At 46.1% G+C, this 288,358-nt stretch overlaps 1 protein-coding gene and 1 pseudogene across 1 annotated transcript; both read left to right on the top strand.

Moving 5' to 3' along the window:
• The first annotated feature begins 110,239 nt into the window (after nt 1–110,239).
• COPG2 (COPI coat complex subunit gamma 2) lies at nt 110,240–258,036 on the top strand. Its single transcript, XM_073580979.1, has 24 exons — nt 110,240–110,402; nt 114,452–114,504; nt 116,196–116,276; nt 127,380–127,451; nt 135,807–135,886; nt 138,936–139,011; nt 147,105–147,197; nt 162,845–162,931; nt 182,261–182,418; nt 182,606–182,739; nt 192,841–192,908; nt 214,334–214,522; nt 214,889–214,984; nt 222,102–222,345; nt 228,964–229,039; nt 231,762–231,865; nt 232,001–232,126; nt 232,270–232,335; nt 238,248–238,387; nt 239,061–239,232; nt 239,507–239,604; nt 239,803–239,941; nt 255,950–256,048; nt 257,597–258,036. Exons 1-24 carry the CDS (start codon nt 110,366–110,368, stop codon nt 257,725–257,727), a joined length of 2,619 nt encoding a protein of 872 aa, XP_073437080.1. The 5' UTR covers nt 110,240–110,365; the 3' UTR covers nt 257,728–258,036.
• On the top strand, nt 171,247–171,345 carry LOC141095114 (U6 spliceosomal RNA; annotated as a pseudogene).
• Nucleotides 258,037–288,358: the final 30,322 nt, after the last annotated feature.

Here is a 288,358-nt window from a genome sequence, read left to right as displayed (position 1 = left end):
AATGCACCCTTGCAGACATAGATTTAGTCATAGATTTAGTCAAGGAACGGGTGATGTTGTCTGTGACATGCTGGTGTAGTGCAGGCACAGCTTTTTTAGAGAAGTAAAGGCAACTGGGCAACTGTTACTGGGAGATAGTGTTGAGCGATACCTTCCGATATCGGGAAATATCGGATCGGATTGGATCGGACCGATACCCAAAAAGTATCGGGTATCGCCGATTCCGATACCAGAAACCCATGCAAGTCAATGGGGCACAAATATCGGAATGAAAATATAACCCTTTCTTTCCTTCCACATCCAGTTTGGGAGGGGGGAAGAATGTGGGCGGTGCATGGGCGGACACTGTGCATGTCTGTGTGTGCGGGCGGGGTCTCTAAGGGCCTCTCGGGGCTCTGTGCGGGCCTGCCGGGGGTCTGTAGGGACCTGCCAGGGGTCTGTGCGGGCTGCCGGGGGTCTGTGCTGGCTGCCGGGGGTCTGTGCGGGCCTGCCGGGGGTCTGTGCGGGCTGCCGGGGGTCTGTGCGGGCCTGCCGGGGGTCTGTACGGGCATGCCGGGGGTCTGTGCGGGCTGCCGGGTGTCTGTGCGGGCCTGCCGGGGGTCTGTGCGGGGCTGCTGGGGGTTGTGTGTGTGTGCAGGCATCGTCTGATGGGACTACAAGTGCCATCGAGCTATGCCAGCTGCAATTACAGTGATTGACACATTAGCAAATGATGGGACAGTAGTAGTCCCATCATCCGGCTAATGTGTTGAATGTAAAAAAAAAAAAACATACATACTACATACATACTACATATATACAACATTCATACAACATACATACTACATATATTATTGTGAGTTCATTCTCTGGTTCACCAGTTGTGAGTTCCCCTTCTGGACTCCCTCTGGTGGTGACGGGAGGTGGTGCGGCTGGTTTGATCGGTGGAGATCTGCCACCTGAGAATGAGGATGACGATTGGATCTCAGGATTCTCAGATTGAATTTAAGACAGCCGACGCCCTATTCAGTTGCTGGTGATTCCTTCTGGCTTGTCAGCTCTTGGTTTTCAGCTCTGTTCCAGTCATCTAAAGCTAAGTTTTTCTACTAATGTTCACACTTGATTTTGTTGGTCTATTCAGTTTTTTGTGTGGTCTGCCAGCCCGGCTGGAGGCTGAGCTGAATTTCCACTTTTATTTATCAGTATTTTGCCAATTGGCTTTTTGTCCCTTACTAGTTCGGTCTCTTTTTGCTCTGTCTCAGAATATTTCAGAGTGCTGATATAGTGGGAGAAGTCTAGTGACTTCAGGGTTAATTTTGCTATCAGAAGTGTTGGACATTATTTTTGTAGGGTTTTTTGCAGGTTGCAGACAGTGTCTTCCCTTTCCTTTCCTGTCTAGGTAGTTTGGGCCCCATTATTTGCTCAGCCTATTTTCCTGCCTGTGTTTGTGCCTTCATCTTGTTTCACCGTCAATACATGTGTGGGGGCTATCTATTCCTTTGGGGTCTGCTCTGGGGCAGTTAGTTTTCCCTTTTCTTGCTTTAGGCTTATGTAGTCCTCCGACCGTGACGAGGCGTCTAGGTTCATCGTAGGCACGCTCCACGGCTACTGCTAGTTGCGTGGTAAGATCAGGGATCTGCAATCTGCATAGTTACCAACCACTCTGGTTTTCTGTGGCTTAGCTTGTTTTGCTTTTTTCTCCTCGGTGACCCATTCATAACAATACATACTTCATATATACAACATTCATACAACATACATACATACTACATACTACATACATACTTCATATATACTACATTCATACAACATACATACTTACTACATACATACTACATATATACTACATTCATACAACATACATACATACTACATACATACTACATATATACTACATTCATACAACATACATACATACTACATACATATTTCATATATACTACATTCATACAACATACATACATACTACATACATACTACATATATACTACATTCATACAACATACATACATACTACATACATACTACATATATACTACATACATACATACTACATGCATACAACATACATAAAACATGCTACAGACACACAACATACATACTACATACATACTACATACATAGTACATATATACTACATACATACAACATACATACAACATACAAACAGCATGCTACAGACATACAATATACATACTACATACAATACATTCATACAATACATACATATAGAGATACAGTACATATAACATAGAGTACATGCTCACCATCACTTGTCACTTTAATCCCCGAAGCCAGTGTCATCTGTAAAAAATATTAAAATAACAAACAACTGATATACTCCCTGATCCGCAGAAATCCACGAGTGTCCCACGACAATCTCCCGTGGAGAACAGCAGCATCAGCTGATGCGAACGCTCTCTAGGGGCCCCAGGAATACAATGACGGGAGGTAGGTATTCTTCCGCACTGTATTCCTCCGCCACTGTAAAAAAATAGTCCCTAGTCTCACTTTTGGCATTGCTGTGTGAGAAAGTTCCCTCGCAGCTTTTGCCATAAAGTGAGACCAGTGAACTATAGTAGCCTCTCAGTGATGCACTGCAGGAGATCGTCGTGGGACACTCGTGGATTTCTGTGGATCAGGGAGTATATTGGTTGTTATTTTAATATTTTTTACAGTGAGATGACACTGGCTTCGGGGATCAAAGTGACAAGTGATGGTGAGTATGTACTCTATGTTATATGTACTGTATGCCTATGGATACACTGAGGTGCCCGCGCAGCTGCACGTCGGACCTCCGAAGCGAGGAGGCGAGGAGGATTAGACCGAGCGGGAGCTGTGGTGGACGTGACCCCGGCAGTGGAGGACTGGGTAAGTATAGGGCCAACAACCTCGCTTTTTCCCAGTCATTTTGTTCAGGTAGTGTGGTAGAAGCACACTATTTGCAACAAAAAGTTATTTTTTTTACTCTGCACCAGCTCTGCACACAGTTGAATTTCAGCGGCACTAAATGACAACGTGAAATATGGCGTGCTGAATCGTGTTAGTAACAGAAGAAAGAATTGTTTCAGTGTGGATAAGGCCTGTATAACAAAGAAAATATTCTCCAAAAAACTTCAAAATACTTTAGTGGCAATGCAAATATTTTCCCACACTTTTTCTAAATACTAAATGTTACCGATTTTTACCAATTTTATCAAAAATTTGCTTGTGTTTCCGATCACGAATCCAAATGTGCCATATTCGTGCCTGATTTATGTTTGGCGATCGTTTTACGAACATGTTCTCTCATATCTAGTGAAGACAGCTTCAAGATGCCTCCTCTATGGGGAAACTAGTCACATGCATTGCTCAAGTATGATTTTAGCCCATTCTCCCACACAAACACTCTTCAAATCCTGAAGGTCTGGTATGCTCCTTCTATAAACTCTGAGCTTTAGTTCATTCCATAAATATTTCTATTGGATTCAGGTCAGGTGATTTTCTGGGCCATTCTAGCAGCTTTCTTTCTCTGAAACCAATTGAGAGTTTCCTTGGCTGTGCGTTTGGGATCATTGTCTTGATGAAATGTCCACCCATGTTTCAACTTTATCATACTTGTACATGGAAGAAGATTATTTATGAAGAATGTCTCGGTACATTTGTCCATTCATTCTACCTTCAATCACATGAAGTTTCCAGCGCTGTATGCAGAAAAACACCCTACATCATGATTTTCTCACCTCCAAAGTTTACCGTTGGTATGATATTTTGGGGGTGATATACAGTACCTTTTTGCCTCCAAACATGGTGTGTATTATGGCATGCAAAGAGTTCAATTTTGGTCTCATCGGGCGAGACTGTATCCTCCCAGTATTTCTTAGGCTTGTCTAAATGTTGTTGAGCAAACTTTAAGCACACTTGGACATGCTTACTGAAATATATTTAATACTTTGTACACAAGCTTTTGTTAATGATGACAGATTCAAGATGCCTCCTGCATGGAAAAACTAGTCGCATGCATTGCTCAGGTATGATTTTAGCCCATTTTCCCCACACAAACACTCTTCAAATCCTGAAGGTCTGGTATGCTCCTTCTATGAACTCTGAGCTTTAGTTCATTCCATAAATGTTCTATTGGATTCAGGTCAGATGATTTTCTGGGCCATTCTAGCAGCTTTATTTTCTTTCTCTGAAACCAATTGAGAGTTTACTTGGCTGTGTGTTTGGGATCATTGCCTTGCTGAAATGCCAACCCTTGTTTCATCTTTATCATACTCGTAGATGGCAGGAGATCTTTTATGAAGAATGTCTAGGTATATTTGTCCATCCATCCTTCCTTCAATTACATGAAGTTTCCAGCGCTGTATACTGAAAAATAGCCCCACACCATGAATTTTCTCACCTCCAAACTTTACTGTTATTATGGTATTTTGGGGGGGGGTGATACGCAGTACCTTTTGGCCTACAAACATGGTGTGTATTATGGCATCTAAAGAGTTCAATTTTGGTCTCATCTGACCAGACTGTATTCTCCCAGTATTTCACAGGCTTTTCTAAATGCAGTTAAGCAAACTTGCGCATGAACATGCTTTTTCTCAGCAATGGAGTCCTGCGTGGTGAGGGTGTGTAAGGAAGAAGACTGGGCTGCGGGTACCTGCATCATGTCAGGACCGCCGGAACTGTTGAGGCTGTGTCCAGAGTTGGGGAGCAGGACAGGTCCCATGACCCAGGGAGAGGGGCATGATTAAGCTGGATGGTGAGCAGGAAGTTAGTCAGTTTCCTGCCGGCAGGGAGAGCGGAGGAAGGTGTGCGGCGCACTCCGCAGCGAGAGAGGCAGCGTGCAGTCGTGCCCCATCAGAGTTTACGAGAATGCTCCAGTGAGCCAATGTGTTCAGTACACCACGTGGCTGGATAAGCAGAGTGCAGTGCTCGCTCAGAGGAGTGTGGGCCATGTGCAGGACCTGGAGGTGCGTTCTCCATTGCTGACAAACAAGCAGCGGCACATGTGTTGAACGGAGGCTCCTGTAGCAGTCCTCATTTCTTCTGCACAGATTTATGGACTAGGGGCTCAGCGGGCAAAATCGCAGACCACATGTTGCCGCCAGAAGCTGGACCGTGATTTGCTAAATTTCATCTGAGGACACCACGCCAGTTGTTGCCGGTGCTCCAACTCCTATCAGTCTGTATATGGACGAGGACTGGAGCAGACTACGATAAGTGCGCCTTTAAATAGCAGACTGTCACGTTAACCCGATACTACCCTTGTTTATTGTTATACTCACTCCCTGCGAGAAGACCATTGCTAACTTTTATGTTGAAATTACATAACATTGTTATCCAGCATTGTTCTGCAATCCCTGCATTACTGCATTCCCATACCTGCTTACAGGTGCATACATGCCATGGAGGTTGGGTGCATTACTTATTGTTTTCTTTGAAACGATTGTACCTACTGATTCCAGGGATTTCTGTAGCTTTTTACAGCTCTCTCTGTAACTCTTAGGTTAATTCTTTTCACTCCTGCCTGAAATCTGGCAGGGAGCACCTGATCATGGTCAATTTTTATCAGGATCCTGTCAGCGCCGGCGGGCTGCCGCGGCTAAGCAGGGTCACTCACCCAGACTACGGGAGGGCCCGGGGTCCGAAACTGCAGGGAAAGTTCTGAGAACAGGACCTGCGACACTAAAGGTAGTAAAGAGTACAAGGACCTATGATCATGTGACCACAGGGGGCGTGGCTTAGCGTCCTGCTGCAGTAGATGACTGTAGGATTCTATTACAGGAATCCTGGAGTAAAGATTAGGGGAACTCAGGTCAGACAAGCGGGGAGGTCATATACAGAGAGGGCAGCATGGTACCAGAGGAGCAAGCAGAGAATAGTCAGAACGTAAGCAATGAGTCATACACAGAGATAGCAACACAGTACAAAAGGAACAGGCAGAACTCGTAACAGGGACAGAACCGGGTCAAAACCAAACAAGCATAAAGTATCACAGTCACAAAGCACACCAGGGTCACAAACACTCAGCCAAGGATCTGAGTATAAGCGACGAGGAATGAGTCCACAATGAGGCTATAAAAAGCCTCCCAGAATCTCAGAGTGAGGCCGTCCAGATTAACCTCTGAACTACCTAATCCCATGAACTAAGCAGATCATGACAATTATTAGCGAAATTATGTTATTTCCACTTCTTGATTAAGGCCTCAAAAGTGCCCACTCTATCCTTCAGTACTTTAGAAATTCTTCTATCAATACCATCAGTATGTTTTGCAACAATAAGGTTTTGAAGGTATTGACACAGCTCACTGGTTTTACCCATCATCGGATGTTTGTTGTGTAGCACCTTGGTAATAAGACACCTTTTTACAGGCCATCTATTGAACAAGCTAATAATATTTTTCAATGTGGCAGGATTGCTTTTTACTTGTTGATAGATTTCAGCTGGTGTCATGATTTTCTATGATGTTTTGCACCTCACTAGTTTCATGTGTTCAATACTTTTTTCCAGTGTCATTTCTTATTATTACACATAACTTATTTTATGGACATCTATTGTTTGATTTCTTTTCCTATGGGGATTGGATGAGTTGCTAGTACCGATATCCTATATCTGGTGAGAATTTCATGTCAATAGCACAGTTAGAAATATATTTACTTAGAAACTTGGTGATATATTCAATACTTATTTCACCCACTGTATATGTTTACATGAATTGCATCTTATTACTGTGTTACGTATTCCACTATGCTTCTATTAAGACTTTTTATCTTGACTCAAAATACTGTGGGTATATATATATATATATATATATATATATATATATATACAGTATATATATGTGCATATTGTCATCAGTTTTATCTCATGGTAGACTTTTTTACTCTTGATGTTTGCCTGTCCCTGTCTCTTTTTCATAGAGACCTTCATTATATGCTAACCTTTGTATTTTAATATATTTCAATAACATATACACTGCTCAAAAAAATAAAGGGAACACTAAAATACCACATCCTAGATATCACTGAATGAAATATTCCAGTTGCAAATCTTTATTCATTACATAGTGGAATGCGATGAGAACAATAAATCATAAAAATGATCAATGTTAATCCAAATTAATATCCCATGAAGGTCTGGATTTGGAATGATACCCAAAATCAAAGTGGCAAATCAAGTTACAGATTAATCCAACTTCAGTGGAAATGCCTCAAGACAAGGAAATTATGCTCAATAGTGTGTGTGGCCTCTCCACGTGCCTGTAAGACCTCCCTACAACACCTGGGCATGATCCTGATGAGGCGGCGGATGGTCACCTGAGGGATCTCCTCCCAGACCTGGACTAAAGCATCCACCAACTCCTGGACAGTCTGTGGTGCAACGAGATGGTGGTGGATGGAGCAAGACATGATGTCCCAGATGTGCTCAATCGGATTCAGGTCTGGGGAAAAGTCGTGCCAGGCCATAGCTTCAATGCCTTCATCTTGCAGGAACTGCTGACACACTCCAGACAAATGAGGTCTGGCATTGTCCTGCATTAGGAGGAACCCAGGGCCAACTGCACCAGGATTTTTGTCTCTAAAGCATTTGCTTCTCTAAAGCATTTGACACTGTCCCACATAAAAGATTGGTAAGTAAGATGAGAAAGCTTGGGCTAGGGAAAAATGTGTGTAGATGGGTAGGTAGTTGGCTTAGTGATAGAAAACAAAGAGTGGTTATTAATGGTGTATACTCAGATTGGGCCAGGGTTACTAGTGGGGTACCACAGGGTTCTGTATTGGGCCCCCTACTATTTAATATATTTATTAATGATCTAGTGGATGGCTTACACAGTAAAATATCAGTATTTGCAGATGATACAAAACTATGTAAGGTAGTTAACACAAAGGAGGACAGTTTGCAACTACAGACAGATTTGAGTAAATTGGAGAATTGGGCTGAAAATGGCAAATGAGGTTTAACACAGATAAGTGTAAGGTTATGCACATGGGAAGGAGAAACAGATGCTATAATTACTTACTAAATGGGAAACTGCAGGGGAAATCAGACATGGAAAAAGACTTAGGCATCTTAGTCAATAAGAAGCTAAATTGGAGTGCCCAGTGTCAGACAGCTGCCACCACAGCAAATAGGGTCATGGGATGCATTAGAAGAGGTCTGGGGACACGAGATGAAAACATAATTCTCCCTCTGTACAAATCACTCGTCAGACCACACTTGGAGTATTGTGTGCAATTTTGGACGCCGGTGCTCAAGAAAGACATTACTGAACTTGAAAGGGTTCAAAGGCGGGCTACTAAAATGATAAATGGAGTTGGTTCACTACAATACACAGAAAGGTTATCAAAATTAGGTCTATTTACTCTAGAAAAGAGAAGACTTAGGGGAGACTTAATATATATGTACAAGTATATCAGAGGGCAATACAGAGATCTCTCCAATGAACTGTTTGTACCAAGGACTGTGACAAGAACAAGGGGGCATTCTCTTCGTTTGACAATTTCTGCACCAGCATAGAAGAGGGTTCTTCACCGTAAGAGCAGTGAGGCTCTGGAATTCTCTTCCTGAGGAAGTGGTGATGGCCAACTCACTGAATGAATTTAAGAAAGGAAAGGATACTTTTCTTGTGAGTAACAGTATAGAAGGTTACGAATAACAGAATATTATAGGTAGATGGTTGACCCAGCTTAAGGGAAGGAATTTTTTCCCTATGGAGAAAATTGGCTTCTACTCTGTGGGTTTTTTGCCTTCCCCAGGATCAACAATGCAGAACAGCTGCACTAAAAATAGGCTGAACTAGATGGACATAAGGTCTTCCTTCAGCCTTCAAAACTATGTTACTATGTTACTATGTTATGTTACAAGGGGTCTGAGGATCTCATCTCTGTACCTATTGGCAGTTAGGCTACCTCTGAGGAGAACATGGAGGGCTGTGCGGCCCTCCAAAGAAATGCCACCCCACACCATTACTGACCCACTGCCAAACCGGTCATGATAAAGGATGTTGCAGGCAGCAGATCGCTCTCCACGGCATCTCCAGACTCTGTCACGTCTGTCACATGTGAACCTGCTTTCATCTGTGAAGAGCACAGGGCACCAGTGGTGAATTTGCCAAACCTGGTGTTCTGTGGCAAATGCCAAGCGTCCTGCATGGTGTTGGGCTGTGAGCACAACCCCCATCTGTGGACATTGGGCACTCAGACCATCCTCATGGAGTCGATTTCTAACCGTTTGTGCAAACACTCGCGCATTTGTGTTCTGCTGGAGGTCATTTGACAGGGCTCTGGCAGTGCTCCTCCTGTTCCTCCTTGTACAAAGGCTGATGTAGTGGTCCTGCTACTGGGTTGTTGCTATCCTACAGCCCCGTCCACATCTCCTGGTGTACTGGCCTGTCTCCTGATAGCGCCTCCAGCCTCTGGACACTATGCTGACAGACACAACCTTCTTGCCACAACTCGCATTGATGTGCCATCCTGGATGAGCTGCACTACCTGAGCCACTTGTGTGGGTTGTAGAGTCCATCTCATGTTCGCACGAGTGTGAAAGCACAACCAACTTTCAATAGTGACCAAAACATCAGCCAGAAAGCATTGGTACTGAGATGTGGTCTGTGGTCCCCACCTGCAGAAACACTCCTTTATTGAGGGTGTCTGGGTAATTGCCAATAATTTCCATCTATTATCTATTCCATTTGCACAACAGCATGTGAAATTGATTGTCAATCAGTGTTGCTTCCTAAGTGGACAGTTTGATTTCACAGAAGCTTGATTTACTTGGAGTTATATTCTGTTGTTTAAGTGTTCCCTTTACAGTATTTTTTTGAGAACTGTATATACCTTCTGAGATACCTTTCATGCCTCCTTTTTCCTTTTGTTGGTCTTTATGTGATATTTTCAGGCATTCAGGCAAAAACTGTCGTAGCTGTTTTCGTTCTGACCAAAGTCAGTTCGCCAGATCACCAGTGAGTCCGAATTGTGAGGTTTTTCGCCCTTCTGATGACAAGCGCTTGGAGACAAAGGGACTCGACACACAAGCCGTGGTCAAATCAGTTTATCTGACGTAATGCAGCAAAGGCAATATTTTTATACCATTTACAACAATATGTGACTCTATGGAGCTCATTTGGCCCCCACCATCACCTCAGGGTCGTACCTTGTTTACAATGTACCCAGAACACGTTGAGAACAAATATGATAACAAGTATAGTTTCCTTGAAGACAGAGACTACTAGTCTACATAAGAATAATTCTAGCAATATTAGGCAAAAGGCAGTTGAAGTCTTAAAGGCATTTTAAAGGGATATAAAAGCAAACCATTAACTCTTCTATATCAATTTCCCCCTTTTGTAAATGGTATAACCTTTGCCACAGGGTCAGCTGATGTCCACAAAGGAGCTACTGTCTCATGGGTCTAGTACCCATAAGGGGGCTTCCTACCTGCTTCGCCCATCCTCCCTCAGTGTGGACACTCACTTTCCCCATCAGCAATGGCCACCTGGGGTCTATGATACACTACAGAAGGTTCAGCCTTAGATTCTTTTTTTATGCATACATTATTCAGTAGCTTAAGTAATACATATATTAGCGCTTTTACGGCTACATAAAACAATAAGCAAAACAACAAACTGCATACAAGTCTATATAATGCCAAAACAAAAAAAAAATCCATCCTGCAAGGCCATTAAACCAATTTGCTGGATTTAGAAAAGAGAATGTGTTACCCCACCAGGAGTCTCTGTTTGCACTGTGTTGTTTTAACCATTAGTCTCTAAGTTCACCTATTTTGTCTATACTGGCCCTGATCTGGTGATTGCCAGCAGGGTCGATATAATTACAACAGGTGGGACCAATTATGCCTGTATTGGCATTGGGCATTTTTTTTTTTTTCAAGGAAATTTAGAAAACTTATTTTTTATGTGCCTATTCAGTTTTGAAGTGACTTTGGGGGTCCTGTATAGTGGAAAAAAACAATTTAATAACATTTGAAAACAGCACCCCTCAATATATTCAAAACTGCTTTTAGGTAATTTATTAACCTTTCAGGTGCTTTTCAGGACTTAATGCAAAAGGGCATAACAGGAAAGAAAATTGTTATTTTTACCACTTAAAGGTTGGTAATTTCTGAAAAGGTCACTATAGCTGGCAGACCGTTATTTGGCATGAATTGCTATGGCAGACATCAGGACCAGACAAGCATGATCTCAGGGTCCCAATGAGATTAAAGAGGGAGCCCCCACACTGTTAGCCACATTTATTCTGTAGTCACGATTAACAGCAGCATCTAAAAGGTTAAATGGCAGTAATCGGTGTGCTATTCATTTATATCTCAGGTCGGTTTTAATTCATTGGTGGTCAATAAGGAGTTAATTTAAGGAGCTGTAACCATCAGCAGCTTGTCCTCTTCCTATAGCACTACCATTGCATACTGCCAGCATACAGTATATTGGTAGAAAATACATATAAAATCTCTAGTAGGTCCTAAATGTTACTGCCACAACAGTGTAAATTGGCTGGTCTAAGAATTAGACAGATCAGTCTCATTATGGTGTCGTCAAATTATTTGCATGTTATGAAGTTGGCAGCAGTTATGAAAATGCTGTTGCTCTGTGAAATTAGTAGCATTGGACCCTGTCCCATTAGGTAAGAGGGTATTCTCACATTTGAAAGCTATCCCCAATCCACAGTTTATGAGGTCATTTCTCTTCTCTGGGAATTTGATTACTGGGACTCCAATCGATCCCGAGAACTGGGGCTCTGAAGATCCTGGTGTGAATGTAGCAGAGATCAATCACGCACACTGCCGCAATCGGGAAATTATCCCATATACATTGGAAGGGGGAAAACTTTTAAAGGGAACCTGTCACCAGGTTTGGCCGATATGAGAGGCGGCCACCGCCTTTCAGGGCTTATATACAGCATTCTATAATGCTGTATATCTGCCCCGAACCCGACCTGTAAAAGAAGAAAAATAACTTTTATTATAGTCACCTGCAGGGCAGTCCAGTCCAAGGGGTGTCGCTCTTCTTGCTCCGACGCCACCCATCTTCTTATGATTGCTGTCCTTCTGCTTGGTTCGTGTGGATGACATGTCCCTACAATCATCCACACAGTCACATTCCTGCGCAGGCGTACTTCTCTGCCCTGTTGAGAGTAGAGCAAAATACTGCAGTGCACAGGTTCTGGGCCTTTCTGACCTTTCCTGGCACCTGCGCACTGCAGTAGTTTGCTCTGCTCTTAACAGGTCATATAAGTACGCATGTGCAGGAGTGCGATGCCGGTGAGCCTGTGTGGATGATGTAGGGACACGTCATCCACATGAAGCAAGAAGGAGGATGGTATCGCAAGGAGATGGGAGGCACCGGCCCAAGAAGAGTGACACCCCTTGGACCGCCCCGCAGGTGAGTATAACATAACTTATTTTTCTTCTCTTCCAGGTCAGGTTGGGGTCAGATATACAGCATTATAGAATGCTGTATATTAGCCCTGAAAACCGGTAGCCGTATCTCACATCGACCAAACCTGGAGACAGGTTCCCTTAACCCCTTTAGCCCCAAGGGTGGTTTGCACATTCATGACCCGGCCAATTTTTACAATTCTGACCACTGTCCCTTTATGAGGTAATAACTCTGAAACGCTTCCATGAATCCCGGTGATTCTGACAATGTTTTCTCATGACATATTGTAATTCATGTTAGTGGTAAAATTTCGTTCAAATAACTTGGGTTTATTTGTGAAAAAAATGGAAATTTGGCAAAAATTTTGAAAATTTCGCAATTTTCCAACTTTGAATTTTTATGCCCTTAAATCACAGGGATATGGCACACAAAAAACTTAATAAGTAACATTTCACATATGTTTAGTTTACATCAGCACAATTTTGGAACCAAAATTTTTTTTTGTTAGGAAGTTATAAGGGTTAAAAGTTGACCAGCGATTTCTCATTTTTACAACACCATTTTATTTTTATGGACCACATCACATTTGAAGTCACTTTGAGGGGTCAATATGATAGAAAATACCCAAAAGTGACACCATTCTAAAAACTGCACCCCTCAAGCTGCTCAAAACCACATTCAAGAAGTTTATTAACCCCTCAGGTGCTTCACAGGAATTTTTTGAATGTTTAAAAAAATGAACAAAAAAATTACTTCGGGTCCAATTTTTTTTATTTTACCAAGGGTAACAGGAGAAATTGGACTGCAAAAGTTATTGTGCAATTTCTCCTGAGTATGCTGATACCTGATATGCACGTGACGTGCCTAAACAGTGGAAACCCCCCACAAGTGACCCCATTTTGGAAACTAGACCCCCCAAGGAACTTATCTAGATATGTGGTGAGAACTTTGAACCCCCAAGGGCTTCACAGAAGTTTATAACGTACAGCCGTACAATTAAAAAAATCATATTTTTTCCACAAAAATGATCTTTTCACCCTCAATTTTTATTTTTACAAGGGTAACAGGACCCCAAAAGTTATTGTACAATTTGTCATGAGTACGCTGATACCCCATATGTGGGGGTAAACCACTATTTGGGCGCAAGGCAGAGCTCGGAAGGGAAGCAGCACCATTTGACTTTTATGGCTGGAATTGAGATCGGACGCCATGTCGCGTTTGGAAAGCCCCTGATGTGCCAAAACAGTGGAAACCCCCCAAAAATAACACCAATTTGGAAACTAGACCCCCCAAGGAACTTATCTAGATGTGTGGTGAGAACTTTGAACCTCCCAGGGCTTCACAGAAGTTTATAAAGTACAGTCATAAAATTAGAAAATCACATTTTTTGCACAAAAATTATCTTTTCACCCCCAATTGTTATTTTCCCAAGGGTAACAGGACCCTAAAAGTTATTGTGCAATTTGTCCTGAGTACGCTGATACCCCACATATGGGGGTAAACCACTATTTGGGAGCATGGCAGAGCTTGGAAGCGAAGCAGCGCCATTCGACTTTTTTGGCTGGAATTGGGATTGGACGCAATGCCGTGTTTGGAAAGCCCCTGATGTGCCTAAACAGTGGAAACCCCCAACAAATGACACCATTTTGGAAACTAGACACCCCAAGGAACTTATCTAGATGTATGGTGAGCACTTTGTTTTCAAACCAATTTTATTAAGGGGTTTTACAATAGTGAGGAAAAAGGGGTCTCAGGGAGGGGATGGGAGGGTGAGGAGGGAAGGGAAAAGGGGGGGAAGGACCAAATGGTCCCAACAAGTTTTTATTTTCAAGACATTAGCGGTGTAGTATGATTAACTGGGTTATCTTATAACCAGAACAATACTATAACTATATGTTTAACAGTCGCCAGATTATCTCTGGAACAGAAAAAAGAACAAACAACAAAGTATCAGTGCAGCAATTGCTGTAGAGTTAGCTTGAGGGAAATAATGCAATCCATCTGAACCATTTGCGGGAGAAATGGCCAATATTATTGTTAATAGTGGCTAGTTTTAGTTCAAAAGATTTATGTAAGGAGATTTTGTCTCTTATATCTTCAATGGTTGGAATGTCTGGTCGTTTCCAATGAAAAGCTATGGAACTTTTGGTAATAAGAAGAATATGAATTATTAAAGGGGGAAGAGTTTGATTTAGTTCTTGTGGGGTGATAGATAGCAAGGCCAGTTGAGGTGAGAGGGTGATGGGTTTTTGGAGAAGGGAGTTTTTTAGGAGAGAGATATCTCTCCAAAGAGGTTTGATCACCGGACAAAACCACAATATATGAAGAAGGTTCCCGTGTTGTCCGCATCCTCTCCAGCATAATGGGGAGATCTCTGGATATATCCTGGCTAGTCTGGCTGGGGTATAGTACCAACGGGAGATGATTTTCTGATGGGTTTCCAGAAGAGACATAGATAACGTGGCGGACATAGAGGAGGAACAAGCCTGCTCCCAGTCTGCTGCCCCTGGGCTTATCCCAAGTTCCGTCTCCCACTTAATTATATTATTTGTTTTGATGAATTCGTGGCTCTTATTGAACCACATATAAATGTACGAAACCCTCCAGAAAAGGCAATGGTTTATGTTGTTAGTGAGATTAAAGAAAGGTTCAGAGGGTTTTGCGTCTTTCTTCCTAAGTGTAGTTGCTAATTCTTTTAGTTGAATATAGTCATAAAATGCTGATGATGGGATACTGAACTTGTGTTTCATATCGCTAAAGGAAGAGATGTGATTGTGTCCACAAAAATCCCTTAATTTTTTGACACCATGGTCGGACCAGATGGAGGGCAGTTCTAGCTGAAAAAGAGACGCAATCACGTTAAGGGATAGAGGTCCTAACGGGTCAGTATTAGTGAGACCTTTTTGTTGTTTAGCTAAGAGACCCCAAGCTTCTAGTGTTGCGCGGAAGATTGGATGCGTGATAGAATGTACCTTTTTGAGAAGGATAGACTCCAAGACGAGAAGGGAAGGAGACCTATTATTGTTTAACGCCTTTTCAATGTTGACCCATGCCGGAGGGTCCTCGGTTGACCACCAAGGGAGGCTGTTTTTGACAAGGAGTGAGGAATAGTAAGCTGAGATATTCGGAAGGCCAGCTCCACCAAATCTCCTGTTGCCATATAAAATATTTTTTGCAACCCTGGCTTTTTTCCCGTTCCAAACAAAGTTGTTTGTCATGGATTGAAGGTTGGTAAGGGCGGGGGTGGAAATGGGTAAAGGGAGTGATCTAAAAAGATATACTATTTTGGGGAGGATATAGGCTTTAAATGTTATAATTTTACCCCACCAAGAGAGGTTTTTCTCCCCATATATTTTTAGGTCTTTTGAGATGGTCTCTGTAAGGGATTTTAGGTTCAGAGGCATGAGGGAAGGGATATTATTGGTAAATTTAAGTCCCAAATATGTAATGTAGTCTGAAGTCCAGCTCCAAGGACAAGAGCGGCTGATGGAGTTAATTTGGTCGCTGTCTAGATGAAGGGATAGCATCTTGGATTTTGAAACGTTGACTTTGAAACAGGAAATGTCCGAAAACTTCAGCAGAAGTTCTTGGACTTTAACAATTGATTTGATTGGATCTGACAGGGTGAGAATAACGTCGTCTGCGAAGAGGCATATTTTATATTCTTTATCGCCTGCTTTAATGCCATGAATATCCGGGTTATCTCTGATAGACTGAGCTAGGGGTTCAATTGCCAGGGCAAACAGTAGAGGGGAAAGCGGGCAACCCTGCCTTGTACCATTGGATATTTGGAGGACTTTTGAAAGGTGATTGTTAACGTAAACTTTGGCCGATGGTGCAGTGTATAATGCTCTAATGCTAGTGATTAGTTCATGATGAAAGCCAAATTTGGCTAGAGTGGCGAACAAGTAATCCCAATTTAATCTGTCGAAGGCCTTTTCGGCGTCAAGAGAAACTATAATGGATTTGGTTTTATGTGTATTAATGAGTTTCATAAGGTTGATCAATCTTCTGGTGCCGTCTGTAGATTGTCTATTGATTATAAACCCGATTTGATCTTTGTTGATTAGCTTAGGGAGTATGGAGTTCAGTCTGTTTGATAATAATTTAGCATATAGTTTGATGTCTGTATTTATTAACGAAATTGGCCGAAAGTTTTTCATGAGGGTTGTGTCCGAATTGGGTTTGGGGATAAGAATAAGGGTGGCCTCGAGCATTTCCTTGGGGAAATAGCCCAAAGTAGAAGCTGTGTTAAAAATTTTCGTCAAGTGGGGTGCAAGGATTTCAGCAAAAGTTTTATAGTAATTATTCGTAAACCCGTCAGGGCCGGGAGCTTTAAAGGTTTTAAGGTGGTTTATTGCATCTAGAATTTCTTTTTCAGTGAAAGGAGATGATAGGGTAGATTTGTCAACTTCATCTAGTTTCGGGAGATTAATTTTGGTTAGAAAAGAAGTGATATCTGAATGACTTGGGGAGGGAGGAATTTTGATTGATGTTGTAGAGATTCTCATAGAATGTAGCGAAGGAGTTAGCTATGTCCTGTGGGTGGGACAAGGGGGTATTTTTGGTGGAGAGAATGGTGTCAATCCTGTTTTTCCGTCTAGAATTTTTCAAGATGTTAGTCATATAGCGAGATGGCCGATTTAGATTCTGGTATTGTTTAAAGCGGTGGTTTTTGACTGCTGAGTCATGAAACGAGAAAATCAAGGCCCTAAGCTCCTGTCTTATCCTGGAGAGTTCTGAGCGTACGTCAATACCTGAATTGGGATTGTCGGTTATCATGGTTTCTTTGATTTTGATTTGATTCTGTAGATCTGTTATTTTTTCCCTGTTTGCCCTTTTATGTCTCGAGGATATCCTGATTAGGATTCCTCGCAGAACGGCCTTATGAGCATTCCAATAGGTGAAAGGGCTGGAAAGTTCAGTTTCATTTTCTTTGAAGTAATTTCGTAAGGCTGTAGTAATCTTTGCATTATAGTGTGGAATATTGAGTAATGAGGAGTTGCATTTCCATAGGAACTGTTGGTTGGTGGCAGGGCCAACAGTGAATGTAGCTACTACTGGAGCATGGTCAGAGACCGTTTTAGGGTGGATAGAGATGGAAGTAAATTTGGGAAGTGAGAAAATATCTGTTAAAATTAGGTCAATACGAGAAGCAGTGTGATGGACATCCGAATAATGACTATACTCGATTGAGGTCGTGTTTAGACAACGAAAAGTGTCAAAGAATTCGTTGTAATAAATCCAGTTGTTTAACGTTTCTGTTTTATGTCTATTGGGGGCTGAGGAATCCAATTTTCCATTTGGGACCATGTTAAAATCTCCTGCGAATATTAAGGAACCCTTCTTTATTAGGTTGATTTTCTTTAGAAGCTTATTTAAGAATCTAATTTGGCCCGTGTTGGGGACGTAGACGTTTACAATAGTAAAAATTGAGTTATTGATGCTACAAACTAGGATGTGATAATGGCCTTTCTTGTCTCTTAGTTCTTCAATGAATTTAAAGTTGATGGAGTTTTTTATCATAGTAAGGACTCCTGTCTTTTTCTTTAATCCCGATGATTCATATATGAGGGGGAAGTTTTTGTGGGAAAAGTTAGGGTGAGCGCCTCTTTTAAATTTCGTTTCCTGAAGACACACAACATCAGAACCCAGCCCGTTGGTCTCATGATATATTACATGACGCTTTCTAGGGCTGTTCAGGCCCCTGACGTTGTACGTGGCCAGGTTTATTTTCATTGTCAGTGTGGTGTTTTGTGGCTGAGAAAATACCTGTGATGCTGCTGTTCTTGGTGAGGTTGTGGCTGATGGAGAAGTTTAGGTTCAGATGGATAAGGTCAAGGGTGTATTGGCTGCAACTGAAACACACAATAAAGGAAAGAACAAGACAAATTAGCAACAAGTTTGGTCAGAATAAACTTATAGGGACCAACAGGAGCAGAATTCTAAGGCGAACTCTGCTCAGTTCGGGGGAAAGTTCGTGTGAGGATTTCCCAGCGACATCTTCTGAAGGGAGAAATACGCTCATCCAAGAATAGTTGAGGGAAGTAAAAGGTGGACGAACCTAGAGTCCAACTGATAACTAAACAATATATAAGGTAAACATTTTCGATGTGTTACTAAAGTATAGGCCTGTTGAAAGATAGTATTCCAAAGGATCGAGCCTGGAGGAAGAGTTATCATAACTATAATTATAATAATAATATATAAAGTGTTACTGTGTTGAATTTCCTTGGGCCTAAACAAGACCCATGAGTCCCTGAAGATCAAGTAGAAGATTTGGAGTCCGGAGACGCCGCAGGCTTGTTTCTAGGTTTAATGTTCATAGATTTGAGAAACTTGTGGCCTTCTTCCGCAGATAGTATAGCAGTAGTTTTACCACTGTGGTGGACCAACAATTTAAGGGGAAATCCCCACTTGTATGGTATGTTATTATCCCTCAAGGGAATGGTAATATCTTGGAAGGATTTCCTACCTTCGATTGTAGCTTTGGATAAATCTGTAAATATCTTGAGATGGGAAAATGGTTCTGGGAAGCCGCCATTGTCCCTGATGGCATTTTGAATCCTCTCTTTTATATGAAAGAAGTGGATCCTAAGAATGGTATCCCTCGGGGTATCTTTGGGTAGGTGGGCCGGCTTTGGTAATCTGTGGATTCTATCGATAATTGTCTCTTGGGGAATAAGTGACGGATCAATTTTCTTGAAGACTTTTTGAACATACTCCTCAAGCTTAGCAGGGGTGACAGATTCCGGGATGCCCCTGATTTTCACGTTATTCCTTCTACTTCTGTCTTCTAAATCTGCTAGTTTTCTTTCCAGCCTTATGAGTTCAGACTTCAGTTGCTGATTTTCGTCTGCAGACATCTCTGTTTGTTTTTCTAACGACACCATTCTGGATTCATGATTTTCCAGTTTTTGATTAAACATTTCAAACGTAGACTTAAAGATTTTCATTTGTGACTCTAATGTGGATTCTAGAGTGAGCTTCAGGTTATTATTAATTTTGTCGGCCAGTGAGGCCATATAAGCCTCGATGGTGTCATGGCTCGTTTCAACATGAGAGTCCAGTTTTGGTCTGGATTTGTCTGGGCTGGTATTTGGTGTTGAAGCCCAAGAATCATTGTCCGTGTCGTTTTTGGGGTCATTTAGAAAAGAAAGTTTCTCACTCCAAGCCCCCGGATTCCGTCTTTTTGAGGAAGCTGATGTATCCATGGAGTCAGTAATTTTGTGGGGCGTCCTGGATCTAGTAGGACTGATGGTATTTCCCAAATCGGAGGAAGGGTGAGATGATTGTCTCTTGTCTTTATCCGATTTGGCGGACATAGTAGTTGTGGAGGGAGTTTTTGGTTGTTTGAGGCTGTTTGATCTATTTTGTCTCATTTTATCGGTATGAATAGAACTAGGCTGCAGAGACAATGAGGGTGAGTTGGGAAGTGGTGGCAGCGACTTTCGTCACCCTTTTTTTTTTTTTTTATTTGTTTATTATTTTAATTCTCTTTTGTTTTAGTTTGATTTCGTGTATGGCAAAAACCGTCTGGGCAGTCCACCAGTGATTTACGTTATGTGGGGAGTTGAAGCCAGCAGCACTATGGAGCTGGATTAGAAGGCTGCTCCTTTGACGTAAGATACGCCGGATTTTACGCAAATTGCGTATGTGGAGTGCGCAGCTGTGAATCAGGAAGCCGCTCTGAGAGAGGAGAGAGCGGCTCCCGATAAGCCCTGAGGGGGCTAAGAACGCAATTGAAGGAGGATATCCTGGTGGTGGTGGGGGTGGCGAGGACCCCAGGAGCTATTTGCAGTGGGGACGGTGAATGGCAATGCCTTCCCGTGCCGCTGTAGCTACGGCAGTCGGGTTTATCAGCCGGGGGGAGGTGCTCCTGCGCAAGGCGCTTGTAAATATGGCTCTGAACCGCTGCCACAGATTCGCTCCTCAGGATTTTCCAGGCGGGTCTCGGGCAATTGTTCTGACCGCGGGAGGTTAGGTAGCGGAGGCAGGAGGGAAGGAAAGGCGTACCGTAATGAAGATGCAGCCGCGGGCGGCCGAAGTCTGAATTTCAGGCGCGCACTATTGCCTCAAGCCACTCGGCGGTGTCAGCCGCGGCCAGGGAATGTCGCTCCTGCGCAGTAGGTTTTTTTTTTTTTTTTTCTTTCTTCTGTAAAAGCACCTGACTGCCCGTCAGCAAAAATTAATAGTCAATTGAAGAAATAAATCTTTCTGTGAACTATTATATGAGCGTCTTTGTCTCCGGTTACCTCAGAAATAGGCGGTAATCTTCTTTAGGAGCTCCTATGAGAGCCGTGGCCCAGGTGGGGGGTCGAATCAGGGCTGAGGGAGGGAGCCTGAGGTCCGGGATCCTCTATCCCTAGAGGGGGCTATAATAAGCCTGATATAAGCTCCTTTACGTGCCGAAGATAGTTCGGATGATTGCTGAGGGGGATTCTACCCCAATTCTTCAGGTGGGATCTGAGCCCAAGTAATACAGTCCGGGTATGGCCCGTAGGCCTCAACAGGCCCCGCAGTAAGTGTTAGGCCTCGCACGTACCAGACCTCAAAAGTCCGTGGGAACTGGCAAATAGGGCTCCGAAGGCCTGGGGTGTCACTCCTGAGTGACTCTGAGAGGATTTCTGTGAGGATTTAGCCTGGATGGGCTATGATTTCAGTTGATTTAGGGTGGATGTGCCGGGAGATCTTAGACTGCACGTCCTACTCCATGACAGTCTAGGCCATGCCCCTCTTATGGTGAGCACTTTGAACCCCCAAGGGCTTCACAGAAGTTTATAACGCCCGGGCGTGAAAATAAAAAAAATCATATTTTTTTCCACAAAAAATATGCTTTTGCCCCAATTTTTTATTTTCCTAAGGGTAACAGGAGAAATTGGACCCCAAAAGTTGTTTTGCAATTTGTCCTGAGTAGGCTGATACTCCATATGTGGGGGGAAAACACTTCGCATAGCAGAGCTTGGAAGGGAAGGAGCACAGTTTGACTTTTTCAACGCAGAATTGGCTGGAATTGAGATGAGACGCCATGTTGCATTTGGAGAGCACCTGATGTGCCCAAACATTAGAAACCCCCCAATTCTAACTCCAACCCTAACCCCAACACACCCCTAACCCTAATCTCAGCCCTAAACCTAACCCTAACCCTAGCCCTAACCCTAGCCCTAGCCCTAACCCAAGCCCTAGCCCTAACCCTAATGGGAAAATGGAAATAAATACTTTTTTTTAATTTTATTATTTTTCCCTAACAAAGGAGGTGATAAAGGCAGTTTGATTTACTATATATGGCGGGTTTTTATGTTTGGCAGCTGTCATACGCTAAAAGACGCTTTTTATTGTAAAAATAGTTTTTGCATCACCACATTTTGAGAGCTATAATTTTCCTATATTTTGACCCACCGAGTCATGTGAGGTCTTATTTTTTGCGGGACGAGTTGACATTTTTATTGATATCATTTTCGGGCACGTGACATTTTTTGGTCGCTTTTTATTCCGATTTTTGTGACGCAGAATGAACGAAAACCAGCATGCGGTAAAATTGATAAGGCGGTTTTATTCTCCGGGTCAGTACGATTACAGCGATACCTTATTTATGTCGCTTTTTATGTTTTGGCGCTTTTATTCAATGAAAACAATTTTATATAAAAAATAATTATTTTTGCATCGCTTTATTCTGCGAGCTATAACTTTTTTATTTTTTCACTGATGATGCTGTATGGTGGCTCGTTTTTTGCAGGACAAGATGACGTTTTCAGCGGTACCATGGTTATTTATATACGTCTTTTTGATTGCGCGCTATTGCACTTTTTGTTCGGCGGTATGATAATAAAGCATTATTTTTTGCTTTGCTTTTTATTTTTAATTTTTAAGGGGTTCGCTAAAGGGGTTAACTAATGGGACAGTTTTATAGGGCGGGTCATTACGGATGTGGCGATACTAAATATGTGCACTTTTATTGTTTTGGGGTTTTTTACTTCCAAAAAATGAATTTGTTAGGGAATTTTATTTTTTTTTTTATTTAGCGATTTTTTTATAAATTATTTTTACACTTTTTGTTTAACTTTATTACAATGTCCCAGGGGGGACATAAGTGTCATGTGACAGATCGCTGATCTGTCACATCACAGATCGCTGTGACAGATAAGCGATCTGACACAGGCAGTGCTGCAGCTTCCTCATCAGCTGTGATAATTAGCTGACACCTGGCCGCGATCAGCGGCGCTCACCACGTGAGCGCCGCTGATCCCTATGACGTACTATCCCGTCCATGGGCATAGGGGCCCGGGGCCCATGGACGGGATAGTACGCCAGATGTCAGAAAGGGGTTAAACCTTGAGAATATGATCCAAAACTGCATCTTTCTAAAGGTGTTCACTGTATGTGTAAACCATCGTTAATTCATATACTTTAGATATGTGACTGATTGTTCTAGAAATATGTAATACCCATCATATAGTAATAGTTATCATTTCTACAATTCGAAAAATCAATGTTCACCTCATTCAGCAGCTTTCTTGTAATGTTATATATAAAAATACCTCAAGGTTCCACCATACTACTGATCAATAACAAGGTATGCTTGTTGATTCATCCATCCAAATGCATGTACATCCCATACTGTGACTACATGAACGTTACAGAAATTAAAATTAATATGTGTTACGTGACTTATGAGTGGGAAGACAGATTCCACAGATGAAAACTGGAGAAGACTTACCGGTACTTAATTTTGCCACATATGTTTCCATGACACCAATATGTTCATAATCATGAATCTAAGAAGTGAGTGCTAAATGACTATATACTACTACAATGGCAGAAGAGCTATAATAATTTCCTACAGTTGCCTGACAAGTGTTAGATATAATACAAGTCAAACACTGAAGAATGCACCAAACTAATGTACTGGAAAAATATATAACAATGTTTAAGAGGTTTCCCAGGACTCTTCAAAATAATGAAGAGGAAAGAGTTGAAAAATAAAAAAAAAGCATTACCTACCATCCCTCTACTCAGGGTGCCGCAAGTGAAGACGATCCATCCATCAGTCATTTGACCGCTGAGGATTCTGACTGGATTTAAAGGATATCTATCACAAGATTTTTTGCCACCTAATCTGAGAGCAGCATAATGTAGGGTGAAGACTCTGATTCCAGTGATGTGTCACTTACTGAGCTGCTTGCTGTAGTTTTTATGAAATCACAGTCTTATCATCAGGAGATTATCACTAGACGACTAGTAAACTTTCTCCAATGTAGTACTTCAGATTCATATTTGTACAACCCTGCACCCCCCAAACTGTCAGATTCTGCCTATTCACAGTGTAGACAGAAAGCTGACAATCAATGGTGTGAGCACGATTATAACGAGATCAGAATTCAGAGAATTGGTATTATTTTATTAAAATAAGCAACAGTGCTAACCATTAAGACAATTTTCTGCTCGATTAATCTTATCTGATTTGATCTGGTCAAATCTGATAAATCTACAGAAGATAAAAGAATGATTTTATTAAAACTGCAGCCCAGTAAATGATACATCACTGGAATCAAGGTCTGTAACAACCTGGTGACAGATTCCCTATAAGAAAAGGTGATGGATGGACTGGACTTCATCAATTCCAGTCATTTATTCAGGACACAGCATATCCATAATACTTCCAGCACACTTATCACAGTACCAGCAATGGATATTCTTCGTCTTTCCCTAACTTCTTCTGCTTCACAGGAATAGGCCACAAAGATATAACGGGATGAGGAGCCCGGCGGTGAAAACCCCACTTCAATATATCTCCCTGAAACCGACTTCGCCCCCAGACTCGGAAATACTATCTACTGGGTCATCCACCCCCTTACGGTTATGCTGCCTGCGCACTTTCACGGTGGCCCACTCTACTTCTTCTGTACCCAAACTTCTTCAGTAACTTCGTCACTATGTTGCTGCATATGCTGTGCTCTTAACTCTTCTCTTCTTTCTTTATACTCCCACTCCTTTCCTAGGATGGCTGGGCATCTACTTCAGAACGTTACGTGATAGCTGAGCAGCCCAAGCCAGAGGCCACCTGAGCACACACAGGGGTCTGCAACTGACTGACTTTATTCAGGAAGTGTCACTACCTTATTCCCCAGCTATCCCTCCTACTATTAACCTCTAAGTGTCCTACAACTAATCCTTCCTATGCAGTGTAGTTAGTGTCCCCATCTAGTGGCCCTTTTCCTAACTGCAATATCTCTAGCTTACATCTTAATATAAATCAGCAATAAACATATGAAAACACGTCACAATGAAATATATAGCAATTATGTACAGATCAATATAAATTGCAGCACAAACATTTAAAGGGGATAAGCCCTGACCCTTACACAAGCGAGCGGCTTCACTGAGGAGAAGGTGTTGTGACATGCACATGCTGCCTGCTCACTTCAATTCTCTCTTCTCCTTATTGAAATTGAGGTTGCTCACTTGATACACATCCGGATGCTTCGAGCGACGGTCGTAGACAGTCAGGATCCAGGTGCAAGAGCATGCCTGCAGCCACGTAATGTGTGCCCACACTAACACTTGGAGCACTGCTGGGCTCCTCTAGTGTGAGGTGGGCAAGCACAGACATGCAAACTGATTTTAGATAGTGTTCAGTCTTACCTACAGAGTATTATCAATCAAGGGACTAGTTTAAATATGTAAATAGGGTGTAACAGGGCACCAAGACATAGACCACACCAAGGGTAAATTGGAGCACCATAATTGGCATATTAAAGAAGCATTCAGTGAGGGTAATAAGTTTGTACTGGATTCTGGAGTGGATGGGTAGCCAGTGTAAGGACTGGCACAAGGTAGAGGCATCAGTGTAACGATTAGCGAGGAATATGATCCTGGCTGCAGCATACAAGACAGATTGGAGAAGGGGGAGAGTTTGGTAAGAGGGAGACTGATTAGAAGAGAGTTACCATAGTCCAGATGAGAATGAATAAGAGAAACAGTAAGAGTTTTTGTGGAGTCAAAGGTAAGAAAAGGTCGAATTCTAGAAATATTTTTGAGATGCAGATAACAAGAGCAGGCCAGTGATCGGATGTGGGGGGCAAAGGAAAGCTCGAAATCAAGTATGACCACAAGACAGCGGGCATGTTGCTGGGGAGTAATAGTGGAACCACACACGGAAATGGCAATGTCGGGTATAGGTACATTAGTAGAGGGAGGAAACACAAGGAATTCAGTCTTTGACAGGTGCAGTTTCAGATATAGTAAGAACATGATGTTAGACACAGCGCTTAGATAATCGCTGGTGTTTTCTAAAAAGGCAGGCGTGATGTCAGGAGAGGAAGCGTATAATTGGGTGTCATCAGCATAGAGATGTGTTGTGAGTTCATTTTCCCCTTCATTACTGAGGCCCAAGGAACTCCCTCTTCTGGTAAAGAAAGGTAGTGAGCCTGATTGTCAAACACCTGAGGCTGATGATGATGACTGGCTGAGTGGAGTTACAGACTGGATATAAGGCTGCCGACGCCCTTCTGCCCTGCGGGTGATTTCTCTGTGGGATCCTTGGAGACCAGTCTGAATTCCTGCTCCTCTAAAGCTAAGTTTGCTGCTCGGCCTTTTTCATTGGTGTTTTGACTTTGTTTTGCTTTGTTTTTCTGGATTTCTGCCATTCCCTGCTGGGGTGTGCTGAATTCCTTTAGCTCTGTCTTCTGAAAATACCTGAGTGCTGATTTAGTTTTTGAAGCCTAGCTGCTTCAGGGCCTTTTTCATATCAGCTTGTTGGCTTATGTCTTTTATAGGGTTTTGGCAGATTGCAGACAGCAGCCTTCCTGTCCTTTCCTATCTAGGTAGTTTTGGGCCCCGTCTTTGCTCAGTCTATCTTTCTGTCTGTGTTAGTATTTTCATCTTGCTTCACCGTCATTATATGTTGGGGGCTGCCTATTGCTTTGGGGTCTGCTCTGGGGCAGTTTAGATTTCCCCTTTCTTTCTTTAGGCCTATTTAATTCTCCGGCTGTGATCAAGGGGTTTAGGGCATCGTAGGAACCCCCCACGGCTACTGCTAGTTGTGTTGATAGGTTCAGGGGTCTGCAATCTGATAGTTGCCAACTTCTCTGGTTTTCTGGACTTAGCTTGTATTTCTGTTTTTGCCTCCTACGGTGACTCATTCATAACAGAATCACCCGCCATACCGCAGATCCTAGGGTACTCAATAGCAGGAAAGAATTGTAAAAAAAAAAGTGTGTATATTTTTTCCTCTATATCTCTGAGGCCGTAGGGGGAATTTTTTTTTTTTTCTCTCAATGGAGATAAAGCAATTGTCTGATCATGTGGAGCAGCTCGCTGCGGAAGTGCGGGAAATTTCCGCCTACCTTGCTCATTCACATGCTGCTGAACCAAAGATTCCTACACCTGATGTATTTTTTGGGGATCGGTCTAAATTTTTGAATTTCAAAAATAATTGTAAATTATTTTTTGCCTTGAAGCCTAACTCGTCAGGGAGCTCCGCGCAGCAGGTTAAAATTGTCATCTCTTTGCTGCATGGCGATCCCCAGGATTGGGAGTTTTCTTTGAAACCAGATGATCCTATTCTGACTAATGTGAACGCATTTTTTCAGGCCTTGGGGTTGTTGTATGACGAACCTAATGCTATTGATCAGGCTGAAAAGACCCTGCTGGCATTGAACCAGGGTCGTGACTCTGCAGAATTGTACTGTCAAAAATTCCGAAAGTGGGCAGTACTTACTACCTGGAATGATAATGCCGGAAGGGGTTGTCAGAAGCCGTAAAAGATACTATGGTGGGATTTCCTGTTCCCTCTGGTCTTGACGATTCTATGTCATTAGCCATTCAGGTTGATCGGCGTTTGCGCGAACGCAAAGCTGCACGAGAGGTGTTGCCACCTGTTGAACAAATGTCTGAACCTATGCAATGTGATAGAGTTGTTTCCAGAGAGCAGCGTCAGGAGTTCAGAAGGCGTAATAAGTTGTGTTTTTTCTGTGGAGATGCCTCGCATATTATTTCTGTCTGTCCTAAACGAGAGAAACGCTTTGCACACACGTTTTCTGTTGGGGGTGTTCAACCTAAGTTTCTTCTGGCTATTACTCTGATCTGCTCCCTGTCCACATTTTCCGCCAAGGCTTTTGTGGATTCGGGAGCAGCCCTAAACCTAATGGACTTGGATTTTGCTAAACGTTGTGGATTTCCGATGACACCTCTGCAGACGCCTATCCCTTTGAGGGGGATTGATGCTACTCCTTTGGCTAAAAATAAACCTCAGTTTTGGACCCAGGTGGTAATGCAGGTCGCCCCAGACCATCAAGAAAATTGCAGATTTTTGGTGTTGCATAGTCTGCATGATACTATTGTTCTGGGGTTTCCCTGGTTACAAATTCATAATCCAGTTTTGGATTGGAAATCTGTGTCTGTGGTGAGTTGGGGTTGTCGGTGTGCCTTTAGTGAGGCTCCGGTGTTTTCCACCTCTCCTCAGTCGCATGATGTTCCTGATTATTTGGCGGACTTTTATGATGTATTTAGTGAGAATGAGTCTGCGTCTCTGCCTCCTCATAGGGGTTATGACTGTGCAATTGAACTGAGCCCGGGGTGTAAATTTCCCAAGGGTCGGCTCTTCAATTTATCTGTACCCGAGCACGAGGCTATGCGATCCTATATTAAGGAGGTGTTGGAGAAGGGTCATTTTAGACCATCCTCGTCACCCTTAGGTGCCGGGTTTTTTTTGTAGCCAAAAATTATGGATCATTAAGACCTTGTATTGATTATCGTGCCCTCAACAAAATTACTGTTAAATATCAGTATCCTTTACCCCTGATTTCTGATCTATTCTCCAGAGTTAAAGGTGCTTGCTGGTTTACCAAGCTTGACCTCAGGGGGCGTATAATCTTATTCGCATTAAGCATGGGGATGAATGGAAGACGGCGTTTAATACTCCGGAGGGACATTTTGAGTACCTGGTGATGCCTTTTGGGCTCACTAATGCCCCTTCTGTCTTCCAGTGCTTCATGAACGATATTTTCCGAGATTCTGTCGATAAATTTTTGATTATCTATCTGGATGATATTTTGATCTTCTCCAAGGATTGGGATTCTCATGTGGAACATATTCGGACTGTGTTCCGGATCTTGAGGGAGAATTCCCTGTATGTCAAAGGATCTAAATGCCTTTTTGGAGTACAGAGGATTTCTTTTTTGGGATTTATTTTGTCCCCGTCAACTATTGAAATGGACCCGGCCAAGGTACAGCCCACTTCTTTGAAGGCCCTCCAGAAGTTTTTGGGTTTTGCTAATTTTTATCGGAAATTTATAGCAAAATTTTCTAGTATTGCCAAGCCATTGACTGATTTGACTAAGAAGGGTGCTGATGTGTTAAATTGGTCTCCGGAGGCTGTTTCTTCCTTTCAGGAGCTGAAGCGAAGATTCACCTCCGCCCCGGTTTTGCGGCAACCTGATGTCTCACTTCCATTCCAGGTAGAGGTGGATGCTTCTGAGATTGGTGCAGGAGCTGTTTTGTCCCAAAAGGATCCTGTAACATCTAAAATGAATCCCTGTGCTTTCTTTTCCCGAAAGTTCTCTCCATCTGAACGTAACTATGATGTGGGGAATAGGGAACTGTTGGCCATGAAATGGGCATTTGAGGAGTGGAGACATTGGTTGGAGGGAGCTAAGCATCAAGTCGTGGTCCTCACTGACCACAAGAATTTGATTTACCTAGAGTCGGCTAAGCGCTTGAACCCTAGACAGACTAGGTGGGCCTTGTTTTTTACACGTTTTGATTTTGTGGTTTCTTTTCTTCCTGGAATGAAGAATGTCAAGGCAGACGCCCTCTCTAGGAGCTTCTTTGCTGATTCTCCTGTGGTGACCAAGCCTGCTACCATCTTAGGCGAAGGGGTAGTTCTTTCTGCCATCTCGCCCGATTTGAGACGTGCTCTGGAAGAGTTCCAGGAGGACAAACCTGAGCGTTGTCCCAGTGGAAAGTTGTATGTTCCTGACCAGTGGAAGAAGAGAGTGATGTCTGAAGTTCATTGCTCTGCTTTGGCTGGTCATCCAGGTATTTTTGGTACTAGAGATCTGGTGAGTCGTTTTTTTTGGTGGCCCTCCTTGTCTCGTGATGTCAGGAATTTTGTGCAGTCCTGTGGGACGTGCTCCCGGTCTAAATCGTGTTCTCGCTCTAGTGGGTTGTTGATGCCTTTGCCTGTCCCCAAGAGGCCATGGACCCATATTTCAATGGATTTCATCTCTGATATGCCTGTCTCTCAAAGGATGACTGTTATTTGGGTGATTTGTGATAGGTTCTCTAAGATGGTTCATCTTGTACCACTCCCTAAGTTGCCGTCTTCCTCTGAGTTGGTGCCCCTGTTTTTACAACAGGTGGTTTGTTTGCACGGGATTCCTGAGAACATTGTATCTGACAGAGGAGTCCAGTTTGTGTCTAGATTTTGGAGAACTTTCTGTTCCAGGCTGGGAATTCAGTTGTCCTTCTCCTCTGCTTTTCACCCTCAGACCAATGGGCAGACAGAGAGAACAAACCAGACCTTGGAGTCATATTTGAGATGTTTTATTTCTGCTGATCAGGATGATTGGGTTTCATTTTTGCCCTTGGCCGAATTTGCCACTTTGATGTCACCTTTTTTTTGTAACTTTGGGTTTCATCCTCGATTTTCTTCAGGGCAGGTGGAGCCCTCTGCCTGCCCAGGTGTTGACACTGTGGTGGAGAGAATGCACCAGATCTGGGACCAAGTGGTGGATAAGTTATCTCTCTCCCAGGAAAAGGCCCAGCGGTTTTCCAACCGACATAGGACCATTGGTCCCCAGTTTAAGGTTGGTGATATGGTGTAGTTATCATCAAAAAATATTGCTATGAAGGTGGCTTCTCCTAAGTTTAAGCCTAGATTTATTGGACCTTACAAGATTTTGGAGATTATTAATCCGGTCTCTTTTCGTTTAGCTCTTCCTGTCACATTTAAAATCCATAATGTGTTCCATAAATCTTTGTTGAAGAGGTTTGTTGAACCTGTTGTTCCGGGGGTGGCACCTCCAGACCCTGTATTGGTTGAAGGTAACATGGAATATGAGGTAGAGAAAGTACTGGTTTCCCGTTTGGCTAGACGGAGACTCCAGTATTTGGTTAAGTGGAAGGGTTATGGTCAGGAGGATAATTCCTGGGTCTCTGCCTCTGATATTCATGCCAAAAGATTGGTGCGTGCCTTTCATCGGGCTCACCCTGATCGCCCTGGTGGCGTAGTTGAGGGTTCGGTGACCCCTCCTCAAGGGGGAGGTACTGTTGTGAGTTCATTTTCCCCTTCATTACTGAGGCCCGAGGAACTCCCTCTTCTGGTAAAGAAAGGTAGTGAGCCTGATTATCAAACACCTGAGGCTGATGATGATGACTGGCTGAGTGGAGTTACTGACTGGATATAAGGCTGCCGACGCCCTTCTGCCCTGCGGGTGATTTCTCTGTGGGATCCTTGGAGACCAGTCTGAATTCCTGCTCCTCTAAAGCTAAGTTTGCTGCTCGGCCTTTTTCATTGGTGTTTTGACTTTGTTTTGCTTTGTTTTTCTGGATTTCTGCCATTCCCTGCTGGGGTGTGCTGAATTCCTTTAGCTCTGTCTTCTGAAAATACCTGAGTGCTGATTTAGTTTTTGAAGCCTAGCTGCTTCAGGGCCTTTTTCATATCAGCTTGTTGGCTTATGTCTTTTATAGGGTTTTGGCAGATTGCAGACAGCAGCCTTCCTGTCCTTTCCTATCTAGGTAGTTTTGGGCACCGTCTTTGCTCAGTCTATCTTTCTGTCTGTGTTAGTATTTTCATCTTGTTTCACCGTCATTATATGTTGGGGGCTGCCTATTGCTTTGGGGTCTGCTCTGGGGCAGTTTAGATTTCCCCTTTCTTTCTTTAGGCCTATTTAATTCTCCGGCTGTGATCGAGGGGTCTAGAGCATCGTAGGAACCCCCCACGGCTACTGCTAGTTGTGTTGATAGGTTCAGGGGTCTGCAATCTGATAGTTGCCAACTTCTCTGGTTTTCTGGACTTAGCTTGTATTTCTGTTTTTGCCTCCTACGGTGACTCATTCATAACAGAGATGGTACTGGAAACCAAATCTACTGATTGTTTGACCAATAGGGGCAGTGTACAAAGAGAAGAGGATGGGACCTAGAACCGATTCTTGAGGAACCCCAACAGTAAATGGAAGATGAGAGAAGGAGGAGCCAGCAAAAGATACAGTAAAGGAGCGGTCAGAGATAGGAGGAAAACCAGGAGAGAACAGTGTCCTTGATGCCGATGGAGCGGAGCATAGTGAGGAAGAGCTGATGATCCACCGTGTTGAGTGCTGCAGAGAGATCCAAGAGAATTAGCATGGAAATAGTGACCATTAGATTTAGCTGTTAATAGATCATTAGAGACTTTAGTGAGGGCAGTTTCAGTAGAGTGTAAAGAGATGAAACCGGATTGGAGAGGGTCGAGAAGAGAATTATCAGAGAGATGGCGGATCAGACGGGAGTGGACCAGGCGTTCCAGGAGTTTAGAGATGAAGGGAAGATTAGAGACAGGTCTATAGTTAGCTGCACAGTTTTGGTCGAGGGATGGTTTTTAAGTAGTGGATGTATGCTTAAATGAGGAGGGAAAGATACCAGAAGAGAGAGGTTAAATATTTTAGTTAGGTGACTGGTGACAGCAGGGGAAAGGGACTGGAGATGTGACGGAAATGGGTCACTGGTGCAAGTTGTTAGGCAAGAAGATGCAAGGAGCCTGCTTGCTTCTTCTTCTTCTGTGACTGGTTCAAAATCAGAGAGTGAGCTAGATTCAGTGGGGGGAGGGAGGACAGTGCATGGTATGAAGTGATTGGGAGACAATTTCCTGTCGGATATGGTCAATTTTTTCTTAGAAGTAATTGGCCAGATCGTCAGCTCGAAGCTCCGTGGTTGGGGCCTGCACTTTTGGGTTGAGCAGGGAATGAAAAGTGTCAAAGGGTTAGGCTGAGTTCACACGTGGCGTTTTTTTCGCGTTTCCGCGGCGGTTTTAACCGCGCGATTTTGCCGCGAAAACGCAAAAAATAAGCATCCCATGCATTCCTATGGCGGCACGGTGGCTCAGTGGTTAGCGCTGCAGCCTTGCAGCGCTGAGGTCCTGGGTTCGAATCCCACCAAGGACAACATCTGCAAGGAGTTTGTATGTTCTCCCCGTGTTTGCGTGGGTTTCCTCCGGGCACTCCGGTTTCCTCCCACATTCTAAAGACATACTGATAGGGAATTTAGATTGTGAGCCTCATCGGGGACAGTGATGAAAATATGTGCAAACTGTAAAGCGCTGCGGAATATGTTAGCGCTATATAAAAATAAAGATTATTATTATTATTATTATTATTCCGCAATGCTGTACTAATGCTGCTGTGCACACCATGCGGAAAGTAAGCAGAACAATGGCGGATGGTATCCACGGTCCGGAGGAGAGGAGACTGTCCTCCGGGCTTTGGGTACTATATCCCTGTAAAAAATAGAATTTAAAAATAAAAAATATTGTTATTCTTACCTTCCGGCGTCCCGCGCAGCATTCCTGCTTCTCTTCACGCTCTCGTTCCCAGTAGTCCATGGCGTCCGTTCTCGCGGGATCGCGAAGTCTCGCGGTCATTCGCGCGACGTCATCGCGAATTACCGCGAGACGTCGCGAACCGGCGAGAACTGACGTCATCGCGGGCATTTTCGCAAAGGATTACTGGGAACGGATGCGCGGGACGTCGGAGGGTAAGAATAACACTATTTTTTATTTTTTTTAACATTCTATCTTTTACTATTGATGCCGCATAGGCAGCCTCAGTAGTAAAAAGTTGGTCACACTTGTCAAACACTATGTTTGACGAGTGTGACCAACCTGTCAATCAGTTCTCCAAGCGATGCTACAGATCGCTTGAAGAACGCTAGCATTTTGCAAGCTAATTACGCTTGCAAAATGCTAGTTTTTCCGCGGGAAAATCGCCGGAATTTAAAATGCGATTTTCCCGCGGACTGGAATTCCGGAATTCTCGCGGTAATTTCCGCGAGAGTTCCGGTACGTGTGCACTTAGCCTTAGGGTTATTGGACAGTGAAGTGATGAGGGTGTTGAAATAGGTTTGTTTGGAGAGGTGAAGGGCAGTGTTATATGTTCTAAGCATAAAATTATAATGGATGAAATTTTCGTGTAGATTGGGTTTTCTCCACAGACGTTCGGCACACCTGGAGCACCACTGCAGGAAACGTGTTTGCAGGGTGTGCCAGGGTTGTCGCTGTCTGTGTCGTGTTGTTCTATGTATAGGAGGTGCAAATTCATCCAGGGTACATTGAAGTTTTTCACTGTAATGCTTCAGTGCAGAATCAGGACATGAGAGGGAGGAGATAGGGGCCAATGAAGATTGCAAGTTCTTCATAAGTTTCTGGGTGTTAATGGCCTGTATGTTTCTATAAGTATGGACAGCGGGGGTGACCTGAGCGGCCTGGCAGTTCTTGATAGAGAATGAAAGAAGGTTGTGGTCAGAGAGTGGGAGAGGGGAGTTTGCGAAATCATCCACTGCACAAAGTCGTGAGAAGAACAAGTCGAGGGAGTTTCCATTTTCATGCATTGGAGAATTAGTAAGGCCAAACGAGGAGGTTAGAGATAAAAGGTGGGTAGCAGATGGGGAGAGGGGAAGAGCAATGGGGATGTTGAAATCGCCCATGATGAGGGTAGGGATGTCACAGGAGAGAAAATGTGGAAGAGTCACCCACAAAGCACTCCATGGCTCAGCACCACCCTACATCTCCTCCCTCATTTCAGTCTACCACCCTACCCGTGCCCTCCTTTCTGCTGATGACCTGAGGTTAGCATCCTGAATAATCAGAACCTTCCACTCCCGTCTCCAAGACTTTATACGTGCTGCGCCAATTCTTTGGAATGCACTTCCCAGGTCAATACGATTAGTCCCCAATCCCTACAATTTTAAGCGTGCCCTGAAAACGCATTTATTCAGATTGGCCTACCGCCTCAACACATTAACCTAACTATCCATGTGTGGCACAGTCAAAAGTTTTACCATAACCAGGTTCCCCGTATCATGTTCCCACATGCTTTATGCGTCTATCAGCCCTCTGTCTGTACCGTTACACACTTAACATTATGGCTGATCCAACAATCAGGGCAATTGTTACCACCCACTTTTCGTGTCTCCCTTTTTTCCTCATAGATTGTAAGCTTGCGAGCAGGACCCTCATTCCTCTTGGTATCTGTTATGATCTATATGATTACTGTTATGCTGTAATGTCTATCGCCTGTACAAGTCCCCTCTGAAATGTAAAGTGCTGCGGAATATGTCGGCGCTATAGAAATAAAATTTATTATTATTACTAGCTGAAAAGCCCGGCGCTGCCTGGGTATAGTAACTAACTACAGTTAGTTATAACAAATTATAATGATTATATCTATATATATAAAGCTGATTGTAGAGCACCGCCCATTCCGCATAGCTACATTCACTATATTATCCCACATCATCCCGTCATCCAGAGCTACCGGACTACTACCCATAATATCCCACATCATCCTGTCAGCCAGAGCCACTGGACTACTACCCCTAGTATCCCACATCATCCCATCAGCCAGAGCCACTAGACAACTACCACTAATATCCCACATCATCCCATCAGCCAGAGCTACTGGACTACTGCCCATAATATCCCACATCGTCCCATCAGCCAGAGCCACCGGACTACTACCACTAATATCCCACATCATCCTGTCAGCCAGAGCTACCGGACTACTACCCATAATATCCCACATCATCCCGTCAGCCAGAGCTACCGGACTACAACCCATAATATCCCACATCATCCTGTCAGCCAGAGCCACTGGACTACTACTCCTAATATCCCACATCATTCCATCAGCCAGAGCCACCGGACAACTACCACTAATATCCCACATCATCCCGTAAGCCTGGAGTCAGAACCAGAGCGCTGAGTGGAACGGTCCTAACTTCCATACTGGTGATCCCTTTAAGAGAGGACTGGCGTCAGAACCAGAACGCTGAGTGGATTTGCCCTGACTTCCATACCAATGATCCCTTTAATAGAAGCCTGAGGTGAGAATCAGAGCGCTAACTTCCATACCGGAGATCCCTTTAAGAGAGGCCTTGGGTCAGTACCAAAGTGCAGAGTGGATTTCCCCTTACTTCCATACTGAGGATCCCTTTAAGAGGGGACTTGGGTCAGAATCAGAGTGCTGAGTGGATTTGCCCTAACTTCCATACCGGGGATCCCTTTAAGAGAGCCTGGGGTCAGAATTAAAGCGCTGGATGGATTTGCCCTGACTTCCATACTGGAGATACCTTTAAGAAAGGCCTGGGGTCAGCACCAAAGCGCATAGTGGATTTGACCTAAATTCCATACCAATGATCCCTTTAAGAGACCCTGGGGTCAGTACCAAAGCACTGGATGGATTTGCTCTGACTTCCATACCAATGATCCCTTTAAGAGGGAAGATGTGCCTACGGGATGAAGGATGTGTGATGGGGATATGGGCACGGGAGGGGGTGATTCATTTCTGTCATGTGCTCTCTGCTCCTTTCAGGTGGACAGACAATGGCTGGGAGCTTAGGTTCCCAGGGATGCTATATTTCTCCCACCATGTCAGTGTCTGCTGAGGTGTTGTCAAGTGGGAAAACTGTTGGTCATAGCAACCAATCACAGCTCAGCTACTTTTAACCAGCTCTGGTGAAATGAGAGCTGCTTAATGATTGTTTGCAAGGAAAACTGTTGCTCATAGTAACCAATCACAGCTCAGCTTCTTTTGAACAGCTCTGGTGAAATGAAAGATGCTTCGTGATTGGTTGGTGATACAAACGCACACACATTCATTTTTATATGGAGAGATTTATTATTATTATCTATATTTTTTATATAAAACGTGTGTATATGCCTGTAATGTAGTGTGATTTTATTAATATACATATATTAAAGGGAACATGTCAGCTGGTTTGACCGCTATAAGATGCGGCCACTGCTTTTCAGGGCTTTTTTGCAGCATTCTATAATGCTGTAGATAAGCCCACCTGACCTGAAAGATAAGAAAAATGAGTTTTATTATACTCATCCGGGGGGTGGTCGGGTCTGATGGGTGTTGCAGGTCCAGGTCCGGCACCTTCCATCTTGTTGTGGTGCCACCCTCCTGCTTGCTTTATCACTCCCCTTATCACTGCAGTGCGCAGGCACCGGGAAAGGTCAGAGAGGCCCAGCGCCTGCTCACTGCAGTACTTTGCTCTGCCCTCAACAGGACAATGAAGTACGCCTGCACAGGAGAGCGATGCCGGGGAGCGATGGGGCAATCAGGAGGGCGGCATCTCAAGAAGATGGGAGGTGCTGGACCAGGACGTGCGACACCCATCGAACCGGACCGTCCCCCAGGTGAGTATAATAAAACTTATTTTTCTTATCTTTCAGGTCGAACCAGGGGCTTATGTACAGCATTAAAGAATGCTGTAGATAAGCCCTGAAAGGCAGTGGCCACATCTTATAGCGGCAAAAACAGCTGACAGGTTCCCTTTAAACAATAATATACTGTATATGTATTCAACAAAAGGCAGCATTTCTTGTGTCTATAGTTGACGAAAGCATGGAGATAATGTGGCCGTTGAGTGGTAATTTTCAAAAGCCAAGCCAGCCCCTATTTTTAATGCACAGACAGAGAATGGCACCAACTTAGCTTTTAAAGTATGGTCTCAGCCAGCCCCCTTCACTCACTCCTATGAGGAAGGGCAGGCAATCCCTGCCTGTGTTGCGGCTGCCAAACAGTTGCGAGACATGCAGCCGCAGGGACACAAAGCTTATTATTTGAGCACCCCAAAGACACTCGGCTAGCAAATGAGCATGGAGCGCCCGCCAGGGCGAGGGAAAGACTTGGTACCGGGCCACTAATGTCCATAAAGAAAAAGAGAAGGCCCCGCAATGGCTGGGTGCCTCAACTAGCAGAGTGACTGTCCATATCACTGCCAAAAAGACTTACTTTTTGGCAGTGATATGGACAGTCACTCTGCTAGTTGAGCTACCCAGCCATTGCGGGGCCTTCTCTTTTTCTTTATGGACAAATATATTTAAACCCCCTTACATCTATTTGTATAACTCCCCTGATGAATCCCCCGTTATTGGGGAGGAAGCACGTAGGGAGCTAATACCCCTTCTGAGGACTGGTGGTGACACTATAGGGTCCATTTGGGGCCTGTCCTTGTAAGGGCAGGAGTAATACCTGGGCACGAAAGGGAGGATAGGGAAAACTGCACACCTGTAACCCTTTAACCTCCTTTTCCACACGCTGTCTTGTGCTGCTATATGGACCCGAATACCTGGCAGGGGACCTCTGAAAAATACATCGGGGTGTCTATGTCCATGAGTAATGGTGAGACCGAACCATTTTTTTAAATGAGCACTGAAACGCACAAGCACTATTATGTCTGTTTATGTATTGTTTATGTGATGTCTCAGTTTTTAAAGAATTATTAAAAGCTATGTTTTATGTTGAACCGCATGGATACAGTCCTTCAAGCTCATGGAAGTCACTCAAAATATTAAATATGACTCTAATAGCACCACAACTTCATTCACCAATGTTATGCAACATATATTTGTATTTTAAGTTAATTATTTGTTTGAATATCACATTACTTTCTGTGGGCGACAAAACTTTTGTCTTGCCAAAATCTGACCATTCTGTGTCCATTAAATGATCAATATTTCTTCATTGATGCCAATTAATTTTCTTAACCTATACCACATTTCGGAGGGTTTCCGCTTTCAAAACAATAATTTAAACACCCAATGGATGAATTTAACATCAGGTTATAAGCTTTTATTTACATAACATGGATAAGTGACGTAACTTCTGTAAGGGAGTGTATAGAGCATCTTCTTAAGCCACCATTAACCCTTGTGCAACATTTTATGGGGTGTATTTATCTATGGAGCATCTTTTTGGGCCACTGTTAACCCTTGTGCAGCATTTTATGGGGGGTATTTATCTATGGAGTATTTTCTTGGGCCACCATTAACCCTTGTGCAGCATTTTATGGGGGGTATTTATCTATGGATCATCTTCTTGGGCCATTATTAACCCTTGTGCAGCATTATATGGGGGGTATTTATCTAAGGAGCATCTTTTTGGACCACCATTAACCCTTGTGCAGCATTTTATGAGGGATATTTATCTATGGAGCACCTTTTTGGACTACCATTAACCCTTTGTTCAGCACGACCTTCGGCTAATACTCGAGTCAATAATTTTTCCCAGTTTTTTGGCAAAATTAGGGGTCTCAGCTTATACTCTGGTCGGCTTATACTCGAGTATATACGGTAACCTTTATATTCTGGAAACCCCCCTTTAAAGAAGCACTCCTCCCATCAAAGTTTTTATTGTCTTTTCTTGTGCCTGCAAAAACCATTCCCTTTTTCAAAGCCTGACCCAGCTGCTCCCTCCTCCCACAAGGGTTGCCGTGACGTGGCGGGATGGCTTGTACATTATTTTGATCAAAACTATGTTTACTAAATACCCTTATTATTATTAATATTACCTTTATGCATTATTTGCAGTATATTTTTTACTTTTAGTTCAGGATATTTGTGTTTTTTGCTTTTTGTTTTCTCTGGTTAATGGTCATGTGTTAATATGCACTTACATTGTGCATACACATTAACTTACTTTCTCAGTTCAGATTTGTTTTTTATTCATTTCATTGTGCATTCAGTGCATATATGGGTGTGACCACCCTCTTTCTGAGCTGGGAAAGCCATCCAGTCTGGCCTAAGCTTTTACTAGTGGTTCAGTCCCTCGATCCTTGTTCACATTCACGTCACTTGGCAAGTGAAAAGGTTTTAAATACTAGAGTAGGGACTGTCCCACAAGGGTTGCCGTGACGCGGCGGGATGGCTTGTACATTATTTTGATCAAAACTATGTTTACTAAATACCCTTATTATTATTATTACCTTTATGCATTATTTGCAGTTTATTTTTTACCTTTTAGTTCAGGATATTTGTGTATTTTGCTTTTTGTTTTCTCTGGTTAATGGTCATGTGTTAATATGCACTTACATTGTGCATACACATTAACTTACTTTTCTCAGTTCAGATTTGTTTTTTATTCATTTCATTGTGCATTCAGTGCATACATGGGTGTGACCGCCCCCTTTCTGAGCTGGGAAAGCCATCCAGTCTGGCCTAAGCTGTTACTAGTGGTTCAGCCGCTCGACCCTTATTCACATTCACGCCACTTGGCAAGTGAAAAGGTTTTAAATACTAGAGTAGGGACTGTCCCACAAGGGTTGCCGTGACGCGGCGGGATGGCTTGTACATTATTTTGATCAAAACTATGTTTACTAAATACCCTTATTATTATTATTACCTTTATGCATTATTTGCAGTTTATTTTTTACCTTTTAGTTCAGGATATTTGTGTATTTTGCTTTTTGTTTTCTCTGGTTAATGGTCATGTGTTAATATGCACTTACATTGTGCATACACATTAACTTACTTTTCTCAGTTCAGATTTGTTTTTTATTCATTTCATTGTGCATTCAGTGCATATATGGGTGTGACCGCCCCCTTTCTGAGCTGGGAAAGCCATCCAGTCTGGCCTAAGCTGTTACTAGTGGTTCAGCCGCTCGACCCTTATTCACATTCACGCCACTTGGCAAGTGAAAAGGTTTTAAATACTAGAGTAGGGACTGTCCCACAAGGGTTGCCGTGACGTGGCGGGATGGCTTGTACATTATTTTGATCAAAACTATGTTTACTAAATACCCTTATTATTATTATTACCTTTATGCATTATTTGCAGTATATTTTTTACTTTTTAGTTCAGGATATTTGTGTTTTTTGCTTTTTGTTTTCCCTCTTCCCCCTAGCAGGGACTTTTGCAGTGATTCATGACTCATACAGGGAAATTGACCTCCTGTTGTTACATAGAGCTTAGAAGGATTCAGCTAGTCTGTTTTGAATCACGTGATGTCATAGACCTAATGGAAAACAGAAGAATTAACTGGGTACAAAGGGAAAATGAGCAATTGTAAGGACACAGTGCTATATAAGGCTACTTTCACACATCAGTTTTTTGCCGTCAGACAGGAAAAAACGGATCCGGCATAAATTTTGGAGAACTGTAGAAACGGATCCGTTTTTTTGCTGGATCCATCTAGCAGGTTATATCTGTTTCCTGGGGGCTGGCCAATTGGATCTGAGCATGCGCAGACTTAAAAAAACGGATCCGGTGGCTGGATCCGTCTTTTTCTGGATCCGGCGCCCATAGACTTTCATTGTAGCAAAAAGCTGGAAGCGCCGGATCCGGCGCTTCCGGCTTTTTCGCCGGAGACAAAAAACGTTACAGTAGCCGTTTTTTCCAGACGTCGGAATGAGACAAGTAGCCGGATCCGGCAAAAAACGGATGAAACGCAAATGCCATCCGGCGCTAATGCAAGTCAATGGGGAAAAACTGGATCCGGCATTGCATTTTGCCGGATCCGGTTTTACAAAAAAAAGCCGGATCGCGCCTGAAGGCAAAAAACTGATGTGTGAAAGAGGCCTAATATGGTGACTGCAGTATATTAAGAAAATAAAAATTTTGATGGGAGGAGGAGTGCTTCTTTAAACATAATATATAATTCCTAGTAAAAAAGAATATGTGATATAGGACACAAACACTTATCACAAAATATTCATAGAAAATTAAAGTCAAAACATAGGAATCCCAACCATCAAAAAAATAAGGTGAATACCAGCGCCGTACATTAAATTTAAGGGCAAAGAGACAAAATATTTCAATAAATTCAAGTAAATGATATCTTAAGACCTCCATCATAACCTTGTTTTTGAAAAGGTCACCACAATGTAATGTTATTTAGTTGTTCACAGTATATACAAATGTCACTTAGTCAAAATGCAATAAAGAAGACGATCTTTAGCTGCAACTGGTTTACATCATTAGACTCTTTTATGACCTATATAGTATGTATAGTATTTTCCATTTAAAACTGCTCTTAAAATACAGTATATCTAATACTTTAGGGTTTTAAGTGTTCAAAGATTCCAATAGGAAGAGAAACAGAAAGATAATACATTAAGGAATCAGAGCGCCATCTGGTGGTCAGGCTCATTCCGTAGTGTCAATTATGAATTCTGCATAAAGCACATCTGCACACTTTGCTCTTAAACCTGGACATCCCCTTTAATATGTAAGATACTTGCACTAGGTGTTTGTATATTCTGCAAACTAAAAGGTTGGAGCCTCCTGTGATAAGAACTTAAGAATGGTATATAAAGGTCGCAGATATTGCTATAATTAGAAAAATGGACATGTATAGATTTATTAAATAAATGCTATAAAAAAATACATGTGGTATCTCAGCAATCATAACAACTCAGCAATTACATTGACAAGTAAACGGTGTGAAGTAATATTGGAGGTTTTACATTTATTTCCATTGTTTTGTTTTTAACCCCTTAAACCCCGGAGCTTTTTTCAGTTTTGCTTTTTCGTTTTTCGCTCCCCTCCTTCCCAGAGCCATAACGTTTTTATTTTTCCGTCAATATGGCCATGCGAGGGCTTATTTTTTCAGGACGAGTTGTATTTTTTTTTTTTTTTAACCATAAAATTTTTATTGAATTTTAACAACAAATTTTGCACATACAGATGATGGGCAGCATTATTCATTTCCATTTTCATTTACATTGTGATTTCAATTTTAATCTTAATCCAGCCGACAATCCATAACAGTAAATAATTATCTGTATTCTGAATTCCAATTTTCAGTATCAGCAACAATATATATCAAAGAACCCCAATGATTATATCTCTATTTCGACACCAAATGGACACACATAACATTATTTCCCTATTCCCATTCATACCTAGAATTGGAGTAATCCAACCATTTCCCCCATGCCACTTCAAACTTGAATCCCCTATCACTGCTGATTGCTATCATCCTCTCCATATTACAATTATGTTGCATCTTGGTCATTATTTCTTGGGCGGTCGGGACCTGTGAACTCTTCCATTTGCTCGCGATGCACACTCTTACTACTGTCAAAAATTGTATAGTTATTAGTACGTCATTATGATCCATGTCCTCCAGACCAATGGACAACAAGGCAGTTTCTGGTCCCAGTTTCACACTATAACCCAGTATTAAGCTTAATTTCTGTTGTGTATCTGTCCAAACTGGTTGGATCAGCTCACAATCCCACCATATGTGGAACAACGAGCCTGGCCGCTTATTACACCTCCAACACGTGTCTAAACTTTGAGGGTATATTTTTTTTAAGTGCGCTGGAGTATAATACCATCTGTATAGAATTTTCCTTGATGTTTCCAAATGATTAATACAGTGAGATATTTTTTTGTGTATTTGGAAGGAATATTCCCATTGTTCTTCCCCAAATATTTTTCCCAAATCAATTTCCCATTTCCCCACAAAAGGCAAGGAGTGCGGGTTGCATGTGTCGTTCAAGGCCTCATAAGCCTTTGATATCCCCCCTTTGGTGTCTTTGTTTACCGCAAAAAAATTCTCATAAGAAGAGACCAGCTCCTGCTGTTCTGTTTTCACACTTGATAATAAATGTCTAATTTGAAGGTATTTATAAAAGTCCCTCTTGTTTACTCCAAAAACGCTAACCAGATCACCAAACGGTCTAAGTTCCAAAGCGTTCATAATTAGAGTTGAGCGAAACGGGTCGAAAAAATTCAAAAGTCGCCGACTTTTGGCAAAGTCGGGTTTCATGAAACGAAACCCGACCCTAGGATGAGGTCGGCCACGAGGTCGGCGACTTACGCGCCAAAGTCGCGTTTCAAAAGTTTGTTTTGCGCTCTTTTTCAGCCAATCAGGATCCACGGACACTGTGGGCAACGTGATGACATAGGCACGGGTCACCACCATCTTTCAGAAGGGCATGCAAGTGATTGGCTTGCTTTGGTGGGCGTCACAGGGGGTATAAAAGGGCGTGCACGCCGACCGCCATCTTACTTCTGCCGATCTTAGTATAGGGAGAGGTTGCTGCTGATTCTGTAGGGAGAGCGTTAGGCAGGGAAGAAGACAAAAAAACTGCTTCTGCTGCTAGCGATTTGGCCTGCACAACACACAAGTCACTGTGTGTGCAGTGCAAGGGGAGGCTATATTGTGATGTATCAGTGGTGTTGGTTGTTGGGCTGCCTTTTAAGGCTTCCTGACACGCTGGCATTGCTGTTTACCAACTGCTCCGCAAACTGCTTTTTTAAAAGCAATCCAATCTCCCTTATCCTCTCGTCACTTTGGTCACAGGCAGCTGTGCCATCGAGCGTGTCACATAGCGCTCAGATATCAGTGGGCCTCACACCATCCACAAGTGTCCAGTGTCCAAAAGTGTACGCAGAGATTCAAAATCTCCATTATCCTCTCGTCACTTTGGTCACAGGCAGCTGTGCCATCGAGCGTGTCACATAGCGCTCAGATATCAGTGGGCCTCACACCATCCACAAGTGTCCAGTGTCCAAAAGTGTACGCAGAGATTCAAAATCTCCATTATCCTCTCGTCACTTTGGTCACAGGCAGCTGTGCCATCGAGCGTGTCACATAGCGCTCAGATATCAGTGGGCCTCACACCATCCACAAGTGTCCAGTGTCCAAAAGTGTACGCAGAGATTCAAAATCTCCATTATCCTCTCGTCACTTTGGTCACAGGCAGCTGTGCCATCGAGCGTGTCACATAGCGCTCAGATATCAGTGGGCCTCACACAATCCACAAGTGTCCAGTGTCCAAAAGTGTAAGCAGAGATTCAAAATCTCCATTATCCTCTCGTCACTTTGGTCACAGGCAGCTGTGCCATCGAGCGTGTCACATAGCGCTCAGATATCAGTGGGCCTCACACCATCCACAAGTGTCCAGTGTCCAAAAGTGTACGCAGAGATTCAAAATCTCCATTATCCTCTCGTCACTTTGGTCACAGGCAGCTGTGCCATCGAGCGTGTCACATAGCGCTCAGATATCAGTGGGCCTCACACCATCCACAAGTGTCCAGTGTCCAAAAGTGTACGCAGAGATTCAAAATCTCCATTATCCTCTCGTCACTTTGGTCACAGGCAGCTGTGCCATCGAGCGTGTCACATAGCGCTCAGATATCAGTGGGCCTCACACCATCCACAAGTGTCCAGTGTCCAAAAGTGTACGCAGAGATTCAAAATCTCCATTATCCTCTCGTCACTTTGGTCACAGGCAGCTGTGCCATCGAGCGTGTCACATAGCGCTCAGATATCAGTGGGCCTCACACCATCCACAAGTTTCCAGTGTCCAAAAGTGTACACAGAGATTCAAAATCTCCATTATCCTCTCGTCACTTTGGTCACAGGCAGCTGTGCCATCGAGCGTGTCACATAGCGCTCAGATATCAGTGGGCCTCACACCATCCACAAGTGTCCAGTGTCCAAAAGTGTACGCAGAGATTCAAAATCTCCATTATCCTCTCGTCACTTTGGTCACAGGCAGCTGTGCCATCGAGCGTGTCACATAGCGCTCAGATATCAGTGGGCCTCACACCATCCACAAGTGTCCAGTGTCCAAAAGTGTACGCAGAGATTCAAAATCTCCATTATCCTCTCGTCACTTTGGTCACAGGCAGCTGTGCCATCGAGCGTGTCACATAGCGCTCAGATATCAGTGGGCCTCACACAATCCACAAGTGTCCACTGTCCACAAGTGTGTGCAGAAATTCTAAAACTCCCCTGTCCTATAGACACCTTGTACCTTGTTTTACATTACTATATAGTTTGTTGGATTTTGTCTACATTTCTACCAAAAATGAGGAAGGCTGGTGGAAGAGGCCGTGGAATTGGGCGGGGGTTGGCAGCTGGTAATGATGGTGTTGGTGGTGGATCTGATGGTAGTGGCAAGAGCAAAATAGGACCGAATGCAGGAGGTGCTGACCCTGCGTCATCGTCTGGCTACATAAGGCCTCGAACGCTTAGTTTTCTAGGAGTTGGCAAACCGCTTTTAAAGGCAGAGCATCAGGAAAAAGTTTTGTCTTACATTGCTGACTCAGCCTCCAGCTCTATCGCCTCCTCTTCTTCAGTTGTAAAAAGTAAAAGCACTGAGTCGTCATTGGAGGCTCATGTTCATGAACCACACCTTTCCTTGTGTCCTTCACCCCAACCAAGATTGAAGGATGACGCAGGCCATACTACTGATTACTCCATGGAGCTGTTTTCACATACCATGCCTGGATTATCAAGTGAAATGGTGAATTACCCAGGCCAAGATGAATCTGACATGGAGTGCACTGATGCACAGCCGCTGATGGATGATTCTGCTGGTACATTCACTCAGAGCACTACATTGTCCTCGCAGTGTACAGAGCCAGATTCTGACCCTGATGAGACTCAGGTGCCCCTTCCCGCACACTATACCACCATACACGGTGACACAGAGGAAGGTGCACATGACATAGAAGAGGAGGTGATGGATGACCCAGTTGTTGACCCAGATTGGCATCCATTGGGGGAAGAGGGTGCTGCTTCCAATAGCTCAGATGAGGAGCATCCACAGCAGACATCGACATCGCAACAGCTGTTATCTGGCAGGCCCGGAGCACTCCAAAGACAGGTTCCAAACATCAAAAGAGTTGCTGGACAGCTTGTCCAGAGGGTCAAAAGATCACAGCGTGCTAGGCCGCAAAATGTCTGCCAAAGTAGGAAGAGTGCAGTGTGGCACTTTTTTGAACAAAATCCTCATGATCAGGCCAAGGTTATCTGTAAGAAGTGCGCAAAGACCTTTAGCCGAGGGAAAAATCTGAAAAATTTGAATACCAGTTGCATGCTTAGACATTTAACCAGCATGCACTTGCAAGCGTGGACACAACACCAAACCTCAAGTGCCACGTGTGCAACTGATCACAACGAAGGTAGTCAGCAACGCTACATTGTTTCCCCCACTGTAAACCCACCGGTTAGCACAGCAGCAAATGTTGAGGTGTCGTTGCAAGGCCACAGCAGTCAGGGAATCCCACTGTTATATCAACGAAATACTGATTCTAGGCCATCAGAAAGAACACCAACTCCATCACCATCATCAACCCTCTCTCAGTCCGCCCTGTCCACCGCTACTTCCACCATATGCAGCTCTCAAGTCCAGCTCACCCTCCCAGACACTATGAGTAGGTCAAGAAATACTCAGTCTCTCATCCGCGTACACTGGGTTTGAACGCCCACATTGCCAAACTAATCTCGTTTGAGATGATGCCCTTTCGGTTGGTGGAAAGCACAGCTTTCCGCGAACTCATGGCCTATGCAGTACCACGCTATGACCTACCCAGTCGCCACTTCTTCTCTCGCAAAGCCATCCCAGCCCTCCACCATCATGTGAAAGACCGCATTGTCCATGCACTCAAGCAGTCAGTGAGCGGAAAGGTGCACCTCACAACTGATGCATGGTCCAGTCGGCATGGCCAGGGCCGTTACGTGTCCATCACTGCGCACTGGGTTAATGTGGTGGATGCAGGGTCCACAGGGGACATCGGTGGTGGGACAGTGCTGCCTAGCCCACGGTATAGGAAACAGTTGGCTGTAGGCGTTCGACCCTCCTCCTCCTCCTCCTCCTCCTCCAGAAGCGAAAGCTCGTCCACAGAGCGCAGTCGTACGAGCACTCCATCTGCAGCTGCCACTGTTGCACACGATGTGTCCCCCTATCGAGCAGCTAGTGGAAAGCGTCAGCAGGCTGTGTTGCAGATGATGTGTTTGGGCGACAGACACACCGCCGAGGTGCTGGCCGAGTACTTGAAGCGACAAACTGAGTCATGGCTGGGCAGTGTACATCTTGAGGCAGGCAAGGTAGTTAGTGATAACGGCCGTAATTTTGTGGCAGCCATAGCCCTTTCAAAACTCAGCCACATACCTTGCTTGGCTCACACCTTGAACCTGGTGGTGCAGTGCTTCCTCAAAAATTATCCGGAGTTAACAGCCCTGCTCCAGAAGGTGCGAAGACTGTGCGCGCACATCCGTCGGTCGCCTGTACACTCCGTTCGTATGCAGAAGCTGCAGCGATTGCTCCACCTTCCCAACCACCGCCTCATTATCGACATTGCAACAAGGTGGAACTCCACCCTGCACATGGTGGAGCGGCTGTGCGAGCAGAGGCAGGCCATAATGCATTTGTGGGAGGATACACGGCCAGGCACTTTGAGAGCAGACATGGAGTTGACAGGCGTGCAGTGGTCGAAGCTGAAAGACCTTTGTAAAGTCCTTCAGTGTTTTGAGGAATGCACACGGCTGGTAAGTGCAGACGACGCCATCCTAAGCATGAGCATCCCACTTATGCGTCTGCTCATGCAAACTTTGACGCACCTTAAGGAGCAGGCGTCTGCAGCCAATGTTGATGAGGAGGAAGAGGAGGAGGGAATCCTTGATGACATTCAGCCATTGTCTGCTCAGGGACCTCTCCTGGACGAGGTGGAGGAAGAAGAGGAGGAGGAGGATGATGGGGATGATTACTTAGGGGAGGAGGATGCATCTCGTGGGGCAAGTGAAAATGTTGGCGTGGCAAGGTCTGGTACAGGGTTTGTGCGTGACTGGAGGGATGTGGATTTGCCAGAAAGTGCTCCTCCACCCAGCACTCGCAGTGCATCATTGACACCGGGAACATTGGCCCACATGTCAGATTATGCCTTGCGGATCCTAAAAAGGGACCCCCGCATTGCCAAAATGATGAAGGATGACGACTACTGGTTGGCCAGCATCCTGGATCCACGCTATAAAGGCAAATTACAAAACATCATGCCACAGGAGAACCTTGACCTAATATTGGCTAATAAACAAGCAACTCTGGTAAATCGGTTGCTTGAGGCATTCCCAGCACACAGCAGCGGTGATGGTTCTCACAAGAGCCGTACGGGCCGGGGGCAGCTTGGCAGAGGTGTTCGTGGTGCACACAGCAGAAGTGGCGTTGGAGACAGGGGTTTCATGACAATGTTGTGGACTGATTTTTCAAATACCGCTCACACAACTGGTAATACTGCATCGATGGAAAGTGACAGGAGACAGCAGTTGTCAACTATGATTACAAACTACTTTTCCTCCCATATCGATGTTCTCCCACACAGGTCATTCCCCTTTGACTATTGGGCCGCTAAACTGGACACCTGGCCTGAATTGGCCCAATATGCCTTACAGGAGCTCGCTTGCCCAGCTGCAAGTGTGCTATCGGAAAGAGTCTTCAGTGCAGCTGGATCAATCCTGACAGAAAAAAGGACCCGTCTGTCAACCCAAAATGTGGATGATCTAACCTTCATTAAAATGAACCACGCATGGGTTTCCAAGGATTTTGTCCCACCTTCCCCTGATGACACATAGGGTGACAGAAAAATGGCTTGCTTTGGTCCACCTCTTCCTGGTACTTCACCTATTTCGCCTTTTGCATCAGCTGAATGTCCAACATCAACATATGCCACTTTCTAAAACTCCCTAACTGTGCTGCCTCCCCCCCCATGGCCGGGGTCACCACCTACCGCACGACACCGTGCGAGTGCCGTTGCCCTGGACAGGTGGGTAGGCCGACTCTTGGGCGCGGGCACTGGCACAGGGTCCCTCATAGTGCAATCAAGTGTCTCTGACGGTGGTGGTGCACACCCGCCGTCAGACACACCGCTGTACTATGAGGGGCCCAGTGCCAGTACCGACGCCCACGAGTGGGCCCCCCTTGCTTGGCCAGGGCCCCAGCATTTGCAATCTTTACCTCTCCCTGCTCCTCCGCTGTGTAATCTGGGCCGTCAAATCCATACTGTGCCTGACACCGTCTGAGCCTGCCTCCTGAGACATATATTTTGAATGTGTACGCTATCCATACATGTTATCCAGGGATACGGTACCCTTTCTAACCTTTGTGCAATGACGTGCAATCCATATTGGGCCTAACACCGTCTGAGCCTGCCTCATGCTGTATAGACATATATTTTGAATGTGTACGCTATCCATACATGTTATCCGGGGATACGGTACCCCTTCTAACCTTTGTGCAATGACGTGCAATCCATACTGGGCCTAACACCGTCTGAGCCTGCCTCATGCTGTATAGACATATATTTTGAATGTGTACGCTATCCATACATGTTATCCGGGGATACGGTACCCTTTCTAACCTTTGTGCAATGATGTGCAATCCATACTGGGCCTAACACCGTCTGAGCCTGCCTCATGCTGTATAGACATATATTTTGAATGTGTATGCTATCCATACATGTTATCCGGGGATACGGTACCCCTTCTAACCTTTGTGCAATGACGTGCAATCCATACTGGGCCTAACACCGTCTGAGCCTGCCTCATGCTGTATAGACATATATTTTGAATGTGTACGCTATCCATACATGTTATCCGGGGATACGGTACCCTTTCTAACCTTTGTGCAATGACGTGCAATCCATACTGGGCCTAACACCGTCTGAGCCTGCCTCATGCTGTATAGACATATATTTTGAATGTGTACGCTATCCATACATGTTATCCGGGGATACGGTACCCCTTCTAACCTTTGTGCAATGACGTGCAATCCATACTGGGCCTAACACCGTCTGAGCCTGCCTCATGCTGTATAGACATATATTTTGAATGTGTACGCTATCCATACATGTTATCCGGGGATACGGTACCCTTTCTAACCTTTGTGCAATGACGTGCAATCCATACTGGGCCTAACACCGTCTGAGCCTGCCTCATGCTGTATAGACATATATTTTGAATGTGTACGCTATCCATACATGTTATCCGGGGATACGGTACCCTTTCTAACCTTTGTGCAATGTCGTGCAATCCATACTGGGCCTAACACCATCTGAGCCTGCCTCATGCTGTATAGACATATATTTTGAATGTGTACGCTATCCATACATGTTATCCGGGGATACGGTACCCTTTCTAACCTTTGTGCAATGACGTGCAATCCATACTGGGCCTAACACCGTCTGAGCCTGCCTCATGCTGTATAGACATATATTTTGAATGTGTACGCTATCCATACATGTTATCCGGGGATACGGTACCCCTTCTAACCTTTGTGCAATGACGTACAATCCATACTGGGCCTAACACCGTCTGAGCCTGCCTCATGCTGTATAGACATATATTTTGAATGTGTACGCTATCCACACATGTTATCTGGGGATACGGTACCCTTTCTAACCTTTGTGCAATGACGTGCAATCCATACTGGGCCTAACACCGTCTGAGCCTGCCTCATGCTGTATAGACATATATTTTGAATGTGTACGCTATCCATACATGTTATCCGGGGATACGGTACCCTTTCTAACCTTTGTGCAATGACGTGCAATCCATACTGGGCCTAACACCGTCTGAGCCTGCCTCATGCTGTATAGACATATATTTTGAATGTGTACGCTATCCATACATGTTATCCGGAGATACGGTACCCTTTCTAACCTTTGTGCAATGACGTGCAATCCATACTGGGCCTAACACCGTCTGAGCCTGCCTCATGCTGTATAGACATATATTTAGAATGTGTACGCTATCCATACATGTTATCCAGGGATACGGTACCCTTTCTAACCTTTGTGCAATCACGTGCAATCCATACTGGGCGTGAGAACAGCTGGCGAGCTGTTAAGCAAGCTACAGCACCTGTCCAGACAAGTACAGGGATTCCCTAGTGAGGAGACTTATTTGATTGTTTTCAATGTTGGGACAGCAATTTTTGGGGAGCACTATACTCTGGAGAATGATAGATGGGGCCCACCATACACTGGAACATTCCAAAGGTGGACATCAGACACTGGAGCAGCATTTACAGGGCCCATTATACACTAGAGCATTAGAAATGGGGCCCATTATGTTTGGAGCATTATTTGGGCCCATAAGACAGTGGAGCTTCATCCATGGGGACCAACATATACTGTAGCATTATGTGGAGCTCATCATATACTGTTTCAAACATTATATGGGACCAATGATTTTGTATGGAGAAATAGATGGGCCTCGTCATGAGATGTAAAAAGTGAGGTATTTTTCATTGTACTATACCGCTATTTCTCTGCCGTATCGGAGCATGATGAGTTGTGGTATGTGTTAAAGGGGCGCTCTTTCGCCCAGGGCACATGAAAACCTGCAGCCAGCCCTCCCCCCCCCACAAATTTAGCCAAATAACCCCCATTTTTCAGTGCGTAACTTGTATTATGAAGTTAATTAAGGTTGACAAGCTTAAGTAAGAAGAATTGATGCTTTTGGCATTCAAATGGGCACTGTAGGTGTGTTTCCTGTCCTCCTCTCACTGCCGACTTTTATTCCCCATTGACTTACATTGGGTTTCGTGTTTCGGGACGACCCCGACTTTTCCCTATAATCGGACGATCTTGCTCGACCCGACTTTTGGAAAAGTCGGGTTTCACGAAACGAAACGCGACCCTAAAAAACCAAAAGTCGCTCAACTCTATTCATAATATCTCCTACTTTAATTATTCCTTTGGAAATCCAATCACCCAAGTCTATATTCTGGATTAAATTACCCATAATATCCATTGGAATCTTATGTAATCTTGTGGGGAGTAATTTCTGCCCTAATGACTGCATCATCCAGATATTCGCGCCCGCTCGTATTGTGGGGTGTCGTGGCAATTGCTTTTTTTGAGCCAAACGAAGGTGCCACATATATGAGGCCATAGAGGGGTGCTCCACAATCTGCGCTTCTAATTTTACCCATGCCTTTGGAGAGTTCCCATCCCACCAGCATCTAATTTGATCCAGCATCGTGGCTCGATAGTATGTACGTATACATGGACAACCTAGCCCCCCGTATTTTATTGGCATGAACAAGAATTTTGCCGAAACTCTCGCCCTTCGCTGGTTCCATATATAATTCATTAAAGCTGATTGGAGCTTGTTGAGGGTATGCAGTGGGATTTGAATAGGTAGGTTGCGGAAATAATATAAAATATGGGGAAGGATCATCATTTTTACCACTGACATTCGGCCCAACCAGGACACCATTGCTTTGGAGAATGATTGTATTTCCTTATGGATATTTTGCAATAAGTGTGCATAATTTGTTTTCCCCAGATTTTTGATCGGGTAGGTTAACTGAATCCCTAGGTATGGGATCGCGTCAACTCTCCAAGTCAGGGGATATTGTTCCATTAGTTTCTGTTTTGTGGCCTGCGGGATACCCATATCAAGAATCAAACATTTACTTAGATTAATTTTGTAATAGCTAACATGGCCGAAAAGGGTAGTTATCCTAAATATATGGGGCAGGGAGACCTCAGGATTCGTGACACACAGTATGACGTCGTCAGCGAATAGACCTATCTTGTTCTCCACAGAGCCCACGTTGATCCCACAAATTTCTTTCTCCATTCTTATCATTTGGGCAAATGGTTCCATCATTAATACGAATATCAGTGTGGAGAGGGGGCACCCTTGTCGTGTTCCATTTGTAATATTAAAACCCGAAGATAGGTATCCATTTGTATATACCTGGGCCGAGGGCCTAGAATACAATGCCATAATGGAAGATAGAATGGGTCCCCCAAAACCAAATTTCTCAAGCGTCCTCTCCATAAATCCCCAGTGGATCCTGTCAAACGCCTTCTCCGCGTCCAGCGATAGGAGCAGAGAAGGCGTCCGACCCCCCTCCACCTCAGCGATCAAGTCAACAAGGCGTCTGGTTCCGTCACTGGTTTGTCTATTTTTGACGAATCCGACCTGATCCCAATGGATCAACTCTGGAAGGACGTGCAGGAGCCTTAAAGACATTGCTTTAGCAAATAATTTGACGTCCGTATTCAATAGAGAAATTGGTCTAAAATTTGCCGGGGTGTCTGGGTCCTTTCCTGGCTTTGGCAAGGTAATAATATGGGCGTTCAGCATTTCTGCTGGGAAGGCTTTGTTCTCGGTTGCCTCATTGAACACTCTTACAAAGTACAGGGAAATTAAATTTTTATACTTTTTATAGTAATCGTTTGGCATACCATCTGGTCCTGGGGCTTTATGTGCTTTCAAAGTATCAATAGCTCTATGAATTTCAAGAGTTGTGAATTTTTGGGACAGGGTTTCTTTCTGTGAGGCTGATAGTGTTGGTAAGCTTACTGACTCCAGGAATGTCCCTATTTCTGCATCACTAGGTTGGTGGGTCTGGACATCTCCTTTTAAGTTGTACAAGGCTTCATAATAATTAGCAAATTCGTTGGCAATTCGCTGAGGATCTATTATTTTCCCCTCATTGGGGCCATTTAGATATGGGATACGGAATTTAGCCGCGCGTATTTTCACCTGTTTGGCCAATAATTTCCCGGATTTATTTCCATGCCAGTAATATTTCATTTTAAGTTTTTTGAGCGCCTTCTCGTATGTGTGTAGATTAAGCTCATGAAGCTGTTGATGTAGAACTGAGATTTCCGCCGCTCTTGTGGGTGAGTAAGATTGTTTATTCATTCTATGTAGTCTTCCCAACTTGGTTTGGATGTCATTTACTGCAGTTTGTGTAGATCTTTTGTAATGAGAAGTCTGTTTTATAAAATGTCCCCTCAGTACCGCTTTGTGTGCACACCATAGAGTTGTGTCTGATACTTCTCCATTATCATTTTGTATAAAATACTCGTGGATGGATTCTTGCGTTTGTAATGCGTAAGTGGGGTGGTTCAGGACATAGGTGTTAAGCCTCCAAATTGGAGATCTATCTGTTGTGTACTTTTCCTCTATTTCTAGTGTGATAGGAGCGTGGTCGCTCCATGTTATATTTCCTATTTTGGCATTTAACACTTGTGGAATTACCGACTTATCAACTAGAAAAAAGTCAATTCTCGTATAGGTGTTATGCGGGTGAGAAAGAAACTTGTAATCTCTTGTGGATGGATTCTTTAGTCTCCAAATATCGTATAGTTCTTGTATGTGAAGCAGTTTTGTAAGCGGGCTAGGGTTAAGTTTATTCGATCTAGATGTGGAATCCATGTTGGGCCACAACGCCACATTGAAATCCCCAACCAGAATTAGAGAGCCTTTCTTAACTTTAATGGCCTTTACTATTATCTTCTTGATGTGGGTATATTGTCCTTTGTTGGGGGCATATATGGTCACCAACGTATATGGAATATTGTTGATTATACATTGCAATATAATGTATCTTCCATGTGGGTCAGTAATTTGGTTTATTTGGGAAAAGGCCACAGAGTCCCTTATTGCAATCGCCACCCCACCTTTTTTCCTATCTGCCGGCGCCAGGATCACGTGTGGGAATTTTTAATGTTTTAATCTACTTGTGTCTTCACTGTTTAAATGAGTTTCCTTTACACACAGTATGTCTGCGTTGTTCCTCAGTGCTTCTTTCCATAAAGTTGACCGTTTGTATGGGGAATTTAAGCCTTTGGCATTCACTGATATAAATTTAATCACCATCTATAAATTTGGTCAAGATTGCTGTGAGTCTATGCTGAGTATATTTTATCACCCTTGTTTTGTGTGTACTGGAAAGGTTGATCACTTTAGTGCCATACTCAGATATCACATTATTTCTCATATGATTGTTTTTTGGAATTTGATGTGCGTGTTTTTTCCCTCCTCCTATACGTGGGTCTACATAACATAGTGTCAGACATTCAAACTCATACTCATCTAGGTTACTGGTGCCCACGCCTATTGTTTTTTCAAATTGCTTCACGCCCCCCTTTTCCACCCCTGTAGATCCGACTGGAAAAAGCTGCCACTGTAGATAAAGAAAAAGATAAACACAAAAACAGACAGAAATAACATTCAAACTAAAAACTTTGCTCTCATGAGCACAAATATGGGGAGCCCGTGCAGGCTGCCTTCCACGGGAATCAGAAACCCAGCAAAAGTCTAGCGAACCAGATGTGACCTGGGTTCTGACATATGACCCCAATAGGAACCGGAAACAGAAAAAATACCGGGTCCCAAAAAAAACAAAAAATAAAACCTTAAAAGGTAATAGAAAATGAGCAATCCGAAAGGTTGCTTGTAAGATCTCGATGTGAAGAAAAAAACAAAACAACAACCGAAGATCAGAAAATCCTGTTAGGCATTCCATGTCCAAGTCCCGCTAACCATAATCGAGGGGGTCCTGCCATACTTGACCCCCGACTTCTCAGACCCGAACTGTCTTTCCCTAAGAGGGCTTGCCGCTCACAACCTATAGAACCGAAATTCAAAACCATAAGAGTTCTTCTGAAAAACGTCAATTAGCAGAGATCCTTTTCCAGGTTTCCATATCCTGAACTGTGAGATTAAACCAGTTCCTCGTTACATCTTAATCACGCTTTGGACCATTCCTCCACAATTGGTCGTGGTAGTGGGTTTTTCCCTTGGTTGTCCATAGTATCAGAAGGAAGATTCCATTCCTTGCACAGGCGTAAGGCTTGCTCCGGATTATTCACCACATGCTTGCGCCCATCTTTTGTTATCACCAGCTTCACTGGGAACCCCCATTTATACGGGATATTGTGTTCCCTCAGGATCCCTGTGCATGATGAAAATGCTCTCCTGCGTGCTAGGGTAAATGCAGATAGATCCGCATATATAGCTATGTCTTTAAAGCGGTCGGGCAGGGACGGTGGGTTACGAGCAGCCTCCAACACCTTCTCTTTTATATGAAAGAAATGTATTCTGACTATAACATCTCTTGGTATCGCAGCCGGGAGACGGTTTGGCTTAGGAAGCCTGTGGGCTCTGTCCATAATCAAATCTAGCTGTGTGGTGTCCGGCAACAGGCATGAGAAATAGTCAGTAAGAAATTCTTTGAGGTCATCTGTTTTAACCGTTTCCGCAATGCCTCTCAGACGGACATTATTGCGTCGAGACCTATCTTCCATATCCGCTATTTTAAGTTTAAGTACATCTATCTCTTCATCTGTGGATACCACCGAGTCCACCACCTCATTATGCGCTGTGGTCAATTCCGCCATCTTATCTTCTATGTGGGATGTGCGTTCTTCTATAACATTGATGTCCCTCTGCATAGATCTAAGCATGTTCTGCATGTCCTTTTTGAAGTTAGACATTATTTCAGACATAAGCTGTCTCATAGTGTGCTCAGTTAATGGTTCTCCCGCACTAGCTAGTGCAACGCTCTGCTTGTGTTCTGTGGAGCTGTTTGTGGCTTTCAGGCCTCTTCTAGGAGGGGAAGCCTGGGACCGAGTTTCATGGTCCTCCCCTTGATCCCTGTCTTCTTGTGCCATGGGATCCCCTGAATCCACTCCCATAAAGTCATCCCTGCCCCGTTCAGAGGGGCTGTTCCCCTTATGTCTCCTTTCCTCAATCCCCTGCGGGGTCTCTCCTACCTCTTCTCTCATGCGTGATGTGACTTTCTGCAATGCCTCCATGCCGCGCTTGTGCTTCCCAGCGCCATTTTGCGTGCCCTCCGCTGCTGGGTAGAACTGAGTGAGTTTGAGGGGACTTTTCCTCCCTCTGCCTCTGCTGCTTCGCAATTCTTTCATGGCCCCACGGTCCCTCTGTCTTCCGCTGCCTGACGGGTCTGGAGCCGCTGCTTTAAGTAGCTGTGTGCCGCTGTATGGGGTCAATAAGCACCGGAGAAGTTCTACTGTGCTTCCTTCTCCATGCGCCGCAGGCCACGCCCCAGGACGAGTTGTATTTTACACCATTGGTTTTACCATGTCGTGCACTAGAAAACGGGAAAAAGTGCGATGAAATTGCAAAAAAAGTGCAGTCCCACACTTGTGCTTTGTTTGGCTTTTTTGCTAGGTTCACTAAATGCTAAAACTAACCTGCCATTATGAGTCTCCAGGTCATTTCGAGTTTATAGACACCAAACATGTCTAGGTCCTTTTTTATCTAAGTGGTGAAAAAAAATTCCAAACTTTGTTAAAAAAAATTGGGTCAATTTCCGAGACCCGTAGTGTCTCCATTTTTCGTGATCTCGGATTGGGTGAGGGCTTATTTTTTGCGTGCCGGACTGAAATTTTTAGTGATACCATTTTGGTGCAGATAAGATCTTTTGATTGCCCGTTATTGCATTTTAATGCAATATCGTGGCGACCAAAAAAACTTAATTCTGGATTTTGAATTTTTCTCTTGCTATGCTGTTTAGTGATTAGGTTAATCCTTTTTTTATTGATAGATCGGGCGATTCTGATCGCGGCGATACCAAATATGTGTATGTTTGATTTTATTTGTATTGTTTTATTTTGAATGGGGCGAAAGGGGGTGATTTTGAATTTTTATATTTTTTTTAATATTTTTAAACACATTTTTTTTTTACTTTTGGCATGCTTCAATAGTCTCCATTGGAGACTAGACACTGCCACAACCCGATCAGCTCTGCTACATAGAGGCGATGATCAGATTGCCTTTATGTAGTGGAATTGCTGACTTGCTATGAGCGTCAACCACTGGGTGGCACTCACAGCAATCTGACACTGACAACCATAGAGGTCTTCAAGAGACATCGGGTTGTCATGCCAACACACCGGTGACCCACGATCACGTAACGCGGGTCACCAGTGTGCGTATTTCTGGAGTGATTGCTGGAAGCGCCATTTAAAAGGATTTTATTTTTGATATTCTATCTCTCAATGTTAAAATTAACCTATCCTTAAAATTATAGACTGTTCATGTCTTTGTCAGTGGGCAAACTTACAAAATCAGCAAGGGATCAAATACTTATTTCCCTCACTGTATATACATACATATTTCACAGCATATACAGTACTTTGGCCCTGTTCACATTATGTTTTTTTTTTTTGTAATTTAACCCCTTTATGACCGCCGATACTCCGGTAGTTAAGGGTACTTAAACCACAGCGCCGTGGAAAAAGTGTATAGTGCCCCCCAGAGTCGAATTTTCTCCAGGGTCTCAGCTGCCGGGGGTAGCCGAGACCCCAGAGAACATGATTCGGGTCGGTTTTTACTGACCACGTTTTTGCGAATGCCGTTATTAACAGTATAACGGCAACCGCAAAAAAAGCCACGATTTTGTTCTCACTTTCTCTCTCCTCTGATGTAATCGCACATCAGAGGATAGAGAAATAGGGTCCTCGATCCCCCCTGGCACCTCCCGGTGGTCCTCGGGCCCTCCTGCCTCCTCCGGTGGGTGCCAGCCATCTTGGTCCATGAAGAAAACGGCCGGCAGATTCCATTCATTCATTCATTCATTCATTCATTCAATGTACATTTTGATCACTGTGATAAACCCTATTACAGTGATCAAAATAAAAAAAAATAGCAAATAACCACCCATTTATCACCCCCTTAGTTAGGGAAATATAATGAAATAAAGAAAATATATTTAGGGGTGTGTTGGGGTTAAGGTTGGAGCTAGAACTGAGGGGTTTCCACTATTTAGGCACATCAGGGGGTCTCCAAACGCGACATGGCGCCACCATTGATTCCAGCCAATTTTGCGTTCAAAAAGTCAAATGGTGCTCCATCCCTTCCGAGCCAGACGTGTAACCAAACAGTGGTTTACCCCAACATATGGGGCATCAGCGTACTCAGGTCAAATTGCATAAAAACTTTGGGGGTCTAATTTCTCCTGTTACCCTTGGGAAAATTAAAAAACTGGGGGCTAAAAAATCACTTTTGTGGAAAAAAAGAAAAGATATTTTATTTTCACAGCTCTGCATTATAAACTACTCACCACACATCTAGATAAGCTCCTTGTGGGGTCTAGTTTCAAAAATTGTGTCACTTGTGGGGGTTTCTACTGTTTAGGCACATCAGAGGCTCTGCAAACGCAACATGACGCCCGCAGAACATTCCATCAAAGTCTGCATACCAAAACGGCGCTCCTTCCCTTCCGAGCTCTTCCATGTGCCCAAACAGTGGTTCCCCCCCACATATAGGGTATCAACTTACTCAGAACAAATTGCACAACAACTTTTGTGGTCCAATTTCTCCTGTTACCCTTGGGAAAATAAAAAATAGCGGGCTAAAAAATCATTTTTGAGGAAAAAAAGATTTTTTATTTTCACGGCTCTGCGTTCTAAACATCTGTGAAGCACTTGGGGGTTCAAAGTGCTCACCACACAGCAAAATAAGCTCCTTGGGGGTCTAGTTTCCAAAATGGGGTCACTTGTGGGGGGTTTCTACTGTTTAGGCACATCAGGGGCTCTGCAAATGCAACATGACGCCTGCAGGACATTCCATCAAAGTCTGCATTCCAAAATGGCGCTCCTTCCCTTCCGAGCTCTCCCATGTGCCCAAACAGTGGTCCCCCCATATGGGGTATCAGCGTACTCAGGACAAATTGAACAACAATTTTTGTGATCCAATTTCTCCTGTTACCCTTGGGAAAATAAAAAATAGCGGGCTAAAAAATCATTTTTGAGGAAAAAAATGATTTTTTATTTTCACTGCTCTGCGTTATAAACTTCTGTGAAGCACTTGGGGGTTCAAAGTGCTCACCACACATCTAGATAAGCTCCTTCGGGGGTCTAATTTTCAAAATGGGGTCACTTGTGGGGGGTTTCTACTGTTTAGGTACATCAGGGGCTCTGCAAACACAACATGACGCCCACAGAACATTCCATTAAAATCTGCTTTCCAAAATGGCGCTCCTTCCCTTCCAAGCTCTCCCATGCACCCAAACAGTGCTTCCCCCCACATATGGGGTATTGATGTACTCAGGACAAATTGCACAACAACTTTTGTGGTCCAATTTCTCCTGTTAGCCTTGTGAAAATAAAAATAGTGGGCTAAAAATCATTTTTGAAGGAAAAATCTGATTTTTTTATTTTCACTGCTCTGCGTTATAAACTTCTGTGAAGCACTTGGGGGTTCAAAGTGCTCAGCACACTTCTACATAAGTTCCTTAAGGGGTCTAGTTTCCAAAATGGTGTCATTTGTGGGGGGGGGGTTTCACTGTTAAGCACATCAGGGGCTCTCCAAATGCGACATGGTGTCCAATCTCAATTCCAGACAATTCTGCATTGAAAAAGTCAAACGATGCTCCTTCCCTTCTCAGCTCTGCTGTGCGCCCAAACAGTGGTTTACCCCCATATATGGGGTGTGGGCGTACTCAGGAGAAATTGCACAACAACTTTGAGGGTCTAATTTCACCTGCTACCCTTGTAAAAATAAAAATTTGGGGGCAAAAATATCATTTTTGTGCAAAAAAATGATTTTTTATTTTCACGGCTCTACGTTATAAACTTCTGTGAAGCACTTGGAGGTTCAAAGTGCTCACCACACATCTAGATAAGCTCCTTGTGGGGTCTAGTTTCCAAAATTGGGTCACTTGTGGGGGGGTTCTACTGTTTAGGCACATCAGGGGCTCTGCAAACGCAACACGACGCCCGCTGAACATTCCATCAAAGCCTGCATTCCAAAATGGCACTCCTTCCCTTCCGAGCTCTCCCATGTGCCGAAACAGTGATTTCCCCCCACATATAGGGTATCATCGTACTCAGAACAAATTGCACAACAACTTTTGTGGTCCAATTTCTCCTGTTACCCTTGTGGAAATAAAAAATAGTGGGCTAAAAAATCATTTTTAGGGAAAAAAAAAGATTTTTAATTTTCACGGCTCTGCGTTATAAAGTTCGGTAAAGCACTTGGGGGTTCAAGGTGCTCACCACACAGCTATATAAGCTCCTTGGGGGTCTAGTTTCCCAAATGGGGTCACTTGTGAGGGTTTTCTAGTGTTTAGGCACATCAGGGGCTCTGCAAATGCACCATGACGCCCGCAGAACATTCCATCGAAGTCTGCATTTCAAAATGGTGCTCCTTCCCTTCCGAGCTCTACCATGTGCCCAAACAGTCCTTTCCCCCATATGGGGTATTGCTGTACTCAGGACAAATTGCACAACAACTTTTGTGGTCCAATTTCTCCAGTTAGCCTTGTGAAAATAAAAAATAGCGGGCTAAAAAATAATTTTCAAGGGAAAAAAATGATTTTTTTAATTTCACTGCTCTGCGTTATAAATTTCTGTGAAGCACTTGGGGGTTCAAAGTGCTCAGCACACATCTAGATAAGTTCCTTAAGGGGGTCTAGTTTCCAAAATGGTGTCATTTGTGGAGGGTTTTCACTGTTTAGGTACATCAGGGGCTCTCCAATTGCGATATGGCATCTAATCTCAATTCCAGACAATTCTGCATTGAAAAAGTCAAACGGTGCTCCTTCCCTCCTGAGCTCTGCTGCCCGCCCCAAACAGTGGTTTACCCCCACATATAGGGTATGGGCATACTCAGAACAAATTGCACAACAACTTTGGGGGTCTAATTTCTCCTGATACCCTTGTAAAAATAAAAATTTTGGGGCGAAAAAAGATCATTTTTGTGGAAAAAAATGATTTTTTATTTTCACGGCTCTACGTTATAAACTTCTGTGAAGCACTTGGAGGTTCAAAGTGCTCAGAGTCACCACACATCTAGATAAGTTCCTTAATGGGTCTAGTTTCCAAAATGTGGTCACTTGTTGGGGGTTTCCACTGTTTAGGCACATCAGAGGCTCTCCAAATGCAACATGGCGTCCGATCTCAATTCCAGCCAATTCTGCGTTGAAAAAGTCAAACGGCGCTCCTTCCCTTGCGAGCTCTGCCGTGTGCCCAAAAAGTGGTTTACCCCCACATATGGGGTATCGGCGTATTCATGAGAAATTGCACAACAAATTTTGTTGTTCATTTTCTCTATTAACACTTCTGAAAATAAAAAAATTGTTTCTGAATTAAATTTTTTTGCAAAAAAAAGTTAAATGTTAATATTTTCCTTCCACATTGCTTCAGTTACTGTGAAGCATGTAAAGGGTTAATAAACTTCTTGAATGTGGTTTTGAGCACCTTGAGGGGTCCAGTTTTTAGAATGGTGTCACTTTTGGGTATTTTCTGTTATGTAAACCCCTCAAAATGACTTTAAATATGATGTGGTCCCTAAAAAAGTGGTTTTGTAAATTTTGTTGTAAAAATGAGAAATCGCTGGTCAACTTTTAACCCTTATAACTTCCTAACAAAAAAGATTTTGTTTCCAAAATTGTGAAGATGTAAAGTAGACATGTGGGAAATGTTATTTATTAAGAAATTTGTGTGACATATCTCTCTGATTTAAGGGCATAAAATTGTAAAGTTTGAAAATTGCTAAATTTTCAAAATTTTCGCCATATTTCCGTTTTTTTTCATAAACACAGGTCAATAGAAGAAATATTACCAGTAACATGAAGTAAAATATGTCACGAAAAAAAATATTCTCAGAATCAGCAGGATCCGTTAAAGCGTTCCAGAGATATAACCTCATAAAGTGACAGTGGTCAGAATTGTAAAAATTGACCTGTCATTAAGCTGCAAAATGACTCTGTCACTAAGGGGTTACAATAGATGCCAAGAAAAGCTCAAGCTTATATACAGTTGAAACCAAAAGTTTACATACACTATATAAAAAGACACATATGCATGTTTTTCTCAATACCTGCCATGCCACGGCGGTCACCTCTGACAGGCACGCGGCCGACGGCGTTTCTCCATGCAATGCGCATGCGCCATAGGCCGCAGCCGCGCCTCCCTTCTGCTTCTTGTGCTCCGGCTATGCCCTGACCCGGAAGCACCCCCTGACCAATGGCAGACCAGACAGGGGCATATCAGACCACTTCCCCCTGAGGGAGGCGCCTGATCGTTGTGTTTCCTAGCACACTGGGCCTCGCTTCTTCGCGTGCTCTCTGCAGTCTCACAGTCCCGTTCTCAAGTGCTCCCTGCAGCAGCCTCGCAGTCCTGCTATCCGTGTCCCCTACTCCAGTCCTGCCTCCGGTGTTCCTGTTCCATCCTGCTCCAGTCCTTCCGTCCTACTCCAGTCCTGCCTCTGGTGTTCCTGTTCCATCCTGCTCCAGTCCTTCCGTCCTACCCCATTCCTGCCTCCGGTGTTCATGTTCCATCCTGCTCCAGTCCTTCTGTCCTACTCCAGTCCTGCCTCTGGTCTCCCTGTTTCATCCGGCTCCAGTCCTTCCATCCTACTCCAGTCCTGCCTCCGGTGTTCCTGTTCCATCCTGCTCCAGTCCTTCCGTCCTACTCCAGTCCTGCCTCTGGTGTTCCTGTTCCATCCTGCTCCAGTCCTTCCGTCCTACTCCAGTCCTGCCTCCGGTGTTCCTGTTTCATCCGGCTCCAGTCCTTCCGTCCGACTCCAGTCCTACCTCCGGTGTTCCTGTCCCAATCCTGTCTCCTGTGTTCCACCTCTATCCTGTCACCTACACTTCAGTCCCACACTCCTACTCCAGTCCATCCTGAGCCGCCCCTCTCGGTGGTACTCAAACCCCTGGGCCTGCTCCTAATGGTCCCTGTAAAGGGGTCGGTTCCACCTGGTAGCTCGCCCGGGGCCCCTCGGTGCCACGGCCCAGAGGGTCCACTCCTGGAGATTCCGGCTCCAGACCAGCCACGCTAACAGTACGATCAGGCCATGGACTCTGCCGGTACTACAGCTGTTACCCAGAAACAGTTACTCATCCTGCGGGAGAATCAGGGACGCATTATGTCTGTCATAAAGTCTATGGACACCCGTTTGTTGGCCCTGCAGGTGGCCGATCCTGGAACTGCCAATCCACTGGCCAGTCTTCAACAGGAGCTGGGCCAGCAACAAGATACTCAAGCCCACATTTTGTCTTACATGGCCTCCTTTGATAGCCGCTTGTCGGTCCTCCAGTCTGCCATCACAACTCCGACTCCTCCCTCCGCTCCAACAACTCTACCGGTGCCCCGCCTCGCCAAACCGCCTTGCTTCACTGGGGATCCCAAGCTCTGCAGGGGGTTCTTAAATCAGTGTAGCCTCAACTTTGAATGGTTGCCGCAGCAATATCCCTCTGACAGGGCCAAAGTAGCCTTTATTATGTCCCATCTGGAGGGAGAGGCCCTGTCCTGGTTGAATCCTCTCTGGGAACGTGACGATCACGTTGTCTCAAGTCTTCCGGTTTTCTTGGATACTTTTCGCAGGATCTTCGATGAGCCGGGTAGGTTAGCCGCTCTCACTGAGTCACTCTTTAACCTACATCAGGGTTCTCTCACGGTCGGACAGTAGGCTATCCGCTTTCGCACTCCTCCGAGCTCGGCTGGAATAACATGGCTTTGGTAGGGGTGTTCTGGCGCGGTCTTTCAGGCAGAATAAAAGATGAACTCGTAGGTCGAGATACGCCGCCCACCTTAGAGGACCTTATCTTGCTGACTACACGCATTGACCTACGCTTCAAGGAGCAGGCTCGGGAGTCAGCGAGAGACAGGAGGTCCACCAGGCCAGCTCCCCTTCTCACCCGTTCTGCCAGACCTCGTTCGGCCGGGTCCCCTTCTTCCTCCTCTGTCGAGTCCATGCAGATAGACCGCCTCAAGTTGGCCGAGTTGCGTCAGCAAGAGAGGCGGGCACAAGGTCTGTGCCTTTATTGCGGAGGTTCATCGCACTATATCCGCACCTGTCCTAAGAGACAGGGAAACTCCTCTGCCTAGGTCAGGTAAGAGAGGCCTCCCTAGGTGACGATGATCCCTCTCAACCTCTTACTTTATCTGTTCTTTTGCTTTCAGGGGAGAGACATAGGTCCGAGGTGGCTTATGTTGATTTGGGCTCGGCAGGTAACTTCATTCGGCCTGAAGAAGTGGACAAATACCAAATTCCCGTGGTTGCTCTATCTAACCCGATCCAGATTGCCGCGGTGGATGGCAAGCCGCTACAGGTGACCATCACCTTGGTCACTGAAGAAGTGGAGTTGCAAGTCGGTGCCTTACATCGAGAGAAGATAGCCTTTTACGTTTTGCCTTTCTACTCGGTCTCCCATGGTTAAGGACTCACCAGCCTGTTCTCGACTGGTCTTCTGTGGAGATACTCCACTGGGGGCACCCATGCCAAGCTCGCTGTCTGACTCATGTCCGCCTGGCGGCCGCTCCTCGGCCACCCCCAGACCTTCCGGGTCTCCCTCCAGCCTACAGTTCCTACGCCGATGTCTTTGATAAGAAGGAAGCAGATGTTTTTCCTCCACACCGGCCTTTTGACTGCCCAATTGAACTTGTTTCCGGTTCAACCCCCCCAAGGGGCAGAATCTACCCCCTGTCTCCCGCTGAGACCAGAGCTATGTCCGAATTCGTCCGGGAGAACCTTGACAAAGGTTTTATATGGAAACCCTCGTCACCCGCGGGAGCCGGGTTTTTCTTCGTCAAAAAGAGGGACGGAACTCTACGGCCGTGCATTGACTATAGGGGTTTGAATGAGATTACCATCAAGAACAGGTACCCTCTACCACTCATTCCGGAGTTGTTTGACCATCTCAGAGGGGCTCGTGTCTTCTCCAAGCTGGACCTCAGAGGAATCTGGTCCGTATCCGCGCAGGAGATGAGTGGAAGACGGCTTTCAACACTCGAGATGGCCATTACGAGAACCTGGTCATGCCCTTTGGCCTCTGCAATGCTCCTGCGGTGTTTCAAGAGTTCATCAACGAGATTTTCCGGGACCTCTTGTACTCCTGTGTGGTCGTGTACTTGGACGACATCCTCGTCTTCTCACCGGATCTCTCATCCAATAGAAAGAGTGCCCGCTTGGTGTTACAGCGTCTTCGGGAGAACCGCCTGTAATGGGGTCTACCAAGCTGGAGTACCTTTTTCAGTACCACCCGTGTTTTCGGAGGTCCGCTCTGCGTTGGCTGGAGTCTGAATGAATGACGCTGGCTGGAATTCCTTGGTTACATGGGCGCATATAAAAGATCACTGCTTCTCCACGTATTTCCAGTCTGACAACACTTTACTCAGAGGACACAGAATATATCACACAGATACAGAGGGCAGGCCAATAGAAAAGCAGCAGGCCAGACATGCATTACAAAAGCCGCAGGTGGCCAGAGCCTGCCAATGTTTACTGTGGGAATTACAAAGGTGGGGGGAGGGCGGACAAAAGGAGAATATCGTGTGCTAATGCATTAGGGACATGCATCTCACATAGAACCTATTATACATACATATAACTGCACAACATATTCTGGGTGCTGAGTGGTTCTGTAACACGAAAACACGGCTCCCCTTTTCAGCGACACAATCGGCATACGCAGTCTGATGCTCAACAGATTGGTTTGGGGATGACCGAAGTTTATGGGGTTGGTACAAGTTCCGTTTGTCGACTTAGTCCATCAGCGTTACCGTTTTGTTTGCCGGGTCTGTGGTGGATGGTGAAGTCCAGAGGTTGTAGGGCTAAACTCCACCGCAGCAATCTGGCGTTGTCTCCGGAGACCCGATTAAGCCAGACTAGGGGATTATGGTCCGTTAGGAGGGAAAACTGTCATCCATACAAATATGGTTGCAACTTCTTGAGTCCCCATACTACCTCCAGGCACTCCTTCTCGATGGCCGCATAGCTTACTTCACGGGGCAGTAGTTTCCGACTCAGGTAAGCTACCGGGTGTTCTTGGCTGTCCGGCCCGACTTGGCTCAGTACTGCCCCCAATCCAAACATAGAAGCGTCTGTGTGAACCAGGAAACGTTTAGTTGGATTGGGTGCGGCCAATACAGGGGTATTGGTGAGGGCGTCCTTTAGTTGGCGGAAGGCATCCTCACACTCTGAGGTCCAGGTTACCTGGCGGGGTTGGTTCTTACGGGTCAGATCAGTGAGGGGCTTGGCTACGCTACTGTAATTGGGAACGAATTTCCTGTAATACCCCGCTGTCCCTAGAAACGCCATGACCTGGGTTTTAGTGCGTGGGATGGGCCATTTGGCTATGGCCTCAATCTTGGCTGGTTCTGGTCGCTGTTTCCCACTTCCCACCCAATGCCCTAAATACTGAACCTCTGCTTTGCCCACGTGACACTTGTTTGGGTTCAGGGTGATTCCGGCCTGGTGGATCCTGTCCAATACTGTCTGTAGGTGATTTAGATGCTCTTCCCATGTCGCACTGTAGATGGCGATGTCGTCCAGGTAGGCACAAGCATAGTCCTGGAGACCATCCAGAAGCCGGTCAGCCAGCCTTTGGAAGGTCGCCGGGGCATTCTTCATCCCGAATAGCATAACTCGAAACTGGAATAAGCCGAACGGGGTGACAAATGCCGACTTGGGAATAGCGTCAGGACTAAGGGGAATCTGCCAGTAGCCTTTGCATAGATCGATGGTGGTCAAATACTTTGCCCCCGCCAGCCGGTCTAACAACTCATCCACACGCGGCATGGAGTATGCATCCGTCACTGTTTTCTCATTGAGCTTACAATAGTCTACACAAAACCGTGTAGTCCCATCCTTCTTGGGCACTAACACTACGGGGGATGCCCAGGGACTATCTGACTCTTCAATGACCCCTAAACGCAGCATCTCTTGTATCTCTTGTCGCATCCCCTCTCGTACAGACTCAGGGACGCGGAAGGGGTTTTATCATAGGGGGGTCTGATCCTGGGTCTCAACCTTGTGTTGTGCCAGGCGAGTGTACCCCGGTCTCTCTGAAAACATCCTCTGTCGCAGCCTCAACAACGCCTCCGCCTGCTGTCTCTCCCGGAGGCCTAGGTCTTCACCCAAGTGTACCTGGTCCCATGTTTTAGACTGAGTCCTTTCCCCTAAGACATCCGGCAAGGGAAGTCCGGCTAAATCCTCTGCTTCAGGTGCACAGATGGACACTACCTCTTCAGGGTGCTCCCGGTAGGGCTTCAGCATATTCACGTGGAACAAGCGGATAACCCTGGGGTCGTCAAAATCGGCGACATTATAGGTTGTGTCGGCTATTTTCCCCACTACCTGGTAGGGCCCCTGCCATGCAGCTTGAAACTTATTCTGCTTAGTGGGCTCTAACACCAGGACCTTCTGTCCTATTTCCAAAGTGCGCTCTCTGGCCCTCCGATCGTACCATACGCGCTGGCGCCGCTGGGTCGCCTGCAGGTTCTCACATACAACCTGGGTCAGCTCCTTTAGGCGGTCCCAGAAATCCAGCACATAGGGTACAATAGGTACCCCTTCTATGAGGCCCTCCCAGTGTTCCAGCACTAAGTCAAGGGGTCCCCTTACCCGTCTCCCGTATACCAGCTCGAACGGGGAGAACCTTGTGGATTCTTGGGGCACCTCCCAATAGGCAAACAGGAGGTGTGGCAAGAATTTCTCCCAGTCCCTGTAGGTCCTGGTAAAAGTCCCAATGAGCTGTTTTAATGTCCCGTTAAAGCGTTCACACAACCCATTGGTTTGCGGGTGGTACGGGGCGCTTCTAATGTTGGTTGGTCACCTCTGCTGTAAACTGGGTACCCTGGTCTGAGATAATCTCCCGGGGAAATCCAACCCGTGAGAAAACCTGGAGCAGGGCAGCCGCCACCATCTCTGCCAGTATGTTAGGTAATGCAACCACCTCTGGATACCGTGTGGCATAATCTACCACTGTCAATATGTACTTTTTCCCTGAGGGACTGGGTTTGGCTAACGGCCCTATCAGATCGACCGCTACTCGGCTAAATGGTGAAATGGTTCCTCCACAATGGGGAGGGGGCGTAATTTGGCCTTGCATCAATCCCCCCTCTTGCCAATGCACTGACAACTGTCACAGGTCTGGCAGTACTGACGAACATCATAGGTCACCCCCGGCCAAAAGAAGTTTTGTGTCAGACGATGCCTGGTGCGACTGACACCGAAGTGCCCGGCCAAGGGTATATCATGAGAGATTCGCAGTAACTCCTGCCTATACTTCTTGAGAACAACCAGCTGTTGTTTTATAGTGGGGCTCGTCCCTGTGTGGTGCTGCTCTGTGATCCGGTAGAGGAGTCCCTGTTTCCATACAAACTGTTCCCCTTCCAGTACTCCTCTCCCCTCCTGTGCCTTCCCACAATATCCCTCTAATGAAGGATCCTCAAGTAACTCCCTCTTAAATTCATCTGGGGTGGCAGAAATGTGTCTGGCTATGGGAATACGTGTAGGGCTGGGATGTCTTACCTGAGCCTCCTCTGAGTGTGATTCCGCCTCTGCAGCTCGAGCTTGTCTCCAGGTGGTCACAGGATAGGTCTCAGCCAGAGGGGCCACTGAGAATGCAGACAACATGGGCCCCAAGTCATTTCCCAGCAAGACGTCTGCAGGGAAATCCTCCATCAAGCCGACCTCAACAAGGCCATCCCCGACTCCCCAGTTCAGGTGAATCCTGGCAGTGGGCAGTCGATGTATAGCTCCCCCTGCTACACGGACTGCCACTGTCCGGTCCGTCTTATCTTGGTCCCGGTCGAGATGAGGCTTCACAAGGGTCAAAGTTGCCCCAGAATCTCTTAGTCCCTGCATACGTTTCCCATTAACCCACACGACCTGTCGATGCTGTTGTCGATTATCTGCCTGGGCTGCCTGCACGGGTTCTACTTCATGCAGCTCTTCCTCCATCTCTTCCACCCCTTGGTTAGTCGTAGCCCCCAATGCCGGGTCAGCTTCGCCTTGGTAGCAGTGTACAGCAGCCCGGCTGAAGGTAGCTGTTCCCGCCTTTGGCCACTGGGTATGCTGAGTCCGGTTGGGACATCGTCTTTGCAGGTGGCCCAGCTGACGACAGGTGTGGCATCGTGCCCCAGGGGGACTGTGGTAGGCCAGGTTTCTAGCTGGTCCCCCTACAATCTTCGGTGGTTTGGGGCCCTCCAGGTCCATGGGCGGGCCCCTAGTGGCCACCTTTGATCCAGACAACTGCGGCCTCCTGGCATCATGATGTTCATCGGCCAGACGAGAGGCTTCCTCAAGAGTCGTTGGCCGCCTGTCCCAAAGCCATTCCTGTGTCTCGGGGTTTAGTCCATTAAAGAATCGTTCTAACAGGAAGAGCTGGAGGACGTCCTCCTTAGTGGTTGCTTGGCTCCCTTGTACCCACTGTAGCAGTGACCGCCGTAATTTACAGGCCCATTCAGCGTGTGTATCTGTTACGCATTTTATAAGTCCGCGGAACTTTTGGCGGTAGGCCTCTGGTGTCAGCGCATACCGGGCCAAGATCACTTCTTTGATCCGGTCATAGTCCATACAGTCCTCATCAGGTACCGTGCGATAGGCGTCCGCTGCCCGGCCTGTCAGCTTGCTGACCAGAATCTGAATCCGTTCCTCCGGCTTCACTTGATGAAGGGCACACTGCTGCTCAAAGTCCTGCAGAAAGCCATCATTGTCTTCCTCTGCCTCCCCCAACTGTCGGAAGGCATTATACTGGATCTTTTTGTGGCTTACTGTTGAAGGTACCTGGTCAAAGGCCAGAGCTCACCCTGCTCGCTGACTCTCCTCTCTCCGCTCTGCCATCTCCATCTTGGCCAGCTCCACTTTGGTCCGCTCTGCCATCTCCATCTTGGCTAGCTCTATCCTGGTCCGCTCAGCCATCTTTTCCTTCAGATCAGTACGCACATCAGACATCAGCCATTACCTCTCGTATGATCCCTACTGCAGGATTTAGGCCATAGAACGCCAGTCTGTTCTTTACCTCCCTCTGGAATTCGGTCTCCTCCACATTCACATTGGGGGACGCTGCACTGTCATGTTCCATGATGGCTGCTATCAAATCCGCTTTTGTTTTGTTGCTGGCGATCAACCCTCGGGCTTCCACCAGATCTTTTAATGTAGTCCTCTTTAACTTCTGGTAGTTATTTTCCATTCATTGCTTTCCTCCTGTAGAAGGGGTATCATATCCCGCTGTCTGCCACCAGTGTAACGGGGTCTACCAAGCTGGAGTAACTCTTTCAGTACCACCCCGTGTTTTCGGAGGTCCGCTCTGCGTTGACTGGAGTCTGAATGAATGACGCTGGCTGGAATTCCTTGTTCCTTGGTTACATGGGCACATATAAGAGATCACTGCTTCTCCACGTATTTCCAGTCTGATAACACTTTACTCACAGGACACAGAATATATCACACAGATACAGAGGGCAGGCCAATAGAAAAGCGGCAGGCCAGACATGCATTACAAAAGCCGCAGGTGGCCGGAGCCTGCCGATGTTTACTGTGGGAATTACAAAGGTGGGGGAAGGGCGGACAAAAGGAGAATATCGTGTCCCCTCTGCCCAGGGGCGCAGCCTGTGGGCTGATGCATTAGGGACATGCATCTCACATAGAACCTATTATACATACATATAACTGCACAACATATTCTGGGTGCTGAGTGGTTCTGTAAAACGTAACACCGCCTGTATGCGAAGATAGAGAAATGTCTCTTCGAACAGACCTCTCTGCCGTTTCTGGGATACATTGTCTCCGACACTGGACTGAGGATGGACCCCGAGAAGCTGTCTGCCATTCTCAAATGGCCTCGCCCCGTCGGAGTAAGGGCGATACAACGATTCCTCGGATTTGCCAATTATTACCGGCAATTCATCTCTCACTTTTCCGCAATCACAAGACCTATTTCTGCTCTCGCCCATAAAGGGACTACTCCCAAGGATTGGCCTCCGGAGGCTGAACAAAACGGGCTTTCTCCACGGCTCCGGTCCTGCATCGCCCGGAGAGCAACCAACCTTTTGTACTCGAGGTGGACACTTCCTCGACAGGTGCTGGGGCAGTATTGTCCCAGAAATCTGCCTCCGGTCATCTGCACCCTTGTGGCTTCTTCTCGAAGTCCTTTTCTCCATCCAAGTGTAACTACTCGATCGGCGACCGGGAACTTCTGGCCATCAAGTTGGCCTTGGAGGAGTGGCGTCACCTCCTGGAGGGAGCTGTCCATCCCTTTGTCATCTTCTCAGATCACAATAATCTGGCCTATCTCCAGTCTGCCCAGAGACTCAACCCTCGTCAGGCCAGATGGTCCTTGTTTTTCGCCCGATTTGACTTCGAGCTCTGTTTCCGTCCCGGCAACAAGAATAACAAATCTGACGCTCTGTCCAGGGTCTTCCAGCCACACGAAACCACGGATTAACCCTCGCATATCATTGACTCCACTAGGATCATCACAGTGGCTCCAGTGAACTGGCTTGCTCCTCCTCCTGGCAAAACGCCTGTGCCTGAGAACCTCAAGCGAAAAGTCCTCCTATGGGGGCACTCCTCCAAACTGGCCGGCCACGCCGGGTCTAAGAAGACCCTGGATCTTATCGCGTGTCACTACTGGTGGCCCACGCTTCGCCAAGATGTACTCGATTTTGTGGCTTCTTGTCCATCCTGTGCAAAAAACAAAGTGCCACGAAGACCTCTGTCCGGCTAGTTGCTGCCGTTGCCCATCCCTTCGGTTCCTTGGGAAAACATCGCCATGGATTTCATCACCGACCTACCCTGTTCTTCTGGCTGCACAGTCATCTTGGTGGTGGTGGATCGTTTTTCCAAGATGGCCCACTTCGTCCCTCGGCCCAGTCTCCCCTCGGCTCTGGAGCTGGCCAAAGTCTTCATCCACCAAATCTTCAGACTCCATGGACTACCTCAACGCATTTTGTCGGACCGAGGGGTTCAGTTCACCTCCAAGTTCTGGCGATCACTTTGTAAGCTCATGAACGTTTCCCTTGACTTCTCCTCGGCCTACCATCCACAGTCCAACGGGCAGGTGGAGCGTACCAACCAGACGTTGACTGGGTACCTACGTCATTTCTCCAATGTCCACCAAAACGATTGGGTTGACTTACTTCCCTGGGCAGAGTTCGCTTACAACAACCATTCTGGCGAGTCCTCGGCCAAGTCTCCGTTTTTCATTGTGTTCGGCAGACATCCTGGTGTTCCCCTACCGATAACCCCTGCCTCTGAGGTACCCGCGGCCAATGCTTTGTCCTCCGAATTTTCCAAGATTTGGGCCGAGACCAACACGTCACTCAAGAAGTCCGCTGATCGGATGAAGAATTATGCCAACAAGAAGAGATTGGATCCTCCACCCTATCGTGTCGGGGACAAGGTCTGGCTCTCATCCAAATTCATCCGGTTGAAACTGCCCTCCTACTAGTTGGGACCACGCTACATCGGTCAGTTTGAAATTCTTGGACGTATCAACGAAGTCGCCTACAAATTGAGGTTGCCTGCTTCGTTCCGGGTCCCGAACACCTTCGACGTCTCTCTCCTGAAACCTGTGGTGCTGAATCACTTCCATTCCTTGCCTGATTCCGGTCCTCAGCCGGTGGGTGCCGATGATGTCTTTGAAGTGGAGGACATTATCTGTTGTGAGTTCATTCTCTGGTCCACCAGTAGTGAGTTCTCCTTCCAGACTCCCTCTGGTGGTAACAGGAGGTAGTGAGGCTGATTTAATACCACCTGATTATGAGGATGACGATTGGACCTCAGGAATCTTAGACTGGATTTAAGACAGTCGACGCCCTAAGTCAGTGCTGGTGATTGCTTCTGGCTTCTGAGGTCTTGGTTTTCAGCTCTGTTCCAGCCTTCTCAAAGCTAAGTGTTTTTGCTAATGTTCACACTTGATTTTTTTTTTTTTGTAAATTCTTTATTTTCGAAATTTAAACATCACCATTAAACACAACACCAATTCTCAGATACATTTGGCGAAGTATTAATTAAGGGTTGGTTTAGGGCGAAGAGGGAGGAAAAAATAAGGGAAAGGTAGGTAGGGGAGAGAAGGGAAAAAGGAAGGGAAGGGGAAAAAGGGTACATAATCATAAACAGTATCAACAACATTAACATTAACATAATGTGGTTGACGGCATGAGCACAAACATTGAATGGGTGTACTTCAGAAAATAACATAGCACATTACATTAGGGCTATCTAATTGGAACAGTGAGGCCAGGAACCCCAGTGCAGAAGCTGTCAGATCCAGGTAAACTTATGAGACACTAAAATTCCCTTAAGGAGGATTGTCTTCTAAATATCTATTCCACGGGGCCCAAGTCAACACATAAGATCTATGATTAAAAATTTCCCGGCTAGACAGCTCCTCTAAGCGAGAGATTTGATTTATTTTAGCATGCCATTCTCCCAACATGGGAGGAGCTACATCTTTCCAATGGGCAACTATTAACTGTCTCGCCGCGCTCAACATCAGTGGGAGAAGACCATGTTTTTTTCGGTAAAAAGTCTTTCGACGGACATGAAAGAAGAGCCTCCGTGGCTCTAAGATTAACCTTTATCACTCTTAATTTTTTAAGAACTAGTTCAACTCCATCCCAAAAAACCCTCAGTCCAGGGCAGTCCCAGAATATATGTGTATGGTGTCCTCTAGAATTGAGGCATCGCCAACAAGCGTCATTATCCGCGAGACCCATCTGGAATAATTTGGCTGGAGTTAAATGCCACCTAGTTAATATTTTATAAGAGTTCTCCTGCAGGAGTACACACCTGGAAAAACCCTGAGCATTTGACAGCATTTTAGATATTTGGTCCTCTGTAAACGTGATATTAAGTTCCATTTCCCAAGAATATATAAACGAGGGTTTAAAATGCATATTCGGAGAGATGAGATGTGAATAAATGTGAGATAAAATTTTTAGCCGTGGAGGTGGAAGTTTAATCATAATATCTAACCAGGACCAATTAGATTTAGACGGGAATCTTCGTCTAAACTGTAAAAGTGTACATCTGATGTGTTGTTTTTGGAGAAAATTTGTTGGTTGAGTCAACGCACCCGGTGGCCAAAACCCCCCCTGCAGGATTTTATTACCATAAAAACCATTCAACGTTTCTCTAGGGAGGTTGGACCATAAATTATATGGGTCTTGAAAATCTAACTCCAATAGATAGGGTATTGAGCCGATCGGTGTCAATGTCGAGGGGAAGGTGTCCTCCGGGAGCTCTCCCATCACCAATCTTTTAATACGCAATGTAGTTGTGGTTACCTCATCCAACCTAAGAGAGGTTGGCGGTTTAGCTTTAGTCCAGAGATACGGTAAACCCCTCAGGCCCAATAGAGCCAAGTCAATACTATCCCCCTCCTCACTCCCAGCACAGGACACCACCTTTAACCATCTACTGAGATGAATAGCCTTATAGTATAAAAGAGGGTCCGGACCCCCAATCCTCCAGAAGAGATAGGGTAGGAAAGAAACTTATATGGCAACCTAGCCTTTTTTGATTTCCAAATAAATTTTCCAATAAGGGATTTTAACGTTCTAAAAAAGGTCAGGGGAATCTGAATCGGAACCATGTTCATGTTATACATTATAATAGGCATTATATATGCCTTAAACACATTAATGCGACCCATCCAGGATAAAGTGGGTAGGTTATATTTTTGCATCAGGCTTTTGACCTTTTGAATTAAAGGAGTGTAGTTATTTTGAAATAAGTTGGCGGGATCTCTAGTTATTGTTATTCCCAAATATCTAATAGAATTAGTAGCCCAAGAGAATGGAGTCTGCGTGCGAATAGTGGAGATCTGAGAGTGGGGGAGAACAACGCTTAACACTTCAGATTTTGTTAAATTAATTTTAAAATTAGAGAGGAAACCAAATTGATGAAAGGCTTGAAGGATAATTGGGAATGCTTGAGATGGGTTGGAAATAAAGAAGAGCAGATCATCTGCGAAAGCTAAAGTTTTAAATGACCTCCGGCCCACCGACAACCCCTCTATGCGTTGGTCTTGTCTGATGCTTTGTATCAAAGTTTCTATAACTAAGATGAACAAAGATGGCGACCAGGGGCATCCTTGTCTAGTCCCGTTATTAATCCCAAAACTATTTGACAGAGTGCCGTTGATCCTGACCCTGGCCGTCGGTTGAGAATAAAGCGAGAGAACTGCTGTTATGTATTGAGGGGGAAAGCCAAACCTGATCATTACTTGTTCCATGAACCTCCAGCTCACTCTGTCGAAAGGCTTCTCGGCATCCGTCGACAGGAGCATCAAGGGAACATCTCGAGTCTTAGCAAACATTATAGACTGAATGACTTTAGTAGAATTATCCTACCCTTCTCTGCCTCTCACAAAGCCTGCTTGATCTGCGTGAATTAGTTTAGGTAATAAATTGCTTATTCTGCCCGCTAATATTTTAGCCCACATTTTAATGTCTGCATTAAGCAGTGATATTGGTCTGTAGCTAGCGCACAAATTGGGGTCTTTACCCTCCTTCGGGAGGACTGTGATGTATGCCTCTAAGGATTGTTTAGGGGGAGCTGGCCTTCTAAATAGGAATTAAACAAAGACACCAGGTGAGGTAACAATGGTTTTATAAACTTTTTGTAATAATGGGGAGACCATCTGGGCCCGGTGCCTTTCCATTCGGAATAGTAGAAAGAGTGTCTAAAATTTCTTTGGGGGTAACTGGGGCGGTCAGCAGGGACTGGCCCTCAAGAGTTATTTTAGGGAGATTTAGTGGGGTCAGGAATTCTTTGATTTTTGCTAAAGCTGTGGCTGGCTCTTGCATGCTATCCGGTATATTTAAATTGTATAAATTTTCATAAAAGGTTCTAAACTCCCTGGCAATATCTGCGGTCTCGAAAATTGAAGAGCCATCTAAAGCTCTGAGTTGTCTAATAAACGTCTTTTCTTTTTGTTTCTTAAGTAGGGATGTCATGAGCTTACTACTTTTATTACCATGAAGATAGAATTTCTGTTTACTTCTCATGTAGGTTTTCGCTGATTGAATGTTTAAAAGGTTTTTTAGTGAAGTTCTCAGATCTGTCAGTTCAGATAATATCTTGTTTACTTGAGATCTCTTATGTAGTCTCTCGAAGGAACTAATTTGATGTAGGATAGACACAACCCTTTTTGTTCTTTCTTTTTTCAAATAGGAGCCTAAGGCTATAAATTCCCCTCTCATTACTGCTTTATGTGACTCCCATACCACAGACAAGGGCGGGCCTGAGTGTAAATTAGTTTGAAAAAAGAAGTCAAGAGTGCTTGTCAGTTTTGCAATGTGGGAATCAGAGTCCAGCAATGTCTCATTAAGTGACCATGACCCAGCTGGCCGTGGTAGAGTTTTTATCTCTATGTCAAGAAAAATGGGAGCGTGGTCTGAGAGAGAGATGATATCTATATTTGCATTTTTAACTAATGGGAGATTAGCTGTTTGTATCAATAGGTAGTCAATTCTGTGATAGCTATTATTCGGATGGGAATAAAAAGTATAATCTCTGCCCGAAGGAAAAAGTGTTCTCCAAGGGTCTATCAAATGCAATTTTTGTAATGAAAGGTGTAATTTTCTCAGTGCCCTTTGAGAAAGAGCCGACCTGCCCGTCGAAGTATCTAAGGCTGGGTTCAAAGATACATTAAAATCCCCTCCCACCAACAACAGACCCTCAGTAAAGAGTTCTAGAGTGTTCATTGTTTTGCACAGCCAACCTTTCTGATTCCTATTTGGGGCATATATATTACACAGGGTAATCTTAGTGTTAGCCAAAAAACCCTTTTGAATCTGATAGACAATCACTCAAAACAAAAGGAACATTTTTATAGCAATGCTCACTCCACTGGACGCCGAACCGCCCTCACTGTGGTACCAGGTCGGGTAGCGAGATCTAGACATATCTGGGACTCTCCCTTTTTTAAAATGTGTCTCCTGCAGGAAAACTATACTAGACTTCTTTGAATACAAAAGATTCATTACTTGGCTTCTCTTACTAGGGGAACGTAAGCCCTTTACATTATACGAGGCCACTGTCATAGTGGCAAAGTTCACCTTATCACCCATAGCTTGGTAAGGGAAGTAATAATAAAGGTTCCTCTGCCATCAAACCACCGAAATTAAAAAAGTACAAAGAAATGAAAAAAAAAAGAAAAAACCTAAAAATTACTAAGATAAAACAGCAAAAATATAACAAGAACCAACTACCTGTCTGTAGCAGAGGCAGGGGGTCAAACATACCTCCCATAACAGAGCAGGAAATAACATTTCCGACACACGAGTGGCACATGGTAACTTATACGGCAATTGAATGATATCAACAACACATAAGCAAGTGTCAATCTTAGCAAGCTAAAGTGATTTAGAACATGTCCGAGTGGACCGAGGGGTCCGGCTCCAGGAGTGGTAAAATGCAACCGAAAGAAATACAAGAAAGCTCAGGGGGGTATCTCCTTCCCCATTCCAGATTTCCCTCTTTTAAGAGTCGAGCGTTTCTTTCCTGAGGCCCAGTCACCCTGCCCTCCAGTATAAGCATAGACAGGGGGAAGCGTGCGATGATCCATGTCCAGAGGTAGCCAAGAAGGAATATCAATAGGGGCAATGTCAAAAGTGTCCCATATTTTGGCTAAATCTTCAGGGGTCCGAACCATTATTTGCTTGCCGTCTCCATGTATAGATATACCAAACGGAAATAGCCATTTATATAAAATTTTACGTGAGCGTAACACCTCCAGGAGGGGCCTTAGGACTCTTCTTTTTGCAAGGGTCAACGGCGCAACGTCCTGATAAAGATGAATAGCAGATCCCTCATAAGAAAGATTTTTAATGTCTCTTGAGGCAGACAAAATAGCATTGGTATCCAAATAGCTCAATAAGCCGCAAATCACATCCCTCGGGGGTTCTGTTGGCTTCGGCTTTGGTCTAAGTGATCTATGCACCCTTTCTATTACAATTCGGTCACATTTTTCTTGTGAAATTAAGAGGGCAAAGATCTCCGTAGACTTTTCTAATATTTCTGTAGAAACACTTTCAGGCAAGCCTTTTATCCGTATATTCTTTCTGCGGCTCCGATTTTCCTGGTCCTCCAAGGCCAGAAAAGAGTTGTTAAGCTGTGTTCTGTGGTAGTCCAGATGCTCTCTCATGGCATTGGAGTGGCTAATGATAGAGGACTGGGATGACTCCAAGGACTCCACTCTATTACCAATATGTAGCAAATCCGCTCTCATACCAGATATCTCATTAACTAATGGTTTTATAGCTTGTGTTAATAATTTTTTACAAACCGATCTAGAAAGTTTTCCAGAGTCCGATTGAGTAACATCGCTGCCTGAAGCATCGTCACTGGAGTCTGAGTCCTCGACATGCTCCTCTTCCACAACCTCTGTAGGGGGCCTTTTAGCATTAGGCCTAGTCGATGCAGATTTATTTTTCAAAAATTTATCCATTTCACTCTGCTTGCCTCGATACGCCTCTGCAGCCAACGGTTTTGCACGCTCTTTATTAGTCTTGACCATTCTGCTTAATTGAAGCGTGCCCTTAATTCACCACTCGTGCATCAAGAAAAGTCTAGTAGTGCATTTTTCTATATGTAAATAACCCCATGCAGCTTGGAGGGTGAGGAGCCAATATATGAAAACATCCGTGGAGATCTGCGGGAGTCCGTAGGGACAGGGCAACGCCAACTCCCCCCCCGCGGCGCCTCAGAAATGATACAATGTCCTCCTCACCGGTGGCTCAAAGATCTGCAGACAGCAGCACCCCCATGAGGGAAGAGCGATATCCCCCGATCCAAGAGCGTCCCAGTCCCAGTCGCCGGTAAACGTCCCAGCGAGACAGGGGGCCGTCAACAACCCGGCCCCTCGGACACAGAGCCAACGCTCCCCTCCACCGCCAGTAGCAGTATCCCCCGCAGGCCCCACAGACAGCTCACCGGGAGCTCCCAGCGCCACGGCCGCCTCTCACCGCCTTCTGCTCCGACAGGCAAGATCGCTCCTTATTCCGCGGTCTCACGCCTCTGTCGAGGGCCTCCTGTGATCCAGCTTCCAGGCCTTATCCTTATCCGCGCTGCAGGGGGATGTAAAGATGGCGCCCGTCTCTCATTGGCGCCACAGCACTCTCCACGAGGCTGCTCTGCGCTCCGGTGTCCAGGCGGAGAGCAGCAGCCTTCCTCTTCTCTCCACCGCCCCTCACCTTCTTCTCCAAGCCCGGGACGCTCTGAGATTGATTTTTTCCCTTTCGTCCGGGTCAAAATAGGCTAATTTTATGGCTGGAAGCGGGAGCTGCTGCAAGGCACGTCCTCCCTGTGTGAGATCCAGGCCACGCCCCCAATCGTTCACACTTGATTTTGTTGGTCTATTCAGTTTTTTGTGTGTTCAGCCAGTCCCGGCTGGGCTGTGCTGAAATTCCACTCTTATTTATCTGTATTTGCCAATTTGCTTTTTAGTTCCTTATTAGATTGGCCTCTTTTTGCTCTGTCTCAGAATATTTCAGAGTGCTGATATAGTGGGAGAAGTCTAGTGACTTCAGGGTTAATTTTGTTATCAGACATGTTGGACATTATTTTTGTAGGGTTTTTGGCAGATTGCAGACAGTGTCTTTCCTTTCCTATCCTTTCTAGTTAGTTTGGGCCCCATCGTTTGCTCAGCCTATTTTCCTGCCTGTGTTTGTGTTTTCATCTTGTTTCACCGTCACTACATGTGTGGGGGCTGTCTGTTCCTTTGGGGTCTGCTCTGGGGCAGTTCATTTTCTCCTTTTCTTGCTTTAGGCTTATGTAGTCCTCCGGCGGTGACGAGGCATCTAGGTCATCTTAGGAACGCTCCACTGCTACTGCTAGTTGTGTGGATAGGATCAGGGATCTGCAATCTGCATAGTTACCAACCTCTCTGGCTTTCTGTGAGTTAGCTTGTTTTGTTTTTTTCTCCTCGGTGACCCATTCATAACAGGCCGCAGCCGTGGCCCAGCAGGCGCCTCCACGCTGATCGACCATGACGGCGAGGGGCGGGCATCCCCGGGGACGCAATATGGACCTTCTATACCACAGAGGGGGGACCCGAGCCTACCCAAACTAGGGAAAGGCAGTGACCTGGATTCTGTGGCAGCTGAGCATGTGGACAAGGAGAAGACACGTAGGACTTGATTACACAGCACAACTTCAGGTATAAAGAACGTAAAGTTTACTAAAGTAAAGTTACACAGTACAAGGCACCAACGGATCACTAAGGCACACATAGGAGGGACATCAGGACTCAGCAGGACATAAGGGTACAGGCTGGGTATCAGGACACAGATGGGAAATCAGGACATCATGTAAAGGGGTGCTGTATGTGATATGTGTCTCTCACTTTAATTGTTGTAATGTCAAACTTGCCCTTAAGAGAAGTGACAGAAGTTGTGCCTGTTGCACGAAAAAATGATGAAGCTTTTGGGACTGTTCTGCGTCCCTGTGGGCAGGAGCCCTAGAAGTTGTCCAGATGACGTCTAGATCAATGCTTAATTAAGGACTGTTTATGTTTTGCGGGCAGGAGCCCGGATGTGAAGGCGGTCAGAGTGGCCGTGGTTGCAGAAGAAAATTAGGCAGTCAGACTGGCTGCAGATGAAGAGAATGTGGTAAATTTTGTTTCCCCCCTTACAAGTTTTGTTGTGACCGCTGCGCATCCCCTGCTGGATTACAGGACTAAAACTCTTAGAGGGTTAACCACCATGGCTGCATGAAGTCTTGGAGCATTCACAGAAGGGAGGGGGAAAACACTGGATTGCTGAAGGACCTGAAGGGCCAGGACTGCGTAAATTGTCAGTATGTCGTCCTGTGTCCTGTGTATGGCTACCTGGAGCAGGAAGGACAGAGTGGCTGCAGGAAAAAAATTGTTTCTTAAAGGAGCAGAGTGACTAGGGTCTGCGGGACCCTGCTTAAAAAGAACTTGAACTCTTGTTCCGGGGCTCCAACGTAGTGGAGCCGAGTCCTGGAGGACCAGCAGAAGTGAACGGAGCCTGTGACAAGAATACCACTGTATATATATTATGTATCTAATGCTATGTTTTATTTTATACGTCTTTAGTGATATCATGGTCGGGGATGACCATGTTTAAGGAAGGGAGGTATCTAAAGGGGGTGCTGTATGTGTCTCTCCCTTTAATTGTTGTAATGTCAAAGTATTGAAGGGACAGCATAGTTATGTAGTGCTTAGGGTTAGAATGTAAGTTGTTAGCTATAGGATAGGGAGATTAGATGCTTAGATAGAATAGCAATAGTTAGCTGGTTTTAGCCAGAATAGAAAAAGTTAATTAGTTGTAACAATGGGATTGTTGGTGGGAGGAGTTACCCAGAGGAGACAGAATTGTTCTAGAAGAAGTTAGTCAGTCAGAGTGTGTGTGAGCAGCGAACAGCAGTGCAGGATGGAGTTACAGTCGCAGTGGAGTGTGAGAACAGGCAAGACGCAGTACAGTGTTCTGAAGAAAGCTTAAAGTTTGGCTTCTGGGGAGCACTGTCTGGGAGAGGCCAGGAAGAGGATCTCGGGTTGGAGTCTGGGGACACCGTCTGGAACTGTCAGGGACCTAAGGTCCAGTTGAGGCTGCGAACGGCAGTCTGGTTCTTTTGCCAAAGATGGGCAATATAGACGGGGAGCGTCCTGTGACTGCTAACAGGAGGATTCTGCAGGCCTTGGGCTCAGAGAATGTGCTGGACAAGAAGTGGCAGGGCCAGACCAGGGACTGTACAGAAGATGTCATGTTTACATTTTACTGGAATGGAAGGACTGTAACTGTGCTCCTAGAACCTGTTTCAAATAAAATCTTAAAGAAAAAGAATAAGGATTCTGCGGACATTTGTTTGTGCTCGGATCCCCATGGGACACTGTATCCTGATAAGGCTCCAGTCCCGCAGGTGGGTGAAGAATTGCACACATGCCACACCAACACCAAGACACACTCCAAAGTTGTAGTATCGGGGCGCCCAGGTGCTGAAGAGTTAAAGCCCCTCATCACAGCTGGCACCCGGGCCCCCGTTACACATCAGGACACAGGTTGGACATCAGGACATCGGTTGGACATCAGGACACAGGCAGGTCACCAAGGTATCAGGACACAGGCAGGTCATCAAGGTCACCCAGAGGACATCAGAGACACAGGCAGGACACCAGGATCAGGACATCAGGTTCACCGGCAGATATCAGACAGGAGTCATTCGGTTCCGGACATCCGACACGACCTGAAGGCACCACTGCAGTCATCAGGCTCCAAGCTCCAGGCAACGGTCATCAGGTTCCAGACTGCGGTCGTCAGGCTCTGGACATCGGACCTAGGAAGGAACTCAAGTGTGATGGTGCTAGAACCGCAGGATTGCTGGGCCTGCATGAAGCTAGCACCACATGGTAGTCAGAGCGTAGAGTAGTAGATGCTCAGCAGGATCACCAGTTACAAGAGACTCAAAGTCATTGGGTGCGAGGCTCCAGACACGGAGGGATTCCAGAAACATAACACAGCAGACACTGTTCAGACAGGGTCAGGTACAGGACAGGAACAGGATGAAGGATTCAGACCTGGTTATACTGCCTCCGGGGCAGGGCGCAGGAACAGGACAAAGCAGGAATCAAGGCCGGGACTTTGGTACCAAAACATAGACAGGAGAGGTCCAGGGACACAAACACAAAACACACATGGCAAGGTTCAGGAACTCTGAGAGTAGCTCTGGCCATGCCCAGCAGGGAAGGGGAAGTTTATATAGGAGCTGCCCCTCAGCAATAGGCTGGGGACAGCATTTCAAGTACACACACTAACCCTGATAAAAGCCCTAAGCACAAACAGAAACCATTACAACACAATCAGTGCAGAAACTGAGGCTCGGGGGACCTGGCAGCGGCTGCACACCCAGACACACGTGGAAAGTCATACACCAGCTGCAAATGACCTTGCAAGCCGCGGACAGCTTCTACAGTGGCAACCAGGGACCGCACATGCGGATGGTCATGCAGCATAGCAAAGATCTAACAACACATGTACGGCTACGCAGCAGAGCAGGGAACTGAGCAGACTCCATACAGGTAACAGCCAACAGTATCCCAGCTCAATTGGGGGAAAGGAGCAAAGGGTTAAAGCAAAAACATGCATTGTCACGCCGACAAGCAGATACAGACAGAACGACGTGACAAATAATATGCCCCATATGCTGCTCCATAAAGGTTGATGGCCCCATAAAATGCTTCATAGCTATATACTGTATGCCCCATATGCTGCTCCATAAAAGTTGATGGCCCCATAAGATGCCCCATATAATGCATAAAGGTTTTGGCCCCATAAGATGATCCTTAGAATATGCCGCATATGCTGCTCCATATATCTTAATGGCCCCTTAAGATGCTCCAGAGAAAATGCCCCATAAGCTGCTCCATATATCTTGATGGCCCCTTCTTTTCTCCATAGAATATGCCCCATATGCTGCTCCATAAACGTTATGGCCCCATAGGAGGCTCCATAGAATGTGCCCCATATGCAGCTGCTGCAAATAAAAAAATGACATACTTGCCTCTCGTCGCTGGGGGCCAGGTGCTGGTGTCCTGAGCAGGCGGGGTCACTGGAGCGCTATGGGGGCAAGTCCATGTTCCACCGCCACACGCCGCTCTATCTTCCGGGTCTTTGCAGTGACTGTTCAGTCAGAGGGCGCGCACTAACTACGTCATTGCGCCCTCTGACCTGAACGTCACAGCCAGAGGATGCGGAGGACAGAGCGGTGTGCGGCTGTGGAACAGGGACAGGTGAATATTGCATATGCTCCCCCCGTCCTCCCCATCATAATCACCCCCACCTGGCGCGTCTCTGCAGTCTCTGCTTCTCCGATGCCGGAAGCTCCTTCCAGTGTTCAGTGGTCAATTAGGCTCCAATGTCATTCATTTAATAGTTGTACCATGAGGTTTTAAATAGTTTTTTTTTTATTCTTCCATTTAACAAGTGCCATTGTATTGTATCAAATATAAAGAATAACCTCAACAGACAAGACTAAATAAGTGACAAAGTGGCACAAAAGGAAAGAGAAGCCAACCACAAGTCTACAAAGGAAGAGGGATAGAGATAGTAGGTGAGAATAGAAGATGTAGTGTATTGCCAGTGGGTTAATTGTAGGTTTTAAGGTACTGTCACACTTAGCGATGTACCAGCGATCCCGACCAGCGATATGACGCGGTCAGGATCGCTGGTACATCGCTAAGTGGTCGCTAGTGAGCTGCCACATAGGCAGATCTCACTAGCGACATCGCTGGGGACGGGGATCGCTACTTACCTGTCACACCAGGCAATCCTGCGTCCTCCCGCCCGCGTCCACGCGTCGCTCGTCCTCACAGCAGGAAGCGCCACAGGAAGCTGACGACGAGAAACGGTCCTGAACGTTCTCGCGCGATCAGCGATAACCAGCGGGGGAGCCGGTCGCTGGTAAGTATCAGACACAGAGATATCGCTAGCAATATCGCTATAACGTCACTAGTTATAGCGATATTGCTAGCGATATCTCTTAGTGTGACATACCCTTTAGGCTTTTCTAAAGAAGTGGGTTATAAGTTTACTTGTGAAAGTGAGGTCTGATGCAGGGGAAACAAATCCAAGACTGTGTGGGATGTACAGTTGAAATCTTATAGACAGTTGTGTGAGGAGCAGATAAGTAATTAGGAGATTAGGACAGGATGTATGGAGTGGATGGGTTATAACAAGTCATTGTCAATGTTTAGAACTTATCTAAGCAGTGTTAGCTGAGCTAAAAAGTAAATGGCAGAAGCGAGTGACAGAAGAGTAATGAGGGGAGTGGGGACATAACCAGGCAGCAAATTTGAAGGTAAATTGAAGGGTACAAGTGTTCCACAGAAGCCCACAGAGAATGATATTGCAGTAGTCTATGTGGGAGATGATGAAAACCAGCTGTAGTATTTTTGTTGGCTGGAGTAGATTAATAATACATATTGGTGTAGAGGAAATAGGAGCTTCTAAGTGTTTAAATGTGACTAAGGTCATAGAATTGTGATTTTGAGGAAAGTGTGGAGCTATTCACGAGTCCTGGTTTAACCCCTTTCCGATATTGGGCGTAATAGTACGCCGATGTTGGAATCCCTCCCTTTGATGTGGTCTCTGCCCACATCTTTTCTGGCACATGTCAGCTGTTTTAAACAGCTGACATGTGCCTCTAACAGCTGCATACATACACATATTTGGTATCGCCACATTCAGAATCGCCTGATATATCAATATAATAAAATAATTAATCCGATTGCTAAATGGTGTAACGAGAAAAAAAGTAAAAACGTCGGAATTACGTTTTTTTGGTCGTCGCTACATTGCAATAAAATGCAATAATCAGAAATCAAAAGATGGGATCTAAACCAAAATTGTATCAATGAAACAAGAGGGGATTATAGGGAGAGAAATGGGAAGCGCAAGCTTCTAAGTGTAGTAATTAGTTTCCAAATGTATATACTCAGTGTGAATACACTTACCTATTTGGTGTCTTGGTGTCTGCATGTAGATCCAATCCCTGAATCACTCCATTCATCTTTCCATTCAGTTTGCTGCAAAGATCTGGGAACTAGTGAGAGCACTGGACAGTGCTTTCATAGGCTATAACACTTGGTGAATGTTTTTCCCAGCAATATGTACTCCTGAAGGATGATGATGGTGTTACACCGCTCCGTCATACTCACCCGGCCCTTGCTCCCACGCCGCAGCCGGCCTCCGCTCCCATGCCGCAGCCTCTCTCCACCCGACGGCCATGGCGGTCACCTCTAACGGGCTCGCGGCCAATGCCATCCCTGCATGCAATGCGCATGCGCCATAGGCCGCGGCCGCGCCTCCCTGCTGCTTCTTGTGCTCCGGCTGTTCCCTGACCCGGAAGCACCTTCGGACCAAAGGCAAACCAGACGGGGCTATATCAGGCAGCTTCCCCCTGAGGGAGGCGCCTGATCGTTGTGTTACCTTGCACACTGGGCCCTTCTTCCTCCTGTGCTCTCTGCAGTCTCTTGGTGCCGTCCTCAGTGTTTCCTGCAGCAGCCTCACAGCCTGTCTTCCATGTTCGCTAACAGTTATTCTCAGTCCAGCTCCAGTGTTCCTGTTTCACTCCTGTCCTGTCTCCGGTGTTCCTGTTCCATCCTGTTCCAGTCCTACTCCGTCTCCTGCCTCCGGTGTTCCTGTTCCATCCTGCTCCAGTCCTGCCGTCCTACTCCAGTCCTGTCTCCGGTGTTCCTGTTCCATCCTGTTCCAGTCCTGCCATCCTACACCAGTCCTGCCTCCGGTGTTCCAGTTCCATCCTGCTCCAGTCCTTCTGTCCTTTATTCCTGTCTCCTGTGTTCCAACTCTGCCTTGTCATCTACACTTCGGTTCCTCCACGTTCCAGTCTATAGTCTTACTCCATTCCTGTCTCCTGTGTTCCAACCCTGTTCTGTTATCTACACTTAAGTCCCACTGTCCTACTCCAGTCCATCCTGAGCCGCCCCTATCGGTAACGGCTACCGCGGTAGTCAAACCCCTGGGCCTGCTCCTAACGGTCCCTGTATAGGGGTCAGTTCCACCTGGCAGCTCGCCCGGGGCCCCTCGGTGCCACGGCCCAGAGGGTCCACTCCTGGAGATTCCGGCTCCTGACCACCCACGCTAACAGCTGGAACTGTGGCGGGTTGTGGCGATACGCGTGGGGTATGGTCCTGGGTTAGCACCCGCTTCTTATATTCTCTCATTGCAGCCTCCTTTTTCCCTAGCGTCTTTGAGACTGTCTGATGTGGCACAATTGAGTATTGGCTTTTTTATCTTGGCCAACTTGTTTTGTGGCCGCTTATGGCATACATGTTTATATCAGGAAGTATGCAGGGCTTTATGCATTGATTGATTTCATGCGGTTATTGTGCAATATTAGGGCCTCTGGTCTCCATGAGCCTAGCTATAGGGTGGTGGTTGTGATATTTACAGTAGAGTTGGACTACATATGGATTGCACATGGGTTATTATATCAGGTCTCATATGTTGTATATGACATATTCTACTTCATATATATTGTGGGATGCTCACCATGTTTTATTATGTTTTTAATGTGTAACCTTTTGCATCAATAAACATTATTTTCTAATTGGCTTAGTGTGCGCTTGTTGCAGTGGTGTCTTTTTCTCCTTTCCTGTGCATGCTAGAGGGCACGACAGGGTACAGGCTAGGCCTGTCCATGCTAGAAGGCACTACAGGTTACAGGCTGGGGCCTGTGCATGCTAGAGGGCACGCCAGGGTACAGGCTAGACCTGTGTCTGCTAGAGGGCATGCCAGGGTTCATGGCAGGACCTGCACGTGCTTTAGAGAAGCACGGGGAGGTATGCCAAGGAGCAGGCTAATGCCTGCACATGCCAAGAGGGCACGCAATGCACAGGGCAGGGACAGCGTGAGTGCAAGGAAGCACAGAGCATGGCTGGGGCACTGGCTAGCTGGTTGGGCTGGGGCTCAGACAGGCGGGCAAGACTCAGGCGAGCACGGCTGAGGCACAACAGGGAGACACAACTAAGTCACTGGCCGACGAGCACGGCTGAAGCAAAAGCAGGCGCGCACGGCTAAGGCAGACACGGCTGAGGCACAAACAGGCGGGTGAGGGAAGGACAGGCGCATGCAAAGGGCACGCGAAGAAACAAGGCAAGGCTAGGCAAAGTACAGAACAAGAAAAATTGTGGAAACCACAGTAGAAAAATGCGACCATAGATCCATAATAATAAAATTACTTCTCTTTATTAAATTATGAACAAGACAGGACAAAAAATGGGGAACTGTGCAAAGGACAATCAAAAAAGTGCAATAGTATAAATGCTCATACAAGCAGGACCTACCCCAGTCAGCCTGAAGCATCATATACCGAGATAAATGCATATATTTCCTGTATTAAAACTCCATATAAGGAGCATTATATATCTTACATAAAGAGGGAAACAATGCCCATAATCTATCATACAGGATAAATCTATACATTATCCCCAAAAGAGGTAACTAAAGGGGTTAACAAGATTAATGATGCTACCCTCGGGCCATATAAAACACATCTTACATATATAGAAAGACGGAAGATGGTGCAGCAAACAATACCAGTGCTGCACCGGCAGGCAAATCACCCGCCCTAAAAAGTAAAGACCCAAAACTGTTACCTTAATGAGGCTCCAGGATGACCGGGAGGACCGCTCGTTTCCCCGACGCGCGTTTCGGAGCAATAAGCTCCTTCCTCAGGGTGCATAAATATCAGCCCCAAATGCATCTTATTTAAATGCGCCAGCCGGAAATGCCGCAGCATGCGCCGTCCATCCCTCCCCCCTGCGGACACACCCCCCACCGGTGACGAGGCCAGAAACACGTGGGCCCACGTGATGCGGCACCCGACGTCGGCAGGATACGTCACACAAGGGGAGGAGAGTGCGCGCATGCGCAGTATAATTGAGGCTCCGGCGGCCATATTGCAAGAGGGCCGATAGATGGATTTAAACCACAACAATACTTCAATACAAAACCATATGAACAAAGAAAAAACGAACAAAGAAAAACAATATAACGTTATAAAATTATTATATATAAGGTCATACAACATACTGAGATCCAATCCTCGGTTATTTTTGGCAACCATTAATATGAACCATGAATATTAGAGAAAGAGGAGGACGGAGGGGGGAAGGAAGAAAAAGGAAAAAGGAGGGAGGAAGGGGGAAGGGGGGAATGGGACAAGGGAAAAAGGGGAAGAAAAAGGAGGGGCATGAGACAGTATACAAAACTATAAAAAAGTTATACCTGTCTAAATATTCCTTGTTATTAAATATACTGTTACATCCAAAACAGGATTATCTATATTGTATAGTATATCCCATATAACCCCACAAATACTTGAGAAACACAGTATTAAAGCCAAATGATCTCATATATATAATAATCATATTCACAGATTCAATACCCAGACAAAAAGGCCCAACACTAACCCCCAATTGACACAAAATGTCCCATATAGATGTATTACACTGCAAAATATCAAAATATAATATCTGCATACAAGTATGGGTAAAGGGGAACAGCAAAAGGCCATATAAAAAGTCCATTTTAATAGTTCCCAATCAAATGTCTCAATAGATGTGCCAAAATTCACATCACTACGATCATGAAAAAAGCTGTATACCACGACGTCCAGGGTAAAGAAATCTGGATCTTCTCTATATGGTTCCATCAGAATTACCGGGCAGCCAAAATTCTGTTCTTCTTCACCGAGAAAAATATTTAGAGATATCCCCAGACCATCACCTTCAAACGACCCTAATAATAAATCAATAAAAACTGCTGTTAAAAACAAATAAAAACAACAACTACTGCACCATTGTATGACCCCTCCCAGTCCCAAAACGAAGAACTGTCATCACAGGAAAGGGGCATAGGATAAACTTTCATTTAATCCCCTAGGATGCACCGTATTAAGCGTCCAGATCCAACGCGATTCTTTTTGAGCTAGTCGTTGGGAAATATTCCCCCCTCGAATACCCATATCCACTATATCTATGCCCTTAAATTTGAGGCCACTACTATCACAATTATGATACAGTTTAAAATGTTTTGGTAATGTTTTTAGTAGTTGCACCTCTTCCTCATTAGCTGCGGCCTGTATGCCCAGCACATGCTCCCTAACCCTAACTTTCAGTTGCCTAGTGGTAAGCCCTATATAGATCAGGGAGCATGGGCATGTGGCATAATAAACGACATTCCGGGACAAACAATTGATTTTTTTCTTAATTTTAAATTGTTTCTGTCCTGAGGAATCCGTAAATGTATCATCTGTAGTCATGTTGACACATGCCACACAATGTCCACACGCCGCACTACCGCCTTTCTTATCACGAGTAAAATTGTCCAGAAAAGTTCTGGGAGGGTCTCCGACATAGTGGCTACGTACAAGATGATCACGTAGGTTCCTTGCTCTCCTAAAAGTGATTTGTGGTTTCTCTGGAATAATCTTACCCAAAATGGGATCAGTTTGCAGGATATTCCAAAATTTGTTTAAAATACCCCGCACCTGACCAGACCGGGCATTAAAATTCGTGATAAACCTAACTATATCAGGTTTCATAGACTCATCCTTCTTTTTGTACAAGAGGGCATCCCTATTGTTGTGTTTGGCTCGTATGTAGGCCCTTTTTATTGACCGATTGCTATATCCCCTTTCTGCAAAACGGCCCCTCATGTCCTTAGCCTGAATTTCAAATTCTTCCTCTGTAGAACATAAACGTCTAAGACGTAAGAATTGACCTATCGGTACAGCGCGTACCATGTGTCTCGGATGTGAGGAGGATGCGTGTAGGAGCATATTTGTGGCCGTAGGTTTCCTGAAGATCGTAGTCTTTATAATTCTTTCCTGACCCTTACTAATTTGGACATCCAAAAATTCAATCCTTTCCCTGTCATAATTGGCAGTAAGATGGACATTCAGACAATTGTCATTTAATTCCAAAATGAATCCATCCAATTGATTCATATCCCCCTGCCAGAACAATAAAATGTCGTCTATGTAGCGCGTCCAAAAAGGGACGCGCTCCATAGACGACAGTTGATCTGACATCAGGAGGTCTCTCTCCCACAGCCCCAGGAACAGGTTGGCATAGGAGGGCGCGAAAGCTGCCCCCATCGCTGTCCCCTGGAGCTGTAGGAAGAAAGACCCCCTGAACGTGAAAAAATTATGCGTGAGGGCAAATTCCAAAACTTCCAAAACCAAAGTCCTCAAACTCGGGGAAAGACTGGATGTCGATAGAAAGAACTTAACTGCTCGTAATCCATCGTCGTGCCGAATATTCGTATATAACGATTCGACATCCATAGTGACGAGGATAGTATCAGCATCCAACGTCAAACCATCCATTTTACACAGCAATTGATTGGTATCCTTAAGATAAGATGGTAGATCTTCCACCAGTGGCTGAAGGAGAGAATCCAGCCACCTATTGATACGCTCCAAATAGCCACCACTCCCCGAGACTATAGGCCTACCTGGAGGGCATTGAATATTCTTATGAGTCTTGGGGAGGAGGTAAAATGTTGGCACCATAGGTTCCGCTACTATTAACGCCTTAAATAATTCTCCAGAAATAATATCAGCGTCCCTAGCTTTTATAAGGATCTTTTTCAACTGTGTACAAAAGGCGGACAAGGGGTTGAAAGTCAGTCTCTTATAACACGTTGTATTCAAGAGCTGACGCATGGCTTCCTTTTCATACATATGTTTAGGCCATAAGACAACATTCCCCCCCTTGTCCGCCGGCTTGATCACAATATCAGGGAGGCTTTTCAGGTGTCCCAAACGCTTCCTCTCCTCCCCTGTCAAATTGTCCCCTCATATATGTTGTGGTATCTTAGCAAACTCATTACCAACAACTTTCACAAAGAGATCAATGGCACTACAGTTCAAGAAAGGGGGAAACTTCCTGGAGCGTACCCTTAAGGCCGGAGGAATCTTACCTCCCTCGGTGACTGAATGCTCCTCCGCCAATTCCTCAAGGATCATCAAGGCTGATTGTTCTTCCTCTGTAGGAAACAATTTACTCTTATTATCATCATAAAAGAAACGTTTAAATAATAGTGACCTCGCAAAGATATGTAGGTCTTTAATAGCCGTGAATCTGTCAAAGCCCGCCATTGGTGAGAATGACAGGCCTTTGTACAGTAAATCACAGTCAACTCTAGTGAGCAAATGATCACTGAGATTAATTACCTTATTTTCTCTACTTTGATTTTCCGGTGTTCGATTTTTCCTCCTCTTTTGTGTATGAAAGTTGGAATTCCTCATACGTCCATAATTAACTCGAGAACGAGTAATCATGGAAGCAGTAGAGGTCTCAGACGAGGCACTAAGTGATGATATAGAAGTATTGGAAACACTGCGATGTCCCACTGATAATTTATCAGTATATTTTTTCCATTGATAGACCGTTTTATCTTGATAGTCTTTACTATCCCTATTAAATTTTGAGACCTGCGTCTCATTGATTTTTTTCACCGCGGTATCTACCATTTTTTCCAAATTATCCTCATATACTTTCAATTGTTCCACAGAACAGCCAGCCTGAAGATCTAATAAAATCTGATCAATGTCTTTATCCAAAACACTGAGGGATTTTGTATTATAGTCAATCAATAGTTTCATTAATGCCGCTGAACATGCCCCACACGCATCCTCCCAACTAGATATAAACTCAGCATCTTCCATGGGGAAATTCGGTAGGACCCGGACCCGTAGGCCTCTAGGTATCATATCCTTGACAATGTATTTTTCCAGAAATATCCTACTCCACCAAATCTTTGTACGTTTAATGAGCAATTTTTTGAGAGACTCAAACAGCCCATCATTCCTGTGACCAACAGACAGCGTTCCACCTGTCCCATCCCGTCCAAAAACTTCGTCAGCTTGTCCCAGCCAGGATTTTTCCCTGGCCTTATAGTCCATTATACCAGTGCAAGTCCTAGGATGCGGCTCTGTACCGTTGCTATTATAAATTGTCTATTAATTTCTGTGTTTTGCACAGGTTTTTGCACTGGTATAATGGACTATAAGGCCAGGGAAAAATCCTGGCTGGGACAAGCTGACGAAGTTTTTGGACGGGATGGGACAGGTGGAACGCTGTCTGTTGGTCACAGGAATGATGGGCTGTTTGAGTCTCTCAAAAAATTGCTCATTAAACGTACAAAGATTTGGTGGAGTAGGATATTTCTGGAAAAATACATTGTCAAGGATATGATACCTAGAGGCCTACGGGTCCGGGTCCTACCGAATTTCCCCATGGAAGATGCTGAGTTTATATCTAGTTGGGAGGATGCGTGTGGGGCATGTTCAGCGGCATTAATGAAACTATTGATTGACTATAATACAAAATCCCTCAGTGTTTTGGATAAAGACATTGATCAGATTTTATTAGATCTTCAGGCTGGCTGTTCTGTGGAACAATTGAAAGTATATGAGGATAATTTGGAAAAAATGGTAGATACCGCGGTGAAAAAAATCAATGAGACGCAGGTCTCAAAATTTAATAGGGATAGTAAAGACTATCAAGATAAAACGGTCTATCAATGGAAAAAATATACTGATAAATTATCAGTGGGACATCGCAGTGTTTCCAATACTTCTATATCATCACTTAGTGCCTCGTCTGAGACCTCTACTGCTTCCATGATTACTCGTTCTCGAGTTAATTATGGACGTATGAGGAATTCCAACTTTCATACACAAAAGAGGAGGAAAAATCGAACACCGGAAAATCAAAGTAGAGAAAATAAGGTAATTAATCTCAGTGATCATTTGCTCACTAGAGTTGACTGTGATTTACTGTACAAAGGCCTGTCATTCTCACCAATGGCGGGCTTTGACAGATTCACGGCTATTAAAGACCTACATATCTTTGCGAGGTCACTATTATTTAAACGTTTCTTTTATGATGATAATAAGAGTAAATTGTTTCCTACAGAGGAAGAACAATCAGCCTTGATGATCCTTGAGGAATTGGCGGAGGAGCATTCAGTCACCGAGGGAGGTAAGATTCCTCCGGCCTTAAGCGTACGCTCCAGGAAGTTTCCCCCTTTCTCGAACTGTAGTGCCATTGATCTCTTTGTGAAAGTTGTTGGTAATGAGTTTGCTAAGATACCACAACATATACGAGGGGACAATTTGACAGGGGAGGAGAGGAAGCGTTTGGGACACCTGAAAAGCCTCCCTGATATTGTGATCAAGCCGGCGGACAAGGGGGGGAATGTTGTCTTATGGCCTAAACATATGTATGAAAAGGAAGCCATGCGTCAGCTCTTGAATACAACGTGTTATAAGAGACTGACTTTCAACCCCTTGTCCGCCTTTTGTACACAGTTGAAAAAGATCCTTATAAAAGCTAGGGACGCTGATATTATTTCTGGAGAATTATTTAAGGCGTTAATAGTAGCGGAACCTATGGTGCCAACGTTTTACCTCCTCCCCAAGACTCATAAGAATATTCAATGCCCTCCAGGTAGGCCTATAGTCTCGGGGAGTGGTGGCTATTTGGAGCGTATCAATAGGTGGCTGGATTCTCTCCTTCAGCCACTGGTGGAAGATCTACCATCTTATCTTAAGGATACCAATCAATTGCTGTGTAAAATGGATGGTTTGACGTTGGATGCTGATACTATCCTCGTCACTATGGATGTCGAATCGTTATATACGAATATTCGGCACGACGATGGATTACGAGCAGTTAAGTTCTTTCTATCGACATCCAGTCTTTCCCCGAGTTTGAGGACTTTGGTTTTGGAAGTTTTGGAATTTGCCCTCACGCATAATTTTTTCACGTTCAGGGGGTCTTTCTTCCTACAGCTCCAGGGAACAGCGATGGGGGCAGCTTTCGCGCCCTCCTATGCCAACCTGTTCCTGGGGCTGTGGGAGAGAGACCTCCTGATGTCAGATCAACTGTCGTCTATGGAGCGCGTCCCTTTTTGGACGCGCTACATAGACGACATTTTATTGTTCTGGCAGGGGGATATGAATCAATTGGATGGATTCATTTTGGAATTAAATGACAATTGTCTGAATGTCCATCTTACTGCCAATTATGACAGGGAAAGGATTGAATTTTTGGATGTCCAAATTAGTAAGGGTCAGGAAGGAATTATAAAGACTACGATCTTCAGGAAACCTACGGCCACAAATATGCTCCTACACGCATCCTCCTCACATCCGAGACACATGGTACGCGCTGTACCGATAGGTCAATTCTTACGTCTTAGACGTTTATGTTCTACAGAGGAAGAATTTGAAATTCAGGCTAAGGACATGAGGGGCCGTTTTGCAGAAAGGGGATATAGCAATCGGTCAATAAAAAGGGCCTACATACGAGCCAAACACAACAATAGGGATGCCCTCTTGTACAAAAAGAAGGATGAGTCTATGAAACCTGATATAGTTAGGTTTATCACGAATTTTAATGCCCGGTCTGGTCAGGTGCGGGGTATTTTAAACAAATTTTGGAATATCCTGCAAACTGATCCCATTTTGGGTAAGATTATTCCGGAGAAACCACAAATCACTTTTAGGAGAGCAAGGAACCTACGTGATCATCTTGTACGTAGCCACTATGTCGGAGACCCTCCCAGAACTTTTCTGGACAATTTTACTCGTGATAAGAAAGGCGGTAGTGCGGCGTGTGGACATTGTGTGGCATGTGTCAACATGACTACAGATGATACATTTACGGATTCCTCAGGACAGAAACAATTTAAAATTAAGAAAAAAATCAATTGTTTGTCCCGGAATGTCGTTTATTATGCCACATGCCCATGCTCCCTGATCTATATAGGGCTTACCACTAGGCAACTGAAAGTTAGGGTTAGGGAGCATGTGCTGGGCATACAGGCCGCAGCTAATGAGGAAGAGGTGCAACTACTAAAAACGTTACCAAAACATTTTAAACTGTATCATAATTGTGATAGTAGTGGCCTCAAATTTAAGGGCATAGATATAGTGGATATGGGTATTCGAGGGGGGAATATTTCCCAACGACCAGCTCAAAAAGAATCGCGTTGGATCTGGACGCTTAATACGGTGCATCCTAGGGGATTAAATGAAAGTTTATCCTATGCCCCTTTCCTGTGATGACAGTTCTTCGTTTTGGGACAATGGTGCAGTAGTTGTTGTTTTTATTTGTTTTTAACAGCAGTTTTTATTGATTTATTATTAGGGTCGTTTGAAGGTGATGGTCTGGGGATATCTCTAAATATTTTTCTCGGTGAAGAAGAACAGAATTTTGGCTGCCCGGTAATTCTGATGGAACCATATAGAGAAGATCCAGATTTCTTTACCCTGGACGTCGTGGTATACAGCTTTTTTCATGATCGTAGTGATGTGAATTTTGGCACATCTATTGAGACATTTGATTGGGAACTATTAAAATGGACTTTTTATATGGCCTTTTGCTGTTCCCCTTTACCCATACTTGTATGCAGATATTATATTTTGATATTTTGCAGTGTAATACATCTATATGGGACATTTTGTGTCAATTGGGGGTTAGTGTTGGGCCTTTTTGTCTGGGTATTGAATCTGTGAATATGATTATTATATATATGAGATCATTTGGCTTTAATACTGTGTTTCTCAAGTATTTGTGGGGTTATATGGGATATACTATACAATATAGATAATCCTGTTTTGGATGTAACAGTATATTTAATAACAAGGAATATTTAGACAGGTATAACTTTTTTATAGTTTTGTATACTGTCTCATGCCCCTCCTTTTTCTTCCCCTTTTTCCCTTGTCCCATTCCCCCCTTCCCCCTTCCTCCCTCCTTTTTCCTTTTTCTTCCTTCCCCCTTCCGTCCTCCTCTTTCTCTAATATTCATGGTTCATATTAATGGTTGCCAAAAATAACCGAGGATTGGATCTCAGTATGTTGTATGACCTTATATATAATAATTTTATAACGTTATATTGTTTTTCTTTGTTCGTTTTTTCTTTGTTCATATGGTTTTGTATTGAAGTATCGTTGTGGTTTAAATCCATCTATCGGCCCTCTTGCAATATGGCCGCCGGAGCCTCAATTATACTGCTTATGCGCGCACTCTCCTCCCCTTGTGTGACGTATCCTGCCGACGTCGGGTGCCGGATCACGTGGGCCCACGTGTTTCCGGCCTCGTCACCGGTGGGGGGTGTGTCCGCAGGGGGGAGGGATGGACGGCGCGTGCTGCGGCATTTCCGGCAGGCGCATTTAAATAAGATGCATTTGGGGCTGATATTTATGCACCCTGAGGAAGGAGCTTATTGCTCCGAAACGCGCGTCGGGGAAACGAGCGGTCCTCCCGGTCATCCTGGAGCCTCATTAAGGTAACAGTTTTGGGTCTTTACTTTTTAGGGCGGGTGATTTGCCTGCCGGTGCAGCACTGGTATTGTTTGCTGCACCATCTTCCGTCTTTCTATATATGTAAGATGTGTTTTATATGGCCCGAGGGTAGCATCATTAATCTTGTTAACCCCTTTAGTTACCTCTTTTGGGGATAATGTATAGATTTATCCTGTATGATAGATTATGGGCATTGTTTCCCTCTTTATGTAAGATATATAATGCTCCTTATATGGAGTTTTAATACAGGAAATATATGCATTTATCTCGGTATATGATGGTTCAGGCTGACTGGGGTAGGTCCTGCTTGTATGAGCATTTATACTATTGCACTTTTTTGATTGTCCTTTGCACAGTTCCCCATTTTTTGTCCTGTCTTGTTCATAATTTAATAAAGAGAAGTAATTTTATTATTATGGATCTATGGTCGCATTTTTCTACTGTGGTTTCCACAATTTTTGGTGTACATATCAGCGATTGATTCTAGTTTGTCCAAACAGAGTGACACCTATAAGGAGTGATATATAATATATTTAGGATGCGGCTCTGTACCGTTGCTATTATAAAGTACAGAACAAGGAGCGGAACGTAGGCAGAAGCACAGAGCCGGGTACAAGACAAAAGCGGAGCATATGCTAGAGCCCAGAGCCGGGTCAGAGACATAGAGCAGAGTACAGACAGGTAGCGGAACGTATGCTGAGGCACAAAGCCGGGTACAAGGGAAAAGTGGAGCGTATGCCAGAACACAGAGCCGGGTATACGGCAAAGCACAGAGTATAAGACAAGACTTGTGCTAAAGGAGCACCGGAAGGCAGAATACAAAGGTAAGACTTAAAGCAGAGTATATGGCCAAAGCGCATACAGACCGCACGGCGAGGCACAGTACGGAAACCGGCTTGTGCAAGAGAGCACGATAGGACAGAGCAAGGAAGGAAGCAGAGCTTGTGCAAAAGGAGCACAATAAGACAGAGGATAGGAAAGCCAGGCAAGGCAAGAGAACATGGCTAAGGATAGCAATGACAAAATATGGCACAAAAGACAACACAAGACATGGCACAGGACAATAGGCAAAGTACAAGCACAGAGCGTGTGCAGAGAAGCACAACAGGGCAGAGTGCAAGGGCACAGAATACAGAGAGCAACCGAACAGACCAAACAGCCTAGCAGGGAAGCAACACGATACTCAGGACCCGACCATAGGAAGGGGCGGTCTGATATAGGGCATTAGCACCTGAACTTCCGGGTCAGAACCAGGGGAGGACTTCCAGGTCGAGTCCTCCAGAATCATAGAGAGGACCACAGGGTAGGGTCCTCCAGGAGCATAGAGAGGATTGCTGGATTCGTTCCTCCAGGACCATAGAGAGGACCACAGCAGGCAGAGCAGAGACGGGCGCACACACAGCAACGGCATGCAGCCATGAGGTACGCGTGCACCCTAGCGATGGCGCACAGCCATGAGAGGTAGCACATTTGCGCACAAGTAATGGCGGATAGCAATGAGGTAGAGCACGAGTGCGCACCAGCAACGGCAGGCAGCCATGAGATGAGGTGCACGTGCACACTGCTCCAGGGGTCATGCGGCATAACAGTCATGACAGGTATAAGTGAGGTGCGTGTGCACACTGCTCTAGGGGTCATGCAGCATAACAGTCATGAGGTGCGCGTGCCCACTGTTCCAGGAATCATACAGCATAACAGTCATGAGGTGCACGTGCACACTGCTCCAGGGGTCATGCAGCATAACAGTCATGAGATGCGCATGCACACTGCTCCAGGGGTCATGCAGCATAACAGTCATGAGGTGCGCGTGCACACTGCTCCAGGGGTCATGCAGCATAACAGACATGAAGGGCAAGCATGACAGTTACCACAGGTCCTTCAGCTCTTCCACTTCTGTAGCTCTCATCTGATGTCGGCCGCTGTGGCGGCTCTGCTGATGTGCGCGCCGCAGCGCACAGCACTTGTGGCCCATGACACACAGCACTTGGGGCCCGATGACTAGAAGCACAGGAGCGGGGCCCCTGACCTGCGGGCCTCCTTCTGTACTGCCATTCACCGGGTCCCAACAGCAGTAAGAGCAGTAATGCCCTGATGGCGGCCCTGATATCAAGCATATAAGCGGATCTATCTGAACACATTTTATAGCAAATCTCCCTGCATGTGGTTTTGGGTGGGGGCTGAAAGGTCTGTTTTTCAGACACACCCAGATACTCAGATATACAGGATTTTGCACTCTGAGGAATCTAACAACACCCATTTACCAAATATTTTATACAAGCATAAAGCAGCTGCTGGCATCAGAACAGGATGCTGCGAGGGAGCGCCAGGAAGGTAAGTGTAATGGTTTAGTTTTTTAATGTTTTCTGATGGGGCCATGCATTCCAGGATGGGGGTGGGGACCAATCATAAGGATGGAGGCATGCATACCAGGACCAGGGTTGGGGCCAATCATACCAAGAAGCTATTAAAGAGAAATGAATATTCATTGCCCTTCACACCCATGGGCGTGGAAAGCAGTGAATATTCAATTCTCTTTAGCAGCGGGCACAGGAATTAGCCGCAGCCGCTGGCTCCAGCCTCCTGTGACCCGCTGCTCTGCCAATGCTGCTCCCTCACCTACCCACCACAGCCAGAGCTGGTACATCCGGACTATAAGATGCACCCCCCGTTTTCCTCCACATGTTTGGAGGAAAAAAGTATGTCTTATAGTCCGAACAATATGGTAAATTAACCATTGTAGTTTAACTGTGCATGAGTTTCCAAATTTGTGACTGTACCATGAAGGACTCAATCTTCTTTTTTCTGAGTCATATGGAAAATTCAATCATGGCCAACATGGGTCATGTTCCAGAAGAACTCTAATTATTTTTATTTAGGAATTTATATCTATTTGGGAATTTAGAAAGCAGCGATCATGCTATCCTCGAATTTTGGATTGCAAGAGGAGGAAGACCAGCAAGGACTCAGGCTTTAAGGCTGGGCTTCAGAAAGGCAGATTTTAATGGACTTAGAAAGACAGTAGGAAAGGTCTAATAGCCGGATATTCTACAGGACAGAAATGTTCAAAAAGGATGGGAAATTTTGCTAAATTAAATTCTCACTGCACAATAGGTAACAATCCCAAAAGGAGGAAGAATTGGAAGTATTTAAAAAGACCAGGATAGAAGAACTTAATCACTTGTTAAAAAGTTTAAAATAAATGTATATTAAATAGAAAGAAGGGGGAAGATCTGAAGAAAAATATGATGCTGTTTGCAGGGAAGGCAGGACAAGTGTAAGAAGAGCTGAAGCCAGTAATGAAGTATGGCTTGCAAGGGAGACCAAAAGCAATAAAAAAGGATTTTGGGGATATATCAAAAGCAAAAGAAAAGTCAAAGATGCTATAGGATATTTACTGGATAAAAATGGTGAAGTGGTCAGAAACTATGTTGAGAAAGCCGAACTTTTAAATTCCTATTTTGCATTTGTGTTTTCTTAGAAAGCAAATGTAACATCAACTGATTTTCACCGTGCCATCGAAGGAATAAAAGAATCCCCACTATCTATAAAGAGAGAGATGATGAGGGAACACTTAGCTAATTTAAATGAATTTAAATTATATCCTAGGGTACTAAAAGATTTAGCAGAGGAAATAGCAAAACCTGTTGTGAACTCATTTTCTGGTCTGTTTCTGGTGAGGGAGCTGGTTGTGCTGACAGAGGAGTTGTGAGTTCTCTTTCCTGGCTCCCTCTGGTGGTGGCAGGAGGTAGTGAAGCTGATCTAATTAACAGAGACCTGCCACCTGATAATGAGGAAGAGGATTGGACATCTGGAGTCTCAGACTGGATTTAAGACAGCCGACTCCCTATTCCCATGCTGGTGATTTTTTCCTGCCTCATGAGGTCTTAGTTTCCAGCTCAGTTCCTGCCTTCTCAAGCTAAGTTGTCTTTGCTAATGTTCACATTTGATTTGGTTTGGTCTATTCAGTTTTGTGTGGTCAGCCAGCCTCGGCTGGGTCTGTGCTGAATTTCCACTCTTTTGTCACTGTGTGTGCCAGTTTGCTTTTTGTCCCTTATTAGATTGGCCTCTTTTTGCTCTGTTCTCAGAATATGCCAGAGTGCTGATATAGTGGGAGAAGTCTAGTGACTTCAGGGTATTTTTTGCTATCAGAAGTGTTGGACATTTTTGCAGGGTTTTTTGGCATGATTGCAGACAGTATCTTTCATTTCCTGTCCTTTCTAGCTAGTGTGGGCCCCATCGTTTACTCAGCCTATTTTCCTACCTGTGTTCGTGTTTTCATCTTGTCTCACCGTCAATACATGTGTGGGGGCTGTCTATTCCTTTGGGGTCTGCTCTGGGGCAGTTTTAGATTTCCCCTTTTCTTGCTTTAGGCTTATCTAGTCCTTCGGCTTTGACGAGGCGTCTAGAATCATCGTAGGTAAGCTCCGCGGCTGCTGTTAGTTGTGTGGTTAGGATCAGGGGTCTGCAATCTGCGTAGTTACCAACCTCTCTGGTTTTCTGTGACTTGGTTTGGTCTTGATTTCCTCCTCGGTGACCCATTCATAACAAAAACCACTAGCCAGAATCTTTGAAAAAAAATGGAAAACAGGAGAAGTCCCAGAAGATTGAAGAAGGGCAAATGTTGTCCCTGTCTTCTAAAATAGAAAGAAGATGGGGCCAGGAAATTACAAGCCAGTGAGCCTTACTTCTATACCAGGAAAGTTATATTAATATTATTAAACAGCAAGTATGTAAGTACTTGAATAAGAAAACAGTAATTAAGCAAAGCCAGCATAGGTTTGTAGCAAACAAGTCATGCCAGACTGATCTAATTTCCTCCTATGATGGAATCACTGACTGAGTGGATCAGGGAAATGTGGTATAGTATATCTTGCCTTCAGAAAAGCATTTGATAAAGCATCTCATACTATCCTAATTGAAAATGGTTAGGTGGATTCATAACTGGCTCAGTGATCGAACTCAAAGAGTGGTAATAAATGGTTGCATGTCCAATTGGAAAAGTGTTTCAAGTGGTACCACAAGGCTCTTTCCTAGCCCCAAGACAAGAGAGACAATATTGCCAATAGTAATCGCGCGCTTGGCTACAATGGCATAACCAGTTTCAAGACTAGAAAACAATATATAATCTTGACATACAGTCATATGTAAAAGTTTGGGCACCCCTATTAATGTTAACCTTTTTTCTTTATAACAATTTTGGTTTTTGCAACAGGTATTTCAGTTTCATATATCTAATAACTGATGGACTCAGTTATATTTCTGGATTCAAATGAGGTTTATTGTGCTAACAGAAAATGTGCAATCTGCATTTAAACAAAATTTGACCGGTGCAAAAGTATGGGCACCCTTATCATTTTCTTGATTTGAACACTCCTAACTACTTTTTACTGACTTCCTGAAGAACTAAATTGGTTTTGTAACCTCATTGAGCTTTGAACTTCATAACCAGGTGTATCAAATCATGAGAAAAGGTTTTTAAAGTGGCCACTTGCAAGTAGTTCTCCTATTTGATTCTCCTATGAAGAGTGGCATCATGGGCTCCTCAAAACAACTCTCAAATGATCTGAAAACAAAGATTATTCAACATAGCTTTTCAGGGGAAGGATACAAAAAGTTGTCTCAGAGATTTAACCTGTCAGTTTCCACTGTGAGGAACATAGTAAGGAAATGGAAGAACACAGGTACAGTTCTTGTTAAGCCCAGAAGTGGCAGGCCAAGAAAAATATCAGAAAGGCAGAGAAGAAGAATGGTGAGAACAGTCAAGGACAATCCACAGACCACCTCCAAAGACCTGCAGCATCATCTTGCTGCAGATGGTGTCACTGTGCATCGGTCAACAATACAGCGCATGCATAACGCCTTTTTGTATGACCAAACAACTCAATCTTTGTTTCATCAGTCCACAGGACTTTCTTCCAAAATGTAACTGGCTTGTCCCAATGTGCTTTTGCAGACCTCAGGCGACTCTGTTTGTGGCGTGCTTGCAGAAACGGCTTCTTTCGCATCACTCTCCCATACAGCTTCTCCTTGTGCAAAGTGCGCTGTATTGTTGACCGATGCACAGTGACACCATCTGCCTTTCTGATATTTTTCTTGGTCTGCCACTTCTGGGCTTAACAAGAACTGTACCTGTGTTCTTCCATTTCCTTACTATGTTCCTCACAGTGGAAACTGACAGATTAAATCTCTGAGACAGCTTTTTGTATCCTTCCCCTGAAAAGCTATGTTGAATAATCTTTGTTTTCAGATCATTTGAGAGTTGTTTTGAGGAGCCCATGATGCCACTCTTCATAGGAGAATCAAATAGGAGAACTACTTGCAAGTGGCCACCTTAAATACCTTTTCTCATGATTTGATACATGGCTATGAAGTTCAAAGCTCAATGAGGTTACAAAACCAATTTAGTGCTTCAGGAAGTCAGTAAAAAGTAGTTAGGAGTGTTCAAATCAAGAAAATGATAAGGGTGCCCATACTTTTGCACCGGTCAAATTTTGTTTAAATGCAGATTGCACATTTTCTGTTAGTACAATAAACCTCATTTGAATCCAGAAATATAACTGAGTCCATCAGTTATTAGATATATGAAACTGAAATAGCTGTTGCAAAAACCAAAATTGTTATAAAGAAAAAAGGTTAACATTAATAGGGGTGCCTAAACTTTTACATATGACTGTAACATTGATAAGAATTCTGTAACAATAAATTTAATGTGGGTAAATTGAGCATTGTACTGTATTGCCAGAACTGGCCTATTGTTTCTGTTTTTAGCTTTTTTTTCTCAAGAAATCCCATCTGTTCGTATTCTGGATTATATTGGTGCTCTTTCTAATGTCCAAGGGGGATAAGCTCCTTTGGATAATCTAGCACTAGGGTCTCTTATTTCCTTATTCAATGTAGTTTGGTCACTGCAATTTCTCTTAATTCTACAGATTTCCCCAATTGGTATAAACCGAATTGTGTGTGGGTGATGGCCACTATGTGCATGTAAGATCGTATTGCCCATGACGGGCTTAGTATAAGTGGAAATTGTTGTTATTGATGTATTCAATGAATTTTGGTATGGCAGATACAGGGCCTCCCCAGATGAACAGGACATCATCAATGTATCTGCCATACCAATGGAATGGAGATATCTTCAAAAAGGGTTTGTAACTGGAAAAATAAATTCTAATTCCCAATTAACCAAGACTAAATTAGCCAGCGATGGGTAATATTTTGCTCCCATGGAAGCACCATTTTTCTGTAAATTATCAATTAAACGATTGAATTCCAACTGAAATAGTTTAATTGATGTTTTTCCCCTAGGTATTTTTAATAAACAGAAGGACTATTTAGTCGAACTTCCCATTATGCCAATTAAGCAGGCGCTGCCCAAAGTACATAAAGCGATAAATCCCCCACCAATGAGACCTATAATATCAGGAATTGGCTCGTTGACAGAACATTTGGGCGATTGGCTGGATTATGCATTCCAGCCTTTGGCACAAAGAATCGGGGCTTTTTAAAAGATTCATGTGATATTTTAAAACATTTCCCAGACAAGATGTGGTCTAGTGATTTTTCATGGCTAAGATGTGACGTTGTGTCATTGTACATGACCATACCACACAATGTTGCGATTAAGGCACTTGAATTCCATTTATTTAGATATAGCAATTTTTCTATAGATCTCCATAATTACATAATACAAGTCACCCAATTTCTCATGACACACAATTTTTTTGTTTTTGATCGTGTGTTTTATTTACAGAAAAGTGGTGTTTCAATGAGAGCAAAATATTCCAGATTGCTGGCTAATTTAGTCATGGCTAATTGGGAATTAGAATTTCTTTTTTCCAGTTTCCAACCTTTTTTCCAAATATCGCCAGTCAAATGGCAGGTACATCGATGACCTCCTGTTCATTTGGGGAGGCTCTGTAGCTGCCATATCAAAATTCATTGAGTACATCAATTACAACTTCAACCTCAAATTCATGATTTCTTTCCATTGCACTGAAAATTCATTAAGTTAATGAATATGCGATCCACGCCTGTGGGAGTGGAGACACGTGCGTATTCATTACCTTAATGAGCAGTACCACGTGACTGCTGAGCACAGGAAGAGCTGCTGGAAGCCGGAAACATGGAGATGCTGCAAAGACGCCGGGACCACCGAGACGCTGCGAGGGCACGCTGCTGGGTGAGTAGGATGTCTTCTTGTAACCGACGGCTGTCACTGTGTGCTGCTATAAGAGAAATGAATTTTAATTTCTCCTTAGCAGCGGGCACGGTTACAACCGACGGCTCCTGCTTCCTGTGACCCGCTGCTCCACTGCACCCCCTCCCCCACCGGCTTTCTGGACAACTGACTCATGTATAAGCTGAGGGGAGTGTTTTCAGCACTAAAAATGTACGAGTATATATGGTACATCATTAATTGCTCTGTTTGTCATAAAATGTATGCTGGCTGCTTGATGCGTAAATTAAAGGCTCGCATCTCAGAAAATGTCAGACATAATCAGTAATAATGTTACTCACCGCAATATCTCTCATGCATCCCAACATTTTATTAGTCGATAACAAGCAGACTACGTTCTTGCAAGTTTTCGGTGTTGAGAAAGTCAGTAAATCAGAAAGAGGGGGTAACCACAGGAGACACTACATACTAGGGAAGCATTTTGGATGTATTGCCTAGTTACTTGTGTTCCTGATGGTTTGAACATGCGTAAAGAAGTCTTGTTCCACTATTAGCAGATCTTTGTTTCTTTTGCTATTTTCTGTATATTTTTATTTATGTACATCATTTTTTGTTTATTTTATAAATAATCACAGTTGGCTATTTCATGTTTGCAATATCATTCTAACGTTTGCATTTGGGAATTGTTTGTGTAGGTGCTACTCTACATGCCCAGGGAATTCAAGCATTGATCTGGCCACCTGAACTTAATTACATGTGTATGTAGTGTTTGTTCATTTGTAACTGAGCTGCTTTAATAAAGGACACCAGAGCCGCACCTGAAACGCGTTGCACCTGTTTAACAAATATTTTTCTGCCTCCACTGTCTCCCCAATCATGGAATTGCTATTTTAATGTTTCAATAAAAGGACTTGTTTTATCCAGAGCTGGAAACCACCATTTTTTCTTATTGGACATTTTTCGTCGTCAGGACGAATTTCCGTGCTCTGCACTAAATGATAATCGCAGGAGGTGAGCTGGCATCAGTGGCGGATTAAGTGGACCATGGGCCCGGGGCTGTTCATAAAACCTGGGCCCCAGTACCCCCCTTCCTAGGAAAACATTTTCTGTCAAAATTTTGTGGCTCTTCTCACAAAAACACTGCATATGCTGATTTTTAGGTATACAAATTGTAACATTTATTAGACCATAAAAACAAAGAAAAATTACTTTTTTTCTCACAAGAAATTGTATTGTATGGTCAAACAATATAAATAATATTAAATATTATAATATAAAAACCTCAGTATATATAGGGACTCCAGCAGCAAAAGCAGAAAGACACCAGTCACCATAGATGTCAAAGGGAAAGTCTGTATAGATAAATTAATTACTACTGCGCTTAGAGTCACTGGTATCTATTGTCTGACTCGAATGGATTTGAAAAGAAAAAAAAAATATTAAATAGTCCTCAAAATCAACAGTCAAAATATATAATGTGGTATATACTGGCCTGTATTTCTTCATACAAGGTAAACATAAGGCTACATTCACCGTACCACATGTAAGTGCAAATAAGAACATGTAAACATAATATTAAACAATAATTCAACATAATTATTTATCTATACAGATGTATATCTGTGTGGGTGGTAGCCTAACAGGAAAAGTGCAATGAGCACAGGCAACAATTTCTTAATGGACTAGAAACTCGGATTTTTTTTGACACTGAAGATCATAAACTACTCACAGACTTTTTCGGCGAGATTTTTTGGTGCTAAAGTCGTTGATGATTTCTGAGAGGTCTAGACTCTTCAAAAGCTCTTGTTCAATGCTCATTAAAGAGAGATGATTGAGTTTGTCTTGTCCCATTTGACTCCTCAACTCATTTTTAATTTGTTTAAGTTTTGAAAAGGATCTCTCACCTGTGCAGTTTGAAACCATCATGCATAAATACAGCTAGCTGAGCGCTGCGGTCCCCGTGCGGGAATTTACAGCCGTACGGACCGCAGCACTTGGTTTGCTGCGGGTCCGTACGGAAAACCCGCCACCATTCCGCCACGTGTGGACATGGCCTAAAAAGACGTTGCACATAAGCTGTAGGCCTACGGCCAATACGCACAAAATCGCCCAATGTGAACCTGGCCATAGGGGACGTGATGTGAGGACCTGAATGGGTTACGTTATATAATGCGTGCAGTGCACTGCTCACTGGTCCGAGGCTGTTCCTAAAGTCTGGGCACCCGGCACCCCTCTTGACCAAGGCCCCCCCTGCCCACCCCCCCTTGCCCCCCACATCCACATAAAGTAGGTGAGAGAAAGATGTGGTAGGCAACTAAGGGCTAAAACACGTGTGCCGGCGATCAAGGACGGAGGCCCAGATGTTATGCGGTGTACTCTTAGAGGGTAATCATCAATAGGCAGGAAATGTACATTCAGTTTATAATATTTAATGAGCAATCAACATAGGGATAAAATACATGTATAACAAAGAGTGTTTTTCCCCACATCCACATGAGTCAGTCATGACATACCTCCGCCCCACCCTGCTGCGACTTACCCCCAAGTTCGGAGAGGTGAGGAACAGGCAGTGCTGCTGCTGCTGCAACACTGTCCACCAGGCACCAGAGAGTTCTTCTTCCTCCTGTGATACACGGCGTCGGCTGGGCTGTCAATTGCCGGGCCCTGCTGTATCTATGGACACCAACGAAGGGGAGGGAACAGAGGAGCCGCTGCCAGAGTGTGAGTGGCCAGCGTCACTCTGATGCAGCCACGTGATGCCAGTTGCTGGCCGGAATGAGCGCGGACGCTGCGGAGAGAGGGGAGGAGGATCAGGTGACTGAGCCAGCCATTCAGCGCAGCCGCCGACAATTGCCGCGACACGCGACTATTGGGGGAAACCAAAATTGCGCTGTGGCGGCTCCGGATTGGCCCCTGGCCCCCCAAAAAACCTTGGGCCCGTGGCGACCGCCCCATCCGCCCCTATTAAGATCCGCCACTGGCTGGCATTATCTCTTTATAATGCACCAATAGTATGTCCGTCCCTCCCCTGCACACTCACACCTTGCCTGTGTCCTGCTCCATTCTCCGCTACTGCTAGTCACCAGACCCAAACGTCCTGGCAGGATTTACAGATATTTTCAGAAGGAGTTGTCTGCTCCACCATTATATTCAGCTGTATCCGTGTCCTGAATACAGAGATACAAATGAAGGCGGCAGATATCCCGGACCTCCGGTGACAGCTCACCAATCTTGGGACTGTCAGATGCTGGATCCATAACGGTTGGAGGAGATGATATAGCTATAGTACTCCAGGATTCTGGTCAGAACCGAGGTAACATCTAGGCCAGAGAGGTAAATCTGAGTGTTTTCAGCAAAAGCACACGTGCACACGATTACTGTGTCAGGCAAGCAGCCATGAATGTATTTTAAACATGATACAATAAAAATCCTGGATTTTTAATTTCTGGAGCTGGACCTTTCTTCCTTTTCTTGGAGTCAGGCAAATTCTACCTGGAATCGGCATGAAAAAACACTACAAAAAATCACCAAAAAGATTGAACATATGCACTATAATGCCAAACCAACTTACTGTGCATAAACACGTTCTTTTTTCACTTCCTATAATAGTTTCAAACTGTAAAAGCCATGAAGAGGCTAAAAGAAGCGACCGGTCCATTCTTCAGAAGGCTTCCACTTCTAAGCAGCCGCTACTTTACATATGGAATAAATACATTTCCTACACACTCCTCTGCATCAAACACTATGTGGGAAATGCCGGGACCTAAAAGACATCATATGCACATAACCTAAAGGAGGCACTTAATTCAACGGGACTGTATAAGCTATCCCAGGCCAAAGAACAGAGACTAGTACGGGTCACAGAACAAAGCCTTGCAGGACGGCACATGACTCCTTCACACAATTAGTGACCAACACATCACCACTGTGGCCAATGATTGGCTGCAGCAGTCACATCTTCAGGATGTACAGATCCACTTATTTACCACACAAGTCAGAAGACTCAGCGGGGGAACCGGGTAACAGTCCCCAAACAATGGCGGGGACCAGTAAATTAATAACCTTGCTTTTTATATAGAACAGCTTGCCACACTTTTCTTTAAATAGTTGTGGACAACCCCTTTAATGTAGCACATGGCGATGGTGAGTCATCCAGAACGAGAAAGGCTCCCAGTAGGGGTCTGCTCTGGCTAATACATGGGGGTATTGAGAAAGCGCCATACAGCGGCGCTGCACACAGGCTCTCCGGACCCTTATGCCGTGGCTTATGTACACGAGGAGGGGGCACTAGAGCATTGGCGCCTCGGTACTATTTGGTACCTCCCATGCTTGGTGCACACCAGTCTGTACATACTGCTCAGCCTATAGAGGGAATGCTCCCACCACACACCCCTTCAGACCCTCTAATAGACCTGACGTATGGCAGAGGGGTCTGGTGGCTTTTTATGTACATAATGTTTTGTGACAGATTGGTTTAACCCCTGCACCAGCAGAACCACCTCCATGCAAGGATGTAGCACTAGCTTCGTCGCACAGTCGCATTGTATTGGAGAGGTCACATGACCGCTTTGCTATCACGTGTTGGGGCGTGGCTTCAGCTTGAGCAGTAGGCGCATGCTCAGTAAAGTCAGCTGTGTGGAGATTCTCGTCGGTACCGGGAATTAGGCCTGCAGCACCGGAAATGATTAAAAAATTTGACAAGAAGGACGAGGAGGCGGGTGAGGCTTGTCCGAGTATATTACTCTTGCAAACATGGCGTCTAGCCCCTGTAGGCCGCAAAGCCGCGGACTTTCCTAAAGCCGGAAGTCTTCTGTGTCAGGGAATCTGTGGTGGTTTTGTGTAGTAGTGTCCATGCAGGGAGGTGGCGGTTCTGCGCTCTCCGCAGCCCCATTCTCGTCCATGCAGTCACTGCACGCAGCTGAACACAGGCTGGGATGTGTCTCCTCACAGTAAAGGGATCCTGTCAGCGGATTCCTGAACACAATCCACGGGCAACATGAATCACCTGACAGGATCCCTTTACTGAGGGCATGTCACCGGTTGGCATGTTAGGCTATGTGCACACGTTGCAGATTCAGCTGCGGGTTTTGCCCGCGCGGATCCGCAGGTATAACCGGAAGTAAAGTGACCTGCGGATTAGCCTGCGGTTTCACACCTCTACTGTGTTAAAGGTGTGAAACTGCTGCGGAATCCACACAAAGAATTGACATGCTGCGGTTTGTAAACCGCAGCAGTTTTGAAATGCCATAGGGTTACATGGTACTGTACCATGTCAGCGGAACTGCTGCGTTTCTGCAGGGCCAAAACCGCTGTGGAAACGCAGCAGAATCCGCAACGTGTGCACATAGCCTTACTGGCTCCATCATGGCATGCTGAGTGCAGAACTGAGCAACATACAGTGTTTATTATTTATTTCTCACCTGAGACTTATTAGCTGGTAAAGTTTAGATTCTAATATCCCATTAACGCCCCCTTAGTTTATCATAGCTTTTTCTCTGGGGCGATTACCTTCCTCCTACATGATGTCCATTTATTAGCAGGAGGCAGCATGCAGGGTGAAAAAAAAAAGCTCCCATAGAAGCTTAGACCCTGCTTTGTCTCTCCTCACTTATATCACTGCTGCCATTCAGTACATGTGGGGGAGTATAGCAGAGCTGGATGTCTTTACAGACACCTCTACATCTATTCCAGGCATTGGGATATAATCCCCTGATAGTGGGCACAGATCCAGACCATTGTATGTGGCCTGATGTAGCTCTCATCTCCCAGCACTGTCAGCTCTGCTCCCCTCTTCCTCCCGCCACATTGTCAGTTCCGTGAAATGAGAGCTGCAGCAGGTCCCATCACTCTGGATCTGTCATCTATCAGGACAGTATTCCCCAATGTCTGGAATAGATGAAGGGGTGTTCATAATAACACTCAGCTCGGCATTTCCTTTTGAAACCAGAAGTGAAGTCAGTGAGGAGAGCAGGGCTGTGAGCCATTCCCCATATCTCAAAGAGAGACCGGGTCTGATCTTATATGGGGGCGTGCTTTTTTATTTTTTTATTTGTTTTTATTCCTGCATGATGTCACCTGCTTATGATTAGTCAATGTCACGCAGAGGAGAAAGTAAATGCCCCCTTGGTTAAAGGGAACATCAGCATATAAACTTTCCAAGCTATTAAATTTGAGGCCAGTTTGCCATGTTCAAATTAGTGAAAAGTCTTTAGAAGTGTTATTCTCATATTTTGGGGTGTACATTAACTTCCTAATGGCGCATAAAGCCACTTTCACACAAGCTTAGTATGTGCACCTTTTTGTATAGCAGTCAAAAATAGTGACCTTAAAGGGAACCTGTCCCCAGTTTTTTAGTATCTCAACAGATTCCATCACCTTTTTCTGCTGTTTTTATGCATTTCACAAATAATAATAATAATAATAAATTTTATTTTTATAGCGCCGACATATTCCGCAGCACTTTACATTTCAGAGGGGATTTGTACAGACAATAGACATTACAGCATAACAATAATCACATACAGTAGATTATAACAAATACCAAGAGGAGTGAGGGCCCTGCTCGCAAGCTTACAGTCTATGAGGAAAGAGGTAGACACGAAAGGTGGGTGGTAACAGTTGCCCTGATTGTATGGACCAGCCATAGTGTTAAGTGTGTAACAGTACAGACACAGAGGGCTAATGGATGCATAAAGCATGTGGGAACATGATGCTGGGAACCTGGTTATGGTAAAACTTTTGGCTCTGCCACACAGGGATAGGTTAGGTTAATGTGTTGAGGCGATAGGCCAGTCTGAATAAATGCGTTTTCAGGACACGCTTAAAATTGTGGGGATTGGGGACTAATCGTATTGACCTGGGAAGTGCATTCCAAAGAATTGGCGCGGCACGTGTAAAGTCTTTGTAAAGAGTTTTTGCAGAGTCAAAAGTAAGAAAAGGTCGAATTCTAGAAATGTTTTTGAGGTGCAGATGACAAGAGCGAGCCAGTGATCGAATGTGGGGGGCAAAGGAAAGCTCGGAATCAAGTATGACCCCAAGACAGCGGGCATGTTGCTGGGGAGTAATAGTGGAACCACACACGGAAATGGCAATGTCGGGTGTAGGTACATTAGTAGAGGGAGGAAACACCAGGAGTTCAGTCTTTGACAGGTTCAGTTTCAGATATAGTGAGGACATGATATTAGACACAGCATTTAGACAATCGCCAGTGTTTTCTAGAAAGGCTGGCGTGATGTCAGGAGAAGAAGCGTATAATTGGGTGTCATCAGCATAGAGATGGTACTGGAAACCAAATCTACTGATTGTTTGACCAATAGGGGCAGTGTACAAGGAGAAGAGGAGGGGGCCTAGAACCGATCCTTGAGGAACCCCAACAGTAAGGGGAAGGTGAGAGGAGGAGGAACCGGCAAAAGAAACAGTAAAGGAGCGGTCGGAGAGATAGGAGGAGAACCAGGAGAGAACGGTGTCCTTGAGGCCAATGGAGCGGAGCATAGTGAGGAGGAGCTGATGATCCACAGTGTCGAATGCTGCAGAGAGATCCAAGAGAATTAGCATGGAGTAATGACCATTTGATTTAGCTGTTAGTAGATCATTAGAGACTATAGTGAGGGCAGTTTCAGTGGAGTGTAAAGAGCGGAAACCGGATTGGAGAGGGTCGAGAACAGAGTTTTCTGAGAGATAGCGGATAAGACGGGAGTGGACCAGGCGTTCCAGGAGTTTAGAGATGAAGGGAAGATTAGAGACAGGTCTATAGTTAGCGGCACAGTTTTGGTCGAGGGATGGTTTTTTAAGTAGTGGATGTATGATGGCATGCTTAAATGAGGAGGGAAAAATACCAGAAGAGAGAGAGAGGTTAAATATTTTAGTTAGGTGAGGGGTGACAGCAGGGGAAAGGGACTGGAGGAGATGTGACGGAAATGGGTCACTGGTGCAAGTAGTTGGGCGAGAAGATGCAAGGAGCCTGCTTACTTCTTCTTCTGCGACTGGTTCAAAATCAGAGAGTGAGTTAGATGCAGTGGGGGAGGGAGGACAGTGCATGGTATGAGGGGATTTGGAGATAATTTCCTGTCGGATCTGGTCAATTTTTTCTTTGAAGTAATTGGCCAGATCGTCAGCTCGGAGCTCCGTGGTTAGGGCCATCAACTGCAACCGCTGGGACACGGTGAGCGAACCACTTATCTCCATGTCCTCAATGGACCCATTGGCCTTGGCCTGGGCCAGCATGTCCAGGAGGGAATCTTCCTCCCCATCCTCTGGCAGATTGCAGACCGGTAGGACGCAAGCTTCACGTTCGTAGTGCGCCTTCAGCATGTTGACGTGAAAGGCCTTGCACCTACCCCGAGCATGGTCAAGCGTGACCACGTAGGTGACCGGGTTGAGCTGTTGGTGGACGACGTATGGGCCTTCCCAGGCTGCCTGAAGCTTATCCGTTGGTATGATTACATTGCGTCCTGACTTCCTCTGTACACCTTAAAAATACCATTTGATTTAGTCCCGCACTGTATTTAAATGAGGTTGGTTCAGTTCTGTGGGCGGCATCTTTTCCTCTTCTTTGCTAGTTAAAAAAACAACCTCTGGCTCTGATTGATGTGGATGACGCGTCCTGCGTCATCCACATAGCTGAAGGAATTTTCGCACAATATATATCCTGTGCTAGGCCTTATGGAGTGACACTACAGTTGCTTACGTGCCTGTTTAAAGATGACAGTATGAATATATATGTGGGTTTCAAAGAAAGTTAGTCTTTGTGTTTTGTTTTTTTTATTAGGCATTGGCTCCAATCCCTTCCAGCATTTAGAGAAGAGCGCTGTTCTTCAAGAGGTGAGACCTTCAAGATTCTCATATTGTATTTTATTTATAGTGTCACTTCCAGCTTATCTCTTATTACACTGGTATTGCAGAAATACTGCATATTTCTTGTTAGCCCGTACCGCTGTGATCAGGACTGTGGAGTTAGTAAGCCAAACCTCCAACTCCTCAATTTCCCTGACTCAGACTCCACAGCACTGGTCACTACTGAGCATGTGCATAAAGTGCAGCACAGATTCATCTCAACTAAAAGCCGAGATCCTTAGATCAGGAACAGAACAGACATTTATAGGACATTTCAGAACTTTCCCAAATTGTTATGAAAACATTTGCATCGCATCCTCCATTGTACTGCTAGACCCAATTTATTATAAATTTTAGGACTCGGACAAAATGAAAACAGACTCCGACTCCACAGCCCTGCAGGGTACACAGAAAGCTTCAGTCAGTGATGTGGGCACAGTCCATATTTATCATATTCCATAATGCTTTAGATATATTATCATCACTGTCCTCTTTGATGCTCACTGTCTAGATTCCCTATCATTATGTCTTTGGAGAGTGGGAAACCCATGCAAACACAGAGAGAACATACAAGCTACTTGCAGATATTGTCCTTGGTGGGATTTGAACCCAGAACCCCAGCGCTGCAAGGCGGCAGTGCTAACCACTGATTCTCAAGCAAGAGCCACTTGTCTGCTCTCCGCGCTGTTTACCTTGGTGGTCATGTGACACAAATAATATCATGTGACCGCTTACAGTAAGGGTCCTGTTTCACATAGCGACGCACCAGCGATCCCGACAACGATACGACCTGGTAGGGATCGCTGGTGCGTCGCTAAATGATCGCTAGTAAGATGTGAAACAGGCAGATCTCTTCAACGACACACCAGCGATCCTGACAACGATACAACCTGGTAAGGATCGCTGGTGCGTTGTCACACAGCAGCTATTCTGAACGATTCCAGCCTGAGTTCTGCGTCGCCAACGAGGTCAATCGTCTGCGTGAAACACAGCCATGCATGCTGGCCAGCGGGATGCCGACGATGAAAAAATGGCCCAGGACATTCGAGCACGATCAGCGATATCCAGCCGGGGGCGGTCGCGGCTATGTGTCACATGTAGCGAGATTGCTGTTGCGTCACAAAATCGGTGACACATTAGCTATCTGGCTATGTGAGACGGGGCCTTCATAGACAATTGCTGATCAGCTGCAGCATTCTCTGTTCCATTAGATTGGAAAACCGCTCTGACAATAGTGAAGGCAGCAACTATCAAGTGACATTGTTTGTCACACTACTGCCAGAAGAAGGAGAGCAGATCAGCGGTGGCTGTCAATGAGGTAAGTATCCCGTTTTTTATTTTATGCAACAGAGTGGAGCTGTTCAAAAGGAAATATCCACTAGCCGACAAACCCATTAATGGCCAGCACCCTGCTATAATTTCACTGTTGAAGTGCTACCTCATGAAAAGAGTTTAGCAAAATTATATACCTGGAGGATTTCATGCTTCTGTGTATAGATGTGGTCTGTAGAGTAGGACCTGTGTCGTCAGTACATGGAGGTGAAGTTGTACTAACGTATCTACAGTCTCGGAAGTGTTGGCACAGACCTGAGATTCTGATGACATGTACAGTAGAAATATTACATGGTTCTCTACTTAATTCTTGATGAATTGTTGCTTTAACCTGATTGTTTCTGCAGGCTCGTTTATTCAATGAGACCCCAATAAACCCAAGACGATGCCTTCACATTCTGACCAAGATTTTGTACCTATTGAACCAGGTAAGCTAAACGGTATGCATACATTCTAATGCAAACCTGTCGGGGTCGTAAACGACAATAAATCCTCATTCACCAGTCATTCCAAATCATTGTGCCAGCGCAAAACATCTGGTACCAATTAAGAATGACTCAGACACGCAGCTGATTCAGTCTTAGCTAATGTCCCGCATCCACACCTGTCAGGAGCAGTACAACAAGTGGCTTTATTTACAAATACACAATACTATATTGAGTGTTAGGGGAAGGCGTGCATTAGGCGGGGTTTATGCAGTATACATCTAGTGTCCAGTCTCTCTCTGATTCGTCGAAAAGTCTCCCGATGGTTACTTCTTCTTCACATTCCTGAGTTATCTTTTTTTAGGAGAAATGAAACTTAACTTAACTCTTTAGACACTGAATTTAAGTGAAAGTGAACACTGGCAGCCATCTTTAATACAGTTACATTTGCATTAGCAAGCAATTAGGAAAAACTTATTGTTTCACAGTATAAAAGTATAAAAGTTATATAAGAAAATATATTTTCACCTTGACAATCCCCCCTAAACACTAAGTTTTTCCCTTAATGAAAGATCCTTCGAGACTGTCCATGCGATGGGAAAAGGGGAGGTGGATTTCTTCATCCAGACACCTCAGAAGCTCTCCCCTAGCGAGAGGCCTCCAGGCAGCTGAACCCTTCACTAACCTCACATGGAGTTCTCCCGCTGTCCCTAAACTAAGTCTCTTAACATCATCTGAGAATGGGGGGTTTTGTCTACTCTCTTGAGGGGAATATACTTAGGGATCTCCCCTAGATCAGTACCATCGTACTCTGGTGGGTCTACTTCTTGATTGAGGAAGGTGCCATTCGGAGTTGCTTTGGCAATAACCTTTTTATACAAGGGAATAACACAACAAAGAGTTATCGATCCAATTACAAGGAGGGCAATCAGTACTATACAAGCTTGTTGAAGGAATCCCTTGAGTCCACCCAACCAGCCGGAAAAGAAAGATATGTCTACTCCAGCATTAGTTTTCAATTCTGCTGCTAACCCAGTTATCTTTTTAAGGGCTATCATGGTTTTTCCATTCACTCCAGAGTTCTGAGGGATATAGGTACAACACTCCTCTCCCACCATCCCACAAACTCCTCCTTTCTCAGCTAATATCATATCAAGGGCTAGTCGATTTTGGAGTGTCATTCTAGTGTTAGGGCCCAATTCTTCAACTATACCTTGGAAGGCATCTTGGCTGAAATTGACAAACCTTTGTTCACTGTAATATATGTAATTGATCCATTCAACATTTTTATTAATCTGCACCTGTGGGATTATAGAAGCAAAGCCAGCATAGATCTGGTTCTGGGCTTTAAATTGGTCAGGCACCCCCCTTGGCACTCCAATAGCATCAATATATACTAGTGGATCTTCTTCATAACTCATATGGAGCTGATCGAGGCTTCTCCTTTTCCTGGTAGGTTCATCAGGTATCTTTGGATCCCAGGGTAGAATCTTGAACTGCATAGCTAGTTTAACAAGGGTGCATTGGTCTGTCCAGGCATTTGGCAACCTAGGACGGAGCTTACCATCTCCACATAACCAATAAATGTCATACATATATTGTGTATGTTTGATTAACAAGTCAGTATCTAGAGAACTATTCTCTTTGCAGAAACCTGTCTCGAAGATCCCTACTGGTGTACCTGTGGTGTCGTGGGAATTATAGTAGGTGTAATTGTCAGCTAATACAGTTACTTCTCCTGGGACCTTTAGTTTGGGTTCCTTATGAATTAGTGGGACGTAATCTGGGCAATCAGTGGGCTTCAAACCTTTCAACAAATTCATGACACAGGCAGTGGTGTTGTCATCAGGGAAAAGCAATGCATGTGTGTATAGGTGTGTATTCGCAGCAGCACAAGCAATACATCCTACAGAGATATTCTGGACTTTTACATTGTACCTCACCCATTCTAACCACAAATTTTTCCTTGGGGCTGTTTGTGTTTCTATGGAGAAAACCTCTTGCCAACTGAGACCTGGAATGGGGATCACTTCATTAACTACATTTTGCAAACGCTCACCTGGGCCTATTTTAGGTGTACTGGTAACGGGGGCCTTGGTTGGTCTGAAGCTAATATCCTGAAGCCGTATATGGCCTAAATACGCATAAGGTCCAGCACTAAATACATAATTATAATGCCTTCCTAGTACGAACGTCTGCAGATCAGCAGATTGAGGGCTTTCAAGATTTAGGAGAAGGGGGTGACAGCTTCTACCCCATTTACAGCCCCTAAATGGTTGCAGAAGGGCTGTTAGATGCATTCTCTCACGAAGACTCCTACCCATCCCATCCTTGGGGAACATGGCTTCGCTAGGTTTATATCCCCAATCATTCCCCGTACTCCAGGCAGCATCTGTCCAATAATGACAATTATTGTTGTCTTGTCTGGTAACACACATATAGAACTGGATGATCCCCTCTACCACCCGTTCAGTCTCAAGGCACTTGACTACATCACAGAAATCAAATCGCCAGATATTCACCGGGGCTGTCAGGTTTACCCAGAGAATAAAGGGACCAGAATTCTTATTTACAATAGGGGCCGAAGAGGTAGGGGCGAGGATGGCCCCCAGTCCCAAGGTCAAAAACAACAGCAACATTTCCCTTCAGTCACTACTGTGACTAAACACTGGTTCGGTCTCTTTTACAGTGTGAAGCATGAATCCAGGTGCTCTTTCCTTCAAGTTTTACTGCAGTGGGGGTGACCAGGATCACCGTGTGGGGTCCTTCAAATCTCGGCTGGAGACAATCTCTGCGCACAAACTTTTTCACATACACCAGGTCTCCTGGCACAAAGTCATGGACCACGTCACCTGTGGATTCTGGAAGAGAAGCAGAAACTGTAGAGTGGGTGTTAGACAGTTCCTTAGACAATGCAATCACAAATTGTACAACTTTATCATTTGTCTCAGACAACTCTTGTGGCCTAATGTCTCCTATTTTAGGTGGAGCACCAAAAAGAATCTCAAAGGGAGTCAGGCCGTGTTTTCCCTGTGGGGTGTGTCTGATATGGTATAGGACCACGGGGAGCAAATCTGGCCATGGGAGTGGGTGGTCCTGGCTCATTTTAAGCAACTGGGTCTTAATTGTGGAGTTCATTCTCTCAACTTTGGCTGAACTGGAGGGGTGATAGGGGGTGTGCAGACCCAAATCTGTCCCTAACATGTGCCACAATTCCTCGTAGACATTGGCAGTGAAGGCTGGGCCTTGATCTGATTCAACAACTTCGGGAATTCCAAATCTGCACGAAATTTCAGTGATGAGCTTCTTAGCTGTAGTTTTGGCAGTCATGTTGGTCACTGAGTAGGCTTCGGGCCATCCTGAGAACATATCCACAGCCACTAGGACGTACTCATACTTTCCTGACTTGGACATCTGAATATGATCAACCTGGATTCTCTGCCAAGGGTAGTCTGGTTTGGCAAGATGCTGAAGTGGAACCTTGGCGGTGGCTGTTGGGTTACAGATGGCACAGACTGGGCAGGCTCTTGAGTAGGCTGTGACAGTGGTAGAGATTCCTGGGGCCCAGTAGAGCTTCTTGATACAGGCCAGAGCTTGGTTCTTTCCTCGATGAGTTGATCCATGAGCCCATGCTGCAACGGCTGGATACATTCTTTTGGGTAGACAGGGTTTCCCATCCACCTTATAGAGTCTAGGAAATTGGTATTGTCCGGCAGAACTACGATTCCCATGAATGGCTCCTGCAGCTTCCCACTGCTTCTTTTCTTCTTTAGAGGTCAACTTTTGTTCTTCCCACAATCTCTCTTCAGGTGGTCGGGCTGGCTTCCAGACAGATCCGGTGGCAGGGTATTCCATTTCCATGTCTTCTATCAACTCCCTCTTCTTTCTTCGGGCTTCGGACTTCTCAAAGTCTCGTTCTTCTTCGGCTTGGGTAGCTTCTTTGGTTGCCTGTTCTCTTGTTTGTGCTCTGGTAAGCACAGGCATCACAGGTGTATCAGTGCCTTCCCAACAGGGTTTTTCTGGTGCTGTTTCTTCTTCTTCCCACTTTGCTGAGACATTCTTTATGGCAGCAGCTTTGGCAGCTTGATCTGCTAAATGGTTTCCTCTAGTCTCCTTCGAATTGACTTTCCCGTGAGCTTTGACCTTGATCACCGCAATTTGTACAGGTAGCTCCAATGCCTTCATCAGGGCTTTAATCCTTAGTGCATGTTTAACAGGGGTTCCTGTAGCCGTAATGAACCCTCGGGACTTCCACAGGAATCCAAAATCGTGACAGATTCCATAGCCGTATCTTGAGTCAGTGTAGACATTGGCCGTCTTCCCTTCTGCTAGATAACATGCTTGTTGTAGGGCCACAAGTTCGGCTTCTTGAGCCGAAAGGTGAGGTGGCAAGGCTTCAGCCAGAAGGACTTCTGTTTCAGTGGTGACCGCATATCCAGTGTGGAACTTGCCATAAGAATCTGCAAATCGAGATCCATCAGTCCATAGTTGCAAATCAGGGTTGAGAAGTTCTTGAGTTACCACATTTTGTGGTGCAGAGGCTTCTTGTTCCAGTGCTTTTACACAGTCATGCGGGTCATCAGGTGACCTCCCGTCTGGTAAGTCCTTATACCCGTCAGGGAACTCCCCCCTAGAATGTGGAAGCAAAGTGGCTGGGTTGATGGTAGTACATTTCTGGAAGGTGATGTTGGAGGGCAGAAGTAGAGAGCATTGAAGTCTGAGATGTCTTTGGCTCGTTAGATGCTTAGGAGATGTTTGTTGGAGGACAGCAGAGAGATCATGTCCAGCTTGAATGACCAAGTCATGACCAAGTGCTATGTCAGCAGACTTATCCAGAAGAACATGGGCTGCATGCACAGCCTTGAGGCAGGAAGGAGCAGTTCTGGCAACAGGGTCTAGCCTGGCTGAGTAGTAGGCCAGAGGACGGAAACGATCAGCATGTTTCTGTGCCAGCACACCAGAGGCATGTCCTTAAGATTCTGAAACAAAGAGATGAAACGGCTGAGTGTAGTCAGGGAGACCCAGAGCAGGGGCGCTGACAACAGCTTCCTTGAGAGCCAGGAAACAGTCCTTTTGCTGAGCATAGATATACGGATTTTCAGCATGATCCCAGTCCGGTCCTCCAGTCTTGAGGCAATCATACAAAGGTTGCATGAGTCTTGAAGCATCCGGAATCCACTGTCTGCAGTAGGTAATGAGTCCTAAGAAAGACTGCATAGCAGAGTATGTCTTTGGATAAGGGATATCCTCGATTGCATGTTTTCTGTCCTCGGTGAGGTGTCTCGAGCCTTGAGAGATGCAGTGTCCGAGGAAGACGACTTTCTCTTTGCACCACTGGACCTTGGCCTTTGAGACTTTACAGTTGGCAGAATGAAGAAAAAGGAGCAAGGACTCAGAAGCAGCAAACAGATTCTCTTCAGTTCCACAGAGGAGTAGGTCATCAACATACTGGAGAAGCGTGACATGAAGATTCTGTAACACCCACGGATCCAGGGTCATCTTCATAGCATGAGTGAACTGGTTAGGGGAGTTCTGGGCACCCTGTGGTGTCCTGGTCCAGGTCAGCTGAGATCCTTGAAACGTGAAGGCAAATAAAAACTGTGAGTCTTCATGAAGCGGGACACTGAAGAAAGCATTAGCCAGGTCAATAACGGTGAAGAGTGTTGCTGAAGTAGGCACTTGAGAAAGCAAGGTGTTTGGGTTGGGTACCACAGGAGTTTCCAAGATGGTGGCTGAATTGACTGCTCTGAGGTCCTGTACAAGTCTGTACTTCGGAGGGTCTCCAGGAGCTGTCTTCTTCTTCACTGGAAACAGGGGTGTGTTACAGGGTGAAACACATCTGATTAGCACTCCAGAATGTAAGAGGGAGGTAATCTGAACTCCAAGGCTCCGCTCTTGGGCAGCCTTAAGCGGATACTGAGGTAGTCTGGGGTATGGGTGCCCAGGTTTGAGGTGGACTTTTACTGGAGGCACTTTGAGCAGACCCACATCCTCAGGTCCAGTTGACCACAGAGTGGTAGGTAGATTGGGCAAATCCGGGGAAGGTGTCGTTTGCAGAGTCATCATCATCAGAGGGAAAGCCTTAAGGACACAACGATCTTCAGTGCCTTGTTGTGAGGCAGGATCTTGTAATTGCAATTCCATCCCTTGATCACCGAAGATGATGGTAGCGTGAAGCCTTTGAAGGAGGTCAGCTCCTAGAAGGTTGAGGGGGCAGGTTTCAGACACCAGAAATTTGGCAAAGACACCAGAGAATGGGCCAGCTGGGACGGGAACAGTGAGTGGTGATGAGGTTTGTTGACCTTCAACTCCAATACATGTGAGGAAATCTGAAGACAGGGAGATTGTAGGAGGCAGCTGAGATGAAGAGATAACAGAGGTGGCCGCCCCAGTGTCCACTAAGAACTTGAGAGGTTGATTGTCCACTTCCAGGGTCACTGTACCACAAGACGAGGAAGTACAGGTGGCGGGAAAAGTGGGCACCGGTTGGCCTGAACTTCATGAGTGTGGAGGAGGAAGAGGTCTCTGAGGGTGCCCCCTGCGAGGACAACTTCTTCTCATATGACCAGGGCTGGCACACTCCCAACACAGAGGTCTCCCTTGGTCATCACGAACTGGTCTGTCCCTGTAGTTTTGGCCCTGGGACCCTCTCGGCCTCAAGCGTGGTGATCCATACCGATCCTGAGCCTGATACACCATAACAGGTACTTCTGAGGCTTCTGCCATATACATGGCTGGTTTCTTCTTGCCTTTGTCCTTCTGTGCTTCCTTCTCTGCTTCCTTTTCTGCTTCTTTTTCTTCCCTTTGAAGCATTTTCTGATAACTCTTCACAACAGTGAGGGCCTGTTTTAGGGACCATCAGGTAATTCGGGACGAAGCTTCATGACCTTATCCTTCAGTGGATCTTCCAGACCATCAATAAAAGCACGGACCAACAAGGCTGCCTGCGTCTTCACATGAGTTGAATAACCCAAGTCTTCAAACTGCATAGTTAGTCTGGCAGCGTATTTCTCCACAGCTTCACCAGATTCTTGTTGTATATCCTGTATTGATCCTGCTTCGTCACAGAGACGATCCTGGGCCCACTTTGTGAGTTGAGCGATAAACTCCTTTCCAGACTTGAACTTGTTGAGAGGTCCTGCTTTAGTGGGGTCCAATTCCTTCATGATGGTGGGGAGAAAATATTCGGAGGCTTTGATTGAGGTGATACCTGATAGATCAGACCATGTAGCCCCGTAGATGCTCCTAGTCTGTTCCAGTTTCCTTACATACTGCATGGGAAATTTGTCCGGGTCAGGTAACTTGTTAACAATAGCATCAATTTGTACCGGAGTGAAGGGTTTGTATTTCAGCTTCAGCCCTTCTTCTTCTTCGTCATGTGTCACTGCCTCATCCTTCGGGGCAGTTGGGGGTGCTGTGGGTATTACCTCATCCAGGGGCTTTATACCTGTGTGCATCAGTGGTATCATGTATTCAGCTACCAAGGGCATGATGCCCTCTAATCCGGATTCATGGTAACAGACGATCCTAACTTCTTGTAAATCGAGATCTGGGGTTGATTGGAGACAATTCTTGATGACTTCAACGTGTTCCTTCATACAGGGGCCCAGTGGGTATCCAAAGAGTCCTGAAGATATCAATGGTATAGCCAAAGTTCTACGAGGAAGTGTATCTCTCCCTAGCCGTCCTGCAAAGATAAGCACTGTCTGTAAGGCGGTCTGCAATATTGTACGGCAATGCTCGGGTGTCCTGTAATCATATATAGGGCCTGCAGTGTGTAACACTATATCACAGGGCAAATTCCCTCCCTGGGTGGACATAGCGTCTCCTGGATGCAAGGGGCCATAATTGGTAAGGTAGGCCTGACACTTTTGGGTTATGGCTGGGCCTCCCTTTTTAGCTATCTGTTGGGCCAAACCACCTCTATGCGACAGGGTAGAGTTAGCTGGGTTCACTATGGCTCCTACCTGGTGGGTAACTATGTCCCCATACCCCACTGAGAAAAGAACCTGGGAGCCCTGAGGTGTGATGTAATAGCGTGAATGACAGGGGAACCAGATTTCAGGGTCATGGGACAACCTAGAGGATTTGTTGAGAGGGGTAGGTAGTGGGCTCCTTCCGGGCCGGGGGGATTCGAACGGACCTAATAGCAGTGGCGGGGCAGGGGGAATTGTAGCAACCTGATTGTCAGAATCTTCTGATCCCTCATCATCTCCGATAGCTTGGCGCCTCATACGCATTACGGACCGGAAAGCCGTACTGCCGGTCAGGGCATCAAGAGTGAAGGGACCTTGACCAGGTGTATTTACAAATATCACAGTGGGTTGCACCGGGAGACTAGGCCCAGAGGCCGGAACAGAAACGGGAACATTAGAGGTGGGAACAGCATCGGTCGGTGCCGGAGGTTTCTCAGGAAGTGGTGGTCCCTGATAGTACTCGCCGGAAAGTGTTACCAGCGGACATAGTGGCTGGGGAGGAATTCCGGGTGCACCAAGATGGCTGCCGGTGGAGGCGTGGCATGCCCCACTTCCGTCCATGGTCTGGGCGGAACCCCAAGGACGGCCCGCCCCACACACACGGCAGGTTTCCACCCAGGTTGGATTCTGCACGCCACAAACAGGACACACCCACGCTTCTGGAGAGCTCGTCTTGTCGCCATTATAGGGCGGTGGTTGGGACTGCATTTTCATCATCAGTGGCACGGCGGCCATTTTACAATCTATAAGATCACAGTTCAAAGGCATTTTATAACCAAACACAGGTTCCGCATTGTCTGATCCTCCTTCCCCATCAATCTCTTTCCATCCTTCATTCTTCAAGCCTCGCGCAACTCGCAGATGAGCTTGTGCTTGTTCTAACAATCCTTTATCTTTCAACATGCCTCGTTTGTTCTCTATGAGATTATGCCACATAGCCGGCTGTAATCTCCCTGACGAGGGCAATCCTACATGCTTATACAATCTCTCAACATTCTTGACTGCCTTCTTGCCTTCCCGTGACGCTACTATTGCCTTGACCTCCACAGCATCCTCATCTAACTTGTGGGGCACAGACTTCTTCTGCTTTAAGATACGCAGCATGACTCTTACAGAATACTATGGTTCTCTGCAGAAAAACCACTGGTAGCGATATCAACACTGATGTTCCACAGTACGGAGCCTCACGTTCGACGTACTAGGAAAAGAGCCTCGCGCTCAATATTTCCTTTCCCTAACCTTGAACAGCAGTGATTAACAGATTATCCTGCCACGATATTCCAACAGTCGGGAGGCGGTCTCCTGGTGAGAGCCCTCCACAGAAATACAGGTGGTCCCTTCTCGGGACGTCTTAATTACCTAGCTGGTACAATATCACAGAGGCTGCGTCTCCTATCCCTTCCTCTAAGTTGCCCCACAATCTGCAACTAGCTCAATTTATCACTCCACTTCACTACTAGACAATAGTCACGGGTAGGGTGGTTAAATGGAGTACAATGACCGGTGGAGGAGGTGTGGTGTACACGAGGACGCGCAGAATGCGACGTCTCTCAGTTGCTGGTTCAGAGCGTGGCACAGGATCGCACTCAGTCTCACCACTCAACCGGTCACCCCTCAGACCCAAGGAGACCACAGACAAACCAATAACGGCTGAGACACTAGCAAGTGTGACACATACAGTGTATATGATCTCACTTACCGTGTTTTGGAGGGTGATCAGTCCTCGAGGTCAGCCACTACAGGTATCATCCACAGACATCCAGGCATGGGTCCAGAGGAGCCTCGGATCACTGTCCACGCCCCCGTTGGGCTCCAAATTGTCGGGGTCGTAAACGACAATAAATCCTCATTCACCAGTCATTCCAAATCATTGTGCGAGCGCAAAACATCTGGTACCAATTAAGAATGACTCAGACACGCAGCTGATTCAGTCTTAGCTAATGTCCCGCATCCACACCTGTCAGGAGCAGTACAACAACTGGCTTTATTTACAAATACACAATACTATATTGAGTGTTAGGGGAAGGCGTGCATTAGGCGGGGTTTATGCAGTATACATCTAGTGTCCAGTCTCTCTCTGATTCGTCGAAAAGTCTCCCGATGGTTACTTCTTCTTCACATTCCTGAGTTATCTTTTTTTAGGAGAAATGAAACTTAACTTAACTCTTTAGACACTGAATTTAAGTGAAAGTGAACACTGGCAGCCATCTTTAATACAGTTACATTTGCATTAGCAAGCAATTAGGAAAAACTTATTGTTTCACAGTATAAAAGTATAAAAGTTATATAAGAAAATATATTTTCACCTTGACAAACCAATGTACCCGTCAACTCCAGTAAGGTGGGGATCTTGTCCTAGGATAAGTAGACACTTTATTAACCTACCAGGGCATTGTAAAATTCTGCCCCTGCTTCTAAAGATACCGCTCTCACAAACATAATACAGGACTAAGATGATTTATTTTTCCTTATTTGGAGGGTAAAGGCTGATTTTGAGTTAACCCCTTTCCTCTCCCAGTCTTTCCTTTCTTTGCACTTTTGTTCCTTCCTGTCTAAGAGCCTTAACTGTTTTTTTTTTTTTCTGTTAGAATAGCCATATGATGGCTTGTTTGGGTTTTCTTGCAGTACGAGTTGTAGTTTTGAATGACACCATTAATTTTACCTTATAAAGTAGTGGGAAAATAATTCCAAGTGTGGTGAAACTATGTAAAAAATGCAGTCCCAGCATGGTTTCTTGGGTTTGTTTTTACGGCGTACATTCAGTGATAAAAACGATGCTGAATCCTGATTCTCCAGATCAGTGCGATTACGGTGATACCAAACTTGTATAGATTTTTGTTCGTTTAAGTAAAGAAAAAAAATTGAAGGAGTTAAGCAGAATTGTTTCCCGCAAGTTGTTTTGGGAAGCCTTCCGTGCAATAATGTGTATTGATGCAATACAGATATTTGGCATGAAACGTGGCACAGGTTGTTCTATCACTCTGCCTATGAAATATCCATTGCCAGTATGACCAGCCAGGAGTCGTCAGTGTCAGGATAAAGGACTGTGGAGGGCAGAATTTCTGTATACTCATGTTTTTCACACACAATTCAAGGTCTGTACAAATCATTGATTTTGTGTCTGCCTTAGGGTGAACATTTTGGAACGATGGAAGCCACAGAAGCTTTCTTCGCAATGACCAGATTGTTTCAGTCTAATGATGTAAGTATAAAGATCCCCATACACTTTAGAGTTCTGTTGACTGTACCCACAGATATCAACAGGTTCGGCTAACACTCTATAATATTTATGGGGAGCCAGAAAAGTAATTGTCGGGGAAGATGCTCGATTTTGGGCTGCCAGGAGATAAACTGCTGGCAGAGATGTCTGTCAGTTGCTTTCTCATAGACAACACAGGATCATTTGACCAAACGAGCGCTCCGTTGTATGGGAGAGACAGGCGAGTTGGTTGGTTGTCAGCAAAAGCATTGTTCAGCTGACAGCTACAGTTGTGGCCAAAAGTATTGACACCCCTGCAATTTTGTCAGATAATACTCAGGTTCTTCCTGAAAATTATTGCAAACACATTTTCTTTGTTATTATTATCTTCATTTAATTTGTCTTCAATGAAAAAGCACAAAAAGAATTGTCCTAAAGCCAAATTGGATATAATTCCACACCAAACATAAAAAAGAGGGTGGACAAAAGTATTGGCACTGTTCGAAAAATCATGTGATGCTTCTCTAATTTGTGTAATTAACAGCACCTGTAACTTACCTGTGACACCTAACAGGTGTTGGCAATAACTAAATCACACTTGCAGCCAGTTGACATGGATTAAAGTTGACTCAACCTCATCCTGTGTCCTTGTGTGTACCACATTGAGCATGGAGAAAAGAAAGAAGACCAAAGAACTGTCTGAGGACTTGAGAAACCAAATTGTGAGGAAGCATGAGCAATCTCAAGGCTACAAGTCCATTTCCAAAGACCTGAATGTTCCTGTGTCTACCGTGCTCAGTGTCATCAAGAAGTTTAAAGCCCATGGCACTGTGGCTAACCTCCCTAGATGTGGACGGAAAAGAAAAATTGACAAGATATTTCAACGCAAGATTGTGCGGATGTTGGATAAAGAACCTCGACTAACATCCAAACAAGTTCAAGCTGCCCTGCAGTCTGAGGGTGCAACAGTGTCAACCCGTACTATCCGTCGGCGTCTGAATGAAAAGGGACTGTATGGTAGGAGACCCAGGAAGACCCCACTTCTTACCCTGAGACATAAAAAAGCCAGGCTGGAGTTTGCCAAAACTTACCTGAAAAAGCCTAAAACGTTTTGGAAGAATGTTCTCTGGTCAGATGAGACAAAAGTAGAGCTTTTTGGGCAAAAGCATCAACATAGAGTTTACAGGAGAAGAAAAGAGGCATTCAAAGAAAACAACACGGTCCCTACAGTCAAACATGGCGGAGGTTCCCTGATGTTTTGGGGTTGCTTTGCTGCCTCTGGCACTGGACTGCTTGACCGTGTGCATGGCATTATGAAGTCTGAAGACTACCAACAAATTTTGCAGCATAATGTAGGGCCCAGTGTGAGAAAGCTGGGTCTCCTTCAGAGGTCATGGGTCTTCCAGCAGGACAATGACTCAAAACACACTTCAGAAAGCACTAGAAAATGGTTTGAGAGAAAGCACTGGAGACTTCTAAGGTGGCCAGCGATGAGTCCAGACCTGAATCCCATAGAACACCTGTGGAGAGATCTAAAAATGGCAGTTTGGAGAAGGCACCCTTCTAATATCAGGGACCTGGAGCAGTTTGCCAAAGAAGAATGGTTAAAATTCCAGCAGAGCATAGTAAGAAACTCATTGATGGTTACCGGAAGCGGTTGGTCGCAGTTATTTTGGCTAAAGGTTGTGCAACCAAGTAGGCTGAGGGTGCCAATACTTTTGTCTGGACCATTTTTGGAGTTTTGTGTGAAATGATCAATGTTTTGCTTTTTGCTTCATTCTCTTTTGTGTTTTTTCATTTAAGACAAATTAAATGAAGATAATAATACCAAAGAATTTGTGATTGCAATCATTTTCAGGAAGAAACTGAGTATTATGTGACAAAATCGCAGGGGTGTCAATACTTTTGGCCACAATTGTATCTAATGTGTATCTAATCTAATATGTATGTCTATTTTTATTAGGAAATTTCATGTTTAAGGCTTATTCTAATAGGCATACTGTAGCAGTGTATAACTGTACATTCTTTATGTCACAGACTCCCCCACAATATGAGCAGTAGAACATGGGGTGTCTTAGTTGAAGTAGTGTTTTTGGGCAGTTGAGAATGACTTTGATGAATTAATTAGAAATTGAGCATTTTGGTTGTTAATATAATTGCTCTTTCTGTTAATATGCAATGTTTTTCTTACTCTGTCGCCTCATTGGGGGACACAGAACCATGGGTGTTATGCTGCTGTCCACTAGGAGGCGACACTATGCATAATCTGAAAAAGATTAACTATGGCTCCTCCTCTGCAGTATACACCCCTGGACGGTGTCAGCCTTTTCCAGTTTTTGCTTAGTGTCGTATAGGAGGCACACCTAAAGATTTTTTTCCCTTTTTTTTTTTTTTTTTTCCGTTTTTTTCCTGACGGACTACAGATGAAGAAAAGTGGGTGCGAGACCCCCGGCATGGCTCCTTCCTCGGCCCCTATTATAGGGTGCCCGGTTGAAGTGGTTATTCCCCAGTCCCTCGGGTACTGGTTCGAAGTCGAGACCCCCCTCCTTCCCCCAACTCCCTTGGGTTCTGGGTTGAGGTCGAGGCAAGGATGAAGCCCCCTGATGGTGACAGCAGCACCCTCCCTAATCCCCCTCTGGGGGCATTAGTTTGAGACCCCTCAGGTAGGGCCTGTCCAAGGCAGCATTCTGCGGACCTCCAGCCCAGCTGCGGGCTCCTGTAGGGGCCGGGGGAGAGTGCACGCAGACATAGCACACACAGACACAGGGCTCCTGCGCCCCTGTCTCTGCGGCAGCGCCAGCTCCATAGCGCCTCAGGGGGCCCCGCTCACAGGGCCCCACTCCTGTTACTAGCCCCACCGCTATCCTGCCTTTAGATCCGAGGGGGTCTGGTTCAGATCCGACCCCCCGTCCGCGCTGGCCTGGAGCCCTTCTGGGCATCAGACTTCAAATTTAGACTGCGGCTTTGGCCTAGCAGAAGCCGCCACCTCCTCCCCGGCCCGCCTCCCAGATGACAAATATGACACCTTACCGTGTCATAGAAGGGGCGGATCGAGACAGGGAGCGTTTTTACATAGCTCTGCGCGCCCTTTTCAGCTCTCCGCCCCCTTCCTCTTCCTCCTCGTCCTCTCAGCGGCCATTTCTGGGTCAGAATTGCTGCAGGAGAAGGCATTGTAACATCAGCAGCACGTCAGCCAGTCTCCGGGGGGCACAGGACTGTGAATCTACGGCGCTGGACCTAGGGGCACACTGGTGGGGTAAGATCACAGCTGGGTTTTCTTACTCGGCTGTGAATCCATATTCCCTATAAGGATGCCCTCTAGGTTTCCTCTGCATAGCCACCCCTGTAGGGCCCTCTGCATAGCCAGCCCTTCTGCACTCGGTGCACTCTGCCGGGCTCAAGGTACAAGAGAACCAGGCAGGACTGCTTTTATTCATTCTGCACAGCCTGCAAAACCACTCTCCCCAGTGGCAGCACGTACCCGCACTGCCGGGATTGTATCCAAAATACTTGGTCAGAACCCCAAGAGGCTCCTACCAATGCTTCAGCGTCTGCTACCACGCCGGAATGGGCTACTCAAATGTCGCAGTCTATGACGCAGTCCATAGATAACCTGACCTCCACATTACTCCAGGCTCTGCAGGGTCATATCTCGGCTATGAGCGTTACCTAGCAAAGGGACAGCTCCACTCAGGGACAGGCCGTTTCTGGCTCTCCCAGACGTAAGCGGACCCACAGGTCGCGTTCATCCGCGTCATCCCATAGCACACGGTCATCCCCCTCTAGGGAGAGACACCGTAGTTCCAGGTCACCTAGATCGTCCCCTACTAGGGACAGACAACGCAGATCTCCACAGCGATCCCCGACCACAGGAGACCTCTGCCCCAGTTCGTCCACCAGGGAACGCCTCAGCGATACGCAGGATTCGGAAGGCATCTGTGACTCCGACTCAGACAACGAAACGGAGAGGTCTCTGGTCCCCGGTACCCCTAGCAATGCAGCGCTAGTTGAGGACATTGTCTCTTCCATCCATCCGGTGCTGGACATTTCTGATCCACCCCCGGAAGCCCCAGAGCACAAGATTTGCTTTGAAGGTGTTCTCAAACCGCCTAAGGTCTTCTCTAATCACCCGGAATTTCAGGCGATACTCACTAAGCAGTTTTCGCAGCCCGAGAAGAAATTCACCAATCATAAATATTTGGAGGCAAGGTACCCTTTCCCACAGAAGGACACCAAGGAGTGGACAGATCCGCCCGAAGTGGACCCTCCAGTCTCTAGGCTAGCAGCACAGACCCTCCTCTCACTGCCAGATAGCTCAACCCTCAGGGACGCAGCAGACCGGCAGGTAGAACGCATGGCTCGTTCAGTTTTCGAAGCGGCAGGAGCCTCCCTGGCTCCCGCGTTCACTTCAGTCTGGGCGGCCAAAGCCATTCTGGCTTGGGCCAAAAATTTGCAGGATGGCCTCCAAGCTTCCAATCCTGAGCTGTCGGACCAAGTGGTTCAAATAGCAGTGGTAGCAGATTACATGCTTCATGCAGCTCTGGATTCCGCAAGAGGTGTAGCGGGAATAGCATCAAACGCCATCACAATCCGGCGTATCCTTTGGCTACGGGAATGGAAAGCGGACGCGGCCTCGAAATAGTCCCTCACACACCTCCCGTACCTCAGTGGGCGACTTCGGTGAAAAGTTGGACAGAATGATATCCAACGCCACGGGGGGTAAGAGTACCTCTCTCCCTCAACTAAAACCTAAATGCACGTTTAAACAGCGTAACCAAACACGATTCCGATCCTTTCGGAATTCTTCGGGCCGGTCCGTCTCGCGCCCAACACAAAATCGTTACCGCTCTCCACGCAGGGACAACCCACGGGCGGCGCAGAGGCCGGACAGGACCTGGCAATCGAAAGCAGGTCAGGCGAAGCCCAAAGGAGGAAAACCTCAGAATTTTGCCTCATCATGACTCACGAACTCCAGAAGACACCCCACCAGTAGGCGGACGACTTCTACTCCTTCAGCAAGTCTGGCTGCCTTTTACAGAAGACAGGTGGGTCAAGGAAATAGTGTCTTCTGGATACAAGATAGTTTACTTCCAGTCCACCGAACCGGTTCTTCCTCTCTGTTCCACCAAAACCGCTAGACAAGGCTCGTGCCTTCCACCAAGCGGTCTCCTCTCTCCTTCAAGCAGGAGTCGTAGTACCGGTTCCCGCGACCGAACGCTTCCGAGGGTTCTACTCCAATCTATTCGTAGTCCCCAAGAAAGGAGGCAGCGTCCGGCCCATACTAGACCTAAAACAACTCAACAAATATGTACGGGTTTGTCATTTTCGCATGGGGTCCCTTCGGTCAATCATTGCGTCCATGGAGCAGGGAGAATATCTCTCCTCCATAGACATACAAGACGCATACCTGCATATACCAATTGCTCCCACCCATCAAAGATTTCTCAGGTTCGCGATCAACCAGGACCACTACCAGTTCGTGGCTCTCCCGTTCGGACTCGCCACGGCTCCCAGAACGTTTACCAAGATCATGGCAGCCACCATGAACGTTCTACACTCCAGAGGCATTGTAGTCGTTCCATACCTGGATGACCTTCTCATCAAGACTTCCACCTTCAAGGACTGCGAGGTCAGCGTCTCAATCACAATCAACACTCTGAGTCGCCTGGGCTGGTTGGTCAACTTACAAAAGTCATTGATTACCCCGAGTCAGTCCCTGACCTTCCTGGGGATGCTATTCGACACCTCCAGGGGGCTGGTGCTCCTTCCCAAGGACAAGGCACTGGCTCTCCGTCTGGGAGTTCGCATACTCCTCCGCAATCCCCCCCGATCTCTCCGGTTTGCCATGAGAGTCCTCGGCAGGATGGCAGCAGCAATGGAGGCGGTACCATTTGCCAAGTTTCACCTCAGGCCTCTTCAACTAGCCATCCTCAAGTCCTGGGACAGGAATCCTTTCTCCCTCGACAGGGAGTTCCGGCTAACATCATCATCAACCAGGAGGTCCCTACACTGGTGGCTCAAGCCAACTTCGCTTGCAAGGGGAAAATCCTTTCTCTCAGGTCAATTGAAGGTCCTGACCACCGATGCAAGCCTGACAGGTTGGGGTGCAGTGCACCTACATCACAGGGCACAAGGCAAGTGGTCACCAGTGGAAGTGACCTTGCCCGTCAACATCCTGGAAATTCGGGCCATCTTCCTGGCATTGAGAGCCTTTCATCACTTGCTGGCAGCCTCTCATATCAGGATACAGTCGGACAATGCCACGGCGGTGGCATATGTGAATCACTAAGGTTGGACCCGCAGTACCCAGGCGATGAGAGAAGTGGCACATATCCTCCACTGGGCGGAAGACACGAGGTCGGTACTCTCTGCGGTCCACATTCCGGGTGTGGACAACTGGGAAGCCGACTTACTCAGCAGACAAGGAATGGACTCGGGGGAGTGGTCTCTCCAGCCTGAAATTTTTCACCAGATCTGCCATCGCTGGGGGACCCCGGACGTGGACCTAATGGCATCCCATCTCAATGCCAAGGTCTCCAATTTCATGGCCAGGACACGCGACCCGAGGTCGCTCGGGGCGGATGCCCTGGTTCAGGACTAGACCCAGTTCCAGCTTCTGTACATTTTTCCACCCCTCCCCCTGATCTCCAGAGTCGTGAGGAAGATCAAACAAGAGGGAGTTCCAACCATCCTGATCGTGCCGGACTGGCCCAGACGTACATGGTACGCCGACATCGTACAACTCATAGCAGACGCCCCCTGGCGTCTCCCCAACCGTCACGACCTTCTGTCACAAGGTCCGTTCTACCATCAGAACTCAGGGGCTCTCAATTTGACAGCGTGGCCCTTGAGACCTGGGTTCTAACCCAGGCAGGGCTCTCACCGGACGTCATTACGACCATGATCAAGGCAAGGAAGCCAGCCTCCGCCAAGATCTATTACCGTACCTGGAGAGCTTTCTTTACCTGGTGCGAATCTCGCAGACAGGTCCCACTCCCTTATTTCCTCCCAAAGGTACTTGGTTTTCTTCAATCGGGCCTGGACGCCAGGCTATCCCTAGGCTCGCTTAAGAGCCAGGTGTCAGCGCTTTCAGTGCTTTTCCAAAGGCGTATTGCTAACAAGCCGCAAGTAAGAACTTTTCTCCAGGGAGTTTCCCGATTAGTTCCCCCCCTACAGACGTCCACTGGAAACGTGGGACCTCAACCTGGTCCTGACAGCATTGCAGGCACCACCTTTCGAACCCCTCAAGGAAATCCCACTCCGCATTCTGTCACAGAAGGTGGTTTTTCTGGTGGCAATCACCTCGCTACGCAGGGTGTCTGAATTGTCAGCACTCTCCTGCAGACGGCCCTTCCTAGCCTTTCACCAGGACAAAGTGGTTCTCCGTACAGTACCATCCTTCCTTCCGAAGGTTGTGTCCAACTTCCACCTCAATGAGGAAATTTCACTGCCATCGCTTTGCCCGGTTCCGGTTCATAGAGTGGAGAAGGCTCTGCATACGCTTGACCTCGTCAGGGCATTGCGTATATACGTGTCTAGGACTGCACCCTTCCGGAAGTCTGATTCCCTTTTCCTTCTTCCGGAAGGCGTTCGCAAGGGTCTGCCGGCTTCCAAAGCTACGTTTGCCAGGTGGATCAAGTCCACCATACAAGAGGCTTATCGCCTTAACAATTCTCCTCTTCCGGCCGGTATCATGGCACACTCTACGCGGGCAGTAGGGGCCTCCTGGGCCATTCGGCACCAGGCTTCGGCAGAACAAGTGTGTAAGGCGGCCACTTGGACTAGCCTACACACATTTACGAAACAATACAGTGTTCATACCCAGTCCTCAGTGGATGCGAGCCTGGGTAGACGGGTTCTGCAGGCGGCAGTGCCCCGAGTTTAGGGACCTGCTAGCACAATATTCGTCCATTGCTTCCCACCCAGGGACTGCTTTGGAACGTCCCATGGTTCTGTGTCCCCCAATGAGGCGACAGAGTAAAGGAGATTTTTGTGTACTCGCCGTAAAATCTCTTTCTCTTAGCCTCTGATTGGGGGACACAGCTCCCACCCTGTTGCCCTACGGGCCGTTGTTATGGTTGAGTTCTCATATTGCTCTTTGAGCTCGTACATAGTGTCCTTCTTACAGGCATGGTTATGTTGTTTCTGTTATGTTCCTCCTAATGCTTTTGTGGCTGACGCCGTCCAGGGGTGTATACTGCAGAGGAGGGGCCATAGTTAATTTTTTTCAGATTATGCATAGTGTCGCCTCCTAGTGGACAGCAGCATAACACCCATGATTCTGTGTCCCCCAATTAGAGGCTAAGAGAAAGAGATTTTACGGTGAGTACACAAAAATCTCCTTTTCCCTTCTCCTAGCAAACCCTGAGGAGAATGTGTTACCTTACCATTAAGGAAATGGCGAATATTTCTGAAGATGTCATTATTGTCACAAGCAGGTAAACATTAGAGCCTTGCCAATGTATTGTTTTTTTCTATAAATATGTCTTTTGAATTACTATACAATAATTAGTTTGACTATATGTACCTACAAGTACAACATGTAATAGTTGTATAGATAGATTCCTTTTTTCATTCCACCGCTAGAGTGGTGCTTTAAATCTAAGTCTTCTACCCCCAGTCTCATAATTGCTTTCCGGCGTCTTCATCTGTTTTCGCCTTCGGTCTCCAGCGAAAAGTGAGCCGCCTGCAGATCCAGTGTTTCATGGAGCTGAGTGGAGGTCACTTTACAATACAAGTCTATGAGGGCCTCAGTCTGTCTCTCATAGACTTACATTGAGATCTTGTGACTGTTACTTCCAACTTTCGGCCAGTCATACTCTGCGCTGTCAAGATGACGCAGCGGGACCAGAATGACACTGAAAGAACTGAAGACACAGGAGGGTGAGTATATGACTGGGAAGAGGGCTTAGATTTACAGCATCACTCCAGTGCTGAAAAAAAAAACCACTGGAGTGGTGATTTAGGGTTGTAATAAGAAGAAGCCTCCCTAGCAATTTTCTGTTCACAGAGCTGGTATAATTTGCAAGTTAAACAAGATGAGGGCAGGTCTTAAGCTTTTGGGGGGTAAAAAAATAGTTTCAATTTACTGACTGCAAGCAAAGATCTTGAGCATGGCAATAGTAATCACAAAGTACATTGCAGGCCTGAATAATATACAATAGTCTAGCTTTATTTAGAAATTCATTTTTTTTTTTTTAGAGAGAACAAGTCTCATCCTCTCTCATGTAAAAGACTTTATTAGGCTGTGTGCCCACGATGCGATTTTTAAGCGTTTTAGCCGCGATTTTCGGCGCAAAAACGTTTAAAAATCGTGTACAGAACGCCCCCCATGCATTCCTATGGCATTCCGCACATGCTGTGCTAATGCTGCGCTTTTTTCCACGGCGGAATCGCATCGCGGAAAAAATCGCAGCATGATCATTCTTTTGTGCGGAATCGCAAAGAATTGCTGCGATTCCGCACCCATAGGAATGCATGAGAACAGCTTACTTCCCGCATGTGGCTATGCCCACCATGCGGGAAGTTAAGCGTCTCATGTGCGTTTGGTACCCACGGTGTGGAGGAGAGGAGACTGTCCTCCAGGCCCTGGGTACCATACCCCTGTAAAAAAAAGAATAAAAAATCGGGGTATATTTACCTTCCGACGTCCCGCGCCGCCATCCCGGGCCACAGCGTTCCCAGTAATGCCTTGCGGCAAGGTCCTGTAATGACGTAGTCTCGCGTGACTCTAGCGGTCTCGTGAGATCGCTATAGTAACACGAGACCAACGTCATCACAGGTCTCACAAGGCATCGCTGGGAGCGCTGATGCCCGGGATGGCAGCGCGGGACGTCGGAAGGTAAATATACCCTGATTTTTTATTTTTTTTTAATCATTTTTAACATTTTATCTTTTACTATTGAGGCCGCATAGGTCAAACACTATGACAGGTTGGTCACACTCGTCAAACAATCACTTTCCAAGCGATGCTTCAAATCGCTTGGGAAAGTGCTTGAGAAAATCGCGGTGAAATCGCGCGGAAAAAACTGCGCGATTTCTGGGAAGGAGTCCGGTTTTCACTGTGCGTTTTAAAACGCTACGTGGGCACATAGCCTTAATGTTTGACCCAAATATCTCCCCATTTGCTAAAATTCAGGCGCAAATCATGTTTCAGGATTTCCTGATAATTCCATCACCTGTGCAATGCTAGGGAAATCTTGAAAGCATGATCTGTTGGTGGCTTTTGAGGACTGAAGTCAGGGAACACTAGTCTGGAGCATTATTCCTAAATCTGGCTCCTCCCCCAGCTTCATTAAGTGACCGCACTGGTTTCACTTGGGCTGAGATTAGAACTACGGGTATGCTTCTTGTCAGTAAGATGATATGCTGACTTCATAATGTAGTTTTGTCTTGATAGATTCCCTTATAGGGGTTGTCTGGGCTTATTATGAAAGTATGCTGTCACACTATTCTCTGGCGGTGAGATCAAGCAGTCAAGTTATCAAAAGTTATGAGGCCATGCATACTCCCAGTCACACTCCCAACTAGACATGTTCGGGCTCTCTCAATTCACTTATATTGAGCGAGGCTGCTCACATCTAGTCGGAATATTGCCAAAGTATACTTATTGCGTACTTGCAGTCACATGACTATTTGATCGTGCTGCTAGCACCCATGTAAGGATTCACAAGTCTGCAGTCACATATAGTGACTGCAGACTTTTGTGACTATCCCTTTAAACGTATAACCTGTCTGTGACTTCCATTTTTATTTTAGGAAACAGTGGGCAGCTGCAGACAGAGGATTACTAATTATAAGTTAATAACAAAAGAAAAAAGTCCCAGAACACTACTTAACTCAACTTTCTGGTAAAATGAGGAGGATAATTGTAAAACAAGTAGGTGCAGTGAAGTTACTGGACTACTACTGTGCATGTCAGTGGTATATTTCGGGCAAAAATAGTAATGGATTATTAACAGGCTTGTGTCCCCCCCACAAAGTGCTGTGCTTAGATCAAGTAGTCATTTTGTGAGGTCAGACACCCTTGATAGGATTTTTCAGTTTTGGTCAACTGTTTTTTTTTTTTTGTTTTTTTTTACCAGAATGGATTTCCTTCCTTAGGTCAGTTTAGCAGTTATTTTAATATTGACTAGTGATGAGTGAACGTGCTTGTGTGCTAACAGGACAGGGTCCTTGGCATGCTGGAATACTACAGTATGTTCGAGTCCCCGCGCCTGCATGTTTCGGTGTGTTTGACAGCCATAACACATGCAGGGATAGTCTGTTAGCAAACGATCATGCTCGGATAACACCTTATCTGAGCACGTTCACTCATCACTAATAGTGACATTTCAGTTAATCTTGATATTATAATTTTATGTCCACCTTTCCGAATAGATCAGAAACCTGTCGTGTGCGTTTGACATGCCTAGGAATAGGATAGACCACAAGAATATATATAGTCACAGTTATTGTATTAACCTTTACATAATTCAATTTTCAAAGTCTGACCAAGGATATGACTGGGAAAGAAGATGTTTACCGAGGACCTGCTATCCGAGCCCTCTGCCGGATTACTGACGTAAGTAGCCAGTAGGGCTAAGGTTACTGCCATGGCCTTCTGATGATTGTGTTCTGTCTGTAATGTTTACAATGCAAGGACCTGAATGTCGCTCGGTCAGATAGTGTTAAAGGGAACCAGTCAGCAGGATTGTGCAACGTATCCTACAGACAGTGTCAGGTCAGCGCAGTTATACTAATTAAAATAATATCTTGGTTGATGAAATCCGTCTTGTGGTTGCTGTTTAAGCTTTATTTCTCTATCACTTCATTGGGGGACACAGGAACTATAGGTATATACTGCTGACACTATGTTCAAAAAAGTTAGCTGCTCTTCTGCACTATACACCCCACCAACTGGCACTAGGTTAATCAGTTTTAACTTAGTGTCAGTAGGAGATGGACGCGGGTCTTTCAATAGACCCATACCAATCTACCTCGCTTTTCGGCGTTTTCCAGTAACGTCTCTTCTTTGCCAGCTGGATCTTCTCCCCTACCTCTGGAGGGATACAGTGTGAACAGTCACAACTGTACTCCCACGTAGAGACTGTGAGTATGACGTGTACTGCCACTCCGTATCCTCATATGTGTAGTCAAAAGGACCCCAACCCTTAACACGGAAGAGTTTTTAGGTGACCCAGATTTGGTCCTGGCCCCATCTCCTACCCACTCGCCCACCAGAGCTTGTTTGTTTTAGGAGGCGTGGACGTCCCACAATATAGGAATTTCGGACGTCTGATATTTGCTGGATGGAGAGGTACATCTTTCTCTCTTCCCCAGGTTCCTTCCAGAGGCGACGAGGAGAAGATGCAAGTAAAGAAGATGATGTGAAGAACAAAGGATGAATACCGAAGGGAGATGATGATTTTTTTTCCCCTAAAACCCTCGCTTTATTTCTAGGGCTTTTGTGTAATTGAGATCCGTAGGTGACAATTTTCTTATGGATCGGGGCACTGGGCTACCTTTTACAGCACTTTTAGGGTCTTGCGCCGCTTCCCTCCTGTTACTTCGGTCACGTCCTTAATCTAGGCCCCGGCTTTTCTCGAGTCTAGTCTTGGCGTTTGGCTCCGCTCCCTTCTCCTCAGCTTTTCGGACAGGCTTTTCTTCCACCCGTCGATCCCGCACTTCCTCTTCCTGTATCCTGCGGCTAGCTCCGCCTCTCCTCGCAGCTTCATCAGACAAGCTCTGCAGCCGTCATCATCTTTCTCCTCTCCTGGACCCGGTGGTTAGCTCCGCCCTTTCTTCCGACCTCATAGAGCGGGCTATTTCAACGTTAGCCCACTTCTCTGCAAGGTGTGCTCTCTCTCTCTGCTGGTCCCTTTCATCCTCCATTTTCTGTCTTCTGGATCCATAAAGTGGCATTTCCCTGCATGACCTGCATTCTCTCTGCCTACGATTGGACTGCAGCCCTCTACAACCTGGAAGCAAACTTCAGGACACCTGCATCTTACTGTGAGTAGCTCTGCTCTGCAGACTGACTCTTTCCTCTGCATTCTCTTCCTGTCCCCTAACCTGGCATTAGTGTGTCTGCTCATCATGCCTAATCCTAAAGGAGAGTGTTCCCATCTTCCTGCTTCCTCTTCTTTTTCTTCCTCTGCTCTTATCAGACACTTTGTATGCTCTTCATGTAAATGCAAGCTCCCTTCAGGTTAGTCCTCTCGATTCTGTCAGGACTGCAGCAACCCCCGCTACTGCCCTAGGAGAGAGCAGAGCTCCTATCCCCATGTGGGCTTCCTCTCTGTCCCAGACCGTGGCGGACCTTGCCAAGATGTCGCAGACCCAGGTGTCCGTTCTTGATAGGTTGTCCCTTCCGGCCTCTGTCGTTACTGGTAGGTCGCAGGACTAACTGGCTGTGCCTACCAACATAGGCCGTAAGAGATCCAGGCAGGCGCGTTGTTCTAGGTCCTATTCCCGTTCCATTTCTCCTGGCAGTCTGTCTCTTCCTGATCCTCCTCTCAGGAGTCAGTTGAGGTGGTTTCGGACGTGAAAATCAGAGGATGACTCGGACTTTGATTCTGACCAAGCCTCTAATATGAGAAACATGGTCCAGAGCCTCATTGTGGCGGTCAACCAGACCTTTAACATTAAGGATACCTCTACGGAACCCACAGAACAGGCAGTTTTGTTTAGACAGTTGAAACCAGCTCCCAAGGCCTTTGCCCCACATAGAGAATTTGAGGAGGTACTTGCCAGGGAAAGGGAGAACCCAACCATATGCTTCCAAAGAGGGAAGCACCTTGGCATCCTTTATCCCTGAACTCACTGCGAACTGGACCGCTTCTCCAACTGTAGACCCTCCAGTTTCCAGACTGTCCACCAACATGGTCCTCCCGCTTACAAATGGCGCATCCCTCAAGGACTCCAATGACAGGATCATAAAATCTTTCGCAAAGTCTGCCTTTGAATCGGCTGCTTCTACATTGTGCCCGGCCTTTGCTACTACCTGGTTGTCAAAGTCTATAGCTGCATGGGCTAAACAACGCCGTCAGGGCATTCTTTCTGGAGCACATGGTATCTGCCTCCCTGGATGCCGCTTCTTGTGCGGTTCAGGCATCCAGCAATATCGTAGCCATCCAACTGACTATTTGGCTTAAGGCCTGGCAGGCGGACTTGGCTTCAAAAAAGTCCCTTACTAACTTGCCTTTCCAGGGTTCCTGTCTGTTTGGCTCCATGTTGGACCAAATTATTAAGGAGGCCATCGGAGGGACGAGCTCCCTCCTTCCTCAGTCCAAACCTCGCCAGCCTCCTCTAAAGCGTCAGTTTAGGTCCTTTCAGCCCTTTCGCCGTTACTCTGCGACAAAGGATTTTTCCCGCGAACAGAGGCCACAGGCTCGCCAGAATAGAAAAAGGGCTTCCTTTAAACCCACCCCCCTCCTGGCGTCCCCGTAACGCAAAGGGTAGGTCCGCCAGGTCTAGACCTTCCTCTGCATGACTCATCTCAAGATCTCAGGGAATTTCCCAGGATGAGCGGCCGTCTCCGGTTTTTCAGAAACGTCTGGCTCTCCTCGGTGGGGGACGCATGGGTCAGGGAGGTGGTATCCTCCGGATACAAAATAGGTTTTGTTTTGCTAGATCAATTCTTCGAATCCCATCCTCCAAGAGATGTTTCTCTGGTTCCGGGTTTCTTTGCATCCATTGCCTCTCTCCTCAGTTCAGGGGTCATTGTTCCTGTTCCAGACAGGGAACGTTTCTCAGGATTTTATTCGAACCTATTTGTGGTGCCGAAAAACGACGGAGCGGTTCGACCCATCCTGGATCTAAAGTTACTGAACAAAAGGGTACGACTGCGACATTTCAGGATGGAGTCCCTTCGTTCAGTAATTGCTTCCATGGAGGCGCAGGAGTTCCTGTACTCCATAGACATCCAGGACGCCTATCTCCATGTCCCTGTCCTCTCACGGCATCAGAGATTCTTGCATTTTGCGGTGCAGCAGTACCATTTTCAGTTTGTCGCCCAGCTGTTCGGGCTCGGAACCACTCCCAAGGTTTTCACAAAAATCATGGCAGCGTTAATGGCCATTCTGCGGATCAGAGGCCTATTGCTCATCCCATACCTCAACAACGTCCTCATCCTCCGTCTTATCTTTTCCTCAGGCCCAGGAAAGTCTGGTCATCGTTCTCGGCACCCTGTCCCGTTTCGGATGGCTAGTCAACAGTGCAAAGTCTTGCCTTTTTCCGACTCAGCGCCTCATTTTTCTAGGCATTTTGTTCAACACTCCAGCAGGGGGTTCGCTCTCTGCAGGGCTCTCGACTTCCATCTTTCTGCTCAGCCATGACGGTCCTGGGAATCATAGAATCATAGAATTGTAGAGTTGGAAGGGACCTCCTGGGCCATCTGGTCCAACCCCCTGCTCAAAGCAGGATTCGCTAAATCATCCCAGTCAGATGTCTGTCCAGCCTCTGTTTGAAGACTTCCATTGAAGGGGGACTCGCCACTTCTCGTGGCAGCCTGTTCCACTCATTGATCACTCTAACTGTCAAAAAGTTTTTTCTAATATATAATCTGTGTCTCCTCCAATTCAGTTTCATCCCATTGCTTCTAGTCTTTCCTTGTGCAAATGAGAATAAAGATGATCCTCCTACAATGTGACAGCCTTTTAGATATTTGAAGACAGCTATTAAGTCTCCTCTCAGTCTTCTCTTTTGCTAACTAAACTTTCCCAAATCCTGCAACCTTTCCTCATAAGACAGGGTTTGCAGACCAGTCACCATTCTGGTCGCTCTTTTCTGAACTTGCTCCAGTTTGTTGATGTCTTTTTTAAAATGTGGTGCCCAAAACTGGACACACTATTCCAGATGAGGTCTGACCAAAGAGGAGTAGAGGGAAATAATGACTTCACGTGATCTAGACTGTATGCTTCTGTTAATACATCCTAGAATTGCATTTGCCTTTTTTGCTGCTGCATCACACTGTTGACTCATATTCATTCTGTGATCTATTAGTATACCCAAGTCTTTTTCACATGTGCTGTTGCTTAGCCCTATTCCTCCCATTCTGTATATGCTTTTTCCAACGCTGCCAGGATGATGGCAGTGTTGGAAGTGATTCCTTTTTGCGCAAGTCCATTCAGGACTTCAACAGGCCATCCTATCTCAGTGGAACAAGTCTGTTCTCTCTCTGGATCGCCCAATTTGGCTCACTTCCCGAGTCACACGATCTCACAATTGGTGGCTGTCATCCCCTCTCATCTACCAGGGTCGGTCCTTTCTTCCTGTTCAGTGGCAGGTGGTGTCCGTCATCACCTGACTTGGCTGGGGTGCGGTCTTTCGCCACCTGACTGTCCAGGGACGTTGGTCGGCAGAGGAATCCTCATATGTGGTGGCATATGTCAATCACCAGGGAGGGACTCGGAGCTCCTTGGCGATAGCCGAGGTATCCAAGATTCTACTCTGGGCAGAGGCGACGTTTCCAACAATATCTGCAGTGCATATCCCCAGCGTGGACAATTAGGCTGCCGACTTTCTTAGCCGCGAGTGTCTCGCGGCGGGAGAGTGGTCCCTGCATCAGGAAGTCTTCCATCAGATTTGCCTTCGATGGGGAACTCCGGATGTGGACCTCATGGCGTCCTGGATGAACAGGAAGACTCCACGATTTGGTTCCAGGTCCCGAGATCCTCTCGCGGTGGGTGCCAATGCTCTAGCGATTCCGTGGTCACAGTTTGCTCTTCCCTATCTGATTCCTCCCCTCCCCCTTCTTCCCAGGCTGTTGAAGATCAAGGCGGATGGGGTGCCGACTATTCTGATTGCACCGGATTGGCCCAGAAGGTCTTGGTTCGCAGAGATCGTCAATCTTGTCGCAGACTCCTCTGGAGGCTCCCAGACAGACCGGAACTTCTGTCCCAATGACCGATCTGCCACCAGAATCCTTGGTCGCTCAATTTAACGGTGTGGCTGTTGAAATCGCGATTCTGAGAGCGTCCGGGTTTTCAAATCGGGTGATTCACACCATGATCCAGGCTAGGAAGCCGTCTTCTTCCAGGGTCTATTATCAGGCTTGGAAAGCCTATTTCAGCTGGTGTGAGTCTAATCACATCCCGCCTATGTCCTTTTCTCTCCCTTCAATTTTGGCGTTTCTCCAGGCAGGACTTGATGCTGGTCTTGCTCTTAGTTCGCGAAAGGGCCAGGTGACAGCACTTTCTATTCTTTTTCAGAAAAATTTATCCTCCCGTTCTCAGGTCAGAACTTTTCTTCAAGGGGTAGTGCATACGGCTCCCCCGTACCGGACACCAGTGGACTCTTGGGACCTCAATCTAGTCCTGGAGGCCCTTAGGAGTTCTCCCTTTGAACCTCTCCGAGAGGTCTCTCTGTCCTTTCTGTTTTGGAAGGTAACATTTCTTGTGGCCATTACCTCCATTAGGAGCATCTCAGAATTGGTGGCTCTTTTCTGTCGGCCTCTACATTGCTTCCCAAGGGGGTGTCCACTCGTCACCTAAATGAGTATATTGTCCTCCCTTCCTTTTGTCGTGCTCCGACTCATTCTATGGAGCGTTCACTGAACAGGTAAGACCTGGTCAGGGCGGTGTGGGTCTATCTGGCTAGCACCGCCCTCTTTAGGAAGACAGGCCTCTTTTTTTGTCATTCCAGAGGGTGCTCAGAGGCTTGCCAGCCTCCAAGGCTACGATTGCTCGCTGGATCAGAACGGCAATTTTAGAGGCTTACCGGGTCAAGAACCAGAGTTGCCTCCCCCTGGTATTAAGGCTCACTCTACCCGGGCAGTGGGCACCTTCTGGGCGGTCCACCATAGGGCATCCGCCCTGCAACTTTGCAAAGTGACAACCTGGTCTTCCATTCACACGTTCACCAAATTTTATAGAGTCCATACCTACACTTCGGCGAACGCCAACCTAGGTAGAAGTATCTTGCAGGCGGCAGTGCTGAGTTCTCCGACCTGAACATAGTTTTCTGCTGTTCCCTCCCCAGGCACTGTTTTGGGACGTCCCATAGTTCGTGTCCCCCAATGAAGCGATAGAGAAAACAGTATTTTTGGTTGCTTACCATAAAATCTGTTTCTCTGAGCCTTCATTGGGGGACACAGCACCCTCCCATGTTTATCTGCTCTTTTTACTGTATATTGTTAAGGTTTGAGGTGTCTAGTTTCACACTAGCGTTCGGCAGAGCTGCGGAGAGCTGCGTAGTTCCTCTGTTAAGCCCTGCCCACTGCCGCACCTCTTTCAGCTCTGCCTACGTCGGCATGCGTCCTGCATACCCTATCTTTAACTTAACATTGGGTACACAGACTATGTAAATGTTTGCTGACGCTTGTGCAGGCATCCGCATACATTTGCATGGCCTGCTTACCCAATGTTAAAGATAGGGGACGCATGCCGACGTAGGCGAAGCTGAAGGAAGAAGTGCGGCAGTGGGCAGGGCTTACCTGAGGAACTACGCAGCCCTCCGCATCTCTGCCGAATGCTAGTGTGAAACTAGCCTAAGAAACAGATTTTACGGTAAGCAGACAAAAATCCTGTTTTTCAGTTTTGAGTAAATGATATTCTTGTGCTACGGGGCATCCTGTGGGAGGTCTTCATGTGGTGCTCTGCTTAGGTATTCATAATGCTGACAGGTCACTGATTCCTCAGTCACCTGCCCCCTAGGTTGCATAATGATTATCTTTACATACTGAAAAGAAAAAAAACCTTCAACATACATGTGCCAGCCATGGCACATGTACTGCAGCATAATCGCATTTTTAATGTGTAGTTAATACATGTGGTTGAGCTTTTCCTGAGGAGTATAAAAAAAAAAAATCATTTTTAAAATGGCGCCTGCGCAATAGCAGCTATCGGTGTATATAGCTATTGCACATGCGCCGGCGGCACCATCTTGTTGGAGAAAAAATACATTTCCTCCTCCAAGATGGTGCCGCCCACACAGTAGCAGTTCTTGCCAAAAACTGCTACTGCGCAGGCGTGGGTGGCGCCACCTTGGAGGAGGATTTTTTTTTTCTTCTCTAGAAAGATTGCACTGCCTGCGCAATAGCAGCTATCGGATCACAGCTATATACACCAATGGCGGGTGCTATTTTAAAATTGATTTTTTTTTTCGCACACGCCTGCAGAAAGGTTTTTTTTTTTTCTTCATTATGTATAGCTATTCATTGTGCAAACTAGGGGGCAGGTCACTGAGGGATCAGTGACCTTGTCAGCAGTCTGCAATATGAATACCCAAGCAGAGCACCACTTGAAGCTCCCCCCTACCTCCAGGCCCTCCCCGGAGCATGAGCATATCATTAGCTTAAAACTAAAAATAAAGATTACGAAACAACCACAAGACGGATTTCATCAACCAAGGTATCATTTTAATCAATATAACGGCGCTGACCTGACACTGTCTGTAGGTTACTGTGCACAATCCTGCTGACAGGTTCCCTTTAATGATAGTCCTTGACTATAGACCTGATGAACACACAATTCATGCGCAGCGATCCTAATACCTAACATGCTAATGTACAGTGGTGTGTGTGTTTGTGCCTTATGTCCCCATGTCTGTGATTTTGATGCCGGTTAACACAGCCACTTATGTGATTGATGATTTTGTGTTTTGTTTTTTTCTATTTTGGCTTGTCTAGACTTAATTATCTTATCTCTAACGAGAAATGTGGGTTGTTTATCACAGGCCACCATGTTGCAAGCAATTGAAAGATACATGAAGCAAGCAATTGTGGATAAAGTTCCCAGTGTCTCCAGTTCTGCATTGGTGTCTTCCTTGGTGTGTACATATTCATTATTTTACCACTTTATCATTAACTATTCCACATTTTTTCACGTCACGCCCACAAATTTAAATGTATTTTATTGGGATTTTTTGTTATATACCAACACAAAGTAGCAAGTATGTATGAAGTGTAAGGGAAATGATAATTGGTTTTCTAAATATTTTATCCCCTTTCTGCCATTAGACGTACTATTCCGTCCATGGACGGAATATTACGTCATATGCGATCAGCTGTGCTCACGGGGGGGAGCGCGGCTGATGGCGGCCGGGTGTCAGCTGATTATCACAGCTGACACCCAGCACTAAGTGCCACTCCTGGCACTTTAACCCCCGAAACACTGCGATCAAACATGATCGCAGCATTCCTGAAGCAGGCAGAGGGACTGTCAGCTGTGACAGCCCCTCTGCCTTTGGATCGGAGACCCCGCGGCAAGACGCGGGGTCCCGATCGCTGCCATGGAGACCCGATGTCATCAGGACAACATCCGGGTCTCTACTGCTGAGAGACTTCCTGTCACACGCAGTGATGACCAGGAAGTCTCTCAGGTCAGTGTGCAACTCCGTGCAGCACTGCCAGCTATAGAAGTGATCAGCCTGCACAAAATGATTGTCCCATAGTGGGACACGGTGTAAAAGTAAGAATTAAATTAAAAAACAAAATTTAATGATTGTAAAAATATTTTCAAAAAATAGTAATAAAAAAATCAATATTTATTCAATCAACTAATAAATATTTAAATAAAATAATCTACACAATAAAAGTACACATATTTAGTACCGCGTCCGTAAGGACCCGCACTATAAAACTATCCCACTAGTTAACCCCTTTAGTGAACACCATAAAAAAGGCAAAAAAAACAATGCTTTTTCATCATACCGCCGAACAAATTGTAATAACACGGGATCAAAAAGACGGATATAAATAAACGTGGTACCGCTAAAAACGTCATCTTGTCCCACAAAAAACAAGCCCCCTTACAGTGTTATCAGCGAAAAAAATAAAAAAGTTATAGCTCTCAAAATAAACAATGCAAAAATAATTATTTCGCCTACGCCTCATTGGGGGGACACAGACAGTGGGTGTTATTCTGCTTGCCACTAGGAGGACACTAAGTAAACCACAAAAAAGTTAACTCCTCCCCTGTAGTATACACCCTTTCGCTGGATGAGATTCCTCCAGTTCTTGCTTAGTGTTTGTAGGAGGCACTTGAGTCTGGTTTCAGACCCCACCGTTTTTATTTGATTTTTCTGTAGTGAAGGTGACGACGGTTCCTTTCTACGGCCCGCTCTCCCCCGAACCAACAACAGGCAAGCACGCGGAGTATACCTCCCCGTACACTTTCCTGCGACAAACGGGGCTGATTCCTCTGGCGATGATTCCTTACGGTCGGTAATCCACAGATATGAGGGCAAGCGCAACAGACGAAGCAGTGCAGGACGGCACGATGCGTGGAGAAGAGCGCTTCTGAATGCCCTGAATCAGCCCCATAGCTCTCCATCCCCCTGCCTTAGGGAGGATCGATTGAGCATACCCCTTTAAGAGCTCCAGCTCTGCTACATCAGCCCAGGAGGATGAAAAGACCTGCGTGGATGGCCCCGGACAGCGACGGCCGGCCTGAGCACTGGAGTGGAGGTATGGGGTCGCGTCCTGGTCCCCGGGAGAGGCGCTGATTTGATCTCCGCATCGGTGCACCGGCGCCCCATCGCGCCCCCCCCGCTCTCTGCGCTTACCGCGGGTAGGCCAAAAATTTAGTCCCCAGCTTTTCCGGCCTACTAGGCCGCAATTTGAATAGCTCCGCCCACGTAGCGCCACCCCCCCTGCTTGGCGCCTCCCGTTCCTTACGAGAGGCGCAATCCTAGTCTCGGGGGCCATGACATTTACCTCAGCCTGCTCTGGAAAGGGGCTGTGAGGCGCGCAATCTGCCGGACACCGGGTGACACCACAGGGCCACCGCTATTCCTCCCGAGGACACCGCACAGGACCGGGGTAAGCTGCATCTGCCCTCAGAGCAAAGCTTAACCCTTTCCCGGCACATTCCCTGCAGCTACAGACCAGACTCTGCCTTTAACCCCCTTTCAGGAGCGCTATGTCTCAATCTAAGGAGACTAAACGGGCTGCTAAGAAGCACACGGCGTTTTTTACCATGTGTACCACTTGCAGTACTGCCTTACCCAGTGCCCAGACTAATCCGTTATGCACGGACTGCGACCTGGCCTGCGCTCAAACTCCCCTCGCTGCCGCTGCTGCAGGGCTTCCTGCGTTTAGTCCCCCTGAGTGGGCAGCGTCCCTGTCACGGTCGGTGGAATCAATGACCCAGGCCATAGATAGATTTCCTCCGGGAAGCCTCTTTAAGTCAGAAAGCATCTTTACCGCCCGAGCAGGGCTCTGGCGACGGCGGGGAACCATCCACCAGCAGGGGTCACACTCGCTCAAGGGATGGTCAGGCTAGAAAGCGGACCCATGACGCGTCCCCTAGACACGCTTGCGCTTCAGCATCGGCGAGTTCTGTCTCTCGCTCTCCCTCTCCTAATGTTCGCAGCGAGCACGACTCTGAATTCGAATCTGACCCCCTCAGAATCTTCCAACTGACCAAGAGTCGCTTGATTCTCTTATAGAATCAGTCAACAGGATTTCCCCTCCAGCACACGCTATCTCATTTAAGAGGACCAAACGTGTGCGCAGGTTATTTGCCAGCCATCCGGAGTTTAAGGACATCGCCCAGAAACATAGGGATCAGCCACATAAGCGGTTCACAGGGCAAGAGTCTACTGAGACTAAATACCCTTTTGCTCCAGACCTAATGAAGGATTGGTTACAGTCCCCTTCGGTGGACCCTCCTGTATCGCGTCTTGCTTGTAAAACGCTCCTATCCGTTTCTGAGGGCTCCTCAGTCAGAAACCCCTCCGATCGTCAAATTGACTACCTTTCCCGCTCAGTTTTTGAAGCTTCAGTAGCGGCGCTTTTTCCATCTTTCGCGGCGACTTGGGTCACTAAGGCAATGACCGCTTGGGCAGAAGTCCTAATTACTGCCTTCCAGGGTACCAATCTTCCTCCTGAGGCACCCAGGGTAGCCAGGCAGATAATTCACGCAGCTGACTTTGTAGTCGACGCTTCTTTAGATGCCGCCAATTGCGCTGCTCAAACTGCCGCTAATGCAATCTCCATTAGAAGAGCCCTATGGCTCCGCAACTGGCGGGCGGATGCCACATCTAAAAGATCGTTGACTTCTCTGCCCTATCAAACTGGTCGTCTTTTTGGAGAGAAACTGGACCAGCTAATTTCTGATTCTACCGGGGGAAAGAGTAAATTCCTTCCTCAATAAAAAGCTTTTCGACCTTTTCTCAACAATTCCGGTTGGTCCTCCACTACCTTCTCTTCCAGATCAAGTCGGTCTCCGCGCAGAGACAGAGGCTCCTAGGTCTCATACAGACCTAACCGCTCTTGGAAGCCCAGACCAAGGGCATCTGGATCTAGGGGAGGCAGATCCCATAGATCTTTTACACAATGACTTGTTGCGGTATCCGGCGGACATCGACAAAGTAGGCGGTCGTCTACTTTCCTTCAGTCACACCTGGCTGGCGGTCGTCCACGACAAGTGGGTCGGGGAGCTGGTGTCCTCCGGATACAAGATAGAATTTTCTTCCCCCCCCTCCGACACGGTTTTTCCGGTCCTTACCCCTCCCCCCCCCCCCCAAGAAAAAGACGAGCCTTCCTTCGGGCTGTTCAGGCTCTGTAAAGGGACGGAGTCATCATTCCGGTCCCTCATCACGAAAGGTTCAGGGGTTTCTATTCAAACCTTTTTGTGGATCCAAAGAAGGACGGGACAATGCAGCCCATACTGGATCTTAAACTGTTGAATCAGTTTGTCAAGGTATGGCGATTCCAAATGGAATTTCTCCGATCAGTTGTCGCTTCCATGGAAAAAGGAGAGTTCCTAGCATCCATCAACATCAGGGACGCTTACCTGCACAATCCGATCTGCCCGTCCCACCAGCAGTTCCTGCGTTTTGCAATTCACGAGGAACACTTCCAGTTCGTTGCCTTGCCCTTCGGACTCGCCACCGCCCCCAGAGTCTTTACCAAGGTCATGGCGGCTGTCATGGCCATTCTCCACTCTCGGAGTGGTGGTGTTACCGTATCTGGATGACCTGCTCATCAAGGATCCGTCCCTTCCAGCCTGCGAAGAATCCGTGGAGATAACAGTAAATACACTTTCTCGCCTGGGTTGGAAGATAAAGTTCGAAAAGTCTTTCCCAAAACCGGCCCAGCAGATTTCCTTTTTAGGAATGATCTTGGACACTTCCCGCAGGTTGGTCATTCTCCCTCCAGAAAAGACCCAAGCCTTGCAACAGGCAGTGCAGACTCTTTCCCGACCGGTTTCTCACTCCATTCGTTTCAGCATGAGAGTTCTCGGAAAGATGGTGGCAGCGATGGAAGCAGTCCCTTTTGCACAGTTCCATCTCCGTCCCTTGCAACACACATTGCTGTTAGTTTGGGACAGGAACCTGTTCTCCCTGGACCGTCTGTTCCTTCTGTCCCTGCGGGTGAGACAAGCCCTCAAGTGGTGGACACTGAAGTCCTCCCTGAATCAAGGGAGGTCTCTTCTCCCAGTAAGATGGTTGGTAGTAACCACTGACGCAAGTCTTCTGGGCTGGGGTGCGGTCTTTCGTGACCACACGGCACAGGGTCGTTGGTCAACTCTAGAGTCACGTCTCCCCATCAACATTTTGGAGATACGTGGGACCAGATTAGCTCTACGGAGCTTCCACCCTCTCCTCGCATGTCACCCCATCAGGATCCAATCCGACAACGCTACGGCTGTAACGTATATCAACAGTCAGGGAGGTACTCGGAGCAGGATGGCCATGCACGAAGTGAGTCACATCCTCCATTGGGCCGAAACCAACCGTTCGCCCATCTCAGCAATCCACATCCCGGGCGTAGAGAATTGGGCTGCAGATTTTCTCAGTCGCCAGGGCCTTGCCTCGGGAGAGTAGTCTCTTCATCCGGAAGTCTTTCAGCAGATTTGTCATCGTTGGGGGACTCTGGATGTGGATCTCATGGCCTCAAGACTAAACAACAAGGATCCTCTATTCATTGCCCGATCGCGCCATTGGAGCGGACGCCCTGGTTCTGTCGTGGCACCGGTTCCGGCTCCCGTACATCTCCCCCCCCCCCCCCCCTTTTCCCTTGCTTCCGGGGTAATCAAGAAGATCAGAACAGAGGGAGTACCAGTGATCCTAGTCGCGCCAGATTGGCCGTGCCGAGCATGGTACGCAGAACTGATACAACTAGTCGCCGACGTCCCCTGGCGACTTCAGGATCGCAGGGATCTTCTCTCATAGGGCCCGATTTACCACCAGAACTCCGGGGCCCTGTCTTTGATGGCGTGGCCGTTGAATCCTGCATTTTAGCACAGACTGGGTTCTCTCACGACGTGATTTCCACCATGATTAGTGCTAGAAAGCCTGTGTCCATGCGCATCTATCACCGCACCTGGAAAACCTTTTTTTTGTGGTGCAAGGATCATGGTCGATCCCCTCTGGTGTTTTCCATTCCGGCCATATTGGAATTCCTTCAATCCGGATTAAAGTCAAGCCTTGGGCTTAGCTCGCTCAAGGGCCAAATTTTGGTCTTGTCAGTGTTATTCCAACGCAAAATTGCCACCAAACTTCAGGTCAAGACGTTCATTCAGGGAGTCTCCCATGTGGCGCCTCCTTATAGAAGGCAATTGGAATCATGGGACCTTAACCTGGTTCTCGGGGCCTTACAGGAGGCTCCCTTCGAACCACTGCAGGACGTGCCACTGACTGTTCTCTCTTGGAAGGTGGTCTTTCTAGTGGCAATTACGTCAATCAGACGAGTTTCGGAATTGGCGGCCCTGTCCTGCCGCCCTCCGTTCCTGAACTTTCATCAGGACAAGGCAGTTCTCAGGATGTCCCCATCCTTCCTGCCCAAAGTCGTATCCTCTTTCCATCTCAATGAGGAAATTGTTTTGCCTTCCTTTTGTCCGGCACCAGTCCATCGCATTGAGAAGGCCCGCCACACCCTGGATCTGGTTAGGGCTCTGAGACGGTACATCTCGTGGACGGCTCCCTTCCGCAAGTCAGATGCCCTGTTCATACTTCCAGAGGAGCATAGGAAGGGCCTAGCTGCTTCAAAAGCAATGCTAGCCAGGTGGATTCGCTTGGTGATTCAGGAAACCTACCTTGCCAGGAACGCTCCTGTCCCAGCTGGGATTAGGGCGCACTCTACCCACTCATTGGGCGCCTCTTGGGCCATTTTGAACCAGGCCTCAGCAGAACATGTCTGCAATGCTGCGACTTGGTCCAGTCTGCATACCTTTACAAAACATTACCAAATCCATTCTCAGGCTTCTGCGGATGCAGCTCTCGGCAGACGCATCCTGTAATCGGCAGTACCACAGTGTTGATTCAGTGGTACATGGGGTATTAGCAGATGTATGCTCCCCACCCAGGGACTGCTTTAGGACATCCCACTGTCTGTGTCCCCCAATGAGGCGTAGGAGAAATAGGGATTTTTGTATACTCACCGTAAAATCCTTTTCTCCGAGCCAATCATTGGGGAACACAGCACCCACCCTGTTTAGCCTATTGGATCACTGTAGCATTCTTAGGTTTTGACATAGTTATGGTTATTGTTGACTGTTTATGCTTCTATTGCTTTTTTCACCGAACTGGAGGAATCTCATCCATCGAGAGGGTGTATACTGCAGGGGAGGAGTTAACTTTTTTCTGGTTTACTTAATGTCCTAGTGGCAAGCAGCATAACATCCACTGTCTGTGTCCCCCAATGATTGGCTCAGAGAAAAGGATTTTACGGTGAGTGCTCAAAAATCCCTATTTTTTTTATATAAAATAGTCTATTGTATAAAAGCGCCAAAACATTAAAAAATGATATAATTGAGGTATCGCTGTAATCAATCGTACTGACCCAAAGAATAAGGCTGTGTGCCCACGTAATCGTTTTTGAAGCATTTTTCCCAGTCAAAACGCTTCAAAAACTCATAGAAGAAGCATCCCATTCATTTTAAATGAATTTCGCACTTTTTGTGCACATTGATGCGTTTTTTTTCGCTCAAAAATGCTTAGCGGTAAAAGAAAACGCAGCATGCTCATTAATTTTGCGGAAAAGTTTGCGTTTTTGCTATTTTCTATAAGTCAGAAAACGCGCGGAAAAAATCGCATCAAAAACGCGTGGTTTTTGCGCAGAAAAAACGTGCGTTTTCTGGGAAGGAGGCCGGCTTTGAAGCAGAAATTTTCTGCATACGTGGGCACATAGCCTAAAACTGCTTTATCAATTTTACTACACACGGAATGGTGTAAGCGCCCCAAAAGGAATTCATGAAATGATGTTTTTTGTTCATTCTGCCTCACAAAAATCGGAATAAAAAGCGATAAAAAAATGTCATGTGCCCGAAAATGGTACCAATAAAAACGTCAACTTGTCCCTCAAAAAATGACGTCACATGACTCTGTGGGCCAAAATATGGAAAAATTATAGCTCTTAAAATGTGGAGATGCAAAAACTATTTTTTGCAATAAAAAGCATCTTTTAGTGTATGACAGCTGCCAAACATAAAAACCTGCTACAAATAGTAAATCAAACTCCCCTTTATCACCCCCTTAGTTAGGGAAAAATAATAAAAAAAGAAAAAAATATATTTATTTCCATTTTACCATTAGGGTTGGGGCTAAAGTTAGGGTTTGGTTTGGGGCTAAAGTTAGGGTTAGCGTTGAGATTACAGTTAGGGGTGTGTTGGGGTTACAGTTGGAGTTAGAATGGGGGGGTTCCACTGTTTAGGCACATCAGGGATTCTCCAAATACAACATGGCATCTGATCTCAATTCCAGCCAATTTTGCATTGAAAAGTCAAACGGTGCTCCTTCCCTTCCGAGCTCTGCCATGCGCCCAAACAATGGTTTACCCCCCATATATGGGGTATCATCATACTAAGGACAAATTGCACAACAACTTTTAGGGTCCAATTTCTCCTGTTACCCTTGGGTAAATAAAAAATTTGGGGCTAAAAGATCATTTTTGTGAAAAAAAATTATTTTTTATTTTTACGACTCTACATTATAAACTTCTGTGAAGCACTTGGGGGTTCAGAGTGCTCACCACACATCTAGATAAGTTCCTTAGCGGTCTACTTTCCAAAATGTTGTCACTTGTGGGGGGTTTCCACTGTTTAGGCATATCAGGGGCTCTCCAAACGCAACATGGCGTGTGATCTCAATTCCAGCCAATTTTGCATTGAAAAGTCAAACGGTTCTCCTTCCCTTCCGAGCTCTGCCATGCGCCCAAACAGTAGTTTACGTGCATATATGGGATATCAGCGTACTCGAGACAAATTGTACAACAACTTTTGGGGTCCAATTTCTCCTGTTACCCTTGGTAAAATAAAACAAATTGGATCTGAAGTAATTTTTTTGTGAAAAAAGTTAAATGTTCATTTTTTTAATCATTCCAAAAATTCCTGTGAAGCACCTGAAGGGTTAATAAACTTCTTGAATGTGGTTTTGAGCACCTTGAGGGGTGCAATTTTTAGAATGGTGTCACTTTTGGGTATTTTCATATAGACACCTTAAAGTGACTTCAAATGTGATGTCGTCCCTAAAAAAAAATGAGTGTTGTAAAAATGAGAGATCGCTGGTCAAATTTTAACCCTTATAACTTGCTAACAAAAAAAATTTTGGTTCAAAAATTGTGCTGATGTAAAGTAGATGTGTGGGAAATGTTATTTAATAACTATTTTATGTGACATATTTCTCTGTTTTTAATGGCATGAAAAATCAAATTTGGAAAATTTTAGAAATTTTGAACATTTTCACCAAATTTCTGTGTTTTTTTTTCACAAACGCAAGTCATGTCAAAGAAATTTTACCACTATGATGAAGTACAATATGTCACGAGAAAACATTGTCAGAATCACCGGGATCCATGGAAGCATTCCAGAGTTATTACCTCATAAAGGGACAGTGGTCAGAATTGTAAAAATTGGCCTGGTTATTAACATGCAAACCACCCTTGGGGGAAAAGGGGTTAACAATATAAATCTGATTTTTTTTGTGACATGCAATTTCCCCCTTGAGTCAATACTTTTTTTTAGGACCACCTTTCGCTGAAAGTACTGCTGCAATTTTTGGGGGTTATGTCTACCGACTTTGCAGATCTAGAGGCTTCGTATGGCTTGCTTTCAAAAATGGCTTTCTTCTTGTCACTTTTCCATAAAGTATATGGGCTTTCACAAAATGTCGGCGGAGCCCCCGCACCACCAAGCATCTGCGAAACTGCTGCACATCAGTTAAGTACATCCAGATTATAAGACGCACCCCCATTTTCGTTCAAAATTTTCGGGTAAAAAAGTGCGTCTTATAGTCCAAAAAATACGATGAGTGTAATAGAAACACATTCAACACTTATGCATTTTTGAATAAAGGATCCAAATTCCACAGCAAGAGCAAACTAAAAACAGTTGTTGATCCAACACTTCAATAAAATGTAAAACTTTTTACTTTCATGATCCATATAAAACCATGTCACAAAAACTTGCATAGTCATCAAAGGAATAATCACAGAGAAAAATACAAGGTTGTGAAGAAGAAGCGGAGAGTGGTAGTCATTGGAGATTCCCTGTTGAGAGGAACAGAGGCTGTTATCTTCAGGCGGATATAACTCCAAGAGAAATGTGTTGTTGTCTTGTAGGTGCAAAAATCAAAAATGTGTTCCACAGAATATTAGGACTCTTCAGACGTACTGATGTCTAAAAAGACTATCTAATACATGTGGGTACAAATAATACCGAAAGAAAGGACTTGAAAACCATCTGCAGAGACTTTGAAGACTAGGGCAAGAAAGTGAAAGAACTGGGAGCACAGGTGGTCTTCTCATCCATCCTCCCAGTGGATGGCCATGGAACAAGATTGTGGAACAAGTTCCTATTGGATAACAACTGGCTACGTCGGTGGTGCCTTCAGCAAGGATTTGGATTTCTGAATCCCAGAGTGAATTACCTATACAATGACTACATGCTAGAGATGGGGTGCACCTCATCAGGACTGTAAAACACATATTTGGAAGTCACCTTGCTACACTCATCATTAGAGCTTTAATCTAGAACATTGTGTGAAAGGAAGCAAAAGGCCAGGGAAAGCCATACAGCGAACAAATACTATTGAGAACTCTGCTATTAGAAGTGGAAAGGAAGAACAAAAACCCCAAAAAATCATAATGAAACTATTGGAGAAAGAGAAATCGATCACAAACTAAGATGTTTCTGTACAAAGACACAGGGCATGGGCAACAAACAATAAGAATTGGAGCTACTAACGCAAGAAAAGAAATATGATTTAATTGGCATAACTGAAAATTGGTGGGATGATACACATGATTGGAATACAAGGCTAAAGGATACAACTTATTTGCAAGAAGTAGACTTAACCCCATAGTGACACAGCCAAATTTTTTAAAAATCTGACCAGTGTCAATTTATGTGGTAATAACTCTGGAACGCTTCCATAAATTCCAGTGATTTTAAGACTCTTTTTTTCGTGACACATTGTACTTTATGGTAATGGTAAATTTAATTTTATATGTTTTGTGTTTGTTTATAAAAAAAAAATCAGAAATTTGACAAAAATGTAAAAAAATTAGCAATTTTCATACTTTGATTATTCCTTTAAGTCAGATAGTCATACCATAGCAAAACCTTAAATAATAATTACCACATGTCTGCTTTACATCAGCACCATTTGTAAAATTGTATTTTATTTTGTTAGCATTTTAGGAGCTTCAAAAATGTAGCAGTCGTTTTTCATTTTTTCATGGAAATTTACAAAATGATTATTTATAGGGACCTATCCAGGTTTGAAGGAACTTTAGGGGTCCTATATATTGGAAAAGCCCCAAAAGTGAAAACAGCACCCCCTGACTTACTGAAAACTGCTGTCAGGTAGTTTATTAACCCTTCATGTGCTTTTCAGGAATTAATACAAAGTGGCATGATAGGAATGAAAAAATTTATTTTTACTTCCTAAATGTCGCTGACTTCTGAACAGGTCATTGTAGTCAGCAGACTCTTAAGGGTATGTGCACACGTTGCAGATTTGGCTGCGGATTTGGCTGAATCTGTAGGTAAAATGACCTGCGGATTTAGCGCAGATTTCCTGCGGATTTCACCTGAGTTTTTACACCTGCGGATTCCTATAATGGAAGAGGTGTAAAAACGCTGCGGATTCCGCACAAAGAATTGCGGAAAATAAACCAGAGCAAATCTGCGCAGAATTTTCAGCAGCATGTGCACAACGGATTTAGTTTTCCATAGGTTTACATGGTACTGTACACCGCATGAAAAACTGCTGCGGATCCGCAGCCAAATCCGCAACATGTGCACATATCGTAAGGCCACTATTTGGTCATGAACTGCCATGGCAAACATCAAGACCACATGAAGTAATTATCCCACTCTATTCCTTCTTGGTCAGACCTCATCTAAAATACTGTGTCCAGTTCTGGGCACCACATTTTAAAAGAGACATGAACAAACTGGAGCAAGTTCAGAGAAGAGCAGCCAAAATGGTGTCACGTGTGCAAACAGTGTCCTATGAGGAACGGTGAGGCCACGTTCACACAGTGCGGATTCTCCCGCGGATCCGCAACAGATTTGCCGCTGCGGATCCGCTGCAGATCCGTAAGTCATGTACAGTACAATGTTAGGCAATGGAAATTAAAAACTGCTGTGCACATGCTGCGGAAAAATCTGCGCGGATTAGCTGCGTTGGTTTTTCCGCAGCATGTCAATTCTTTGGGCGGATCTGCAGCATTTCTGCACCCATTGACTTGCATTGATCTGCAGCAAAACCGCCGGTCTCAAAAAGATCTGCGGCTTTGCTGCGGATGAAACGCTGCAGATTGGGAGGGGGGGAAGAGTGTGGGCGGTAACTGTGTGCGTGTATGTGTGTGCGGGCTATGTGTGTGTGCGGGGGTCTGCGGGGCTCATCGGACTGTCGGGGGGGGGGGTGTGTGCGTGGGGTTACCGGGGCTGTGCGGGGCTCATCGGGCTGTCGGGGGGGTGTGTGCGGGGGGTTACCGGGGCTGTGCGGGGCTCATCAGGCTGTCGGGGGTCTGTGCGGGGCTCATCGGGCTGTCGGGGGTCTGTGCGGGGCTCATCGGGCTGTCGGGGGTCTTGCGGGGGGGGCTGCGGGGCTGTTCGTAGGTCATTGGTCTGTCCGGCTGGGGGGGGCTGCGGTGCTGTGTGTGTGTGTGTGTGTGTGTGTGTGTGTATGCAGGCATCGTCCGATGGGACTACAAGTCCCATCGGGCTGTGCCTGCTAGCCTGACAGTGAGTGACACATTAGCCAATGATGGGACAGTAGTAGTCCCATCATCCGGCTAATGTGTTGAATGTAAAAAAAAAACATACAACATATAGCATACAGATCATAGAACACTTAACATACAGAACATATAACATACAGAACATACATATAAGATACAGAACATACAACATATAACATACAGAACATACATATAAGATACAGTGCTGTGCAAATTAATTGGGACAAAGCATTTTTTTAAGTAAAATCGTAAGTTGGTTACCAGTCAGTGATTCAAACCAGTTTTGACTGCTTTGAACAGGTGTGAGTGCCTGTTCAAAGCAGTTAAAACTGGTTTGAATCACTGAGTAACCAACTTACGATTTTACTTAAAAAAAATGCTTTGTCCCAATTAATTTGCACAGCACTGTACAGAACATATAACATACAGAACATACATATAACATACAGAACATGCATATAACATACAACATATAAGATACAGAACATACAACATATAACATACAGCACATAACATAGAGTTCGTACTCGCTGCACACACCTAATTCCCCGAAGCCATCGATTTCCTGTAATAAAGATAAAATAATAAACCAACCTATAATCACCTCTCCGCCGTAGTCCAATTAATATCGAGGGTCCCACGACAATCTCCCGTGGAGAGCTGCCACATCAGCTGATACGACCGCTCTCCAGGGGCTCCAGCACTGAAATGACAGGAGGACGTAATCGTCCGCTGTGTATCCCTCCGCCGGGAAAGAGGTCCCGCAACCCTAGCCCTAACCCTAATTCTCACGCAGCAGTGCTGTAAAGGGAGACTCTGAACTCGGGTAACCTCAGTGATGGACTGCAGGAGGCATTGTCTCCTGTCAGTTCATCACTGGGAGGCCCCATAGAGCAGTGACCTCACCTGATGTCACTGTTCTATTGGAGAGATCGTCGTGGGACACTCGTTATTAATTGGACTGTGTCGGACAGGGAGTATACGGTTGGTTTATTATTTTTAGTTTTTTTCTAGGAGATGAGGGCGTCGCTTGGATCTGGGCATGCAATAAAAATATGAAAACCGTGTTGAGTTTTATTTCACTAAAAGGCTTTATTCTTATGTGTGTGTTTTTTTTTAACCCTTTATTAATATAACAATAATGGATCAGTGTCTTATTGACGCCTCTCCATTATTAACCGGGCTTAATGTCACCTTCCATTAGCAAGGTGACATTAACCCCTTATATTACCCTGTATGCCACCGCTACACGGGAGTGGGAAGAGAGGGGCTAAGTGCCAGAATTGGCGCATCTTATAGCTTACAGCTGTCTGCGTAGCCTTTCTGGCTATAAAATATAGGGGGACCCCACGTCATTTTTTTTTTGGGGGGGGGGGTCCCCTACTTTAATAGCCAGTTAAGGCTATGCAGACAGCTGCGGGCTGATATTCATAGCCTGGGAAGGGGCCATGGGTTTTACCCCCTTCCCAGGCTACAAATATTGGCCCCCGGTCATCGGCTTTCCCCCTCTGGCGCAGAAAATTGCGCGGGAGGCCACCATTTTTTTAAAAAAATATATATGGCTATATATCTATAGATACATCTATGGAAATATCTATAGAAATATCTATGGAAATATCTATAGAAATATCTATGGATATATCTATAGATAGATAAACATGGGATAGATATATCCATATATCTATCTATCTGTGAGTGTAATGGAGTGTGGGTTGGACAAATGTAAATGAGGAGGCTGGACAGAAATGACATCACAATTTTTTTTTTTTTTTTTTTTGTTAAATAACATATCTTTATGTAGCTTACAAAAATGCATACAATTCCGTAGGCAAAACCGTACTGAAAAACCGCATCAAAACCGCACCTGCATTTTCTGCCAAGAGCTGCGGTTTTTATGCGGAAAAATCCGGAGGAGAATCCGCACTGTGTGAACATACCCTTAGAGGATTTGGGAATGTTTAGTTTGCAAAAGAGAAGACTGAGAGGAGACCTAATAGCTGTCTACAAATAACTCAAGGGCTGTCACTCTGTAGAGGGAACAGCTTTATTCTCATTTGTGCAAGGAAAGACTAGAAGCAATGGGATGAAACTGAATGGGAGGAGACACAGATTTGATATTAGAAAAAACGTTTTGATAGTGAGGTTGATTTTACAAGTGAACAGGCTGCCACTAGAAGTGGTGAGTGCTCCTTCAATGGAAGTCTTCAATCAGAGGCTGGACAGACATTTGTCTGGGATGATTTAGTGAATCCTTCATTGAGCAGGGGGTTGGACCAGATGACCCAAGAGGTCCCTTCCAACTCTACCATTCTATGACTTAAGAAGTTGGATGACTTTTAAACATGTAGATATTAAAAACAGCTTCCTGTGTAGGGAAGGTGACCTGACGGACGGACGTGTCAGAATAGAGAAAGATGGGTTTGCACAGTTTAGACAGGTGTCAGTTATTACAGTGGGGAAACAGCTAGGAAAGTGTAGTGGACGTGCAGTACCTTGGGTTGACCATGAGATGGCAGGGAGGAGTGTGAGCAAAGGACTTGACATCAGCTTAGGGTTTTAGAAACCGTTGGTCATGGGGGGCGGAGCTACAGTGACAGGGGACTGGGAGAGATATAAATACTGAGGGAGGGTTCCAGAAGGTTCCAGTCCCCAGGGGGAGCCCAAGTGACAGGAGTACTATGACAGTCTGTGCACTCTGAGGAAAACTAAACCAGGGGGACTGAGGAGAGAGAACGTCAGGGGGGGTGGTCCTGACAGGAAAGTACCGCAGAATAGACGAGGCGACGAGGTAAAGCATACCGTACTGAAAGAGACTACTGTCCAGTGAGAGTACTGTTGGTTACAGGCCTAGGGCGGCCACAGTGACGGACCTGACAGGAGTGTCAACGAGTGAAGAGGGGACGGTGTATACATACACGTCCCCAGTGTGAAGTGCAGGAAGCGGCTCTGGAAACGGAGGGCCGACAAGTAAAGCGAAGTAAAGTGTATTGCATTGAAGTGCGGTGTACTGCGGAGGCCGTCAAGTGGGCGGCCAGAGAACAGAGCTTGGACCTGTTGTACCCGATATTTTTCCTCCATCGTGTCTCTGTTACATCTCTGCGCGGTATAAAGAGGGACCCCCCCCCCCCAGCTCGGCCCACCTCTACACCTGTTTATAGAGTCTCCTGGATTAATTCCATGGATTTTTAGCAGCAGCACACAGGAGCCACTTTATCTCTCCCTTGGCATTTATGTCGAAACTGTGGTATAGGAATCTTACTGTCATCTTTTCTTTTTCCAGCATATGATGAAGATAAGTTATGACGTGGTGAAGCGCTGGATTAATGAAGCTCAGGAGGCTGCATCTAGTGACAACATCATGGTCCAGGTATTTTTTTCCCTAAATCATTTACTGCTGTGTGTTTATTTCTGAGATTTTCTACTTTGCCACCTGTAATTTCTTGATGCTTCTTTAGGAGATCCAGCTAATTGGCATCTCCACCTCTTCTGCAAGGCTAGAGCACAATTTAGTGTCGATCTGCCAGTTAATAGCTTTGAAAAGGGGAGTAACTTGATCACTGGTGACATTTTCAGGTGGAAAAATGTTTTCCTTTCTACAATTTTTACACAAGATTCTGAAAATTAAAAGCCACACTTGCTTACACAGACTCGTCAAATGTAACTGACGGTAACAACTAAAACTCACCTCTCCTTGGAGTAAATCTTGCTTTCCATATCCGACATTCATGGTCTGAGGACAAACCACGATGTCTGTACTGGCCGCAGTCTTTTGACCCATCTCTGCAGCCAAATGGGCATGTATAAAGCTTTTCAGTTGGGGTTACTAGACCCTGGTTCAGACATTGTGGTGCATACTGGGGCCGAGCATGTTGTAGGTGTGCTCCAGTCCTCTTTTTTATGATCTTACTATTGTCAGTGGGCACTGAGCATATATATATTTTTCTATCTCTTTTCCTGCAGAATTTAGGCAAGATGATTCATCTATAAAAGATCGATTTACTTTTATGTATTTTTTTAATGTTAAAGATTCAATGCCCCTGTTCAAGGTTTTAATATTTCCTTAGATGTAGCCATTAAGGATGAGCGGACCCGTGAATGTTCAATTTTGTCGGGTTCGACCGGACTTTTGACCAAAGTTGGGTTGAGGTAGCAGAATTCTACCCAAACCCCATAGAAGTCAATGAGAACCCGAACTTTGGTGCTGTAAAATGGTTGTAGTTAGGGTTCTCTCTCTCCCGTAACTTCTAACTCCGAAACAGACTTCAGTGCTGAACACCGAACACTTGACTTCTCACGGGACACTAGATGTTTGGTACGAACCCTGAATTTCTCCTTCGCCTCATTGTGGGACACAGGACCATGGTTGTATGCTGCTGCCACTAGGAGGCGGACACTAAGTGAAAACAAAAAAAGTTAGCTCCTCCTCTACAGTATCCACCTACCACTGGCTCCAGCTTGAACCAGTTCTTGCTTAGTGTCAGTAGGAGGCACATGGGTCTGGTCTTCAGACCATTTTTTATTTTTATTCTATTTTGTTACTATTTTTACAGTTTTTTTCCATGGATTACAGGGGTGACGGATCCTTTCAAGGGTCCGATCTCCCCAAACCAACAACAGGCGGGAACGTGGAGTACCCCCTCCTGCAACGTGCAAGCCATGCCTGAGCTTTCTTTATCGCCTTATTGGGGGACACAGAATACCATGGGTGTATGCTGCTGCTGCTAGGAGGCTGACACTATGCAAAACAAGAAAATTAGCTCCTCCCCGGCAGTATACACCCACCGACAGGCACCAAGCACCTCAGTTTGTGCTTAGTGTCTGTAGGAGGTGGACCGGGATCTCCCCAGATCCGCATCTAACCATTTTCTTTTATGTTTTGTGTGTGTGTATTAATCTTTTCCCATTTATTTTCCAGATTCTACACCGGGAAACGGGGTAAATGTTCACCCTGCTTTCCCATATCATGCGGCTGAGCGAGCAATGTGGTGTTACCCACATCGCAACTCTCAGGACCGCAGGCAGGACCCTTTCCCTATCACCCTCGGGTGCTACGGGCTGGCTTCAGGTGGCGGGTCCTAGCCAATTCCCCTCCTCACCCCTCTCCCGGGAAAGGGCTGAGAGGAAGACGGCGGTCACCGGCGGTGACTATCCCTTGCAGGCAGAAGGGTTTGGCGCCGTCTTCTGCACTATCCAGATAGAGTGCGGGGCAGAGGACATTCATTCCCAGCGGCACCCACTCATCGCGGGCCCCTGTGGTCATCCTCTTCAGGCATGTGGACGTCAGGTAAGCGCTACCATACAGTCTGGTAGCAGAGTCTGCTTTGAATTTCCCGCCCATTCTATGCAGCCGCGCGCCTCTCTGCAGCCACGCGCCTCCCAGCTCTCACGCCGGGTACCCTTCCCTGAAGCAGCAGGCAGCGGGGCCTCTCTCCCTTACCTCCCTCATCTACCGCGGCGTCACGGGCTCATCGCGCCAGGATCAGGGCTGCGGGGGCAGAAAACGGCGCGGCGCTGATTTTTTACTTTCACTTTCGGTCTGCTCCGGTGCGTGCCCGCTGCAGAACGCGCGCTTTGTTGGCGCCATTCCTCAGTCCGTCACGGGACTGCGTTCTGTCTCCTTATGACCCGCCCCCCCCCCCCCTCGCAGGTCTCAGCCACTCGCGCAGCGCTGCCGCCCAGCACCGCCCATCTCTAAGGTCCTGCACCTCCCTGATTCCTCGTGTGACACATGCCAGGGATCTCAGCTTGGGGGACACTTCTGCTGTTCTGCTCCACATCAGATAACGGTGCTGGCGACGGTAGGCTCTTATTTTTTTCTGAACCCCTAATTTCAGCCCCCGCGGCAGTACTCCCTATTCAGATACTGGCTGCAGTAATTCTGCAGTCCTTGCATATGTCCTACTCTGCAGGGGCTCCTTACCCTAGATCCATCGCTACCCACTTCGCCTGCGTGCACTGCAAAGAGAAGCGGGCGTCAGGGCAGTTGTCTCCCTTCTGCCCGTCCGGCAGTCCTTCCGTGATGTCTGCCCCACCGGAGCACCCCGAGTCCCGGGATGAGCGCACCCCTCCTCCTCCAGAGTGGGCTGCCGCAATGTCTCTCAGTCCCTGGTCCAGGTCTTGGAACGTCTTACGCAGCCACCTGTGCTCCGACCGCCTCTCACGGTGAGTCGTCTGCACCTGACCGCGACCTCCACAGGGACAGGCCGGATAGGATTGCTAGGAAGCGCGTTATTTCTAGCTCGTCTTCCAGCTCGCAAGGTCCGTCCGCTCTACCCAGGCTGCTTTTCTCGTATCCCTCGTCAGAAAACGACGGGATCTGACTCAGACGCAGATAACATGTTCAAGTCTCAGAACATGGTCGATAGTCTCTTATCGGCCATTTTCAAATCGCTCGAAATAAAGGACGATAAAGCTCCTCTTCAGGACGGCGCCGTCCCCTTTAAACGAGCAAAACCTTCCTCCCGAAACTTTCCTAATCACAAGGAATTCGAGACCATTTTATCCAAACACTGGGAGCCCCCTGAGAAGCACTTCTCAGGCTGCAGGTACTTAGACGTCCTGTATCCATTCGATGCGGACCTTCTTACAAAATGGACGAAAGCTCCCGAAGTGGGCCCACCAGTTCCTCGTCTATCCTCTTTGAAGCATCTAGCGCCTCTTTCTGCCCAATTTTTTTGCTTCTGCCTGGGTGGCAAATGTCATTTCAACTTGGGCAGAAATTCTTCGCAGGGGCATTCTGTCGGCTGCCCCTCAGGACGAGTTGGAAGTTCTGGCAGACCAAATTAAGCATGCGGGTAAATACCTTTTGGCCGGTGGCGTAGCAAGGGCTAACAGCAATATAGTGGCTGTACGCCGAGGACTTTGGTGAAAGTCATGGAATGCGCATACCACTTCTAAAAAGTCGCTCACCAGTCTGCCCTTCCATGGTTCTTGGCTCTTTCGGGCCAAGCTGGATCAGATAATTTCCGATGCCACTGGAGGTAAAAGTACTTCGCTTCCCCAGTCTCGACAAAACGTCCTTTCCACAGAAGGGGGTTTCGACCATTCAGGCCCTTTCGTCCCTTCTCTGCCACGGAGAGAGCCACTCAACAGGATCGGCCGCCTGCCACCAGGGAGCGGGATCAGAGGAAACCTTCCTACAAACCCACTCCTCGCTGGTGATCTAGAGGACAATATTCCAGATCTGCAGGAGCCAATTCCGGCAGATTTTCGTCTAAGTGACGGGTCACCCCCACCTGGAATTTCTTCCAGGGTGGGAGGCAGACTTTCCTTTTTCGCGGATGCTTGGCTGTCCGTTGTCGACGACGCTTGGGTCTGAGAACTCGTCGCATCCGGATACAAAATCGAATTTGCTTCACTCCCGAACAGACGGTTTTTCCGGTCTCGGCCTCCGCGACAGCGGGCCCAGATTCCGGGTTTTCTGCAGGCCATTTCCTCCCTTCTTTCCGCCGGAGTCATTGTTCCCGTTCCCTCAGACGAACGGTTTTCCGGGTTCTACTCCAATCTCTTTGTAGTCCCGAAGAAAGACCTCTCTCTTCGTCCTATTCTGGACCTCAAATTGCTCAATCGCCACGTGAAGATTCTTCATTTCAGGATGGAGTCTCTTCGGTCGGTGATTGCTTCCATGGAGCCCGGGGAATTTCTCTGCTCGGTGGACATTCGGGATGCCTATCTGCACATTCCAATTTGTGTGCAACATCAGAAGTATCTTCGATTTGCGTTTCAGGGAGACCACTTTCAGTTCACAGCTCTTCCTTTCGGCCTGGCTTCAGCGCCCCGGGTTTGCACGAAGGTGATGGCGACCGTCATGGCCATCCTTCGCTCCAGAGGGATCCTCATCATCCCTTATCTGGACGATCTTTTGATCAAGGGTTCGTCTCGCCAGGACTGTCTCCGGAGCCTTCAGATAACCCTAGACACTCTCAGCCGCCTAGGTTGGCTGGTCAACAAGGAGAAGTCCATTCTGATCCCCACCCAGCGTCTGACCTTTCTGGGTATGGAATTCCACACGGAGCTAGCCCGTGTTTTTCTTCCAAAGGAAAAATTTACAACTCTGTCCAAGGGCATCAGAACTCTCAAGAGGCCTGCTCCCATTCCCATTCGGTTCTGCATGAAGGTCCTGGGGAAGATGGTGGCCTCCATGGAAGCAGTGCCCTTTGCGCAGTTTCATCTTCGCCCCCACCAGCTGTCTCTGCTTTCAGCCTGGGACAAGACCACGATGTCCTTGGACCGTCCTATTCGGCTTCCTCTCAGAGTGAGGCAGTCTCTCACTTGGTGGCTACGGCCAGCGTCAGTTCTCCAAGGGAGGTCCTTCCTTCCGCCTCAGTGGCAAGTCATCACCACCGATGCGAGCCTTCTAGGATGGGGAGCCGTGTTCCATCAGAAAGCGGCCCAAGGCCGCTGGAAGCCACAGGAGTCTCTCCTCCCAATCAATCTTTTGGAGATCAGGGCAATTTTCCTGGCCCTTCTTCATTGGCAGCCCCTCCTCTCCGGCAAGCCGGTCCGTATTCAGTCGGACAACGCCACGGCCATGGCGTACATAAACCATCAGGGGGGCACGCGCAGCAAACAAGTAATGTCAGAAGTGGCCAAGATATTATGCTGGGCAGAACGTTACGTTCCGACAATCTCCGCCGTCCATATTCCAGGGGTGGAAAATTGGGCAGCCGTTTTTCTGAGTCGCCAGGGCCTAGCGTCCGGCGAATGGTCCCTGCACCCCGCGGTTTTCTCTCAGATATGCGACCGTTGGGGCACCCCGGATGTCGATCTCATGGCATCTCGGATGAACCACAAGGTGCCGGAGTTCGTAGCCAGGTCCAGGGACCCTCTAGCCGTCGCGTGCGATGCACTGGTGACTCCTTGGTCCCAGTTTCAACTTCCGTATCTGTTCCCGCCTCTGGCATTGATCCCTCGGGTGGTCAAAAAGATAAAATCGGAAGGCGTACCAGTGATTCTAGTCTTCCAGATTGGCCAAGACGGCCTTGGTACGCGGAACTGGTCAACATGCTCGCGGACGTTCCCTGGAGGCTTCCGGACCGTCCAGACCTTCTCTCGCCAGGCCCCCTTTACCACGAGAATTCTCAGTCTCTGAGTTTGACGGCATGGCCGTTGCGACCGCAATTCTGAAGGAATCAGGTCTGTCCAGTCAGGTTATTCAAACTATGATCTGAGCCAGGAAACCAGCCTCTTCCCACATTTACTATAGGTACTGGAAGGCTTTTTTCCGTTGGTGCAATGATAAGAGTCTTCCCAATGTCTTTTTCTATCCCGTCTATCCTGGGGTTTCTTCAGTCTGGGTTAGACGCGGGTCTGTCCCTCAGTACGCTCAAGGGCCAGGTTTCCGCTCTCTCTATCCTCTTCCAAAGAGAGCTAGCTTCTCTACCACAGGTCAAAACCTTTCTACAAGGGGTTTCCCACGTGGCTCCTCCTCATCATTCGCCAATAGACCCGTGGGATCTCAACCTCGTCCTTAGCGCGCTCCAGAAGGCGCCGTTCGAGCCTCTCCAGGACATTCCTTTGTTCCTTCTCTCTTGGAAGGTCACCTCTTTGATCGCCATTTCATCCATCAGAAGAGTTTCTGAATTGGCGGCCTTGTCATGTCGTTCCCCTTACCTCATTCTACATCAGGACAAAGCCGTCCTCAGGCCCGTTCCTTCTTTTCTTCCAAAGGTGGTTTCCGCTTTCCATATCAATGAGGATATCGTCCTCCCTTCTTTTTGTCCGGCTCCATCTCATCCTCTTGAGAAGTCTCTCCACAAACTGGACGTAGTTGGAGCCCTGCGTGTCTATCCTGCCAGGACCTCTTCCTTTCGTCTGTCCGATTCCTTGCTGATCATCTCGGAAGGTCGCCAGAAGGGCCTTCCGGCTTCCAAATCCACGATCGCTCGCTGGATTCGTTCTACCATTCTGGAAGCGTATCGTCTTCAGGATAAGCGGCCCCCTCCGGGAGTAAGAGCTCATTCCACCCGGGCTGTGGCGGCTTCGTGGGCTGCTCGTCACCAGGCCTCGGCCATGCAAATTTGCAAGGCTGCAACCTGGTCATCTTTTGCACACCTTCACGAGGTTCTACAGGGTTCATACCCAGGCTTCGTCTGATGCTGTGGTTGGTAGGAAGGTTCTGCAGGCGGCGGTGGCTCACCAGCCGACCTGAGCCTTTCGGTTTCTTTCGTTCCTTTTTGCTGTTCCCACCCTTGGGACTGCTTTGGGACGTCCCATGGTATTCTGTGTCCCCTAATAAGGCGATAAAGAAAGATGGATTTTTGGTTCTTACCGTAAAATCTCTTTCTTGGAGCCTTCATTGGGGGACACAGCACCCTCCCTGTTTACGTTGTACCGTGTTGGGTCTTTGAGTCCCTTGTTGGGTTGGTACATATGGTTTGAGTTTTTCTCGTTGCTTCTCCTACTGCTTTTTCACCAACTGAGGTGCTTGGTGCCTGTCGGTGGGTGTATACTGCCGGGGAGGAGCTAATTTTCTTGTTTTGCATAGTGTCAGCCTCCTAGCAGCAGCAGCATACACCCATGGTATTCTGTGTCCCCCAATGAAGGCTCCAAGAAAGAGATTTTACGGTAAGAACCAAAAATCCATCTTTTTTAGGGCCAAAGGGTCCCTTCTGGGCACCTTTCTCCCTGCGCCAGCAACAGACGGGAACATGGAGTGTCGCCTCCATGTACCCCTTTCTGAAGCCAGGTTTACAGCCGGACAACAGCCCTGTCTCATCCTACGAGATTGAACCCCTTGGATATACAGAGGCCCTCATGGCGTCTGTGCAGCCCCCACTGAATCGCCACTGACTGAACAGTAGCGATGAATGGAAGGCGAATGGTCCCTCTCCACCTCCCTGTCAAAGGGATGATGGATTGAGGTTTCCCTGCACCGTTCATAATTCGGCTAACCTGAAGGCGGGAGCGCTTCTCAGTCCAGGTCCTGCGGCGGTCTCCAGACCGGGTCGCATACCATCGGTAAGTGTGGGCCCGGAACGTGGTATGGCAGATGCAGCGGCCCTGGCGGTGGGGTCCGGCACCAGCGTCGGAAGCGCTTGGGCCACAGACCCCCTCCCTCTACCCCGGATGCTCTCTGGCCGGCATGGAAAAAATTTAGACCCCGGCTTGGGCCTACTTTAAAGAAACTCCGGCCCCTGTCATGACGCCGCAGTGGTGCTCCGCCCCTCTTTCCTAAGTTTGTGGCGCCAACTCCGCCCTCCTCTGTGCACGTCTCCCTCCATGCGAGACTTCCTCCGACAAGTCTCGGTGGCCATCTTTCTTCGCCAGCCGCATCCAGGGGGAAATAGCGCTGTCACCGCCTACCAAGTGTCTCATACGGCGAGACTTCCTGAACTCTGTGACCCCTTGTCACTGAAGCGCAGTCATCCGCGGCGGCTCCTTGCCGGGACGCGCACCGCCGGTGAGTGAATCGGGTAACGTTCCGGCTGGCTGCAAATTTAGCCCCCTGCTTGGGCCAATTCATGGAGGCTCCGCCCACTGGATGACATCACACCTAGTGCTCCGCCCCCCAAATGGGCGCTTCTCGCTCACTGCGAGACTTTCGGCCTCTGCAATCCCGGGGGCCATCTTTGTCAACCCGGATTTCTCTCTCATGCCTGAACGCTGAGCAGATCCCGGCGGCGCTTTAAGGGGCACATCGACAAGTAGTGGAAGCAACTGGTGCTTTGTAACATGGGGTCCGTGCACCCATCGGCAGCACATATACTGAAATTAGAACGACACAGAGAAAATTAGCATAGCCCCTGCGCAAGGATGACATGCAAAATCGTATATTTACTTAGGACCTGCAGCACCCACGGGCAACAGTCCTAGCTAAGTTCTCTGAACCTGCGGCAGACATGTCATATACAGTATCAGCTGCATCAAGTGGTCTCTCCACCGCACATACCTTTGTGTGCGGCTGGATCCAGGGATCATGGAGGTGTCACGCAGATGAATGGGCTAAATGATGTGCCAGTCCCCCCTCTCACTCCACGTTGAGGACGACATCAGCCTCGTTGGTGTTCCCTGCAGAGGATATGGGATTAACGAGTCAGGGGGCATTCGGTGATACATGAAGTATCTTCCAGGTGCAAAAATTAAAGATGTGTCTGATAGGATATCAGTACTCTTCAGACCTACAGATGATTACCCATTCCTGCTACTACATGTGGGGACAAATGACACCGCAAGAAACGACTGGAAACCATCTGCACAGACTTTGAAGACTTAGGCAAGAAAGTGAAAGAACTGGGAGCGCAGGTGGTCTTCTCTTCCATCCTCCCAGTGGATGGCCATGGAACAAGGAGGTGGAATAAGATTCTGCAGGTGAACAACTGGCTACGTCGATGGTGCCATCAGCAACAATTTGGATTTATGGATCACGGAGTGAATTACCTTTACGATGGACTACTTGCTAGAGATGGGGTGCACCTTACGAAGACTGGAAAACATGTATTTGGAAGTCGCCTTGCTACACTTGTAAGGAGAGCTTTAAACTAGAACGACATGGGAAGGGAAGCAAAAGACCAGAAAAAGCCATACACCTGACAAATGCTATTGAGAACTCTGCTATTAGATGTGGAAAGGAAGAACAAAGACAAAAGAATCTAAATAATAAAAATATTGGAGAAAGAGAAACCAATCACAAACTAAAATGTTTCTATACTAATGCACAAAGCATGGGCAACAAACAAGGAGAATTGGAACTACTAACACAGGAAAAGAAATATGATGTCATTGGAATCACTGAAACTTGGTGGGACAATACACATGATTGGAATACAAGACTAGAAGGATACAACTTATTTGCAAGAAACAGACTTGATAAACGAGGAGGAGGTGTCGCATTGTATGTTAGAAACGCGTATATCTGCACAGAGATTGAAACTTCAGAGACTGGGAGTTCTGTGGAAACTGTTTGGGTAAGAATACAAGGACAGAACAATGGAAAGGACACCATTGTAGGCATTTACTACAGGCCACCTGTGCAAGCTGAAGATATGGATGAACTCTTTTTATTCATTAAATGGCCAAGTTCTCCAAAAAATATGACATAGTTGTCATGGGACATTTCAACTATCCAGACATTTGTTGGGAATCTCTCTCAGGCAAAACTAACAGGTCAAGGAAATTCTTATCCTCTCTTGCTGACAACTTTATCTTCCAAAATGTAGGGGAGAAAACAAGGGGAACTGCTACCTTGGATCTAATCCTTATAAACAGGGAGGAAATGGTTGAGGAGGTAAAAGTGGCTGGGACCCTAGGAGATAGCGACCATGCTATTTTAGAATTTTGGATAACTAGAGGAGGAAGACCTGTGAAGACTCAGACGTCAAGGTTAGATTTCAGAAAGGCAGATTTTAAGGGATTCAGAAAGAGAATTGGAGGGATCCAATGGCTGGATATCCTTAAAGACAAACATGTCCAGGAAGGATGGGAAATCTTGAAAAATGAAATTCTCAAAGCACAATTGTTAACAATTCCGAAAAGAGGGAAGAATAGGAAGCATTTAAGGAAGCCAGGATGGATGAACACAGAACTTAAGCACATGCTAAAAAGGAAGAAAAAAATGTTTATAAAATGGAAAGAGGGAGGCATATCTAAAGAAGAATATAATGCTGTCTGCAGAACCTGCAGTGCACAAATCAGATTATCTAAAGCTGACAATGAATTTGATGTCAAAAGCAATAATAAAGGATTTTGGGGATATGTCAAAAGTAAAAGAAAAGTCAAAGATGCTATAGGATTTTTACAGGATGAAAATGATGAAATGGTAAGACAGGATGTTGAGAAGGCCGAACTTTTAAATTCCTATTTTGCATCTGTTTTCTCTCAGAAAGAAAATGTAACATCAACTGTTCTTCACTGTCCTATTAAGGGAATAGATGAATCCAGGATATCTATAAACAGAAAGATAGTGAGGAAACACTTAGCTAACCTAAATGAATTCAAGTCTCCAGGTCCAGATGAATTACACCCCAGAGTACTGAAGGAGATAGCAGAAGAAATTTTTGAACCCCTCTCCATAATCTTTGAAAATTCTTGGAGAACAGGAGAAGTCCCAGAAGACTGGAGAAGAGCAAATGTTGTTCCTATCTTCAAAAAGGGGAAGAAGGTGGACCCAGGCAACTATAGGCCGGTGAGTCTGACTTCTATACCAGGAAAGATCTTTGAACAAATGATTAAACAACATGTATGTCAGTACCTGGATAAGAATGAAGTGATTAAACAGAGTCAGCATGGGTTTGTAACTAATAAGTCATGTCAGACTAACTTAATTTCCTTCTATGACGGAATCACTGATTGGGTGGATCAAGGAAATGCTGTAGATATAGTATATCTTGACTTCAGCAAAGCATTTGGCAAAGTATCTCATACAATCCTTATTGAAAAAATGACTAAGTATGGAATGGACAAGGCAACTGTTAGGTGGATTCATAACTGGCTTAGTGATCGGACCCAAAGAGTGGTCGTAAATGGCTGCACATCCAGTTGGAAGAATGTCTCAAGTGGGGTACCACAGGGCTCTGTCCTGGGCCCTGTATTGTTCAACATCTTTATCAACGATTTAGATGAATTGAGGGTAAACGGATTAAATTTGCTGATGACACAAAGCTAGGAGGGATAGCTAATACTAGAGAAGAGAGAGAGAGGATTCAAAAAGATATAAATAAACTGGAGAAGTGGGCAGCAACTAAGAGAATGGTTTTTAACAGGGAAAATACAAAGTACTACATCTGGGCAATAAAAATGAAAAAAGCATATACAGAATGGGAGGAATAGGCCTAAGCAACAGCACATGTGAAAAAGACTTGGGTATTCTAATAGATCACAGACTGAATATGAGTCAACAGTGTGATGCAGCAGCAAAAAAGGCAAATGCAATTCTAGGATGTATTAACAGAACCATACAGTCTAGATCACGTGAAGTCATTATTTCCCTCTACTCCTCTTTGGTCAGACCTCATCTGGAATAGTGTGTCCAGTTTTGGGCACCACATTTTAAAAAAGACATCAACAAACTGTAACAAGTTCAGAAAAGAGCAACCAGAATGGTAACCGGTCTGCAAACCCTGTCTTATGAGGAAAGGTTGCAGGATTTGGGAGGAGACTTAATAGCTGTCTACAAATATCTAAAGGGCTGTCACATTGTAGAAGGATTAACTTTATTCTCAATTGCACAAGGAAAGACTAGAAGCAATGGGATGAAACTGAATGGGAGGAGACACAGATTAGATATTAGAAAAAACTTTTTGACAGAGTGATCAATGAGTGGAACAAGCTGCCACGAAAAGTGGTGAGTTCTACTTCAATGGAAGTCTTCAAACAGAGGCTGGACAGACATCTGACTGGGATGATTTAGCGAATCCTGCTTTGAGCAGGGGGTTGGACCAGATGGCCCAGGAGGTCCCTTCCAACTCTACGATTCTATGATTCATCTTGCAGGGACTGGGATCCAGACTGCACTCACCAACCCCAAGTGTTCATAGCCCCCGGAGTGGGCTTCGTGTCGCAGTCCATGGTGTCACTGACCAAAGCAATTCAGACCCTTCAGGATCCCTCCTCTACCGGTCGGGGTTTTCACCAGCCTGTCTCGGAGTACTCCTCATTTCCTAATGCAACACGGTGGCTAAGTGGTTAGCACTGCAACCTTGTAGTGCTCGAGTCCTGGGTTCAGATCCACCAAGGACAACATCTGCAAGGAGTTTACATGTTCTCCCTGTGTTTTCGAACTTAGACGAAATATCCACAGATTACCGAAGGGCGACGGATCCTTTCAGGGCTCCGTTCTCTCCAAACTAACGACAGGCGGGAACGTGGAGTGTTGCCTCCTTGTACCCCCTCCTGCACCGTTCCTTTGTCCCATAGCACATCTCCTGGGTTTTCCCGTGCCTCGGCAACCGGGACCTCTGTCTCGCTTCCCCTCTCAGGGTCTGCAGCGAACATGGCCCTGTGTTCGGGTCTGACTGATCCCCTTGAACTGGACTCGTTAGTTTTCGGGCGACAGTGGATAGTTTCACTTACGTCGTCAATCATACCTTAAGGATTGACATGGTCTCTATCTCTGCCCTGGACTATCCGGGTCCTTCAAGAGAACTATACGTCCTCATCAGGGCTGTGGAGTCGGTAAGCCAAACCTGCGACTGCGACTCCGACTCCTCAATTTCCCTTACACCGACTCCAACTCCACGACTCCGACTCCCACATATATTGCTTATATTTAAGTGAAAAATGTATTGTAGTACAATGTGAACATCAGACATTTAATCATTTCTATGATCCAATAATCAAGATATTTAGATAGAAGATAATATCTATTTATTGGAATACAACTTTAGAACAGAAAAACTGTAATAAATTGTAAATATGTAATACACTGTATAATATCGGATTACATACATACGGTACAGACCAAAGTTTGAACACACCTTCTCATTCAAAGAGTTTTCTTTATTTTCATGACTAAGAAAATTGTAAATTCACTCTGAAGGCATCAAAACAATGAATTAATACATGTGGAATTATATAATTAACAAAAAAGTGTGAAACAACTGAAAATATGTCTTATATTCTAGGTTCTTAAAAGTAGCCACCTTTTGCTTTGATTACTGCTTTGCACACTCTTGGCATTCTCTTGATGAGCTTCAAGAGGTAGTCACTGGAAATGGTCTTCCAACAGTCTTGAAGGAGTTCCCAGGGATGCTTAGCACTTGTTGGCCCTTTTGCCTTCACTCTGCGGTCCAGCTCACCCCAAACCATCTCGATTGGGTTCAGGTCTGGTGTCTGTGGAGGCCAGGTCATCTGGCGTTGCACCCCATCACTCACCCCATCACTCTCCTTCTTGGTCAAATAGCCCTTACACAGCCTGGAGGTGTGTTTGAGGTCATTGTCCTGTTGAAAAATAAATGATGGTCCAACTAAACACAAACCGGATGGAATAGCATGCCGCTGCAAGATGCTGTGGTAGCCATGCTGGTTCAGTATGCCTTCAATTTTGAATAAATCCCCAACAGTGTCACCAGCAAAGCACCACCACACCATCTCACCTCCTCCTCCATGCTTCACGGTGGGAACCAGGCATGTAGAGTCCATCCGTTCACCTTTTCTGCGTCGCACAAAGACAAAGTGGTTGGAACCAAAGATCTCAAATTTGGACTCATCAGACCAAAGCACAGATTTCCACTGGTCTAATGTCCATTCCTTGTGTTCTTTAGCCCAAACAAGTCTCTTCTGCTTGTTGCCTGTCCTTAGCAGTGGTTTCCTAGCAGCTATTTTACCATGAAGGCCTGCTGCACAAAGTCTCCTCTTAACAGTTGTTGTAGAGATGTGTCTGCTGCTAGAACTCTGTGTGGCTTTGACCTGGTCTCTAATCTGAGCTGCTGTTAACCTGCGATTTCTGAGGCTGGTGACTCGGATGAACTTATCCTCCGCAGCAGAGGTGACTTTTGGTCTTCCTTTCCTGGGGCGGTCCTCATGTGAGCCAGTTTCTTTGTAGCACTTGATGTTTTTTGCCACTGCACTTGGGGACACTCTCAAAGTTTTCCAAATTTTTCGGACTGACTGACCTTCATTTCTTAAAGTAATGATGGCCACTCGTTTTTCTTTACTCAGCTGCTTTTTTCTTGCCATAATACAAATTCTAACAGTCTATTCAGTAGGACTATCACCTGTGTATCCACCAGACTTCTACACAACACAACTGATGGTCCCAACCTCATTTATAAGGCAAGAAATCCCACTTATTAAACCTGACAGGGCACACCTGTGAAGTGAAAACCATTTCCGGAGACTACCTCTTGAAGCTCATCAAGAAAATGCCAAGAGTGTGCAAAGCAGAAATCAAAGCAGAAGGTGGCCACTTTGAAGAACCTAGAATATAAGACATACAGTATTTTCAGTTGTTTCACACTTTTTTGTTAATTATATAATTCCACATGTGTTAATTCATAGTTTTGATGCCTTCAGAGTGAATCTACAATTTTCATAGTCATGAAAATAAAGAAAACGCTTTGATTGAGAAGGTGTGTCCAAACTTTTGGTCCGCACTGTGTGTGTGTGTATGTATGTATGTGTGTGTATATATATATATATATATATATATATATATATATATATATATATATAATGTATACACACACTATGACTTATCTCGGCTAGGATAAAGCCTAGATCCTCAGGCTACATTCACACTATGGGCGTAGCCAGGATCAAACCTGGGGGGGGAGGGCAGAACCTCATTCCTTTCTACAGAATTTCATACTGCACACCTCAGCTGCTGCAGAACCTCATACTGCACACCCCTACACTTGAAAATAAAGCCTGCACCTTAAGATGATGTGGTGGTGAATGCAGTCTATTTATTCCAACTATCAATTGATGTTGATGTGTTACTGAAGACGAGCAATGCCTGTCCTGGGCGTCCTTTTGGGCAGCTATGAGGTGTACCTGACTGGTGCTAAAAAAAAGGAGTGTTAGTCTGTGTGCTATCCGGCTTTCATTCTTTTTGGTACAGATATGATATGGATAGACAGATATGGATAAATGGATATATAGATAGAGCAGATTTCTAATTTGCTTTTGCTATTGAAAACATTAGCTTTGAGCTCAAAAACCTTTCAGGTGATGCCGTTTTTTAAAAAGCTGATCTGCTTTTGCAACTGAAAAACGTATACTCAAAAAACGCAGGAAAAACGCTGTGTGTGAATGTAGCCTTAGATCAGGAATAGAACAGTCATTTATAGGACATTTCCCAAATTCCTATGAAAAAATATTCAGCACATTCTGCTTTGAACTAATGTACCCAATTTTTTATATATTTTAGGAGTCTGAGTCGGTCCATTTTATACCGACTCCAACTCCGACTCCACCAAAATGAGCACCGACCCCGACTCCACAGCCCTGGTCCTCATAGGGTGTTTCCACACAGAGTTTCAGGGCACAGTTCGGGGACATAGAGAATGACCAGATAAACGCTTCACAGGTCAGAAACCTCTTGAAGCGAGATATCCCTTTCCTCGGATCCGCGTAAGGAGTGGGCAGAATCTCCTCCAGTTGACCCACCAGTTTCTCATCTGGCGTCAAGTTAGAGAATCCTGCCTTTCGGAGTTGGAAGACTCAGGTTCGTTATCCTCGCCCTCTTCGCAATGGTGCGGGTAGACAAAGCCATGCTCTCTTGGATAGATGGCCTTGGCAAAGCCATACAGACCAGTGAGCTCCCCACTGAGACATTGAAGCTGGCAAATCAGATTACCTTGGCCAGAAATTTTTTGGGGCACGCTTCTCAACGCAGCCTTTAAGTTCTAGCTTGTCGGCTTTATCAGAGCTGCTGACTGTTCGAAGAGAAGCCAGATCACCTTATCACTAACGTCACAGGGGACAAAAATTCTTTCCCCAACACATAGTCAATCTGCTCCCCGGTTTCCTACAGGACAACCAGCCGGGGAGAAGCCGGGCAAAACAATCCACACTTAAGGGATACAGGTCCCATTGATTTTCGTCTCGACTTGTTGCATTATCCAGTCAACACCAGCAAAGTGAGCGGTCACCTGCCTTTGTTTCATCAGGTCTGGCTCTCTGTCTTGTACGACGAATGGGTCTGGGACCTGGTGTTCTCGGGATATATAATACTTCCCTTCTCGAACGAAAAGATTCCAGGTGTGATACTCAAACCTGCCGTGGTCCCAAAAAAAGGGCCCATCCTGGTCCTCAAACATATAACAGGTTTCGGCAGGGTTCGGCTCTTCAGGACCAAGTCCTTCTGTACTGTCATAACCCCTATGGAGAAGGGCAAGTTGCTAACATCTATCGACAGCCGGGATGCTCGTCTTCATGTCCCCATTTTTCCCTCACCAGAAGTTCCTGTGGTTTGCTGTTTGCAGGGAACACTTCCCGTTCACAGCATTGCCCTTCGGCTTCTCCACCGTTCCCAGAAGTGCTCACGAAGGTCATGGCGGATGTCATGTCCATTATGCACTCTCGGGACATGGTCGCGTTGCCATACTTAGACGACTTTATAATAAAGGCACCATCCTTCCAAACCTGCGCCTGGCGCGTGTATCCCATTGAAGAGGACACTGGGGAAAAATGGTGGCAATGATGGAAGCTGTTCCCTTCACCCAGCTATTCCTCAGTCCACTGCAGCATGCATTTCTGGCAGCTTCGGACAAGAGTCGGTTTTCCTCTCATCTGGCTGTGTCGCTTGACCCCGCGGGTCAAACAAGCGCTCAGGTGGTGGACGTTAGTCTTCCAGCAGTCAGGGGAGATCTTTTCTCTTGGTCCATTGGCTAGTGGTCACTATCGATGCCAGCCTTCTCGGTTTGAGAGCTATCTTCCATCACCACACTGCCTTGGAGAGTCAGACGTTCTCCTGATCCCTACGGCGGTTCCATTATCTCATGACGGGTCGCCCGATCCAAACTCAATTGGACAACACCACGGCTGTGGCTTAGATCAATCATCATGGGGGCACTCGCAGCAGGGCAGCAATGCGCGAGGCGGTTCACATCCTCCGCTGGAGGAACCACTCAGTCTTTTCAGCAGACCACATTCTGGACGCGGAAAACTGGGTGGCAGTCTCCCTCAGCCACCAGGGTCTCTCCTTGAGAGAGTGTTCTCTTAACCCGGAGGTCTTACAGCAGATCTGTACATCACGGGGGGACCCCGGACGTGGATTTGATGACTACAGGATTAAACGCCAAAGCTCCCGAGTACATTGCTCGGTCTTGGGATCCAGAGGTATTTGGAGCAGATGCACTGGGTTTCGTCTTCTGTACGTGTTTCCCCCGCTGCCGTTACTCCAGAAGGTCATCAGAAAGGGTGAGACCTGACATCCTTCCCTCATCTTCTCCATTACTACCACTTTGGATTTCCTCCAAGTCGACCTGGAATTAGGCCTGGCGCATAGCTCCTTCGAAGGTCAGGTCTCAGCTTTATCGTTTTTATTCCACCTCAGGATTGTTTCCAATCTGCCAGTGACGACTTTCATTCAGGGGGTCTCTCACGTGGTCCCCCCTATAGGATGATGATAGGTTGGTCCTGAGTATCCTTCAGGAAGACCTCTTTCCTAATCTTCCACCAGGAGAAGGTGGTTTTCAGGCTGTCCCCAGTTTTAATGACAAACGTGGTCTATTTCTTCCACCTCAACGAGGACATTGTTCTGCCCTTGTTTTGTCCGGCACCGGTATTTCGTATTGAGAGGCTTCTCACGCTCTACATAGGGCGAGGGCTCTCAGAAGGTTCCTGTAATGGCGTCCTTCCATAAGTCGGACGCATTGCTCGTGCTTCCTGAGGCCCATAAAGTGCTTAGACCTGTTTCACACATCCGTTTTACAAATTAGTTGTAATCCGTGAAAATGGCGGAAAACGGATCTGTCGGCGGATTGACAGCAACGTGTGGCACCGGACCGTTGTTCAGACGGATCCGGCAAAGGTTGAATTTTAAAGGAACTCGTGCCCGGGAAAAAGGAGAGACAGAGAGAGAGATTTTCTCTCGGTCCCGTAACGGCATTTGAGGGTTAAAAGTGTTCCTCGAGCAAAGGTTCCGCGCAGGCGCAGTTAAAAATAGCGGACCGTCTAGTCAAAAAAAGGTTGCAGTGTCCGTCCCATCTGAACAGGAGACCGAAAAATGTTGGCGGATCCGTCAAAAAACCGGTGTGACGGACGAGCATCAGTCAAGATCCGCCACTAATGTAAGTCTATGGGGGGAAAAAACGGATCCGCCCCTTTTTTGGCGGATCCGTTTTTTTGGAAATTGGCGGATTTTGACTGACGCCAAAAAACAGATGTGTGAAACAGGCCTTAGCCGCCTCGAAGTCCATTATAACCAGGTGGAATCCTACCGTGTTGGAGGCAATCCTATCCCAGCAAGGATTAGGGCACACTCCACTCGGTTGGTGCACTTTGCTTGGGCCATTTGGCTCCAGGCGTCGGTGGAACAGGTTGGCAAGGCTTTGACTGCATCCAGTCTGCACATATTCTTGAAGCACTACCTTATCCACTCTCAGGCTTTCACGGATGTGGGTCTGGGCAGACGATGTATGCAAACGGCAGTTGCATCCCTCTGGTCGGTTGATATGTGGGGTTTGATCTGTCATATTGTTCCCCACCCAGGGACTGCTTTAGGACATACCATGGTCCCGTGTCCCCCAATCATGCGAAGGAGAAACAGGGATTTTTGTGTACTCACCGTAAAATTCTTTTCTCCAAGCCACTCATTGGGGGACACAGCACCCACCCTTTTGGCCTGATGATCTCCTACTGCTTTGTCACTGAACTGGTTCAAGCTGGAGCAAGTGGTAGGTGTATACTGCAGAGGAGGTACTAACTTTTTTGTATTCACTTAGTGTCCAGCTACTAGTGGCAGAAGCATACACCCATGGTCCTGTGTCCCCCAATGAGTGACTCGGAGAAAAGGATTTTACGGTGAGTACACAAAAATCTCTGTTTTATAGGTTCACTCATCTCTACTAGCCACCTGTAAGTGGTAGTAGAGAGAGTATCCTTGCTCATTGAGTAGAGCTACTTTTCAACTTCTGATTCGTAATTATATTTTAGTATAGTGTATTCTGGTTAGCAGAGTGTATTTTTTCCTGTCTTTTTAAGGTGGGATTATTGTTCTTTTTATGTTGAGTCTTTTTTATTTTTATGTTTATTTATATAATTGTATCACAATTTTAATGTCAATAATGGTTGATAAATCTTTTGTTTTTGACAGTACCATGCACTGGGACTTCTCTACTACCTGAGAAAAAACGACCGTCTTGCTGTTACTAAAATGATTAACAAATTTACTAAGTCTGGCCTCAAGTCTCCTTTTGCATACTGCATGTTAATTCGAATCGCTAGTCGTTTGCTGGAAGAATCTGATGAAGGGTGAGAATGATAATGTTCTGTATATAGTGCAGTGCATGTAGACTATATTTACTTACATTCGGCCATACCCCTTAGAGGCATAAATAGTGAAATTCATATATTTAAGGCGTGCTCTGATGTGAACGCACTACTGTCTGGCATTTAGGTAGCTTCTTTAAAAGGAATGCACTTTCTTTGTTTTCCATAGGCATACCAGCCCTCTGTTTGACTTCATTGAGAGCTGCCTTAGAAACAAACATGAAATGGTAATTTATGAAGCAGCTTCAGCAATTATTCACCTGCCCAACTGCACGGCGAGGGAGCTGGCCCCAGCAGTCTCTGGTATGTTTTTAATTTCTTGCTTCACAAATCTTTATAACAATAGTTTTTAGCAATTATCAGCCATCTTTCCATCATTTAAAGCAACAACAGTTGCACGATTTATACAGTGCACTCTTAGCATCTCTGATATGTATTCAGTGCCAAGTGTATATCCTAGACCTGTTTCTTGAAGCCTGCAGTCCAGGATTTACCATACACTTAATGCACAATTATTTTTTCAGAGGTTAAAGGGGTGTTAAAGTTTCATACTTACAGTATTTTCGGACTATAAGACATTTTTTAACTAGAAAAACTATTGTTAAGAAGTGTGTGCATCTTATAAGTCCAGAGGCAGCTTCCTGTGATGGTGGACAACGCTGATACCTTGTTCTTCCGATTAGAGAGAGCTGCTCTCTCCTCCTGTCTGACCCTGATCTATGTGATCAGACAGAGGAGGAGAGGTACTGAACGGAGGCTGCAGGAGCTGAGCAGCTGCAGGACCTTCTGCACGAGGAATTACAGGACCTTTCAGATCATGTGACTGCTCACATGACTTAAAAGTGCTTGAGTTAATCAAGTGGAAGGTTATGCAGTTGCTCAGTTGCAGCTTCTCTGCAGGTCCTGATCAGGAATGCAGGAAGTGGTAATATGTTGCATGTCTATATGTGCATATGTCAAAGCTGTGCATGTAACAGAGCTGTGTTTGTCTATATATGCATGTAGCAGAGTTGTATTTGTATGTATATGTGCATGTAGTAAAGCTGTGTGTGTCTGTGTATGTAGCAGACCTTTGTGTATAAGACTGCAGAGAGTCACTAACAATAGATGTATTACCTCCCTATTCGACCCTGGTATGTTAAAATTAATGATAATGACCCCCCAGTTTACACTGCCACTTTAATAGAAAAAAAATGTTTTTCCCTAGTTCCTGCGGTCTAAAATTGTGGTGTGTCGTCTTGTCCGAAAAATACAGTATGTCGTTATTGCTGCATTACTGATACCTATTTCTTATAGAAAACAAGATTCCAAAAAAAAATTAATGAATTAATTCATAATGTAAAAATGCAGTTTCATTAAAAAACCATATACAGTTCAGGGGTAACATACATGACACACAAAATAAAAACAAAAAATGGTGTGCTGTACTGAAATCAGATGATTACAAATGTATACATGATTGGTCAAGATAATTTATAATGTATATGTTCCATATTTATGTCCTTGACATGAGACCCGTGAATTAATGTAAAGTTCACAGAGTCCCACTACTCTATAAGCTAAAATTGATAATCTCCTAATCAGAGAAAAGTGCATAATGCAATGCAAAATACCATGTCAGAAAGGGTGTGTAAGTAATGCGGCATACACTACTGAACCGTGTATACAGTCAACATCCATTGCATAATTGTTTTTAGACATGCACCTAATTCAATGAAAATGCCTTACAGAAAAAGCTCACGTTCAAAAGTTACACTCCTTGGCACAATGTGAACAACCCAGTGGTAAAAATGTAGATTGCTGTGATGGTCAGCCAAATGAAGTATGTTGAGTATCGCAGTGTGAGAAAAACATGCAGCATAGTAATTGTAAAAAAGGCAAACAGAAGAACTTGTATAGAATAATTTATTTCCATGCAGCAACACTAGTAGCACCCTGACACGTTTATAGTATGTGACTGTTTCAGGTGATCACAGACCTGTGCAGTCTCATGATGTCTACCAATGCATGAACGCTGGGGCTGCACAGTACTGGTGAGCGGTTAAGATGCTGTCATGGTTGCAGTCAAATCAACAAAGACCTTTGGGAAAGAGTAGAGGGTAATTTATTTATCGCTTCATCGGAGGACACAGATAACCGTGGCTGTATGCTTTTGTCGCTAGGAGGCTGACACTAGGCAAAAAAAGGAAAATAGCTCCTCCTCAGCATTATACACCCACTGACAGGCAAAAAGCACCCCAGTTTAAGCTTAGTGTCTGTAGGTGGCGTACCTGGATCTGCTACCAGATACGCATTTTTTTCTTTTCAGGTATCTTGCTGTGTTTTATTAATGTTTTTGCTTTGTTTTTCAGGTTCGTCATCTCAGGGTAACAGGGTGTAAATTCTCACCCTGTTTTCCCGCACTTATGCGACTGAGTGAGCAGTGTGGTGTCACCCACATCGCCCACTCTCCTGCATCGCTCACTCTCAGACCCGCAGGCAGGACCTTATCCCCTGTCACCTTTAGAGGTGTTTCAGGGTGATTCCCTTTGGCCAGTCCTTTGCCTTTTCCTCAACCCACCCCTCTCTTCGGAGAGGGCTTGGGAGGAAGACGGTGGTCACCAGCGGTGGCTTCCCCCCATTGAATCTCGCACTTTTTTTTGCCTCAATAGGTGTCTTGCCGGGTCAGGGAGTTTTCCGCTTTGGCCTAGCTACACCCCCCGGTTTGTTAGCGTATTCTCGGCCCTTCTTCCCTTCCTGTAGTGGAGCTCCTCTCCCCCGCCGGTCCACGCCTTCCTAACGATTCTCCAATCAGAGGGGCGCCTTTCTTCTTGCGAGCCGGCTTATCCTCCTGACTGGACACGCCCCTCGGCGCGTCAGCCAATCAGTTTCCTGCTTTCCTTTTCACTGGCCGGCGTTTCTCGGCCACGCACCCTGCTCTGCGTGTGTCTTCTCTGAGCCTTTCCTTTCTCCTATCGGAGCCCCCTCTCTCGGCCGGGACACGCCCCTGGCAGCTAGCCAGTCAGGGGCGCTTTCTGTTTGTTGCCAGCCGGCAGATGCTCTGGCTGGCCACGCCCCCTGACGTGCCAGCCAATCACAGTCACACTTTCGGTTTTACCGGACAGCAGCTTTGCCACGTCCACGCTCCGCATTGTGTTGGTTTCAGCGTGGTCAGCAGCCATCTTTGATCCTTTGCTTCTCCTTCCCGGTCCGAGACACAGCCTTTGCCTGCTTTCTCCTGCGCATTCAGCTCGGACTTCGCCTCATCTATCTGCGGACATTTGACAAAGGGGACACAGCCAACCTAAAGATCCCGTCACATCTAGCGACGCTATAACGATCCCGACAGCGATACGACACGACAGGGATCGTTGCCGCATCGCTATGTGGTCGCTATTTAGATGTCAGACAGTCCAATCTACCCAAAGACGGAGCAACGATCTAGCGTGTCATAGCGACCTTTGTAACGATGTCGGTGGTCGTTGGGACCCAGTCACATTGCATGTTCCATTGACGATTCACACCTCGATGAGGGATGTACTGTGTGACGCTGTATTTACACAGGCGTGGATTGCGCTCCCTTTCTCACGCCCTCTCAGCTCTGAATGGTGGACGCTACCGCATCCTGATTGGCTGTGCATTTAAAAGAAGGTGACGTACTAGCGCTCCATTTCATTCAAAAAATACCTACCATTAACTGGCTAGAGAAGCAACGAAGATGGAAAACCAGATGATCCAAAATGGAGTCGCAGCCGTTGGACAAAAACAGGATCTCAACTTGGACACACCCGAGTCAGGAACAAAGAACTGAAGCGCTACTTTGTTAGCTTCTTTTAAAAGGAAGCCCGCCAATCAGGACGCTGTAGTGACCACCAATCGGAGCCGAGGTAGGCGTGGAAACGGGAACGCTAATCCCCGCCTTGTCTTGCTTCTGAGTTGCTAACGAGGTCGTTAGGCTAGGTGTCAAACGTGATGATACAAGCGACTAAGCGGGACATGAGCGACCAAAGAAATGTCCAGACATTTCGGGCACGATCAGCGATACCCTGCAGGGGGGCTGGTCGCTGGTCACTGTCACACACAGAGATCTCGCTGGTAAGACCGCTATAACGTCACAGTTCTAGTGACTCAGCAGCGATCTCGCTAGCGATCTCACTTAGTGTGACAGGGCCTTAACAGTACTCAGCTGCCTTATCGCTGGCATCGGGTAGGCTCTGCCCTCTCCCTTTCCTTGCCCCTGTCCCCCTATATAGCACTCTTCAGCGGTATCACCAAGGCTCGACCAACTCTGCAGGGGCTTCTTGTGCTCCCTCTAAGCCCACCGTGATTCATTACGCCTGCACCTGCTGTAAAAGAAAGTGGTCTTCAGGTCAGCCGTCCCCTTTCTGCCCATCCTGCAGTCCTTCAATCATGTCTGCCCCACAGGAGCACTCGAATGCCTGGGATAAGAGCACACCCCTCCCTCCGGAGTGGGCTGTTGCCATGTCTCAGTCGCTCTGACCTGACTAAAGTATCAGTCTTTGGTCCAGGTCCTGGAACGTCTTCCACTTCTATCTGCCGCCACCAGTGCTCCAAACGCCCCTCAGGGTGATTCGCACGTACCTGACCATGACCTTCGACAGGACAGATCGGGTACAAGACCTAGGAAGCGGGCTCTCTCTAGCTCTTCCAGGTCCCCCGTCCCTCTGCATCATCTAGGATGCCCTCCTCTCCCCATGTCCGCTCCTCGGAGGAGGCTTTTGGTTCAGATGTGGATTCCCAGTATGATTCTGAGTCATATTCAGACCAGACCGCTAAAATGCAGAACATGGTAGATAGCCTAATTTTGGCTATTTCCCAAAAGCTCAAACTAAAAGAGGACAAGGTTTCCACTCAGGAGCACTCCGTTTCCTTCAAGCGGGTAAACTGTCCGTCCCGGACCTTTCCCAACCACAGAGAGTTTGAAGCGACTATGGCTAAACATTTGGAACATTCCGAAAAACGCTTCCCGGGAAGGAAGCAGCAAGACATCCTTTAACCCTTGTCGGTAAATGGGCAGAGTCCCCTCAAGTGGACCCGCCGGTTTTCCAAGGCAGTTCTGTCTCTTCCAAATGGTGCGTCTCTTGAGGACGCTACGGACAGGCAGATCGTCTTTGGCTAAATCACCCTTTGAAGCGGCTGGTGCCTCCCTCTGCCCCAGCTTCACTTCCACCTGGGTGGCAAAGACCATCTCTGCCTGGGCCAAAATGCTCCGCCAAGGCATTCTGGTGGCAGCCTCTACTGATGAGATGGCAGATTTAGCAGACCAGATTGACCACACCAGCAAATATCTTCTGGCTGCCTCTTTGGATGCGGCTGGTTGTTCCGCTAGGGCAAGCAGCAACATAATTAATATATGCCGCATCCTGTGGTTGAAGGCGTGGAATGCAGATCCACCCTCAAGTCTCTCACTAACCTGGCTTTTCAGGGTTCTTGAGTTTTCGGATCCAAACTGGATCAGATAATTTCGGACGCTACCGGGGGGGGGGGGGGGGAGTACTTCTCTTCCCCAGGCTAGGGCTAATCGTCCTTTTAATAGAAAAGGGCCTCTGCCTTTTCGTTCCTTTCGACCCTTCTCTTCTTCAGGGACTCCCTCCCAGCAGGGCCGTTCGTCCCCCCCCCCAGGTGAAAGGAAGAAACCATCCTTCAAACCGGCACCTCGCTGGAGGCCAAAGGGTCATTCCTCCAAGCCCTCTGGTTCCTGCTCTCACAGGTTCTCTTCTAAATGAGGGGTCACCCCCACCCGGGGATCTCTTCAGGGACATATGGTTGTCGGTGGTCGACAACGCCTGGGTCAGAGAGGTAGTTACGTCCGGTTACAAAATTGACTTTTCTCCCAAATCCCCCCACCCCAAGGAAAATGTTTCTTTCTGTCTCGCCTTTCAAGACTCCCGTCTCGGCCCAGGGGTTCTTCAGGTCGTTTCCTCCCTTCTACGCTCAGGAGTAATTGTTCCCGTTCCCTGGAATGAACGTTTTTCAGGATTCTACTCCAATCTTTTTGTAGTCCCGAAGAAAGACGGATTGCTCCGTCCAGTCTTGGACCTCAAACAGTTGAGCGGCCTCATTTGGATCCGCCACTTTAGGATGGAGTCCTTACGCTCGGTGATTGCCTCCATGGAAAAGGGAGAATTTGTTTGCTCTGTAGACATTCAGGATGCTTATCTTCACATTCCTGTTTATGTTCAGCATCAGAGATCCTTCGGTTTGCGATCCAAGAGGATCATTATCAGTGAACGGCTCTTCCCTTCAGCCTGGCCTCTGCCCCCAGAGTTTTCACGAAGGTCATGGCGGCGGTCATGACCATTCTTTGCTCCAAGGTTATTCCTTACTTGGACGATCTTATGATCAAGGGGTCATCCCGCCGAGACTGCGGCCAGAGTCTTCAGATCACTCTGGACACTCTGGTACATCTCGGCTGGATAGTCAACACAGAAAAGTCCTTCTTGGTCCCAACTCAGGGCCTGCTGTTCCTGGGTATGAAGTTCGACACAGCCCAGGCCTGTGTCTTCCTTCCAAAGGAGAAGTTTTCATCTCTCTGTCAGGGAATCCGCTTTCTAAAGCGACCAGCTCCTCTTCCCCTACGGTCCTGCATGAGAGTTCTGGGGAAGATGATTGCCTCCATGGAAGCCGTGCCTTTTGCCCAGTTCCTCAGCTGTCCTCTTGTCTGCCTGGGACAAGAGAACAGTCTCCCTGCCCGACCTGTGCTTCTGTCTCTCAAGGTGAGGCAATCCCTGACCTGGTGGACGCTATCCACCTCAGTCCTGCCCGGGAGGTCCTTTCTTCCTCTCCGGTGTCAGGTCATCTCCACTGACGCCAATCTCCTTGGTTGAGGAGCGGTTTTCCTTCATCACACAGCGCAAAGTCACAGGAACGCTCAGGAAGCCGCTCTCCCCATCAGTGTTCTGGAGATCAGGGCAATCTTTCTTACCCTTCTCTGCTGGCAGTCCCTCCTCGCAGGCAAGCCGGTCTGCATTCAATCGAACAATGCCACGGCCGTGGCTTACATAAACCACCAAGGCGGGACTTGCAGCAAGCAGGTTATGGCAGAGGTGACAAGGATTCTGCAATGGGCGGAACGTCACGTCCCTGCCATATCAGCCATTCACATTCTGGGGGTGGAAAATTGTGTTGCCGATTTTCTGAGCTGTCAGGGTCTCTCAGCGGGCGAGTGGTCTCAGTCCTGCCGTCTACAACCCGATTTGCCAGAGATGGGGCACCCCGGACGTCAATCTGATGGATTCTCGCTTGAACCACAAGGTTCCTCAGTTTGTAGCCAGGTCCCGGGATCCTCTAGCCGTCTGTTGTGATGCTCTGATAATTCCGTGGTCTCAATTCCCACTGCGTTAACTTTTTCCACCTCTCCCCTTGATTCCAAGAGTCGTGAAAAAGATAAAGGCAGAAGGGATCCCGGTAATCCTGATAGCTCTGGATTGGCCTAGAGGGACCTGGTACGTGGAGCTGGTGAACATGCTAATGGACGCCCCCAGATCTTTTCTCACAAGATCCTCTCTTCCACCAGAGTTCTCAGCCTCGGAGTTTAGCGGCATGGCCGTTGAGGCCGCAGTCCTGAAGGAGGCTGTTTTTTTTTCTCACCAGTTGATTCAGGCCATGATTAGGGTGAGACAACGAGCATCCTCGCGCATTTACCACAGGTATTGGAAGGACTTCTTCCGGTGGTGTGAGGACAACAATTTGTTTCCTATATCTTTTTCCCTTCCTTCCATCCTTGGTTTTCTTCAAGCTGTTCTTGACACAGGTCTATTGCTCAGTACTCTTAAGGGACAGGATTCCTCTCTGTCAGTTCTCTTCCAAGGAGATCTGGCTTCCTGGTTCCAGGTAAAGACCTTTCTTCAAGGTGTCGTCCACCTGGCACCCCCTTAACGTCCTCCGATAGACCCATGGGATCTTAACCTTGTTCTTGGCGCCCTCCAGCGTGCTCCTTTTGAGCCCATTCAAAACATTCCGTTTTCTCTCCTGTCATGGAAAGTTGCCTTTCTTAGTCGCCATTACGTCTGTCAGGAGGGTTTCCGAGTTAGCGGCATTTTCCTGTCGTTTTCCTTTTCTGATCTTACATCAGGACAAGGTAGTTCTCAGACCTGTTCCTTCCTTCCTTCCCAAGGTGGTTTCTTCATTTCACATCAATGAAGACATTGTCCTTCCTTCCCTATGTCCTTCACCCCTCACCCATCCATCCCCTGGAGAAGTCCCTCCATAACCTGGATTTGGTCAAAGCTATTCGAGTCTACCTTTCAAGGACTGCTTCCTTTCGTCAATCCGATTCCCTATTTGTCATCTCTGAAGGTCGTTGTAAGGGGCTCCCATCGTCTAAGTCCACTATTGCCCATTTGTTTCATTCAGCAATTTTCGAGGCATACCACGTTCAGGACAAACAGCTTCCTCCGGGAGTGAGGGCTCACTCCACCCGGGCCGTGGGGGCCTCCTAAGCTGTTCGTCACCAGGCTTCGGCCTTACAGATTTGCAAGACCGCAACCTGGTCGTCTTTGCACACCTTTACAAGGTTTTACAGGGTTCATACCCACGTCTCGTCTGATGCAAGCCTGGGTAGGAAGGTGCTACAGGCAGCGGTTACACAGCAGCTGACCCAAGACCATTTTCTTTACTTTCTTTCTGTTCCCACCCTTGGGACTGGTTTGGGATGTTCCACGGTTACCTGTGTCCCTGAATGAAGTGATAAAGAAAGAGAGAGATTTTTGGTACTTACCGTAAAATCTTTTTCTTGGAGCCTTCATTGGGGGACACAGCACCCTCCCTAACTGTTTGTACCGTGTTTGGGCTTACGTGCCTTTGTTGTTGCATTGGTGCATACGTTGAGGTTTTTTTTGGCTGCTTCTCCTACTGCTTTTACACTAACTGAGGTGCTTTATGCCTGTCAGTGGGTGTATACTGCTGAGGAGGAGCTATTTTCCTTTTTTTGCCTAGTGTCAGCCTCCTAGCGACAGCAGCATGCACCCACGGTTACCTGTGGCTCCAAGCAAGAGATTTTACAGTGAATATCAAAAATCCTTATATTTCCATACAAATCAAGTTGATCATTGTAAAGTAAAAACACAACTTAACCCCTTAACGTCCAGTGATGGACAGAGTCTGTCATTGGACGCCTCCCCGTTTGATGCGGGCTCCGGCGATGAGCCACCACCTTTTCCGGCACTTGACAGCTGATATGTTCCTGGAACTCCCACGGGTGGAATCACAATTTACCCGCAGCTGTTAACATGTTAAATGCCGCTGTCAAACGCTGACAGCGGCATTTAACATGAACGTGCAGGATGAGATTTATTACCTCCTTATATCTTCGCCTGTGTCACATGACCGCGGGTCGCCGGTGGGTTGGCATGACAACCCGAGGTCAGCAAGAGACCCCTGTGGTTGTCATTGCTGGATCGCTATGTAGCAGAGGTGATCGAACAACAGCAGCAGCTTCTAGTCTCCCATGGAGACTATTGAAGCAAGTAAAAAAAAAAAGTTTAAAAAAAAAATAAAAGTTCAAATCATCCACTCCTTTCGCCCCATTCAAAATAAAACAATAAAAAAAATCAAATATACACATATTTGGTTTCGCCGCGTTCAAAATCGCCGATCTATCAATATATAAAAGTAATTAATCCAATTGGCAAACGGCGTAGCGTTGGTTGCTGCAACATTGCAATAAAATGCAATAACGGGGAGATCAAAAGATCGTATCTGCACCAAAATGGTATCAATAAAACCGACAAATCGTCACGCAAAAAATAAGCCCTTCTCATACCCAGATCCCGAAAAATGGAGACGCTACGGGTGTCAGAAAGTGGCAACTTTTTTTTATACAAACTTTGGAATTTTTTTCACCACTTAGATAAAAAAGAACTTAGACATGTTTGGTGTCTATGAACTTGTAATGACCTGGAGAATCATAATGGCAGGTCAGTTTTAGCATTTAGTGAACCTAGTAAAAATAAAAAAAAGCAAGTCTGGGATTGCACTTTTTTTTTTTTTGCTATTTCACCGCAATTGGAATTTTTTTCCCGCTTTCTGTTACACGACATGGTAAAACCAATGGTGTCGTTAACAGATACAACTCATCCTGCAAAAAACAAGCCCTCACATGGCCATATTGAAGAAAAAAATAAAAGTTATTGCTCTGTGAAGAAGGGGAGCAAAAAATGAAAACGCAAAACCGAAAATACCCCTGGTCGTTAAAGGGTTAAAGAACTTTCTGAAAACCTAAGTAAACATGATTTGAGTAAGTTCACTTTCAGATAAGCATTATGATGGCATATTTTTGTCCCCATATTAATGTCGTCAAACCTGAACTCTTGTATATAAACAAAATATATTCATGTTTATTTATACAGATGTAAATGATGTTACACCATTGTGTGAAGATCTTTACCTTCTCCTTTATTTCAGTTCTCCAGCTCTTCTGTAGCTCTCCAAAACCTGCTTTGAAATATGCTGCAGTAAGGACTCTTAACAAGGTAGGTGTTCTATTTTAGTATATTTATAGAATGAAACATTGGTCACCTAAGTGCATATATGCACTGAAGCTGCTGCCAAAAGGTTACTTTGGAGAATGCTTTTAACCCCTTCACCCCCAAGGGTGGTTTGCACGTTCCTGACCGGGCCAATTTTTACAATTCTGACCACTGTCCCTTTATGAGGTAATAACTCTGAAACGCTTCCATGGATCCTGGTGATTCTGACATTTTCTCGTGACATATTGTACTTCATGTTAGTGGTAAAATTTCATTCAAATAACTTATTTGTGAAAAAAACGGAAATTTGGCGAAAATTTTGAAAATTTCGCAATTTTCCAACTTTGAATTTTTATGCCCTTAAATCACAGAGATATGGCACACAAAAAACTTGATAAGTAACATTTCCCACATGTTTACTTTACATCAGCACAATTTTGGAACCAAAATTTTTTTTTGTTAGGAAGTCATAAGGGTTAAAAATTGACCAGCGATTTCTCAGTTTTGCAACACCATTTTATTTTTACGGACCGCATCACATTTGAAGCCACTTTGAGGGGTCTATATGATAGAAAATACCCAAAAGTGACACCATTCTAAAAACTGCACCCCTTAAGGTGCTCAAAACCACATTCAAGAAGTTTATTAACCCTTTAGGTGAGTCACAGGAATTTTTTGAATATTTAAAAAAAAAAAATGAACATCTAACTTTTTTTCACAAAAAAAATACTTCAGGTTCAATTTTTTTTATTTTACCAAGGGTAACAGGAGAAATTGAACTGCAAAAGTTATTGTGCAATTTGTTCTGAGTACGCTGATACCTGATATGTGGGGGGAACGACTTTCGGCGCATGGCAGAGCTCAGAAGGGAAGGAGCGCTGTTTGACTTTTTCAATGCAAAATTGGCTGGAATTCAGTTCAGACGCCATGTCACGTTTGGAGAGCCCCTGATGTACCTAAACAGTGGAAACCCCCCACAAGTGACCCCTTTTTGGAAACTAGACCCCCCAAGGAACTTATCTAGATATGTGGTGAGAACTTTGAACCCACAAGGGCTTCACAGAAGTTTATAACGTACAGCGGTACAATTAAAAAATCATATTTTTTCCACAAAAATGATCTTTTCACCCCCAATTTTTATTTTCCCAAGGGTAACAGGACCCTAAAAGTTATTGTGCAATTTGTTCTGAGTACGCTGATACCCCACATGTGGGGGTAAACCACTATTTTGGCGCATGGCAGAGCTCGGAAGTGAAGCAGCGCCATTTGACGTTTTTGGCTGAAATTGAGATCTGACACCATGTCACGCTTGGAAAGCCCCTAATGTACCTAAACAGTGGAAACCCCCAACAAATGACCCCATTTTGGAAACTAGACCCCCTAAGGAACTTATCTAGATGTGTGGTGAGCACTTTGAACCCCCAAGGGCTTCACAGAAGTTTATAATGCCCGGACATGAAAATAAAAAAATCGTATTTTTTCCACAAACATGATCAATTAGTGCCCAATTTTTTTATTTTCCCAAGGGTAACAGGAGAAATTGAACCCCAAAAGTTGTTGTCCAATTTGTCCTGAGTACGCTGACACCCCATATGTGGGAGAAAACTACTGTATGGGCACACGTCGGGTCTCGGAAGGGAAGTAGTGATGTTTTGGAATGCAGACTTTGATGGAATGGTCTGCGGGTGTCATGTGCGTTTGGAGAGCCCCTGATGTATCTAAACTATTGAAACTCCCCACAAGTGACCCCATTTTGGACACTAGACCCCCCACGGAACTTATCTAGATGTGTGGTGAGCACTTCGAACCCCCAAGTGCTTCACAGAAGTTTATAACGCCCGGGCGTGAAAATAAAAAAAATCATTTTTTTCCACAAAAATGATTTTTTTTGCCCCCAATTTTTTATATGGGAAAATGGAAATAAATACATTTTCTTTTAATTTTATTATTTTTCCTAACTAAGGGGGTGATAACGGGGGGTTTGATTTACTATTTATGGCGGGTTTGTATGTTTGGCAGCTGTCATACGCTAAAAGACGCTTTTTATTGTAAAAATAGTTTTTGCATCTCCACATATTGAGAGCTATAATTTTTCCGTATTTTGACCCACCAAGTCATGTGAGGTCTTATTTTTTGCGGGACGAGTTGACGTTTTTATTGGTACCATTTTCGGGCACGTGACATTTTTTGATCGCTTTTTATTCCGATTTTTGGGACGCAGAATGAACAAAAACCAGCATTTCATGAAATTCTTTTGGGGGGTGCGTTTACACCATTCCGCTTGCGGTAAAATTGATAAAGACCTTTTATTCTTCGGGTCAGTATGATTACAGCGATATCTCATTTAGGTCGTTTTTTTATGTTCTGTCGGTTTTATGCAATGAAAACTATTTTATATAAAAAATATTTTTGCATCGCTTTATTCTGCGAGCTATAACTTTTTTATTTTTTCGCTGATGATGCTGTATGGCAGCTCGTTTTTTGCGGGACAAGATGACGTTTTCAGCGGTACCATGGATATTTATATGCGTCTTTTTGATCGCGCGTTATTGCACTTTTTGTTTGGCGGTATGATAATAAATCATTATTTTTTGCTTCGTTTTTTATTTTTATTTTTTAAGGGGTTCGCTAAAGGGGTTAACTAATGGGACAGTTTTATAGGGCAGGTCGTTACGGACGCGGCGATACCTAATATGTGTACTTTTATTGTTTTGTTTTTTTTATTTCCAAAAAATGGATTTATCGGGGGATTTTTTTTTTCTAATTTATTTGGCTATTTTCTTAAAATTATTTTAACTTTTTTTTTTTAACTTTATTACATAGTCCCAGGTGGGACATCACTGTCCTGTGACAGATCGCTGATCTGTCACATCACAGATCACTGTGACAGATCAGCGATCTGTCACAGGCACTGCTGCAGACTTCCTTATGCCTTCGCTTTGCAGGCACTGAGGAAGCCGGCTCCCTGCAGGCCCCCCGAAGGCCCCCGTCGCCATCTTGGATTCGGGGGCCTGCAGGGAAGGAGCTCTCCGCAGCAGCGCTGCACATTGCGCTGCCGTGGGGGGCTCAGGGAAGCACGGAGTGAGCCCCCTCCCTGCCGATGCTTCCCTTTAACCCCCGGTACACCGCGATCATGTTTGATCGCGGAGTGCAAGGGGTTAACGTGTCGGGGGCCCTGACACGCCCCTGACACATTGTGCTGGGTGTTAGCTGTGATAATTAGCTGACACCCGGCCGCGATCAGCGGCGCTCATCACGTGGGCGCCGCTTATCGCTGAGACGTACTATCCCGTCCATGGGCATAGGGGCCCGGGTCCCATGGACGGGATAGTACGTCTGATGTCAGGAAGGGGTTAAGTATATGTGCAGATTTAGCCTATATTTTGTTAATGAATGACAAATGAACATGCATATATTAATTTTATTTGACAACTTTATATAAATATATCCAAATAATTGGGCCTAACAGTATGGCACTTCAAAATACTGCAATATCCAAAAAGACAAAAGAAGTTGAGCCATAAAATACATAGCCTTTATTAACCCCTTAATCCCATATGACGTACTATCCCGTCCATGTGCCCTGGGACTTAATTCCCAGGGACGGGATAGTACATCATAGCGATCAGCGGCGCCCACGTGGTGAGCACCGCTGATCGCGGCCGGGTGTCAGCTGATTATCACAGCTGACACCCGGCACAATGTGTCAGGGGCGGTCACGGACCACCCCCGACACGTTAACCCCTTACACACCGCGATCAAACACGATCGCAGTGTACCGGAGGTTAAAGGGAAGCATCGGCAGGGAGGGGGCTCCCTCCGTGCTTCCCTGAGCCCCCCACAGCAGCGCAATGTGCAGCGCTGCTGCGCGGGGCTCCTTCCCTGCAGGCCCCCGAATCCAAGATGGCGACGGGGACCTTCGGGGGCCTGCAGGGAGCTGACTTCCTCAGTGCCTGCAAAGCGCAGGCACGAGGAAGCCTGCTGCACTGCCTGTGACAGATCACTGATCTGTCACAGTGATCTGTGATGTGACAGATCAGCGATCTGTCACAGGACAGTGATGTCCCACCTGGGACAATGTAATAAAGTTAAAAAAAAAAAAAATTAAAAAAGTGTTAAAATAATTTTTTTTAAAATCTCCAAATAAATTAGAAAAAAAAAAAAATATTCCCCCAATAAATTCATTTTTTTAAAAAAAAACAATAAAAGTACACACATTTGGTATCGCCGCGTCCGTAATGACCTGCCCTATAAAACTGTCCCATTAGTTAACCCCTTTAGCGAACCCCTTAAAAATAAAAAACGAAGCAAAAAATAATTTATCATACCGCCGAACAAAAAGTGCAATAACGCACGATCAAAAAGACGCATATAAATATCCAAGGTACCACTGAAAATGTCATCTTGTCCCGCAAAAAACGAGCCACCATACAGCATTATCAGCGAAAAAATAAAAAAGTTATAGCTCGCAGAATAAAGCGACGCAAAAATAATTATTTTCCAGGACGTCCACCTGACAGCACCATGGAAGACGTCCTCCTCCTCCTTACAGGGACAGGAAAGCACACGAGAGGTTAAAAGGCCCCGTCCCACCCCTTTCCCTCAGTGTCTTTCCTGTCCCTGCACGGAGGGACATACGAGAGGAGCAGGAAGATTACCGGAGGGCGCAGGGGGATCGGGCGGCCGGTCCAATCCTTCCCCCTGTCAGGATGCCCAGGGCCGACACTTCCCGGTGGCGAGTCCCTCTGCCCCAAAGCCAGGAGCAGGACATCGCTCCTGGAGGAAGCCGCTCCTCCCGGTGGAAGGCTCTCGGCTCCAGGCCGCGCGGCAGTCGCCCGGGTCCCCGCAGGGAGCGAGCGATGTGGGCGCCGGCGCGACAACTTACAGACCGCGCGGCGGTTGCGGCTGGAAGCTGGGCCCCGCACGCAGCCGGCGGTGTGGGCGCCGGCGATAGAGAACCCGGGGCAGCAGCTTGCCGCACCAGCAGCTCTCACCGCACACCAGCAGTTCACCGCATGCTAGCAGCTCACCGCACGCAACAGCTGCTTCAGTGGTATGGACCCAGAGGTGCCAGCCGACAGAGGGGTAAGTGCGCCTGGCGCAATCCAACCCCCACACGACCTTCCCCGCAGCCCAGGACAACTGACCCGACTATCCCTGTTCTGTATCGTACAGGAGAAGGGTACCCCAGCCCACCCGACAGAGGTTAAGGATTCGGTAAAGGCCATATCTAAGTCTGTCAGATGCCCGGTTTGCAGGGTAAAGCTGCCAGACAACTATACCAAGACTCTCTGCGGACCCTGCACTTCAAGGGTCGTAAGAGACGAGCAGCCGTCCCTCCTGGCCGAGATGCGATCCTTGATTCGGGAGGAAGTACAGGCCTCCAGATCCAGTCTCTCACGGCAGCAGTCCCCTAGTCCGGGGCCAAGCCGGAAGCGGCCGAGGTGGGAGATGGAGCTAGCCTCGGAGACAAGCTCGCCTGAGGGGTCAGACCCCTGGGACTCGGATCCCGAGGAGGGGGAGATCCCGACTGACAGGAGGGACCAAGGCAGGAAATACCTGTTTAAGTTAGAGGACACCGAGGACTTAGTGCAGGCGGTAAGGAACACCATGCAGATAGAGGATGTTCCAAAACCGCAGTCCCGACAGGACCTGATGTTTGGGGGACTGGTCGCTCGGAAACAAACTGTGTTCCCCGTAAGCGAACACATTAAGACAATGGTCCTAGAAGAATGGAAAGAGGCAGAACGGCGACTCGTACTGTCTCGGGACTTTAAGAGCCGACTGCCCTTTGACCCAGAGGAAACACGATTGTGGGAGGAAATTCCTAAAATCGATGTTGCTGTAGCTAGGGTGACCAAAAAAACCGCCATCCCCTTCGAGGACTCATCAAGTCTCAGAGACCCGATGGACCGGAAGGCGGATATTCTATTAAAGAGAACATGGGAATCGGCAGCTGCCCTTACTAAGGTTAACATAGCAGCCACCTCAGTGGCCAGGTCCATGTTCCTATGGGTGGGGCAGTTGGAAGAGGATTTATCCAACAAGACCCCTAGATCTGAGATCCTAGCTTCCCTCCCTCTGATGAAATCAGCCACTGCGTTCCTTTCAGATACGTCGGCCGAGTCAGTAAGATTCGCAGCCAGAAACAGCTCCCTTTCCAACGCAGCTAGGCGAGCGGTTTGGCTGAAGTCTTGGTCTGGGGATAACGCTTCAAAGGCAAAGCTTTGCTCCATCCCCTTTTCAGGCTCAAGGGTGTTCGGGCCAGCTCTAGATAGCATCCTAGAGCAGGTGTCTGACAAAAACAAGGGTTTCCAGAAGAAAAACCCAAACATCCCCAGTCCTTTCGTAGAGGGTCCTTTTTCAGGAACCAGACCGATTTTAGGAGCCAGGGTAGATCCAACAGGGGCTCCTTTAGAAACACTCAGAGCCAGGGGGGGAGAAGCAAAGCCCCTCTTTCTTTATCGCCTTATTGGGGGACACAGATTACCATGGGTGTATGCTGCTGCTGCTAGGAGGCTGACACTATGCAAAACAGGAAAATTAGCTCCTCCCCGGCAGTATACACCCACCGACAGATACCAAGTACCCCAGTTTGTGCTTAGTGTCTGTAGGAGGCGGACCGGGATCTCCCCAGATCCGCATCTAACCATTTTCTTTTAGGTTTTGTGTGTGTATTAATCTTTTCCCATTTATTTTCCAGATTCTACACCGGGAAACAGGGGGTAAATGTTCACCCTGCTTTCCCATATCATGCGGCTGAGCGAGCAATGTGGTGTTACCCACATCGCAGCTCTCAGGACCGCAGGCAGGACCCTTTCTCTATCACCCTCGGGTGCTACGGGCTGACTTCAGGTGGCGGGTCCTAGCCAATTCCCCTCCTCATGCCTCTCCCGGGACAGGGCTGAGAGGAAGACGGCGGTCACCGGCGGTGACTATCCCTTGCAGGCAGAAAGGTTTGGCGCCGTCTTCTGCACTATCCAGAGAGAGTGCGGGGCAGAGGACATTCATTCCCAGCGGCACCCACTCATCGCGGGGCCCCTGTGGTCATCCTCTTCAGGAAGCATGTGGACGTCAGGTAAGCAAAAAGCGCTACCATCAGTCCAATGCACACTCCTTACAGTTTGGTAGCAGAGTCTTCTTTGAATTTCCCGCCCATTCTATGCAGCCGCGCGCCTCTCTGCAGCCGCGCGTCTCTCAGCTCCCACGCCGGGTGCCCTTCCCTGAAGCAACAGGCAGCGGGGCCTCTCTCCCTTACCTCCCTCATCCACCGTGGCGTCACGGGCTCATCGCGCCAGGATCAGGGCTGCGGGGGCAGAAACCGGCGCGGCGCTGATTTTACTTTCAGTTTCTGTTCTGCTCCGGTGCGCGCTCACTGCAGAGCGCGCGTTTTGTTGGCGCCATTCCTTAGTCCGTCACAGGACTGCGCTCTATTCATGAATCCTTTCTCTCCTTATGACCCGCCCCCCCCAGGTCTCAGCCAATCGCGCAGCGCTGCCGCCCATCTCTAAGGTCCTGCGCCTCCCTGATTCCTCGTGTGACACATGCCAGGGATCTCAGCTTGGGGGACTCTTCTGCTGCACATCAGATAACGGTGTTGGTGACGATAGGCTGTTATTTTTTTCTGAGCCCCTAATTTTAGCCCCCGCGGCAGTACTCCCTATTCAGATACTGGCCGCAGTAATTCTGCAGTCCTTGCATATGTCCTACTCTGCAGGGGCTCCTTACCCTAGACCCGCCGCTACCCACTACGCCTGCGCGCACTGCAAAAAGAAGCGGGCGTCAGGGCAGTTGTCTCCCTTCTGCCCGTCCTGCAGTCCTTCCGTGATGTCTGCCCCACCGGAGCACCCCGAGTCCCGGGATGAGCGCACCCCTCCTCCTCCAGAGTGGGCTGCTGCAATGTCTCTCAGTCCCTGGTCCAGGTCTTGGAACGTCTTACGCAACTATCTTCAGCCACCTGTGCTCCGACCGCCTCTCACGGTGAGTCGTCTGCACCTGACCGCGACCTCCACAAGGACAGGCCGGATAGGATTGCTAGGAAGAGCATTATCTCTAGCTCGTCTTCCAGCTCGCAAGGTCCGTCCGCTCCACCCAGGCTGCTTTTCTCGTCTCCCTCGTCAGAAAACGACGGGATCTGACTCAGACGCAGATAACATGTTCAAGTCTCAGGACATGGTCGATAGTCTCATATCGGCCATTTTCAAAACGTTCGAAATAAAGGAAGATAAAGCTCCTCTTCAGGACGGCTCCGTCCCCTTTAAACGAGCAAAACCTTCCTCCCGAAACTTTCCTAACCACAAGGAATTCGAGACCATTTTATCCAAACACTGGGAGCCCCCTGAGAAGCACTTCTCAGGCCGCAGGTACTTAGACGTCCTGTATCCATTCGATGCGGACCTTCTTACAAAATGGACGAAAGCTCCCGAAGTCGACCCACCAGTTCCTCGTCTATCCTCTTTGAAGCATCTGGCGCCTCTTTCTGCCCTATTTTTTGCTTCTGCCTGGGTGGCAAAAGTCATTTCAGCTTGGGCAAAAATTCTTCACAGGGGCATTCTGTCGGCTGCCCCTCAGGACGAGTTGGAAGTTCTGGCAGACCAAATTAAACATGCGGGTAAATACCTTTTGGCCGGTTGCGTAGCAAGGGCCAACAGCAATATAGTGGCTGTACGCCGAGGTCTTTGGTTAAAGTCATGGAATGCGGATACCATTTCTAAAAAGTCGCTCACCAATCTGCCCTTCCATGGTTCTAGGCTCTTTGGGGCCAAGTTGGATCAAATAATTTCCGATGCCACTGGGGGAAAAGTACTTCCCTCCCCCAGTCTCGACCAAGACGCCTTTTTAACAAAGGGTTTTCGTCCGTTCTCGTCCACAGAGAGATCTGTCCAGCAAAAGCGCCCTTCCGCATCTAGGGAGCGAGAGCAGAAGAAACCATCTTACAAGCCCGCTCCCCGCTGGAGATCTAGAGGACAATACTCCAGGTCCTCAGGTGCCCGTTCCGGTAGGTTTGCCTCCAAGTGACGGGGCACCCCCACCTGGAAGTGTTTCCAGGGTGGGAGGCAGACTTTCCTTTTTCGTGGACGCTTGGGTCAGGGAAATCATCGCATCCGGTTACAAGATCGAATTTTCTTCCCCACCAGACAGGCGTTTTTTCCTGTCTCGACCTCCAAGACAACGGTCCCACATTCCAGGATTCTTTCAGGCCGTCTCTTTCCTTCTTTCCGCCGGAGTGATTGTTCCCGTTCCCTCAGACGAACGGTTTTTCAGGGTTCTACTCAAATCTCTTCGTAGTCCCGAAGAAAGACGGCTCCCTGCGGCCAATCGTGGACCTCAAATTGCTCAGTCGCCACGTGAAGAGTCTTCACTTCAAAATGGAGTCTCTTCGATCGGTGATAGCCTCAATGGAGCCCGGTGAATTTCTCTGCTCTGTGGACATACGGGATGCCTATCTTCACATCCCTGTTTGCTTGCAGCATCAGAAATATCTCAGGTTTGCGATTCAGGAAAGTCATTACCAGTTCACGGCTCTTCCCTTCGGCCTAGCCTCCGCCCCCCGTGTTTTCTCGAAAGTGATGGCGACGGTCATGGCCATCCTTCGATCCAGAGGGATTCTCATCATTCCTTATCTGGACGATCTCTTAATCAAGGGCTTGTCCCGTCAAGACTGTCTCCTAAGTCTTCAGATAACCCTGGATACTCTCGGCCGTCTCGGATGGTTAGTCAACAAAGAAAAGTCCATTCTCAGCCCCACTCAGCGTCTGACCTTTGTTAGGCATGGAATTCGACACGAATCTGGCCTGGGTGTTTCTTCCGAGGGGAAAAATTTGCGTCTCTGTTCAAAGGGATTCGAGCCCTCAAACGGCCAAAGTCCATTCCCCTTCCATTCTGCATGAAAGTTCTGGGGAAGATGGTAGCTTCCTTGGAAGCAGTGCCCTTTGCACAGTTTCACTTCGCCCTCTTCAGCTGTCCCTCCTTTCAGTCTGGGACAAGACGACGAGGTCCTTAGACAGGCCCATTCTCCTTCCTCTCAAAGTGAGGCAATCCCTCACTTGGTGGACAAGGTCTACGTCAGTCCTCCAAGGGAGGTCCTTCCTCCCGCTTCAGTGGCAAGTCATCACCACCGATGCCAGCCTCCTGGGTTGGGGAGCGGTTTTTCTTCAGAGGACGGCCCAAGGACACTGGAACCCACAGGAAGCTCTTCTTCCTATCAATCTGCTCGAGATCAGAGCAATCTTTCTGTCCCTTCTTCGCTGGCAACCCCTTCTCGTCGGCAGCCGATCCGCATTCAGTCGGACAACGCCACGGCTGTGGCGTACATAAACCATCAGGGCGGCACGCGCAGCTACCAAGTCATGTCAGAAGTGGCCAGGATTCTGCGCTGGGTGGGACGTTACGTCCCAGCAATCTCCGCCGTTCACATTCCAGGGGTGGAAAACTGGGCAGCCGACTCTCAGTCGTCAAGACCTAGCGTCAGGCGAATGGTCTCTCCATCCCTCAGTCTTTGATCAGATATGCAAGCGCTGGGGTTATCCGGACGTCGACCTCATGGCACCTTGGATGAACCACAAAGTTCCGCGCTTCGTAGCCAGGTCCAGGGACCCTCTAGCCGTCGCTTACAACGCCCTAGTAATTCCGTGGTCCCAGTTCCAACTACCTTATCTTTTTCCACCTCTTGCCTTGATCCCAAGAGTGGTCAAGAAGATAAAATCGGAAGGCGTTCCAGTAATTCTTGTGGCTCCAGACTGGCCAAGAAGGCCTTGGTATGCGGAACTGGTGAACATGCTCGCGGACGTTCCCTGGAGGCTTCTAGACCGTCCGGATCTTCTCTCGCAAGGCCCCCTTTTCCACGAGAATTCTCGGTCTCTGAATTTAACGGCATGGCCGTTGAGGCCGCAATCCTAAGAGAATCAGGTTTTTCCAACCAGGTGATTCAGACAATGATCAAAGCCAGGAAGCCGGCCTCTTCCCGCATTTACCATAGGCATTGGAAGGTTTTTTTTTTGTTTTTTTCTTTCCGTTGGTGCGGGTTTTCTCCAGTCTGGCTTAGATTCGGGTCTGTCTCTCAGTACCCTCAAGGGCTAGGTTTCTGCCTTGTCTATCCTCTTTCAAAGAGAGCTCGCTTCCTAAACGCAGGTTAAGACGTTCCTCCAAGGAGTCGCTCATGTGGCTCCTCCTTATCATTCACCAATAGAACCGTGGGATCTCAATCTCGTTCTTAGCGCTCTTCAAAAGGCGCCGTTTGAGCCCATCCAGGACATTCCTTTCTCACTTCTGTCATGGAAGGTAACCTTTTTGATCGCCATTACATCCATCAGAAGAGTTTCTGAGTTAGCAGCCTTGTCATGTCATTATCCTTATCTGGTGCTCCATCAGGATAAGGTCGTCCTCAGGCCTGTTCCTTCCTTCCTACCAAAGGTGGTTTCCTCCTTTCACATCGACGAGGATATCGTTCTTCTATCGTTTTGTCCTGCTCCTTCTCACCCTCTTGAGAAGTCGCTCCACAAACGGGATGTTGTTAGAGCCTTGCGTGTCTACCTCGCTAGGACTGCTTCACTTCGTCAGTCCGATTCATTGCTGGTCATCTCAGAAGGTCACCGGAAAGGGCTTCCGTCATCCAAATCCACGATCGCTCGCTGGATTCGTTCTACCATTCAGGAAGCATACCGACTTCAGGAAAACGGCCCCCTCTGGGAGTGAGAGCTCACTCCACCCGGGCCGTGGCGGCTTCGTGGGCAGTTCGTCATCAGGCTTCGGCTTTGCAAAATTGCAGGGCCGCAACCTGGTCATCCTTGCACACCTTTGCGAGGTTCTACAGGGTTCATACCCAGGCCTCGTCTGATGCAGTTGTTGGTAGGAAGGTTCTGCAGGCGGCGGTGGTTCTGCAGGCGGCGGTGACTCACCGGCCGACCTAAGCCTTTCCGGTTCTTTCGTTCCTTTTTGCTGTTCCCGGACTGCTTTGGAACGTTCCATGGTAATCTGTGTCCCCCAATAAGGCGATAAAGAAAGATGGATTTTTGGTTCTTACCGTAAAATCTCTTTCTTGGAGCCTTCATTGGGGGACACAGCACCCTCCCTGTTTAAGTTGTACCGTGTTGGGCTTTGAGCTCCTTGTTGGGTTGGTACATATGTTTAAAGTTCCGTGGCTTCTCCTACTGCTTTCTCACCAACTGAGGTACTTGGTATCTGTCGGTGGGTGTATACTGCTGGGGAGGAGCTAATTTTCCTGTTTTGCATAGTGTCACCCTCCTAGCAGCAGCAGCATACACCCATGGTAATCTGTGTCCCCCAATGAAGGCTCCAAGAAAGAGATTTTATGGTAACAACCAAAAATCCATCTTTTCGCGTCATCCTCCAGGTCTAGAAGGCAATGACGCCATAGGTGTCGGGAGAAGACTGCGACGATTCGCAGCAAGGTGGCGCCAGGTAACCCAGAACCGGTGGGTCCTCAGAACCATCACAGAAGGGTACAGCATAGAATGTTATTCCCCTCCCTCCGACAGATACATCGCCCCCACCGTAGTCCCGGAAGACTCTACCATGTGGGCAGATCTACAGGACCTGCTCAGGTCAGAGGTCATAGTGCCAGTTCCGCAGCAGGAGAGGGGAAAAGGTTATTACTCTTCCCTATTCTCCATTACAAAACCATCTGGCGAGGCCAGAACAATCATAAACTTAAAACCCCTAAATGCCTGGGTGGTATTCAAAAGGTTTCAAATGGAATCAATACACTCAGCGATTCAACTTATAGACAAGGATGCCGTCATGTGTATTCTGGACCTGAAGAGTGCATACTATCAGGTCCCCATCCATCCCTCATCTCAAAGCTTATTAAGATTCGCAATCAGTCTACCATCCCGGACCTGCCACTTCCAGTTCCAGTGCCTTCCGTTCGGGCTGGCTTCGGCCCCCCGAATATTTACAAAGCTGGTAGCGGAGGTGGTAGCCTACCTGAGAAATCAGGGAGTCATTGTAATACCGTATCTAGACGACTTTCTCCTAGTCGCAGGATCAGAAGAAAGGCTCATTCAGGACAGGAGCCGAACGATCAGAACACTGGAGTATCTCGGCTGGCTGATCAACGACCAGAAGTCAGACCTAAAGCCAGAAAGCAGGAAGATCTTCCTGGGAGTCCTTCTGGATTCAAGAGACAGAATATCCCAGCTACCGAGAAAAAAGCAGCAGACAATTCAAGACAGAGTCAAGGGACTACTGAGACATCGCTCCTCCATAAGAGGTGCAATGGAAGTTCTGGGTCTGATGACGGCTTGCATTCCATGCGTCAGATGGGCCCAGTCCCACTCGAGGCCCCTGCAAAAGCAAATCCTCGCAGGATGGAACAGGCGTCAGGATCCTTACCAGACACGGTAAGAAGATCCCTGCGGTGGTGGATACAGCCCCAGAACTTACAGGTGGGCGTGCTATGGACATCCTCGCCGTACGTGGTAATCACCACAGACGCCAGTACGTGGGGATGGGGAGCCCACGTAGAAGGGAGAATTTTTCAGGGAAGATGGCCGGTCAGCATCAGAAGCAGATCCTCCAACTTCAGGGAGCTCTATGCGCTCTGGGAAGCCCTGCGTCAGAACCGGTCGGTAGTGAGAAATCGACATGTCCGGATATTGTCCGACAACACAACGGCAGTCTCATTCCTGAAGCACCAGGGAGGTCTGAGACATCGACCACTCCAGGCACTCGCAGGACGAATATTCGCCTGGGCAAAAGAGGTGGTCCCCTCCATAACGGCAATCCACCTAGAGGGTTCTCAGAACGTAGTAGCAGACTATCTAAGACAGCGGGTCAGCCCGACAGTGGGAACTAAACGAAGAAATCTTCCATCAGCTTTGTCAGCGTTGGGGGACCCCCAATATAGACCTGTTTGCAAACCGGAAGAACTCAAAGGTCGCCAGATTCTACTCCTTGAACCCAGCAGACCACCCGGACGGAGTAGATGCCCTGATCCAGGCCTGGACGGAACCCCTCTTGTATGCATTCCCACCACTGGCGCTGATACCAGCGGTACTCAGGAAGATCTGCGAGGACCGCGCGTCGGTGATATTAATAGTGCCATACTGGCCAAAGAGAAGCTGGTTTCCGCTGCTAGGAGCCATGGCAGTAGGAAACCCAGTCGAGCTACCCCTGAAGGGAGCTGTTATCCACCAGGGGCTGATTCGCCATCCAGACCCAGCAAGGCTACGCCTCTCGGCATGGATCCTGAAAGGGACATCCTGAGAACAAAGGGCTTATCCGAGCAGGTCATATCCACTCTACTGGCCAGCAGGAAACCGGTAACATCCGCAATCTACAAAAAAATATGGAAGAGATTCTGCCTGGAAGGTGGCAGGTCCGACCTCTCGGCAGGTACTCCTGACCTCCCTAGTGTCCTAGACTTTCTGCAGTCGGGATATAATAAAGGGCTTAAACCCAGCACGTTAAAGGTCCAGATTTCGGCTTTGAGCCCCTTCTTCGACTACCCTTTAGCCTCCCATCCTTCGGTGGTAAGATTCATACAGGCCACGCAGCGTCTTCGCCCCACAATTAGGCAGCTCACCCCGCCCTGGGACCTCGGCCTGGTACTCAGATCTTTATGTAGGGACCCCTACATGCCTAGTGATAGAATGTCCTTTTCGACTCTCTCTCGGAAGACTGCTTTCCTTGTAGCCATCACCACGGCCAAAAGAATAGGGGAGATCCAGGCCCTGTCCACCAAGGATCCATATCTCCAGATCAGAGACGATCATATAACCTTCAGATTAGATCCGGCTTTTATCCCCAAGGTAGCCTCTTACCAGAATATAAATCAGGAGATAGTGCTACCATCCTTCTGCAGCAATCTCCGCAATGAGAAAGAACAGTGTTTCCACTCCCTAGACGTAAGACGGCAGTTATAAGCTATCTAGAGGCCACCAATGACTGGCGTATTGACTCAAACCTGTTCATCCTCTTCGGGGGTAAAAATAGGGGGAGAAAAGCCTCTAAGGCGTCCATCGCAAGATGGATCACATCAGTAATTTCAGACGCCTACCAGTCGGAAGGCGCCAACCCACCAGATACCTTAAGGGCCCACTCTACTATGGCAGTTTCAGCCTCAGTCGAGCAGATTTGTAGAGCGGCAACTTGGGCCAGCCTGAATACATTTTGCAAGCACTACAAACTTGACGTGCTATCAGGCCAACATACCGCATTTGGGAGAAAAGTTCTCCAGGCGGTGATCCCACCCTGAGGAGGTGCTTTGGTACTCTCCATGGTGCTGTCAGGTGGACGTCCTGGAAAATAGGTATTAGACCTACCGGTAATGATGTTTCCAGGAGTCCATCCTGACAGCACGGGTAGTTCCCTCCCGGATAGTTTGTTATGTTATGTCATATGATGTAATATGATGATACCATTAAAAGAGTTATAGCATTATCCACGCTGTGGTACTTGTTAAGTCACTGAGGGAAAGGGGTGGGACGGGGCCTTTTAACCTCTCGTGTGCTTTCCTGTCCCTGTAAGGAGGAGGAGGACGTCCTCCATGGTGCTGTCAGGATGGACTCCTGGAAACATCATTACCGGTAGGTCTAATACCTATTTTTTATATAAAATAGTTTTCATTGCATAAATGCGCCAAAACATAAAAAAAGACCTAAGTGAGGTATCGCTGTAACCGTACTGACCTGAAGAATAAAGCCGCTTTATCAATTTTACCGCACGCTGAATGGTGTAAACGCACCCCCCCAAAAGAAATTCATGAAACCCTGGTTTTTGTTCATTCTGCGTCCCAAGAATCGGAATAAAAAGCGATCAAAAAATGTCACGTGCCCGAAAATGGTACCAATAAAAACGTCAACTCGTCCCGCAAAAAATAAGACCTCACATGACTCGGTGAGTCAAAATACGGAAAAATTATAGCTCTCAATATGTGGTGATGCAAAAACTATTTTTACAATAAAAAGCGTCTTTTAGCGTGTGACAGCTGCCAAACATAAAAACCCGCCATAAATCAAACCCCCCGTTATCACCTCCTTAGTTAGGGAAAAATAATAAAATTAAAAGAAAATGTATTTATTTCCATTTTCCCATTAGGGCTAGGGTTAGTGCTGAGATTAGGGTTAGGGGTGTGTTAGGGTTAGGGTTGGAGTTAGAATTGGGGGTTTCCACTGTTTGGGCACATCAGGTGCTCTCCAAATGCAACATGGCGTCTGATCTCAATTCCAGCCAATTCTGAGTTGAAAAAGTCAAATGGTGGTCCTTCCCTTCCAAGTTCTGCCATGCGCCCAAACAGTGTTTTACCCCCACATATGGGGTATCAGCCTACTCAGGACAAATTGCAAAACAACTTTTGGGGTCCAATTTCTCCTGTTACCCTTAGGAAAATAAAAAATTGGGGGCAAAAATATCATTTTTGTGGAAAAAAAAGATTTTTTTATTTTCACGCCCGGGGGTTATAAACTTCTGTGAAGCACTTGGGGGTTCAAAGTGCTCACCACACATCTAGATAAGTTCTGTGGGGAGTCTAGCTTCCAAAATGGGGTCACTTGTGGGGAGTTTCAATAGTTTAGGTACATCAGGGGCTCTCCAAATGCACATGACACCCGCAGACCATTCCATCAAAGTCTGCATTTCAAAACGTCACTACTTCCCTTCCGAGACCCGACGTGTGCCCATACAGTAGTTTTCTCCCACATATGGGGTGTCAGTGTACTCAGGACAAATTGGACAACAACTGTTGGGGTCCAATTTCTCCTGGTACCCTTGGGAAAATAAAAAAAATTGGTGACTAAAAGATCATGTTTGTGGAAAAAATACGATTTTTTTATTTTCACGCCCGGGCGTTATAAACTTCTGTGAAGCACTGGCGGGGTCAAAGTGCTCACCACACATCTAGATAAGTTCCTTGGGGGGTCTAGTTTCCAAAATGGTGTCATTTGTGGGGGGTTTCCACTGTTTAGGTCCATCAGGGGCTTTCCAAGCGTGACATGGTGTTCGATCTCAATTCCAGACAAAAACGTCAAATGGTGCTGCTTCACTTCCGAGCTCTGCCAGGCGCCAAAATAGTGGTTTACCCCCACATGTGGGGTATCAGCGTACTCAGGACAAATTGCACAATAACTTTTAGGGTCCTGTTACCCTTGGGAAAATAAAAATTGGGGGTGAAAAGATCATTTTTGTGGAAAAAATATGATTTTTTAATTGTACCGCTGTACGTTATAAACTTCTGTGAAGCCCTTGTGGGTTCAAAGTTCTCACCACATATCTAGATAAGTTCCTTGGGGGGTCTAGTTTCCAAAATGGGGTCACTTGTGGGGGGTTTCCACTGTTTAGGTACATCAGGGGCTCTCCAAACGTGACATGGCGTCCGATCTGAATTCCAGCCAATTTTGCATTGAAAAAGTCAAACGGCGCTCCATCCCTTCTGAGCTCTGACATGCGCCGAAACAGTGGTTCCCCCCCACATATCAGGTATCAGCGTACTCAGGACAAATTGCACAATAAATTTTCCAGTCCAATTTCTCCTTTTACCCTTGGTAAAATTAAAAAAAAATTGAACCTGAAGTATTTTTTTGTGAAAAAAAAGTTAAATGTTCATTTTTTTTTTAAACATTCAAAAAATTCCTGTGACTCACCTAAAGGGTTAATAAACTTCTTGAATGTGGTTTTGAGCACCTTAAGGGGTGCAGTTTTTAGAATGGTGTCACTTTTCGGTATTTTCTATCATATAGACCCTTCAAAGTGGCTTCAAATGTGATGTGGTCCGTAAAAATAAAATGGTGTTGCAAAAATGAGAAATCGCTGGTCAATTTTTAACCCTTATAACTTCCTAACAAAACAAATTTTGGTTCCAAAATTGTGCTGATGTAAAGTAAACATGTGGGAAATGTTACTTATCATGTTTTTTGTGTGACGTATCTGTGATTTAAGGGCATAAAAATTCAAAGTTGGAAAATTGCGAAATTTTCTAAATTTTCGCCAAATTTCCGTTTTTTTTCACAAATAAACGCAAGTTATTTGAATGAAATTTTACCACTAACATGAAGTACAATATGTCACGAGAAAATAATGTCAGAATCACCGGGATCCATGGAAGCGTTTCAGAGTTATTACCTCATAAAGGGACAGTTGTCAGAATTGTAAAAATTGGCCCGGTCATGAACGTGTAAACCACCCTTGGGGCTTAAGGGGTTAAAGCACAATAGCCAAGCAATAAAAACACTATAAAAGGAGATGCAAGTCCAATATAGCCAGTCAAGGTAAATATGTACAAATTGCCATGTGGCAATGGGACGAAGCTAGAGCGAAACGTGCGTCGGGGATCTGTGCCTCACAAGGTTGTATGTTTCCTCTATGCACTTTCTCAATTACTATGTTCTATACGATGTGAGCTGCTGAGACCACTGCGCTGTGGACATTGTTTACTACTTCAGCATTAGTTTTTCTCAGCTGTATTCAGTCTTTTTCTGCTATTGCACCATATGCCATATATATAATCATATATTGGAAACATATTGGTCTGCGTTTATACTGTATACTTACCTCATTTTGTGAGGCTATTCTTGGATATCTTTTTTTACACTGGGAGACCTATTGTGTATATGTGTAATATGTAGTCTTATTGGTATGTGCTGCTATTTATTTACATGCATTGTGCATTAACTTACTATTAGTAGTGGTCAGTAAACTGTCTATGTGGAACATTTTTCCTCACTATTTTGTACAAAGGGGATATAGATTTTACTATGTAGGTAGTCTTTAATTAGTACTCACTATGTTATTACTCTAAGTTTATATAAATAGTAAACACAATAAAGTTAGTGCTGCACATTAGATGAGTCGGCTGAACCTGTTGATTTTAGTTTCCATTGGCTTTTTTTTGGCACTGATGTGTTTGATTGCAGCTCAATAGACTGTCAGTCTTGAGATGTCAGAAGAAAGAAGTACTGTGCATGTAAAATTTCAGCATGCCTATGATAAGTTTTGCATGTTTATGGAGTAAAGCGCTTGAGGGAGAAGATATCTAAGATCTAAAACGAGATTAAAAATAAAATAACATGTACCGTAAAGATGGCCAAAATATTGGGCAAAAATCTTTGCAGGACCCTGGTGGTACGGGCACATCAGTTGTCCTTGTTCAGCAGACCCAGAGTCCTGCGAACCTAAAACCTGCTGTCATCTGTAGTGCTTCTCTACTGATTAGTAGTTCACCGTGATGCAAGTATGTTGTTTTGCCGTTCTTTCTAATTAGAAGAGACACTAGGGGGGTGCTGATATAAAGAATTTGGTTAACTGGGCTCTGGTAGAGTAGCCACAGACTTCCAACATACTGTCATGTGGCAATGGCAGCATTCACAGCTTTAATTTAGGTTGGTAATCTTCTTTACATCTGTATGCAGAGTTTCATACCATGATATCTTTTAAACTACTCATCATATGTATTTCTCTTATTTGTCACTCACTTGTCATCTATTGTGATCTGTTGTGATATATACAGGTGCACTGCACTTATAATATAGTTTAATTATTTTTGTGCACTGCACTTTATCTATTTTCATATACCGTATATCTATTATTGCTATAGTTGTTTAAATACTATTATACTCCACAATACCCTGCATTTTATAAGTATATTATATTTCTTGTACTGTCATTATGCTGTGCATGCTGTCCTGCCTTCTCTTTTTAATTATGGTAATTTTTTTCTATTTTATTATGTCTTGTAACTGTGTTTTTAATCAGTCTTGTCAATATTTGGTGTCCCTAATAAAAAATTGAATTATGTGGAATAAATCTTATTGTTTATATTATTGTTCAAGTAGTTTTTTCTTTTCTTATATCCTATTGTTTCTGCTTGGATAGTGTTTAGTACAACACATATTTCTATGATAATATTTTGGGGATAATTTCCTTCTTATCTAGGTTTAAAACGAACTTCCAACATGACCAGTGTACTAGAGTGCTCCAAATCTTTTTGATCTATCATATAATCAAGCCACACTTATTTAAAGAAGCCCTCCTCCCATCAAAGGTTTTATCCTGTTAATATATTGCAATCACCATATTATACAGCACTGTGTACTTACAATTGCTCATTTTGCTTTTCTCCCCAGTTAATTCTTCTATTTTTCCTGCTCTGTGTAGTAACAGGACGTCTCTTGTCCCCGCAGAAATCATCCCCCTCTTCAACTCCTGGCCCAGCTGCTCCGCTCTGCCAGGGACTATCACAGTGACTTATGACTCATACAGGGAAACTGACCTCCTGTTTCTGCATAAAACTTAGAAGGATTCAGCTATTCTGTTATTAATCATGTAATGTCATAGAGCTAATGAAAAAGAGAATTAGCTGGGTAGAAAGGCAAAATGAGTAATTGTAAGATCGCAGTGCTATATAATATGATGATTGCAATATATTAAGAGGATAACAATTTTGATGGGGGGAGGAGGAGGAGTGCTTCTTTAACTTAGCAGGAAGTAATAAAGGTGTAAAAATCACAGTAGAGTATAAACTGGATGATAATTAAATGATTATCTGTTATAACCCACTTCCTTATAACATGTAACAATCATTGTGTTATGTGTTAGGCTGTGTGCACACGCTGCGGATTAGGTGCGGATTCATCCGCGCGGATTTTGTACAATCCGCAGGTGAAACCGCAGGTCAAAAGACCTGCGGTTTTACCTGCGGATTGCTCTGCGGTTTTGCCCTGCGGTTTTTCATCTCCTCAATGGAGGAGATGGCAAACCGCAGGAGAATCCGCAGAAAGAATTGACATGTCAATTCTTTCTGCGGATTGAAAACCGCAGATAATCCGCGCGGAAAATTCCGCACCGTCTGCACTGCGGTTTTTGATTCCCATAGGGAATCATTGTACTGTACACCGCAGCAGAAACTGCTGCGGGTCCGCAGCGGCCAAAACCGCTGCGGAACCGCAGCAAAATCCGCAGCGTGTGCACACAGCCTTATAATCCAAAGTTTATAGAGGAACTGTCTCGTGCCACTATGTAATTATTTTACCAGGGGTAAATGCCGCTGTTCTCCTGAATGTATCATTGTCTTACTTTTGCTCCTGTTCCTCTCTGTTCCTGAGGTATGGCCCCTCTTCCCTGTATATAAATCTAGTCTAGTTAGGCAAGTGGACGTGATCCTCAATTATTCTGTGTGCAAGTCCTTTTGCTGCCAGGAGTTTCTTGACATAGTCCTGGCTACCAGAGGCGCGCAATGTTCATAGTTTACTTTTGACATGAATTTGAAATTCTTATTGTGGGCTAAGTTGTCATATTGGCGATCCTAATCATTGTTTGACAGCTGTCTCTATGCACATGCACTAGGGACTACAGAAGGACAGTTTGTACAGCATTTCATGTTCCTATGAATAGGAATAATAGAGAATGTAGAAACTGTGTTGCTTTTCCTGATGGCAGCACATGATTGTATCTATGCTTTTTTTTTTCTCCCTCAGGTGGCAATGAAGCACCCTTCTGCAGTCACCGCATGTAACCTGGACCTAGAAAACCTTATTACTGATTCCAACCGCAGTATTGCGACCCTCGCTATTACAACACTGCTGAAAACTGGCAGTGAGAGCAGTGTCGACAGGCTCATGAAACAGATCTCTACCTTTGTATCGGAGATCTCTGATGAATTTAAAGTAAGCAAACCTTTAATGATTGTTATATTTTATTTTAGATGCTTACAGCACAGATCACTTTGAGAAAAAGTAAATGTATGTTTGACAAACTTGTTAATTTGCATTGGGCATAATTGCAGTTATTTACACATCGAATGGATGTAAGCAATGTAAAAAAAAATAAACGCAGAATGGGCCGAGTGCTATACAGTCACTTGCTACCACCAGAATACCGTTTTTATTGTAATGATAACTGTTATTTCTGTCTCTTAATGTATTGACCATGGAGAAGGGTTTAAGTTAACACTAAACAGGTTTTAATGCTAAATAAGATTAGACTCAAAATATTGTCTAAGTTTACCTTTTTTTTTTTTTTCATTTATATAGGTTGTGGTTGTTCAAGCAATTAGTGCCTTATGCCAGAAATATCCACGCAAACACACAGTCATGATGACATTCCTATCAAACATGCTTAGAGATGATGTGAGTACCTGCATGTTTCTAGATAAATGATTGATAAAATCACCACCAGTTTTTTTCCGGTCCAATGAGCAATAGAAACGCATGGTTGGATAAGGTGTTCGGAGTGTTCAAAAAAAATGTGTTCCCGTCCCCACATCTTCATGTCTCGCGGCTGTTTGAGGGCCGCAACAAAAGCAGGGATTGTCTAACAAACAGGTAATCCCAGCATATACTGCGGATGTCGAACAGTCGTGAGACATGCAGCATCGGGGGCTTAAACGTATTTTTCAAGCACACCAAAGTCACTCTGTTAGCATCCAAGCATGCCGGATAACACCTTATCTGAGCACGTTTGCTCATCAGTAGTAGTCATATGTGAACTTTTTACACATGAGCTTCTATAGATTCCTTCAATTCTCTGTAATAAACTCTATAGACTAAACTGACAAGCTTGTTTTCACACCTGTTTAAAGGCTTGTTCCCATTATTCAGAGTTATCACCCGTCTTGCAGTCGCAGCCCCACCGATCCCAAAAATGTGGCTCTAATCCCTGTTGGAATTGAGCAGTGCATGTGCACATGTGCTCTGTTCACTTGGGGAGACTGACAGGGATAGGCGCACATTGTACTTTTTGTATGATGGGAATACATGTTAATGAGCAGTGCCACGAATAACTTTTAGGCGACATTCTTATGACCATGGCAGATTTGGCTTCAGTGAAATTAGTATAGTAATAATAATTATCTTTATATCATCTTTATATAGTGCCAACATTCTGCAGCGCTTTACAATTCAGAGGTTTATAGACAACAGTCTATAGCATATAGATTGTACATTCTGTTCTTTTTTCTATCGCTTCATTGGGGGACACAGAGACCATGGGTGTATGCTGCTGCCACTAGGAGGCTGACACTATGCACAAAAAATTGTTAGCTCCTCCTCCGCAGTGTACACCCCACCGACCGGCAGGAAATTCCTCAGTTTAGCTTAGTGTCAGTAGGAGGTGGACACGGGTCTTTCGTTAGACCCATATCTACCTTGATGTGCTTCGTTCCTTTTCAGGTTTCCGGAGGGATACAGTGTGAAGAGTCACAACTGTACTCCCACAAAGAAGCTATGAGTACGGCGTGTACTGCCACCCCGTATCCTCATAGCTCTCCGTGCGGACCAGAAGCTCAGCACAGGTGCATGCCAGCAACGGATGGTCCTTGCCCCCTGCCTCCCACCCACTCGCCCACCAGAGCCTGTCGGTCGGACGAGGCGCGGACACGGGAAAGATTACAGACAGCGTTGGATAAAAAAGGTACCTTTATGGAGCGGCGCCAAGGCAGCGCCGCAGGTTCTTATATGCTGCCCGCACCTCCCGACGGTCGCCGCATTTCATCTAGGCCCCGGCTGCGGTGCCGGCCTTGTCCCCCTGCCTGTATTCATCGGGGGCTTCATCTTAGAGCACGGTTCTAGCGGCGTCTTCTTTGTGGGTGGCCGCGGCAGCGTTGCGGGACTTTCGTGCCGCCCCGTGCTGACAGGCGGCCGTCGTCTCAAATTTAGTTCCCGGCTTCATTTTGGGCCTTCGCGCTCGTCATGGCCACGCCCCCCGTTCACTCACATAGGCCGGCTGCGCTCCCGCCCGTTCCTAGGCCCTCCCACCGCCTCTCTTGACCTGTGGCTGGGTGGGGGGGCGGTTTCCCTTGGTTCAGGCGGCTAGCTCCGCCTTTCTTCTTGTCCCTCCTGAACTGCGCTTTTTCCTTCACCTCAGACTGCCGCCATCTTTGCAGCCTGTCAGCCAGAGACGAAAAACATGTCAGTTACCCCCTGCTGGGGCCCTGCAATTTTCACGAGCCTAGTACATCGCTTTGGGGACACCGGACAGTGAGTAGTTCTGCAACTGCAGACTGACACCCTCCTCTGCCTTTCTGTCCCCCAACCTTCCGGCATTTCTTCAGGGTCCTTCTTTTCTTCCTTCATTATGCCTAACTCTAAGGCTGAGCGTGGCCGTCCGCCGGCCCCCACGGGCTCTCTAGTCCAGTTCTTCGCATGCTCCTCTTGCAATCGCAAACTTCCCTCAGGTCAGCCTACTCCCCTCTGCCTGGACTGCAGCAATCCCATTCAGCATGACCCCGTCCAGGAGCCATCTATTGCGTCACGTGAAAGCGAACCCCCCATTCCTGGTTGGGCTTCGTCTCTTTCGCAATCTGTGGCAGACCTCACCAGGGTGTCTCAGTCCCTAGTAGCCGTCCTTGATAAGTTGCCCCTGGACACTTCTGCAGGGTCCAGCAGTTCACATGAAGCTCCATCTGAGCCAGCCAGCAGAAGCCGCAAAAGGTCCAGACAGGATCTCCGGCCGGGATCCTCTCCTAGCCTCACATCCCCACATAGTCCTTCCCAGCAGTCGCCCTCCCGTGCCTCCTCACCCGAGTCAGGTGAAGCGTTCTCGGATATGTCATCCGAAGAGATCTTAGAGCTGGATTCGGACCAGGATGCGGACATGAAGGTTACGGTACAGAACCTCATTGCTGCGATTAACCACACCTTCGAAATCTCAGTCTCCCCTGCGAAATCCTCAGAACAGGAGGTTTCGTTCAGACGGGCTGAAACACCTTCCAGGGTCTTCGCCTCCCACTCTGAGTTTGGCAAGATCCTTACCAGGGAAAGAGAAAATCCGACCAGGCGCTTTCAAAGAGGGAAGCGCCTCAGCGTGTTATACCCGTTTGCCAAAGAGCTCACCGACAACTGGTCTGCTTCCCCCTCGGTAGGCGCACCCGTGTCCAGACTTTCTAACAACACGGTCCTCCCGATTTCAGGTGTGGCGTCACTAAAGGATTCTAATGATAGAATTATAGAATCTTTAGCGAAGTCAACATTCGAAGCGGCTGCAGCTGTGCTAAGCCCAGCCTTCGCTTCATCTTGGGTAGCGAAGGCCATAGCCACTTGGGCAGAGGATCTCCACAAGGGCATCCTAGATAAGGCCCAACCAGAGCAATTGGCCGAACTGGCCAACCAGATCTCCCATGCAGGGGATTATCTGCTCTCTGCCTCCTTGGATGCCGCGTCTTGCGCAGTTCAGGCGTCAATCAACGTGGTGGCAATCCGACGTACAATTTGGCTCAAGGCTTGGCAGGCGGATCTGTCTTCAAAAAAGTCCCTTACCAATCTCCCTTTTCAGGGAGCGCGTCTCTTCGGATCCCAGCTTGACCAGATTATTAAGGACGCCACTGGAGGCACGAGTTCCCTCCTACCTCAGTTCAAGCCTCGCAGACCTTCGCTAAGATGTCAGTTTCGGCCCTTTCGGACTTTCTGCCGCTTCAATACGGCAGAGACAATTTCTCTAACCAGCAGAGAGCGCATGCACACCAGGATAGGAAAAAGGTGTCTTTCAGACCCACTCCCTCCTGGCGATCTCACTCCTCCCAGGGCAGATCCTCCAGGTCCAGATCTGGACAGTCCACATCAGCATGACTATCAACGAACTCCCGAGGGTCCTTCCCAATTGGGAGGTCGACTCCTTTTCTTCAGAGACAACTGGCTTGCCTCAGTAGAGGACGCTTGGGTCAGGGAAGTTGTATCATCAGGATACAAGATAGACTTCGTTTCTCGTCCCCAGGAATCCGGGATAGTTTCTTCGAGTCCCGACTTCCAAAAGATCCTGCCTTAGTTCCGGGGTTCTTTGCGTCCATCGCCTCTCTCCTCAGTTCCAGAGTGATTGTGCCCGTTCCAGAATAAGAACGTTTCACATGGTTTTATTCAAACCTGTTTGTGGTGCCTAAAAAAGGCGGTACAGTTCGCCCCATCTTTGACCTCAAGTTACTCAACAAGAGAGTCCGACTGCGTCATTTCCGAATGGAGTCTCTTCGGTCGGTAATCGCTTCCATGGAGACGCAGGAGTTCATGTGTTCAATAGACATTCAAGATGCCTATCTACGTGTTCCCATATTCTCCGGGCATGAGAAATTCCTGCGTTTTGCGATTCGCCAGGAACATTACTAGTTCGTTGCACTGCCGTTCGGTCTCGCCACCGCACCCAGAGTATTTACAAAGATCATGGCGGCGTTGATGGCCTTGTTGAGAATCAGAGGTCTCGTTCTTTTTCCGTACCTCAACGACATTCTGATCAATGCTCCATCCTTTCATCAAGCTCGCCAAAGTCTTACCATCGGCCTTGACACCCTGTCCAATTTCGGGTGGCTCATCAACAAAAAGAAGTCCTGCCTTGTTCCGACACAACGTCTTTTCTGGGTCTATTGCTCGACACTCGCCGATCGAGGGTTTTTCTCCCTTTCTCCCACAAGAAAAGATTGGCTCCCTGCAGCGGGATGTACGATCGCTGCAGATCATACGACGTCCATCTCTCCGGATAACCATGAAAGTCCTGGGAAAGATGGTGGCAGCGACAGAAGCAGTTCCCTTTGCCCAATTTCACTCCAGTCCTCTCCAACACACCATCCTGTCTCGGTGGAACAGGTCTGTTCTTCCCTGGATCGCCCATTTCGTCTTTTATACCGGGTCAAGCAGTCCCTCAATTGGTGGCTGACATCTCCTCTCATCTCCCTAGGACGGTCATTGCTTCCCATTCACTGGCAGATTGTGACAACGGATGCCAGCCTCCTTGGCTGGGGGCAGTGTTCCGCAATCACACTGTTCAGGGTCGATGGTCGACTCAGGAGTCAGCCCTGCCGATCAAGATACGAGCGATTTATGTGTCTCTCGTTCACTGGGAGACACTTCTCAGGGGCCTGCCTATCCGGATTCAGACAGACAATGCCACAGCGGTGGCATATGTCAACCGCCAGGGGGGGACACGGAGTGTCTCAGCCCTGGCAGAAGTGTCCAAGATTCTTCATTGGGCAGAGATTTCAGTCCCGGCAATATCCGCGGTGCACATTCCCGGCGTGGACAACTGGGCCGCCGATTTTCTCAGCCGCGAGGGTCTCGCGGCAGGAGAGTGGTCCCTACATCCGGAAGTATTTCTTCAGCTTTGCCGTCGTTGGGGAACCCCGGACATAGATCTGCTAGCTTCTCGCCTCAACAGGAAAGTCCCACAGATCGTATCCAGGGCTCAAGATCCTCTCGCAGTGGGCGCCGACGCTCTGGCCATTCCTTGGTCACAGTTCGAGCTCCCCTATCTGTTCCCTCCCCTGCCTCTTCTTCCCAGGCTGTTGAAGAAAATCAAAGCTGAAGGAATTCCAGTCATCCTCTTCGCTCCGTATTGGCCCAGAAGGTCTTGGTTCGCGGACATCGTCAACCTTCTCGCGGACGCCCCCTGGAAGCTTCCAGACAGGGCAGATCTGTTGTCTCAAGGTCCGATTTGCCACCCCAATTCTCGGCCGCTCAACTTAACGGCATGGCTGTTGAGACCGAGGTTTTGAAACGATCAGGCTTTTCGGATCGAGTTATTCATACCATGATCCGGGCCAGAAAGCCATCGTCTTCCAAAATTTATTACCGTGCTTGGAAGGCCTATTTCACTTGGTGCGAGGCCAACGACATTCCGCCCATGCGTTTTTCGCTCTCTTCGGTCCTGGCGTTTCTTCAGGCAGGGCTTGATGCAGGCCTTGCCCTCAGCTCTTTAAAAGATCAGGTTTCAGCGCTGTCCATTTTATTTCAGAAGACGTTGGCCTCCCGTCCTCCGGTCAAAACCTTCCTTCAAGGAGTGGCTCATACGGCTCCTCCGTACCGAGCGCCCTTAGATCCTTGGGATCTTAATCTGGTTCTCGAGGTTCTGCAAGGTCCTCCCTTTGACCCTCTCAGGGAAGTTTCCCTATCTCTCCTTTCATGGAAAGTTGCCTTCCTAGTAGCCATCACCTCCATCCGGCGCGTGTCGGAATTAGCGGCCCTCTCTTGCCGCTCTCCTTTCTTGGTACTCCACCAGGACAAGGTAGTTCTGCGGCCTCCGCCCTCTTTCCTTCCTAAAGTGGTGTCCACTTTCCACCTGAATGAGGATCTTGTTCTCCCGTCCTTTTGTCCGGGTCCAACTCACCCTCGGGAGCGCTCCTTGAACAAGCTGGACTTGGTCAGGGCGATGAAGGTCTACCTAGCTAGGACTCCTTTGCGGAAGACAGACTCTCTCTTCATCATTCCAGATGGGGCGCGGAAAGGTCAGCCGGCCTCCAAAGCTACTATTGCTCGCTGGATCAGATCAGCAATTTTGGAGGCCTACCGGGTCAAACATCGATTGGCCCCACCGGGAATTAGAGCTCACTCTACCCAGGCAGTGGGTGCCTCCTGGGCGGTGTGCCACAGAGCTTCCGCGCTGCAGCTTTGCAAAGCTGCAACCTGGTCATCGGTTCACACGTTTGTGAAATTCTACAAAGTCCACACCTACGCTTCGGCGGATGCCAGCCTAGGTAGAAGGATCCTGCAGGCAGCGGTGGTGAGTCCGCTGGCCTGATGGAAGTTTGTTCTCCCTCCCCAGGGACTGCTTTGGGACGTCCCATGGTCTCTGTGTCCCCCAATGAAGCGATAGAGAAAGCAGGATTTTTGGGTTGCTTACCGTAAAATCTGTTTCTCGTAGCCTTCATTGGGGGACACAGCACCCTCCCATGTTCTACAACTCCTGTTCTTATGTTTGTTGGTTATTTACAGTTGAGTTGTCTGTCCTGTTTTTCAATCTATTCTGTTACTTCTACTGCTTTCTCACTAACTGAGGAATTTCCTGCCGGTCGGTGGGGTGTACACTGCGGAGGAGGAGCTAACCTTTTTTTGTGCATAGTGTCAGCCTCCTAGTGGCAGCAGCATACACCCATGGTCTCTGTGTCCCCCAATGAAGGCTCCGAGAAACAGATTTTACGGTAAGCAACCCAAAAATCCTGTTTTTCTTCCCGTTGACTTGAATGACCATGTTTGATCCATAAAAACAGACCAGGATATGGCATGCACTGCAAAAAAAAAAAAAGGATGTTTAAATAGCACCATTGACCGACAGCCGTCAGTGTTTTAAAAAACGAAACCAAGCAAAAAAATAAAAATGTTTTTGTGGATAAGCAATTACTAGAGGTCTTGCCAGAAATTGATTTGATATGATCTTGCAGCTATAGTATGTTTTGCTGTATATTATGGATGCTAGCCTAACTCTTAGATTAAACAACTACTTTAATTATAAGTCTGATTGGTCTCCGAAACCCTCATTTTGATCTTTTTGCAGGGCGGATTTGAATACAAGCGAGCTATTGTGGACTGCATAATCAGCATTATAGAGGAGAACCCGGATAGTAAAGAATCTGGGCTAGCTCATCTGTGCGAGTTCATTGAGGACTGTGAACATACTGTGCTAGCCACTAAGATATTGCACTTATTGGGCAGAGAAGGTCCTCGGACACCTAATCCTTCCAAGTATATTCGCTTTGTTTTTAACAGAGTGGTCCTGGAAAATGAGGCTGTAAGAGCAGGTAAAGACATACTAATTTAAAAGCAGTGCACGAAGCACTTTATTTTTATCATGCCATTTTTGTTTCATGCAGTATGACACATTTTGGTCAGAAAATTACAAGGAATGGTGTATTATACACTGCATTTCATAAACTGGCCATCATATAGCGCAGTTGCACGGTGCACTTTATATTGCTTATTCTGATTGCAAAAAAACTTTTTCAAAAATTTTTTTTTATTTTTTGTACTGATTATTATGTGGCACAATTGCACGGTGCACTTTTCATTGTTTTGTTAGTTACATAATATATGTTCATATATATTTCTTTTTTGCTATGTGTGTAACTATATATCTCATGACATTATAGCTTTCCTGATTTTTCTATACCTCCGGTTTTTTACCTATGAGGATTCTTTGTTTAGGTGTCATTATTTCAACATGTTTGAATAAAAATATTTTAATTAATACTGTGTCAATGCCTCTGTATCCCTGTTCATGTTTGGGGATGTTGTTTAAATTACTTGAATTGAGGTGGTTTTGTTACAAAAGGACTGTGTTTGGTGATAAAAGACATACTAATGTAGATTGCAAAGTGCTCCATACTGATCTGTACAAATTTAAAAACCTAATTATAAAATCATAAGTAATAATTCACCGTAAAGCTTAAAAATATCTGTTTCAAATTTACATTACTTTTAGCATGATTCATCATTTGCATGATGCCAATAGAAGAGAGAAAGCGGATTACCATAGTTTTTGGTCTGCCATCCTCCTATGTAGTTAGTTCTAGAGATGAGCGAACATGTTCGGCTCCCTCCTTATTCGGCAAGCTATAGCGCTTACCAAAGAAGCTGCATTGGGAACCTGGATACCTGGAGCACTCCCGATGATCAGCTGTTCCGAGCCACAGCTGCATGTGTGGCGGCTGTGTGATAGTCACAATACACAGGCTCTCCATGCATGTGTTGTGACTGGCACACAGCCGCCACACATGCAGCTCCGGCGCCAAACTGATCATCGGGACTCGGGAGCGCTCCAGGTATCCGGATTCCCACTGGAGCTTCTTCGTTAAGCGCTATACCTTGCCAAATAAAGAGGGAACCAACAATGTTTGCTCATCTCTAGTTAGGATGTGGTTTTTTTATCATTGGTCTGCACCTACAGATTAGGTTTTCTCTCCTTCGCCTCATTGGGGGACCCAGGTACTGTGGGTGTATGCTACTGCCGCCTGGAGGCTGACACTAAGTGGAAAAAAAGAGGTTAGCTCCTCCGCCGTGTACACCCTCGCCCCGACTGCGGGCGGAAACCAGTTTTTTGCTTAGTGTCTGTTGGAGACACATGTCGGTCTGTCTCAAGACTGACCTTTTTCTTTTTCCCCATGAAGATAAGACAGGGGCGACGGACCCTATTGAAAGGGTCCGATCTCCCCAAACCAACAACGGGCGAGCACGTGCGAGTGTCCCTCCACGTATCCTCTCCCGCACCGTGGGACATGATGCTGGACTTAGCCCTGTCCACCCGAGGGTATTGAAACTCCAGGCTGCATAGTGGCACAAGCGTAGTCCGTGCGGCCCCCACTGCCCCGCCAATGTTAAGACTGCGGTGGGGCAAGGCGGCGAACGGTCCCTCTCTTCACCCCTTGAAGGGGTTAGATGGAGCTAGGGTGCCTGCACCGTCCTTGTTTCATATGGCCCCCCCTCCCCTCTACCTGAGATGGACGGAGGTGGATGGCCAGGGAGGGCTCCTGCAGCGGCTGAGGGCTGGAGCCCTTGGCCTCTCCCGAGCAGCAGCAGAGACAGGTGGCTGGTCCAGTCCCAGCCTTGATTCTGGAGTCCGGCAGTTCGGCCCCCCCCCCCCCCCCCCCCGGGCAAATAGTAAAAATCGAGGCCGCGGCTTCAGCCAGCGCTAGGCCGCGGCCGGAAGTCCCCGACCGGACGCTGAAAAAATTTAGGCCCCGGCTTCAGGCCGAAGCCAGGCCGCAAAAGGAAGTACCGTCCGGGGGCCTGCTCACGGTGCTGGCGCGCATATAAAGCGACGCCTCGCACGCTGAAGACACCAGGACAGTACTGGGGTAAGTGCTGCCCCACAGAGAGGCTACGCTAACCAAAGCAAAGAGCGCCTTCCCCCGGCGGATGCCTGACAGGTACAGCATATCAGGAAAAAACTAAGACACGTTGTTATACGCTGCATGCATCTCCTGTCGGTCCGTTTTTATACGCTCAGTCACAACGGAGTCATCATTCTGGTACCGGAAAACGAGAAGACTCAGGGCTTCTATTCCAGTCTGTTTGCAGTCCCCAAAAAGGACGGGACTGTCAGGCCCGTTTTGGATCTAAAGCTCCTGAACAAATTTGTCAGGATCAGACATTTCCGGTTGGAGTCCCTCCGTTCAGTCATATCGGCAATGGGGCAGGGAGAGTACTTGAACTTTATCGACTCCTCATCAAAAGTTTCTACGCTTCCCAATCAACGGTCTACATTTTCAGTTTGCAGAGATGCCCTTCGGGCTAGCCACTGCCCCCAGAGTGTTCACAAGCGTCATGGCAGTCCCCATGGCCATCCTGCACTCCTGGGGCATAGTCGTAGTCCCCTACTTAGACGACCTCTTAGTCAGGGACCCTTTAAGGCTGACATGCGAGAAAAGCGTCAGCATCACGCTAGATATTCCCACCTGCTTAGGGTGGTTGATCAATGTAAAGAAGTCATCCCTTGTTCCAGCGCAGAGAATGTCCTTTTTAGGGATGACCTTCGGCACTTGCCGAGGGTTGGTAATTCTCCTTCGACACAAGGCCCTAGCCCTCCGGCATGGAGTGCGGGTACTACGCCAACCAGTCCCTCACATCATCCGTTTCTGCATAAGAATTCTAGGAAAAGAGGCGGCGATGAAAGTGATCCCGTTCGCCCAGTTCCATCTTCTCCCCCTGCAGCATGCCCTCCTGTCATCCTGGGACAAGAACCCGTTCACGATCTATCATCGGTGCCGGTTGTCCTCTCAGGTTAGACAGTCACTAGAGTGGTGGACGATCAGTTCCTCCCTTTCCCCCAGATCAGTGGCTGGTGGTCGCAACAGATGCCAGCCTCCTCGGCTGGGGGAGCGTTTTTTTCGCCACCACACGAACCAGGGGCAGTGGTCACCGCAGAAGGCACGTCTCCCGATCAACTCGTTGGAGATACGGGCGATCCGGCTGACTCTGCAATGGTTTCATCACCATTCTAGCAGGCCGCCCCGTCCGGATTCACTCGGATGACGCCACGGCAGTGGCTTACATAAATCACCAAGGGGGCACCTGCAGCAGGGTATCCATGCGCGAAATACGGCACGAGCTTCGCTGACCCGAGAGGAACTGCTCGGTGATATTCCCTGTCCTCATCCCGGAGGTAGAGAACAGGGTGGCAGACTTCCTCAGCCGGCAGGGGCTTGCGTCCGGGGAATGGTCGCTACACCCGAAGGTTTTTCAGCAGATTTGCCAACGGTGAGGAACCCCGGATGTGGTTCTGATGGCCTCCAGGGTGAACGCCAAGGTGTCCGTGTTTGTCGCTCGGGCCCGGGACCCGCAGGCAATCGCCGTGGATGCGCTGGTTCTGCTATGGAATCAGTTTCGCCTCCCATACCTATTTCCCCCACTGCCACTACTTCCGAGGGTTATCAAGAAGATCAAGGCAGAAGGGGTGCCAGTGATTCTGCTGCCTCCAGACTGGCCTTGTTGGGCATGGTACGCAGATCTAGTGCAGCTGCTCGTCGACGTGCCATGGTGACTGCCAGAGCGCCCAGATCTACTTTCTCAGGGGCGATCTGCCCGAACTTAGGGGCCCTGGGTTTGATGTGGCTGTTGAATCTTAGATTCGGACTCAGGCGGGATTTGGGCGCAAAGTGTTCGCTACAATGGTTAGCGCCCAGAAGCCTGCCTCGGCATGAAGTTACCACCACACCTGGAAGTTTTTGCGCCAGTCTGGCCCAGACTCAGGCTTGGCCCCCACTTCTCTCAAGAGACAGTTATTGGCTTTATCCGTTCTTTTTCAGAACAGGATTGCTACCAGCCTGCAGGTAAAGACTTTCATCCAGGGGGTCTCCGACTTGGTACCTCCCTATAAGGCACCTATGGACGCCTAGGACCTTATCCCAGTCCAAAGTGTTCTGCAGGAAGCTCCATTTGAGCCGCTTCAGGATGTCTGTCATACCTTTCCTGGAAGGTGGTGTTCCTGGGAGCTATAACATCAATCAGGCGGGTCTCTGAGCTGGCAGCACTAGTTTGTCGAGCCCCGTTTCTGACCTTTCGCAAGGACAAGGTGGTTCTTAGACCAGCTCCTCCTTTTTTTGCCAAAAGTCATTTCCTCGTTTCACATTAATGAGAATATCGTCTTGCCCTCTTTTTGTCCAGCACCGGTACACCATGTGGAAAAGGCCCTGCTTACGTTAGACCTGATGGGAGCACTCAGGAGGAACGTGTCGCGGACGGCACCCTTTCGTCAGTCAGACGCGCTGTTCGTGCTTCCAGAAGGTCGCAGAAAGGGACTCGCTGCCTCAAAATCGACCATAGCCAGATGGATTCGTTTGGCTATTCAGGAGTCCTACCGCAGAAGAAGCGCGCTGATTCCAGCAGGGATCAGAGCACACTCTACTCGGGCAGTGGGCGCCTCTTGGGCGCTTCGGCACAAGGCGTCGGCGGAACAGGTTTGCAAGGCAGCAACCTGGTCCAGCCTGCGCGTGTTTACTAAACATTGCAATATCCCTACTCAGGCTTCAGCGGATGCGAGCCTGGCTTGAAGGATTCTCCAAGCAGCGGTGGCGCACCTTTAGACAGAAGGTGCATGTACAGTAGCTTGGATCGGTGAGTCAACTTCCCACCCAGGGACTGCTTTAGGACGTCCCACAGTACCTGTGTCCCCCAATGAGGCGAAGATGAAACATGGATTTTTGTGATAACTCACCGTAAAATCCTTTTCTCCGAGACGCTCATTGGGGGACACAGCACCCACCCTGATAGCCAAGTTGGCTTCTGTTTATTTAAGTAATATCCTCTCTGTATGAGATTAGGGTGGTTATTTTCTAGACAGGTTGTTACCTGCATTGAGGTTGATGTTGTCTAATTTTTGTTTGATCTCCTACTGCTTTTGTACCAAACTGGTTTCTGCCCGCAGTCGGGGCGAGGGTGTATACAGCGGAGGAGGAGCTAACCTCTTTTTTCACTTAGTGTCAGCCTCCAGGCGGCAGTAGAATACACCCACAATACCTGTGTCCCCCCAATGAGCATCTCGGAGAAAAGGATTTTACGGTAAGTTATCACAAAAATCCATGTTTTTTTGTTTGTTTGTTTTTTTGTTTTTACAACTTAGCAAGTTTGTCTGATATTTTGTATGTAAGCTACGCTTTGCCCAAATATTTTGCTTCTGATGCAAAGACCTAAGAGAACATCAGAGCAACGGTTTATGCAAATGGATGTATTTGTTAGCTTTTAATACACTTAAGCAGAGGTGTATTATTTAAAGTCTTAAAACATTTGTACATGCATGTGGTCATCGTATTTAAATCCATTAAAGATTAGCGTAATAGTTTTCAGCAAATTGATTTTAAGAACCCTGAGAGATAAACATCCTCAGATACAATTATTATTAATAATGATTATTGAAGGTATCAGGCATGAAGCAGCAACAATATCTGTGATAGGACTATTCCTCCTGATGAACCGCTACGGCGGGGAAACGCGTTGAGGGTCCCCCATGAGACATGATAAGTGACCTTTTATTAATTGCTGATTGTATCTGAGGATGTTTATCTCTCCAAGCGAGAATAGCTGCTATCTTTGTGGGTCACATGATATCATGATGTGGTAAATGTTTTTATTGCTGTATTATCTGTTTGGTCTGCATAAGTCCTAGGGCATTCTGATCTTTTCATTACTGTTCTATCTTGGAAATTGTTTTCCCCTCTGTGATACTAGGGATCACTAGGGAAGTGAGGGATAGTCCTCGTTGAGTGGGGGCGCCAATATCGTACTATTAGGGTGCCAACCTCCACGGATAGGAAGGTATCAGTTAGGCCATAATGTAGGGCTATGCAGCACCTTATACTAGGTCTAATTTTTGACATTTTTTCAACGTCACTGGGAAGGTGTGTTTTATGATCATTAATAAAATTGTGTTTTAAGGGGATTTTTATGTACACTAAGTTTTTTCCAATCTCCATGAATTAGTGATTTTTTCAAGAACCCTGTTTCCGCAGCAACCTCAATAGTCCTTGTGCGCCAGACAGTAACCCTGCAAACTGCTTCCTACCGGCCGACATCCCTGGCGCCTCTTTTGATTGGTAGGCCTGGCACAATGTCATGTGTCAAACACTCCACAATGATTTTGCAACCCCGGTCTACAAATCAGAAAAGGACTCTAGGAATACAGTAGAAGGCGGTCCTCAAAGTTCCTGTCCAATGGCCTCAGAATACTCGTGTACCCGAGTCCTGCAAATGTATTCTCTCATCTCTAATAACTAGCAGTGTTTGCATCTTCACGGATAGGTAATAGTACATGACATGGTGGCAAAGTGTCAGCCAAAGCTTAGAAGCATACCATGACACAAGGACTACATTATTAAATGTGTAGAATTATAAGTAAATAAAGGGTTTTTTCTTTTAATATTCCTCAGCTGCTGTTAGTGCATTGGCAAAATTTGGCGCTCAGAATGAATGTCTTCTTCCTAGTGTGCTGGTTCTCCTACAGAGGTAAGGAACATGCATAAAAACAAGTTTATGACGATATCCATGTCCATTATTTAGGTCGCCACTTCATTATTTGAACATGTTTCCTAATTTAAAAAAAATTGATACTCCAATTTAAAGGGATCTTGTTATCTGATTCATTCTGGAAACAACACAGCAGCACAAAACAGAACCTGGATGCACTATTGTAATCAAGTACAGTGGCTTGTGAAAGTATTCACCCTCTTGGCTTTTTACCTATTTTTTTTACAATACAAACTGTGTTTTATTATTTTTCTAAATGAATTTGTGTGCAATGCATCAGCATTAAATAGCCTGTCGGTGATAAAAATATAGGAGAAAATAAGGCTAGTTTCACACTAGCGTTTATTCGACGCAGCGCACAGCGCCGCTAAGCCCCGCCCCCTGCTGGCTCCCTGCCCGCCCCATCCGGTCATCGCCGCCTACTATCGCACATGGACGCTTGCGATCTGCGCACCCTATCTTTAGCATAGGGTGCGCAGATCGTGCGCTGGCCGTGCGCTAGTAGGATTTTGGCGTGCGCTGCGCACTTTTGAAGGTGCGCCGAACGCAGCATGTTGCATTTCGGCGCGCTCGGGGCACCTTCAAAAATGCGCAGCGCACGCCAAAATCCTACTAGCTCACGATCTGCGCACCCTATGCTAAAGATAGGACGCTTGCAATCTGCGCACCCATGTGCAATAGGCGGCGATGACCGGATGGGGCGGGCAGGGAGCCGGCAGGGGGCGTGGCTTAGCGGCGCCGTGCGCTGCGTCGAATAAACGCTAGTGTGAAACTAGCCGTAGTGAGAAAAATATAGGCATAAATTGAATTTATGGAACCAAATAAGTAAAAATTGGCATATGCTTTCACCTTTTTTACTACGAAGACCCTAAACATTTCTGGTGCAAGCAATTACATTCATAAGTCACATGCTTAGTGACAGGAAGCCCACCTGTGTGCAATCTAATTGTCACATGGTCTGTCAGTATATGCACACCTTTTCTGAAAGGCCACAGAGGCTGCAAAACCATTAAGCAACAGACACCACGTACCAAACAACATCATGAAGTCCAAGGTGATCTCCAAACAAGTCAGGGACAAAGTTATTGAGAAGTACAAGTCAGGGTTGGGTTATAAAAAAAATAAAATATGCCAATCTCTGATGATCCCCAGAGCACCATCAAATCCCATTATCATCAAATGGAAAAAGAACACATAGTACTACAACAAAGCTGCCAAGAGATGGACACCCACCAACACGATCAGGCTTGGCAAGGAGGGCATTAATCAGAGAGGCAGCACAGAGACCAAAGGTACCATGAATAAACTGTAGAGTTGCCAAGCAGACGCTGGAGTATCAGTCCGTACGAATATAATAAGCCATTCACTTGATAGAGGTGGCCTTTATGAAAGAGTGAACAGAAAAAAAGCCTTTCACACAAAAATTGTAAGGCTCGTTTTGAGTTTGCCAAAAGACATGTGGGAGGCTCCCCAAATGTATGGAGAAAGGTGCTGTGGTCAGATGAGACCAAAATTGAACTTTTTAGCTACCAAGGCGCCAAACCAACACAGCTCATCACCCCAAGAAAACCATTCCAACAGTGAAACGTGGTGGCAGCATCTTGATGTGGAGATGTTTGTCAGCAGCCAGGGAACAGGGATGGAAGGCGCGAAATACAGGGATATTCTTGAGCAAAACCTGTTTGTCAGTGATTTGAGACTGGGACGGAGGTTCACTTTTCAGCAAGTTAAGGACCCAAAGCATACTGCTAACGCAACACTTGAGTGTTTTAAGGGCAAATTTGTGTGTGGAGTGGCCTAGTCAAAGCCCAGAATCTGTGGTCAGACTTGAAGATTTGGAACACAGGAAACCATCTAATTTGAAGGAGCTGGAGCAGTTTTGCAGAATGGGCAAAAATCCCAGTGGCAAGATGTGGAAAGCTCATAGAGACTTGTCCAAAGTGACTTGCAGCTGTAATTGCCTCAATAGAAGGCTCTACAAAGTACTGATTTTAGGGGGTGAATAGTTATGCACCCTGACGGTTTAAGTTATTTTGTCCTTTGTTTTTGCTTCACAATAAAAGGAAAACCAAATATTCATAGTTGTAGGTATGTTCTTTACATGAACTGATGCAAAAAAATAAGAGAGAAATTCCAGGTTGTTAGATAGCGGAAAACAAAAAATGCCAAGGAGGGTGCATACTTTCGGAAGCCACTATATGGTTTACTCTAAAATGCTGCAGCTTTCGAGAGTAATCATAATTTTAAGTCATCTGAGGACTATGTGCTTTGCCTGACTAATCTGATGCTTGTACATAGGGAGAGAGTGCTGTCATTCATAGGGAGTGGGGTGGGGAGCATGCTGTAGCATTTCAGTGTAAAACCAACCTGGCTGCAATAGCACAGCCAGGTTCTGATTCATGCTGGTTTGGGTATCATGAATTTGATGAGAAGATGCCTTTTTTAGTGAAAAATAAATTTTCTTTATTTCTTTGCCTGTTTGTTAGAAGCTAAAATTGGGCTGCAACCAATTACCATTTAGATCCAGTTCACAGGGTATAATCCACAATCTCAAGATGCGAACACATCACTCCTGTTATAGGACCCAATATTATTTTCGTGCAATGGTCAATTTTAGTACGCTGTTACTACTGTGGTGTCATGTCTTGTTAAATTCGTGGTTTGTGAAGCCTGTAACGTCCCATTCTTATATACTTTACAGGTGCATGATGGACAGTGACGATGAAGTCCGGGACAGAGCAACCTTTTACTGCAGTGTTCTAAAGCAGAAACAATTAACTCTAAATGCAGCCTATATTTTGAATGGTTTGTATTCCTCTTTGTTATTGCCCTATGTAAGATTTAATACAGTTTGCAGTGCAGTATTAGGCAGGTGAGAGACTTGGCAGTGGATTGGATTCACATTTACAGTTTACTTCCCTTGCCTTGATATATTTTCAGGTCTGACTGTGTCTGTTCTTGGTATGGAGAAAGCCTTACACCAGTACACTCTCGAGCCAACAGAAAAACCATTTGATTTGAAGTCTGTTCCTTTATCCACGGTTCCTCTTGTCGAACAAAAAGCAGGTAAATGACACAAAGGCTCTGTAAGCCAAACTAAATGTACATCTGTTGTGTTCTACTGTGTTAAATGCTAGCTCTAACACTATGATTCATTTTCATTTGTTTTCCAGTTGTATTAAATTTCATTATAACCTTTTTTCTTTTAGATCTTGCCCCAGTGGCTGGCAAGCAGCTTGGCAAAACCATTCCTGTGCGCCAAGACATATTTCAAGGTAATGGTGATTTTTTTTTCATGTGTATATAATACTTATCATAATATTGTCATTTCCAATGAAAAATCAATAACATTTAGTATAAGATAGTTTCCAAACTCTTGGACCCCCATAAATACTAAGAACTCATGGAAAAATATTCAGAATTGAGAGTCCTCAGTGGTTGATACCTTTTTAATGGCTAACTGAAAAGATGGTAACACATTGCAAGCTTTCGAGACTACTCAGGTCTCTTCTTCAGGCTAGACTAATACAAAATCTGAAGAGTCACATATTTATGCACAATACAACACAGAAAAAATGCAATGGATAAGACAAGTGACGTAAAGCAGAACTATCAATATGGGAGAGGGAGAAACATAAATATTGGACCAGTACATATATAAGGAGTCCGGATGTTTTATAGTCCTCTGATTGGGGTCTCCTAATGTGTTGTGATGCCCCCACCAGGTCTTGAAAGCAAATTCCTTAATTGATGTAAAAAGACATAAATCCATGCGACACATTCATTCCAGCACTGAGAGTATCAAAGGTCGTCATCAATTTATACTCCCAAACACGTCTCACCCTCTGAGATGTGAAGTTACCTTTCAATAGCAGTAATTTCATATCCATGTTGCTGTGATCAGGGATACAAAAATGTTTTGCCCCAGGTAGATCCATTCTTTTTTCTCTTATTATGTGACAATGAGCATTCATCCTTGTTCTAAGCTTTTTCCCTGTCTCCCCCACATACAGACTCCCAGTTGGACATTTAGTACAAATAATTAAGTACACCACATTAGATGTAATGCAGCTGAAAGTACCTGGGATCTTGTAGTCCTGATGTGAGTTGGGGATCTTTATCTTGTCCGTGGTCATTATAAATGGACAAGTTTTACATTTTTTCTGGTTTCAAGGAAAGGTTCCTGAAGCTGTTGGAGAGGACAGGGAGCTTCTGACAATGATGCTTCTTAAATTTGGGGGCTGCCTAAAACACAGCAGTGTACTCTAATATCCCCCACCACGATGGATTAAATGCCTGCAAATTCTTCATGGAAAACACAGGGACTGATGCTGTGGTGAAACTTATAAAATTCATCCTCACCCACAATTACTTGACAACAAGATCTATCTACAAGAGACTGGCCCAGCTATGGGAAGTAAAATGGCTCCACAGTATGCAAATCTTTTCATGGCCAAGCTTGAAAGCGACTTTTTGTCCTCATGCCCCATCAGGCCCCTGGCCTACTACCGCTTCATTGATGATATTTTAATCATCTGGACGGAGTCTGAGCAACAGCTAAAGACGCTCCACGAACAGTTTAATCAATTTCATCCCACCATCAATTTAACACTCAACTACTCCAGCATTGAGATTAACTTTTTGGACACCATCATTAAGCTAAAAAACAATGAAATAGAGACATTCCTGTATCAAAAGTCAATCGACCGTCCAACATACCTTAAATGGGACAGTTTCCATCCAAAACACATAAAGAACTCTATTATCTATAGCCAAGCCATCAGATACAATCGTATATGTTCCAACCCCATGGATAGATACAAACACCTTGGTCGCCTCAAAAAGACCTTTTTGAATCAGGGCTACCATCCAAGAACAATTGAAAACCAAATTACAAGAGCCACCGGAATGTCAAGGAATCACCTGCTACATTACAAAGCTAAAGAAGAAAATAACCGGGTGCCTCTAGTAGTCACCTACAACCCAAATCTGGAAGTGCTAAGGGGAGCTGCACGGAAATTACAACCTTTACTACAAAAATATGCCCGATTACAATCCATTTTTCCAGACCCCCCACTGCTGTGTTTTAGGCAGCCCCCAAATTTAAGAAGCATCATTGTCAGAAGCTCCCAGTCCTCTCCAACAGCTGCAGGAACCTTTCCTTGTAACCAGAAAAAATGTAAAACTTGTCCATTTATAATGACCACGGACAAGATAAAGATCCCCAACTCACATCAGGACTACAAGATCCCAGGTACTTTCAGCTGCATTACATCTAATGTGGTGTACTTAATTATTTGTACTAAATGTCCAACTGGGGGTCTGTATGTGGGGGAGACAGGGCAAAAGCTTAGAACAAGGATGAATGCTCATCGTCACACAATAAGAGAAAAAAGAATGGATCTACCTGTGGCAAAACATTTTTGTATCCCTGATCACAGCAACATGGATATGAAATTACTGGTATTGAAAGGTAACTTCACATCTCAGGGAGAGAGACGTGTTTGGGAGTATAAATTGATGACGACCTTTGACACTCTCAGTGCTGGAATGAATGTGTCGCATGGATTTATGTCTTTTTACATCAATTAAGGAATTTGCTTTCAAGACCTGGTGGGGGCATCACAACACATTAGGAGACCCCAATCAGAGGACTATAAAACATCCGGACTCCTTATCTATGTACTGGTCCAATATTTATGTTTCTCCCTCTCCCATATTGATAGTTTCTGCTTCACGTCACTTGTCTTATCCATTGCATTTTTTCTGTGTTGTATTGTGCATAAATATGTGACTCTTCAGATTTTGTATTAGTCCAGCCTGAAGAAGAGACCTGAGTAGTCTCGAAAGCTTGCAATGTGTTACCATCTTTTCAGTTAGCCATTAAAAGGTATCAACCAATGAGGACTCTCAATTCTGAATATTTTTCTATCTACTGGCTAACACTGTACAAAGATATACATCTTTCCTGTATCAAGAACTAATGGAAAGACTTTATGGCTTTTTCCTTACATAGTGGCTCTCCCAGCCACTCACTTTGAATTAAAAATTATCCTGATGCCTTTTAACCCCTTAACGACCAAGCCATTTTGTAGGTTAAAGACCATGCCTTAATTTTGAAATCGGACCACTGTCACTTTATGAGGTTATAACTCTGGAACGCTTCAACGGATCTCGCTGATTCTGACATGGTTTTTTCCTGACATATTGTACTTCATGTTAGTGGTAAAATTTCTTCGATATGACTTGCGCTTATTTATGAAAAAAATGGAAATATGGCAAACAATTTTGCAATTTTCAAACTTTTAATTTTTATGCCCTTAATCAGAGAGATATGTCACAAAAAATAGTTAATAAATAACATTTCCCACACGTCTACTTTACATCAGCACAATTTTGGAACCAAATTTTTTTTTTCTTAGGAAGTTATAAGGGTTAGAAGTTGACCAGCAATTTCTAATTTTTCCAACAAAATTTACAAAACCATTTTTTTTAGGGACCACCTCACATTTGAAGTGATTTTGGGGGGTCAATATAACAGAAAATACTCAAAAGTGACACCATTCTAAAAACTGCACCCCTCAAGGTGTTCAAAACCACATTCAAGAAGTTTATTAACCGTTTAGGTACGTCACAAGAATTGAAGGAATGTGGAAGGAAAAAATGAACATTTACATTTTTTTCCCCAAAATTTTTGTTTGGACTCAGTTTTTTTCCACAAAAATTATCTTTTCACCCCGAATTTTTATTTTCGCAAGGGTAACAGGACCCATAAAAGTTATTGAGCAATTTGTCCTGAGTACGCTGATGCCCCATATGTGGGGGTAAATTACTATTTGGGTGCATGGCAGCGCTCAGAAGGGAACGAGCGCCATTTGACTTTTTTGGCTGGAATTGAGATCGGACGCCATGTCGCATTTGGAGAGCCCCTGTGTGCCTAAACAGTGGAAACCCCCCACAAATGACCCCAGTTTGGAAACTAGACCCTCCAAGGAGCTTATCTAGATGTGTGGTGAGCACTTTGAACCCCCAAGTGCGTTACAGAAGTTTATAACGTAGAGCCGTGAAAATAAAAAAAATCATTTTTTTCCACAAAAATGATCTTTCCCCAAAATTTTTATTTTCACAAGGGTAACAGGAGAAATAGGACCCCAACAGTTGTGGTGCAATTTGTCCTGAGTACGCTGATACCCCATATGTGGGGTGGATCCACTGTTTGGGCGCATGGCAGCGCTTAGAAGGGCAGGAGCACCGTTTTGGAATGGAGACTTTGATGGAATGTTCTTCGGGCGTCATGTTGCGTTTGCAGAGCCCCTGATGTGCCAAAACAGTAGAAACCCCCCACAAGTGACCACATTTTGGAAACCAGACCCCCCCCCCATGGAGCTTAACTTGATGTGTGGTGAGCACTTTGAACCCCCAAGTGCTTCACAGAAGTTTATAACGCCCGGGCGTGAAAATAAAAAATCATATTTTTTTCCACAAAAATTATCTTTAATGAGCTATAATTTTTCCATATTTCGGCCAACAGAGCCATGTGCAGGCTTGATTTTTGCGGGAAGAGCTGACTGCTTTATTGGTACCATTTTCGGGCACATAACGTTTTTTGATCGCTTTCTATTCTGATTTTTCTGTTAATTTTTTGAATGAACAAAAACCAGCAATTTAGGAATGCTTTTTTTTTCCCATCTGTTCCGCGTGTGGTAAAATTAGTATGGCAACTTTATTCTTCGGGTCACGACGATTACAGCGATACCTCATTTATATCTTTTTTTATGTTTTAGTGTTTTTTACACAATAAAAACTTTTATAGAAAAAATAATTATTTTTGCATCACTTTATTCTGCGAGCTATAACTTTTTTTATTTTTTCACTGATGATGCTGTGGCTCATTTTTTGCGGGACAAGATGACGGTTTCAGCGGTACCATGTTTATATCCGTCTTTTTGATCGCGTGTTATTGCACTTTTTCCAAGCGGTATGATGATACCGCTTAGAAAAAGAATAACTTGCTACTTTTTTGTTTGTTTTTTCTTTTACGGCGTTCACTGAAGGGGTTATCTAGGGTGACACTTTTATTGATGGGATATTTACCGATGTGACGATACCAAACGTATATTTTTTGTTTATTTTTTTTTACATAAAAATGTGTAATTTTGAGGGGATTTTTTAGGGAATTTTTTAATTATTTTTTATTATTACTTTTTTTTACCTATTTATTTAAAAAATGTTTTGTTTTTTTTTTACCTTGTCCCTTCATGGGACTTTGACTTTCACATTAGGTATAATACATTGCGATGCTCCATCATTGTAATGCATTATACCAATGCTGAAAGCTGGTGTCACCATGCTATGAGCATGTTCTCACCAGCTTTCCATAGGTAAGTGACCCGGAAGTTGTCATGACACCTCCGGGTCATCATGGCACAGGTCGGGCCCCACGATTACATCGCGGGGACCGACCTGAGGCAGAGGGAGCACCCTACCCTCTGCCTCCCCCTCTGAACACTGCGAACGCAGCAGTGAGGGTGTTAACAGCCAGGGGCGGTGGGGGCTCCGCTCCTAGCTGTCAGTGCAGGACGCTCAGCCACTGCAGCGATGAGCTCCTTCACTGATCGGGCAAGGAGAAGCTCAAATTTCAGCTTCTCCTGCTCATCACTGCTGTGTTTGGTCTGTCAGATTGACTGACCAATCACAGCGCTGTGGGTGCAGGGACCAAGTGCAAGGGTCCCTGCCCCCCTAGCTGTGCCTCAGCTGTCATAGACAGCTGTCGGCACTGAACTGAAACTGCGTGTTTACACGCAGTGACAGTTCAAAGGCAGGACGTGCAGAGTCCGTCATGGTGCGGGAAGTCACCTCCTGCCATGACGGACTCTGCACGTCTATAGACATTAAGGGGTTAAGTATAAAACTAGCACTGTGGCCCATTCACTTCGAGTGGGGTCCAAGTAATAAGGATATTACCCTCAATCCACCCCCTCATAAGCATTTGATTGTATATTTTAGTAAACAAGAATCTCTAGAATTGTAACGGTTAAAAATGTATAGGTAACCACGGAGGAAACGTTTTGCGTGAGAGAATGATGGTAATAAGATGTAAGGAATTTGAACATCTGAACTTGTTTTTGCTCAGACTGGTCACCTTCTCAGATTTGCCACAATTGATCTGACGCTCTTCTGCTTGCAGAACAACTGGCAGCCATTCCAGAATTCAGAAACTTGGGACCACTGTTTAAGTCCTCTGAACCTGTACAACTCACAGAAGCAGAAACCGAGTATTTTGTTCGCTGTGTTAAGCATGTTTTCACAGATCATATTGTATTTCAGGTTGGTGTGCTTTTTCCTGTATATTTAGTTTGGTTTTTTTTTAAGGCCATGTACATCTTTTGCATCGATTTTTTTTTTTTTTATTGCTAATTTGATTTCTAAATGCAAAGATAAGCCACTTAGTCAGTATTAAAAATTTACTACCAGTTACCTGCTTCAGAGTGACTGCAAGTCCTTTATCTAGCCCAGTGCTTTTCAAAGAAGATATAAATCCATCAGGATCTCTGTACTCCCATCCCTTTTTTCAGCGTTGGCTATAGTAGTTTTTTGTAGGGAGATCTTGTACAAATAGCTCTACAGTGTATCGAGGGGGGAACCATCTACAGTCTCTGGGATGGCAGAGAAAATGGGCTATAGGTTAGGATGAAAGCACATGGAGCGTAAACAAGTGCAATATTAGAGCTATGCTTGACATATAAAAGCAAGTGAAGAGCAAGTGCACAGAGCTCTCACATCCAGCATTTATTACATGGAGGGAGAGACACTCCAACAAGATAAAAATCTGATACTTGGGTAATACAAACTGCTTATCAGGGGTCTGAAAATGAATGCAGATTGCTATTTTATTAACTTCTAGTAACCCCTATCATATGTAAAAAGGTGTTCATATCTGTTACATACATAAATAATTCCCCTGTAGAATACTTTCTTCATTTTCACTTTGTGCATATAGTTTGACTGTACCAACACCCTGAATGACCAGCTATTAGAAAAGGTTATTGTTCAAGTGGAGCCTTCAGAAGGGTATGAAGTGGTCTATTATGTCCAAGCGCCGAGTCTCCAGTACAACCAGCCTGGCATATGCTACACTCTCGTCAGGCTTCCTGAAGATGAGTCCACAGCAGGTACATCAATGGAAAACAAAAGTTTGCATACACCAGTGCAACATTTGCCTTTGGGCATCATTTATCTGCTCAATTCCAATTGGCATTTCATAATCATAATGTTGTACATACAATTTTTAAAACATTAAAAAAAGGAAAAACATGCTGTAATTGAGCATTAAACTAATCACTTATTACAGGCAATAAGTTATGTGTGTGGATAGATTTATATGTTCTACTTGCATCAACTTGCTTTTCACCTTGAATTATGTGATGGATTTATTTTCTTTTTCAGTGTCTTGCACATTTAACTGTACAATGAAGTTTGTGGTCAGAGACTGTGATCCTCACACAGGAGTCCCTGATGATGAAGGTTACAGCGATGAATATGTGGTATGTCAATTAATGAGTGCTCTTTAGTTTGTGTACATTTTATGTAGATTTTTGGGGGAAATTGGGGCTCATAGATTTCCATAGTAAAGCTTAAGGGATGGATTGGAATCTCTTATAAATGTTGACCATGATATAAATATAAAAGTGAGAAACAGTGATATTTCTATGATTTTATTTTTTAATTTTTTAATTTTTTAGCTTGAAGACTTAGAGGTTACTATTGAAGACCATATTCAAAAAGTGTTGAAGCCAAATTTTGGAGCAGCATGGGATGAGGTTGGAGACTCCCATGAGAAAGAGGAAACCTTTGCGCTCAGTACTACTAAAACCCTGGAAGGTAAGTAAAGCTCTCTGACTAGTCGGTCGCACAGACTTTGCTTTTTATAAGAGACTTTATTGGGTGTATGTGACGTGTCTACCTTCCAACTTCGAAAATTTTGCAACAGGACCTTGTTTATTTTGAGGCCCATAGTATATGGAGTTTTAGCTACATGTAAATCTGGTGTCACCTCTCAAATATGATACAGGAAAGATGAATATCTTTGTACCGTGTTAGCCAGTAGATTAAAAAATATGTGCAGAAATATGTGATTCTTCAGATCTTGTATTAGTCAATGCCTGATGAAGAGACCTGAGTAGTCTCGAAAGCTTGCAGTGTGTTACCTTCTTTTCAGTTAGCCATTAGACCTTTTTCACAAACCTTGTATCTTCATTATCCCACAACCCAAAACAAATGTTCAGCACTTTTAACTCTCCTCCGCCCACCACTGCCACCTCCAACTTCCCTCATCTCTGCTGAGGACTTTGTCACCTACTTCAAAAACAAGAACGACAAAACAAGGAAAACCTTTACTGTTCCACCACCCCAAACACTCCACATACCAGACCTGTGCCCTAATAACTTCCCTCTCGAACATCGCTGAAGGAGAGCTTACTCATCTCCTTTCCAAATCACACCTCACCACCTGTGCACTTGACCCCATCCCTTCCCACCTGCTCCCCAACCTCTCACTAACATGATCATTCCAGCCCTAACCCATTTCTTCAACCTATCCCTATCTTCTGGTACCTTCCCCTCTGCCTTCAAACATGCCACCATAACACCCATCCTCAAAAAATCAAACCTTGACCCAACTGCTATGCCCAGCTATCGCCCCATATCACTGCTCCCGTTTGCTTCCAAATTCCTTGAACAGCATGTCCATGCTCAACTTTCCTCCCACCTCTCATCTAACTCCCTCCTTGACATCCTTCAATCTGGCTTCCGCCCCCACCACTCCACTGAAACTGCCCTGATCAAAATTACTATTGACCTGCAGCCAAAGCTAACAGACAGTTCTCCATCTTCCTCCTTCTCGACCTGTCGTCTGCCTTCGACACAGTCGACCACTGTCTACTGCTACAGATTCTTTCTCCTTCGTCTCATTGGGGGACACAGAGACTGTGGGTGTGTGCTTCTGCCGTCTGGAGGCCGACACTAAGTGTACAAAAAAAGAGTTAGCTCCTCCTCCGCCGCATACACCCTCGCCCCTAGGCCGGGCGTAACTCAGTTTTTGCTTAGTGTCTGATGGAGGCACACGCAGTCTGGAGTTCCAGACTAGATTTTTTTTTTTTTTTTTTCTCCCTTTTTTCTATGAAGATAAGATAGGGGCGACGGATCCTATAGAGAGGATCCGATCTCCCCAAATCACCAACGGGCGACCACGTGTGAGTAACCCTCCACGTGTCCTCTCCCGCACCGAGGGACACATCTGGGACTTTTTTCCAGACATCTATTTTTTATCGAAAGAGGGGCAACGCGTCCTGATTAGAGGACTCGGTTTCCCCACAACTTCATCAGGCGCGTGTGAGCAGAACCAGTGGTCAGCCTCCACGTTGTTCCTCTCCTACTACAGCAGTATGGAAGCCCCGTCCACCCCTTGATGTGAGTCCAGGGGGCTGAATCGGAGGCGCAGGTGAGAGCGGGAGCGGGGGCGGCGATAGAAGGGGGGAAGAGGCCGTGAGTAAGACCGACAGAGCACCCCACCCCCCCCTCCCCCTCCGGCGGTCCTGCTCACCTTTTTCTATATGGGGCGATCCGTCCCTGCAGCACACCGCAAGCTGGCGCTGGTGACCCGGGCTCCGCACGCCGCGTGTATCCAGGCACGGAGCGCGGCCGGAGGCCCGCCGGCGGCCGCAGCCGCGCTGCAATCGCGCGTGGCCGCGCGCCGACTTCCGGTGGTTGCCGGAAGTCCCGCCCGGCTGACTTCCGGTGGTAGCCGGAAGTCCCGCCCGCTGACGTCCGGTGGTAGCCGGAAGTCCCGCCCGCTGACGCGGCGGGGGCAGGCGGCAAATGCGGAGACGTGCGATATAGGTGCCGGAGAGACTTCCCCCTAACGCCTCGCATCCACGCAGGGGACTGCGGACAGGAGCCGGTGGGTGAGTGTAACTCCGTTTTGGAGAACCACGCTGCCTGTCAGGGAAGAGGTTACCCTCCTCCTCCTTCTACTCTGCCTTCAGCCTGTGCAAGTATGTCTGCCAAAGGGAAAGCTCACTCTTTCCTTTACGCGGTTTGCGTGTCCTGTGGGGTCAGGCTGCCAAAGGCACAGGCGGGTAAATATTGTGAAGCCTGTGAGTCGGAGCGCGCCCAGGAGCCCCCCACTGTTTCTGAACCCAGGGGTCAGGACCCCCCGGAATGGGCAGTGTCCTTATCGCAATCTATGCTGTCCCTTACAAGGGCAATTGAATCCCTTCAGGGCCCGGGCAGGAACAGAGAGGGGGGTCTGCCAGCGGAAGAGAGCTCGTCCTCGTCTCAGGACCCTCCAACCATTAGAGGTCGCTCCAGTACCAGGCAAGCTCATATCAAGAGGGTTCGTTCCCCGTCGGCCGGACCCTCCGGGGCTTCAGCGGCGGGTATTAGGGCATCCCGTTCCCCGTCTCTGAGCTCTGGGAGCGATCAGGATGAAGGAGAGGAGGAAGAGGCCTGGAATCTAGAAAGTCTGGGGTTCCAGGATTCGGTGGACAGTCTCATTGAGGCAGTCAACCAGACATTAGAGATCGAGGACGATGTGCCCACAGTCTCAGGTCACAAGGTCTCTTTTAAGAAATCCAGGCGACCACATAGAAGATTTGCCACGCATCCGGAGTTTGAGGAGCTAGTCCAGAAACATAGAGATCACCCGGATAAGCGTTTTGCAATGCAAAAAGCGCTGCAGGCAAAGTATCCGTTTCCCCCTGAGCTCCATAAGGCTTGGGTGGAGTCGCCAGTAGTGGACCCTCCGGTATCACGTTTAGCATCAAGATCGCTATTGTCGATACCCAGTGTTTCCTCTATAAAGGACCCAACTGATCGCCTCATGGACGGGCTTGCCCGCTCGGTATATGAGGCAGCAGGGTCGGCTCTGGCCCCCTCCTTTGCGGCGACTTGGGTGGCTAAGGCCATGGTTTCGTGGGGGGACGCTCTGTATAAGGCCCTCCAGGACAGGGATCTCCCCGCAGAGGTCTTAGAGGTGGCAAATCAGATGTCAGGAGCAAGTGATTATCTTGTCAGCGCCTCACTGGACGCGGCCGAGTGCTCGGCGGTGGCGGCGGCGAATGCGATCGCCATTAGGCGTGCATTATGGCTGAGACTGTGGAAAGCGGATTCTATCTCTAAAAAATCCTTAACCTCATTGCCTTTCCAGGGCAATCGACTGTTCGGTGAGAAGCTGGATAGGCTCATCTCAGAAGCCACAGGGGGGAAAAGTAGTTTCCTTCCGCAGCAGAGAAGTTGCCCGGCTTTCAGGCAAACGCAAAGGCGTTTTCGCCCCTTTCGTAGCCCCTGGGGGGGGTCTTCGGCCAGGGCGTACTCCTCCGCAAACGATGGCCAGAGTAGGGAAAAACAAGTCTCTTACAGGGCCAATCCGCTGGGTAGAGGCCGAGGCCATTTACCCAGAGCGAAGGGGGCCAGGCCCCAAAAGCCTCCAGCTAAATGACTGGAGGCACTCCGTACCTACGGACGACAGAGTGGGCGGACGCCTACTAGGGTTCAGCCACGTTTGGGTCGCAGTGACTCGCGACACTTGGGTGGCAGAACTTGTATCGTCCGGGTACAAGATAGAGTTTGTCGGACGGCCACCGCAGCGATTCTTCCGTTCGCGACTTTCCAAAACAGATGCGCAGGCAGAGAGTTTGTTACAGGCGGTAACATCGCTACAGCACAAAGGGGTCATCGCCCCAGTGCCGCAGGGCGAAGAGTCGCAGGGGTTTTACTCCAATCTTTTTTCGGTCCCCAAAAAAGACGGGACTGTGAGGCCGGTTCTGGATCTAAAGATCCTAAACAGATTCATCAGGGTCAGGCGATTCCGGATGGAATCCCTCCGCTCGGTCATTGCAGCCATGGATCCAGGGGAATTTCTGGCCTCAATCGATGTGCAGGATGCATATCTGCATATTCCGATATTCCCCCCACACCAGAGGTTCCTGCGATTTGCGATCGGAGGACGTCACTTCCAATTCGTGGCTCTGCCCTTCGGTCTGGCCACTGCCCCCAGAGTCTTTACAAAGATAATGGCGGTGGTTATGGCCATCCTGCATGCACGGGGCATAACGGTGTTACCTTACCTGGACGACCTTTTGGTAAAGGGGCCGTCGTTTCAGGAGTGCCAGGACAATGTCAGTATTACTCTGGATACCCTGGCCCGTCTGGGCTGGCTGATCAATTGGAACAAGTCGTCTTTAGTTCCAGCCCAAAAGATCGTGTTCCTGGGCATGATTTTCGACACCTCCCGGGGGCTGGTGATCCTCCCTCAGGACAAGGCGCAAAAAATCAAGCAAGGGATACGGAACCTTCTACAGCCGGGCTCCAGATCCATCCGGTATGGCATGAGTGTTTTGGGCAGAATGGTGGCGGCGATAGAAGCAATCCCGTTTGCCCAGTTCCATCTCCGTCCGCTTCAGCATGCGCTCTTGACAGCATGGGACCGGAGGCTGCTGTCTCTCAGTCATCGGTGCAAGTTGTCTCCGCTGGTACGGGGTTCGCTCCGGTGGTGGACTCGCGACTCGTCTCTGGTCCAGGGGAAACCCTTTCCCCCGGAACAATGGTTGGTGGTGACAACCGATGCAAGCCTGCAAGGTTGGGGGGCAGTTTTCCAGAGTCACATAGCCCAGGGGCGGTGGTCAGTCCAGGAGATAGTTCTCCCGATCAACATTCTGGAGATACGGGCAATACGATTGGCCCTACAACATTTCCAGTGTTTCCTGAGACACCGGCCGGTGCGCATCCAGACGGACAATGCGACAGCAGTAGCATATGTCAACCATCAAGGGGGCACGCGCAGCCAGGCAGCCATGCGCGAGGTCGGACTGGTACTACGTTGGGCGGAGAAGAACCGCGTGGTAATTTCAGCGGTGCACATTCCAGGAGTCGAAAACTGGGCGGCAGATTTTCTCAGCCGACAGGGGGTCGCGGCAGGGGAATGGTCCCTGCACCCCGAGATCTTTCAGCAGATCTGCCAACGGTGGGGGACACCAGACGTGGACCTTATGGCATCCAGAGAGAATGCCAAAGTACTAAGGTTTGTCGCTCGATCCCTCGATCCGCAGGCAATCGCAGCAGACGCGCTGGTGCTCCCGTGGAGCCAGTTTCGTCTCCCGTACTTGTTCCCCCCGCTGCCGCTGCTTCCAAGAGTTATCAGGAAAATAAGGAGAGAGAAGGTTCCAGCAATTCTGCTGGCCCCAGATTGGCCCCGGCGGGCCTGGTACGCAGATCTGGTCCAACTAGTGGTGGACGTACCCTGGCGTCTTCCAGATCGGCCGGACTTACTGTCCCAAGGGCCGATCTGCCATCCGAACTTAGGGGCCCTGTGTTTGACGGCGTGGCCATTGAATCTTGGCTGTTAACACAGGCAGGATTCAGACGCGATGTGGCGGCCACGATGGTGAGTGCCCGAAAGCCTTCCTCAGCAAGGGTGTATCATCGGACTTGGGAAGTTTTCTTCCGTTGGTGTAGGGATCGTGAAGTGGCTCCTCTGGTTTTTTCGATCCCCAACGTACTGGCTTTTCTACAGGCAGGGCTGGACGCAGGGTTGGCCCCGAGTTCCCTCAGAACGCAAATCTCGGCCCTGTCGGTACTTTTCCAACGAAAAGTCGCTTCCGTCTGGCAGGTTAGGACGTTTATGCAGGGGGTCGCACATTTAGTACCCCCCTATAAGGCGCCGATGGAATCATGGGACCTGAATTTGGTGCTCAGAGCCCTTCAGGAGGCCCCTTTCGAACCATTGCAAGAGGTCTCTTTACCTTACCTGTCCAGAAAGGTCGTTTTTCTAGTAGCCATAACGTCTATTAGGCGGGTTTCGGAATTGGCGGCCTTATCTTGTAAACCACCGTTCCTAACCTTTTATAAGGATAAGGTAGTTTTAAGGCCAGCTCCCCCCTTCTTGCCGAAGGTTGTGTCTGCGTTTCATATCAACGAAGACATCGTCTTGCCCTCGTTTTGCCCGGCACCGGTGCACAGGGTAGAGAAGGCTTTGCACACCCTGGATCTGGTAAGAGCTCTTAGGAGGTATGTGACAAGGACGGCGCCATTCCGCCAGACAGACGCTCTATTCGTGGTTCCAGAGGGTCGGAGGAAGGGGCTCACTGCGTCCAGAGCGACTTTGGCCAGATGGGTTCGCCTGACGGTCCAAGAAGCTTATCAAATCAGTGGCACGCCGGTTCCGGCAGGGATCAAGGCTCACTCGGCACGGGCAGTGGGTGCCTCATGGGCACTACGACACCAGGCTTCAGCGGAGCAGGTATGCAAAGCAGCTACCTGGTCCAGTTTACATACGTTTGTCAAACATTATAACGTACATACCCAGGCATCCTCGGATGCAAGCCTGGGAAGAAAGATTCTCCAGGCAGCAGTTGCGCACCTCTAATCAGGGGCGCAAATTAGCAGGGATTGGGTGAGCTAAGATCCCGCCCAGAGGACTGCTTTAGGACGTCCCACAGTCTCTGTGTCCCCCAATGAGACGAAGGAGAAACATGGATTTTTGTGAGTACTCACCGTAAAATCCTTTTCTCCGAGACGCTCATTGGGGGACACAGCACCCACCCTATCAGCCAGTTGGCATTTACTTATTTTGAGTTTTTACAAATCCTTGTACAGGGTTTAGGGTGGCCCCTTTTTCAGACATATAGTTTCTTGCCTGAGTTTAAGGCGCGTTCTCCTACTGCTTATGCACTAAACTGAGTTACGCCCGGCCTAGGGGCGAGGGTGTATGCGGCGGAGGAGGAGCTAACTCTTTTTTTGTACACTTAGTGTCGGCCTCCAGACGGCAGAAGCACACACCCACAGTCTCTGTGTCCCCCAATGAGCGTCTCGGAGAAAAGGATTTTACGGTGAGTACTCACAAAAATCCATGTTTCTTCCCTTGGCATCAAAGACCTTACCCTGTCCTGGATTGCCTCATACCCTTCAGACCGCACATTAAGCGTTTCCCACTCCCACACCACCTCCTCATCCCGCTCTCTCTCTGTTGGAGTCCCCCAAGGCTCTGTCATGGGGCCCCTACTTTTTTCCAGCTATACTCTTGGCCTAGGACAACTCATAAAGTCCCATGGCTTCCAGTACCACCTGTATGCGGACGACACTCAGAGCTACCTCTCTGGCCCAGATGTCACCTCTCTGCTGTCCAGAATCCCGGAGTGTCTATCAGCCATATCCTCCTTTTTCACCTCTTGCTTCCTAAAACTCAATGTAGACAAAACTGAACTCATTATCTTTCCTCCATCTCACGTATCTTCCCTACCCGATCTATCTATTATGGTAAACGGCATCACGCTCTCTCCCGCACCTGATATCCGCTGCCTCGGAGTAACTCCCAACTCTGCCCTGTCCTTCAAACCACATGTCCAAACTCTTGCCACCTCCTGTCGCCTCCAACTCAAAAGTATTTCCAGAATTCATCCCTTCCTCAGCCCTCAATCTATTAAAACTCTTGCACATGCCCTCATTATCTCACGCCTTGACTACTGCAACACTCTCCTCTGTGGCCTCCCTGCTAACTCTCTTGCACCACTTCAGTCTGTCCTCAACTCTGCTGTCTGACTAATCCACCTCTCTCCTCACTACTCCCCTATCTCTCCCCTCTGCAAATCCTTCCACTGGCTCCCAATTCACCAACGAATCCAGTTCAAACTACTAACACTGACCTACAAAGCCATCAACAGCCTATCCCCTCTCTATATCTCTGAACTAATCTCCCAATATCGTCCCTCACGTAATCTTCAATACTCCCAAGACCTCCTACTCTCCTCCACACTTATTCGTTCCTCACAAAACTGCCCCCAAGATTTCTCCCGAATATCCCCTATCCTCTGGAATTCCATGCCTCAACACGTCCAATTATCCACCACCCTCGGATCCTTCAAATGGAACCTGAAAACCCATCTTTTCAGGAAAGCTTACAGCCTGCAATAACCATTCTGCCGCCTCACCACTGCCCGAGCCGCCGACTCGAAACCACCAGACCTGCTGCACCCCCGACCTTCTGTCTCTTCCCCACTATCCCATAGAATGTAAGTCCGCAAGGACAGGGTCCTCTCCCCTCTGTACCAGTCTGTCATGTTTACTGTTAACGATATTTATAACTTTGTATGTAACCCCCTTATCATGTACAGCACCATGGAATTAATGGCGCTATATAAATAAATAATAATAATTAAAAGGTATCAACCACTGAGGACTCTCAATTCTGAATATTTACCTCCCAGATATTAACTCATTGTGACTCACTTCATTCACAGTATGCATTATAACACCAAAAATCTCTAAATGTTTTTATTTTAGTGTAAAATGGAGTCATTAAGATTTAGCGAATTGATTATTTAAATGGTTATTTCTAAATAAAACCCATGGGATAGAGGCTAACTTGCTGATCACTGGAATGGAGCAGAAGTGCGTATGTGAAGCGCTCCGCTCCATTAATTGTCTGTCCGACTACCAAGTGCAGCACCCTGCTTTCAGTTTCACTGGGGAGTAACTGCAGTTGGACCCCCAGCAAGCTGCAATTTATCACATTTCTGGTGGATATAGGACAACTTGTTTATTTTTTTTTTGTGGTGGTGGGCTGTGCCTGTGCAATTGCCTCTGGGAACAAGGCTTATGTCACTGCCAGGAGCGGTGCCTGCACAGTCCTCGGCTGATTGACCCTCTAAATGCCGATATCAATGGCAGCATTTAGGAGGCTAGACGAGGGAGGAAGCTCCCTCTCTCATCCTATCGGCACCCCTGTGACTTCACCACAAAGGCCCAATCAATGTCATGGCAACCCGAGGTCGTCACCATTTAATAGCAAGCCTGTTATACCATGCCAGGAACATGGTCTAAGAGGCTTCTGTTAGTGCAGCACTGACCTGTATAATGCATTGCAGTGTTAGTGCATTGCTATACACTATACCAACATTCGGACATAGAGGGACTAAGTAAAAAAAAATCGTAAAAATACTTAAATCACATAATAAATAAATAATTATACCCATAAATACATATATTTATGGGGGCGTGGCCAAGACGCTGAGGAGAGAAGTCACATGTTGCTGGGCTCCTGCCAATAACTGCTCCAAAATAGCTCTCCTGACCGCTAAACGGAGCGCTGGAAGCAGGCAGCGGTGTGGGAACATACCAGAGGATCACCGGGAGGGTGATCCCATCTGGCTTGTGATACAGAGCGCAGGCAGAGTTGTGGCAGAGGCGCGCTGGACGTGCTGAAGCAGGCAGACTCAGCTCTGCACGTCTGAGGACTCGCCTGCTGCAATTCACTCTCTCGGTGAATTGAAGAGAGCGGAGGGGCTGCGGAGAGTCGGGAGGCTGAGCGCTGGTCCTGGACCCCATGAAGCTTTGGAGCACCAGTGGTGGGAACAGAGCTGAGGGACGGCGGCCATCTTGGGAATCCCCCAACAAGTGGGTGCGGTGGTGAAGTTAGCAGAGAGCAGTGTAAGTGCAGATCTGGGGACTTGCAGCGGCTGGAGGAGCTGATATGCCTGTCTGGAGTGGGGATCTTTTTCTTTTTTTGAGTCTGTGGTCTGCAGAGAAATATCCTTCCCTTATACTCCTGCTCTGGTTCACTGAGGGCACGCTGAGGATCCTGGTCAATGTGTGAAGATCTAGTGGACTTGCAGATCACGGCTCTCTGCTGCCATCCTGTGTTCTTTTTCTGTACTGTGCTAGTTGCACATAAGTATGCACCACTCAATCAAATAGAATTATGACTTTGTAGCCCGTTTGAAATTAATTCCTGGACCACCGAAATATTCTGCAAAAGCATAGCATACTATTCTAATAATAAGCTGATCTTTGACTACATACATATCCTGGAGGCGCATTATGGGTCCTCAGAAACCACTATCGGGTTGACAAGTTGAAAACATATGTTATGGGGTCCAGCTCAACAACTAAAAAATCCTTAAATAAATCAAATCAAGAGGAAACATCACTGTTACAGGAACCAGAGGATATGGATTCGGAACCCACCCTGAAACAGGTTTCCGCACAACTGCTGGTCGCCATTCAGAGTAGCACAGCCTCACTGACTGGAAAAATCGAAGACGTAAACACTGACTTGGGTCTCCTTCGTAATGACATGTCCAATTTGGGAAAGTCAGACAGACGGAGGACAGAATCTCGAACTTGGAGGACCAAATAGCACCTTTGCCAGAGCGCCTCAGATGCATGGAACAGAAATTGGTGTATCCAGAAACATGATGAATTGGAGAATAGATTGAGGAGGAACAATATTCATATAATTGGATTACCGGAGAGAGTAGAAGGTAATAATCCTAGTAACTTCGTGGAAAATGGATGTGTGATCTGTTCCCGGGGGCCACTTTCTCCACTGCGTTTGCAGTGGAGCGAGCACATCGGGTGCCTGGAAAACCAAATCCTCCGGGGGCTCCTCCTAGACCTCTGCTCGCCAGATTCCTCAATTGGAAAGACAGAGATTATATTCTGCAATTGGCAAGAAAGGCCCAAACAATTAAGTTTGAAAATGCTACTGTGATGTTATTTCCGGATTTTTCGGCAGATTTACAAAAGCGGAGAGCCTCCTTTATTTCTGTCAAGAGACGTTTGAGGAGCTCGAATATCATTTATTCAATGGCGTACCCAGCTAGATTGAGAGTGGTGGATGGGGATAAGGTGACTTTCTTCCAGAACCCGGCGGAGGAATGGATCTCTGGGAGAGAAAGACGCCAAAAGAAGTGATAATACAAGTTAATCTCAATGGGTCTATTGCAAGATGTGCGTTGAACATTGCATCTCGGATGGTGATTACTCACTGAACTTTTCTACTCTTTGTTCTAAACCTTTCGCAGTACCTGTGTTTCACATTTGTATACGTGTCATGGTTTGGTAGTTGCAGTGGTAGTTTAATGCAATTCTGACAATAATTGCTCCCATATAGCCTTGCTAAAAAAAATGTAATATAATAATTAGTTAGGTGTTGCCGTATCTCCCCTCACTCTGAATGTTTACCTATGTGTGCAGACACTTAAACTCCCGCTCCTTGGGGGATAATAGCAATTGTTGAGAATTCAAATGGGGATGTGACGGGGCGCCCATTTCTGCGGGCGTTTGTGCCATATTTCAATGTCCGATGGCTCGGTTTAGTTAAAACTGAGTGGACGGACCACCAATCCTGGGCGGTGTCTTCCTGGGAGAGGGAATGGTGGGAGGGGAGGGGGGGTGATGGTGGAAGCTACTTTATGAATATGCATTAAATCCGTTATATCTATTAATGGTGGTTCGGATAAATGGAAGAGAATATAATGACTTATGCCTATGCTTCAGTTTGGAGAAGTTTATGGGCATCCCTTGTCTTGTTTTTGTGGCCACTGTTGGTCAATAGCTATTAGTCTAATTCGAATTTCAGATAAGACGCAGCATTGCATCTATAATTTAGTGCACATGAGTGATTTGTATGTGATGGAGCTGAATGAACCAAAAGTGAATACTAACCTGAGTAAAGATTTTCTATGCAACCTAAATGACATCACTTAAAGTCCTATCGTGGAACATTAGAGGGCTGGGGAGTGCTAGGTAACGGGATATGGTATTCTCTCAGATACGTAGAATGCAAGCGCAGATAATATGCCTTCAAGAAACTCATTTGACACCAGAAACTATATCTAGGACGAATAAGCCTTGGATACAATGGCAGAAACATGCTACACATACGTCCTATTCCAGGGGAGTGGTTGTTATGGTGCACATGTCTTTGAGATGGTCGGTACAGGCGGCTAGGAGGGACTCAGAGGGCAGATTCATCTTTCTATATGCATTTATAGATATATTTCCTTACGTACTCCTTAATATTTATAGTCCCCCTCCGGCCAGGATGGATGTACTTAATCATGCTGCGGTCTTTGTATCACAGCATACAGATGCTAAGATATTGTGACTCGGAGATTTTAATATGATTCTTAATCCTTATCTGGATAAAATGAGTGCCGCAAATCCCGGATCTGGCAGCCAAGGCACTACTGTGCTGGGTGTTTTTATAGAGGAGATGGGTTGGATTGGTCTATGAAGACAGCAGCAACCTTTTAAGAAAGAATTCTCCTGCTACATGCCGGCTGCTCGCTGCCTATCCAGAATCGACCATGCATTTGGAAATAGTGCTGTATTATCGGATCTGCGTGACATTGAGTACCTTCCTGGGGCAGTATCAGATCATTCTCCACTGGTGGTATCCCTTCATCTAGATGGCCCTGGTAGACATAAGAGATTTCGTATACACCCATTTTGGCTATCCCTTATTGGGGAGCAAGATAGAATAATAGACCAACTCGATGTCTTTATGACAGAACACAATGTATTATGAATGGGTCACCGAGGAGGAGAGCAGGTCCAGGCTAAGCCACAGAAAACCAGAGAGGTTGGTAACTAAGCGGATTGCAGACCCCTGATCCTATCCACACAACTAGCAGTAGCCGTTGAGCGTACCTACGATGATCCTAGACGCCTCGGCACAGCCGGAGAGCTAACTAAGCCGAAAGGAGAAATCTAAACTGCCCCAGAGCAGACCTCAAAGGAATAGATAGCCCCCAAACCTATATTGTCGGTGAGACGTGATGAAAACACAAATGCAGGCAGGAAAATAGACTGAGCAAATGATGGACCCTACACTGACTAGACAGGAAAGGAAAGACACTGTCTGCAATCACGCAAAAAACCCTACAAAAAGTCCAACACGTCTGATGCACAAAAAACACCGAAGTCGCACGACTTCGCCCCCACTATATCAGCACTCTGGTATATTCTGAAAGCAGAGCAAAAAGAGACCAATCTAACAGGGGACAAAACAAACTGGCACAAGCAGTAACATATGGGCGGTGATTCAGCACAGCCCCAGCCGGAGCTGGCTGACCCGCACAAAGCAGAGGTATTCAAAACCAGATCAAATGCAAACAGAATAGCAAATGAACCACTTAGCTGAACATGCAGGGACAGAGCTGGAGACATCAGACCTCAGGAGGCACAGGAGGAAAATCACCAGCAGAGATAGAGGGAGTCTGCTGTCTTAAATCCCAATCTGAAACCCCAGATCTCCAATAGTCTTCCTCATTATCAGGTGGCAAGCCTCTGTCAATCAGATCAGCTCCATGACCTCCAGTAACCACCAGAGGGAGCCCAGAAAGAGAACTTGCAACCCCTCTGTCAATCTGACCAGCTCCACTACCTTCAGTAATAACCAGAGGGAGGCCAGAAAGCGAATTCACAACAATGATGATTTCCCTGATATGCTTTAAGCGTGTCCCACAGCACTAACCTATTTGAGGGGATGTGTTAAATCCACAATTTCATACATTAAAAGGGAGTCATGTATTGGGGAACAAAGGCTGGCAGAGGAATGTAAATCATTGGAAGCCGATTATGTTAATAGCCCCTCTGAAAACTCTTTGCATAAATGGCTTGGGAAAGGGAGGGAATATATGTTATGTTTACAGGAAAAAGCCCAGAGAGAACTTTTCTTTACTAAACAAACCTATTTTGAACTTGGTAACCAATCAAATACATTTTTGGCATATATAATCCAGCAAAATCAAATGTCCCCATCCATTCTGTCCATTAACACAAAGGAGGGAACCCCATTACTCAAATCTGACCAAATTGCAAATAGATTTGAGGAGCACTTTAAAGAACTGTATAATTCTCAGTCAAATAATACTGTGGAAGAAATTGATGTGTATCTGGACCAGATTGAATTTCCTAAACTTTCTTGTGAGGACCAGGCATTCTTGGACAGAGACATCACTCTGGAGGAAATCCGGGAGGCCACTATGTTCCTGTCAAATGGAAAAACTCCCGATCCTTGACGGTATGCCCGCAGAGCTATATAAAAGATATTCAGATCAGTTGGGACCGGTCCTGTTGCAGACCCTTTCTGAGGCACTTGCAGGACATTCACTCCCCCAATCCTTTTATGATGCCACTATTGTGGTGATTCCAAAGCCTGACAAGCCTGCTGAGGAGTGTGGGTCTTATCGTCCCATATTCCTGCTCAATACTGATTATAAAATTCTTACGAAACTTATTGCTAATAGATCGAAAGCTGTAATATTGGGCATTGTACATGAGGATGAAACTGGCTTTATGCCAGGAAGATCCACCTCGAATATTAGAAGAGTGCAGGTTCTGACGCAGATAGGCTATAAATATAAAAGACCTTGGACGATAACCTCTTTAGATACTGTGAAGGCCTTTGATTCATTAGAGTGGAAATTCTTGCAATGGGTACTTCTGAGGTTTGGCTTCTCAATTAAATGTTGTAGATGGATTGAATTGCTTTATCGTGTGCCGAGAGCTAATATACTGGTGAATGGCGTGCTGTCGGAATATTTCAATTTGAGTAGGGGAACCAGACAGGGCTGCCCACTGTCTCCGATGCTCTTTGCGCTGGCGATTGAACCAATTGCACTTAAGATTAGACAAGGCCATTTAGTGGTGGGAAATAAAAATGGTATAGCTGAAAACGTTATCTTATCTTGTACAAAATGAGCTGTCATACAGCTTCATCAGTGGACAAATAAAAACCCGATCACTCTCAGTATAAAGGAATGCGAAAATAATTATTTTTTTTCAATAAAATTTTCATCAAAAGAGCCAAAACATTTAAAAAAAATATAAATGAGGTGCCACTGTAATCGTACTGACCCAAAAACTAAAGCTGCCTTATCAGTTTTTCTATACAGCATTAAAAAATAATCCTGTAGACCTCTATGGTTGTTGATGCCGCATTGCTATGAGCGCCACCCTGTCTGTGGTCAGCGATCGTAGCAATGCACTAATTCTGCTACTTATAGGCGATCTGCTCATCGCGTATATGTAGCAGAGCCAATCAAGTATGGGATGCTTTTAGCCTCCCATGGAGGCTATTGAAGCATGCCAAAATGAAAAAAAAAGTTTTAAAAAATATGAAAAAAATAAAAATTTAAATCACCCCCCTTTCACCCTATTCAAAATAAAACAAAAAAAAAATCACACATACACATATTGGGTATCGCCGCGTTCAAAATTGCCCAATCTATCAATAAAAGAAAAGCATTAACCCGATCGCTAAATGGCGTAGCGAGAAAAAAAATCAAAACGCCAGAATTACGTTTTTTTGTCGCTGTGACATTGCATTAGAATGCAATAACGGGCGATCAAAAGATCATATCTGCACATTTTCCAGCAAATTTTGGAATTTTTTTTCACCACTTATATAAAAAAAGAACCTAGACATGTTTGGTGTCTATGAACTCGTAATGACCTGGATAACCTTAATAGCAGGTCAGTTATAGCATTTAGTGAACCCTAGAAAAAAAGCCAAGCAAAAAGCAAGTGTGGGATTGCAATTTTTTTGCAAATTCACCGCACTTGGAATTATTTTCCCGTTTTCTAGTACACGATGTTAAAAAGTACAACTTGTCCTGCAAAAAACAAGCCCTCACATGGCCATATTGATGGAAAAGTAAAAAAGTTATGGCTCTGGAAATAAGGGGAGGGAAAAATGAAAATGCAAAACCAAAAATACCCCTGGTCGTTAAGGGGTTAAAGTCATAAAATTTAAGCGTTTGAAAATTGTGAAATTTTCACCAATTTTCAGATATTTGCACAAATAAACGCAAGTCATAAGGAAAAAAAAATTACCACTATCGTGAAGTACAACATGTCATGAAAAAACATTCTCAGAATCACCGGGATCCGTTGAAGCGTTCCAGAGTTTTTACCTCATAAAGTGACAGTGGTCAAAATTGTAAAAATTGGCCTGATCGGGAAGGTGAAAACAGGCTTGGAATGAAGAGGTTATTATTAACGGTATTTTTAACTTTTTTTTTTTTCTCGACATTTTTTTTACCTTAGATGCTGTTACAAACATCATAAAATTTCTGGGAATGCAACCATGTGAGCGATCTGACAAGGTGCCAGAGAACAAGAACTCTCATGTGCTTTATCTCTCAGGTGAGCAGAAACTGAGCACATTTCTAGGAAGTTGCTGTGGTGTGGTTTTTGAATTACTAGAATATTGCGTCCTACAATGCAATTTGTAAAATGATGGTGGACAGTTTAGGCGATTCATGTGAAGCAAATCCAAATTGATGGAATTTGCTGGGTCCAAATTCTGCCCGAATTCGATTCACTCATCTCTAATGGTTATGTTCCTGTCTATATAGTGCAACATAGAGTAATTATTATAGAATAATGAAGAAGTTTTTGTCTGCTATTTTGATAGGTGAAGGATAAAACCCATGTTTAAGTTTCCCTAACGACGATAATATTTACGACTGTGCTTCTGGCTCTTTTGAGGAGACAGTAGTCATTATTTTCTAATATTAGCCTGATGCAAAACAGCCTTTGCTGACCAGTCACAGTGCAGATTACGTTTTTCAGAGCAGTATAGAGAATGACTACTTGCAGTGGCCAACCGAAATAGTGTACCTTTTATAGATGGAATCAACACTCTGATCAGTCTGTTTAGCTGCATGGGATAGGCTAGACATAGAAACAACAAGGGCCGAACTGGGTATCAAGGGATCTGATGGGTGATATCATCCAATAGTTCACAGACAATCAGAGACTGACATTCTGTCTACACATAAGGGCTGATTCCCCTCAATTTTCAATATAGGACATGTCTACATGACTTTCCATGGGCCGCTCGGTCCACAAAAAATCAATGATTTGTGAACTGCCTCATTCACTATTTTAGGTACAATTGTTATCTTTGAAAAAAAACAACTAATACTTGTATGCAAAAAACTGACATGTGAATGAGCCCTAAGAGCAGGCACTGGACCCATAATGAATTGGCTCAGCTGAGCCGAGACAGATCGCTACTTGCCTAACTGCTGACCTGAATTTTCATTTATAAACCCTTGTATACTACATCTCTGTATGACTGGGCTCTCGCTCATATAGACTCTTATTTCAAGGTAGTATTACACAGAGAATCATTTCTCCAGGTAGATTAGGAGTAAATGGACATTGAAGAGGCATTCCCATCTGCAAGATCCGATCCCAATGTAGTAATAATAATAATATTAGCAATTACCTCCTGTTGGAAATGTAGTCGTTTTTCTGATTCGCTATGTCTCTTTCCTCATGTGCAGGCACTGTAGGACCTTAGGTATCCATGGTTACGACCTCTATCAACAAGCTGTCACTATATCAGTGGTGGTAGCCGTGGAAACCTAAGGTCCTGCAATACCAGCACATGAGAAAAGACATAGCAAATCAGAAAAACTATACTACATTTCTAATTGGAGGTATTTGCTCATATTATTATTATTATTATTATACCTGCTACATATTGGGATAGGATTTTGGGGATGAGAATATCCCTTTAAGTGTTTCCGCTTTTACCATTAACGAGTTGTAATGATTTTTTTTTTATACTGTCATTGTCCGGTTTACTATTGCAATTATTAATGATTAATGTAAAGGTTTTAGTTATATTATATTTCACTCAGAATCCATAAAATGCTATTTTTTCCCCTCATCCATCTTTAGGGGTATATAGAGGCGGCCATGATATTTTGGTTCGGTCCAGACTGGCACTGGCTGATGGAGTCACCATGCAGGTAACGGTTAGAAGCAGCGATGAGACCCCAGCTGATGTCATCCTGGCCTCTGTTGGCTGAATCTTCCCACAGAGCGTGCATTTCATCTGCCATCTATGGCGGGTAACATTTCCAGGATCCCTTCTACACTATGAACATTATTTTATTATTAAAGTCTTAAATTGGAAGCAGAGTGGCAGACGGTCCTGCTGTCACCTCACCCAGTTCTGTCTGGGAAAACGATTACAAGACTTTTCTTTCCATTACCAGACCTCTTTTATACTTGAAGAATTTGTTTCTCTTGTCCTCCTAAATGTCCATCATGTGGCCTCATTGGTACAAAAATGGAAGTGGTCGAGACGTATTTACAATAAAAATACAGTACAAATAGTTTCTACTATATCATTTTGGCAAATGTTTTAGATTTTAAAAACTACACTGGAGACATTGATATTTCTCTGATCATAATTCACCTGGTAAACTAACATGGCTATTAAGAATCAGCCTTCACTCACATCCCACCTTAAAGGGTTTGCTGCGCTCGGCTATTTCCGGCTGTCCCATGTAGAATGAATGGAGCAGATGTGTACATGGTTGATTTCTGCCCAATCAGATGGGGCATTGCTGAGCGTCATTAAGGTTTCAGTGGATATGAATAAGATATCCCCCTATTCTATGGTAAACAAGGCATAGCTCCTTTAAGTACTAATTTTCATAACTGTAAAGTAATATTTTCTCCTTCGTCTCATTGGGGGACACAGAGACTGTGGGTGTGTGCTTCTGCCGTCTGGAGGCTGACACTAAGTATACAAAAAAAGAGTTAGCTCCTCCTCCGCCGCATACACCCTCGCCCCCAGACCGGGCGTAACTCAGTTTTTTGCTTAGTGTCTGATGGAGGCACACGCAGTCTGGAGCTCCAGACTAGGTTTTTTTTTTTTTTTTTTTCCTCTATGAAGATAAGACAGGGGCGACGGATCCTATAGAGAGGATCCGATCTCCCCAAATCATCAACGGGCGACCACGTGTGAGTAACCCTCCACGTGTTTCTCTCCCGCACCGAGGGACACATCTGGGACTTTTCCCCAGACAACTATTTTTCTTTTTTATTTTGAAAGAGGCGGCAACGCATCCTGATAAGAGGATTGCGGTTTCCCCATCATCCCCAACGGGCGAGCACGTGTGAGCGATCCTCCACGTTGTTCTCTCCTGCAACGTGGAAATGCCCCTACCACCCCTAGGTAGTGAGTCCAGGGGTGGAGTTGGAGGCGCAGGTAAGCCAGGGATTGAAGCGGAGAGCGGTACAGTAGCCTCCCCCTCCCTGCCCAGGGATGGGGTTGAGAAGCACCTCCGTGGAGCCCCCTCGGCGGCCCGGCTCACCTTTGGTTGATCAGGCGGGGACCAGGTAGTCCGTCTCTCACCCGGCGCTGCCCCCGGTGGGTAAGCAGGAGATCCGTGAGCGCGCGCCCGCCCGCCGACTTCCGGGGGCGGAGGCGGCGGGCGCGCACAGTGACAGGGGAGCTCCCGCCCCCTCCCTCCAACGCCGCACGTGGAGTGCGGCCAGAGCCCCGCGGGCGGTCACGGTCCCCGCTGTATGGGGAGGTCCGGAGTCCGCGCGCCCGCCCGCCGACTTCCGGGGATGGCCGGAAGCCCCGCCCACTAACTTCCGGGGGCGGAGAGCGGCGGGCGCGCACAGTGACCGGGGAGCTCCCGCCCCCTCCCTCCAACGCCGCACGTGGAGGGCGGCCAGAGACCCGCGGGCGGCCACGGTCCCCGCTGTATGGGGAGGTCCGGAGTCCGCGCGCCCGCCGACTTCCGGGGATAGCCGGAAGCCCCGCCCACTAACTTCCGGGGGCGGAGAGCGGCGGGCGCGCACAGTTACCGGGGACCTCCCGCCCCCCTCCTTGCATTTCCTCGCCGAAGTGGGGCCGGAAGCCGCCCCCTATCTCCTGGAGTGCGAGTGCCCCGGCGGGTAACGCTGCACGGAAGAGACGCAAAGTTGGGCCATTACCGGTGGGTAAGTGCATCCCCGTTGCGAGTGCCGCACTAGTAGTCAAGGAAGGGGTTATCCTCCTCCTCCTACCCTACCTTGCAATATGTCTGGCAAAGGGAAAGCTCACTCTTTCCTATACGCTGTTTGCGTTTCCTGTGGGGTCAGGCTGCCTAAAGCACAGCCGGGTAAATTTTGTGAAGCCTGCGAGTCGGAGCGAGCCCAGGAGCCCCCCATTGTTGCAGAGCCCAGAGGTCAGGACCCTCCAGAATGGGCGGTGTCTTTATCAAACTCTATGATATCCCTTACAAAGGCAATTGAGTCTCTCCAAGGCCCAGGTAGGGACAAGGATGGTGGTCTGCCAGCGGAAGACAGCTCGTCCACGTCTCAGGACCCTCCGACCGTTAGAGGCCGCTCCAGCACCAGACAAGCTCATAGCAAAAGAGCTCGTTCCCCGTCGGCCGGACCCTCTGGGGCTTCGGTGGCGGGTATTAGGGTATCTCGTTCCCCGTCGCCGAGCTCAGGAAGCGAGCAGGATGAGGGCAAGGAGGAGGAGGAGGCCTGGAATCCAGAAAGCCTGGGATACCAAGACTCGGTGGACAGCCTCATTGAGGCAGTCAACCAGACTTTAGAGATCGAGGACGATGTGTCCACGGCCTCAGGTCACAAGGTCTCCTTCAAAAAGACCAGGCGACCGCATAGAAGGTTTGCCACGCATCCGGAGTTCGAGGAGCTAGTTCAGAAGCATAGGGAACACCCGGATAAGCGTTTTGCAATGCAAAAAGCGCTGCAAGCTAAGTATCCGTTTCCTCCTGAACTCCATAAGGGATGGGTGGAGTCGCCAGTAGTGGACCCACCGGTATCTCGTTTAGCGTCAAGATCGCTATTGTCGATACCCAGCGGTTCTTCTATCAAGGACCCAACTGATCGCCTTATAGAGGGGCTTGCCCGCTCGGTGTATGAGGCAGCGGGGTCGGCCCTTGCCCCCTCCTTTGCGGCTACTTGGGTGGCTAAGGCCATGGTTTCGTGGGCGGACGCTCTGCAGAATGCCCTCCAAGACAGAGACCTGCCTGCGGAGGTCTTGGAGGTGACAAATCAGATCTTAGGGGCAAGTGATTTTCTCGTCAGCGCCTCTCTGGACGCGGCCGAGTGTTCTGCGGTGGCAGCAGCAAATGCGATCGCCATTAGGCGAGCATTATGGCTGAGATTGTGGAAGGCGGATTCTATCTCCAAAAAGTCCTTGACCTCATTGCCGTTTCAGGGCAATCGGTTGTTCGGTGAGAAGCTTGATAAGCTTATCTCAGAAGCCACAGGGGGGAGGAGTAGTTTCCTCCCGCAGCAGAGGACTTGGCCAGCATTCAGGCAGACACAGAGGCGTTTTCGGCCTTTTCGTAACCCCTGGAGGGGGTCTTCGGCCAGAGCATCCACCTCCGCAAATGATGGTCAGATTAGGGAAAGGCAAATCTCTTACAGAGCCAATCCGCTGGGTAGAGGCCGAGGCCGTTTGCCCAGAACAAGGGGGGCCAGATCCCAAAAGCCTCCAGCAAAATGACTCGAGGCGCTTAGTACCTTCGGACGACAGAGTGGGCGGACGCCTACTAAAGTTCAGCCACGTTTGGGTCGCAGTGGCACGCGACGCTTGGGTGGCAGAATTGATATCGTCCAGGTACAAGATAGAGTTTCTCGGGCTCCCGCCACGGCGATTCTTCCGTTCCCGGCTTTCCGGAACAGAGTCGCAGGCGGAGAGTTTGTTACAGGCCATAATGACGCTACAGCGCAACGGGGTCATTGTCCCAGTACCGAAAAGCGAAGAGACACAAGGTTTTTACTCCAACCTGTTTTCGGTCCCCAAAAAGGACGGGACAGTAAGGCCAGTATTAGAGCTAAAAATCCTAAACAAATTCATCAGAGTCAGGCGGTTCCGGATGGAATCCCTCCGTTCGGTCATTGCAGCCATGGATCCAGGGGAGTTCCTGGCCTCGATCGATGTGCAGGATGCATATCTGCACATTCCGATTTTTCCTCCACACCAGAGGTTCCTGCGTTTTGCGATCGGAGGGCGACATTTTCAATTTGTTGCTCTGCCCTTCGGTCTGGCCACTGCTCCCAGAGTCTTTACGAAGATAATGGCGGTGGTTATGGCCATCCTGCATGCTCGGGGCATAACGGTACTACCTTACCTGGACGACCTTTTGGTAAAGGGGCCGTCCTTTCAGGCGTGCCAGGAGAATGTCAGTATCACGCTGGATACCCTGGCGCGTCTAGGCTGGTTGATCAATCGGAACAAATCGTCCTTGGTTCCAGCCCAGAGAATTGTATTCCTAGGCATGGTTTTCAACACCTCCCGGGGGCTGGTGATCCTCCCTCAGGACAAAGCGCGAAAGATCAAACAGGGGGTACGGAACCTTGTACAGCCAGGCTCCAGATCCATCCGGTACGGCATGAGTGTGTTGGGCAGAATGGTGGCGGCGATGGAGGCAATCCCGTTTGCCCAGTTCCATCTCCGTCCGCTTCAGCATGCGCTCTTGTCAGCATGGGACAGAAGGTTGCTATCCCTCAGTCATCGGTGCAATTTGTCTCCGCTGGTCCGACAATCACTCCGGTGGTGGACTCGCGACTCGTCTCTTGTCCAGGGGAAACCCTTTCCCCCGGAACAGTGGTTGGTGGTGACGACCGATGCAAGCCTGCAAGGTTGGGGAGCAGTTTTCCAGAGTCACACAGCCCAGGGGCGGTGGTCCATTCAGGAGATAATTCTCCCGATCAACATTCTGGAGATACGGGCAATACGATTGGCCCTGCAACATTTTCAGTGTTTCCTGAGACACCGGCCGGTGCGCATTCAGTCGGACAATGCTACAGCAGTAGCATATGTCAACCATCAGGGGGGCACGCGCAGCCAAACAGCCATGCGCGAGGTTGGACTGGTACTGCGTTGCGCCGAAAAGAACCACGTGGCAATTTCAGCGGTGCACATTCCGGGAGTCGAAAACTGGGCGGCAGATTTTCTCAGCCGACAGGGGGTCGCGGCAGGGGAATGGTCCCTGCACCCCGAGGTTTTTCAACAGATCTGCCAACGGTGGGGGACACCAGACGTGGACCTTATGGCATCCAGAGAGAACGCCAAAGTGCAAAGGTTCGTCGCTCGATCCCTCGACCCGCAGGCGATCGCAGCAGACGCTCTGGTGCTTCCATGGAGCCAGTTTCGTCTCCCATACTTGTTCCCCCCGCTACCTCTGCTTCCAAGGGTCATCAAAAAGTTAAGGAGAGAGAAGGTTCCAGCAATTCTGCTAGCGCCAGACTGGCCTCGGAGGGCCTGGTATGCAGATCTGGTTCAGCTAGTGGTGGACGTACCCTGGCGTCTACCAGATCGACCGGACTTGCTGTCCCAGGGGCCGATCTACCATCCGAACTTAGGGGCCCTGTGTTTGACGGCGTGGCCATTGAATCTTGGCTGTTAACACAGGCAGGATTCAGGCGCGATGTGGTGGCCACGATGGTGAGTGCCCGAAAACCTTCCTCGGCGAAGGTATATCATCGGACTTGGGAAGTTTTTTTCCGTTGGTGTAGGGATCGCGGAGTGGCTCCTCTGGTTTTTTCAACCCCCAACGTACTGGCTTTTTTGCAGGCAGGGCTGGACGCAGGGCTGGCTCCGAGTTCGCTCAGGACGCAAATCTCGGCCCTGTCGGTCCTTTTTCAACGAAAGGTCGCTTCGGTCTGGCAGGTTAAGACGTTTATGCAGGGGGTCGCACATTTAGTACCCCCCTATAAGGCGCCGACGGAATCATGGGACCTGAACTTGGTGCTCAGAGCCCTTCAGGAGCCCCCCTTCGAACCCTTGCAAGAAGTCTCCTTACCTTACCTGTCCAGAAAAGTCGTTTTTCTGGTAGCTATTACGTCTATTAGGCGGGTTTCGGAATTGGCGGCTTTATCTTGTAAACCGCCGTTCTTGACTTTTTATAAGGATAAGGTAGTTTTAAGGCCAGCTCCCCCCTTCTTGCCGAAGGTTGTCTCTGCATTCCATATCAACGAAGACATTGTCTTACCTTCGTTTTGCCCGGCACCGGTGCACAAGGTAGAAAAGGCTTTGCACACACTGGATCTGGTAAGAGCTCTTAGGAGGTATGTGACAAGGACAGCATCTTTCCGCCGGACAGACTCTCTATTCGTGATCCCAGAAGGGAGACGGAAGGGGCTTGCTGCGTCCAAAGCGACTTTGGCCAGATGGGTTCGCCTGACGATTCAGGAATCTTATGAAATCAGTGGCACGCCGGTTCCGGCAGGGATCAAGGCACACTCGGCTCGAGCAGTGGGTGCCTCATGGGCACTGCGACACCAAGCTTCAGCGGAACAGGTGTGCAAAGCAGCTACCTGGTCCAGTTTGCATACGTTTGTCAAACATTATAACGTACATACCCAGGCATCCTCGGATGCAAGCCTGGGAAGAAAGATTCTTCAGGCAGCAGTTGCGCACCTCTAATCAGGGGCGCAAAGTAGCATGGATTGGGTGAGCTAAGATCCCGCCCAGGGACTGCTTTAGAACGTCCCACAGTCTCTGTGTCCCCCAATGAGACGAAGGAGAAACATGGATTTTTGTGAGTACTCACCGTAAAATCCTTTTCTCCGAGACGCTCATTGGGGGACACAGCACCCACCCTATTAGCCAGTTGGCATCTGTTTATTTTGAATTATACAAATCCTTATGTAAGGATCAGGGTGGTCCCTTTTCCAGACGTATAATTTCTTGCCTGAGTTTAAGGCGCGTTCTCCTACTGCTTATGCACTAAACTGAGTTACGCCCGGTCTGGGGGCGAGGGTGTATGCGGCGGAGGAGGAGCTAACTCTTTTTTTGTATACTTAGTGTCAGCCTCCAGACGGCAGAAGCACACACCCACAGTCTCTGTGTCCCCCAATGAGCGTCTCGGAGAAAAGGATTTTACGGTGAGTACTCACAAAAATCCATGTTTTCAATACATCGATGCCAGAAAGAACCATGTTATATTAAGGAGTTATGTATCATTGCTTGAAGTCAAAACGGTATCATTTAGTTGCAAGGACCAGAATCATTCCAGTGTATGAAATTGTAATGCAGCTGTGTGTAATTCTTAAAGGGGCTGTTAACCCAAAAAGTCATACATACACAAAGTATATCTTCTAAATGTGCCCTTAGTGTAATTATATGTAACTTATAAATGCATATTGCTATTTTTACCAATGTGTCCTTTTTTCCTGTGTTGCCACCAGGGCTGTGAAGTCAGTATAAAATTGACTGACTTGTAAAATATATAATAAATTAGGTACAGTAGTACAGTGTAGGATGTGCTGTAAATGTTTTCATAATCTGGGAAAGTTCTGAAATGTCCTATAAATGTCTGTTCTGTTCCTGATCTAAAGATCTCGGCTTGACGTTGAGATGATTCTGTTCAGTCAGAGGAATTGAGGAGTCTGAGGTTTGGCTTACAGACTCCACAGCCATGATTGGCAGCAGAAACTGTGTGCTAAAGGGAAGGTGTCTTCAGAAATGTACATGTAGTTTAAATGCGTTAAAATAATAATTTTACAAAAAATATTTTTATATTTCAAAATGTTCATAGTATATTAAAATAGAAATCCTGGAATTTTCCCACCGGCTACAAAGCCTAGATATACTGTCACACTAAGCGATATCGCTAGCAATATCGCTATAACTTGTGACGTTATAGCGTTATTGCTAGCGACATCGCTGTGTCTGATAATTACCTACGACCGGCTCCCCCGCTGCTTATCGCTGATAGCGCGAGAACGTCCAGGACCGCTTCTCGTCGTCAGCTTCCTGCGGCGCTTCCTGCTGTGGAGACGAGCGTGGAGCCGGGCGGGAGGACGTCAGGATCGCCTAGTCTGACAGGTAAGTAGCAATCCCCGACCCCAGCGATGTCGCTGGTGAGATCTGCTCTGTGTGGCAGCTCACTAGCGACCACTTAGCGATGTACCAGCGATCCTGACCGCGTCATATCGCTGGTCGGGATCGCTGGTACATCGCTAAGTGTGACAGTAACTTAATACTAGACTCTCACTTTCCTTCTTTAAACAGATGACTTTTCAGCTATCTCACAGACATTGTTTACAGTGCCTGGTAATGCCTTTATATACAATAGATAATTCGAGTGGTAAATCCTGTGTTAAGTGATGGTCATAGATCACCTCCTCCCCTCACAAAATGCTTCTGTATAATTCAGTAGGGTTAGAGCCACCTCTTGCTCCTTATATTGATATCATTGTTAAAAATAACAGTCTGTATGAGCCTAATTGGCGTATGAGCCTAATTGGCGTATGAGCCAGTGTGAAAATTGCATTTTTTTACATAGTGATATGAAAATTTGAAAAAAAGAATTAAAAACAAATATTTCTAATATAAAAAACTTAATTTAATTCAAACCATGGATCAGTTTCTGATAACACATTCCCCTTGTAGTTGTGGGCTGTCTGCTCATTTCAATGGCTGTGACAGCCCCATTTGCTGTCTATGCATTGACTGTGACACAGAATGCTACGTTAATTTGTAAAGCTTTATTTGCATAGAAATCCACAGACCAGTACAGTGATAATTAAAACCACCCAAAGACACCTTAGTTTCCAGATTTTAGCCTATAATAAGGCTAATAACCAAGCCACATGGATAGTAAGTAACAGAAGGGATAACACAGAGAATAAAAACATTATTTTAGTCCTAATATATATGTGATAGACGCATATACAATAAGGCATTATGCAAAATGTGCCAATATTCAATCAATACATATGTAATAGATGCATCTTCAATAATGAATGAACTGCGGAATATAAAAAAGGTGCCATTAATGGTGAAAATCCCAGTATAGAATAGCGCAATGAAGTATCCATAGAAAAGTAAATATCAGTTTAATCCTTTGCCTCCATAATAAATCAAATGGGGACCAGCACATTGTTCATAACGCATTATTTATTATACATAGATCTATTACATATATGTAAATTGACTGAAATATTTCTAATTTATCTGAGCTGTCCTTCACTATCCATGTTCACTGGTATAGCCTGGAAGTTTTAAAAGGGTTTTCCCACTACTCGTACAACGCCTTCACTATATCTCCCCATGTAAAATGATAACCACTATGCTTTCTTACATTCCAGCAGTGCCAGGGCTCGCGTGACATTGGCTGCAGGGCTTGCATGACATTAATCAGCAGCCGCTTCCTTTGTGCAAAACTAACTTTAGTACAAAATCAAAGCGCACATCTACCAGATTACAGTTTTGTCCGAAGGAAAGGGATGCTGATTTGCTGCGGGGCTCACATGACGTGACGTCACGTGAGACCAGGTGGCAACATTGCTGCAATGGCACTCGCATCTGAGGCAAGTATAGACTTTATTTTACATGGGGGAATATAATGATTGAGATTGGGTTGTCCCAGTAGTGGACAACCCTGTTAATTGTTTTTAGATGTCTATGTACTGGTCTCTAGCTTTCTATTTATTAGCAGATGTGCAGCATTATTATGTGGGTTTCTCTCTCTTATTGGTTAGTTGTTGATTTATATAAACATTGGCTAATACTGTAGATCTTTTGCAGTGCCCACTTGATGTATATATTTCTGTTCCAGAATGCTACATTAGCTATTGAACTAAACAGTTTGCCAGCCCCTTCACACACTGCTTTAAAGGATGTGCCAACACAGGGAACACTTTTGAGGGTCTGAGCTTAGGGCCAGCAGTGGGAACTTGGATGGAACTTTGCTCAGATAATTACATTCAGTACCACACAAACGTTTGGACACATTTGTTCATATCATGGTTTTCCTTGTTCTTATTGGAATGTGCACATTATAGATCCAGACTGAAGGCAACATAACCATGAAGGAACACGTAAGGGAATACGGAGTAAATACACATGTGCAACAAACCAGAATGAGTGTTAGATTGCACACAGGCGGTGATTCCACAAATTAACTGTTGCTGAAATACGCAGCATCAAAACTGCAGCAATTCCTGAACTTGGGAACGTACCCCGACAGCCTGTCTGTAACACATCTGAGCAAAGTGTCAGGTCACGTTTACAGTCGCTGCTCACAGTAATAATAAAGACGGTAATCACTATCCCATGACTGAAAGCTGTCTGCTCCAAGGAGGAAATAAGTTTGCAGGTTAACCCTATATCTGGATGTATATAGTGTTCCCTTTTTAAAGGTTTGTTTTTTTTGTTTTTAAAACCCTCTAGTATTATGGAACAAATAGTCGGAATTGATCACCCACATTTTCTTTTCAGTGTTTACTACGAAAAATACAGGCGACATGCAGAATACATTAATTGAATGTAGAAAAAGCTGTAGGTTAAAATGAAAATCACTTGGCAGGTTGGGAAAATAGGTTTTAAGAAACGTTTATTTTCAAAAAGTTGATAATTTATAATATTGATCCATGAAATACTGTTAATGTCACTCTTAATAGACCATTTCATACATTCTAGACCTTGGTTTCCCTGTATAAAGTTTGCATCTATATTGTCAAAATAAAACTTTGTTACCCTGTGTCCTGTTAATTCTTGAAACATTGTAACCAATTTCCTGCTATTGGCCAAATGAATCTCGTACACTGACTTAACGCCATGTTGGTGTTCCATCCTTAAAGAGAACCGGGCATGTCAAGAAATGCTATTTACCTGCAGATACAAGATTAAACTGCAGGTAAATAGTGTTAAAATCATGCCTGTCTTACTGGACTGCGGCCACAGAGAGAAAATCTTACCCTCCCTGTGTCTGCTCGCTTCCAGTCATTGTAATCTTTTCCTCCACCACACCAGTCACATCTTACTATACTGTTTGCGAAGCTATAATCTATCCTCGGAGCTTGGACCCCCTAGTCTGCATTCACATAGCTTGTTGGGCAATTAACAAAGTGTTGAAGTGTGACAGCCGTGCTCGCAGTAACAGTGCCTGTTACTACTCCCTGCACTGCCCTGATGACTGAAAGCGAGCAGGGAGTTCAGGGACAGGAAACGTATGAGGTTAATAGGCCCCTCCCACCATTCAGTGTTTTTCCTGTCCCTAGGATGATAGGAATTGCGAGAGAAGATGTTACCTGAAACAGACTAGGGGGATGGGGCCTTTCCTCCACTACCCTTAATTCCAAGGGTTCTGAGAAAGGTTCAAGAGGACCTTGCAAAAGTAATCATAATAGTGCCCTTCTGGCCAAAATGGAGCTGGTTTCCCCCGTTGAGCAAGATGTCTTTGGAGGATCCTATCCTGCTTCCCCGGAGAGAAGACCTTCTTTTCCATGGCCCAGTACTTCATCAGGATGTAGACAGCTTTCACCGTGGATCCTGAAAGGCAGGTCCTAAGATCCAGACGGCTGTCTGATGAGGTAATACCTACTATATAGGCAAGCAGGGCTGCCACCAGGAATTTTAGGGCCCCATACTAGCAAAATTTTCAGACCCCCTTGAGACTCCGACAAGCTTCACCGCAGCTCTGCCTCCACCCCTCGAACCTTCCACAGACCCACCACCCACTCTTGGAAAATTCCGACCATTGGAAACTGCATCGATCTAAAGAATGGGGAACTTTTATCCTCATTTTAAAATGCAACAGCAGATGGGATGTCTGACCGCAGATCCATTCATGCTCTTTGGGGCTTCCAGAAAAAGCCAAGTGCAGCTACTGAGGAAATGAAGGGATCACTGGTCGAGCCGCACATGAGCTTCATTCTAAGGCTGGGATCACACATGCAAGAAATACGGCTGAATCTCGCATATTAATACCTGGCACTGACACCGACACGCGGATTGGAGCATGTGGCTGCATAGCAATACATGCAGCCGCACGCTCCGCTCCCGAGTGCCGGTGGCAGTGTCGGGAATTAACATGCGTGACTCGGTCGTATTTCTCGCATGTGTGATCCCGGCGTAATAGGGATAAAAGTTCCACATTCTGCCTATCAGTGCGGATCCCAGAAGTCAGATCCCCCACCAAAAAGTTTTCACTTATCCTCAGGACATGTTCGCAAGTTCAGTATTTCAGTATGCATACTCTTTATGTTTGTATAAATAATGTATCTAATATGAGTGGGTTTGGATTTTGTGGTGGTTGGTACAGACTTGGTCTCCACACTATATTTGCCAGCCCTTTGTTACTTTTTGTATACTTGATAAAGACCTGTTATAGGTCAAAATGTATTTTTATGGCGGAATGAAAATCATTTCTTTGAAATTTATCATGTGGGATTGGACGCTGTTCTCTTTCTACTTGATGTCGCTGATTTTCCAAATAGGTTCCTTGGAGCTTGAACTACTTGAGTGAGTGCTCTCAGCCTTTCTCTTGTGTGCACAGAGGGGTTAAACGTTCAAGTAATTAATCTCTATTGGAAATAAATAATCTTATTGAAATGTGAAAGAACAAGTGCCCTCCATACACAACACAATCCACTATGCCAAGACCAATTAATACCACATACAAGGGTACAAATAGCGCCACTCCATGACTAGGCCACATATTACCACCACATAGTAACCGGATAAAACCACATAAGGAACAAATGCCTCCACAATGTGACCAGACCACAGATTACCATCACATAGTGACTGGATAATACTACATACAAGGGGCAAATACCGCCACACCATGCCCAAATCACATTACGACCACATGCAGACTACATACAGGGAACAAATACTATCACACCACGACCAGATCACATACAGGGGTTGGTCAAAATAATGGAAACACCTAACGTTTTGGCATCATAATCTTCGAACATGTTATAAACATGCAAACCGTGACATATGGTAAAGTTTTGTAGTTGATTATTTGTGTTATGTGATGTGTATGTAAATTTACTGTTTTGCAGAATTGTAAGAACATTGATGAGAACCTGATACCAGTGGCAGACCTCTCGGATTTTCAAAGAGGCCAAATTGTTTGTGCTCGTATGGCAGGCGCTAGTGTAACAAAGTGCCCAAATGCTTGGCGTGTCAAGAGGTACTATCTCCAAAGTAATGACTGCGTTTGAAAGAGAAGGAAAAACGTCCGAAGCAAAGCACAGGTCCGGCCGAAAGTCGAAGTTGACTGAGAGAGACCGTCGGACTCTAAAACGAATTGTGAGAGAGGATTGCAAGACCACGGCTCTGAAAATCACTGCTGAGCTCAATGAACACCTACAGAACCAAGTTTCCACGAAAACTGTTCGTCGGGAGCTGCACAAATCTGGATTCCACGGAAGAGCTGCAATTAGAAAACCGCTGCTCTCAATGACAAATGTTTCCAAGCGTTTAGAGTGGTGTAGAAACCTCCAGAATTGGTCCCTCGAGCAGTGGAAACGTGATATTCTCAGACGAATCATCATTTACCCTATTTCCGACCTCCGGCCGAGTGTACGTTTGGAGACAGCTGAAAGAAGCATTCCATCCAGACTGCATTCTCCCAACCGTAGAACATGGCGGAGGTTCTGTGATGATCTGGGGTGCTATTTCGTGGAGATCCACCAGGCCAATGATATCCCTTCATGGAAGAATTAACAGCCGAGATTATTTAGGCATTTTGGGCGACCAAGTGCATCCTATGTTTCAAGCACTGTTCCCGGAGGGGAATGCCATCTTTCAGGATGATAATGCACAAATTCATACAGCTAGAATCATTAAAGCATGGCACAAGGAACATTGTAATGAAGTTGAGCATCTCATCTGGGCCCCACAATCTCCAGACCTCAACATTGAGCATTTATGGTCGATTTTAGAGACTCAAGTTAGACGTCGCTTTCCGCCGCCATCGTCGCTCAAAGAACTGGACGGTGTTTTAACTGAAGAATAGGCTACAATTCCTTTGGAAACAATTCACACCTTGTATGAATCCATACCTCGGAGAATTGAGGCTGTAATCGCCGCAAAAGGTGGACCTACACCATATTAAACTAATGTTTGTTGATGTTTCCAGGTGTTTCCATTATTTTGTCCAACCCCTGTATTAACACCACATAGTGACTGAATAAAACCACATACAAGGGACAAATGCTGTCACACTATGACCTGACCACATATTACCACCTTATAGTGACCGGATAATACCACATATAAGAGACAAATACCACCACACCAAGAACAGACCTCATATTACCAACACATAGTGACCAAATAATACCACATACAATGAACAGATACCGCCACACCATGACCAGACCACATACTACCACCACATAGTGACGGAATAATACAACATACAAGGAACAAATGCCAACATACCATGACCAGACCACGTATCTCCACTACATAGTGACCGAATAATACCACATACAGAGGACAAATACAGCAGGCCACAAACAGCTGAAGATGGACAGGAGCGCGGTGATAATACTTGCATTGGGGTCAGGTTTCGGACGAAACTCTTACTTTTTTTGCCCTAGTCGGACCAGTTTCATCTGAAACAAATTTTGATTCATGAAACCCGATCCGACCAAAGTCGCTCAACTATAGTCAGAACAGAGCTTCGATGAATTGCTGCAACGTCTCCAAGGATCTATCACCAGGCAGGACACACAACTACATCGAGAAATTCCTGTGGAGGAATGTCTGTTGGTGATCCTGAGGTACGTAATTTTGAAAAATAAACACGTCATTAGTATTATTCTTTGAAAAGCCATGTACTTTTTTTTTTTTTTTCACATTTTCTGTTTGGCAGATTCCTGGCTACTGGAGAGACCTTATCATCTCTACATTTTCAATTCCAGATTGCAGTGTCCACCCTTTCTGGGATTGTTGGAGACACCTGCCCTGATTTATGTGATGTTCTGCATGAATTCCTCCCCAACCCACAACTGAACTCTGGCTAGAAATTGCTGCAAAATTCCAGGACATTTGTAATTTTCCAAACTGCTTGGGGGCTGTGGACGGCAAACACATTTGGATTAGGAAACCTGCTGGAAGTGGATCCGAGTATTTCAATTACAAAAAAATACTTTTCTATTCTCATGGTGATTGCAGATGCTGACTGTCGATTTGTCGCCATGGACTTTGGCTCATTTGGACGAGGAAATGACTCAAAGACTTTCAAAAACTGACATGGGCCAATGTTTGTATGGGAATAATTAAAATTTTCCACAGCCACTACCTCTTCCAAACACTGAATGACCACCAATGCCATTTGTTGTGGTTGGGGATGAGGCGTTTCAAGTATGTGCCAACCTCATAAAACCGTACTCAAGTTGAGACATGAATCACACCACCAGAAGGATTTACAACTACCAACTGACAAGGGCACTAAGAACTGTGGAGTGTGCCTTTGGATTGCTGGTATCTAAATGGCACATTTTGGGAACAGCCATCAATCTAAAAACTGAGACAATTGATGAGGTTGTGAAAGCGTGTGTTGTTCTGCACAATTACATCCTGGTGAAAGAGCGACAACAATTAGAACTTGACGAACCTGTTGCTACCACATTGCAGGATTACCAAGATCGCCCTCTGAGGACTACAGTGGAAGTTTCTCAAATGAGGAATACATTTGCTGCCTACTTTGTTTCGGATATTGGACGTGTGGCATGACAAAACAAAATGGTTTAAGCAGCTAAGTTAAATGGACCTGTAATGTTATGGACCGGTAACTGCTGACTTTAATACTAACACCTTGACTGTAACTTTAATAATAAACGCCTTTACTGTAACACCCGTTAATACTTCACTCAACAGTACACACGTTTAAGTAAAGCGATAAGCAGGTATTGTGAACCAAATGAATATTAACAAACAACAAGAGGAAATTTGACGACAAAATTTTTTTTTTTTTTTTTTTTTTTTTTTTTTTTTAAAAGGGCTTTACTTCTGGCATCTGGGGGGTGTTGGGCTGTGATGGTAGGCTAGGAGTGGTTGGGTAAGTTGTTACAGGCGAAGTGGCAGTCAATTGGAGGATTGTTCAGTCTGAAGTACGCATCCATATCGTAAGCATGTCCTTTTGTACCAATGCGTTCCAATAGATAGTAATGCGTTTTTTATGCGCATGCCTGCGCATATTTGACGTATTTTTGATGCCTCAAAAAATGCAACATGTTGCATTCGCCGGGCCCCGCCGCACACCGCAAAACGGCGCATACATACGCTTCCGCATGCGAACGCATGTCCCTGCATACACCATGTTAAAGATATGTACACATGATGCATGCAGATCTATGCGAATCAAACGCTGCACACAGATACGCAAATGTGAAACCAGCCTAAGGCTACTTTCACGCTTCAGTTTTTCTGCATCAGGCGCGATGCGGCGAAAAGTGTAAAAACTGGATCTGACACCTGTTGCCACCGGATTTTTTTTTTTCCCCATAGAGTTTCATTATTGCTGCATCGTGCCGGATGCCTATGCGGCGCATCCGGTTTTTGCCGGATCTGGAAAAAACGTTGCATGTAACGTTTTTTGTCTGCGGTAAAAAACCGGTTCTCGCCGGGTCCAGTTTTTTGTATAATGGTAGCCTATGGGTGCCAGATCTGGCTGCATCAGGTTTTTGCCGAATCCGGTTTTTACACTGAGCATGCTCCAAAAAGTATCAAATTTGGAGAAAAACACCTGCCAATCTCCACCCACCCTATAGGAAAGGTACAGGGCATTCATCACACTGAATGCAGAGGAGGAAGAGCTGACTGGATCCACACAGCCACTGGATCTGCCACATATCAACCAACCAACTGGATTTGCCAGAGAGACATCCACCACCAACCAACTGGATTTGACAGCCATCCACATCCATCGAGCAGGAGTTTGAGTGTGAGTTTAAACATTTCCATGCAAGCATGGGTTTTCGTTTTGTTTGTCTGCATGTCCTTGATTCACACAATCCACTGCGCCTATTGAAAACACGTCGACCGCCAAGTTGACATACCCAAGACAAGGCTATTTCAGTATGGCACCCACTGCTGGTACCATGCCCTTCCACAGTACCACCAGCAGGTCCTTGCTGGTACACCACCACTGCCACGGCTTCCCCCCCCCCCCCTGCCGCTGCTACTGATGGACATGCTGCTGTTGTTTACCCTCCCCCACTAGATCTGCCGATGCCTGCCCACCCATCCCTGTCACAGCTGGCAGGAAAGACTGTGGCTTGCGGCCTTTCCTGCTGACTTGGCGCCACCATGACCCACACAACCGCCACTGGACCTCTCCGCCGCAGAACCCCCGTCACTGCTGGCCACCACGCTGGAGTCCCATGCTGTACCTGCTGCTGCCTGCCCAGCATGTATATGTGTGTGTATATATATATATATATATACACACACACACGTATGTTGTTCTCACATTGCACTATTGTTTTTGAAAAGTTACAGCTGTGGTCATCAGTGTGGGGAGGGATTTTAATTATGAAGGACAGTGTGATGTAGTTTGCGTGGTTGGGTTTGTGTATTTATGTGTAAATACTGTAGGGGGAGGTACCGTATATACTCGTTTATACGCCAAGATGTTATGCCCATTTTTGGGGCTTAAAGTCCCCCTCTTGGCTTATACACGGGTCATATACCTGTGGGTTGTAGAGGGATTGGGGGTGTCACAGATCATACTTACCAGTATTCCTGATGTCGTATCTGTAGCCTTGCTAGCTTCTCCACTGTCTCCCTTCATGTCTTCAGCGGTAACGTGGTAACTACCTTTCATTACCATTCATGAATCTGTGCGAAGTGAGTATAGTGATATCCACCTCTCCTGGGTCCATTGATGATCACTGCGGTCTCTGCTGCATCCGAAGTGGCGTTTAGGCAGCAGGTGGTGCGTTGACGTGATAAGTGCGCGCCGCCCCTCTGCTGGATGAGCAGTCACTGACACAAGGCACCATATGGGGGCATATTCAATGAGCAGCATATGGGGCCATAGTCTATGGATTCCACCCTGGCCTTAAGTGTTACCATTTTTTTGTGCCAAAATTTGGGTGGTCGGCTTATACATGGGGCGGCTTATACACGAGTATATACAGATTAAGTTGTTAGAATTTTTGGCGATGGTTTGTTGTCCAAGCCGCATTTTATTGGGTGGTGAGAGTGGAATTCAAAATATGTTATAATTATTTTTTTTTTGTTGCATTTTAAAAATCATTTTTGCACACATCACAAATATTAACTACATCGTGCTTGTTTCAGGCAGGAAGTTGCCCAGGCCACCTCTGCGAAAACCCTGTGTCAAGCTATTTCAACCCATAATGTAAGTATAAAGGCCTGAAAGCTTTAAATATGGTTTGTGTTGTAGTTAACAATTATTTGCACTTACAGATTTTCAGCCAGACATGTCTTCTTCTGGGAGCCCTCCCTCACATCGCCAGCGAAATTAGGTAATTTTTTTTTTTTTCCAGAACATTCTTGGTACACATAACCCTATATATGCATTCTTGTTTAATAGGAAGCTGAACCAGAGGGTCTCTCAGAAGGAGACGGACGTAGCGGAGAAATGCCTGGAGTGGGCTTCCCGAGTGTAAGTATCCTAGCAAAGATCTTCATACACATCACTGGACTCCAAAAACAGGTGAACATAACAGCATTTAATTTTCCTTTTCTTGTTGTTTTTTCATTAAAGGCTTCTGAATCTGTGGCTCGTTCGAGAGTTCCTCAAAGTGCCTCCCAGAGTCGTCGACAACCACGTCGAGGCGGTCGCCATAGAGTAATTTTTTCGAGGACTTTGGTAAGGTGTGTAGTTAATGCTGTGATTGTTATGTTTACCTTTTTTGTGTTGAAACAGGCTTCAGAGCGTGCTCACGATTCCGACAGTGAGGATGTAGCGATTGACGTTTACCTCCTAATTGATATGGTGAGAGATCGTGAGCCGCTTTGGAATATGGCGGACCACTTCCATGCGGATGCTAGTGTTACTAGACGACTCTGGGAGGAAGTGTGCCATGCTGTGGTGTCTAACTGGGAGGAACTCCATTCTCGGGCACAGAAAGCACAACATAAGTATTCACATTTCAGTAATGTTTCCAGATGTATTGTGCTTGATCCTAACCATTTTGTGTTCTCACTTTTCAGGGGAAAGAGTTCAGTTGCGGTGGCGGTCAATGCAGGATCGCTTCAAGAAGGAGTTCAACAAAGAGATGCAGGCTCCCAGCGGATCAAGAGGACGCAGGAGCCGCTATAAATATGCTGAGGCCCTGTTGTTCCTGCGATCAACTATGGTGACAAGAAGGTAAACATTCCTACCAGAAGATTCTAAATAAAAAATGTTAAAATGTGTAACCATTTTTTCTGGCAGCCAGGGCAAATCAATATCATATTAATGTATATTTTTTTATTTTACTTTTTTCAACAGCACCTTCAGCAGCACGCGAGCCTGCATTGAGCCCTTCTGGAGCGATCCCCCAGGAGGCCGTCACCATGGACCACAACATACCCAACCCCTCTGCACCATCCCTGCCTTCCCTTGTGAGTGATCCCTCAGCCCCATCAACCTCTGCTGGAGCATCTGTACAGGCTTCATTACATGAAGCTGCTGTTGACGAGGTAGGCTTACCTTTACCTCACCCCTCTGACACAGCTGCCCTCTATAGAACACCTTTGAGTTCTGGGCAGCTGCGTCACCGGGGTCAGGAAAGGCATTTCTACATGCATCCTTTCAAAATGCTATGAAAGTAATGACCCAGCAAATGTCTGCTGGGTTCAGTCTTGTTAGTAGAGAGGTGCTAGATTTAGGCACGCGTGTTGAAAGGATGCATCTAGATGCAAATAAAGCGCTGCATCATTCTTTTTTCAAAGCTGTAATTGAACGACTTGACAACCTAACTCTTGAACAGCAGCTGCATGTAATGCAAGCCTGCCAGGTGCCTTAGCACAGGTTACATCAGTAGCCCCTTCAACCGGCCCAGTAGTTGCTCCAAGCCCGGTCCTTCCTACCCCTCCTGTACCATACCATTTTCCCCAGTACCAAGTTCCTGCCCCTTTCCAGTCTACTTCCCCGTACCAGTTCCCAACTGCATCCGTGCCTACACTCCCTTCCCAACCTACAGTTCCTGCCCAATACATCCAGTCTCCTTCCACATCCGAAATTCAACTGTCCTTCATCCACAGTTTAGTTTCCCCCCAGTCTGTTTTCTCCACCCCTTCATCAGCTTTATCCACCCCTTCACCTTCTTTCTCCATTCCTATACCTTGTCCTTTGGTATCTGACCCCTCACAAACTCCATCCTCCCACAACGCCCCTGTTGAAGTGGTCCAAACTGAGAGCCCCTCCAATACTATTTCCGCTACACATTACACCAATCTTTAAGGTGTTTTGTTACAAATTAATAATATTTTTTTAATTAAAGTTTTAAGAAAAACTTTCAGTGAAAGCTGATAAAAAAATAAATTTTTTTTGTTGAGTCAATAAAATGTATTTTGTTTTTACTGTTGAATATAAAATGTCTAGGTATAAAACTGAGTGTGTGAGTAGGTGAGTGTGTGTGAGTGTGTGTACAAGAACGTGTATGAGTCGTCAGTGTGTGGCGGTGGGGGGGAGGTCTGCTGGTTGGCAGTACTGTGTAAGGTCCTTGGATCACCAGCGTGTGCCACATTGGCATAGCCATCACTGGGGTATTTTAATATGGCGGTCGGCGTAGTGCCGGTCAGAATTGTTAAAAAAACAATAAAATAATTTTTGGCATTAAGGGCCAAAGAGTTCAATAATATAGTATAAATCACCAAACCCATCCTCCCTCCAAAATACCGCTGTATAGCCCCTATATTATTTTCTACACCCCACTACATGAATTTGTATAAAGTTTTGAAATAAATGAGTCTTTTTTAGCTTTTAAACAGCTTTATTGTCAGGAATTTCATAATTTGTAATACTTTGGGAACCAAAAAAAGGTATTAAAAGAAGTTAGAATACTAAAAAGGTACAATATTTTTACAAAATGTAAGGGAACAAGGTACAATAACTTTACCCTAAAAAATTGTACAATACAATACGGCACAAAATTTCTTTTAAAATCTCAAACCATGTCATCCTGCCATTCAACTCTACCTTCAGGTGTCATAAAGTACTCGGCCAATGTGTAAAAATGAGTACTTTGCACATTAACAGTGCGATAATCATGCAATGTGGTTTCGACATCATTGTCTTCTATGGCAATCTGTTCCTTAGTAATAACAAAATTGTGTAGGACTACATATGCTTTTACCACCTCATCCACATTTTCAGTTTTCAAGTTAATTGCGGTCAACAGAACTCTCCATTTTGCTGTAAGAATTCCAAAAGAACACTCCACCATCCTCCGTGCTCGTGTCAGTCTATAGTTGAACACTCTTTTTGTTGGTGTCAAGTCTCTGCTTGCGTACGGCTTGAGCAGGTGTTCAGAGAGTTGAAACGCTTCATCACCTACGCAGACAAATGGCAGTGGTGGCCCCGAAGTTTTAGGAGGTGGGAATTGGAATGTGTTTCCGTACAAATTACGGCCCATTGCAGAAATTTTAAAAACTTGTGAGTCATTGGAGCGGCCATCGCCATCAGGACTATTGAGAAATATTTTTTATAATTAAAAAACTCAGATCCCAATCCTGCTGGTTTAGTGATCCTGATGTGCTTGCCATCAACTGCACCCAGGCAATTTGGAAACTGACAGATGCTGTAAAATTGGTCAGCTATTTCGAGCCACCTCTCTGTTGTGGGCTGTGGGATAAACTCTTCATGTAGACTGTCCCACAATGCACGACATACATGTGTACGTGATGATACCTGATAATGTTGAAATCCCAATCCTATACTGGTAATGTAGTGACGAAAGGGATTCGCCTGTTGCAAGGAATCTGTGGGAAAAGTCAAAAACAATAATTAATGCAAAATAACTGCAACAACAGGAGGAGACACATTTCCAGTATACTGAAGTCTGCTTTGAAGGATAAACAATAACTATTGGCTTACCGGATCAGTTCTCCAACCCTGTCCAGCAAAAAATCAAAAGTTTCCACTTTCATCCTTGTATAAAGAAAAAACTTCTCTGGATTTCCTCGCAACGACAGGTATAATGTTGCAAAGACTCCCAGTGTCAGCCTCTGTGCGGTTATAGGGTGAATCCAGAAACGACGTCGGCGCAGACGCATGATACGCTGCCTTTGTCGCTCCTTCGCCATGACAATTGCTGCCAAAGAATTGGCCTCAAAAGTGAAATCAATGTAAGCCTGCGCGATGTTCCCAATATTGGCTTCCATCTTGCTCCAAAACAACAACCTCTCAACAGGGTGTATACCAAGGTGTATATAGGATTTCCTGTAAATACCAGCAGCCAATGGAGGCTTTTGGACGTTTTTTAAAAACCGGATCCGGCAAAAAAAATGGACTACCGGATGGAAAAACTGATGTACCGGTTCCGGTTGTCTGCCGGATCCGGCCACCGGATTATGCCGGATCCAGCCAAAACCCGGAACCGGTACATCAGTTTTCCACATTTTATGCTGCATCGCGCCTGATGCAGAAAAACTGAAGTGTGAAAGTAGCCTTAGTTCTCCATGTGCATCTTCCCCCTCCTGTTTGCCAACTGCAAGCTGTACTGGAAAGGCAGGAGGGGGAAGTTGTAATATTTGCTGATTGGTTGGTTAGAAACAATAATGTGGAAAGGGGCAAAGGGATTAGTATTCCTCATCCTGTTCTAAGAACAAACCTGTGGACAGCAGAGAGGAGGGTTCTTTCATCCTGGAGGCAGAAGGCTGCTTTGCAGGAAGCACAGGGGAGTAGGCAGAGGCTGCACTGTCTGAAGATTGCAGCAGCAGTGGGAGCAGAGCAGTGAGTGTAGCTGTGAGGCACTCCTTGGTCTTATGTAGCTGCTCTCCTGCGTGGAGCACCGACACTTGCAGGAACGATCACTCACTTCTATGTGTTGTGCTCCCAGAAGCAGGAGAGGAGTCAGGAAAGGCAGCGCTGCTGTATCAGGCTGCTCTGGAAGAATGTGCCCTCAGGAGGTTCGAAGCATCAAGTTTTTGATCCAGGGCTGTGGCCCGGAATGTAACTGACAAGTGACGTCCCTGCCCTAGTGCCCGGTAAGCAGAAGCAAAGTGGTGGTCGGCCCGGAGTGAGACGCTGCCAGCATATCTCACCTAGCCCGGGCCTCTCCTCCTTGCTTCTGCTTACCGGGCCCCATACACCAGGTGGTATGGGTAGTAATGCCCTGATGGTGGCCCTGCAGGCAAGAAGGAAGCCAGTTGCATCAGATATATATAACAAGATCTGGAAACTATTCTGTTCAGAATGTGGGGAATCCTCGGTAGATATTGCACATCCAAATATTCCTAGAATCCTAGATTTTTTGCAGGCAGGGTTCAACAAGGGGTTAAGGCCAAGTAAATTTCAGTCTTAAGTGTATTCTTCAATTTCCCTCTAGCATCCCATCCCTGGGTAGCTAGGTTTTCCAGAGCAGTTCAAAGGCTGAAACCCTTGGTGAGGAAATCCGTCACACAATGGGATCTGAACTTAGTACTTATTGTGTTTTGTAAACATTTGTACGAGCCTTTGAATGATGTAAATATTAGCAGGCTTTCTTTTAAGACTGCTTTTTTGGTGGCCATTACCTCAGCCAAGAGGATTGGAGAGTTACGGGGTTTGTCCATCAAAGATCCATGGCTTCAGATCTTTGAGCCTCTAATAGTTTGATCTGGCTTTTCTTTCCATAGTAGTGTCTACCTCAAATATGAACCAGGAAGTTGTCCTGCCTTCATTTTGCCAGCATCCTAAAAATGACATGGAGTGCTTTTTTTTAGTCTGTAGATGTCAGGCAGGTAGTTATTCATTACCTAGAGGCTACCAAGGATAGGAGACAGGACCCAAATTTGTTTCCAAAATGGGGGAAGTAATAGGGGAGAAAAAGGAAGCAAAGTCTACAATAGCAAGATGGATTAGAGCCACCATAGGTGTGGCTTACGCTTCAGAAGGTAAACCCCCTCCCCCCAGAGGTTTGGAAAGCCCATTCGACTAGAGCAGTTTCTACATCCTGAGCAGAGAGAGGAGACCCTTCGGTGGATCAAATCTCAACCTTGAGAAACTCGGACAAGTCTCGCATCTTAAATGCCTAGCACTGCTGCCGGCACTCGGGAGCGGAGTGCGAGGCCGCATGTATTTCTATGCAGCCGCACGCTCCACTCCCAAGTGCCAGCGGCAGTGCTAGGTATTTAAGATGCGAGACTTGTCCGAGTTTCTCACATGTGTGATCACGGCCTTAGACGTGGTCTCAGGACAGCAGGTTGCTTTCGGTAGGAAGGTTCTTCATGCAGTAGTCACGCCCTAGCGTCATACTCTGGTATTCTCCTTGGTGCTGTCAGGAGGGACGACCTTGATAACAGTAATTAGACCTACCGGTAATTGTATTTCCAGGAGTCCATCCTGACAGCATGGTTAGTTCCTAACCCTTTTGAAAAAGCTCTATACTTATGGGGTTTAACATTTGTATAAAGAGAAATTAAAAAAATATTGTTCCATCCATCCTGGTGTGGTACTTGGGAAAGACACTGAAGGGTGGGAGGGGGCTTTTAACCTCTCATGCACTTCCTGTCCCTGAAAGGATAAGGATGACCTCCTTGGTGCCGTCAGGATGGACTCCTGGAAATACAATCACCGGTAGGTCTAATTACCGTTCTTCACTTGTAGCTACTGCTCCAGTAAGTCGGGCAGGATTTTAGCCCTTTACCTGCAGGTATCTAGTATTTCTTGACATGACGGGTTTCCGTCAAATGAGAGCATGTCTTAATTTCACAAAAACAATTCACTTTAGTGTTTGACATTGCCATGATGGAGGGCGCACTCTTTATGGCTTTAACCACATATGCAGCATTTTGCACCAAAGTCAGGAGCAGATTTCAAAGGAATGAGAAGTATAAAAGAACCAGATCATATTCTGGCTTGGATCCACAAAACTGTATGTGTGTTTCCAGCCTTAGGCTTTTTTAACCTTACAATACATTTATTAGGAGTCATGCAAAGTCTGCTACATGATGTCTACGTGAAAAAGTGATTTCCTAAGTAATCCTTTAATGTGGCTTGCTGTTGTATATATTATCCTTACTTCATATGAATGAATTAATAAAAGTGGAAGTTAAACGATCAAGTGAAAGCAAGTAAAATATCTCTAATCAAAATTAGAAAGGCCTAGATGTAGGAAAGCTTCAAAAGATAATTCATCAAAATAGCAAAAGGAAGCCAAATCCAAGTAATGAATAAAATATGATCTTTATTGGAATATAATTAAAATAGTCACATAAAGGTTAATGGTAAAAATAAGGGTACTGCACAAAATACACCACAGCTAGAGGTAAATAAGTGAAAATACTACTGATGTTACCAACATAGTCCGGTTTGAATGCAAAAAGAAATAAAATGCAGGCTCATTTAAACCATTATCGCTATATGCTGAAATAGAGGTAGTTAGAGCAGTGCAAATAAGCATGGACAGAGAACATCAATGAGCCAGTGTAAGCCTGTGCAAAAAATGGCAATGTGATGTCTTTAAATGTGTAAGGAGGAAATGAGCCGGCTAAGATTACCTCAGGCGGTGGGCAGGAGGTCCCCGACGCGCGTTTCGCCGCTGCTTTCTCAAGGGGCGCATGGCGAGACTGCTGGAGCGTCCTTTTATATCTACTAAAGCTGTGGATGCGCGACGCTGCTTCCTGTAGGCGGGTCAGAGCGGAGACGTCACCGATCGGCGTCATGCCTAACCACGCCTCCCGCTTACCCGACGCGTCAGAGCAGGGGGGAGGAAGCGGCGGCATAGAGACGCGTCACCGTGGCAACGCCCCGATCTGATCGCCATTGCAGCGCGTCATGTAACCCATATGGGGTGAAACGCTTTAGCGAATGAACATGGTAGTAATGAAAAAAACGAAAAAAACATGAGTGCCATTAATACCAATGAAAGAAACATCAAATATAGTGCAATTGTGTAAAATATAGGAGCTTAAATATAAATGAAGTACGAAATGCAACAATATATACAGTGTGAAGGAAAAAATGAAAAGAAATGAAAAAAAATGCGTAAGCATTTTCATATTAAACTATCATAATACAGGGATTACATTAGAGTATGGTATTTATAGTATATAAGATAGGTGAATATTTAAAATACATCCCAGTTACAGTACTCTGGGATAATTGAACAAAGAAGTGGAACATACATATCACACAAAGAGAATTTATAAAGGATGTACACCATTTATAAAATAGAAAATTATTATGAAGAATATATAACATATGAGATCATATGGCATCATGGGTGCAAATACGTTGAAGGACGAGATCGAACAGCATCACAAAGTGAAATAGATAGCCATCTATGAGAAAAAGATAAGAACACAATTAATTACATAGAACATTAAAAATGGGTTAAAAAAAGGGAATTAAAATTAAAACTGAGTTACAAGAAGGAGGCAAAACTAATAACCTCATTGAGACCATTAGGCTGTAAAGATTTAATTTTTGAAATCCAGCGTGCTTCTAATTGCGCAAGTGCCTTTCTCCAATTGCCACCTCTGACATCGATGTGTATTTTATCTATGCCAAAGGCTTTCAATAGATTGGCGTTACAATTATGCACTTGTTTAAAATGTCGCGCTATAGGTTTAAGAGAGGAAAAATCCTGGCTGTCCACGGCATTAGAGATGTCACGAAAATGCTCTCTAATTCTAGTTTTCAAGGGTCTGGATGTTAAGCCTACGTAAATTTTGGGACAAGGGCAATATGCATAGTAGACTACTCCTATGGAATTGCAGGTGATATGCTGCGTGATGGAAAAATTCTTACCATCACTAGAGCAGAAGGAGGAAGTCTGTACCATATTGGGGCAGGCAATGCAATCCCCGCAGGGAAAGAAGCCCCAGGTAGGGCCTTGGGATCCAAATGCTTTTTCAGGGAGAAGTCCAGAGTGGTAACTGCGGACAATATGGTCTTTAAGATTAGGTGATTTCCTGAATGTAATAGAGGGATAATCAAGCAGATGTTTAGCCAGACACGCATCCTCCTGCAGGATAGGCCAAAATTTTTTTAAAATACTTTGCATACCAATAGAGTTGGCATTAAAGGTGGTAATGAATCTTACCTTTGCTTCCTGCTTATGTTTGGGTCATGGCTTCAACAGCTGGCTGCGATCAATTTTGTCAACTGCCCTCAAACCTTTGCGAATACATCTTCGCGAATATCCTCTCTCCAAAAACCTGTTAGATAGCTCATTTGCTTGCTCATTGAAATTTTCTTCATTAGAACAAATCCGTTTGGCCCTTAGAAATTGTCCTTTGGGTATGCTTTTAATAAGCGATTGAGGGTGCGAAGAAGATGCATGCAGGAGTGAATTGACGGCAGTTTCCTTGCGAAAAATGTTGGTTTCCAAAAATCCACCTGGTGGAATGGAAATTTTTATATCAAGAAAGTCAATAGAAGTTTGACTATATTTGCATGCGAGACGTATATTCAATTTATTACTGTTGAGAATCTCAACAAAATCGAGGAGATCCCGCTCTGAGCCCTGCCACACCATGAAAATATCATCGATGTAACGGGACCAGAACAGGACCCCCTCGATATGCGCCACAGGTTTGGTAAAGAAGATTTCCCGCTCCCACATGCCCATGAAAAGATTTGCATAAGCAGATGCAAAGGCCGCACCCATGGCGGTACCCTGCTGCTGTAAGTAAATACTCTGCTTAAAAATAAAAAAGTTGTGTTCCAGGGCGAATTTCAACAGGGATAACAGGAATCTAGCAAAATCTGGATTATATTCAGACGCAAGGAGAAAAGTTTTTGCCGCCAATATACCATCTCGGTGCTGGATAGAAGTATATAAAGCTTCTACATCCATTGTGACCAGCCACATATTGTCATCAAGGGGCATACCATCTATTTTCCTCAAGATGTCTCCTGAGTCTTTAACATAAGAGGGAAGGTCACAAACTAAAGGTTTTAGGTGAAAATCCAAAAATCTAGAAATAGTTTGTTAAATTCCCATTGCCAGAAACAATGGGACGCCCGGGGGGTGAAGAGGCATTTTTGTGTACTTTAGGTATAAAATAGATGCATGCCATCCTCGGGTAAGGTGGTATCAAATGGTCCCTGAAGTTTTTTGGAATAAAAAAAAAAGCATTTGGATCCCAAGGCCCTACCTGGGGCTTCTTTCCCTGCGGGGATTGCATTGCCTGCCCCAATATGGTACGGACTTCCTCCTTCTGCTCTAGTGATGGTAAGAATTTTTCCATCACGCAGCATATCACCTGCAATTCCATAGGAGTAGTCTACTATGCATATTGCCCTTGTCCCAAAATTTACGTAGGCTTAACATCCAGACCCTTGAAAACTAGAATTAGAGAGCATTTTCGTGACATCTCTAATGCCGTGGACAGCAGGATTTTTCTTCTCTTAAACCTATAGCGCGACATTTTAAACAAGTGCATAATTGTAACGCCAATCTATTGAAAGCCTTTGGCATAGATAAAATACACATCGATGTCAGAGGTGGCAATTGGAGAAAGGCACTTGCGCAATTAGAAGCACGCTTGATTTCAAAAATTAAATCTTTACAGCCTAATGGTCTCAATGAGGTTATTAGTTTTGCCTCCTTCTTGTAACTCAGTTTTAATTTTAATTCCCTTTTTTTTAACCCATTTTTAATGTTCTATGTAATTAATTGTGTTCTTATCTTTTTCTCATAGATGGCTATCTATTTCACTTTGTGATGCTGTTCGATCTCGTCCTTCAACGTATTTGCACCCATGATGCCATATGATCTCATATGTTATATATTCTTCATAATAATTTTCTATTTTATAAATGGTGTACATCCTTTATAAATTCTCTTTGTGTGATATGTATGTTCCACTTCTTTGTTCAATTATCCCAGAGTACTGTAACTGGGATGTATTTTAAATATTCACCTATCTTATATACTATAAATACCATCTATAATAATAAATGCCCTAACCAGCTTCCGGTTATAACAACTTCCGTCCAGTTGTAACCGGTGACGTCACCACACACACACGCACATGTTAACCCTCAACCAGTGGCGTAGCAACTGTTTGTGGCGCCCGGAGCCGTCGAAAAATTTGCTGCCCCTTTGGTCGTTGATAATTCGGAAGCATCCGAAGAGCCCACACTACACTCAAAGATCTAATTTTTAGTCTGCTACTAACTCTGCTATTATTTCTAAATTTCTAGACTTTCAACTTCTTGCAGTTCTCTATATATATGTATGTATTAGCTTGATGATGCTGGATGAAGACCTAATGGCTTTTTTTAATAATAATTTTTAATAATGTGACAGAAAAAAAAACAGAAAGTACAAATTATTTTGGCGGACAGGGGGCGGACACTGACAGCTTGGGGTCCCTGTGCAAGAAATGTGTCCGGGCCCCCCTCCTTTTATGGCGTCAAAGCTACGTGTGTGTGTATATATAGATTATTGATATTATATAGCCACACACACACACATACAGGTATATATTACATAGTCTCCTTTATTATGTATATTGCTGTCCCATACACAGTGCCTTCTCTTGTTATGTACAGTTCCGTCCCTTACATATTGGATTATATAGAGCCCTGTTTTTTATTACATACCGTCCTGTCTTGTTAGCTGTATAATGCAATGATGGCTGATGGAGCATGGGAAAGCTTCCTTTCTAATGGAGGAGCTGATGGACTGGTCATCTGGTCACAGGCTCCTCGATCAGCAGTCATTTTATATCTAACAAGAGAGGGGACCATGTAATAAAAGAGGGCGCTGTGAATAACAAAAATAACAAAAATACACTATGTAAGAGACAGCACTATACATAACAGCAGAGGAAGCTATATAATAAGGGACGGCACCATATATAACTAGAGAGGATGGTAGGTAATAAGGGGCGGTGTTATACATAATAAAAGAGGAAACTGTAACTAAGGATGGTGTTATACAGAATTAGTGAGTACACTATATACTAAGGGACTGTGTTAGACATAATAAACGATAATGTCTTCCTCCACCTCCCCCTGTTCCTAAGGCCATTATAAGTCCCCCTTCCTCCCATCCCAATCCCCCACACCCCTCATTGTCCTCCTCCCCTCGCATCCCATTTTTGTCCTCTCCCCCACCTCCATCATTTTCTTCTCCACCACTATCTTTGCTTTCTCCCCCACCACTCCCATCATTGCCCATTCCACCACCTCCATCATTTCCTCCTCCACCACCCCCATTTATTGCCCTTTCCACCACCACCATCATTGCATTCTCACCCACCACCCCATCATTGCCCTCTCGACCATCACCCCATCATTGTCTTCTCCCCATCACTGCCTTCTCCATCACCCCATCACTGTGCCTTCTCCCCATCACTCCCATCATTGCCTGCTCCATCACCCCATCACTCCCATCATTGTCTGCTCCATCACCCCATCATTGCCTGCTCCATCACCCCCATCATTGCCTGCTTCATCACCCCATCACTGCCTTCTCCATCACCCCATCACTGCCTGCTCCATCACCCCATCACTCCCATCATTGTCTGCTCCATCACCCCATCACTGCCTGCTCCATCACTCCCATAATTGTCTGCTCCATCACCCCCATCATTGCCTGCTCCATCACCCCCATCACTCCCCTCATTGCCTGCTCCATCACCCTATCACTGCCTTCTCCATCACCCCATCACTGCCTGCTCCATCACCCCCATCACTCCCCACATTGCCTGCTCCATCACCCCCATCATTGCCTGCTCCATCACCCCCATCATTGCCTGCTCCATCACCCCCATCACTCCCCTCATTGCCTGCTTCATCACCC

The sequence above is a fragment of the Dendrobates tinctorius genome, unplaced genomic scaffold (assembly GCF_039654945.1).
Source record: "Dendrobates tinctorius isolate UK_male_01 unplaced genomic scaffold, ASM3965494v1 ptg000066l, whole genome shotgun sequence".
NCBI classification, from domain to species: Eukaryota; Metazoa; Chordata; class Amphibia; order Anura; family Dendrobatidae; genus Dendrobates; species Dendrobates tinctorius.
The sequence above is the reverse complement of the archived record's forward strand: the minus strand, read 5'-3'. Positions and strand labels throughout refer to the sequence as shown.

Coding starts and splice junctions, on each gene's coding strand:
- COPG2 (XM_073580979.1), top strand. CDS start 110,366: ATGATTAAAAAATTTGACAAGAAGGACGAGGAGGCGG. Junction 127,452..135,806: donor GATTGTTTCAGTCTAATGAT/GTAAGTATAAAG, acceptor CCCTTCTCCTAG/CAAACCCTGAGGAGAATGTG. Junction 192,909..214,333: donor CAGTAAGGACTCTTAACAAG/GTAGGTGTTCTA, acceptor TTTCTCCCTCAG/GTGGCAATGAAGCACCCTTC.